Here is a 288,358-nt window from a genome sequence, read left to right as displayed (position 1 = left end):
GAACAACCTCCACTACTTGAATGGAGAAAGACTTCCGAAGTTAGAGCTTTGAACAAAGGAACCCTAATCACACCGATTGATTTCTCCTTCCATTCCATTAAGTGACTCACTTCATATGCCGGGAAAGGCAAAGGGTGGCTCAGTGACTCCATTTATTCATGTAAGGCGAGAGCAAAAAACCTCCCCCTGCCTTCTTCCAGATAATTAGGAAAGTCTCGCCTCCTGTTCCCTCTGTCCTTTACTAAAAGATAAACAGCCATGTACATCCCTCAGCTAACCTCTCCCACTTCCCACCCAATGCTCTCTTGCTGGAGAAGCCAGGCTGTACTTTTAGTTTTGATCCTGTTCTTCTCAATTTTTCTCTAGGTCCCGCCCACATACCCTAGGTCCACCCCCCTGCCCAGCCGCACTGTTTTCTCTGTTTCCTTTTGAGTGGCTGATCAGAAAGGAAAGAGCTACAAGTCCCATTCAGTGTGAGCCTAAAAATCACCAGCTTACAGCAGGCTCCGTGCCCTAGTTCCACTCTGCAGAATGGACCCTGGTACTTCATCCGGAAGATGGCGGGAAGACCAAGTCATCCACCACGCCCAACAGGTGAATCCGTCCAAGGAAACAACAAAAGCTAACATGGAGTTTGAGAAAAAGCATGATTTCCTTTGACTAAACCTTTCTTTGACTATTACCTGACTATCTCATTTCCATATTGCTTCACAGAACTCCTATGCTATCTTCCTAGGGAATAAGCACTCCATAACCGTCTCTTCACTGCGCATGTGCCATCCCCCTCTGTATATTCCTCCTGGAATCTGCTAGTGTCTTGTTGGCTTCAAGTTGACCAAATCATATAGAAATAGCTGTTCTCTGCATACAAACTTGTCCTTATTCCTTACGTAAAATCTGTACTAGGTTAGCAAGATCACTTGGTAGGTGGGGGTTCTTGTCGTGCAGACCTGAGGGTGTGAGTTCAGTCTCCAAAACTCAAGTAAACATGGACAGAGAGAACCGAGGACTCCACAAAGTTGATCTCTGACATGCACAGGAACACTGAGGCATGGCTGAACACGAGTGTATACATTCATGCACAGAGAGAGAGAGAGAGAGAGAGAGAGAGAGAGAGAGAGAGAGAGAGAGAGAGAGAGAGAGGCGCCTAAAAGCTGAAAACATTTACTGAAGTAGCAACACTCTCTTACATTGGGCCTGATAACCCTGCTGTGTAAAAATTTGGTTAAATTCATAGAAAGGAAATGAAGTTTCTATGGATGTCAGCATTTTGCCTTGATTAGCTGTAATTATTTCTTTTAGCAGAAATTCTTTATTTCTAAATACGCAGAAGTTTATAAACAGTATTTTTGTTTTGCATTTCCTAAATTTAACATAAAAGCATTTTCTAAAGTTAATTACCCTATCTTTTAATTTCATCATTCCTCATTCTTCATTATACTTTTGTAAATATTAATGAATACCAATTCTTTTGAAATTTAAATAGAAACATTGCTTTTTTTTTTTTGAAAAATAACCTAGCATTACAAAATAAAATATAGTAAAGTAAAGCAAAAAATATAAAATCATATTGAAGACAGTCAGTCAGCACAGGGTCTGGGAAGACATGTGGCAAGAACCCCAGAGTGCAGGGTAACTTAGAGAAGTCTGTCTCCCTAGAGAAGATGGCTGCTGCAGAGCCTTCCCTGGGCAGAAGCACCCTGGATTTCCTCCCTACCACTCTATCAGCATCAGCAGGAAGCTGCCTGAATGAGCATGCTCTTGGGATGAGGGCAGTGATGTCAGAACATGGTCCAGGAATGGAGTCTTGAGAGGAGGATTCGGGATGCCTGTGAGAGAACTCCAAGAAAACAAGACAAGGGTCTTGGGACCTCAGTTTCTCCAAAACACGGAGCTGTTTTTGAAATGTGCTTTGTCTTCCTCCCATGTGTAGCAGATAAAAATAAATCCACTCCAGATTACTCATGATTACTTGCTGCTGGTATTCAATCCCATGTTAATATGCCTCTCCAGAAAGATATGTTTTTGCCACAAGTGGCTTGTCTTTGTGGTTGGGTGCAGCTTGAACTCATGAGAGCTTTACTTGTGTGATATTTCTTAACCCTCGGATTATAAATTGCCTGATGCTCTGAAAAGGTTGGATATTTCATGGAAAAAAGAGAAAAGAAAATTAGCAGAGGCCAGGAACTCAAATAGAAATGAAAGGAGTCGTTGAAATCAGTGCATTTGCTATGTAATAGGGTAATTTTTAAAATGGCCCATTATGCTAACCTTAGAACAAGGAAAATGTACTTTTAAGATGATCACCAACCTTTGGTGAGCATAACTGAACATGAGAACAGAAAATTGTGACAACTCAAAGAACATTCTAGTAATGAAATATTAAGCCCCATAATGCAACTGAACTGCTCTGTTTATTATTATTTCCATTTTTTAAATTGAAATTAAAACCTATCAGGCAACCATTGTCTAGACAACATCACCTAACAAGGTGTAGAAGTGTGTTGTTCTGATTTTGAAGTGTGAGGTTGGCCATCCAATGGGGCCTTTTGTTCAGAGACTCGGCTGCCCACTGCCTATGACATTGGTATTGCATCTTGGAACTTCTCCAGGCATCCTACCCAGCCCTCTCCCACAGTCCACCCTTTGCTGAGACTACAACCTCCTTATTCAGTGTCTCAGCCCAGCCTAGTATTTCCTGAGAGTGGAGCTTAAAGACACAAAGATGAAGACAGTGCTGATGCCTATCCAAGGCCTCAATGTGGTGCTTGCCTGTGTTATATAACCATGAGTCCCTTTCGAGAAGGAAAAGAGCAAAGAATACAGTAATCAACTTAAAAGTCACTAATAATACACACATTCATGTATTTACATTAAGAACAAAAGTAATTCTTTTCTTTATTGTTTGATTTGCAAGATCCTATTTTATAAAAATAAAATGACATAAACTACTCAAAGAATTCATGTAGTGAAAAATAAAGATATCAGAATTATACTAAGAAGGGAATAAATGTAGTTCATAATCTTGTCCAAGAAAATTTTGGCTAACAGTTTTGTGTGCTATATTCTCTCTCTCTCTCCCTCTCTCTCTCTCTCTCCCTCTCTCTCTCTCTCTCTCTTCCTCTCTCTCCCCTCCCTCCCTCTCTCTCCCTCTGTGTGTGTGTTTATGTCTCTCTCTCTGTATGTATGTGTATGTGTGAGAGAAAGAGAAAAAGAGGCTTTTGATACACACGCTGAGGATGCAGCTGAGAGCATCTCACACACATTGCAAGCACTTTATGCATTGAGCTATCTTGCAATCCACTCTAGTGGGGTTCTTTTTGTACGTGTAAAAATTCTTTCTAAAACTTAAGATCATATTCTTGGACTACAGGATTATACTAACAAAGCCAGCCAAATAACTTCTCTGGTTTTGTTTTTCTTAAGTTTTCAATTTTTTTCTCTGAGACACTTTTGTGTCGTAGCTTAGATCAACCCCAAATTCACTGTATAGCCTTGGATATCCTTGAGCTGTTGATCCTCCTGCCTCATCTCCAAAGTGCTAGAATTATAGGTGTGTACCATCATACTAGGAAAAGAACATTAATTTTAATAGCCACATAGCCTCAGTGTTTAGGTCTGCCATAATTTATTTAGCTGTTCTTCTGTTGTTTGACATTTGGGAGGCATACACTTCCACCAGTGGATCTGGAAGAGAGACACCACGACTAAAACTTAAAGCTTCCATGGGAAAGTGGAGAAGCTCAAAACTTCCTTAGAAGCAAAAAAACACAAGAATCAATTAAAATTAAAAAAAAAAATAAAACAAAAAACACAAGAAATCCCCAAGGGACAATTTTTTTACTACAAGCAGGAGCTGAGGTTTCCCTGTCAGAGAAAATACAGAAACATGACACTTTGGGCATCTTACAAGGCATCTAGATGACAGTGGCCTGAAGCTCCACAAATAATATGCAAATGATACATATTTATTATTATTTTGAGGCCCATCATCGTCAAGGCAGTGGCAGGGAAAAGGCAGTTTTCCACATGCAACTCTTAAATGTATGAACATGTTCCACAGCCCAGCAACTGCCCCTGAAGGTGAAGCCTATATCAGTCATCCTAACAAGAAATAAGAACCACACTCTGAATATTTGGTGTGAGTCCTGTTAGATCCTCTTGGCAAGGAAAGACATTGAAAAGGGAAAAAAAATGAAATAAAAAAAAACAAACCAGTCTCATGGCAGCAATAACAGCGAAATGAAGTTTATTTGAATATTACAAAGTGAGGGGCCATGAGTTTATCATGGTTGAACTGGACTCGCCCTCATGCAGGGGAGAAAAAGCTGGAAGATAAAAGATCCCATCTCCATTTAATTTCTTTGCTCACATGTAGAAGTAATAATCATACAGGATTTATTTTTTAAAAAAAGCCTAATTGCATTCAGTAATTAAATGTGAAAAGACTCAAGATGACAACAGTATGCTTTCTTGTTCTAAATATTAGCCACCAACCTTCCCTGCTTAACAGGAAAGTTGAAGGCAGTAGCCACAGAATACATGCTGGCTGTGTGCATGAGAATAAATCCTTTCTCCCTTTACAACCTGCAGGCAGAACCATCACTCAAACCCCTCTGAATTAATTCCTAACAGATATTTTGACAGCACAATGAAATCCAGGAAGAAATTAAGAACATCTGGTTCTGTTGGATGTTGTTATCCTCATGAAGTTACTCCTTTGCAGGAGATTCAAATTTCCAAATCACCAAATCCTGAATGTTTGACCCCTCTAATAATGGGTCACGTGTCCCATGAGAAAGGAGCTCGTGTGCATGGCCCCATGGGACTTCTGTTCTACACAGCCCTGTACTGGGTATAGAAGGATGGAGGTAATTGGAAGTCTTCAGGAACAGTTGAGCCACTGAAGGAAAAACAAAGCTGTAAACATTCACAGCGAGGCTTAAACTAGCTTTGACATCAATCAGAAAAGCACATAGCCAGTAGTGTCAGATGCAACCCATTTTTTTAAAGGCTGATGCTAGGCTGAAGGGCTAGAAGAATAGATCAGTGGTTAAGAGAGTGTACTGGTTTTGCAGGGGTTGTGAGTTCAGTTTCCAGCCCTGGTTTTGGGCAACTAACTACCATCGTTATCTCCATCTCCAGAGGATCCAATGGAGGTCTTCTGGTCTCCATGGGCAACTGAACTCACATGCACAAACCCACACACATGTGTACAGCTAAAACTAAGTCATTTTTATTAAAAAGCTAATACCTCCTCAGAGAGGGGATGGTGCATCCCATCCAAGCCCTCTGCCTATGGAAAGAATGTCATGGCCAAGAGTAGATACTAAAACAATTGGGAAGTACCAGAGAGAGAGGACTTAAGTCAGGTTAGCCAAAAGATGATAGCAGGAGGAGGGAGCACAGGAAATAAGTCTGGAGTGAGATTCTAACTGCTTTCAAATTTTGAAAACAGTGACAGTGTCGGGTATGGTACCAAGAGAGTAAAACACAAAGAAGGAAAAATTTAAGTAAATGCAAGGACCAAGGCTCTTTGGGCAATTGTGGTTGAAGCAGAGGAACCTAGCTTGGGTCTTAGGTCTTGGTCCTGGAGGTGTTTAGTAAGCCAGCCCCGTTAGCAGGTACACTCTATCTAATAAATGTCAAAGGGGGACTCCAGAGAACAACATTCTGCACTTAGTGTAAAGATGTTACCTTTTTGCCTTGAAATTCCTTTTTCCATGATTAGGAAGAAAATATACAGAGAGAGAGAGACAGAGAGAGAGAGAGAGAGAGAGAGAGAGAGAGAGAGAGAGAGAGAGAGAGAGAGAGAATGAGAATATCTTATCTTTTTAAAGAAAGGGACCTTATAGCATTTAACAAAAGCTTTTTGCTGGGTTTAAATCTTGCTTTTGATTTAGGTGTCATAGCTGACACCTGTAATCCTGGCACTTGAGAGGCTGAGGAAGAAGGACTGCCATGATTTTAAGTCTAACTTTGGCTACATAGTGAGTTCCAGGTTAGCCCTAGTAGTAGAAGACCCTGTTCCTAAACTAAAAAATATAAAACAAGAAGAAAACAAAAAGGTTGCTCTCCTAGCACAGAAGGCACCCCACCTCACAAAACAAAATAAAAAACCAGGAATGTCATTCAGACAGAAATGGTAGAACTCTCCAGCACATGGAGGTAGAAGCAAGAGGATCGGGAGTTCAAAGTCATCCCAAACTATGACAAAAGGCTGACCCAGCTCCTGGCTATAAAGGACTCTGTCTCAAGGGCAAAACAAGATGAAACAACAACAAATAAACAAACAAAACTTTTAACTTAGATGCTTATACTACAACCTGTTCATATTTCTGTCCTATTGAAACTTGAGAAGCAGGAATTTTTAGTACGAAAAGAATGATCTACAAAAGGAAAGACGTGAACAAGGAATACAAAACAACCCAAGCCTTGTTTTAAATTTTAAAACTTATTTTACCTTTCCATGCATGCATGTCATGTATTTTGATAACGTTCATTCCATTAATCTGTCTTCCCAACCCCCAACCACTTTCATACATTTATTTGTGGTTTTTTTCATTCGATCCATGGACTTTCATTAGGGCCGTTTGCATGAATGTGGGTGGGGGATAATTTACTGGAGCTTAGTCAACAATTTAAGTCTAAATTTATTTTTATTAGATAAACATGTGGAAGGACATTAATATAAAGCCTCTAGCAATAGATAAGAAAAGCCATGTCTTAATTCTTTGATGGGGTTAATAAGGAAGAGGACAGACAGAAACAATCAATAAAGAATCGACTCTAATTTCAAGTTCAATTTTGTCTTAAAAAACAAATAGTTGAGTTTCAGGAGATCTGCTAGTTTACAGGAACCAAAAGATGGCAACTTCCGCTTGAATATTAATGAAAAATAAGGAATGTGATGTTGCTTCAATGAACAGAAAAAAAAAAGAAGAAACAAAAAAATTATGATGGCTACTTTTAAGTTGATTATGTTAAGTGAATCCATTTAATTATTTTTAAAGACTAGAAATCAATACAAATTTCTGTAGTGCTTTAAAAGAACCTCTTCAGCTCTAGGATAAGATTTAAATTAAATTTAAATTCTCTAAAAATATGTGGGAAGTCAGTTCACTGCATGAACATTCATATATCCATACTAATGATTTTATAGTTAGACTTCACTTTTGGACCAGCCTCCTAAATGGGATTCTTTTAATTGTCCTTTCGATACTTTAATGTCTAGATATTCCTGGAGGGGGGGGAGGGCGAGTAAGACAAGACTTTTTGTTCATTTTTCCCATCTTATGGATAGATTGAAGTATAATATTAGTAACCACAAGCTGTGCTGGAATTCTGAGATACAAAGGGGAGACGTGATGTTCTTAAGCTGCAAGTCATAGAAACCCATTAGAACTCCTTCTGAAATATAATGGAACCTATTTAATTCAGTTGCAGAATTTTCACACCTGCTGAGCTGTGTGAACCTCATGCTATTCTTGATACCAGTTGGGATCCGTCCTGAAAAACTCGAGAGCATAAAGTTTTTAACTCATGGTTTCAAAGGCATTTATCATCTATGTCCCCTTTCCAGATGCCTCCTGGGGCCACTGTTCTTCCCTACAGCTCATACTGGATCATAATTTGATTCCCCAATAGCACAGCATCTTAGGAATATTTATGAAGCACATAAACCAAGCAAGTTGTCTCTATCATCTCCCTGGGTACTACATGCTAAAAGCATTGAGTGATTTAGCCTCTTGTTGGCAATAGTGCCTTTGTACACGGTCTCCTAGGAGAGTGATAGATCTCTATGGTCTTCTAAACGGACATGATGAGAAGGGAAAGAGGAGGCCAAATCTCCTCAGGACCTGATAGAATGAGCACAGAGGGGATTTGGACCCCATTTTGACAAGCCTACCTGAACACCCTCATCGAGAAATTATGTTTCGAATAAGATGACTTCAATAGAGTTAGGTGAGAAACTCCATCTTGAAGGAGGAAAACTAACAGTTTTAAATGATGTTTTGATTTATCCTTTGTGACTGTCATTCATGAATAGAGAATATGTCTACCATATCCACTCTCTGCTCCTCCCCTCTTACTCCTCAGGTGTCACCTTTGTGTCTCCCTTACAAGTCATGTCTTCTTTTCCCCATGTTTTTAAAAATTAAATTATAATTGCATAATTAAAAGTGTATGGTTTTCCCAGTTCCTTTTCCTCCTTTCAACTCTCCCATGTACTTAAGTCCTTTCTCTCTCTTAAGTTTATGGCCAAAGAACTTGTTAACTCGTTTTCTTTAATTATATATATATATATATATATATATATATATATATATATATATGTATATATATATATATAAAATTCATTTCCAAATATGTAAATACAATCTTCTTAGTCCGTATAGTGTATGTGTGATACTATCCTAAGCATGGTTGTCCATATTCCTTTAAAATTTTGTTACTAATTTTTGATGATTATTCAGACCAATCTGATAAATGTCACAGGCTCATGTTATTTGGATTATTACATTACATTCATTACATTGTTTCTTGTACCATTGTTTAATGATGCTAGGTATACATAGTCTTACTTTAGGTATAAAGTATTTTTCCTTTTTAATATTTTGGGATTATAATATAATTACCTCATTTCCGTCTTCCCCTTTCTCCCTAAAAACCCTCCCATATACCTTTCCTACCTCTCTTCCAAATTCATTGCCTTAAAAAAATTAATCTTTTTACATGCACAAATGAATGTACATATATATATCCCTAAACATAACCTGCTTCATCTGTGTAATGTTATTTGCAAGCATGTTTTCAGAGTTGACCATTTGGTATTGGATGACCAACTGCTGTGCTCCTTCCTAGGGGAAGACTAGTCCTCCCACTCTCAGAAGTCCTTAGAGCAGTGATTCTCAACCTGTGGGTTGTGACCCCTTCATAACAGTAGCAAAATTACAGCTATTAAGTAGCAATAAGAATAATTTTATGGCTGGGGGGGGTCATGAGGGACTGTATTAAAGGGTTTCAGCATTAGGAAGGTTGAGAACCGCTGCCTTAGAGGAAATGTATTTTTAATGAATCATGAAAGAATGAGGATATGTTTTACTTTCTTCCTATTATTACTTTGTGTGTTTTGACACAAGGTATTTGTATGTTTTCCACTCTAGCTTTAAATGTTTCATCCTCCTGCCTCAGCATCCCAAGTGCCAGTGTTATTACTAAAACTACACCTCACCAGTTGATGTCCTTGAAGCCAGATAAACCTGCTCTATAGAGACTAACCAACCTATAATGAACCACAGAACTACCAAACAAAAACAAGGAATATGGACGAATTTGCCCCGATAGAATAAATGTACAGGTCAAGGAAAACATAATGACATGTTACAGCTGGATACTTTAAAAAGAACTTACAAAGGGACTCTTCATTAAAGCACCAAAGTGGGTAGAAGGCAGCTATAAGAGATAATGCAACCCCTGGGGCTGTTACTACACCTAGAGCTGAAGAGGTGAGGACCTGATGAGGTGATGACCGGAAGAGCTGAGCGAAGTTCTGGGCTGTTGGGATTGCTCCTGGCAGGTCTTTGGCTCAGGGGTCCACTCAGTTCTTGGTAACTACAAGGGGCACCAGGGGAATCAGCCCTACCTCACTCTCTTTCTTTCATTATCTACCAAATCCTCCCATTGATCAAACCTAACTGGAAACTAGAGGGCAAGGAGGATACTGAGGTAGAGCAGGCAGATGGGTAGGTTAATTATGCAGTGGGAAAGGCAGGAGATGTCAAACCTGGTCTTTATTAATATGTAAGAACCTTGACATTCCATAGGTTAATTTTGGTAGAACTTTAAAAATCTTAAAGCTGTCACTTATAAATGAGCCATTCTGAAGAGGGCTTGCATAATATAGTTGAAGATTTGCCATTTCTGGCCACATTTTTGCCTGAATCAAGAATCAAAGTGTGTGTGCGTGGGGGTGGGGGGGCTAGGAGGCAGGTTTGAGTGGCTCTGGAGTAATGAAGGCTTATGCCGCTTCGGGAGACATCTGGAGACAGATAGGGATCCTATGATTCTGAGAGTAACTTAGAGTCTGAAGCCTTGGGACATGGCAAGTAATTATGTGCGGGATAACTTCTCACAGAAGGAAGACTTTTCAAAAGTGAGCAGCAGAGCCTGTGATGGTTGCCATGGTAACTGAAGTAAAATTGGTCCTGTCAGCTTTCACCTTCTACCTTGGGGAGGGAGAGGAGTGGAAAGAAAAGTCGGAGGGGTGGGGGCAGGACAAGGCGGCTTTGAAGAAAACAGAGCCCAGGTCCTTTAGTCAAAATAATTATTATTGGTATATAAACATATAGTCACCGGGGACATTTAAGATCCAATGATAACAACTTGTATGTGTGTGTTTATCCAATAACTGCCTACATCTCTAACTACTTACCTTCTCTGATAACTGTTCAAGATTAAGAACCAGGTCTTAAATTCTGTTTTGCTTACCTATGTTAAGATTTTTTTTCTTTATTTTATGTATATGAGTACACTGCCAAAAGCTTTGCAGGGTGCCAGCCATGACAGGAAGAAAGGGGTACACCAGAAGAGGGCATCAGATCCCATGACAGATGGTTGTGAGCCATCATGTGGTTGCTGGGAATTGAACTCAGGACCTCTCTTAAGAGTAGTCAGTGCTCTTAACCTCTGAGCCATCTCTCCAGCCCCTTGCTGCCTATCTTAAACCAGAATGCACACTGAGGTCGTTAGCTTTCTAACAAGGTTCCCTGTCTCCTCAGCCACTCTCTTATAGTACACCACCAGCTTTCACAATAGAGAAATGTACAGTCGAAGCTTAATAACATGCTCCAGGGCACCTTGCCCACCATGGGTACCACCAACCAGCAGGGCATCTTCTCTCTGGAGGGGGGAAGGGCTATCTGGATCCTCCTCTCCATCCTCCCGTCTGCACATGTGTTGTTATTTACAACTCTTGGCAAACGGAATCCTTTAATTGATTCCTTTTACATCGTATCCCATATGTTGAGCACTCTCCCTTCTCCCTGTCACGGCTGGCATCCTGCAGAGCTTTCTGATCCAATGCAATAGCAGCATGAATGGGATGCCCAACTTCACTCTTAGAGGGAAAAATCAAGGGCACTTCTCACTTACGCAAACATTATCTGCCTTGTTTCAATGCTCACTTCTTTCCCTTCTTAGTCAGGAAGTTCTTTCAGTAATTGTTGGGTGCCTTTGAGGATCTGTCGAGGCGCTTGCAAAAATGGCTCAGTTCTTACAAACACACATTGAAATGTGTTTCATTTCATTTCATCCTTAATTTTATGTGTATGAGCATTTTGCCTGCATGTAATTCTGTGCACCGTGTGCATGCAGTGGCCATAGAGGCCAGAAGAAGGTGTTGGACCCCCTGGAATTACACATGATTATGAACTGTTATATCAGTGCTGGGATTGGAGTCAGTCCTCTGAAAGGGCAGCCAGTTCTCATAACCACTGAGCCATCTCTCTGGCTTCTAAAATGGGTTTCTTGTTTGCCTACTAACAGCTTTCTGGAAGCCCTGAAGTTACTTCTTCATGATCCAGGCGAGTATCTGAATACACGCTATTTAACCAAAGCTGATGCAAAGCAAAGCACATTCCTCCTTGATTAAGGATTGAGTTGTGCTGTGATGAATCCATCATACTGATGAACAGTGCTGAAGATAAGAGTGTCTTCCGTGTACCGTCGCTAAAGATACTGGCTATCTGATTCTCCATCCACCCTTGTGCATACACAGGACCATGGCTGCAGTTCAGAAAAACAGTTTCAGCTGTTCAAGGTGTCAGAGACATGCTAGCAGCACTGGGACCAGAATATAAAGATGCCAGCAGTTTTAACTTTTCCATGAAACCAATTCAAACCCACGGGGAAAATACCAATGGTGATTTTAGGCACACTGGTATCCATGAACAGAAACAAATAATTCCTAAGGTTATAGAAAATAACCTAGTAAAAGTGAGTAAAAATATAAACAATGCTATGAACACCATTGACTGTATCTATAGAACTACACACCACTTCATGAATAAATGCTTGTTTACTGCCAAGAAGCTCAGTCATGGGCGACATAGTGATAGACCACAAATGATGCCAGCTCTCACTGACTGAACTCTATAGGTGGGGCATCTAGGGATCATGGTACAATAAGAAACACAGACTTCAGTCTTGCTCAACATTCTTAGCTCTCAGAGCCAGAAGACTTGGTCTTTAATAGGAGTTTATTTAAAGATTGGGTCTTCCATTCAGGGTTCTTAAAACAGTCTGTATTGGCCAAAAAGATGCAAGTATTTTCTAGTGTTCACAAGCTCCTCTTAGGTTTTTTGATAGTAAAAAGATTGTTAGAAAACTAATAATCCCAGAATGAGACTAGTGATTGTTAGAAAACTAATAATCCCAGAATGAGACTAGTTACCAGGGCAACCAGCCTGGATAGGGGTCCGGGTGGATCTTCAGCCATGGCTCTTATCCTCTAGAGAAGAAAAATAGGCTGAGGGTCAAGCTGATCTACAATGGCTGACGACATAGTAACCTAAATATAAATGATAAGTTCTCAGAGAGAATGACAAAGTCCAAAGAGGGAGGGAGGGTGAAGTGGAGGGAGGGAGAGAAAAAAAATTGTGTGTGTGCATGTGAGTGTGCGTGTACATGTACATGTGCATGTGCCTGCCTGCCTGCCTGTCTGTCTGTCTGTTTGTATATGTGTCTTTGGAACATGGTGATGTTGCTGGACATATTTACAGGTCCAAAAGGATTCATACCTCATAGTCACTCTGTCTGTCTTCTCATGTGTCTGTGTCTATATCCTTAAAATAGCCTGTGTAACTAATTCCCTAGGTTCTATGAATTTCACTAGCAAATAATCAAACCTGAGGAAGGGATCATGGAACCCACACTTGGTTGCAGGTTGTTCCAAAGTTCTGGAAGCCAAGACTTGTTTTGTATATCTCAAAGGAAAGTCAGTCTTAGGAGTCTGAGATCCATGGGACCGTGTGTTAATGCCATATCAACATAAACACAACTGTTTCAAGTGTGAAACACATGGCTAGTGTTGAATTGGCTTGAGTAAGAAACAGGTCACATGGATGTTGACAAAGTGTCCTGTGCTGTATTAAGTGTGTTAGAGCAGGCACTCCAACCCCTGACCAGAGTGTTCTGTATTTCTTTGATAACCAAGGGTCTTTGCAGACCTATGTGCTACTGAAGATGTGAAGTCATTACATAATAGCTTGGCTTCCTCGGTCCTATTAGCAATAAAAAGTAAAAAATCTGAAAACCAGGAACCAAAAGTGAAAACCGGGAACCAAAAGTATGAGTGTCCCCTTTTGCAGAAAATTCTTGACACATAAATTCTTAAGACGTACTTTATAATTTTTACGAATTTCCACCTGTAACATTTTGTATATCATGTATTCAAATCAGCACCAAGTAGTGTTAAAAGTCACAGGTGCCAAGCATTTTTCTTGTCTTTGAATTCCAGTTGTACTGCTTACCAGCAGTAGGGCCCTGGGAGAATGAGTTATCCTCTCAAGTGACTCAATTTTCTCATCTGTCAAATATGGAGGAGATGCAGTACTGTGTATTAAGCACCAAGTATCATGGGACTGGGTGAGGGAATGAATTACACCTTACACACATCAGAGCCAGATAAATATTGTTACAAATACAGACGACACTTGCTGAACAGATATGCCATTCGTATCAGTTGGCTGCCAGGTTGGCTTCATTGAAAGAAGTTCCTTCCTATATCTCAAGGAACTAAGGGAGAAAGTGCTAGAACGAAACACTTACACTTGGCCTCCACAAGTGTGCAAAGGGGCACATAGCCACACACATGCTCACACACACATAAGTGTGTTCATGCATATAAGTCACTGTTTCCCTTTGATTTATATTCAGTGAATATACTATCATTTATTTTCATAAAATCTCTAGGAACATGATACTGCAAGACACCCCTAGGTATTCCTTGTTATTTCATATAATTAGTTCCCTGCAGCTTTCACAGGGCAGAGAGAGTACTTTAGGATACATAGAGTTGGGGATCTTCAGGCTGTCTGGGATTTCTCAGGAGAGGCTGTCCCTCCATCTGCTGCCCATTGCTTCCTATTTATGTCATTAAAGGTTTCTGTCAGCTCTTTCCCCCTCTGTATATTCCAGTCTTTTGGCACATTGCTATGATGACTACTGTTTAATTCTAATTTTGAAGATGTATTAATTTTAATTGCATCTGTGTGAGTATATGCTGTGTGGGTGCAGTGCCCATGGAGGCCAGAAGAAGGGGTTGGATTCCCTGGAGCTGGAGTTCTGGGCAGTTGGGAGTCTCCCAAATTGGGAGTTTGGAGTATGGGCATTGGATACTGACTGTGGGTTCTCTGTAGGAGCCCTATGTCCTCTTAGAGGCCAAGCCATCTTTCCAGCTCCTTCATGTGAGTTTTTAAATTGAGAGCTACCTTTGGCAAGAGCTATGGGAGCTCTTATCTTGGTCATCAATGATGCTGGATGTCTTCTGCAGCTTCTCAGTGTGTCCTGAGCAAGAGTCTGACACACAACCTTACCACACATCTTGAGATGCTCATGATAGTCTTTTCACCATGGGATCTGGTCCCTCTTGTCTCTAAGTTATTTTTAACATACAACCCTTTGCAAGGACACCTCTCTTTCTAAGGACAGCAGGATGGGTGGATCCTTCTTCTACCCAAGAATTCACCAGACAGGTGCAGAAAAGACAGCTTATCTGATGGGACTCAGCAATCTTTGCCTGTTTTTACAGCTTGGCACTGTTCTGAGTGTGTCCCCACAACTGTATCCAACATGCCTTCCTGCAACATTGTAGTCACCCCCAATACTCTATCTACACCCCCAACACTATATCCATCTCTGTCCTGTAACACTGTATCCAGCCATCTCACCCTCCAGCTCCACCACTCCCACCCTCACCCCTTCACTCCATTCTCCACCTCCATCCCTCTTCCAAGCACCCCACCCCCAGCCCTTACCCATCCCATTCATTCACTCCATCCATCTACCCCCATCTCCCCTTACTCCCACAATGCTGAGATTAAGAGATTACTCACGCTCGCATGAGCGTGCCCAGTTTATACCTGGATGCTAGGATCATCATCAGGCCCCTAGGCTTACACAGCAAGCACTGAGTAAAAATTTATTCATTGAGTATAAAAAAAAGTTTCTCTAATCTCCTTGGCTTTGCTTTTAACCCACCTTCTCCTCACCAGCTCTCTTGCCTGTGAGTCCTATGCCATGCCCAAGTACTTTAAAATTAATTTTTATCTCCTTCACTAGCACCCACTGTCTTCTGCTCAGTGTTCTGAGGACTAAGACCTAAGCAATATCAGAGAGCTTAAAAACTGACTGCCAGGTACCTGCTCCTTCTGCCTTTCTACACATAATAGCAGCTCGCCTTCCTCAGATGAGCAACTAACCAAAGTCATCTGGAGCAACCTCTGAGACTTTAGCAATCAGAAGTCTTTTAAATTCCAATACAGTCAGTACTTTCCCTGCTCAGGTGAGGCCTGCACAGCTTCCCAGTCCACATTCACAGGTCTTTACAGCGAGAGTGAGAAAATAATTCTATGCCGCCGATGGCGGGCACATATGTGGATTAACTGATCATGATAAAGAATAGCGCAGAGTCTAAAGCATTGGCTCTCAACCTGCAGACCCCAAACAATATTTTCATACAGGTTGCATGTCAGATGTCCTACATATCAGATACTTACATTATGATCCCTAACAGCAGCAAAATTACAGTTATGAAGTAGCAACAAAATAATTTTATGGTTGAGTCACCACAACAAGATGTATTGAATTGAAAGGTCGCTGCATTGGGGAGGGTTGAGAAACATGAGTGTAAAGGTACTTGTTTGTACCGAGCTGCGAGAGATGTGCTGGAGAACTGCTGAAAAAAGGTGCCCACATAGGGCCAGACCTTAAGCTTCTCTGGCAGTAGGGAGACATCTATACCTTTGAGAAAGACTTGAGGTGGATGGGTGGGTCAGACCCTGGTAGGAAGGCCAGACCCTGGTGGGTGGCTCAGACCCTGGTGGGTGGGGCCTGATCCTTGTTGGTGTGCCAAATCTTGATGAGTGTGTCAGACTTTGGTGGGTGCGGATCATTTTATTTCTTTTGAGGGGATTGCAGCAGGTGTGTATGCCAAGTAATTTATTATGCTCAAATTTGAAAAATATACATATTAATTTTTAGGAAAAATATATGCCGCTTCCATTTCCAATTTTAGTCTAATGGGTTTATTATAGTAATATTTAAATATGTGCAGACATAAAACCAAGGTCATAAAATTTCTCTGAAGTCACCAAATCCAACTAAGTGTTCTAGCCAAATGCAGGTGGTATCATGAAAAACAGTCCCACTTAAATCCCTGACATTTAATACCTCGATGATTAATGGCACTTTGAGATCTGTCACCTTCTATCCTCGTCTGCCTTGGATACTGAAAAGTGCAACTCAGAGGGTCGAGGACTTGAGCTGCTCCTCGAATCCTGTGGTTTCTACACACAAGCTCACACCTCTTCTCTAAAGATGTATCAAGTCACACAGCCTTTTAATTAGAAAGACTAGCATCCATTCTTGCCAGTCTACAAGTGCTTAAATAGGAACGGCATAAACCAACCATCAAAATCACGTGACTGTATTTTCTGTAGGAAGTGTATTAGGCAACCCAGAGCATACAGACCCTAGCTTAGAGTGGTCATAGAACAACAAGATAGGGCATTGAAACGGGTTGGACAGAAGTTCTACTCCACAACTCCATGAATAACTCCATACCCCACTGGGCTGTGGAGACAAAGACACCACTGTTGAGTTCTGGATTCACTGCCTGAGAAACCAAACGGAGCTATTCAAGCTCCCTGAAGTTCAGTGTCCTCATCTAATCAATCTTAGAACAGAAACAGAAGGTTTCTCCTGGAGACCTGCATGCAAGACACATGGAAAGTCCTGGATCCAGGGCCTGATACTTAATGGTGGCTCCATAAATATACACAGACAATTTTTCCTGGTCAATTGCTTTCATCCAAGTCCCATTGAACAGAACAGGCTCCAATGTGCCTGCCAGAACAGGGACATCTTAAAACCATTTGAATTACAGACATAGGATCCCTCAGTTCATCTGCCTTGAAATTCTGTCACTGCTATTAATCATACATTGGGTTTTGTTTTAGATAATCATTGAGGTATAAGGTCCATTCTAGAAAGAGCAGGTTTATTAATACAAACTAGGCAAAATAGGTAAACTTAAATTGTGCAGTTATTTTTTTAATGTGTGTGTGTGTGTGTGTGTGTGTGTGTGTGTGTGTGTGTGTGTGTGTGTTCAGATGCCCTTAGAGGTCAAAGGTGTTGAATCCCCTGGAGCTAGAGTTACTCACAGTTATGAGCCATCCAGTGTAGGTTCTGGAAACTAAACTCAGATCTTCTGCTAGAACAGAAAGGGAACTTAATTGTTCATCCATCTCCTCAGCCTCAACTTATTTTTATACTTAACAATTATGCAAAGAGAACAAAGACATCTCAAAGTGTTGACAGCCTTGGCGCTACGCTTCTGAATTATTTAAAATGATTATAATGGATAGTCAGTTCATCTTCCCATTAGCCTAGGAAAACCCTGCAAGCTCTTTCTGACACATGCTGCAGCCCTCACAAGGATGAAAGAGCAGGTACTTTCTTCAGCTTCAGGTATTTAATGTCCAGGGGAAGGTACAGCCAAATGTACAAGAAGCCAGGCATCTCCTGGACTCTATTTTAACTGTAGACAGTGATTCAGTCCTCTTGGTTTTTACATACCAGTGACTAGCATAATATTTGGCACCAGAGTACACAAATGAACACATATGTGAATAGGTCAGGCATACATGTATTAGAGCATGTGTGCACCATAGTAAGTACAGGTTTAATTAAGATTGATGGTTCCTTTGAGGATTCGGGTGGGGAGAAGTGTGGAAGGAATTCTAGAAGAGATGAAACTAATGGAAGAATGTGGTCCTAAGGATAGAGATGGGAGACTGTCCAGTTGAAATCTTTCACAGCGACACTGCGCTCATCGGTAAAATGATGCCATTCTGATTGTCACTAGGCTGACACTTCCATACAACACTCTCTATCAGCAAGTTGCATACAGTTGCATCTTTGTTTGTTATTCACTACAAGAGCTTTTGGGTTATTTATAAACAGTCTGGTGGTTTGTTATGTGTTACAATAGGAAGTTGAAGAAATTATATCTGGTTTCTGTAACAGCTACGTCTCAATGGTTTCTATTGGTCTCCTGGGGTTCGCTAATAAGTAGCCATAAAAAGTCAATTTGCAATTAGGGAAAGGAATGTACATATTTGGCAGCTTTTACTTTGCTGTGATTGACAAAAGACATGACTGGCAGGAACCTTACCACGTAGGGAGAGGAACCTCATGATAGTATTAACATATTGTGCTTAAATATCTTACTAGTCTGAGAGTGAGGAGAAAAAAATATACCTGCCTGCTTGGATTATGCAAAGTCCTGGGTTCCACCACAGCACTCATCAAAGGCCCCACGAAAGGAGGTCAGAGAGATAGCTCAGTAGGGAAAGACCTCACCATGCAACCATGCAACCGTAAGGACCTGAGTTCAGAGAACCTTAGGATCCACATCGAAGCCAGGCAGAATGGTGAGGTTGAGAATGCAGCCTCAGAGCTAGGAGGTGGAAAGAGGTACATCCTTGGGGCTTGTTAGCTGGCTAGTCTAGCAGAATTGGTGAGCTCTGGTTGTGATGTTTGTATATGCTTGGCCCAGGAAGTGGCCTATTAGGAGGTGTGGCCTTGTTAGAGTGGGTGTGGCTTATTAGGGGAAGTGTGTCACCATCATGGGAAATTTAAGACCCTCCTCCTCTCCTAGTTGCCTGAGAAGTCAATCTTCTCCTGGTTCCCTTCAGAACAAGATATAGAACCTTCCACTCCGTCTCCAGCACCATCCCTTTCTGGACCCTCCCATGCTTCCTGCCTTGATGATAATGGACTAAACCTCTGATCCTGTAAGCAAGGCCCAATTAAATGTTGTCCTTTATAAGAGTTGCCTTGGTCATGGTGCCTCTTCACAGCAGTAAAACCCTAACTAAGACATTGGGTTCAGTGAGAGACTGTCTCAAAACAGAAATTGGCAAGCATCGAATCTTATTGTATTGTGTTCCCCAAAAACAACCTTTATCCTCCACACCTACAGCACGAATGCCCACAGACACATGCATGTACATGTGCTGTGATTGTATAGGTACTTTGGGACATTATTTAAAGGACTTAACTGATTTTAAAAGGAGGGGTTAATACATTTTTAAAAGATATCTGGCTAAGAGCAATCAAGAACACCACAAAGAAATATACAGAATCAACTAACTGGGGCCCATAGGGGACCATAAGGATCAAACCGCCAAAGAGAAAGCATGCATGGGACAGACCTAGGCCCTCTGCACACATGTAACAGTTGTGTAGCTTGGTCTTTCTGTGGGATTTTTTACAACAGGAGCTGAGGCTGTCTCTGACTACCCTGCCTCTCTTTGGATCCCTTTTCCGTAACTGGTCTGCCTTGTCTAGCCACAATAGGAGATGATGTGCTTAGTCCCACTGCAACTTGATATGCCCCAAGGTGGGTTGATACCCATGGGAGGAGAAGGGGGGACTGGAGGATGCGGGGGAGTGAGAGGGAGAGATTGGAAAAAGAGGACTGAGGGGAAGCTGAAATTGGGATGTAAGTTTAATTAATTAATTAATTAATTAAAATAAGCATGAAGAAAAAATATCTGGCTAAAAATACAATTACCACAAAGATGATCTCTTATCAAATAGATAATAAACTCAGGCTAGATAGACATTCATCAACTGGCCCCAAATAACCATTACATTCTTTTTCTTTCTTTCTTTTTTTAAAGTAAAGGGAAAGGAAAAAAAGACATTCTTTTAGTTTTTAAACATTAGAGACTCTGGACTGAGTATGTGAGAATAAGGAGGAAGGAGGTGACATCATGGAGAAAAGGAAAAAGGAGAACTCTACCAGGATGTGAAACCTTGGCTCTGAGATGTAGTAAAGGAGTGGGGTCATGATGTCAGTGATGTCAGTGGGGCATGAAGTGAGAGGGTGCCCATGTGATCGGCTTGGAAGTGCATCCTACGTGAATTTGGGCTTTATCACTTAAGATAAGGTGATATTACCACAAACTTTGGGGAGATGTGGAGTGATACTTAGAGGGTGAAATTTGAAATATTTTAAAGACTAAAACCAGGGGTACCATGAAGAATGAATCACTGGACAAGTTCCAAAGAGTTCAAAGCTCCTGATGGTCCTTCCATCAGTCATACACACTCTTCCCTCTCTAACTATTGGGTTTCCTTGGGACTTGTTATTGTTAATAAACAGAAGCACCAAGGAATAAGGAGAGACCCCACACACACACACACAAAAAGAAGCTGGACTCCCTGCAGGACTGCTATGGACTGACCTGTGTCCTGTGCAAGTCATTCATTCACCAGTACAAAATGGAGCCTCATCCAAAGCCATTCTAAATTTAATGTCACAGATTTGCCTGCTGATCTTCTCTGCAGTTATTTACAAAACAGGAGATAGATGGGTATGGCTCTAGGTCAAGGTCATACGGCTCTAACAGAAGCAATGATCATTGGTCAGGTTATCACTCCGTCTCATTTCCTCCCGTGGCTAATCTTTCTCAGCCTGTCTGTACACAGGGTATCTGGGAACACCTTGCTAACATTCCAGAAGACCTTGCGTCTTCTCGTGAAGCTCCAAACAGATTGAGAAAGAAATTGCATCTCCTTACTCATGATAAGCTCACAATGATGCAAGGAAACCAACATCCAAGAGAACCAGCCAAGAATCCCCACAGTCTCTTCCTGTGCCACGGCATTTGAGGTCGAAGGAAAGTCTGAGAAATCTGACCAGGCAAGCATTTCCACTCAGGGCTCCCCCTGAATGTCACCTTGTCAGACGTTGAAGTTTACTGTGAAACAACAGCTGTGTGTAGAGCAGAAATCACCAGCAAACAAATGAATCAGGAAAGAGAGGGCCTCAAATGAACGTGCCTGGGGTGTTCTAGTTATTGAAGACTTCCGTGATCACATCTCATCTTGTTTGTTTACGGATGCTTGTATGTCATGCAGGATGAACTGAGCATCACAGATGGCCACAGGAGGAACAACTTAACGTATTCATGCATTACTGCTTTGGTTTCACTCATAGGGATTGGCTCTGACAAATAAGCCTTTGTTTCGGCTACAGAGTGATGGGAATTTATCACTGTATATCCTGAAATTCATATAATGATACTTGGGATCAAATGAATAATTCCATTCTTGGGAAATTAGCAAAACTCCAAAAACAAGTATAAATTGTGTGTGTGTGTGGGGGGGGGGGTCAGTGAAGGGGAACAATTGAGAACAAAGTCTGATAACATATATGTTCGAGTATGCCAATAATTTGTATGCTTACCTAAAAAAAATAATTTTTAAAAGGTTAAAATTAGACACTGACTTTTCCTGGCAATACATGCTGCCTGGGCTCTTAGCTTTAGTAGTTACATAGATCAAATAAAATCGTTATATTAAGTATGCCTTCAGATAATTTTAAGGGAGAAGATAATTCAAAAGCCACTGTTTACCTTGGTAATGGTCCAATTAAATCAAAATACTTAAGATGGTAACTCGGTGGATTCAGGGAGTCTTTCTTTGGAAAATAACCTGATTAGCTATCAAATTAAAATTTTTAAATAGAAAACATCTGAGTATTATTTTTAAAAGAGCTCACCTGTTTAGCCTACATATTTATTCAAAATTGTATACTACGCAGGCCAGTAAGATGGCTCACTGGGTAAAAGTGCTTGCCACCAAGCCCGATGACCTGCATGCAGTCCTCAGAACACACATGGTAGAAGGAAAATCCTACTACCCCACACTGACCCCTGAGACTTTTTTGTATTCTGTGGCATAAATGACTGTCCCCAGTGTTCAAAATAAATAGGTAATTATAGTAGAATATATTTTAGAATGGTATACTAATACATTGGGTCCATTTAGTAGAGGGTGAACCAATGGAGATATTTGTATCTGCAACTTGTCTTCAAGGAAGGAAAGGCGTTAACCCAAGTCAAAGGACACAGCAGAACTCGAAAATTCATGAACTCAAAGTACATGTTTGATCCCTTGGAATTGAAGTTTCAGATGGTTTGAGCTGCCATATTGGTGCTGGGAATTGAACCTGGGTCCTCTGGAAGAGCAGTTGATGTGCTTAGTCACTGAGCAGTCTCTTCAGTCTGGACATAAATACTTTTTAAGACTCAGAGTGCCTTCCTCACCTCAAAGACATGGTACTCTACCAGACTCGACTCTTAGAGGTCCTTACTGTGACCGCTATCCTTAACATCTGTACAGAGCATTCTATTTCTCACTGTACACACTGGATGGAATCCAGTCTCCCTCACATCTTTGAAGGTTGAGAGATTGTTGTCCTTAATTGCAACTCAAAGACCTGCCACTGGGTGGCTTATCCTCTGAGCTCCCAGAGTATGCTTATCTGTAGATAGTAGCACTCACACATTCTCCAGTTCTTCTAAGGTCTGGAGAAGATGATGCATATAACTGGCTGAATAAAGTGTTAGAACGGGGGCAGCAATCTTCAAGTGCCAGCTTCAACAACTGCTAGGTCAATGGGAAGTTCAAGGTCACTTAGCTAGGAAGTAACTGCACCAGGACTGGAATCCTGGGATTTCCTGGCAAGTCCAACTTTTTTATACCCCCACTTCCAGTACTGTGAGAGAAGTATTATGGTGTGACTCATGGTCTCCAAATACATACAGTATGGCAGAATAGGCCTGTCAGAATAAAGCAGTTATCCCATCAAAGAACTAAGGGAATAAAAGCTATCTATGGTCTAGTTCACAGCTCCTGTGATCTATTCTTTGGCCCAACAATGAACATTCAAATGTCTTTTAATGCATGTGCTCCACAACTTAGAAATTCTGCATTTTATCTATTGTTTCACAGTGAGTGGAACACAGAGAGATCAGACATGAAATGGCAGTCCTTTTCTTCCCTATTATAGGAGACATTGCTATGAACATTACGCATGGAGGAAACTGTAAGTGCCTTCTGGAAGCATTTCTGTAACTTCTAAAAAGTACCAGATTCCCTTATAATGTTCACAATGGCTTCAGTTAAGTTTAAAGGGCGTTTCAACTCATTAACTAGGTTACTGAAGTTAGTCTATAATACAGACCACCTGGCAATCCATAGCACAAGGGAAAAAAATCTATAAGGACAACAAGCATTTCGTAGGCAGAGACAGAATGAATTAGGAAAAATGAAAGGCAGACACAGGATCCACAGGAAAGGGAGACATCCTGTGTCTTCTTTGAGTCGTGTGTTGGAAGGTATTTAATGTATTGTATGTTTTTATAGTCTCAGTAGATCTCCTTATGATAGATCTACTCAATGCAAGAGTGGCTCTTAACAAACTTCGTGGTAGGGGCCCCTCGGGAGATGCCTCAGTCTGTATGGTGAGCAAATGTCGGTGTGCCTGCATGCACTTGGAATCCTAGGACCGAGGAGGCAGAGGCAGGAGGATTCCAGTGACTCACTGGCTCAGCAGTCAGGTCTCATTGGTGAGCTCCAGGCTGAGAGGCCCTGTCTCAAAAGAGGTGGTTGGCATTCCTGAGGATGACACCCAAGGTTGACATCCAGCCTACACATACATGCACACATGGGCACGCATATACCTGTGTGCACATCATTTTAAACAAACAATTATGGGATGGTAAAGTATCCTCAGGCACACTTTACCTGTCCTTTCTGTGCATCTGCTGTCCTGTGGGTGAAGGGCGAGGCCCAATTTCTAGGGTATTTTCAATGAGGCCAACTTGTAGCAGTGCCTGGTCCCTGTTTCGATTCCTATAGTTACCTTACTGCACCCTTACTGACTGCCCCAGTTTTTCCATAATGAAAAAAAAAAAAAAAAAACCAAACATTCAGAAATTAACATGTCTGAAGGAAAGAATGTAATCATTGTCTATGGGATATTCCTCTAATTTGGTACCCAAGCAGGCTTCTCACCGTTAACTGGGCTCTGTCAGCATTAGACACTTCCGTTGTCTCTGTACTTCTAATTGTGCCATACCAAGCCATTCACACTAGTAGACTAACCTGCAACAGGATGGTGGGACTTCAGAATTTACAGAGTGCCTAGCCTTTCTTCTGTCATTACCACACAGACTCAAAAATAACCCAGGATGGAGAGAGAACTCAGCAGTCACAAGTGCTTGCTGCTATTCCATGGGACCCATGTTCAGTTTCTACCATCCACAGCAGGTATGCCTGTAATCAACTGTAGCTCCAGTGGCTACCGATCCCTCTTCTGACCTCTGCAGCCACCCCCAAACATGTCCACACATACACACACACACACACACACACACACACACACACACACACACACACACACACACACGTGGGCAGGCATACACATGCACATTAAAAACATTAACTTTTAAAATAAAATAAAAATATCCCAGGCCTGACCAGAGATGTTGAATTGTGAATTCGTCACTGTGTACGAATAACAAACACAGAGCCCAAGGGAAAACTAAGACTCCTAACTCAGCCCGGCTCTCTTCTGCAGCACCAATCACAAGTATCCAAACCTAGGAAGAGATCATTTCAATGGTATTAATGCACACTGATGAATGACGTTGTTGTCCAGGACCTGGGCTCAAACACTGAGTGTACCTCTTACTAGCAGTGCACTGTAGACAACCTATTAGTTATTAGATTTGGCTTCCCTGTCAATTATGTGAGACTAATGACAGGGCCACCTAAGGTAAGCAGCAGGATTCGCTGTGCTAACGGCAGGCACTGAATAAATGCCACGCATTCTAAAGATTACCACAAGCAGTATTCAAATAACTGAGCTAAAATCTTCACTTCAGGAGTGAAAAGGCAGGGACAATATCCCACCGGGGAATTCACCCCCCTCTTCTCCAGAGGCAATGCTCGGGAATGAACTTAAGCTAGAGTAGCAGACAGTTCTAGGAATAAAGACACGACCTTTGAAAACAGAAGGACCTTGTTTGGTTGTTCAAAAGAAAAAATTCACAGTCCTTTTCAAACCTGCCATTTTAATTAATACCTTACCTCACCCAAAGCCTGACCGTGCCTCTACTCATCAAAGCTTCTCCTTCTCCGACAGTCCTCACCTGGTGGCAAAAATGCCACCCGTTTGCCCTGAAAACGCTGTCTTCAGATCTCGTTTCTCTTCCCCCTGGCACCTGCTTCATGCACACTTCATGACTGGGAAGGAAGTAGAGAGGCCTGAATCAGACCAATAGCCTACCACCCGGCTTAGCTCTTCACAGCTCCACTTCCTAGCATCCTCCAAAGTCACTTTTGCAAAAAGATAAATGAGATCAAGTCGTTTCTCCTATTAGAGACTGCATGGTTCTTCCCTTTCAATAGAAAATATTTAAAGCCCCAGCGCACCATATCTTCCTCAGCTGTCACCTCAGACCTAGCTGCTCTTGAACATAACTGTTCCTCTGTGTGCATATGCTGTCCTTTCTGCCCGGAATGCCTAGTGCCTTCTCTCGAGAATGCCAGCCACCCATCGGGACCCTGTCCAAATGTGTACTCTCTGACAGACTCTTCTAGATTTCTTCTACCTTCCCATCTCTCGGCTCCCACTGACCTTGCTCCCTTCTGCGCTAAATGCTCACTAGGCTGATTCTCTATCATTTATTTTTCTGCTTGATTCTTTTCTGGGAAGTGTAGGACCTTGTTCTTTCAGCTCCTAGCACAGAGCCTGCATGGTACACAGCAGGTGCTTAATAAATAACCGTTTCATCAAGTGGCACAGGGAATTAAAGTGCAACCTCTGCCACTTTCAAAGTTGGACTGGGTAAAAAACGAACGCCAATCCCTGCGCTACATCTGACAAGCGGCAAACAGTTATGCAAGTGTGATGAGTACTTGCGAATGAGAAAGATCTTGAGTTTCCACTCCTGTTAAATGTTCCTCACTGGAGAGAGCTGCATCCTCCAGGATTTAGGTGGGTTAAGAAGGGCATATACCTCTAAGCACTTACTAAGATCTTATGATCTGGACACTTTTGCTGAGGACACTTCTGTCTCCCCGAATCCTCTGGACCACACTCAGGTATGAGGTGCTCAGTAAAGTCTGATTCAATTTCCAGTGCACTGGGGAGCCAATCACAACCCCCATTTCAGGCTAATTGAGTTCAATGGCTGGTCATATAGTTCCATAAGGCTAAAAGGGAAATCGATGTGGGTACTGAAAAACTGCCAAGTGTGCACTCCTGGGCCCCACAGCCCACGCTGGCCTGCTTCTTGACTACCTAATGTCCATCTTCATGATACCCCGGAACCCAGATCCTGGTCAGCAAGATCTGCCCCTTGCCCTGTATTTTGAACTCACTATAATCAAAAAAAAACAACGAAGGTATGAAAGTTAAGTTGTGTTGTGAGCATGCTTCACTTTTCTTAAAGTCTTTCTGTATACAAATGCTGGCTAAAGAATGCTTTCGCATCCTTTTGTTTCCATCCATGGAAAACGATAGGACTATGTAATTAAAGAGAATCAAGAAACAGGTTCTGTCGTTATTGTTGTTTTTGTGAAAGCAAGGTTTTGAGACAGTGTTGGCAGTGGGCATAATAATCTTTCACTGACCGTTTCTATCCCAATATAAGAAACAGAACCTGCCAAAGCATGCAGTCTTGTTGAATCCATCTGAGATAAGGAAAAAAAAAAAAAAGGACAGATAGCAAGGCCTTGGAGAATAAATCATTAACCAAAAGTCAAACCGAGACACCTTGGAAACCAGTGAGATGCAGAGGCGACCGAGAGGGATCAGGCAGCTGAGACTGCCTTGTCCCCTCTGATGACTTCTGGAGAGAAACACCCCACAGGCACGACGAACCCGGCACACCGCGCTCCTGTCCATGTCACTTTTCAAACTTGAAGTTATTTTTAGATGACCCAAGCTGGCTAAGCCCAGGCAGGACAATTCTCAGCCCGCTGTGCCCGAAAGCCCCTTTGCCCCTCCCTAACAAATTTGGTAAAGCTTTGGAAGACAGGGGTCTCCTCATTTTCACCTTTACTCACTGCGTTGTCTTTTCCCCTAACTCCTCGAAGCCCAAATCCTGGGGCCACTGGACTTATTCTGGATCCTCCAAGTCCCTATGCACTTGCTGCTGCAACTGGGAAGGTGGACCCTTGTCCAGTAGAAATGGGGAGGGGGCTTTTGAAGAGTAGCGCCTCCTAGAGGTGGGTCATGGGAAACCTGTCCCTGGGGATGCTTTGGAGACTGGTCGGGAGAGATCTCTCCAGCTGCTCCAGCCCTGCCCCTAAGCCCAGCAGTGCTTGATTCCCGTTGCCCGGGTCCCCTGGCACCCAGGTGTTCACCCCTGGTGGCTCAGGGGACAGGGGACAGGGTCGACGGGGCCTGTGCCGTTATGTAACCGACCTGCAGGACGTCTGCGATGCGCCGCTGTGGCGGCAGTGACAGCGGCAGCGGCTCGGGGGTCCTCGGGGCAGCAGGCTGCGGGCGCGGCTCTGCCTGCTCACCTGACGGCAGGGGCGAGCGCGGTGCCCGCGGGCCTGGGCGTGGAGCCGTGCGCACTGAGCGCCGCCTCTCGCTCTCCGGGTCGCCGGGTCACCCGGGCTGTGCCTCCAGCTGGTGCTCCCGCAACCTCCACCGCTGTCACCCGGGACAAAGCGGCTCCGGGGAGGGGCTGAGCCAGCGGCAGTCGCCCAAGCCAGTGGAGATGGGCGCGCCCCCAGCTCCGACTCATCGGGCCAACCTCCAATCAGACCCCAGGGAAGCCAAAGCCCCTGCCTGGCCTCCTTTGGTCGCCTCCCTCCTGACCAGTCGCCCTTCTGGGTCCCTCACCCACCTCCACCTCTTGGGCTACCACCCGGCGCTCAGCTGGACACCCCTCCTTTGCGAACGCAGGCAAGCTGGACCCTTTGCGGGAACCTGACACAACAGAAGCCTGTCCCCAAAGGCAATGTCTTTCCAAAGAAGAGGCTCCCGGGTCATCTTCTCCAGCCCCCTTGAGGGCTTTGGGTTGTTTGTTTGTTTGTTAGTTTTTTTGGGTTTTTTTGTTTGTTTGTTTGTTTGTTTTGGGTTTTTTTGAGGGTCAAAGAGGGGTGAGGTCCCTCTTGGGACTAAGCATCTGCGTACAAGGATATTAAAAAATAAAAGGTCAGCGAAGAAATTGTAGTCGGTGGGACTAGGAGATTGTTTTCTCACAGGTTGACCTCTGGCTAACTGAGGAACTGTGTGGAAGACACTCTTGAGTGCTAGAGAACTAAGCTTGATGGGTGCTGGCGCCCCCTGGCTGGGGCCCTGAGCGAGTCCTGCCCACAGCATTGAAGGTGCCCTGAGCCGGTTTCACAGTTTTCCAGGCAAGACTCACAGACACCAGACCCGGGAGAGAGAAGGACTTGGATGTTCAAGGATTCCTACTATGGAAGAGTCTGGGTCCCTAGGAAAAGAGGGGCTAGTATTTATACGAGGTAAAGGGGAAGGGGCGTGTCAGAAGTGAAACAGGATATAGGGAGGAGTTACTCTCAACCAAAAAAAAAAAAATTATTCTGAAGATTCTGCAAAAGTAAGCAGTTCAATAACAAGGAAGCCTGTAGCTTGTGGTGGCACAGACAGGGACAGGACTGAACCTCATGGCAAGAGTATATTAATGACACAAAACGATTAGAGTTCGGAGACCGTGGAAACTGAAGTGCAGACCATCCTCAAAGCGGAGAAAATGGCAGATAGAAATAAGTCCCCTGTCATGTCGCCTTTTTCACTTTATATACTTGGGCCTTTTCCTGCATCTAGAATCCACTTCGTTGATTCTTAATAACAGCATTAAAACTGCACTGAAGTCATAACATAGTCATCCTCTCTCTTTTCTTTGTCTATCCGTCTCTGTGCGTTGTCTTTCTGCCTCTCTCTGTTTCTCTCTGTCTCTGTCTCTCTGTCTCCCTCTGTCTCTGTCTCTGTCTCCTTGTCTCTCTCTGTCTCTGTCTCTCTGTCTTTGTCTCTCTCTCTCTCTCTCTCTCTCTCTCTCTCTCTCTCTCTCTCTGTGTGTGTGTGTGTGTGTGTGTGTGTGTGTGTGTGTGTGTGTGATGGCTTGGCTCTTCTCTCTGCTTAATCTGCATTAAATATAAACACAAAATTAAATAAACATTTGAGAGTTGAAAATGACCTTTGACGCCATCCATCACGCTTTGGACATATGCATCCTAAGTGTTTGTTAATTGGAGTGAACTGCCATGTAGGAGGGAATTTTTTTTTTTTGAAAGGTCATTCTTACATGGAGCAAAAACATCTCTAGAATTTTCTCTCACAGGCTATAGCTCACATTTGGAAGTCGTCCTGGAAATCAAGCTCCATTCCTCTTCCAATGCCACTATTTTTGAAACCTAGGAAGGTAGCCATTATGTCTCCTGCACCTGGGGCTCCACTTTTCAGGTAATATAGCTTCAACGCTTTCAACAAAATTTCACTGCAGCAATTCTTAGAATCACCAGTGTGTTGACTTTGATCATGAGGAGGTCCATTTTTGTGAGTACATATTTACAAAAAAAAATAAGGTTTTTGGTTGCAGAATATATTTTTGTTAAAATATTGGAAAATTAGAGAAGCACATTTTTTCCTGTACAGTGTGTGTTAATGTGTGCTCATGTGTACAATGTTACATGTGTGTGTCAGAGGGCCACTTCGGGTGTTAGTCTTCACCGTCTACCTTGTTTGAGACAGGGTTTCTTTTGTTTCTCTGTGTGTGCCAGGATGGCCAGCTTTCCTGGGATGCTCTTGTCTCTGTCTCCCATTTGTCTGTAGATGTGGGATCACAAATCCAATCTCCTTGGCTTTATATGGGTTCTGGGGTTCAAACTCAGTTCCTCATGCTTGAGCAGCAAGCGCTTTATGCACTGCGCCATCTCACCAGCCTGAAAGACACAATTTTAACGATCAATTTGAAGGCGATTGTACATGTAAATGCTCTTTGGCTGGTATACAATAACATTAAGTACGTGTTCATTATTTTTTTTAAAAAAAAAAATCAACATGGCCATTCTCCTACCAGATACAGATAATTTAATTTTTTAGATTATTTCCTTAGGTTTTCGCAGCCACATGTTTCTCCTTTTGCTCTGTAGCAAATTTGCCTCTGTAGGCAAATTCTGCATTGGGCAATTTTTGTGTAGAGAAACTCTTGTTTTGCTATTGTTTTTATTTAGTGAAGGATGGTAATTAGAAGCTAAAACTTAAGTGTTAGACAACACGGCTTAATGCTGTTACAGTGTGCCAAATCCCAAGCCTTCTAGATAAAAGGGCTAAGAGTGTATATGTGTGTGCAAATCTGTAATTACACACAAATGTACAACATTTTGTACTTTATTTCCACATCTGTGACTGTATAGTGAGAACTTGAGCCTATAACCATTCTGTGCCTATAATCCCACAGCCTTGACGTCTCACACATCTTTCCCTTCTCACACAGATACTCCCTTCCTCTGACAATGAGAATGTACAGCTCCTTTATCCACACAGATTCATATTTTTGTCCACTCTTTGGCAGTACTCTGCTTTGGTGGCCTCTTTGTAAAAGTCTCAACTCCATGATCATTCTTAGTCATCTGGCCTCTCTGAAAGTACCAAGCTTAGTGAAGGAGAGAAAGGGGAAGGAGAAGAGAAAAGGGAGAGGGGAAAGGGAAATCAGAGGGGGGAAAGATGAGGTAGAGAAAAAAGAAAAGAAAAATAAAGAGGAAGAGGAGAGAAAAGAGAATAGAGGAGGAGGTAAGAATTCATGGAGATTTAAGTAAATAATTGAATATAATACAAAAGTCCATCTGTCAAAGTAAAATGGAGTAGTTGCACCCTTTATCCTAAATACCGCTTCCATGAGTTCCTCTTAAGTATCTGATCTTTTCACTGTCAAAAGATTGCAAATTATGCTATTCGTAATAGTCATTGTATAGTTCAGGTATTTTACTGGGTAAAATATCTGTAACACTTCAAAAAGATTCACTTCATAATTTCTCTGTGTGCAGTAAAATTCTTATGTCCAAATCATGAGAATGATTTCATGATGTCGTGTGCCGGTACCACACAGCCCTCAAATTCTGCATGCAATGTGTTGAATGCCTCGTATTCCATGTGAATCTTATTTAAATACTTATAACTTTGAGAGAGCTGAAAGCCCGGGGGACCACCAGTACCTAGATGATCAAATTCAGGTCCTCATTGTTTGCACTTTACTGATTAAGCCATCTCCCTACCCCTACTGTCCCTGTACCATTTGATATCTCTTTACAGTGTCCATTATATCAAACTATCTCAGAGATGAAGCTAGCAACTCAGCCTAATATTATACTTCTGGCCAGTTTGTGCAATGGAACATGAAAGAAGGTATACTCTTAAGTACTGAGAGTGAGGTGCTGAGGTAGGGAGACATCACACAATCGGGGAACAGGGTGGATGATGCTCTTGGAAACTTTTGATTGTTCTCAACTGCTCTAGTGACTTTCCTGGACATCACGAGTAGAGGAAAACACACATAATCCCTGCTAAATAAGTAAATAACCAGAAAGACAAGAATGTTTCTAACAACTCAAGAAATGCATAGTATGTGTCCAACAACCAAAGGCAGGAGGTCGCCCTGACATTTAGCTTTATTTAACATTTAACACAGCCTGGAGTCATCTGAGAAAAGAGACTCAACTGTAGAACTTTCCAAATAGAAGGGCCTAGCTCGCTATGGGTGTTAAAATCTCCATGCTGGTGCTCTCCAACTTTATAAGAAAAAAATAGCTGAGTATGAGCTGGCCTGTAAACCAGCCAACAAGCAGCATTCCTACATGGATCTGCTTTAAGTTCCTGCTCTGACTTCTCTCTGTGACACACTGTCACCTGTAAAGCCACAATGAATCCTTTCCTCTCCTAAGATGTTTTTGGTCTGAGGATATTATCCCAGTAACAGAGCTGAAACAAAGACACAGATCATGTTAGATTTGTTGCTCATTGTCTGATGTTAGAAGAAACATCTGAAGGAGACAGCCAGGCATCACAGCAAGAGGACATGGGGAAGAAGGACTTCTCAGGGCACCTGGACTCATTCATCTTAAGTGATATAGGAGAGAGTTAAGACTGAAGGCACTGCTTTGCTCCAGACTGAACACCGTAGAACACAGGACTCACTAGTTTGATTAGAAATATTATCTACATGGCATGAAAGCAAATGCAAAACAGAAGCTATTTTTGCCTTCATAGAAGGACACAGCCATGGGATCTCTGTCTGCAAATTCTACCTGCCAGAATATTTTCTATTGTTGCATAATTTTTTCATATCCTAATGTTCCCCCTTTCCCTTTCCTTCCCTTCCCTTCTCTTCCTTTCCCTTCTTCCTCTTCCTTCTCCCTCTCCTTCTCTCCATTCTCTTCTCCTTCCTTCCCTCTTCCACTCCTTTCCCTCTTCCTCTTCTCCCTCCCTTTCTCCTCCCCCTCCTGATGCAGCAGTCAGTGAGACCCCTCTCCCTCCATCACGGTATCACTCTTTCCTGTGGCAAAGGGGCATCCACATCATTGTTCAGAGAGCAAAGGAAAACTGGCTGTCTCTGATTTCTGTTTTTCCATTTGCTACCTCGTGCCATGCCCAAAATAGTTACATCAGCCTTCACAGTGGCCCCACTCTCACCACACCGGGAGAAAAGCCACTGGTGCTCAGATTGAATCTGACTTGGCTCTGGGGTGGACTCGAGAGCATGTAAAGTTGTACAGTTAACATGCCAGCAGTTGACAATGCCAGAACCAGTGAGCAGTAGTGCTCACTTTTTTTTGGATCTGTGCCTCCTCCTTCATGAAACAAGATGCACAAGGAGCCTCAGCCCAGCAGATGTTTCTTAAACTGAAATGTGTGAATTTTTTCGTTTACACAAGGGGGAAAACTCACAGAACCTAAAAATGTGTGAGTTGTGTTTTGTTTTTTTAATGGTCCTTTACTTTACAAATTATGTCACCCATTTTTAGGATTTGTTTTCATTTTTGATTATGTGCGTGTTTGTGTCTGTATGGGGGTGAGGAATGTGTGTGCATGAAGGCAGGTGCCAGCGGAAGCCAGAAGTGTCACATCCTCTAGAACTGGAGTGACAGGTGGTTGTAAGCTGCTGTAGTCAGTGTTGGGAACTGAACCTGGATTCTCTGCAAGAACAGCAAGTACTCTCAACCTCCGAGCCATCTCTCCAGACCATGCTACTGTATATCAGAATGTCTGCAAATGAAAACTTAATGCATGTCGGACTTGGGAGTGTGAATGTGCAGCTATCAGCAGAAGGTTTCAGGTTGTGCTTGGAGAGCTGCAAATCCTATGGTGAGGTCGGCCCCTCATAGGAATCTGAATGACAGGAGTGAATAGCCACTCCTGATAAGTCATTGTTATGGTAGGTTTCTAAAGGAGATAGACCAATCTATTGGGGCCATTAGAATTGACCTAGTGACAGATAACTCTGACCAATCAATTTGAGCTAAGGTGCTATTGGGTGATAGTAGGTCCTTCTATTCTGTTTCTTTTAAAGAGCATCTGAACTTGAATGGGGCTGGTAGCCACCATCCATGCTGACTCCCCTCTAGTTTCTCCCTGATCCTGGATCATCCCTCTTTCTTTTTTAAAAGACATGTAATTCCACTGTTTTTAATTGTATGTATGTATGTATGCATGTATGTATGTATGTGTATCTGTATGTCTTGTGTGCATATGAGTGCAGATTCCAAAGATGTCCGAAGAACCGGAACCCACCCACCCCAAGCTGGAAATATGAGTGGTTTAAAGCTGTCTGATGTAGGTGCTGGGAGCTGTGGGGTCCTCAGGAAGAGGAAAGGCACTCTGAACTGCTGAGCAGTCTCTCTAGCCTCTAAGCTCCTACTTTTAATCTGCCATGCCATGCAACTGTTGTGCAGGAGGTAGATAGACATTCCTTGACCCATTTTTCATCGATTGGCTCTTGGAAATTTGGAGTGAGACCTAAAGCATTGAATAATTTCATGACATTTACAGAAGATCCTAGTGCATGCTAAGGTCTAAGCCATCCCCCAAGTGTGTTACCTGTGTCAGTACTATTTATGTCCACAGTAGTCCCCCAAGGAAGGAACCCAGCTAGGCAATTTGCCTACATTCACACTCTTATTATGTCCAACTGCCCTTCAAGATAGTAACCCAGCTTGCACCAACTGTCCATTGCCCAAACTGAGACATAGAACCAATAAGCCGTGTGGTAGAGGTCCCGAGGTCATAAGTGGTTTGAATCCAGGTTGTCTTGCACCAGAACATGGCTCCACTGCCCCTCCATAGCTTGCTCCTTTATCAACTCATCTGTGAAGCCTCTGTAACTCCTGTCCCCCCAAATCCCACCAGTAAGCACCATCAGCTCCGTATGTCATGTGTCTTCATACAACACTCATGATCTCTTGTCTTTTTGTCCTCATCTTCTCACACCTATGTCACAAATAGCTTTGGTGTATGATGAAAGATTTAAGAAGTGAAAGAAGTGGTTAGGGAACCAACGTACACCTTGATTCGGAACTGTCTCTGCTGGGATGTTCTGGGGAGCTTTAAAAAATATATATATTTAGATTATAAAATCCTATCCCTCATGTACTCTGTGAGACAGTTCAAGAATGGAGTATTATAATGTATAATATACATTAATGCAAGGATCGGGGGATGGCTCAGTCAGTAAAGTGCCTGCTTCAGAAGCTTGAGTTTTGATCCTTAAACCCACATTTTAAAAAATCTAGGCATGGTGAGTAGCACAGGCCTGTAATTCCTGTAATTCCAGTGCTGGGTCATCTTTAGAAACCCACCATAACAATGTAATTCCAGCCTCCCGACGATTTCCAGGCCACTAAGAGACACTGCCTTAGGAAAGAGTATCAAGGTAGGCGGCACTTGCAGAACAACATCCAAGAGTATCTTTCTTCTGATCTCCGTGTGCACATGCTCACATGTGCACGTGCGCGCGCGCACACACACACACACACACACATACATACATACATGGACATCCACATACCTGTGTACCTATTCATATATGAACATACATATACATGCACACATGTAGGCACACATACATGCACATACATACACACATGCATGATCACTCACACACATACCTCTGTACCTACTTATACATAAACATACATATACATGTGTGTACACATACAGAGTGAGAAAGAGAGAGAGAGCAAAAAGAATAACTTGCGTTTAAGATAAAGTTGTGCCAAGATTCCACACACAATACCTTAGTTGGCCTTGACCATTTTGGATTAGACCACTTTGAGAATGTCTGCAGAAGAGTCTCTTTCTATTCTGAAATCCTATAGGATTTAAAGCTTCATAACCAACCTTTCCTGGAAGAAATATTGCAAGCACATTATATATTTTAAACAAAATACAGCTGTACATGAGAAGTCTCCCCCCTCCCAGAACAGGCAGTCCTCAGCATATAAGTGGGTCATATTCCAAAAATGTATTTGTAAGTGGAGTTGTTTGGAGTTCAGAAAACACTTTCCCACAGAAGTAATATTAGAAAAGAGGTTTCATTCCTTTGCCAAAGCACAAAACCTGATTTAGAACACTCTGAAATAGCCTTTCAGCTGGGCCACATGGATGGCCATGGGAAATCTGGGACCCACTCAACTTAGAACCAGGGAATTATGGGAACATGGTGACTTTGCAGGGAGGCTGGGCTGTGACAGCATCTGGAATATAGATGTCTCAACTCTTGTTTCTCTACTAACAGAGAGAGAGAGAGAGTGAGAGAGAGAGAGAGAGAGAGAGAGAGAGAGAGAGAAGAAGAAGAAGAAGAAGAAGGAGGAGGAGGAGGAGGAGGAGGAGGAGGAGGAGGAGGAGGAGGAGGAGGAGGGGGAGGAGGAGGAAGAGGAGAAGGAGGAGGAGGAGGAGAAAGAGAAGAAGGAGGAGAAGAAGGAGGAGGAGAAGGAGGAGAAGGAGGAGAAGGAGGAGGAGAAAGAGGAAGAAGAGGAAGGAGAGGGAGGGGTGGAAGGGAGGGAGGGGGAAGGAGAGGGAGGAAGAGAAAGACAGACAGACAGACACACACACACACACACACAGAGAGAGAGAGAGAGAGAGAGAGAGAGAGAGAGAGAGAGAGAGAATACTCTTTTCCTTATAGTACTGCCTATTAATCAAGTTTGTTGAAGATGTCTGGTGAGAACTTGGCCCATAACTAAATCAAAACTGCTCTTGTCAAATTGTGGTGTGTAACAACACTTACTATCTTTCCCTGTCATGGTGAAACCCTGTGTCCCACACACCAGAAGACTTCCTGATTCCAGGAAGACTCAGAAGCTCCTAGATAAAGCAAGGACAGATAATGCACAGAAGACATGTGATTCTGAAGGAGGAGAACTTCCTGGGATGCAGCTGGGAGTTGTAACCAGTTCCTAATACGATGTCAGAATGCACTCAGTCTTCCCCAACCAGGCAGTGCATTTATAAGACACCCCTCCCCCCCCCCCCGTGATTTAGGTGTATGTAAGATTGGAGACATTCTGCTCTCAAGCACATGTAGGGTAGAGATTTGCTCTGTCCACCACTAAAGGTGCATGCCAGAGGACTGGCTTTCCCTCCGATTTTAGAAAGAAGGCAGAATATTCGAGACTTAACTCCACCATTGTAAAGACTTTTTACCATGTCCATATTACCATTCTTGGGAGAGAAGAACCCCTCCCTCCTAGTCTTATTTCTGAAGCATGGGTTAATGTTGCTTGACTGTATTTGACTAAGATTCATGGAGAGAAGTATAATTGAGAAGACGGTTATGTACCACTGAATAAAAGCTGCCTGAGCAGCTAAGATTGCTCAGCCGGTGGAGGTCTTGGTGTGCAAATATGGGGACCTGAGTTCTAATCCCCACCTTGTATGCATTTACCAATATCCCTAACTTTAGGGGATGGAGACAGGTGGGTCCTGGCTTACTGGCCAGCCTGTGTATCCAAAACAGTGAGCTCCAGTACAGTGAGAGGACCTGTCTCAAGAGAATAAGAGACAGAGGAAGACACCTAATGTCTTCAACTTGCCTCCTTATGCAGATGCAGGAGGGTATACTACACAGACTCCTTGGCTGTATTTCATCTATTGCTCTCTACACACCATAGGGTTCATATACGGACTACTAAATGGCTCCTGACTGACAGTGAGTGTAAACTCTGCATTCAGATATTACTTCAGAGAAACTGTCATCTAGTTTCATATACATCTTCCCTTTCAGATGCAGAGAACAGAGCCCTGATGCATGTTGGGACCCAGCATGTTTTCTAGGTGTATTATGAAAGAATACATCAATATTCTGTTATAAACTGTTCTTGCAAGTTGCCATCATATGCCCCTTAACTTTTTGGATCTATTGCAACAAGTACTTTTAAAAAAAGTACTGTTTGATTGTACAGAAAGGTTTCACCCAGTAACCATAACTCTAAACCCATGGCAGTGAACTTAAATTCTCAGCAGAAATATTTCAGTAAGAAGTGATGTCATGAACTAGTGTGTAGGAAGCTGACCTGACAGACCTGACGGCTGGAAGGCACCGCAGGTCTGTCACGTCAGCTTGAAAAGTGGGCCGATTCAAAGCTGCTAAAAGCGGCGGAACTGCCGCCACTTCAAAGCAGCTACCTGTTTTTTCTTACGGTGCAGCCGCCGACTCAAGGCGGCTGCCCGTTTTTTTCTCTCGGAAAAAACAGACTAAAAGCGGCTGTGGCTGCCAGCCGAGAGAAGCAGCGCCGCAACCTCAAAAGCGGCTGACGGGCTGACATTCGCCCGTCAGCCGCTGAGGTGACTCCAAGATGGCGGCTGACTCAAGGCTTTCAGGGAAAACCATCAGTGCACTGCGCATGCACTCACACCGCTGAGTTTTCTTAAGGATGAAATGAGATAATACATATGAACTTTTAGTAATAGAACCTGGATCACATAGTAGAAGCCTGGTTTACAGCAGCTAGTTAGGGAAGATTACTCCCTCTAGAAGCTGTATATACACCGGGTTCCCCTCCTTCTGTAGCAATGGAGAATCTTTTGGCTAATTTTTTTTTATTACATTTGCTTCATGTTTTAACTAACGCAACTTGTGGGAGTCAGTTCTCTCTTACTCTCACGTGGGTTCCAGGGACCAACTTAGTTCATGAGGCTTAGCAACACATGCCTTCACTCTCTCAGCCATCTCTCTGGCCTGCAATGGCAATATTTGAATACAGAATGCTGCATATACTAAGTAAGTATACTGTTCTGTCCTAAGTTTGATTCTATAGCAAAGAAGACCATCTGCGAAAAAGTTGGTAGCATTTGAGTAAGGCGTGCAAAAAAACCTAAGAATTAAGTTCTTTGTTTCAAATGTATACAATGTTATCCATTCTTTGAGGATTTCATACAATAGATTTTGATCATATTTAATGCCTCACTTCTCCACTTAAGCCTTCCTAGCTTAGTTAGCCAGTGAGTTATTGGAATTATTTAAAGGAATAGAGGTGAGGTATTACAGAAACATGGCTAACTCAAAGGCATTTGCATCTCTGAAAACCCTGCCTCAAGAGCAGTTATGACTAACAACAGCTGCATTGCTGGCACAGCCTGAAGAATGCTGGACCCACCCAAGAGTCTCCACTCTTCAGCATCTATTACTGCTTATGCAACTTTTAGGAAGGCCAGTGACAGTTCTGGAAGTTTCCAAAGGCTTTTGAGTCTTGTGACTTTCATTTACTTCCTGAGCCTTGTAAGTTTCATTCACTTCCTAATTAGCCTTTCTCTAAGAGGAAGTGCTCCCATTTAGAGGAGTAACAACAGGTGCTTATGGGACTGAGGTGGATATTAACATGAGTTAAAATAAAGACACTGGTTTGTGCACAACCACTAAATAATGGTAGCTACAACTAGATGCCGCTCAACAGCACTGCCTCCTTCCCCAGATTTGACTGCTCATATTGTACCAACCATAAGAATCCCTTTACCTCCTTCAACTTGGGCTCAAGTGTGCAACCAATGGAAGAAGGGAAGAGGACATCAACTGGAAGCTCACCCTCCTAGGTAAGTTGGCAGAAAAGAAAGAATGACAGACTGACAGACAGAGAGGTGGACAGACAGACAGGCACGGGAAACCTTTTACTTCCTGTGGTGAAAGGATGTAAAGGCAGCTATCATATGACCAGGACAAACAGCAGTAGAGCTGCTTCCTCCGAACCCAACTATCAGCAAGCTGCTGGACCATCTGACTCTAGACACCATCTTTTTTTTTTCCGAGACAGGGTTTCTCTGTGTAGCCCTGGCTGTCCTGGAACTCACTCTGTAGACCAGGCTGGCCTCGAACTCAGAAATCCGCCCATCTCTGGGCAATCTCCCAAGTGCTGGGATTAAAGGTGTGCGCCACCACTGCCTGGCTCTAGACACCATCTTATGTGAGACAACTGATATCCTTGTTGCTCAAGTCACTTTCAGAGTCCTTTGTCACCGAAATTAACATAACCATCTCTGGAGGTTACAGAGAATAAGCAGTTATTGCTAGATTCCAGATGAGGACTGTATGCTTTAAAAAGGACATACAAATGTTCCATATATCTAGTGGGGTACACAGTGTGACAAAGGGTGGAGAAATGGATGTTTTAAAACAAAATTTTAAATGTATGGCTATGACTATGACTACCTATCTATTATTATCATCATCATCATCATCATCATTATTATATTATATTATCATGTATGATTCTGTGTGTTGTGGCATGATTGCTATTGTGCATGTATGGCGAGTAAAGACCAACATGTTTTTTTGAGACAGGGTTTCTCTGTGTAGCCCTGGCTGTCCTGGAACTTGCTCTGTAGACCAGGCTGGCCTTGATGTCAGAGATCCACCTGCCTCTGCCTCCCGAGTGCTGAGATTAAATATATGTGCCACAACCACCTATATCTTGCCAGCATGTGTGTTTGTTCATCTTGTCTATGCAGGCCAGAAGAGGGTACTGGATCTCCCTGGGACAAGAGTTATAGAGTTATAGCCAGTAATGAGCTGCCATTGGGTCCTGAGGCTAGAACTCAGCACCTCTGAAAGAGAAGCCACTCTTAACCACCACATCATCCCTCCAGCCCCCAGCACTTAATTTTCTAAAATTAGATTTATTGGAGACACATCACAGCATGTGTTCAAAGGTCAGAGGACAACTTGTGGGAGCTGATGCTCTCTTTCCACCATGATGGTCCTGGGTCACGAGGTTCTGTGATGGGTACCTTTATCCACTGAGCTACCTCTGGAAGCCAGTTCTCCTCTTGCATATGTATGTGGGTTCCAGATATCAAACTTAATCCACTAAGCTTACAAGGCAAGTAAGTGCCTTACCCACTGAGCTATCACACCGCCCAGTAAGAAACATTTTAAATTCTTTCCATTGAACAATTTTTAGTTCCTTTGTTCATAAACACACACTGGTCTCATACAACACCCTCCCAGATGCTGTAGTATTTATTGGAGGTAAAGCTTGGCAGAGACTTATGTGGGAAGAGACAGGTAAGTACCAAAGCCTGGCCCTGAATGGTTTTTTTTTTTTTCTAATTGTCCAGTGACAGGTCAGCTAATGGAAAACCTGAGGGAAATTTACCAATGAGATAAAAAAAATTTCCAGGAAGTCTGAGTTGAGAATTCTGTTTCTCTCATATTTAAAAAACTGAAGTATACAAGCTTTTTAATAATTGATTACTAAAACCAACACCACCCTATGGAAAGGCTCATTTTGATACCAATAGCTCTCTGGGATAAGACGGGGGGGGGGGGGGGAATTATGTAGAGTAGCAGAATCTTTCCTGTCTTGGGTAGGATTGTTTCTCTGCACTGCTACCTGAAGGAGATCTTGGAGCCTTTGTCCAACGTATTCTTTTTCACTTATTATTTGATGTTCTATTTTTCTACATTCCACAAACATATTTATACAAGTTCTGTGTCCTTATCATATTATAGAGAACAAAAAATTATAAGCATGAACTGATGTTCACAATCAAGTATAACACCATCACCCAGCTTCAAATTCCTAATATTATATATATATATATGTATATATATTGTATATATTTATTTATATATTTCATATATATATATGTATATATATGTATATACATATATATATATATGAAAGAGAGAGGAGAGAGAGAATCTATTTTTGAGGATGCATTATGGTTTTCTGTATGATTTCTGTGGAAAATAAATGTCACAGAGGTCAAAGCAATTTTCCCTGGAGTTACATAACTGATAACATACAAAGCTGGATTTCGTCCTGAGTCATTCTGACTATAAAAGCTGAGCAGGGAGCAGGACTAAGGGAGGAGATTTTTGGATGCGATCTTGCTGGGAGTGCTGGATTTGGGAGGATGACATGTGAAAGGATTGAGGTCCAGGCAGAGATCTCAGCCAACACGGCTTCTTTGGTGTTGGGATAAGAGCACTATAAGTAAGACAGGAAGAGAGGGAATTGGGTGGGGAAGAGGGACAAGAGAGGACCAGCAGGCAATCAAGTTTTGCTATGCAATGATGCCTAGAGTCAGTGGATCATAAGTCACTACCAGTTGTAATTCTGAGACACTGAACACGTTGTTTTGAGAGACACAAAAAAGAGAGAAGGCAAGAAGGACATTCACCAGGAGGACCCACCAAGTTCTAATAGTGTGAGACCTTTGGCCACCATAAATTATAGGCCAGTCTTCAGTGGGGATGTGCTTTATACAGTTCTGCATCACAGTGTTTTCTGAAAACATATAGGCTTCGGGTGGGGAGGTCTCCATTAGAGCTATCGGATAACCAGAAACTACGTGCGGATAGAGCGGATAGAGCATCCCATCCGAGTGATGGCAATCGCCACTCCTGCCCTAGTGTCTTCCCCACCCCCTACTGTTTTTTAATCCTTTATCATACTGGCATAGGCTGTGTTGGAATTTGAGCTTTGCTTGCCCTAGCAATCTTTACAGTGCCTGCTGTTGGCAAAGCTGAACAGTCAGTCTTCACGAGCTCTGTCACCCCTGGGGCAGGCTCCACACCCAAGAATAGTTGGCCGATACAAATTGGATTTGATGGAGTTTCAAAGAGAGAGAGAGAGAAAGAACATACAGTTGGGTGGGTAGGGAGGTGGGTGTGGATCTGAGAGCAGATGGGGGAGGGGCGAATAGCAAAACACTGCGTGAAATTTTCAAAGAATTAATAAAAATGTTTTTAAGTAAAAGGAAGTGTTCACTTGACTGCATCTTTGAAATGCTACAATTATTGCACATTTTTTACAATATAGGAAAATGTGAATGTTATTTTTAAAACTATCAGTCCCACAGATACTAAAGGAGGAACTGTGGCCTGGCAGGAGTCCTGCAAAAAGATCCAGGGGTTTTATTGAAGTCAGGCTCAATGTGAGCCAAACTCATGACACAGCAGCTAGAAAACAAAACAAAACCAAACCCCTAGCAGATAATTGGAAGCCATGACCTCCCAGAGCTCTGCACGTCCTCATTTGGAACACAAGACACGTGTTATTGAATAAAATAATAAACTAGAGAGTGTTTGATGCTACGGATTCAAGCAGAGAAGCCTGGAAGTCAGGTTCATGAGGAATAATCACACACACACACACACACACACACACACTATATATATACACACACACATTATACACACATATATACACACACATACACACACGCACACACCATACACACACACCATATATACACATACACATTATACACACATATACACACACACATACACCACACACACACATGTACCATACACACCATACATAACACACACACCATACACACATACGCACACTTTTACACCACACAAACATACTCATACCGCACACATACACACACAAACATACATACATACACACATACACACACATGCACCACACACACACATGTACCATACACACATACATATACCATACACATACTCACACCACATACACATATACACATATGCACCACACGCATATACACATACAATATACACACATACACTACATACAAACACACACACAGATATACACACATATGCACCACAGACATATATACATACAACACATACACAAACACACACCAAACATACCACACACACATACACACATACATACAGATGTGCACCACACACATATACACATACACCACACATACACACTCAAACACATATTCACACACACACATAAATGGAAATTCTTGGTTTGAGCTTCTAGATAAACAAAACAAAGAGATAACTATCATATAGTACAGAAACATAAAATGTGGTCACAACATCCTGTCCTTCTTCAGTGTAGAGAGAAGGATCTGAGCATTGAGGGAATAGTTAGCCACTTGAATAACAAAGCAGATTTGAAAACACTAATTTATTCAATACTGGATTTCCTTGAGTAGAGTGGAAAACTGTACCCAGTGAGAAATCTTCCAGAAGAAACTATACAGCAACCCACCTCAGGGGGGAGTTAGGACCAGGCAACCTCAGCTCACACTCCAGATCCAGGTTTCCACCCCCGTGACTAGGTTCAGCAGTGTTGACATCTACTAAGTAACATGTCTGGAGCAAAGACAGGAAAAGTCACTTCCAGTCAACACTCAGGAGCATTAGAGTCAACAGAGGCAGTGTGTGGATTCAAGGTCGGGAATGGAGACAGTGGATACTCATCTCCTCTAGGGAGAAGAACCGAAATAACAAGTATCTAGCTATTTTATGAGTGAGTACCACAAGTGGACATTAGGAACCCCAGTGAAAGAGATTAGAACTTTATATGCTTCAGCAACCCACAGCAACAGCATAGAAAGAGAAATGACTCCAGCATCGATCATTTTTGATCCCGAGCTGGGGACCAAGAAGTCTCCTCTTTCAAGGGTTGAAAGTGACAAAGAAGGATAGAGAGATGTCTCAGTTGGTGAAGCACTTGTCACACAAGCGTGAGGATCTGAGTTCAACTCCAAGTACCTACATAAGTAAAGGCCAGGTATTGTGATGTTGGGGACAGGAAGACTCCATGGCTCATGGCCAGATAGTCTAGGAGGTCATTGAACTCCAGATTCAGTGAGGAAACCCTGCTCAAAACAAAATGAAATAATACGGTGGAGAATAGTTAAGGAACATATCTGGCATGAACCTCTGTGTTCTATATGAATATGAACATATGTGCACACACACACACATACACACACACACACATACACACACACACAGAGGCTCTATCAATATGGACACTGGGATCTTGGTGAGTTGACAGATGAACAGTTGTCACAGTCTAATGACACACTTGGATACATGAAATATGCACAGCAGCTCTGCTTGGCAAAAAGATCTCATACCACTTTACTATGAACACCCAGGGCGCTGTAGTGAGGAACAATGGAGAAATGAGCTGTTTGGTGAGATTAGATTGCTCCGTAGGTTAGAGACCCCTGTACGGTCCCAAGGCTGACCCACTCTACTTCATTGACTTGAACAATAGTCCCCTTAGGAATCTACCTTGGGACAGAACCCAGAGGAAGCGGGCCTCTCAGGAGCTCTAACCAGGGCAGCATCTTAGGTAAGGAGACAGCAACACTCGCACCAAACAGGGAGTAACTGGAACCTACTAGGACCCAGTGGAGCATTGATTCCTTCCTGTCTGTGCCTGAGCACTGAGATGATCTTGGGCCTCAGTTCTAATCCCAGTAGCAACACCCACCCCACACAGTTCTGATACAACCAAAATAATAAGAAAGACAGGCTCCAGTCAGAGACAGGGCAGGTAGCACTAAGGAGATCCAGATGGTGAAAGGCAAGCGCAAGAATATAAGCATCAGCAAGCCAGGGTATTTGGCATCATTAGAACCTAGTTCTCCCACACACGAAAGTCCTGAATTCCCCATATCACGAGGAAAGCAAGATTTGGACTTAAAATCACTTCTAATAATGATGATAGAGGACTTTAAGAAAGACATAAATAACACTCTCAAAGAATTTGAGAACACAGGTAAACAGGTAGCAGCCCTTAAAGAGGAAGCACAAAAATTCCTTAAAGAATTAGAAGAGAACACAACCAAACAGGTGAAGGAATTAAACAAAACCATCCATGACATTAAAAATGGAAGTAGAAACAATAAAGAAATCACAAAGGGAGACTACCCTGGAGATAGAAAACCTAGGAAAGAAATCAGGAGTCATAGATGCAAGCATCACCAACAGAATACAAGAGATAAAAGAGAGAATCTCAGGTACAGAAAATGCCATAGAAAATATGGACACAACTGTCAAATAAACCACAAAATGCAAAAAGTTCTTAACCCAAAACATCCAGGAAATCCAGGACACAATGAGGAGACCAAACCTAAGGATAATAGGTATAGATGAGAGTGAAGATCCCCATCTTAAAGGGCCAATAAATATCTTCAACAAAATTATAGAAGAAAACTTCCCTAATCTAAAGAATGAGATGCCCATAAACATACAAGAAGCCTATAGAATACCATATAGACTAGACCAGAAAAGAAATACCTCCTGTCACATAATAATTAAAACACCAAGTGCACAAAACAAAGAAAGAATATTAAATGCAGTAAGGGAAAAATGCCAAGTAACATATAAAGGCAGACCTATCAGAATTACACCAGACTTCTCACCAGATACTATAAAAGCTAGAAGATGCTGGACAGATGTCATACAGATCCTAAGAGAACACAAATGCCAACCCAGGCTACTATATCCAGCAAAACTCTCAATTTACATAGATAGAGAAACTAAGATATTCCAAGACAAAACCAAATTTACACAATATCTTTCCACAAACACAGCATTACAAAAAATAATAGTGGGAAAACTCCAATACAAGGAGGGAAATTATACCCTAGAAACAGGAAGAAAGTAATCCTTTTCCAACAAATCCAAAAGAAGATAGCCACACAAAGATAATTCCACCTCTAATAACAAAATAACTAGAAGCAATGACCACTGTTCCTTAATGTCTCTTAACATCAATGGACTCAATTCCCCAATTAAAAGACATAGGCTAATTGACTGGATATGTAAACAGGACCCAGCATTTTGCTGCATACAGGAAACCCACCTCAGTGACAAAGAGACTTTACCTTAGAGTAAAAGGCTGGAAAACAATTTTTCAAGTAAATGGTCCTAAGAAACAAGCTGGAGTAGCCATTCTAAAATCTCCAGCCAGGGAACACAAAGGGAGAGACTCATGGCTCCACCGGTATAGGTAGTTGAGGGTGGTCTTGCCAGGCTTCAGTGGAAGTGGACTGAAGACATTATGTTAAGTGAAATAGGCCAGACACAATGATAAGCTTTGCATGTTCTCTCATTATGGAAACTAAAGGTTGATGAGCTAGGATATATGACCTAGGGATTGGGAAGAGTTCAAGGGCATATGGGAAATGAGAGGCTGGAGAGGCTGAATTCTAACAGTGCTGTTGAGAGCTGCTCTAGCCCATGTTTGGGGGCCAAAATGTCATGGACCGCTCTGTCAATGTTGGAACCCGCACTGCCAAAAGCCTTGGGGGCTAACTTGTCAGAGCCCGCACTGCCTCAAGCTGCTCCAGTCTGCTGGTCAGGGTTCAGCAAGAGAGAAAGTGAGGACAGACATGGGCAATGGAGACCAGACAGAGTGTGATTCAATCCCGTTTATTCTTCAGTTTCTCTTTCTAGTCGAAGTCCCTAGTCTTGAGTTCCTAGTCCCTAGTTTCTAGTCCCTAGTGCCTCCATGTTACAAGTTCTTTCTCCAAGTGCTAAGTGCCTACCACCTAATGCCTAATACTTAATAATAATTTCTTCTGTCTGCCTCTTGCCTTTTATGTTTCACTTCTAAGCCACACCTTTAAGTCACGCCTTTAAGTCATGCCCTTAGGCCTTGTCTCTAAATCTGATCTCTAAGTCATGCCCTTAAGTCACACACCTTTAAGTCTCACACACCCAAGGGAAAATCCTGGGTATCTAAAACAAGATGTTATCAGAGTGTGCTCAGCTGTTGTAGGCTATTGTAATCAAGTCTCTTGTCAGGGTATATGGCTCAAGATGGCTCTAAGGATGATAACCGCCTTCTGTCAGCTCCCCGCACAGTGCACCATGTGTGCATATATGTAAATGTAACACAGAATTCCATCAATATGCACAGTAATACAGAATAATAATTTTTAATGACAGCCAATGGTTAATCTGCCTCCGTTCGTTTCCCCCAAAGTAATCTTCTTTTGTGAGGTTCAACACAAACTATTTTCCAAATATCAAAACAAGCACAAGAAATATAAACTATACCTGTGTAGAATCATGGAAATGTTGTCACCGCAGCCTTACAGTTTCCCAGTGGTGTTCATTAGGTGAACAACAAACAGCATTAAGCACCTGTTTCCAGCCAGCGTTCTGATATCAGCTCCTTATTTAGGGCTAAATAAGGAGTGTTACATTTTAAGGTCCTGGGTCCAGCATTCAAGTGTTCCTTTACCATGCATGGACCTGTGTTAAATGTCTCCCTGGAATGTCTCATATGATAGAAAGCAAATCAAATAGGAGACAATTAGCCAACATCTCTCTAGTCTAAGCAACATTTTTGAAGAAACACTTGAAAAATAAAATATGTTCTAATAATAGCATCACTGACATAGGCAAAGTCTGACTCTGCACAGTGTGAAGGTTTCACATGGTCAAAATATACATTCACCAGATTGATGAACCAAAGTTTCAGTAGCTGACTTTATCAATTCTAATATTTTAATCATGTTTTGATGTCCTACACACTATCTCACTGGTATTTGTAGTATCTCCTTATTTTTCCGAAAGAAATTAGTGTTGGAGCTCCTATCCTTTACCTACCCCAAAATTCTACCTTTTTTTTGATCCTGAGATACAGGAAATGGGGTTGAGATTCTAGACAGATAGTGACTTAGTGATGTACTGGTGAGAAGAAGCTCAAAGCATTGGCACGAAGGGACCACATGTCACCTGAGGAGCAGACCATGCTATCAAGCCTTCCCCGAGTACAAGCAAAGCATGGTAACCAGCATATAAATCCCTGGTGACCCCATGAGTGTACGTGCTATCCTAGTTAGCTGGGGCTCTGTAACAAAGTGCCCTAGACAGTTAACACAAACAACAAGCACTTATTCTCACAGTAGACTGGAGAGTGCAAAGTCAACAAGCATGCGCATGTGCATGTTCTAATGAAGCCTTCTCACTATGGAAGGGGAAGAAAGGGAGGGGAAAGGAGGGGAAGAGAAAGAGATAGCATGTTGGTTTCTTCTTTCCCTAGAAATATAAACACTATAAAGTCACTGTTGGATGCTCCATCCACGTGACCTCGTTTAAAATTAATTACTTCTGCAAAGCCCCGCTCATAACTCCATAAAATATCATAGCTATTAATACACCCAAACACTCTATAACAGCTATAGGCAGTGCCCAGTTGTTTGTTTATCTGTTTTAATGATTAATATTCTTAAAAACATGGGTATATGTGCATCAATGTGTTGGTTTGTACATGAGATTTCAGGTGCCCTCAAAAGTCAAAGGCATTGGATTTGCTGGAGTTGGAGTTACAGGTGTTTACACACTGCCTACATGGTTGCTGGGAACCAAACTCAGCTCCTCTATGAGAGCAGTATGCAGTCTTAACTGTAGAGCCCTTTCTTCAGCTCCAAAGTATAGCCCAGGCTGGCCTTGAAGTCAAAGTTCTCCTGCCTCTGCCTGCTTGGTGTGTCATGCCAGCACGCATCACCCCAGTTGGTTTTAGTTTTCATGTTCTAACCTCAATGGCAATTTCAATTTCCATGATTTCACTTACATTGTTGGGAAGATGACAGTGGAATGAATGCAGATGGTCCATGCTGCTTTGATCCAGTTCTTTGCCTTGATATACACACTCAAAGATGCCCCCAGAAACTTCATACCTGCAGATTTCCTCAGCCAGGACACCCAAAGCAGAGCCTGGAGGTCTGAAACTTGAGAGGTCACAAAAAATACTGGTAACATCATGGTCGTGGTGGTGGTGGTGTTGTTGTTGGTGCTGGTGGTTGTGTTGGTGGTGTTGTTGGTGGTGTTTGTGGTGGTGTTGGTGGTGGTGGTGGTGGTGGTGGTGGTGGTGGTGGTGGTGGTGGTGGTGGTCGTTAGCCTTTATTCGGTGCATAACCTATGTATCTCAGACCCTGTTCTGAGCACTTTACACACAGAGTTCACACTAACACTGAGGGAAGTTAGGCATGGATTGAACCCTGCCAAGGAACACTTATCTGAGGTTACATGGGGCTACAAAAGTAACACAGTGGTAAATCTAGGTTATCCAAAACCGCAACATACACTACCTCTGCTCCAGTTGCCCTCTCAGAAGGTCATGTGCCTGTTCCCTCCCTCCTTAGCCAGCTCCACTGTAAACATTTCCTCTACTCTGCGGACTTTGCTATCCCTGTATCTCTCTGGCTCTCTCATAATCTCTGTGTCTCTATCTGTCTCTGTCTCTCTGTCTCTGTCTTTCTCTTTCTCCCTCCCTCCCTCTGCTCATCTCTATCTCCACCTTCATCCATCCTTTCCTCTCTCCCTCCATCCCTCCCTTTCTCTCTCTGTCTCCCTGGAAGAAACATGCCTGTTCTGGATTCTGGATGCAGTTTACAAATAGCTGGAGACTCACTTTTGCTTTGGTCGGGCCATGGCTAAATCTGTAGAAATATTCAATGTCCTAGTTCCAAACCTCCATATCTTCTTATACAAATACAGAGGAAGTAAGAAATGAGAAAATAATTTAATATTCATATTTTATAAAATTGAGCAATCACGTTCCTCCTCAAAGGAGAACATAGGTGTCTAAATGCTCTTAATGTTATTTTTAGCCCTTTAAAAGCTCTAGACACAATATCTTGATGTTTCCTAATTTTACTGTATGAGTAGTCAGGGTAGGAATTCTCTTTTTCTTCAAAGTTTTATTTCCTTATGAACTTATTTGAAAGACATTTGATTCTCCAAACTGCCAAATATGCCCTTATTGGTTTAGTTGTTTTGCAAATAATACTGGGGCATTTTGAAGCATCTATATGAATACTTGAAATAATTAAAATGCACATCATATTCTAAGAGTAAAATATAAGATATGGTGTTTTCTGAAGGTATAAACATCACATTTAATGTAGAAATTAAGATATATTCATATATATACATACGTGTGTGTGTGTGTGTGTGTGTGTGTGTGTGTGTGTGTGTGTGCACAGAGAGAAAATAGAGCAGGGAGAACCATCAGGAGGAAAGAGCTAAGGCTAGACCTTCAAGCCTACATGGTCCATGGAGCAAAGTTAAGTTAGGCACAGAACTGTTGAAGCATTTCTTTCAAAGTAGTCAAAGTAGTATACAGGGTGCTATGTATGTTGTTCAGTGGTGTGGTGCTTACACAGTTTGCACAGGCTGTGTGTTGCATCTCCAATGCCAGAATGCAAGGTAATTCATCATGAGGATTTCCCATCCAAGATGTGTAAACCCAGAGAGCTTGGGATTTGAGGAATTCATTTGAGGATTTGGGAATAATGGTGAATACAGAATAGGATGTGTTAAGGATGAGGACAAAGTTAAAACATGAAATTCACTCACTTTTCATACTCACCTGACACACATTGCCTGATGTCAAGTGTATACAAGACCATTGCTGCTACCATGTGAGCTCAGGAATAGAGTTTCCCACTAGGAGTATGTCAATCCTCAAAAAGTTCCAGATGTGTGGCTCTGCAGAGATTGCTCAGCAGTCAAGAGTCCTTGATGCTCTTGCAGAGGACCTGAGGTCAGTTCCCAGCACATGGCTCAGGCAACTCTATACTTCTCTAACTCTAGTTCCAGGGGACCCAACACCCTTTTTATCCTCCATTGGGCACCTGCATGCATGTGATGTACATGTATGTACTCAGGAATACACACATATGCATATGCACAAAATTATGTGTGTGTGTTATCAGACTTCAAATTTCCAAATGAGAAATCCTTAACTTGCATTTATTGTTTTATAGTTTAATATTTATTTTTAATATATTTAATATTAATTTATAGTATGTATTACATGTAATATACTTATTAATTTTGTACTTATATAATTAATATATTTAATAATATATTTTAAGTCTTTAAAACTAAGCCATGTTAACTTACACTTAAAGATCAATAGAGACGTTTTTCTCTGTGTATATCTGCCTAATGGCTTTAGGATGTATACTAGCCCATGGAACCATTTGTGTCATACAAACCAAACAAGTACCATGAGGTTTAGCTCTTGCTTACACAAAGCTGTAGGGCTATTGCACCCAGCCTTCAGTGCCCCAGATAAATACAGTTGCCTGGGATACAGAAACTATGAGTCGAACCTGGTTTTGAATACAACTGGGCTCATATATAACAAATTTGTATTCATAAACAAAGAAGTCAGAATAATTTGAACATGCCAAAATATAAAGATCCCCCATAACCCTACTAATCCACGATACCCATTATTAAATTTTAATGAAGTAAGTTTCAGCTGTCCCTTACTTAATTGTCCCAAACTTGATGTTGATTAAGAAGTGACTCATTATCTACTTCAAATATTCAGCTTCAGCTTTCCTAGGAAGAAAAGTCACTCATCAATCATCAGTCTCTCTGTCTCTCTCTGTGTCTCTCATCATTGTGAAATGCTTATTACAACAAAGCTAATTGACAATCAATCACCTTGCATAGTCACCTGAATGCTGCACACTCGTGCACACATGTGTGCACACATGCCTGGCTGTATGTGTGCATGCTTGCATTAGAATTAGGAACTATAGTTGCCAAGCTATAAATTAACACCCATTATTCTTGCTTCTTTTGTTTCTTTCATTTTGTTTGAGATGAGGTCTCTAGTAGCCCAGGCTGCTGGACCCGTTTTCTAGTGGAAGATGAACTTGAACTTCTGATATCCGTGCCTCTACCTCCCAAGTGTTGGCATTACAGCTGGGCACCACCATACTTGGCTTATGTGGTGTTGGGGATGGCACCCAGGGCTTCTGGAATTATAGGTGAACACTCTACTGACTGAGCTACATGGCTTCTGCTACCATGTCATTCAAACGCTAATAGTTTCATGGTAATTGATGATTTGGATTTCCCCAAATTTCTAACTAATTACTTGTTCCTGGTTTGGTTTTTGTATTATTTTTGTCTTACTACTATGGACTCCTCTCTTCTTGCCTGATACATGCTGTTATGTACTATATCTGGAGCTTATATCATTTCACACACCTAAAATGTTGTTTTTCCAAATGCCCAGAAGTAGAACTCACGATCTAAAATTTTGCAGATTTTGGTGTAGGTTTTCAAATTTCTTCCTCAAAATGTCTTAGCTATCATCATTTTCATACATACATGTACGTATATACATACATACATATATACATACACACAAGACAATGTGAACTTCTGACCTCAATACACACAAGCACATATATGCACACACACACATGTACACACCCCCACAATTATGTATATACAAAAACTCAAGATGTGTGGCTCTTCTAATTTTAAAATACGGCAATACAAAAATAATTTCTTTTAGTCCTACATAAGAAAGAATAAAGAGGGAGAGGAAGTCATCAAGGAAAGGACATAACTGGGCATCTGTTTCCACCAAAGATGAATGTCATGTTCATTCTCCCTCACCATAGACAAGTGTGTAGAGGCTCATCCTCTCCTAGAACCTGTAGCCCATCAGCCCTACTAGGCTTACTGGCCAGCTCAACCCAGGGTCCTGCCTGTCTCCCTGACCCCAACACACTCAATCACTGGGCTTACACATGTGTCTTCAGCTTCTCAATAAAGCAAAAGAGACAGAGCAAAAGGTTAGCTTGGCTCAAGGCTTTCAAGATTCATTGTGTGATCAATTGGCCCCAATACTTTGTGCTGTAATAAGGTTGCCCATTGCAGCAGAAGTGAGTATCTCTGAAGATCTGCTGACCTCAAGGCCAGAACATGAAAGGTAGGATACTATAGGGTCTCATTATTCCCTTTAGGGGCACACCTCCAGGGATCTAAGGGCCTCCTATAAGTCTCTATGTCTTGAATGTTCCCCTGCGTCTCAGTAGTGCCACAGGCTGTGGCACTATATATATATCTTTAATGCATTGCTCGTTGGGAGACAATTACTCAAACCATAGCCCTTCCCAATCATTCGTAAATCAACAGACATCCTCTGATCTATTACATGTAATATGTTCACGTGGCTGTGTCATGAGGCTAATAGAGATATAAACCAAGGTATGCAAAAAGTGAGGCTCTGTCACTGAGGCTCAGAGTGAGTACAATCCTGATAAAGACAGCAGATGTGGGTTGGATCACGGAGTTGGGGGAGAGGGGGTGCACTGAGGATGCAGGGTAGTTCAACCTGAAAGTCATGATGGAACAAGAATGGGGGGTAATGGGCAGTCCATGGGAAAACAGATATAAAAATATGGATGTAGGACTGAGATCCTCAGGCCATGAGGATGAAGTGCAGTGAAGAACCAGCTTGATCAGAATGGAGGGAGAGGACCCATCAATGCAGTCAAGCAGTTGGGCAGTGTGGAGGATGATAGACAAAGCCATGATGCAACACACAGCATCCAAAGGCACCTCCTAAAAGTATTTTGGAGAGCTGAGGCACTTTCATTTTCAACTTTTAAATAAAATAGACCCGCCCGCCTTGTTTACTCAGGTTTATAATAAATCAAAAAGAAATTGACTGGCTTATGGATTTTTAAACATTCCAGACTTTTGTTTATACAGGAAAGGATTTTCCCCCCAAAGGTCAAATTTCTCCTGCTGTAATCACCTTTATATATCTAAGTTCAGTATTGGTTTAGTTCCATAAAGACCTTAAAATAGGAGTTGATAATACCATCAGATCTGAGCAGCGGAAGGGCTTCATATCTCTCCATGTCTACAGCCAACTGCAATTTTTTTTTTCAAACAAGGTCAGTGGTTTGGGATGTAAAATTTGGATTAGGTTTTGCATTTTCTGGAATGGGTTTCAGCAGCTCGTTCTTCCCTAAACTCAAAAGTGAGACAAGATTCATGATTTTAAAACTTGCTTCAAAAAGTTTATGAAAAAAAATAGCATACCAAAAATATTAAAATCCTACTGTTAGATTAAAATATGTCTACAATGCACATCAATAGTATATAGAAAACATCTCCATGGTTTTCTCTAGAGACCAAATTGCAGGTGGCTTTAATTTCCTTTTGGTACATATCTGTATTTTTCAGTGTTTCAACAGGAAGTAAATATTCCTCATGTAATGATTTTTAGCCAAGTTAATATTTAAAAAGGTAAGAATCTGGTTACACATGGGATCCTAAGAATTTTTACCTTTAACATGGAATCAGCAAAGGGATTTTATTATTAGGGTAGAGATGGGAAAATAGGATTTTTTAATTAAAAGGCAGATATGATAATTCACCATGGATGTGGTAAAATTATAACCCAAATGATTCTTATATGTAAATGCTTGAAATAGTGTTGGCTGAAGTGTATCTTACTGTCCCTATTCTGACCAGAATGTTGTTTTGGTCCAGAGGATAGTAAAATGGAAGCCCTTTGGCCCTCTTGCCATTCCATATCACCGCCAGGTTAATTTATCCTGTTGCTCCTGCTGATTCCTTCACTGAAATCAGAACCAGCATTTCCAGGTTTCCATCCTTGACTAAAGACTAAGAGCTCTCCAAGAACCCAGTAGATTGGGACTAATGAGGCATCCAGCCTCATTGACTGAACAACTATGGGTTGTGAGCATCTCCACTGTGAGACAGCCACTGTGGTGGGATTACCCAGACTGCTGAGACATTTAGCATCAAGGACTAAACAACTACTGGATTATCAGCCCCTCCAGTGTGAGACAGATGTTTACATTTGAAACTAATCTATACACACACACACACACCAAATTGATTCTGTTCCTTTAGGAATCCTGAATAATTCAAATCGTATTAATCTTTATGAGTATGTGTGTGTATGCGTGGGTGTTTATATGTATGTGTGCATGCAGGAGGTCAAAGGACAACCTTTGGTGTTGATTCTTGCCTTTCACCTTGTTTGAGACAGAGTCTCTCATTTTGATGTTGTGGATTCTAAGCTAGCTAGCTATCCCAGCAGCCTCTGGAGGACCACTGGGATTACAGACGTACTCCACTGCATCCAGATCTACGTGAGTTCTGAAGATCCTAACTTGGGTGCTCACATCTTTGTGACAAGTACTTTACACACTGAGACATTTCCCAGTCCCAAAGGACAATTTCTTTGGCTGAAGAAAGAGTCATTAGCTCCTATCACCTAAAACTTCTGCTTTTTTATTTTTGAAAACAATAAAGTAAAGACCTGGATAGTCTAAGCATCCTTTCTAGCCTGAAAAACAATATTATGGCTATTATGACTGGTAGCTTTCTTAACAGTCACTGGCTTGACTTTTGGTTAATATTAGGAACAACTTATATGGTGATTCCTTCATGTGTGCAAGCAAGCTTAAGAGCCTCCATAAACGTTCTGTAAGGTCCAAAATGTGTTTTGTTAAACAATGGTCAAAATAATGTTCTTGATCTTTTATTACGAAATTTAAGTTGTGACTGCATTTATTAATTCTGTGGAGCACACTGAAAACAGTATAGTCATATAAGAAATATACAATATTCTAGGATGTTGTCATAGAGCAAGCAAGGGAAAGGAAATCCATGTATTTATTATCCAGCCAAAACAATAAATTCAGCAATCACTTGGAGAGATTTTTCTCTATCTCTGGGTCATTTAGGGTACTAAAGAGGGATTCTTCTATTGTCTAGGAACTCCCGTTAGCTTGGTTAAGGTGATACAGGAATAAAACATTGTAAACCAGTCCTAGTTCAGAGCACTGACTGAATGAATAGTCCATTTTCCACTGATAACACAGGACACTAATCTTATTTCTTCACTAGTTGGACCAATAAATCAGCACTTTATAAGTTATCACTGTAGACACAAACAGAAATGTGTCTCCAGCTTGGACTCTTAAACCAAACATTCAGAACAGGCTGAATTGGCCTCTTCTGTGGGCCTTTGACATGATCTTGACCCTTCCAAAAAGCACAGAGATGTTTTTGGTATGCTTTACTGCAGATCAGAACGACTTAGAAAGACTAAGTAACTTGTCTAAAGTCACTCCTAGAAAGTTACAGAGTGGGAGAGCCAGAGATGGTGTTCACCTGCCCAAGGCTCATGAAGTTGCTGCTTCATTCTACTGCTTGTCTGGGGAACAGACTGTGGTTTCAATGAGAAATGTCCTCCCCCCACCCCCACTGCCATGCTCATGTATTGGAACAGTTAGTCTCTAGTTTGGTGGTTCGATTCAGAGAGGTTATGGAAATTTTATAACATGGACCCTTGATAGAGGAAGTATGTCTCTGGGAGTTAGGGTTTCCATTGCTGTGAAGAGATACCATGACCAAGGCAACTCTTATAAAGGACAACATTTAATTGGGGCTGGCTTGTAGGTTCAGAGGTTCAGTCCATGATCATCAAGGTAGGAACATGGCAGCATCCCGGCAGGCATGGTAACAGGAGTTGAAAGTTTGTATATTGTTTTGAAGTTAGACAGGAGAAGACAGGCTTCCAGGCAGCTAGGATGAGGGTCTTAAAGCCCACACTCTCAATGACACACTTCCTCCAACAAGGCCTCTTATAGTGCCACTCTCTGGGCCAAGCATATTCAAACTATATATACACATACTTTAGTAGTTTATAGCTGCAATGCAGATCTCTCTCTCTCTCTCTCTCTCTCTCTCTCTCTCTCTCTCTCTCTCTCTCTCTCTCTCTCTCTCTCTCTCTCTCCTTCCTGTGTGAAATTAATATGTGTCTTGTCATGCTATGCCTTCTGTATCACTGTAGACATCTAGCCATCTGGAAACATAAGCCAGAATTTTCTCTTTCTTAAGTTGCCTTTGGTCATGCAGTTTATCCCAGAAACAAAAAGTAACTATACAATGACAAGTGGAAATGTGGGATAATCATCTGAAGATCACCTCTAGCAAGTTACGCAGTGACAAAGCTAAGTATGGTGTCCACCTGACCAAGGCTCATGAAGATGCTGCTATATTCTACGGCTTGTCTTCATCAATACAACAAGACAAAGTCATTTTACGAAGACCAGCTTGAATGTGCTCATACTCATGAAGGTAAAAGAGAAAACCCATAAGCATCCCACTAATAGAGCAGAAAACTTTCTACAGCCTCTATGAGTCTAAAACTAAATGTAGCAAGTCTCCGCTCAGTCCGGTTAGTCAATATAAGTAATGCATAAGATGTGACACCCACAACTTCTTTTTAGTTTCTGATAAGTCTATGTAAGTATCCCAGTCTGATGTGGTGGCTCTCGCCTAGAAACACAGAACTGAAAGGATAAAGTGGGAGGAGTTCACGTTAAAGGGTAGCCAGGGTTCTATGCAAGACAGTCTAAAAGGAAAAGTTAGCATGTTTATCTCATTTAGAGAAGACAAGGCTTATGTCCAAAAGATTATCTTTCTCCTGTCTCTCTGTTCCAAAGAGTCTTTATGCTATAATTTTTCTATTATATCAAGCCAAATGTAATCTTATTTGGTGCAAATGTTATGTATTTTTAGTATTAAGAAGATATATTTTTTAAAAAGCTTTTAGAATTGACCAAATGTGGGAATAGTTTTTTTTTCCTCTGAAAAAATGCTATTTGAAACTTGCCTTTACAAAGCAAACTTTCACCCAACCTACAACCAAGTTACCAATGTGCTGTGACATCACTCAGAACGATGTACTTACTCTGCTTACAAACTGTGCACTCAGTCTGTTTAGAACTAAGCTAGCATTAAGGAAAACACTGTAATAATTTTACCATGCTTTGGGTATACGGTGTTTCCTCTCTTTCCTTTGTGACCCACTCATGCTCTGACTCAGAACATATATGTGTGCATAAGTACACACATAGGCCTAAGATCATTTGCTAAGAACAGTGAAGTATTGAAAAGAATATATCCTTTCCCCCAAATTGTTGAAAGCCATACATGCATATAGACAGATAACATATGATGGTGGCTTTGTGTGTTGTTCTGAGTCAATAGGGCAGAAAGACCTATTTCCTCACTTGTGAGATTCCTGTAAATGATGTTCCTCGCTTCTGTTTGATACCACACTTATTGTGCTGGTCAATAAAGGAGGGGAATGGGTGGGAATCAGCAGTCTTTGTTTAAGACAGAAGAACTGTCTTAGTTAGGGTTTTGCTGCTGTGAACAGACACCATGACTAAGGCAACTCTTCTAAGGACAACATTAATTGGGGCTGGCTTACAGGTTCAGAGGTTCAGTTCATTATCAACAAGGTGGGAGCATGGCAGTGTTCAGGCAGGCATGGAGCAGGAAGGCTGCTAGCAGAATACTGCCTTCCAGACAGCTAGGATGAGGGTCTTAAAGCCCACGCCCACAGTGACACACCTACTACAACAAGGCCATATCCACTCCAACAAGGCCACACCTTCTAATAGTGCTACTCTGGGCCAAGCATGTACAAACCATCACAAGAACTCTTCTGGAAACAACTGGGTCTACTCTTGGATAAATACACTGAGTCAGTTTCTTTTATTTATTTTTTATTGGGTAAAATAAACATTCAAAGAAATGAAGTGACAGTTTAAGAAGATAAGGAAAGAATAAAGGTGAAAATAAAGCAAGAGGAGTAAGAGAAATGAGGTGGCTGTGGGTGAGGTAGAAGATGGATGAGGAGAAAGAGAAGAAAGAGAGACGAGAGGACGATGAGAGAGAAAGGGGATTCGGGAAGAAAGGAAGAGGGAAGGCACAAAACCCAACTCCAAATGAATCAAAAACTTCAATATACAACCAGATACACTGAACTAGATAGGAGAGAAAGTGGAGAATAGCCTGAACTCACTGGTGCAGGAGAAGTCTTTCTGAACAGAACACCCTTAGCACAGGCACTAAGAGGAGCAATAAATGGAACTTCTTGAAACTGGAAAGCTTCAGCATTGAAAAGAACATGGCTATTTAGATAAAGTAGCAGCAACAGAATGGGAAAAATATTTTACCGACTCCACATCCAATAAGGGACCACTATCCAAAATATATAAGCATTCAAAAAACTAGACATCAAGAAAACAAACGACCCAATTTTAAAAGGGGGCACAGATTTAAACAGAGAACACGTAAAAGGGGAACTAAAGTGGCTGAGAAACACTTAAACAAATGTTCAACATCCTTAGTCATCAAGAGAATGCAAACCAAAAACTACTTTGAGATTTCATCTGATGCATCAGAATGGCTAAGATCAATAATACAAGTGACAGCTCATACTGGCAAGGATGTGGAGTAAGAGGAAAACTCATTCATTGTTGGTGTGAGTGAAAACTTGTCTTAGTAAGAGTTTTACTGCTGTGAACAGACACCATGACCAAGGCAACTCTTATAAGGACAACATTTAAGTGGGGCTAACTTACAGGTTCAAAGATTCAGTCTATTATCAACAAGGCAGGAGCACAGTAGTGTCCAGGCAGGCATGGTGCAGGAAGAGCTGAGAGTTCTACATCTTTATCTAAAGGCTACTAGGGGAAGATTGGCTACCAGGCAGCTATGACAAGGGTCTTTAAAGCCCATGCCCAAAGTGACACACTTCCTCCAACAAGGCCAAACATCCAAATTGTGCCACTCCCTGGGCTGAGCATATTCAAACTAACACATTTGTAAATAGAAATCAGTATGGCTCCTAAGGAAGATAAGAAATCTACTCCCTTAAGATCCAGCTATACCACTCAGGCATATATCCAAAGGATGCTTCATCCTATCACAGAGACACTTCCTCAACCATGTTCATTGCTGCTAGATTCATAATAATCAGAAGTTGGAAACAACCTACATGTCAACAGAATAATGTATTTTTTTTTTTTAAAAAAAGATGTACATTTATACAAACTCATCCATTAGAAAGAAAAGAAAAAGAAAGAAAGAAATTTCAGGTTAATGGATGGAACTAGGAAAAAAACATCCTGAGTAGGGTAACCCAGGCCCAGGAAGACAAATAAAGTGTGTCTTTGCTTATATGTGGATATTAGCTATTAAGTCAATGATAACCAAGTAACAATCCATAGAACCACAAAGGTTAGTTTGTGGGGCAGTGGGCTGTGAGAGGCAGCTGGGTGCCTGGTTGAGCACAGGCCTTGAACCCCAGACCCTAATGGGACGGTAGGTGTTCTGCTTTGCTCCTGGGCCCCTGGTTCCTTTCACTCAGCTTCAGCCCTCCACAGCCCCTCCCACAGAGAGGTCTATGGCCATCAGTCACGAGGAACAGTGCCTCAAGCTCTCCCACATGCAGATGAGGTATCTCCAAGCTCTCAGACCAAGCCAATAAGGGTTATCTGCTGTCAGACTCTGACCTACCCCCAAACTGTATATAAGAGCCCTATTTGGGAGAAGTAAAGGTGTTCGGGAATCATCCCGGTGTCTGAGAGTTTCTGTCACAAGAGCTGTAACACTTGGGAAGATATCCACTCTCCCAAAGCGACTTCAGGACCCTCCCCTCCTTGCTAGCTAGCCAGCTTCTCACCGGCCCAGGCTGGACCAGCTCAGCGCAGACACAGGTGCAGCACCTGGGAGTAACTGAGCAGCAACGGTGGAGACAGGGGCAGAGGCAGCAAGGAGGCAGTGGAGGCGATTCCCCCTCCCTGCTTGCACTCTATCCCCTTGGCCTGGACCCCGTACCCAACCGGGTCGGAGATCTTTGTGGGAAGCCCTCTGGAACAGGATCCACAGTTAGGTATAGCATAAGGGACTAGGGGTAGACAGATAAACCTCCCATTGTAGGAAAGAGAAATAGGATAGATAGTTATGGATGTATTGAGGGTGGGGCTTGGAATGAAAGGATCAGGTTGAGGAAGAAATATTGGGAGGAGGGAAAGAGTATGGGTAAGAAAGCAAAAATTAGGGGGCATTTGGGGGGTAGTGTGGAAGGTAATACAGTGGAAGCTTTGTAAAATATATATATATATATATATATATATATATATATATATATATATGAAGGTGATCTAAATGAAACCACCAAATAATGCGGGAGACGGAGTCCCACACCTAGTTAACTATTTTCACCACATGAAACTTTCAGTACCAGGACTGGGTTACATCTAATTGAGACGTTGGCCAAAGGGGTCCCATAGGAACCCCCAAACAGCCCAGGCCATCGCCAAGACAATAGGTTTCTCTCTACAAACTGTTGGCAAGGCCCTATTGCTGAAGATAAGACATATACAACGCATTGAACAGGGAGAAGTCAAGCTAGTGCCTTCATGGAGTCGTCATCCCTACATGTGAGTGTCTTTGGTACAAGAAGGTACTCTGCAGGCTACTAAACGAGGAACAGAGGAACATAAGCACCAGCCCAGCTGCAAACCCACTGATTTTCAATGGGGTCCTGTCTGCAAGACATGTGCCTTAGTTAGGATTTTATTGCTGTGAACAGACACCATGACCAAGGCAACTCTTATAAAGGAAAGCATTTCATTGGGGCTGGCTTACAGTTCAGAGGTTCAGTTGATTATCAGCATGGCAGGAAGCATGGGGCAGGCATGGTGCTGAAGAGGAGCTGAGAGGTCTACACTTAGATCTACAGGCAGCGGGAAGAGAAGAAGACACTGGGCCTGGCTTGAGCATCTGATGCTCCAAAGCCTATCATCACCTGTGACAAACTTCCTCCAACAAGGCCACACCTCCAATAATGCCGCTCTCTGTGAGTCTATGGGGCCATTTTTATTCAAACCATCACAATATGCTAATGCAATGATGGCCCAAAGCTTGTGGCAGTAGCCAGCCAATGGCTGGTTTGAGATAAGGCCCTTTCCACAAGATGGAACTCATATTCAATAGTGCATGGGTGACTAATAACCTGAGACTAGATTTCCCAGGGACTCAGGGTAAAACTAAAGACTTCTGTTGTAAAAATAAAGATAAGAGTAAAATGACCCCTAGTGACATTTTGCTATATACAGTGCCTTGCTTAACCATCAACAGAGGAGCTGCAGCAGATGGGAACAAATCCAGAGATCCACTGATAGACATTAGTAAGAGAATGAGAGACCTTGAAACACTCAAGGTGGGAGGAGGGTAAGAGACAGACAGGATGGAGGGCATCAAGGAAGCAAAGCCCCTTAAATCAACATGATTGATGCACAGATTAACTCACAGAGACAGAGGCAGCATGCACAGAGCCTGCAAGGATCTGTCCCAGATGGGACCCTAAAGCTGAAAGGAGAAGTGGACACATGCCCCATCTCTAACTCAGAGCTATCTCCAATTGATAACCACTTGAAAATAAAATTTTAGTTTCCTCCAAGAGAGTCTCATAACTCTCTTATGAGGAAAAATCCCTAATCCTTAGGATAGATTGTGTACCCAGCAGTAGATAGGCAACAAAAATAGGAATTTCATGGGATATTTAGAGGCTCCTTATCTCATAATGTTATGTCAAGGCTCTTTTAAAATTTGATTTTATTATTTCTATATCTTTTCTTCTCTATTTTTACCATACAAGGTTAGCATTTCTATGGGATTCCAGAGCCTGGAAATGAGTGGAGTTTTGTGTCTTGTGCCTTCTCTCGGGCTCTCTGTCTTTCCATTTGCTTTGTTCTATTCCAATGTGCAAGGTTTTGTTTAAGCATTGTATATTATATTTATTATAATCATATTTCCTTAAAAGTCTGTTTTCTAACAATAGAAATTATAATAAATTACATTACACTACATATAAGAAATTAAATTATTATAATTATGTAATTATAACAAATTATATTACATTATATAAGAAATTAAATTATTATAGTTAATTATATAACTATAATTAATAATTATAATTAATTAATTATAATTAAATTATTATATTACATTATTTATCATATTCCCTTAAAAGTCCGTTTGTTTTCTAATAATATACAGAAAGTAGGGTTTATCTGGATAGGGAGGGGAAGCATGGAGGAACTGGAGAACTCATAATCAGGATATACTGTGTGAGGAAAAAAATCTATTTGCAGTAAAAGGGAAAAGAGAAGAGAGTTAAAAGATGAAGGGGAAATAGCCAAGAGAAAGCAGGGGGAGGAGGAACGAGGCGGCAACATGGTCTATTTACAAGTCCCAAGTGTTTCCTCTCAAGCTTGTTTTGCGATTCTGAACTCCTTCAGGAACGTGCTATATTTAAACCGCAATGATTGATTGCTGCCAAAGATATTAGTTAACTTTTCTGTTGCTGATAAAACAACAAAGCAATTTATAGAAAAGAGAGTTTATTTTGGCATTTGGCTCAAGAGCAAGAAAAGTTCATCCTGGCAGGGAGACACAGCAGGGAGGGGCGGACATGCAGGGAGGAGCGCGGGAAGCTGAGAGCTCACATCCTCAAACACAAGCATGAAGCAGAGACAAAGAACTAGAAGAAGGGATAGGATCTGAGCGCTCAAAGCTCACCCTGTTGACAGACTCCAGCAGAGCCAAAACAGCGCCACCAACTGGAACCAAGTGTTCAAGTGTCTGAACTTATGGCGACATTTCTCATTTAAACTAAGGCACTAAGAATCTGTTCATTAATATTAACATAGGCAACAGTTTCAAACGCCAAATCCAGGACAGGGTTGAAGACAAGGACTTGGAATTCCTGACTAACCTATCGTGGAAGAGAATGATCTAAACAAATCAGTGAGCAAAATGGAGGAGTCCGTTCAGATGTAGCAACGCTGTGTATGAGCATGGTGCAGGTGGTGGAGAATCTGAGGCTGAATGCTTTGCACCCGCAAAAGTCCCAAGCCCAAAGCCTCCTGGATGGATTGCTCTTCTTATTGCTGTGGCAAAACACGTGACAAGAGCAACTCCGGGAAGCGTTTGTTTGGGCTCATAGTTTGGGAGTACAGTCTACTGTGGGATGGAAGGCTGGAGCAGGAGGCTCATGGCACACCCACAGTTGGGAAGCAGAGGAAGATTTCTGGTGTTCTGTTTGCTTTATCCTTACGGTTCAGTCCAGGATCTCAGCCTATGGGATGGTGTAGTTTGTTGGGCCGGGGTATGGCTCTACTTCAGTTAAGCCTTCCTGGAACACCCTCACAGGCATGCTCAGAGGTATCACGTCTGAGTGGTTGTAAATCCAAAGTTGACCATAATGGCTAGCCACCCTGGCTATTGTGTTACCATCTCCTCACCGTGAAGGCAGACAAGTGTGGCTGTTAGGCGCCTGCGCGGTGAAGCATGGGGCAGGGGGAATGGTTAACACAAAGGAGGTTAAACTTGGCTGGAGCAATGTGCATGTTTTCAAACGAAGACAAAACATACTGATTAGTAAGTAAATGGTATGGTGTTGCTGTCAAAGGAAAAGTTTTCATGCTGTGTAGGCAGGAAGGAAGACTAATCAGGCCCGAGAGTAGGTTAGGATTTGAACATGCCCCCCCTTGCTCATGGTAGTGCTTAGGCCTCTTTCTTTGAGGACTTGCCTGTCTTACTCCTGCATGGGTCCCCCTTTGGAGAACTGCTCTTCGCTCCATCTGAAATCACAGAACCTGACAAGACCTCATCCATTTCTTTCTCTCCCATTCATATTGCGCCCCTCAGTGGACTGCAGTCCATCCATCCACACTCCTGCCCGAGTTTTCTCTGCGAGCTTTCCTATGATGCGCATGAGACAAAACTCCATCCATCTTTAGCGGTTAAGTACTGAGTTGTTTTATGCATTCCTTCCTTCCTTCCTTTTGCCTACAGCAGAAGCCACAAGAGAAAAAGACAAGAAAATCAATTATGGAATTCCAAACATGAAACATTCTTGTTTGTTCAGACCCAAGGGCAGGAATTCCAGGGTCCTTTCCTTCCACCCCATCCTGGTTTTGGTTTTAAAAGCTAGTGCTCGTGTTATTAATTGGTGGATACACGGCAACAACCAAACATTCTGATCTCTGTGTGAGCTCAGAATCACAAAACAAGCTTGATAAAAAAAACTCTTGAAGATTCAAGATAGGACAGGAAACTTTGAGATATTTATCAAACTATTTCAACACATTTCATCTATTGATAGATGAGGTATAAATTAATCGTGTTAGATAAATTCCTAATCCAATATAAATTAATTTGGTTTCATTAAGTTTGGTAGTACTTTAGTTTTCTTCACGACAATAGAAATGATTTTCAAATGTTAGCTTTTTTCTTAAGATTTATAATCTTCTGTGTATGAATGTATGTATGTATATGACCATGTGCATCCAGTGCCCACTGAGGCTACAAAAGGGCACTAGGTGCTCTGGAACTGGAGGTACAGGTGGTTGTGAGCCACCATAGGGGTGGATATTGGGAACTGCATCCAGGTCCTCTGGAAGACATGCCAGTGCTCTTAACTGCTGAGTCATCTCTCCAGGCCTAATATTGACATTTATTTACATCTGACCCAAAGGACAACACATTTAACTTATGTTCATAACTCTAATACAACCATAAACGAGGCATCATCAGCTGTTACTAAAACCGCCCAACTTTATTTGCTTAACAGTGTAAAACTCTATGGTGTGTTTCTGTAGTGTAGTGGTCATCACGGCTGCCTCACAATGTGTAAGTCTATTGTTTGTTATGCTTGTTGTAATGTAGGCTGTGCTCCAAGGAACCCCTGTCCGTGTGGTCATTCGGGATCTGATCCTCTCCTGTTTAGGGCTACTCCATCCCTAGCCACATCACAGCATAACATTCAGTCCTTGAATCCTGCTGGCAGATAGAGGAAGGAAGCTGAGTTGGGGCACACGAAGTCTTCTGTATGTCAGTGCTTGGAGTCATGAACATTATCAATTTGTTCACAGCCCATCGGATAGAACTTAGCCACTGGTCATGACGAACTACAAAGGAATCTGGGAAATCTACTCATGCCACGTTTGAAAGGGTTAAGGGCATTCAGTCAGTAGGAGCATTTGGGGAGCTCCCAAGCGGATGGGGAAAGGCACCTTGCTCTGCAGAGAAAGAACAGGCCCTGTGTGAAAGGCACAGAGCAAAGGTCTGCAGCTTAAAATGTTGCCTCTCTGGGTTAAAAGATGCAGTGGAGATATACACATACACTCACACATACACTTACACATATACATATATATGTACATATATATGCATATATCTGACTGCAGATGCCCCAGTGATTACAGCCTCTGTTATAGATTCAGGAAATTATGGCTATGACACTGAAGGGGACACAACTGTTCGGCTACTCTTTGTTCTGCACAGGAGCAAAAAACATCCTTAAACGTCCCCCATGCATACGGATGTCTGAATTCTGTTGCTGTCTACACTGAGAAAGGATGAGACTTACTCTTATATCTTTAGGACGTGTGCTAATATTTCCAAAAAGTCTCGGGGCAAGGAGAGAGTATACACATGGCTGGAAGTAACGGATGGTTATTGTGAAGGCAAGCAGAGAGCTGAGCTAGTCTAGTGAAGGAATAATTCACAAGAATGAATTTTCTAAGATTTCTGGAAGGTAAAAATGCCATTCAATTCCCCTGCAACTGTACCATCAGGCACAGGCCAGGCTGACTACTGCCAGCTGGCAATGAAATCGGCAGCTATTATGATGCAACTGTGCCCAGACCCTGTGACACGGGCTGCACTTACTGTCCCTTAATCAGAAGATCTGAAGATTATTCCCATAGGGGGAAAATAGAATGTGAATGGAATTCAGTAGCTGCTTTCAGAGTGAAATCATTGCAAAAGCTTGACAACACAGGCTTTGCAGAGAGGAGATTTTCATGACCATATCTCTTCTCTCTGGTGTGCCTGCCTTCCTAGTGATGACAGGGGGAGGAAGAAAACGCTTGAGGATTTTTGTGGTGCTTGCGATTGCTTACTTAGCCTTTAGAAATGTATGGATGTGAGGTCTCTGACCAGGTGTCTGAATGTCTGTGTGCCTTACTCTTTGGGGGTTCAGTGCTGATGGTGACTGTAGATGAGGAGAAAGAGGTAAAGCTAATCGGTGTTTACATTGGACCCTGATTCTCCATCTGCTGATCTTAGCCATTTGACTTCACTGTGTGTCAGACTCTTCTGAAAAAATGCGGAGAACATAAGTGCCTCAGCTTTCAGAGACAATCACACTGGCAGGATATAGTCTGATGCTTTTCCAAGGAGACACATGCGCTGTGCGCTCTTTCTCTCTCTCTCTCTCTCTCTCTCTCTCTCTCTCTCTCTCTCTCTCTGTCTCTGTCTTTCTCTTTCTCTTTCTCTGCTTATGTCTGGCACTGACTATCTTGCCCCATCCTAAGTGATGAACCAGCACTGGCTGTACAAGTGTGAGGATGAGAGGTTGGACCCCAGAACCTACATAGAAATATAAAAATGCAAGGTAAGGCATGGAGGCTTGTGACATAATCCCAGTGCTGATGAGGTAATGACCAGTGTTTCCCTGGAGCTTGCTAACCAGCCAGGCTGGCCTTGGAGAGCCCCAGGTCTGTCTTCAAGAATTTTGCACATGTATGCTCTCATGTGGGGGCATTCACACACACAGACACAGACACACACAGACACACACAGACACACACACACAGATGCACCACCGCTGCCCAGACAGAGGAAATCACTAATCCATTTGTTCTGCACAGCTCTATGTCCTAGATATTCCATGTCCCATACAGTCCTTTGGGTCTAGCTTCTTTCACTTAGCTGGATGTTTTCAAAGTTTGTTATTTATCAGCAATCATTTCTCTCTTTTTTTCTGCTTTTTTTGACCACTTTTTTTCAACACAACTCAAGCGACATGAAAATTTTTTTATGCTCTTCTTTATTGCCAAGTGGTATGTAGTGTGTGACAAAACTGGCACTCAGTGATACAATGTGATCAGCTCACTTTCATGCAGAACTGTGTGGCCAGGTGGAATCTGAATCTGTGCCTTCCCAGAATGCCACAGACTTCCCATCACAGAGAACCTATACATTCCACCTTTGAATTACTTGCTTCATTTAAAGAGTGGAGGGAGGTAGACCCCACTAGATTATTTCTTTTTCCATAGTTTTCATGTGAAGATGAATAGATGGGAAATACTTCATTAACCATGATGGAAATGCTTTATGCAATGCATGGACCAAATCAACAAAACACATAGGGATAACAAGTTGAGAAGAAAAAAAGTTAAGCACTTTGATTTTGGCCAAGGAAATTTGATGCTGAGCTGGTTTGATACAGAGAGAGGGAGGGACAAAGCTTTCCTGGTTGTCTTTGAAGATGTCTTTGATCTTACAATGTGGCAACAGAGCTGAGCAGTATTTTATTTTTACTTAAGGCAAGAAATTGTGGTGTAATTACAGCAAGACTTTCTTATAAAACACAAGTGCAGTTTCGTTTAGAAGACAGAGGGGGATGAAGCTATTCAGTCCATAAGAATACCCGCCTTTGTCTTACACTGGTTGTGACTGTTGCTTTATGTGCCACTTCAAGCCACAGCAGATGAGAGTGTATTCCAGTCTCATAGCAGGCTCAGATCAGGGAGGCTGCGGGACTTGCAGACTTCCTCACATGCGGAATATGGCACAGTTAGAGAGTTGAACACAGATGACCAGATTATCTTCCTATTCCAAACTTAGACGTTCTGTTTGGTTTAGGACCCCAGAACAAGGGACCGAGGTACATATTTTCCACACCAAAGCAGATCTGGCTTCCAGGTTCTCCCAGCATCTCTCAGTCCCTAACTGGAATACCTTGCTTCCAATTTTGAACTTTTTAGCCCAGGGGCTGTGTAGCCGCTTGTATTACAAACATTAATCACAGCCCCCCAAAACTGTTTGCATTAGAGTGCCTGCATGTGGATTCTGGAAGCCTGCCCCCACTTGGTTCTGATTGGTAAATAAAGATGCCGGCAGCCAATGGATGAGCAGGGCAGACAGAGGCGGGACTTGAGAATTTCCTGGTTTGGGAATGAGGTGAGAAGGAAGGAGATCAGCCTGAGAAGGTACTGGACAGAGAAGCACAGCAACCACACGAAGGAGCCAGGGGAGTGCAGCTCAGCTGGGAGGCACTCTGTCCAAAACAGCCAAGGTAGAATGTAGAATTTAGTAAGTGATAACTCAGGGTTATCGGCGGGAGGTGGATTAACCACATTGAGGTTAGGCAGTGGTCCAGGTATTGTGCTGTTTAAGGTGTGTTAAAATATAAAGGTTATGTTTGTGTTTCATTCGGGAACCAAGAATACTGGGGCAGATAGCAAGGAACCCACCACGCCACGGATTTATCATTTAAAAATTATTACTACAAGGCTGGGCCGCCCTTCCCCCAGAGGCTCCTCCCTGTATAATCCAGACATTTTTTCTCTCACTCTCTTCTTCTCTTCTCTCCCTGTGTGTGCCCTTTGTCTCTTCCTCCCCTACCCCTTCTTTCCCCTTCATGACTTCCCTGGCCTCCATCTTTGGAACCATTGATTTGTCTGCTCGAGAGCAACTCCCCAGTAAACCTGCGTTTAATGTAATCTAATCTGGCTTGAATTGGCTCATTTCACCGGCAGAGGAAAAATATCCTATCATGTTCTACTCTGTGAATCTAAGCACAGGCATGGTCCTGTTACATGTTCAACGAATGTGTTGTTAAATGTCCACGACATGAGTTAGTAACCTGTATGACTCACGGATTAATTTGAGTAGAAATCGTTTTCTATATCGTAAGCCAACTAAATGCTTAAAAAATGAAGTAAAATACCAAACATATAATTTTGGCTGAAAATGTTATGACTGAAAAAAAAAAAGATCCCTGCATAGTGTATCCATGATAACATATTGATGCAGACTGATGCTTGAGAACGCATGGCTCTATAACCATCTCAGCATACCCTGCCTAACACAACGTAGATGACTTCATTTTCCAGTATCAAAAGGTTGATCTAAATGAAACCAGATCAGATAAAAGAGGATTAAAACCATAAGGAAAGAATGAGAATCAGAGCTTTTCAATTCCCAAACTGCCCGGGTAAGTTCTGATATCACACCCTGCAGACTGGGGTCTTTCTCCTTCTCAGTGGTACCTAGAAGCAGCCAGAGGAACAATCCACTTTTCTGTGTTGCTTCCCCACCACATCAGAGGAAAAAGGAAAGAGGTCGATTTATATCCACATAGCAATGAACCTGTCATGGGGATGCAGATCCTGTCAGCCTAGACTAGCCACAGGACCCATCATAGCTGCAGGATTCTGCAAGGGTTGGAACATTCTGCTCTACTGCCAAATGGTAATTCCACAAGAAAACGCACAGACACTTTTTGTTTGGTTGTTGATTTTGAGACAGGGTTTCTCTGTGTAGTCCTGGCACGTCCTAGAACTCACTCTGTAGATCAGGCTGGCTTCAAACTTTCAGAAATTCAACTGCCTCTGTCTCCAAATGGGGGATTAAAAGCATACACCACAGCTGGGCGGTGACCACATAGACATTCTGAAAGCCAAATACAAAGTCTGTACTGCTAGCCAGTTGCTATATAAGGAACTTACCCAAATCTAGAAGCCCCAAGCTTTACTGCGTTTTGTGGTTGATTGCTTTGCTTTGTTTTATGTACACACAAAAAAACCAACCAAACCAAAAGAAAAACAAACAAACAAAACCCACCTTGGTTAGCAAAAACAACTACCAAGAAACAAAACTACAGAAGCCAAAAAAAGCAAGGTTAAGTAAGTGCACTTAGGGAGTTTCCTGGGTCCTGGATATGGACTAGGTCTTCCATGACTTTGGCCTTTGTATCTGTTTGGCAGGTGTTGGTGCCTATGCGCTGGGTTCTAAGGCCTCAATGGGGCCTCTAACATGGTGTCACTTGTGCTAAGTTCTGGGGGCATGTTATACCACCAACAGACATTTCTATTTTTATTATTTTGAAAGAAAAAAATGTGATCCGACAGCCTACTGGGTACAGTTCACACCTGTCCCATTTGAATGTGGTATGAATAATGGTCGGCATCCCAGGGTTGTGTGAAGCTCAGTTCCTCCTGAGAAGAGTAGGTTCTAGCTGCACTGCAAGTCAGTTCGCAGGTCACCATTAAGCTCAACTTAGAATGCGTACAGAGGCAGCTTCAGGCCCATATCAACTTCTTTTGGTCGTCCCCTAAAACCTGAAAGATAAAAGCAGACGTTGAACACCCTGTCGCTCATTGTTAACAGCAAATAGCAGAGCGGGGGTGGGCTGGGGTGGGGGTTGTAACCTGGGAAGAAGGAAAAAGAAAAAATAGGCAAAACCATTACAAACAGGTAAAGTTAGAAAACTCCCGTTGCTTGGAGAGGTATTATTAGTATCATTGAGCCAGGAATCTGAGATGGTAATCACATAGGCTAAAGAGCAAATAAAACCACTTGCTCCGGGGGGTCCAAATATGCCTTGAGAAATACTCACTGGACTTGATCTTTGTATCCCAGTGACCGAGTCAACATGAAAACCTGGAGGTCTGTAAGTTGCAGCACAGAAAGTGGGCAAGACTATACACCCCCAAAGCTCACCTTCAGTAATGCACTTACGCCTGGAAGGCTACATCCTCTCAGGTTCCATAGTCATCATGAACAGCGCCACTTGCTAGGGAATCAAGTACTCAGATATGTGAGTCTAAGAGAATATTCCTCTCTCAAGCCACCACAGCCTTCTCACATGGAAAACCCTATAGATTTAGAAATCCCACAATGAAAATACTAATTTTTATAGGATGCTTCTATAAAGGCTCACATAGCCCATAGAGTCTATTGAATAACACACATACGTTGACTTAGAATAGTCTCATGGACTTCTCATACATTTCCCCCCATTACAAGTACCTTAGTCTTCTTGCTTCCATTATTATCTTCAGTTTTGTTTATCACACGCTAAGAAGAATTTTCATCCTTGGCAACTTTGATTTCTTGTGGGGAAAAAAAAAGGCTAACTAGTAAGCACTGTGAACCATTCTCTATCAGCAATCCTGAGGTAAATTTTAGGAGTATGTTTTCACGTAAAACGTTTGTTTTATTACTATTCTTACTTGAGAACTCCATACACAAAGACAATACATTTTGATCGTACCCATCTCTCACATCCCCCACCTCCAACTCTTTTCAAGGCTCCTCGGTATCTCCTCTCTCAAATTTACATCGTCTTCTGTTGCTTTTTAACACATAAGCTACTGAGTCTGATTAGTGTTGCCCACATGTACATGGGTATAGGGCTGACCACTAGAGCATGAGCCATCCAACAATGGCCATGTCCCTGAAGAACACTGACCCTCCCCACTGCAGCTACCAACAGCCTGTAGCTCCTGTAGCTCCTCAACCAGGTTTAGGGTCTTGTAAGCCCTCCCCCCATTCCTCTGGAATGTTGACTGGTTTTATCTTGTGCAAGTCTTCTACAGGCAACCATAGCCTTTGAGAGTCCTGGGCACAGAATCCTGGTCAGATCCAGAAGATACTGTTTGCAGCAGAGTTCCTGGTCCTATGGCAGTCTTTCAATTCCTTCTTTTAAAATAGCAAAGTCAAACTAAAACTCTATCAGCCAGCCTTGTTCTGTGCTCTTGAGAAGACATAGATACCTAGTGGGCACTCTATAATCCCAAGTTGTCCTGGGTCATGGACCCTCACATGGTATCTGGGATAGATAAAGATGAAAAGGCTTGTCCTTTTCCTCTTCTCTCTCTGCACACAGGGCCTTTTCTCTCTTTCTCTCTCCCTCTTCTACCCCTTCCCCCTCTTCCCTCATGGCAACTTCCCTGGCCTTGGTACTTGGGGGTCAGTGAACTTTGATTTATACGCAAGGTGATAAATCCATGACTAGGGACAAGAAGTGTTGATGATATCTAACAGATCTAACCCAATAGTCTCCAGCAAGGGCAGCAAGGAGGCAATTCTAGGCAGAAACAAAATAGAAGCAGCCACACCCAGCCTGGTTCACTTGGTAGCTGGCATCCCAGGTACTACAGAAACATCCATATCCCAAGACCTCAGGCTGACCACCTGCCCAGATCCCAGAGCCTCCCAACCAAATATACAAACCTGTATAAGATTCATCTAAGAACTGAGGAAGCCCTGTGGCAGGTCCTACTTTTGTAGGTCTCAGCTCATTAACAAATCGAAGAAGTATCAAAAGCACCATAAATGGAGCCAGCCATGTTTGTGCATGCCTGTAATGTCTGGATTTGGGATGTGGGCAGAGGAGGATCAGTAGTTCAAAGCCAGCATTATCAGATAGTAAGTTTCATGCCAGACTGAACAACAGGACATCTAATAATGATCCAATATAAACATCACAGAGGTAAAGAGACTCCACTCCAGCAAACACAAATCCCTTCCCTTCTTTTCACTCTCATAGACTGTTTGTATAAAAGAATTTATTCCTGTATATTTTTCTCCATGGCTAAACCCTCATCTTTGGGCCTAATATATAAAGGGCATACTACAGTTTAACTAGTAAATCTAACTTAAAAATCTGTAATTAGGGGCTGGAGAGATGGGTCAGTGCTCTCCCAAGGACCTCTTCCCAAGGACTGGAATTCGATTCCCAGTACCCATGTGGCAGCTCAAAACTGTAATTTTAGTTTCAGGGAATCTGACACCGTCACACACACACATACCAGCAAGAAGTACACCAATGCACATAAAATAAAAATAAGTCATTAAAGATTGTTTTTTTTAAGTCTGTAATTAATAACTAGATTTGGACACTTTTTTTTCTTTCAGTCAGTTAAACAGCTGTGTGTGTGTTGGGGGGGAGGTTGGATGAAAATGTCCTCCATGGGCTCAGGTATTTGAATGTGGTCAGCAGTTGGTGGCACTGTTTGGGAAGTAGTGCAGCATTTGCTGGTGGAAGTATGTTACTTAGGGTGGGCTTTTAGAGTTCACAGCCTCAGCCTACTGCCAGTGCACTCTCTCTGTTTTCTGTCTGCTGTTTAAGATACGAGCTCTCAGCTTCCTACTCCTGCAGCCACAGTTCCCTGCCATGATGGAGCTTTATCTCTTGGGAACCATAAGCTGAAACAAACTCTTCCATGTCTAAGTTGCTTTGGTCATAGTGTTTTAATCACAGCAAGAGAAAAGTAAGCCATGTAATAAGCTCTTCAAATATTTTAGTAGACTCATGGATATACATTCACATGTAAATGTACATAACCCAGAAATGCAGACAGATGCAGACCGGATAGCTCCCATTACCATCCTCAACTTGTCGGGTTTTAAGAAGTCTGTCCTATTCCTCCATGGGCAAGAAAAACAGAGGCTAGAGCAAGAAGTCCCTGAAAATTCAGGAGAGCCAAGATTTGCATTTCCCTCAGGAAGTGCACTTATTGCCAGTGTCTTTCTCAACCAGTCAGACAGCCGAGGCCTCCAATTGGATCCAATCCAATTACTTATGGGACTTCAATGCAGTCTTGGAGCTACTCCAGCCTTTACGGGGGGCATCCAATGCTCACCAGTCTCTTGCCAGTGCAAAGGAACACCAGACTCAAAAGACAAAAGACAGAAGCCAGAAAGATTTGATGTTTAATGCAAAGCACCAATGCTAAGAGGAAACCAATTCCTTAAGACAGAGGGACCCCAAGGGGGCTAAAAGAGCCTCTCCTGCATCCCTCAAGGTCTCTGGAGAGTTATCAGCACTTCCTTTCTGGCTCCCCATCTGCTCTAGTATGTTTGAAACTGCTAGGAGATTACAACCAACCTGATTTTGTAGCTCTTGGTTTGACTTGCACTACTACAAGCAGATAGAAGTCTGGATTGAAGACTGTACAGGACACTGTACTCCACCACCTCACAGCTCATACCTGACTTATCTGGCCACTTAAAGTTTGGCTGAGATTCAGCAAAGCATTCTAAGGGTGAGTTATGATATAGATTACAGTTCTCTGGTTCATCATGAGTGAAGAAACCCTCAGACCCATCTTAAAACACTATGAAGGCAGCTTTAGCCAAACCTAAAAGGTCTTCTTTGGGTGGCCACCATCCTGAGAATGGTGTAGTGGATCTAAGCAAGGCACTAACAGATCAGAGAAAGGCAAGGAGCAGAATGCATCAGATGTCTCTGTGCCTCAATGCCAGGTCTCCTCAGCCCCATGGAGTTCAGCAAATCCAGACAAGCTCAAGCCCATCTGTTTACTACACTGACCATGCAAAGCTGTAGAGCCTACATGAAACATGAAAGGTTAACTCTTATTGGATTCTGGTGGATAAACAATGACTCCATTGTTAGGAGAACCATAGGATCCCATGGCCTTGCTGGGCTTTCTCTCAGAACTTAATGGCAAATATTCCATTGTCCTAAGACTCAAAAAACAGACTATGTGCAGCTATTTACCTGGCACAAAACCAGATGTGCATTTATTTTATTCATTAATTTATTTATTTTATTCATTAATTTATTTATTCATCTCTCATACAATGCATTCCAACCCCAGTTCCCCTCCCCCAACTCCCTCCCCACCTTCCCTCTCCACTGCATCTCTGCTTCATTTTGGAAGGGAGCAGGTCTCCCAGGGACATCCCAAAGACATGGCATAACAAGAGTAAAAATATTGTCTCTGTCAAACTATAAGTAAAGATACTTTGAGTCAAAAGAGTGTTTCCCCCTTAACTAAAATACAAATTGATGTACAATGATTAACTATCCCCAACAGGAAGATGCTTCCCTGGGTATAACAGAGTGCAGGAATAAATGCAGCAAGGGAACCTGTCCCCACCAGTGTCATAAAACACTGTTTTATCCACATTTCTGAGCACCAGGTATGGCTGCAGGTCTAGTCAAGTATCATATTTTAAAAATACAAAACATCTAGAAATGGTCTAATTCTTCAGTGTCTCGAACTGTAGTTCTTTTGCAAAAGAATTTTTAAGTATGTTGTCTTCACAGTGAATTTAATATACCAATATTTCTATTAAAGTGACATTTCTATTTAAAGTTTTGATATGGCTATGTACAAAGCCAAATTCCGATGTTTTATCAACTTTTTCAAAATCATCTGAACCCTTTCTGTAAACTTTGAATGGAGATTTCTGTGCTCCTGCCAGTGAAATCTGGTGCACGGTCTTCAGATTTGAAACGCGTGTGCCACTAGGACGTCTTCAGGTCGAGGTGCTGGGATGATAGTAGCTGGTTGGGTAACTTCACTCCTCTAGAAGGTTCTGAATCTCTTGAGTCCCAACGAAGGTCAAGCTCTTTGTTTATATTCAATTCGGCACCTCCCTGCTGGCTGGGGGACACCCACCAGATGTAGAGAGCTCTAAAAGCAGAGATGCAGAAGCGATACAGAAACTAAGAGACAAAAGCCAACAATTTTAGACCTAAGTCTTCTGGCATTGTGATTTCTTCTAAAAGGTACAGAGTGGAGGCCAGAAGGTTGAGAAATGTTCATCTGGCTGAGTTTCAGAACATCAAGCATCCACTTGACCATTTGAGGAGCAGAGCAGAGAAAGATACCTTATTCTAATAATCTCTCGGTTCCACATACACTCACGGGGCTTACAGGCTCACCTGCTCCCTACCCTTCTTTATCCCTACTTTATCAGACTGAAGAGAATGCCATAAATAAACAAGGCTCTTAATACATCCATGGCTCAAAAGCTATGACAGCTCGTAGCTGAATGTACACTTTATGTTCAGACAACATAGCACTGATACAGATATCCAGCACGAGCCAGCCAAAAGATGGCTGACACCACATACCCAGGGGACGGAATCAGTTAATGATGGTTGACAGCAAATGCCTGGGGAATCCAAAAGGAAAACAGGGATATAATGATATATGACTCTTCCAGATAGAATGCCACTTTTATGCAACTCTACAGAAACATGACCTTTGAGTTGGAGGTGAGTATCTCTGCCTTCCCTTTCTCCTCCCAGTGTCAGTACTGGAACGCTTGATAACCCTGTTTGGAGTGAGTTGTGTGTCTGGAACAACCTCGCTGGAGGAAGTATGTCACTGGGGGGGTGGGCTCTAAGATAGAAAATCCTGGCCTACTTCCGGTTTGCTCTTTCTGCTTCATGCTTGCTTGAGATGTAACTCCCAGATTCTTTTTCCTGCTGATATCCTTGCTGCTTGCTGCCATGCCCTCAAGCCTTCATGAGCCTTTGTCACTCTTGAACCTTAAGCCCAAAGAAACACTCCCTTTTACGACTTACCTCAGCCGTGGTAAATCACCAAGGCAACAGAAAAGCAACTCATACACCTTCCTTCCCGCAGCCTATGTGGTAGTCTGCTTGTGTGCCTGTGCCCAACTGTGTGTGGCCCATGCATGCCAACCTGTGTGCCAGTAATTACAGTATGTCTTACCTTTATATGACTCCTTACATTCTCCTTAGCCTTCCAGTCTTCTATAACCCCCACCCCCTTTTTTTCCTGGCTCTGGTGTATGGACCTAACACCCCATTTACATTTAATCACAGGGTGAAAAATGGCACCTGTAACAGGTGCTTGAAAACTACCTGGAGTTGGTAGGCAGACAGGTCACACTGTTGCATGACCATCCTTTGAGGGTTTTGTTTTTCCTTAAGATAGAGGAATGCCTTCGAATGTGAGGTGTGGGGAGGGGTGTCAATGCACTGCTAAAAGCATAGAAAGAACTCTAGATATTTAGAAAATAGAAAGGACTTTAGATATATAAAAGGCTTCATCAGCCTTGAGCTTTGGGGTCAATGAAGAGTGAGAAAAGAGAAGGGAAATAAAATTTAGGTAACTGGCCTTTTAGTTCCTAGTTTGGACACAAACTTTTTTGGGGGTGGGGCACAGAATTGATTCCTTAACTCTAGTATTAGAACAGATTACATAGTTCCCATGAAGTAGAACTCATAGTTATACATAAAGACATATGCACTTCTCTAGAAGGAGATGCTTAGAATTTTGTTGTCTAAGGATTTGTACCCTAAAAATGGTGCATTGGAACAAAATCGTCTGAACCAGTAATATGCGTGCCCAATACGGAAGTTGTCTCATGGATGGGTGCCACAAAACCAACATCAGGCCACTGGGACAGCATGTAGCTTACTTAAAGCTTTGCTCTATCTCCTCGTTATTTAGTTCATAGTGAGAGAGAAATAAAATTATATTGATTTTATACAAAGTAATCACCTGTATGTGTCTGTTCACATTAGTGCAGGTGTCTGTCAAGGCCAGAGGAGCCTGGAACTGGAATTAAAGGCAGTTGTAAGCTGCTGACATAGGTGCCAGAAACTTAACTTAGGTCCTTTGCAAGAGCAGCACGCACTCTTAATCGCGGGGCCATCTCTCCAGCCCCAGTAAGTACATTCCTTAATAGCTCGTTTGGAATACACTGGCCATACTTGCCAATCCCTAGCACCTTACAAATAGGAAAAAAGGAGACAAAAACACTGGACAACTCAATCTTAGAACTGAGGTCTCTAGTCTTGGATTTCTCCTATGATGCAAATAAATCTCTAAGGAAAAAACAGGTTTACATTCGACAGGTCCCAAGTTCTTGACCTCTGTAATCTCTAAACAATGTTCAAAATTTGGAGTCCATTTCCTACACTAAAGATTTGTTTATTTTTATTTTTGCCTCTCTCTCTCTGTGTGTGTGTGTGTGTGTGTGTGTGTGTGTGTGTGTGTGTGTGTATGAATGCTGTGCCCACAGAGGCCTGAAGAGGTCATTGAACCCTTGAAACTAGAGTTTCAGGTGGTTGTGAGCCACCATGTGGATGCTGGGAAAAAAACCATGAACCTTCACCAAAGTACCCAGTGCTCTTAATTGCTGAGCTACCTCTCCAGCCCCTTCCTAATCTTTTTGATCAATTCATTCTCTAATTATCCTAATTCTATTAATTACATAATTCCCATTGTTTTTCTCTTCCTACAGTAAGGATGATGTAAGGAGATGCTCCCTCTGTGAGACCATGGGAATTCATTTAGACACCAACCTTTTACAAATTAGATAACATTTCTTTAAATAGTATTCTCGCTATTTACACATAAATATCCAAACATAAATATATGCTATTCAAACATAAATAAGAACATGCATGAAGTAGCATAAGAAACTAAATGCAGCCATAAGAGTTCTTAGCTAGATAGTGCTAAGAGAATTCTCAAGGAACTGGTGAGGACTGGTTCATGCAGCTTTCATAAATGTCTCCTTTCTGGTGTGGTAGGCAAGCTGTTGGAGAAACAGTGAATGTTGAATCAATTCTGGGGAAAAGTGTGACATCTACCTTGAAGGACCAGAATCTAGTTTTTTGGTTTGGTTTGGTTTAGATTTGTTTTAACTTTTATTTATGTGTATGCGTGGGGCTATGTACAAATGTGCACAGGTACCCACAGAGGCCACTGTAGAGAGAATATCTTGTGTCTGTATGGATGTAGAACCTGTCAATAGTAAATCTGATGGCCTATAGCGTAGGCAGGAAATAGGGAGGTGGAACATCCGGGAGGCAGAAAAGATTATGGTATAATACCAGGCACGGGAGATTTGCCTGGGGGAAGATGTGACTAAAAGGATGCATGGTACCTGAGCATAGGTGACCAGCCACATGGCAGAATGTAGATTATAAAAAATGGGTTGTTCTATGTTATGAGCTAGTCAGAGAAAAGCTTAGCAATATAGTCAAGGTATTTGTAAACATCTTTTGAGTCTGAGTCTTATTTCTGATAGCATGGGGGTAAATGGAAGAACCAGGTCTAATTTCTACCGGCCAGAAGAGGGCAAGATACCCTGAGCTGGAGTTATGATTATGTGCCATCTGATGTAAATGCTTGGAACCAATTCCAGTCATCTACTAGCACTTGCTCTTGACCATAGAGCTGTCTCTCTAGCACCAGGACCTAGTTTGCAGAAAGCCTGGCTCTAACCTTTGTTCTGTAAAATGCACAGCAGGCTTTTGAGGGCTCTCCAGAGGGTATTTAGTACTACCCCTCACAGTAAGTTTCTGAGACATCTTCATCACTGATGCTTGTTCTTTAAGACAGAAGTGCAATTTATTAAATGGAGAAGCTATATCACATCCCTTGCAAGCCTCGTGGATCACTGAAGAAAGAGGGTGGAAAGAGTGTAAGATCCAGAAGATGGTAGGTGACCAGGAAACTGCTTCCTAGACATAACAGGGATGCTGAATATATGAGCAGACAGTGGTTAAACTCTAGCATGGAGACAGGGTGTGGGTTGGGGGTATAGAGTGCAAAGTCCCACCCTTAGCTGAAGAGCTATTGGTAATTGATAATTGCTACCAGAAGACACCGTAACCTGCTCTCGCTCTCTCTCTCCCTCCCCCTTGTCTCCCTCTCCCTTTCTCCCCCTCTTCCTCTTCCCCTCTCTCTTTATTTATTAAATATATGACATTTTGCCTGCATGTATTCCTGCATGCCAGAAGAGGGCAGCATTTTTCATTGTGGATGGTTATGAGCCACCATGTGGGTGCCGGGAATTGAACTCAGGAGCTCTGGAAGAGTTAAGAGTGCTCTTAACTCTTAAGAAGGTTAAGAGTGCTCTTAACCTCTGAGTCATCTCTCCAATCCAAGACAGTTCCCTTTAAGGGTATGACCACTGAGTGGGTCTAACATGTTTCAATGAATGGCCATACACCCAAAAGTGTATAGGCAGTACTAACTGGACGTTATATGTTCAATTAAAAAAAAAAAAAAGACATAAAAGTTGGGTCAATAAAGAATTCGGGGGTGTGGATCTTGGAGGTGAGGGAGAAGGATGAATATGATCAAAATACAATGCAGGAGATCCTCAAAGAATTGATAAAATTTAAAAAATAAAGCAACAGAGAAAAATGGAAAAGAAACTGTTAATGGAAAGTGCTGAAGTATGCATATCTGTAGACCTATTTTCTGAGACACTTATGCACTTATATAATTTCCATTGTGATATCACAAGGAGTTTCATTTACTCCTTCATGCATTCAATGCAAATGCCTTCATAAATAGCCTGGTGAGTTCAAAGCCTCACCCTGTTTAAATAATACTGGTCATCGTGTTTCCACACACTTGGGATTCAATTGGACTTTTCCTCATTCCTTATGACAGTGATCTCTATAGGGTGGTACTCAGGCTCCCAGCAGGAAGAGATGCCCCTCTTACTCTACTGCTGGGAACCTAGTAGAGAACTATTGGATTGCGAGCCCTAGGGAGGAGACTGCAAAGCCTCCAGGTTCCGGTTTTCTGAGACTCATGTCCCTTCAGGAGCCGTTGCATCTTCATGGAGTTAAGCCTGAACAGTATCCTTTTCCTTCCTGTTTACTGTCTTCACTAGGGGATCAGTTTCCCTGTATCATTTCAATTGGATCAATAACAACTTCCAAGACAAAGAGTTCATTTCCAGACCTACAGAAGACCTCTCTGTGTAAAGTCAAGGTCGAATTTAAGGAAATCACTCAACACATGGCTAGTATTGAAAGCCATATGTTTAGAGGTTTATGTCATATCTGATGTCATGATAATGTTTAAAACTCTAAAAGCACTTACCTGCTTTGGTAATGGGTCCAGAAGACTGCACTCATATTTATAAAGCACTAAGATAATACAAAGTTGAATCTCTAAAAGAGCAAACCACCTGAAAGAAAAACAAAAAAATGATTACTCGTCTATAAAAGATGCATGAATACGTAACTCTATTTCCTGATACCACATACTCCACTGAGTGGTTGGCATGGCTCCATTGCTTTTGCTGTATAAAATGCTTAGTCAGGAGACCAACACAGGGAATGAGAATCTATGTTTTTAAAGATTCATTTTACCTTTATTTATATATATATAGTTATATCTGTCTGTGTCTGCATGCACATGTGCATAAGAGTGTGTGTATGCCCTGAGAGACCAGAAGATAAGCAGACACACAGACACATGAACATATGTATGAATAAAAGCAGATAATTTTTTTTACATTATCATCTTGGCTAAAGGAAAAGATACAAAAATATGGTATTATCTGAATTTGAATATTTGAAATTTCTAGTAGAATTTTTCTCAAGTACCCACTGAAGGCAATGGTTAAATAAAAGCTTTAGGCATTTACTAAAATGTTGAGTTTTCTTCCATGGCTAACTCTAGAATCTGACCATCTGTGGCACTTCAGAAAAGAAATTTCATAACTCTTTTTTTTTCCAGAGTTCTTCAGAAGCCAGCTGAGCTACGTTCATGCTAAGAATATTTGCCCAACACTTCCAATGTCAAAACAGTGAAAATAATGAGGTGTATTATTTATAATAGATTCAGTTTTTACTCTTACAGGAACAAGAGTGCACATCTAGAAAGAAAATTCATTAAAAGACAGACGTGTTGAAAATTCCTTAAATACTTAGCACTTGTAGATTTTTCCCCATTGTAAATACTTGTCTGGACATAGCTGCAGGGGCTTTGAGAAAGATGACATCCCAGCAAACACACAGCCAGGACTGAATGGAACAAACCGGAAACAGTAACAACCAGGATGAGGGGTTAAGGCAAAGACCACAAAGATGCTGCAGAAACCTGGGGTCTGGAGAGCACACTGACCTGGATATTCCCCGAAGGCGAAACATGAGACAGACCTTGAGGAAGGACAGGCTTTAAATAAGGAGGCGTGGCATCTGAGGGCATTTCAGAGCCAGTGTATCGGGAGCTGGAAGCAGGGGTGTCTGGGGACAGTAGGGGAGGTAACCAGGGCCTTACAGAGGTACAGCTGGGGTCAGATTATGGAGAACCAGGGGTCCTGACAGGATAAGGGGGTCTGACTGCTAGCTATGGTGTCAGGCTCCTAATGAGAGAGTGGAATTCACAGGCTTGTTCCAGTAAAACTCATCAGTGCATAGTCGTAAAGAAGGAGGAAAGAAGAGAGTGAGTGGGGGGCTGGGTGAGAGGGCAGTAAACCATCACCTGGTTTCACAGGAGAGAATACCGCTGGGATGCCAGAGTAGGGATGGGGTGTGTAAAAGACCACCCCAACCACCAGGTGTCTTGGAGGATAGCGATATATCGAAGAAACAGAATGCCTAGGGAGTGGAAGGATCAGATACAATTACTGACTTCCATCTCGAACCTATTGATTTCGAGTGAACATTTACTGTTGCTGTTGGGTTTTTGTTGTTGTTGCTGTTGCTGTTGCTGTTGCTTTGAAGCCCCAGAGGTCCCAGAACACCATATGTGATCCCAGGATGTTCTCAAACCTCCTCAGTCTCCTAAGTACTTGGAGTACAAATGTGAACCACATCTGGCTTCCCTCTGACTTTTGAAGAGGAAAAAAAAATCTCTCTTTTTCCCTCCTATAAGTCATTACAGGCCATGCCAGCGCAGGCTGGAAAACTATCCCCGTTGCCAGGAGCAGGAGCTCTGCCGTGTATTCCTGGTTGCTATCAGCTGCAGCTCATGAAAATAGAATGCTCCCGCCCTGGAATTTGGAGAACGCAGCAAGCAGGCATAGCTTCAGAGACACCATGCATTGAAGCATGGCTATGCAAGTTCAAGGTGAGGTTGTTTTCCCATAATCTCATCCCGCTAAGAAATCACTGAGAAAGATTAAAAATCAACTATGTGGCAGGAATACCGATTCAATGGTTCTGAAACTGTATCAGGATAGCCTGGGGGAAGACACAGCTCACTGCACTTTATCCTCTGGGTTGCTGACTCCAGAGGTCTGGGACAAGACACAAGAATCTGGGTTTTGTGCAGGTTTCTGGGTAGTATTTCCGCTGGTGGTGTGAACCCCACACTTTGGAAATTTAACGTCTAGACTTTCAAGTTACAGAAGAGAAGGAAGAAATACATGCTGGGAGGTGTAAATTTATCATTCCTCTTAATATTATTGCATAAAAATAATTCAGTAGCCACATGAAACAGTAATGGGCATGGCACCAAGCTTTTGACTGGGGATGACAGTGAGCATAAACAGAAAGGGTGACAGGCAGATGCCGTGTGCTGAGTAAGGAAAATCAAATGAAAAAAAAAAAGACAGAAAGACAAGAATGGTGTAGGAGTAAGGTGGAAGGGATGTAAGAAATGGTGCAGAGGCTATCTGTCTCTGCTTCCCTCCTGACTGCTGGGGTTAAAGCCATGTGCCATCATGTCCAGCCAACCACAAGGGATGCTGCTGAACGCAGTTCTGAACATCTGGTTGAGATTTATTATTAAGAATGTGATTTTTTAAAATTATTTCATTATTTTTATTTTCATGTATGCATGTTTTTCTTGCATATATATCTGCATCGCATGTGTGCAGTGCCAGCTAAGCCCGAAGAAGGCATAGACAGGATCCTCTGTAACTAGTTATTAATGTCCACGTAGGTGCTGGGCACTGACCATGAGTCCTCTTCAGGAATAACAAGTGCTCTTAACCTCTGAGTCGTCACTCCAGATTTTTCACACCAGTTATTCATAAGAAATGCTGATCTGTCTGCTATTTTCTTTGTAGTGTCTTCATGTGGTGTGGAAGGTGAAAGTGCTGACCTGTCAAACAAATTAGAAAATTCTCTTCCCATGTTTTGAAAAAGCTTGAGATGGCCTGATACTACGGAACTATGTACCTGAAGGCTTTGGGTAAAGGAGAATAAACATCACCTGAAAAGCAGTTAGATGGAAAGAGAGCTTCAGAATCGGGGACAAAAATTTAAAAAATAGAAATGAACATACAAATAATCAATTAAATGAAGAGTTGGGTCTTTAAAAGATGAACAAACCTTTAGCCAAATTAGAGAGAGAAAAGGCCAAAATCAATAAAATCAGAAATGAATAGTGGGACATTACAACAGACACCGCAGAAATTCAGAGAATCATCAGGACAAACTTTCGTGCACAAAAAAATATCAAGTACCTACAATATACAAAATTTAAGACATAAAGGGAATACACCAAAGCATTAATCGATGTTGAGAAAGGGTGTCACAAGAGTGTGAGGAGGGGCAGCCCAGAGATTACTACAGCTTTCCCAGTAGTACAGTATATGCCTGCTAATGGTGTGTAACATAGTTCTGATGAGATACAATGGCATCCTATAGAAATGATAGATCTAAGGCATTTTAGAGTCTAAATGCATATGGAATGCACTCATCTTACATGAAACAAATTCTAAATAACTTGGCTACTCACAATAGAATTATTACCCAAGACTGAAAAGGACTCATAAGAACTGTAGTAGAGGCTGAACCACAACTGCTTAATACTTAACAAAGTGGAGGGAAGAAGCCATATGAATATTGAACAGTGAAATAGAGCGAGGGGAAGGAATATAGTAAATCATCAGTTGCTGGTGAAGGGAGGTACCCTGATATACAAGAACAGATTCAATTTAATGATGCTACTAGAGAACAATGTTCCTTAGTGGTTTTAAGAACTTGGGACAAAATTGAGGAGCCCAGAAAAAGGCCAGCTCATTCACAAAGTTACACAAAGCTCTGGAGAAGCCTTCACTCATTTTTACAAATATTAGTCTCAGCTGTGAACAAAGTCTTATTAGAACCTGATGCAAGACCAATGTTGATAGAGACCTTGATATTTGAAAATGCGAATACCGAATGTAAAAAAAAAAATCTATTAAAAATGCAGGCAGTAACTATGGACAGGTAGATAAGGGATATGACTGATATTGATTCTAATGTGTACCATGTTAATATAATCAGTCAAGCTCTAGCTAGAAGTCTCCAGTATCAAAATTTCTGGTGCTTCGATTGTGGAAAATATGGTCATTTGCAACAAAATTGTGAAAAAGGCATCTCTAAGGACAAGGAATTTTCTAACTATAAAACAAAAATGAAAGTCTCGGTTTCCAGGGGTATATAGGCAATGTGGCAAGGGTTGCCATTGCGCCAATGAGTATAGGTCCAAAAGAGATATTCAAGGAATTTTCTTATTGCTGGGAAATGGCCTTGGGGTCCTAGCTTGAGACCCTGCATCAAAAATGTATGAGCTGTTTCAGCCAAAGAGTGACAAGCAGATGGAAAAAAGAGTGACAAACAGTGGACACTTGGTACTAGAGATTTAATGCAGGATATTGAAGGCAATGTGGCTCTAGACTTGCCCACAGGTAAACAACTTATTCTAACTGCTGGAGTTTATGGTCCTTTGCCCTCAGGGACAGTCGGGATGATCTTGGGAAGGATCAGTTTGATTTCTCAAAAATTCATTGTACATTCAGGAATTACAGATAAAGATTTCAAAAGAGAAATTAAAATTATGGCCTTTGTACAAAGAGAGATGCAATGTAATGCATGTGATAAGATTGTTCAGCCACCACTGTATCCTACGGCAAAGGCATAGCTGATCCAGTAGGGTTCGGAAATACTGGAAAATGTGTGTTCTGCCAAACAGTTGTTAATGAGCAGAGGGGAAATTAAAATTGCAAGTAAATAGTATTGAAATAGATTTGGTGGATACAAGAGCTGATCATTTCACAAAATGCTGGAATTCAGAATGGCCACTTCAAAAAGTTTATCCACACTTTCTAGGACTTGGAAAGTTATCTGAGATAAAACAAAATATGTGATGGAATAAATGTGTATGACCAGAAGGTCAGAAAGGAATGTTAAAGCCTTATGTGGCTGACATACACATACATTTATGGGGAAGAGATCTTTTTACATCAGTTGGGTACTCAGGTTAACATTCCTGCAATCCCATGGTGAAATAAGGGGTGGAATGGTAGATGCTCCTGGTGAAGATACTGATACAGGTCATAAAAAAAAAAAAAAAAAAAAAAAACAGACCAAACAAGCAAACAAAAACAAAGAAACAAACAAACCAACAAACTCAAGCTGTGCAAATGGTCCTAACACAGAACTTAACTATTGAATTTCCAAATTTAGAGGTGGTGGGGCACTGCTGAAGTTCCAATCTTTAAAATGGGTGACTGACAAGCCTGTATGGATAGATGGATAGATCAGTGACCCTTAAGGAAGGAAAAATCGAGAGCATTTGGGCATTAGTACAACAGTAACTGGAGGATCAACATACAGAAGAATCTACCAGCCCATAGAACTCCCCTGTATTTGCTATAATAAATAAATAAATAAATAAATAAATAAGGGAAATGAAGAATGTTGACAGATTTAAGAATCACTCTCATCTGAAGTTCACTCCCTGAAAACATCAGAACCTGAACCAGCAATGGGTCATCAGTCAACATCTACAGGACCAGTTAAAAATCAGAGTGGTAAAAGACTCTGGAGACAAGCTCTCTATTTTGTGTTACCTTGAGCTATTGAGGTACATACTCCAGTACAACACCTACAAACTTTAATTAGAACTACAGACCAGGGCTTAATTATTAATACCACTGCCTATGGTTCCCCTACCCTCACATTTGACTTATGTAAATTGTTTGGGCCCAAATTGAAGAGGCACCCAAAGACTGCATACATATATGTTCTCTCATTCTCTATGTCTTTGGGATATGGGATCCAGCATATGGAAAATAGTTTGGCCACCCTTCTGATATATGTCTAATCTTTTTCTCTTTTCTTTTTCTTTTTGACTTTTTTGTCAATTATTTGGCTCACTGGAACAACTCTAAGGGGGAATGTTGAGGTCTGTCCCTCCCCCAGCATAGTTGTAGCCATTTTGTTCCATGTTTCATACTGTTGCTGTAATATGCCTACCAGTCATTGACACAGAAAAAAAATTAACTCAGAGTAGGGTCATGTTGACCACATACCCTGTTATGTTCTGTATGTTCTGAGTTTTGATAATCTTAAGAAATTCTACAACTGTAAGCTCCACTTAGGAGCAATCAGAATAAAGGTCAGTTAGAACTGTTCTGGCTAGCTAGCCAAAATAACTTGAGTCAGAGTCAACCACCAGGCAGCACTTCCTGCACCTGCACAAGAGCTCATTGTAGTGTTTTCCTTTATAAGCCAGCCCTGAGAAATGTTCAAAATCATACTCTTAGCCCTTGAATTCTGTGCTATGGCCCTGATCAATCAGTCTTAGGGTGTGCATTTAATAAACCATCTCTGTTTGACTGCAATTAGTATTTGTGTGGTTTGTAGGGCAACTCCTGGACCCCAACACTCTTAACAATTTTCAAAAATTAATGGGAGGTATTAATTGGCTGTAACCTACCATTGGATTAACTACTCAAAGATGAGTAATTTGTTTCAAACATTACAAAGAGATCCAGGTTAAACAGTCCAAGCAAAGAGAGAGTTTATTCTGGTGGAACAGAGACTGCAAGATGCATATGTGGATCATACAGATCTCAAACTTGATTGGTGTTTTGGTTACTTTGCCTTCAAGTCATTCTTTTGGATTCATATGCAAAGGAAAGACAGTATCATGGAATGGAATTTCTTAGCACACAACAAAGTAAAAATACTTACATAGAAGAAGTTTCTGATTTAATCATAAAAGGTAGAATAAGACTATATCAATTGTCAGGAACAGACCTGGCAGAAATCATAATGCCTTGTATTAATGATGAGATTATGTCATTATAGGTAATCAATGAAGATTGACAATGAGCTTGTAAACAACAATTTAGGAGAAATTAAGAGCAAATATCCCCAAAGCAAATGCATTCAGTTTATTAAAAGAACTAATTGGATCTCCCAGGTGTTGTACAAGAAATGCCAATTCTTGAAGCACCCACATTCTATACGGATGCAAAGAATTTGAGAATGTCAGGCTATAAGTCATTTGAAAAAATAAAAGTAATTAATTCAAAGCTCACACACTTCAGTTAAAAAAATCAGAGCTGTGTGAAGTGCTTATGGTATTAGATTTTCCTGAATCCTTTAATATAATTATTGACTCTCAATATGAAGAAATAGTTATTCTGCATATAGAAACTGCTGAATTTATTCCAGATAATTCAAAATGAACTTTGTTATAGAAACTATCCATTAAAATTTTATTCCTATTTGGTCTTATAAAGGCTTGCCAGGTCTATTAGCTCAAGGAAATGAAGAAACTGATCAATTATTAATAAGAAACGTGTTAGAAGACTAAAGTTTTCGCCACCACCACCCCCACCACCATGTTAACAGGAAAGGTTTAAAGAAAATTCTATCATCTGGCAACAAGCCAAAGAAATTATAAGAAAAGAATGAGTAGGCTCATCTTTTGTATAACCAAAGGGAACTCCATTGCCTCCTGGAACTAACACTAAGGATACAAAAAGAAATGAAATAGGACGGATGGGTGTGTTTCATTTTGCAGACATACTTTTTTCATACTTTAGACAGCTAAAGTATGTATACCACACCATTGATACATAGTCAGGGTTCAATGGGCAACTGCTTTGAGTTCTGAGAAGGCTGAATGTGTAATGGCTGGAAGTAATGGTTATTATGGGCATGCCTGTACAATTAAGACTGACACTCCCCCAGGTATGCCTCCAGTAAGATGAAGTAACTCTTTGCATACTATAATATAAAGCACATTGCAGGTATACTACATAATCCTATAGGACAAGCCGTTCTAGAAAGATCTAATTGAACCTTAAAGGAAATGCTTATAACAGCTTTATTTCTAATGGCCAGAAACTGGAAACAACCTAAATGTCCCTCAACTGAAGAATGGATACAAAAAAAAAAAAAAAAAAAAAAAAAATGTGGTTCATTTAAATAATGAAGTACTATTCAGCTACTAAAAACAGAAACATCATGAATTTTATAGGCAAATGGATGGAATTAGAAAATATCATCCTGAGTGTGGTAATCCAGACCCAAAAAGATATGCATGGTATGTACTCACTTATAAGTGGATACTAGTCATAAAGTACAGGATACCCATAACCCCATGGACCCAAAGAAATTAAACAAGAAGGAAGGCCCAAGCAAAGATGCTTGAATCTTACTTAGAAGGGGGAATAAAATATGTCTCCTCATAGGAGACAGAGGGAGGGAGGGAATTGGGTGGGAGAGGGGAGGGGGAGTGGAACGGGGTGGGGGGAGGTGCAGGAGTAGGTGTGAGGAGAGACAGGAGAGAATGCCAGAGGGGCAGGAGACTGAAAGAAAATCTGGAGCTGCTGAGGGTGGGAAGGTAGGGTGAATCTCTAGGGACTCCCAGAGACCTGGGATGGGAAAGGCTCCCAGAGTCAATGTGGATGACCTTAGCCTGAAGAGGCCACCTCCTGTAGCCAGTTAAGGTCCCCAATGGAGGGATAAGGACATCAAACCAGTCACAAAACTTTTGACCCAAAATTAGTCCTGTCTAAAAGAAATTCAGGGACAAAGAATGGAGCAGAGACTGAGGGAATGGCTAACCAATAACCAGCCCAACTTGAGGCCCATTTCACAGGCAAACACCAATCCCTGACACTATATATACTCTGTTATGCTTGTAGACAGAAGCCACAGCAAACATGTGACAGGACACATGATGACGGAGTGTAACAATGACCACACAGACACTGGGAGCTGGAGCATTGGTTTGGTTTGCTCCTCCTCGCTATTCTTCACTAACAACACACACGTATCAGTTTGCTGTACATAGATAGCATTGTTGAGCTCTCTGCTTTTGGTAACACTGCCATTAAAAGAAACTTGGCAAAGAAGTGCTCCCGAGGTTCCTGTAGCTTCCTGCCATTTTTCTAGGTGGCCTCGGGCCTGTTGGCGAACCTTATGTCTCTTCAGGATTGAACTACAGCTTCTGGATCGTGCATGGTGTCTGACTGCCAAGAGGACTGTTCTGCAGCTGCTGAATCGTATTTGGTGTTTGCTACAGGACTGAACTGCTGAGAAAGAAGACAGTGCTCACCCCTAAGAACTATTGCTAAACAGGTCCACTTCTTCCAAATCCTGACAGCTTTTCTCTTCTACTACCTCTAGTGGATGGCGGGCAAGAGGAGAGGTTGAACGTTTATTAAAGTAGGTTGGAAAAATGAATCACCATGTCTATCTCTAAAAGCCTCTTTCAGAACATGAGCAATGCAAAAATAACTAAAGAACAGTCAGTAGCTCAGTTAAATGATGTGAGGTGTCCACAGGACCCACCAGCAGTGTCTCCTTTCTCTCTGTAGACAAATACCCCATTGCACTGCAAAAGCTCCAGGGTTCTAGTTTGCATATGAAGGGGGGAGGGAAAGGTTCTTTTCTGAAAATTTTGCTCAGAAAAGTACATGATTTGTTTTGGTAGCATCCTCATCTAAGTGCTAAACAACACCCATGCAATGCTGCAGAGCTCTTGACAGACTTAAATTTCAGCCTCATGGTGAAGTATCAGAATTAAGTGGCCAGGAGTATAATGACCGCCATTTTGCTAATGGCTTCTGTGTTCTTTTCGGTGAGGCACCAATCCTTAGCAAGGCACTGACAAAAGAGAATCATGGTTTAAAAATTAATAAGGTGCTCTGGTAGCCTGGCTCAGAGCCTTAGCCTTAATGACACATGCACATCATCTGCCCTCATTCCTAATTCATTTTTGTGGACATGCCCATGCTCCGTGAAATATCAGAATGCATTTCTAAATGTTAGGGAAATGTTAAAAATTATATATGAGTGAATGCTTTCATTTTATTCTATTTACCTAATGGAATTTAAGGGACAATTTTATTTACAGAACATATTACTCAAAATAACATGTAATTTCATTCATTGTCCATTAAATCCATAGGGATTTGAATCTGCTCATTCTTCAAAAGCAATGGGCCATTTCTATGCAAGGGTAAAAGCTATTCATGACCCTTCTCAAATGCAATATTAGGAAAAAGTAATATACTGAATAATATATAACCATAAAATTATATACATTATAAATCTATAGAAACAAATGTGCTTCAAGCTTCGCAAATCCCAAATATATAATAGCTTTAATACTAACATACAGGTATGCTGAACTCCCGTGGGAGTTTTTTTTTTAGTTTTTAATTGCTTTGTAAATTGACAGGATGACAGAGTCATTATTGAATTTTTTCTATTGATTAAAAAAGCCTTTTCTAACTCCACACTGATATAGAAGCTATTTTACATGTAAGTCCTCTGTCATTTACTGTGTGGTATCTTCCTTTAAGTAGGGCTAGTGTTTTATGTTTGTGTGTGTACACATGTATATGGGAAAACAGAAGCATGTGAAGGTCAGACACAATCTTTGATAGCCAGTCCTGCCCTTCCACCTGTAATGTGGGTTCTAGGAATCGAGCTCAGATGATCAAGCTGGTATAGCAAGTTTGAGCCTGGAAAAGACCAGGGCTATCTTTGTATCTCATCACATCCAATCTCTCCAACCACAATAAACTATTCAGGAACATTTGATATCTTTAAATCTGCAGTGTTTAAGAAAGTGACCTGAGTTAGGACACAGACAGTTCTATGGGGGAAGGGAATGTGTTTGATTTGTTTTCAATGGTAGCGTTAGTTCAGAACCCTACAATGAGACATAGCATATATTCAGAGAATAGTTACTGAATCAGTGAGTAGTTGTGTTAATGTTGGTTGCTCAAGAGCTATTTTATTGGTTGACTAACAGTACTTCTAATCAATATTAACCGGGTCCTAATAGTACTTCTAGTCTATATTAACTGGGTCCTGACTTATCTTTATTCAATAGTTGTATGGTTTCCATTAGTAATGCAAAGACACATCAATGACTTCATAGCTTGCCCTGGGATACATTAACAGAACTCCCCACCTCACCCTGTGTGCAACACACACACACACACACACAAACATGGACTAGGAAATATTTTATGTGTCTGACCCTTTAAATCGCCCTATGCTTTCCAGTGTCAGTTGCCCCTTGGACTTCTGGGAACAAGAGAGGATACAAAAAGCCAGTAGAGGCTGAGACTAGGAGTGGGTAGAAGGATTGGGGAGTAGGCAGGAGTAGGGTCCAGGAGACAAAAAAGTAGGCTCAGAGAAGACTGTTGATGCAGGAAGAAAGAAGATTGAGGAGGGCTAGAGAAAAGAGAGGAGAAGAGAAGAAGAGAAGAGGAGATGGAGCAGAGTGAAAAATAAAAGACAGTTGAAAGTGAATTAGGTTAGTAGACTGAGAAGACAGTTGGTGGCAGTTGAGCCAAGAAAAGCTGAGCTGAGCCAGAGAAGATACTGTTAAGAACCCATGAACAACGTAGCTAAAAATAAAAAAACAACAAAAAACTACACCCCCTAAAAGTACAACCAGTTCCCATTGTTGAAAGATAAATTCCATTTTTATGTATTTCAAATACTGAAGTCTTGCTATGATCACATTATCTAAGTATTTCTGGCTACAGATCAGTATTAACCTTGCTAAAGCTCAGCGTCTTTAAAAGCATTTGTTTATGTGTATGTGTATCTTCATGAGTTTACAGGAGCCACATGTGTGCAGGTGCTCTTGGAGGCCCAGATTTTAGAAAACTTGGTTATGGGCCATTGTGAACCACCTGTGGTGGGTGCTGGAAAATAAACCCATGTCCTCTCCACTCTTTTAACTGCTCGGCCAAGTCTCCAGCCCCAGATTTGCCCTGGAATTTTATGCATATCACTTCGCACAGCCAAGCAGATATCCTCTTGTAAATGTGGGGACCAAGTAAAGCCAGCTCTGATGGACAACCAATGGAGCAAATAGAGAAAACATGTCCCCTTGTAAGATCACCAGCTCCCAGAGAGTCCCATGCAAGACAAATTCTCAATAAATAATCCCGTCTTTCTCTTCCACTTGAATCTGCTGGCTCAAGCTGAGCCTGACAACAATAATGGGGCTCTCCATTCTGCATCTTCCTATTTCTAAAGAAGTCTGATAGCTCACACTGCTTACTCCTGCTTGTACATGTATGGAAGCCTGGACTTTATTAGTAACAGAATTAAGTGAAATTTTTAACTAGTGATTTTTTAAAAAAAACAATAAGTCAGACATAGTCAACAATTGTGTTCAACCTGTAGAGTCTGGTTATATGATAGACACTTCATTTCCTTTTTTCCCATGATGCAATAGAAGAGCGCCTAGAAATGGGTTCCTCTGCAAATCCCTTTAGAACTCCCACTTTTTCAAAGAGATACTGTAGCTCTGTCATTGTCTCTGTTAGTTGCTGGTGGCTGTACCAAATATATCAGCAATTTTTTTCTGTTTAAACAGAAATTTCTGTTACTCTCTTGTCCCCCAATGGCATATACTCCAGGAAACAACAGTTGCAAGACCATAAAAGTATGTGTTTATGATGAACTTTGATGGTCAGCTACATTGCAGGCAACTGTCTTTGACTCATTGAGTATTTTGTGCATGAGAAAATAAGTTGGCCCCTGTTATACCAATTAGGAATGGGTGTCATTTGCTCGTGTTTATATGAAGGATTCATAGGATTAAATTTCCAGTAGAAAGCTCTCTTGGTGTACTGTTGCCCAAATGAAGTCATTTGCTTGTCTGAACAATTTAAAAACAAAATGTTTCACGAGTTGCTTGTTTAAAATAAGGGACAAGGGAAAAAATATTTTGAAACAGGAACTTGGTAGAAAACTAGACTTAATGAGATTTTTAAAAACATTTGTGTCCAACGCATGAAGTCTGGTTATATTTTATATAATTATATATTTTGCCACATTTCATGGTCAGAATTCCAAAAGGAAATGCTTAATTTCTTGCCTCCACCTCCTTTCTGCACCTAATTTAGCTATGGTATCATCTATGGCAACCATTTATATTAAGAGTATCCTAATTTTGAATTTCAGAGGCAACTTGGGAAGGAGCTTACTTCATCTTACAGATTACAGTCGATCATTGAGGGATGGATGTCAAGGCAGGTTCTCAAGGAATGGAACTTGGAGGCGGAAACTGAAGCAGAGACCATAAAGAAATACTGCTTACTGGCTTGCTCCCCCATGGCTTGTTCAGCTACCTTGCTTGTATGGCCCAGACCCATCTGCCTAGGGAGAGTACAGCCAGCAGCAGACTGGGCCTTCCCACGTTGATCAGCAACCACACAAAAAAAAAGCCTTCAGACATGCATAGGGCAATCTGATGGAGGCGATTCCTCTTTGAGGACTGACTCCCCAGATGTGAAAGTTGACAACCAAGATAAGCCAGGACACCAAGCCAATATTCACAGGCAACCTTTCTCCTTAACCCACCCCGATCCAACATCAGTAAAACTCAAGCTCAGAGCTTCTCTGTGTGAGTATCCCTTTTGCGTGTTTGGCTTTCTTAACCTATAAAGAGTTCTATGTTTCCTTCAAAGAACACTTTTCCTGTGAAGTCAGCAACATCCTCCCAAACAGTTACAACAACTATCTTGAATCCTCAGTACCATATCAGACATTGCTATTCTCCATCCCTTGAAGCAATTGATGAATCCCATGTCATGTTCACCTCATGACAGTTGAGGATATGGCTTTCTCATATAAAAATCTAAGCAGGATACTACTTTACATATAGAAAGAAGCCAATACATTCTGAAAGTACAATTTTTGTTAAAATAAGATAATAATGGTTGGCTGACGTACAGTTTCATGGTCCACTTGATTGTACCCATTACCTTCGTACTGAAAGAGGTGTCTCTTAGCCTTAAAAGCGATCAGGGAGGGTGGTAATTGTTCTTCTTGGAAATAATACTCATCAGGAAGTAGTCTAACACTATCCCAGGCCTCATGCTTCGCTGTAAATACTGCAGTCCTTCATTTTAATATCATGCTCAAAGCCAAAGATGATGAGTATAAGAAGTCACTATTCAGTATTTGTTTATTTAAAAAGACTTGAAAAGAATAACATGCACTGCTTTCAGAAGCATTGCACCTAGCATGACTTACAACATGATAAAAATGATGAACTTCTCGTTTAAGAACTGCTTTTCTGGGGCTGGAGAGATGGCTTAGCAGCCAAGAAAACGCACTGCTATTGCAAAGGACACAAGTTCAAACACCTACATCACGACGTTACATCTACTGATATACCAGTTCTGTGGGTTCTGATGCCCTCTTCTGGCCTCTTTGAGCACACACACACACACACACACACACATGTGCACATACACGCACACAGATACACACCCAGAGATGTAATTTTGAAAGTGACATAAATCTTTTTCTCTCTAATAAACTTGTTTTCTAATATGGAAATGATGAAAGTCAGACTAGAAGAGCCGAGTTTTGCTATTGCTGTTGCCCTCTTTAAACTCTCCTCCTGAAACAGCTGACATGCATGTACTGTATGTAAGTGAGCATACATACAGTACATAAGTGAGCACCCAGTGCACCTCTTGAAGTGAGGTGGATACGTGACCATGTGTCCAGTTCTAAACATGGAATCCCCAACTACAACTGCCTTTAAAATGTAGACATTCATTATCAAATAAAACAGGAACTAGAAAAGCTCTTTAAAATGCTTCCATATTATGACACATGTATCAAAAAGACTTGGGCTCTTTTTACATCTCTGTTCTCATCCACAGGCTCCAATGTATCATAAAGACTGCTGCTCTAAACACAGGCTGCTTTCTTGTTGTTGTTGATGGTGATGATGATGGTGATGATGGCGATGATGGTGATGATGGTGATGATGGTGATGATGATATGTGATGGGGATCTACGGGGTGAAGAGAACACCTTCTTCTAATTATGTAAATAAAAGTCTCCTTTTGACATGATTGGACAATTTTTGTCAACTACCTTTTCCAGGACAAACATATGTTGCTAGGGAAACACTATGGACCAATCTGCTTGGACTCAGGCCCCTGAAATCAGTTGTAAAATGGAAGTTAAAGTTTTCATGGTTGGCTAAGACTAAATTAAAATTGCTGGGAAGAGATGTAAGCTATTAAAAGCATATTGATACCCTAAAATGCACCGAAAAAAAAAGAATAGAATAGATGCTTACAGAATAATAATTGTAAATATGAACTGAGATTACTATTCAAATGATGAAAACTGACTTTTTAAATTAATAAATTATAACTTGTTAAGTGTGTGTGTGTGTGTGTGTGTGTGTGTGTGTGTGTGTGTGTGTTTTAAAAGATTTGTAATGATTTCACTGAGTGAGATTACTACAATTAAATGCCAATAGTTCCCCAACTTGGGTCTCCCTCAATGAAGACATGGGGCTTATTTAATACAGATTGTGAAAGGAAATGGGTCATCTTTTTTTATAGTTGGAGAAATGATACAAAAAATCCATTAAACATGACCAATAGAATGAAGCTGAGGACTCAAATGTTGCTTTGAGATGTCATTGCCCAGTATATCCTCCTGAAGGCTGGTAAAGGTCATGCCACTTACTAATGTTCTGCGTGTGAGTGTGAGGGTGTGTGTGTGTGTGTGTGTGTGTGTGTGTGTGTGTATGTGTGTTTATGAGTGTGTGTGTGTGTATGTGTGTGTGACTCTGTGTGTGTGTGTGTGTGTGTGTACTTGCACAAGAACAGGAAAGTGGTGCCAAGGCAAAGGCTTCTAAAGACCAGAGCAACCAGATAAAGGACCAATCAGGCAAAGTATCAATTGCTGCCTACCTCCAAGCCATCAAGGCCCTGGAAGATTTATAAAAACACCCCAAACATTTATGACAACACGGTAACTCAGCAAAGATTCTCAGAACCTACCTTAACACAGAGACACACAGACAGAAAGACAGACAAAAAGACAGAAACACACACACACACACACACACACACACCAACCCAGAAATCTCAGGCATAAGGCACGCACCTTTGATCCTGGTGCTGAGGAGGTAGACACGGGCAGATCCCTGGAACTCACAGGGCTGCCAGCACAGCCTGCCTGGCCGGTTGCACACCAGTGAATGACCCAAAGAAAATGTGAGAAGTACCTGAGGGGTCACACCTAAGGTTGCACCAGCTTTCCACATGCACACATGTTCATGTGCACCTGCACACATGCATCATATGCCCCGCCGATGACATACATGCTCACATGCAGGTGAGTAGTGCTTCAGACTGCCCGTGTGTGAACTATGGAAGTCCCAATATCCTCTGGCACCAGTAAGCATAGTGTCTTCTTGTGAGGTCTCCTGGGAGAAGTCACCACAGACATTCCCTCAAAGACAGCCCACACCAGCGTGACCAAACGAAGAAACTGTGCCCTCCTGGGTTCCCCTATAACTTGATAAGAAAGGACTGGATGGTGAGTGTCCCCTGAGCCTCTGTCTCTTCCACACTCTCTGCACTGATGCTGTTCAGTGGTGGCACTGACCTTCCGGGACACTGGAACTTCCCACCTCCAAATGCCATGAAGTAGTCCAAGAAAATGTGCTTATCTAAATTTGCCTCTTTCCAGCGTTCCTGTGGGAAGAAAAAACTTTTTTCTTAAATCAGTCTTATATAAATAAGCTTAACTCTACTTCTCTTGGCTAAAAACAATGCTGTACAGCTAATCCTTGCATACAAAGCGGCAGACTCACGGGTCATTTTTTTCCCCAGCCTGTTATTAATATCAGACACAATTGTGGTTTTGGAACTTGAACTTATAAACAAAGGAGGCTTAAGAAGAATCCTATTAAGTGGCAAATGTAAGCGACAATGTAAATCACCTACGAAGCCAACGTAAGAAGAGGAAAGCATTTATAAAAAGGCCTTGGGCTTTATCATAAACTTACTTATAATACTAAATCTAGTAACAAGATGCTGACAGAACTGTGGGCTGGAGGAAGCCTGGGATGTGGAATAGATACATCTAGGTGCCAGTGCTCCCAGACTTATGAAAGGCCAGGCATGAACTAGATGAACCCTGGGGACCACTCAGCCCCGTCACTCCCCACGCACATGAAGTAACAGATCACTGTTTTAATTTGCTCTGTTTTTATTTTGTAGGTTCCTTGGAAACCAGTAACAGAAACGGTTGCCTAAGGAATACAAAATAAGGCTTCCAGCAGAAGCACGGGCGCTGACTTGAATGTTCTTTCCTGGTTTTATATAAAAATTCATCTCTAAGGATGCTCTTTCCACACTCCTCTATCCGATCTGTAAATGTTGAGACATCTACATTGGAAATCCTACCAGTCTGTCGTCGGCAATCCTGGGCACAGTTACTAGAAAGATATGGCTGCTTGCTGATACAGAGCCGGTTAATTTATGCATTCATATTTTTGGCAAAAAAACATAGAAATAATAAAAAAATAGTACATGTTGAGAGAGATAACTCACAGGCTTGAATGACTCAGGTTCGGGAAAATACTTTGGATTTCTGTGTAGCCAGAATGGAGACAACATCAGCAAGTCACCAGAAGGAACTGTGTGATTCTAAAACAGAGAAATCAGCTTCAAGTCATTTAATTTCTAATACATTTCAGGGAGATGTTCAGTCATTAAAAATAAAGCTACAGCTATACTGTGAAAAAGACATATAATTAAGTGTGAGAAAAATTAACTTTCCTGGCCATATTCTCTCTCTCTCTCTCTCTCTCTCTCTCTCTCTCTCTCTCTCTCTCTCTCTCTCTCTCTCTCTCCGTGTGTGTGTGTGGGGGGGGGGGTCTGTCTGTCTGTCTCTTTTCCCTGGCACTGTAATAATGAGTGGTCACTGCCATACCTAGCTTTGTGTATAGATGCTGGGGATCTGAACTCAGGTCTTCATGCTTGCAAGACAAGTCCTTCTACAAACTGAGCAACTCTTTATTCCCTGAAGAGATCATTTCTATGGTCCAGTGAGGAGATGACTAGCTTCTAATTCTGCTTCTTAGTCACATGTACATACATGTTTGACTAAACAGGAGGGAGATACTAGTTAAATGTCAGCCTTTTATTCTCTTAAAGATTTTATTTTGATTGTGTCTGTGTAAGTGTCTGTCTATTTGTGTACATGAGTGCAATATTGGGGAGTCCAGAACAGGGCATCGGCTTCCCCTGAGCAGAAGTTATAGCCAGTTTAGAGCTGCCACGGGGTGCTGGGAACCAAAGTTGGGTCTTCTGCAAAAACAGTACATGCTCTTAGGCACTGAGCCATCTCCCCAACCCTGATTAATTTTAGTTATGTGTATGTTCTGTGTGTATATGCACGTGAGTGCTAGTGACTACTGAGGCCAGAGGAGGGTACCATATTCTCTACACCTGGCATTACAGGCAGTTGTGAACCACCTGGCATAGGTGTTAGGAGTGTGTGTGTATACTTATGTATTTATGTATGTATATAATTTTGTATGTACGTATACATACATATACATATATATAATAGCGGATATCCAAAAAGAAATTTGACCACACATCTCTTTAACAATTAGTATAAGTAAACAACCATTATTTTCTCATGTGCTTAGTTTTTCAATAAAAATATTTTAAAATTAAAAAAAATCAATTAAACAAATCCAATAAGTAAAAAGAATAAGTAGAGTGCTTGAGGAGGCACCCTATGTCAATCTCTATGAGTCTCTATCCTCTAGAGGCATACACATAATACAACATGAAATATACACCACACATATAGCACACACATGCACACATGTAATACAGACAGCACACACAACACATACAGCATACATACACACAACATATACAGTGTACACATGCACTATGGTCAAGTGATTTCTCAGAGAAATGAAAGGCTTATTCACTTTTTGATATGAGTAATAAACTCATCAATAGAACAAAAAAAGGAAAAGCATATGCTTTATCAGTTGATATGGAAAAGCAAGAAAGAAAATTCAGCACCAATTTATGACAAAAAATTACTACCGATGTAGAAATAAAATGTCTAGAACTTAAAAAAGAGCATCTAAACAAAATTCTATAGCCAGCATGATACTTGATGGAGAAAATACAAAGCTTTCCCTTTAAGACCAGAACGAAGCACTGTTGGACAACAGTAGTCAACAGAGGGCTGGAAACCACAGCTAGTGTGGTAATAGAGGAAGAAGAAAAGGAAGGAGGAGGAGGGAGAGGAGGAGGAGGGGGAAGAGGAGGAGGAAAAAGAAGAGGAGGAATGGGGAGGAGAGAGTTAGAAGGAGAAGGAGAAGGGGGAGAAGGAGAAATATTGCTAATATATAAGAAATCACCCAAACCTACAACCCCTCCTAGATGTTGGACTGTGAATGTAGCTTGGTGATAGGGGGTTTGCCCAGCATGCACAAGTTCTTGTAACCACAGAAAGAAAAAGTGATCAATTGTATTTCTACAGACAAGTTGTTTAAAGCTGAAAACCAAAACTTTAAGCAAAACAATGAAAGATCATCTATATAAACCAGACAGAGTAGATCACACCTATAATCCTAGCTCTTTAGAGGCTGAGGCAGGGGGATCATTACAAGTTCTAAGCCATCTGGAAGTACACACATGTGTTCTCTTCAAAAAAAAAAAAAAAAAAAAAAAAAAAAAAAAAAAACCAACAACCCCGCTCAACACCCCACGCCAAATAATCATCTATAAAAGTCCTAAAATACATGAAATATTAGAAATAAATCTTTTTTAAAAAACCTGATTTTCTGAAAGAGCCACCATGAAACTGAGTGCAACAGAGACGTCTATACCAAGTCTGGTATTTATTTTTTTAACAAGAATACAAATGGTGTTTAATGAAAGCTCAATCGGGATTATAGTAGCATTCGGAGGGACAGACACATCTCTCTGCTTCATTGTAGCTAGCAAACCATTTCCTCTCAGAGCCCATGCACAGCTTGAAGTAATCAATAGATTAATTAAAAGTAAAACTAATCTAAATCCCAATAAGACAAAATGCTGTAATTTATGTAAGACTGCTGAAACTAACTCTGTCTTCGCAGGGGTCCAAATGCTTTAACAGTTACAAATTGGGATTTTCATCTCTTTTGTGTTCTACCCAAATCCCCTAGTATCAATCCCCAAACTCTCAAACTGTGTATAAAATAGAAAAGCAAGAGAGCAGAGGGACCAGTGTGCTGGCCCTGGGTAGTGTAGGCTCTTAAGACAAACCATTCTTGTGAAATCTTGGTTCTGGTGAATGATTCACTAATATTTTACCGCACCGTGCCACTGGCCATGTGCACAGACTTTACATGGTAAACTGGAGAATCCCCCCCTCCAATAATGTTCTCACTGCCCTGCTGTCCCCATGCCAAGCTGACCCATGCCTGAAAACAGGTTTCAGTGGGCAAATGTGTACACAGGCATGCGCCATACACATATATAAAAGTTCTCAAAAATAAATAAAATTTTAGAAAAGCAAGACGCGTTGAGTCATCTGACAAGAGCCCACCTGCTTGATTTAAACATTATATAACTCTGATATAAGATAACATAGCCAAATTTCTACTTGAAAGGTTATATCTTAGCTAAAAATACTCCACAAAAGACTGAATGAGACAGTGCTACTTAACTTAGTGTGTCAAACTGTCTAAGGCCACTTAGTACTCCGAGGAAAGTAAGGACTCATACAATAATAGAAGCTACCAAAATTCCAATGACATTTTCCACTGGAAAAATGGAAACTTAGCCTTCACATGGAATCACAGGGGCCCCACATAGCCAAAGCAATCTTGACGACCAAAATGAACAAAGCTGGAAGCAGTGCATCACATGGCCTGAAAGGTACTGCGCATTTACAGGCATCAAAACAGCACAAGCCCAGACATATGAACCGATAGAACAGAATAGAGAAACCTACAGTAAATCCACTCATTTATGGTGAACTGACGTTTTATAAAGGTGCCAAGAATATCCAGTGGGAAGATGTCAGTTTCTTAATCAACAGCTATCCAGTTATTGAGTTTATAGCCAAAGGATGTGAAATTAACATGTCAAAAGGATAACTGCACCTTCATGTTTACTGCAGCATGCTTCCTGGGGACCGTGACATGGAACCAAGAGTGTCTGTCTGTCTACAGATGAATGAAGAGAGTGTAATAGGAACGTACACTGTGAAGTACCATTGTACGTTCTAAAAGATGGAAATTCTGCAACAGGACAGAAGAAGCTTGAGGAAAGATAAGACAGGCATGGAAAGACAAGAACCTAATGATCTCAAGTGCAAAAATTCAGCTCCCAGAAGTAGAGTTTAGAGATGTAGTTACAGAGGGCTGTGAGGTAAGTGGAGACTTGAGGAATGCTGGCAAATAATACAAAATTCCATTTCAAAGGTAGAATAGGTTAAAGAGCGATGGGACACCATGTAGTCCCTAAAGTTAGAAACAGTGTAGTAGCTGCTGATAGAGTGCACAGATATTTTCATACAAGAATTGATTAAGTGTGTAAAATAATATACAGATTCATGACTTTATCTGGCCATTATAAAATGTGCACATATTTCAAAGCATGCTGTATATGACAAATATATATACAAATATATATACAAATATATATATATATATATATATATATATATATATAATTTATATTCAGTTCTAACAAAATGAAATCAAAACATATCAATATAGAAAATATCTGAACAAAACACATACTTTTCCTAGAAAATTCATTATTTTCCAACAAAATCAGTTCTTACCAGAATCTTAACTGGCTTCACTACCTTTCTAGTAATGACACCAGGGGCTCTCAAACGGATGGATTCCAGAATACACCACTTAATTAGAAGGAGCTTCTTCAAGTCATCTTCAGACACCTTAATCTTGTCTTTACCTGTGAAGAGTTTTTTTCAAGATTAAAGAAGAGATGAACTAGGGAGACCAGAAGGTAGAGTCTCGCAGGCGAGTCAATGCAGGATAAGCTCACCGACAAGGAAAGTACCACTGTCATGTATTGATTTTGCTGCTTTTCTCTGACAAGATGGACTGGCATCCAACATAGCTGTAACAGTCCTGTGGCTACAGGATGACTAAGAGGGTCCCTGTGTGGAAAAGGGTTTAGTTTTTTCTTGCCTCATTCTTCCTTGTCAAAATCCTCATTGTGCTAAAAGAATAGCAGTACGAAAGGAAATAAAACAGGCTAGTAAAGTAAATGTTCCAAAAAGTTCTGGACATGCTTAGCCATTGGGGAATGCAAGCAACATTTTCTTCAGGGGTTTGGAGATGGCTCAGTTGGTAAAGACTTACCATGCAAACAGGGACGTGCGATCAGATCTCCAGCACCTGTGGAAAAAGCTAAGTAGAACTGAATGTTGCCACTAGGAAAGCAGAGATGGAGGGTCCCTGGGGCTTGCAAGTCAGCCAGTCAAGCCAAATCAGTGAGCTCCAGGTTAGCTGAGATATCCTGTCTCAAAAGTTAAGGCAGAAAAAGCAATCGTAGAAGACATCCACCATCCTCCTCTGGCCTCCACAAGCAGATGAACAGAATGGTTCAGGGATTCTGCTGCCCTCTTTTGGCCTCCATAGGTACTGCATGCCATGGTGCACATACACACATGCAAGTAAAACACTCAAACACTAAAAATAAACTGTTCTTTTTTAAGTTCTGGAGATCATCATATTCCAAAGTAAGTCCAACTGTGGAAGATAAATATCACCTTCCTTCTTTATACACACACACACACACACACACACACACACACACACAAAACTTTCAGATTCCATCTCATTCCAGTAAGAATGGCTATTATCAGACAAGCAAATGAGAACAAACCTTGGAATGTTTATAGAGTAAGTAGAGCTCTTATACACTGCTGATGGGACACTGTACTGGTGCAGACACTACAGAGATCAGGATGTAAAGTCCTGATGAAACTAAAACAGAAATTACCATCTGATACAGTTATATGACTCCTGGGTACATTCCCAAGGAAATCTAAACCAGAACACCACAGAGATACTCATATGACCATGTTTGTCATTGCTCTGTTCACAATGGTCAAGATACAGAAACAGTCTAGGTGGTTATTCCTAGAATAAAGAAAATGTGGTACATACACACAATGGAATTTTACTCAGGTATAAAGAGAATTGAAATGGAATTCACTGGAAAATGAATACAACTGGAGATCACTGGAATTGGTAAGGTGGGTCAGCAATTAAGAGAACTTCTTGTTCTTGAAGAAGGCCTGGATTTGGTTTGCAGCATTCATAACCACCCATGACTTCAATTCCAGGCAGATTCAACATCCTCTTCTGGACCAGATATCCATATAGCACATATACATGCATGTAAGCAAACATACATACACAAAATAGATAAGTCATTTTTAAGCACTGGATATCATCATACTATGCAGAATAATACATAATTTAATAATAATAATGGGTAAGTGTAGCAAAAACTTAAATAAGAACAAAGTATATAGAGAGATATTTAGGTACAAAAACATCACAATTTCTTTGTATGTTAACCAAAATTGTAATTTTAAAAGAAACACATAAATACACACCATGTGATATAAAAACCTCCCTCTCAGGGTATCCAGACACTGCTGGGAATTTCAGAAGTATTGGGGGTGGGGCGTGTGGATGAGAGAGAAGGCCTTCTCTGAGGATCTTAGTGTTACATTTCTTTTAGAGGAAGGCCTTCTCTGATGAGCTTCAATGGAACAGCTCTCTTAGACCATCTTAGCTTGTGTACATACTTTTATTCTGGGTGGGTTTGTCTGCATATACTTTATTTGGGGTGGACCATGGGTATATATGGACCTTGAGGAATAGCAAGGAGGTTTCAAGGTAAATGAACATCATTGGCTAGAGTTTGAAAGTTCTATGAATGCCTCATTTGCATGGAGAGGCATTCTAGGAATCCCTGGTACTTCCTGGGCAGGCTCTTGGGGGTTTGGGGAAAGAGGAAGTTGAACTTGTAGGTCTACTAAGGACTACTTGACCTTCCCCAAGTAGAAGGTGTGAGGATTCAGGCTCCCCAGACAAGATCAGAGAGGAGGAAGCCCTGCTGGGAAAGGGCTCCATTTTGCATGGAGCTCAGAGAAGCTATCTGGTCATGACAGACTTCGACCTTAATTAGCAGATTCCCCCACAGTATCAAAACCGAATTAAGTTCTGCAATGCCCATTTGGTGTCTAAGGAGAATATAAAGTATCTTGGTGTACAAAGAATGCCAGTATTTTCCCTCTGGTAATTACAGTCTGCACATCCCTCTTACTGCACCTCCCATGGAATCTTGGCGACAGTGTGACCTTTGTTACATTACCAAGCCTGTTTGCCTGACTCAGCTGGCTTACATATTATAAAACTGGAACGGTGACTATATCTGCCTTATAGAGTTGTTGTCGGGGTGGTAAACATAAATGTAGATGTCTCCAAATCATAGCTGCCCAACAGCAAGAACTCAGCAGATCATTATGATTCCCTCTGCCCTTTGCAACTGTTTGTAACACTGGCTCCCACTCACCCTCAGACCAAAGGAAAGCATCCCACACACACACACCTGAGATGCTTTCCCAGACTACTCCAGTTCTTTCCCGACTCAGCGCCATGCCATGCTATCTTCATGGGTTTGATACAGGAATTAATTCAGCTCATATTTTTATCATGGGGTTCCCCAAGTGCAATAACATTTCATTTCCTTCTGCCTCTCATTCATTGGTGTACTTATGACCTAACACCATGTCTTGTGCATGGGAAGCACTCTCAACATTATTAGTGGTGGGATAAACGAACAGACCGACGGGCTGGTGTTTGAAACAGTGGAAGAGAAGACCAGTTTGAAAAAGCTGTAGCTTGTGTGTGTGTGCAATGGGAAAGATTTAGAGGCATTTAAATAATCTAAGGCAGAATGAGGGGAATGTTTAAGTGAAATAGAATTTAATGAAAACCTTGCATGTGGTGGACCCAAGGATTGACAGTTCTGGGAAATTCTCCAGTGATGCTACACTGCTGGTCTGGAGGCCACAGTTTAAGGAAAAACAAAACAAAACCCAGTGTCAGATTAAAAGAAATAGAAGGGAACCGTGCATATCCCACAGTGGGAGAGCACTGACCTACATGTCAAAGGCCCTGGGTACAGTAAATCTGTAAATAAACAAACGATCTTCTTGATCTTTATTTATTAAATATTCGTGTTTTTAAAGCCGCTCTTGTTACTATACTAATTTTAATGTTACCCCTCCTCTTTAAAAACAGAGGTAAATACACCCAAGGGGTGAAAAATAATGATTGAAATTATAGTCGGGGGCAGAAATCCCACGTGTGCGTGTTGTGAGCACACGTCACTCACCTCGCTTTGATTACCATCGATGTGTAAGAAAGAACTTCCCGTTCCTATGATGAGCCATAAAACCAGGCCATGCCTTCTCTTGAGTCTGACAGATTTTAATCCAGAAATTTTTATTAATTTAACATTTTTATTTTAATTTTTGTATTGGGGTCCCGAGCTTAGGCTTGGAGTCAGAAGCAATTACCCTGTAAGCCAACCATTTTATCTTTTTTAAAATAATTACAAAGGTGTCGACTCCCTCTAAGCAGTGGTGCCTAAGACGTCACTGGCCCAGCTTATATACCTACCCACCCACCAACCTATGTCTGTCTGTCTATCTACCTACCTACCTATGTCTGTCCATCTATCTACCCTACCTACTTCCTTATCTCTGTCTGTCTGTCTATCTATCTATCTATCTATCTATCTATCTATCTATCTATCTATCTATCTATCTATCTTACCTATCTACCTACCTTGCCCTTCCTTCCTTCCTTCTTTTCCTTCTTCCTTTCTTAATTTCATGCATCTCCCTTATGAAGCCGCAGATACGGGTGTGGTTCACTAACTGTGACGACATGCCAGACCCAGCTCACTGCTTTATTTTATAAAGTTTAGCCTTCCAATAAAAACATCAACACTCATCTGTGTCTGTTTTTTCCACTACAATGGCAGGTGAGAGAAGTCCACAGCAGAGATTTTTGTAGTCCATAAAATCTAAAATATAAGGCTTGGTATGGAAAAAGTTTACTCCTACGCACAGGGAAAGAGAAGAATGAGCTATTATTGGGTTTGCTCAAAAGGTCAGGTTGTATTCCAGCCTCTGAGTTTACAAGTGAGATAAATCCTGTGTGGTCTTCACTGCCTTACCAGTTCTATATCCAGGTCAAGTGTATGAGGCCTAGTGTACTATCTTAATAACCCTGTAAAATACATTTTATTAAGAAAATATAGATTACATGACCAGGGGACAAATAGACTTATTTAGAATGTCTGCTGTGATGCATGTGTCAGAGAGCACATGCCAGCAGATGTGTCGGGAAACCTGTTTCCTGACACTTGGTTTCTACATGTTCTCTTTTTGAAAAGAGATCTAAGAAGTTGTATCCTCCCTCCCCTTGGCCCCCAGCAGCCATTTCCTTATCATAGAGAGAGTGCTTCCCTCTCAGCCATCCTGCTTTTCAGTTGGCTTCATTTTCCCTGTGGTACAAGCATCTCCTGGGTACCAAACAGAAATGGCAAATAGGTAACATATGGTACCTAAGGGGAAAATCCCTTGGAATTCAAGTAAAGCACTGAAAAAAAATCTTCACAACAGATGTGTGCCTTTCTGGCTGTTTGCAAACCAGCCTAGCTCACGAACCACCCATCTATTTCCATGTATGTCTTCCTATGTTACTCAAGGAACTAAACTTCATGTGAGATGTGGGTCATAGCCACCTTTGTGGATTGAAAAATAACAAAAGCATATTATTTCCATTAGAAATGAGTTAGGTTGGTTGAGAACTTTGATGGTGAGGACTGGCTTTGAGGACTCGGTAATAGGTCAGCCATTTTTGATAACAGAATGGACCAAATGCCTGCAACTTCTGGTATCTCAATACATTACAAGTAACAAGAAGACACAGACAGCTTGGAGAGATTCTACATCAACCTGAAAGTGGTGGGGGAGCAAAACTTCTAAGATGCACTGAAGGGAAAAGAACATGAGGGAGGGGAAAAAAGGAGGAAAGAAAAGCCCGTGGATGGTATGGAATAAGAGATGAACGCCTCTCTATAGAAAGCCTGCAGTTAGTGGGGGAGAGTAGCAGAATGGAACAGGTATTGGACCTGCTGCAGTATACATGATGAGGTGGCAGCTAGTGATTTCTAGAGAGAGAGAGTGCCTGTGAGTGGCAGCAGGAGATAGGGGGTGTCCCTCTGTCCCTGGAACCCTGGTTCCTGGACTGGCCTTCTCAGCATCCTCCCTGCCATTTGCATGTTCTGCCTCCTTTTCTGCATTGGGCTGCCTTAGTGCTTACCACCCAGTTCACAGTTGTCCCAAGCATCGACTCTTCCTGTAAGTTGACTTTATCAAAACATTAAAAGCATGAGACAAGGGAAAGGCAAAGCTATACTGTGGGTGGAAACCTGCCATTCAGGCTCCATTCAGGCTGCCATTCAAGCTGCCATTCAGGCTCCCAGAGACTCTGCCTCAACTACGAGGTTATCAGTCACTGGCTGTAGAGCTAAGGCTCGCCCAGAAGCCTAAGGGCAATGGCAAATTGAAATAAGTGACGCTGATGATCAATTCTAGAACTCGGAGACCACAGACAGGTTTTAGACCAGTTTCTTCCTGATCCTGAAGACCATGGAAGACCTGTCAGCTAGCGCCCTTTGATAAACAGATATTGCAACAAGTTAGCAGGATCCTCTGGCAGGTACTCATTTCTCCCTGATTCCTGACTACAGACAGGATGTGACCAGCTACCGTTTCTGTTACCAGGCTTTTCCTGCCGTGATAATCTTTTCAAACCTCATCCAGGATAAATCCTTCCTCTCTGAAGTTGCTTTTGTGTAATATTTTGTCACAGCAATGAGAAGACAGTAACTACTACATCTCCCTGTTCTAACACATGGTATGTTTCTGACCTTCAAGTTTGAACTTGGTCATAGTGAAATTTCTGACCTCCTTTAGAGAATTAATAAAAACAAGTTTTTAATCCTGTGTTGCTATTAGACCATTTGCATTTGGAAACATTTTACATCACATTACATAATTTAGAACTGAAAACTTGTTTCTAATGGAAAATAGCTGAAGCTGTAGTGTGCAACTGTGTACATGGTACGAGAAACAAGCATTTTAATTGTATATTTATGGTTTCTCAAATACCAGTGTGATGTGGGAAGTATAAAGTAGCATTCCTAGACAAGAAAAAAGAAATAAAAGAAACATTCTGTTTTCAAACGTCTTTCTGCTAAAAAGACCATTTTTGTTAGAACTCTCAGAAATGGCTTTGCACCGGTACTGTTGGATTTTCAGTGCCCCTCTGTGGCTGTTAGTCCAGTCCGGTGGCTCTAAATTTAGAAAGTTCCACTTGAGAGAATTCCAAGGTAATCACCAGAAGGGCTGGAGGCCAACAGAGACCAAGACCACTCCAGAGAGCCCAGGAAAGGAGCTAAGGGGAATCTCAGGCAAAATTTAGAAGCCATCTGTTTAACTCTTGGCATAAATGCAATCAAATCAAACCTTAGGATATTTGAAACCAAATAAAATAAAGGATGGTTCTTATACTCATAACGTAAAAAAAAAAAGAAAGGAAGAAAGAAAGAAAAGCAGATGCTTTTAATGTATCATCCATTTAGTCATTACATGAAAGTCATAATTACATGAAGACTATAAACTATATTTGTTAAGTATAAATGGTAGATTTAAAAGTTGTTATTTCAGTTACTAACACACTACAAATGTGCTATGTATCTGATAAGTCTGTGCCCTGCCCAAACTTATGCCACATTTTATAAAATACTCATTTTTCAGACTTGGTCTTACCTCAAGAGATTCCAATATATATATTATATATCCCTGGGTGGACATGTGAAGAGTTATCTGCCTGCCATCACCCATACTGCATACACTGATAAATGGCTTATTTCTGGAAGTTGAAAGGGTGCCACCCTATGCCTTAGTTACTTTTTGTTTCTGATATATTACCATGATTGAGGTGAATTATAGAAGGAATGGTTTACCTAGGACCTGTGGTTCCAGAAGGCTAGAGTCCATGACCGCAGAACAAGGTTGTGCATCACAAAACAGCTGAGAGCTCACATCTGGATCCACAAGTAGATGGCAAGGAACATACTTGGAATGGCATGAAACTTCTGAAACCTTAAAGCCCACCGCCAGTGATACACATCCTCCAACAAGACCACACCTCCTAATCCTTCCCAAACAGTCCTACCAACTGGAGACCAAGTATTCAAACACATGAGCCTATGGGCACCATTCTGATTCAAACTACCATATGCTACAAATTTACAGAGGTGAACTGAGACTGTTGGGTCAGATGAACATATTAAAATCTTACTAAGGAAACTAGGTCCAAGAACTTGCCAGACACACCAGACCAAGGTAAGGATACAACTCTTTCACCTAGACCCCATTAAGAGGGGGCACACGGAACTGTGTGCTCTTGGCTCCACCCACTTGTCATGTGACCACCCATGTCAAGGACCAATAGTTAGAGATCTCCCAACTGCCCATAAGGCTTCAGCTTAGCTCTGCCCTCACTATTCAGACAGTCTCCCTTTCTGTTTGCCAGTCTAGACCAGCAGATGACCATTGTCTGCTCATTCCTTCACCTAGACCTGGTTCTAACAGCTCTGAAGTTGAATACAGTTTCATGTTCAGCCTGTGAGAGCTACAGTAGCCTGACCCATAATAACAATCAGTTCTCAACAGTTCTGTTCAGTTCATGTTTCATCTTAGCAATACAGACTCATAACATATCTGTGTTATATGTAGCCTAATCAGATGCTCTAAGACCTGAAGCAATGTTAATAATAGATTGGCTACTTAACATCAAAAATATATTACGGTCCTTCCTATACTCCAATACTCCAGTCTCAGACAAGTTAACGTGTCCAGTTGTGAGACAGGCCTTTCTATCAAAGATGGCCAGTGCACAAAGGCCAGTCTTCTATGGCCCTCTTTCATCTAGTGAAACTCTCATGCATATGCTTGTTTGTTTAAACCCCAGGCAACGAGATGTCCCTAAACCTTCACTCTGTATCACACCCTTCCCCTTCCTGATGATTACAAATTAGCCAATACCATCAGACTGTGACATCAAGTTCCCAACAATGGAGTGAGCCATAGGTCCCCACCCTGCATTAGAATACAATCTAAGTGACCTTACCAACAAGGTGTGCTCGCTCTCCCAGTTTAGGTCATTATGCATCCTTTTGCAAAAGTAAAGGTCTTCTAGAGCAACTTTGATATTGTTCGGACATCTGTATGTGCGACATCATAAGTATTCTGATATTCTCTTCCAACAAAGGGAGACATGTTAATGGTATCACAACTGTCTTTAAGGCAAACAAGAAGCTAATATCCCACAGATTTTCAAAGAAGAGCATGGAGTCAAAAATGCCAAAATCATAGACTTAGAGGATCTTGGACACAAGAGCCGAAGACAATTTATGAGGATATAAATAACTATAATACAAGTCTCAGAGCAGAGGATTCAGGCATCAGTGGGATTCATCTGCTTTCACTTGTGGCTGGAATTTATATAAGCCTAGAAGGGTGGGTAGGAGTCACCCAGGCAGAAAGAAAAGGAACAGATTCTAAAATAAATCATGAAACTATAATTTCTCGGACTTAAGAAAAAAAACATGAGTCAACCAGAACACCAAAAGAGGACTTCAGGATAATTCCACTGCTTTTTTTTTTTCTTCATATTTTAAGTCCCCTTCCTCATACAAATAGATACACATATAACAAATATATAGAAGAAATATTTCTTTAGTCCTAATATTAGGTAGCTAAACAGACATCAGCCATCTTGGAGTACATTAACCACCTGTTTCCCTGGTAGCAGGAGAAAAGGAAGCATCACATTTTCTTTTCTTAAGATTGAAAATGCCGTGTGAAAAGGTGGGCTTTCATGAGGCCTAGTGAAGAAAATCTAATTCCTATTGGCCAGGAAAAAAAAAAATAGATCTAAGTGGAGACATGCCATTCTGATCCATCCAAAGACTAAAACTTTACATACCATTGTCCTTTTCTCTTAGAGGTCATTTAACACCTGTCAATCACCTGGCCAGGAGACCACGCCTCCAAACAAAAAAGAAAAGAAAGAAAACAAAACAACCACCGCCAACAACAACGGATTCGCTGGAAGACAAGACAATGGAATGGAAGGAATAATTATAATTGCCCCTTAAGGAGAAAATAATCTTTACGCCCCCCCCCAAGCCTTCCCTCAGGGAAGCTGTATCCAGTACTTTATTGATAAGTGTGCAAATGAATACTTCTCCCTCTTCTTTCACTCTCTTTTTCAGAGACTGGCCCAAATCCTAAGCCTCCCTTGACACTGTGACCTTTCTCAGTCTTGCTCTCAACCCCCTGCAGCTTCTCCAGCTGCCCTCACCTGCTGAACTCCTCATCCGACCTGAGCCCAGGAGACAGGACTTAAGTCCTTACCCATCTTCCTCCTCTCAGCTCTTGCCATGGCTTCTGTAAAGCTTGCCTGCTGGGCTCCTCTCAAACTCTAACAAAAGATGGTCCTCAATGTTCTTTCTGATTCTGCTTTTAAATTTCTTTTATCAGTTCTCCAAAAGGGAGCCTTGATTTTCTAGTGACACTGGAATAACAGTCTGTAAGAGCCTAACTAACTGTGGTAAGAGCCTGTGTTTCCACAGAAGGCGGGGAAAATGGCGGACAGCGGTGAGTCATCCAATTCAAAGAGCCAATCAGAAAGTAGATTGTGAGGTGAGGTTGGACAGTGAGATATTCCCCTGTTCCAGGCTCTCTGTATTCTGGGGCAGGTGTCACTGTACTGTCAAGAGAAGGGAAGGATGAAGAAAAGCACAAACCAAACTCCCTGGAAAGCTAAGGCTCCCATGCCTACACAGCCCACAGGTTCCTTCTTGACTTTTGAAATTCTGGGTGCTCACTGCTGTTTGCTTTTCTGCACAGAGGCAAACATTCTGTATTCATAGGCCAGCTTGCTTAAGACAGTTAAAGTTGAGGTGTGTACATTAAGGTCACTGTCCCTGAAGAACACGTGACACAACCTCTGAAAAGCAGGAGCTAGCATCACACCATCCTGCAACAATTCCTACCAAAATTGGGCCTAGGAATTTACTTCCTAAATTTTATAGTAATTTCTCAAAAAAAAAAAAAGCCTAATGAATAATTAACCCTCCATGTTAATGAGTGTATATGGTGTATTTGTGTGTGTGTGTGTGTGTGTGTGTGTGTGTGTGTGTGTGTTATTGTTTTCATTTGGACTTTTAATCTGGAATGAACTACAATTCAGAAACAGAGGACATAGGCTTGATCCAGATTGTGAGGGATAGTGGCCATGAAAAGCTTAGGTCCAGACATGGTGGTTCACACAATTAATCCCAGGAGACTGAAGCAAGCAGATGTCTGAGTTCAAGGCCAGGCTAGAACAGAGAAAGTCCCAAGTAGAGAAAAGCTTAGATCCAGGCATGATGGTACATGACTTTAAATCAAGAATTCAGGACATAGAATTATGCAGATCTCTGAGTTCAATATCAATCTATAGAGTAAGTTCCAGGACAGCCAAGCTTAGGCAGTGAAGGAGTTGGAAAACAGAAAGCTGGTGATAATGTAATAGAACAAGGGGCCATGTTCCAGCCCCAGCAAGCAGCAGAACTTGGCAGCTTTGGCCATGTGGCTCTGGCTTTAGAGACCAGAATAGAAGCAACTGCTGGGACAACTGATGCTGGTTAGCTGGAGCTAAGAAATTAGTGGTGATTAAGAAGAGACCTGCACCACTGAAGTGATATCTTCTGAGAAGTGTTTTCTGGGAGCACAAAGAAGCTGTGTCCCAGAGATAGTCAGAGATACCTCATGCTGCAGTTGGACTTGTTAATGTGTAAGAATCACCCAGGTGGTACTGGTTTTGAAGGCATAAAGGGGTGGGTCATGGAGAGCAAGCAGCTAAGGCTTGGCACAGTAAGAGGCCAGGGAAGGCTATTGGTGAAAGGTACAGCCTTGTTTGCAGTTGACAGCCCAGGACTGAAAGGGATTATGCAAAGAAGTTGAGGCTTGACACCATGAAGAGAGCCTATGAGAGGCTATTGGTGAAGTGTAGTTGTAGTGGAAGTCTCCAGCAATTTGGAGATGCTAGTTCTGTGGGATGATCAGCAAGAACAGCAGCAACAGTGAAGGAGAGTCAGACAGAGACTAGAGTGCTACAGAAGGCAGAGCTAGAGCAGTGACCCAAACCCTTGGGAGGAGCCCAGAAGATCATGTGTGAATCCCAGACATTGGAACAAGAAACTACAAAGCTGGAGTTACTTTGGATACCCCAAGATGTTTGAGATGCCAGAGCCATGGGATATCTGCTGAGGAAAGCTGCTAACAGGGAGTGGAACCAGCCCAGCAGAAAGAAGTTGTTGCCATCAACAAAGATGAAGGGAGTTGTAGATCTGAAGAGTGCTTTGACATCATCATGGAGATGCAGAGTCTGGAGTTTGCCCAGCTGGTTTCCTGTTTTGCTTTGGTCCAGTATTTCTTCACTATGATATTTTAGCGCCGTAATGTATATCCTGTGATGTTGGAAGTATGGGATCTGTGTTTTTGATTTTGATTTTTAAAGGGGTTACAGATAAGAGATTGTATGAATCTCAGAAGAGACCTTGAACTGTAGGCTCAAATTGTTGAGACTGTTATAGACTATGGGGCTTTTAAAGTTGGACTAAATGTATGAAGTTGGACTAAATATGGTCCCCACAAACTCATGTGTTTGAACAAGCCTGTGGGGGCCAGGGAGTGGAATGTGGTGATTTGAATATGCTTGGCCCATAAGAAGTCGTACTATTAGAAGATGTAACATTGCTAGAGAAAGTGTATCACTTTCGGGGTGGGCTTTGAGGTCTCACACATGATTAAATCTTCTCTTTCCTGCCTTTGGATCAAGACATAGAATCCTCAGCTCCTACAGCACCACACCTGCCTGGATGCTGCCATGCTTCCTGCCATGATGATAATGGATTGAACCTCTGAACCTATAAGCCAACCCCAATTAAATGTTGTTCTTTATAAGAGGTGCCTTGACCACAGTGACTCTTCGCAGCAATGGAAACCCCAACTAAGACAGCCCGTTATCATTCATGGATGTCTGCTTGGCTGGAGTCTTGGGCTGGGGTTCTCAGGCTGTTTGTTCCAAAAATGGCACCATCTTAGCCTTAGAGCTAAGAAGGAGAAAAAGATAAAATTATATATTTGGGCTGAAAAAGATGAAATTTAGGGTAGGCCAGATGAAACCTCTTGCTTTTGTAAATAGTTAGATACATGTTCAAGGCTGGTGACTGAGAAACACTGTTGCAATAAACATCTTTATAATTTATTGTGTCCTTGGCCCAATTCAACTTATACAGGACAGACTAGCAAAGGAGAATGAGCCTTGTGAACAATTTTCTGTATGATATGCATTAGCCTCTAAATCCCCACATTAGATTCAAGATATCAAATTTCAAGTGGGGATGGAGACTTTTTAATAAACTAAGTGTCCTGTGTCCATAACTCCACTGGAGTAATCTCGGCTCTATTACTTGAATTTTTTCTTCATTATTTGGGGCAATTTGTCACACAAAGGACCGAAAAGATTCATTCCAATCATAACTCTGGGTATCAGCCATAGAGCCCTGGCTAGCTGGAAACGAGTAATGAGTAAGATTATTAAGTCAGCCGAAGAGGCATGATGGAATCTTTCAGGAATGCTGTTATTGGATGGCAAGAGCACAGGGACAATGCATCCAAGTGGAGAGAAGCTGAGTTATCCTGCAAGTGACACTGGACCACTAAGCTTGGAGTTAGTGCAAATGTTGAGATGCACTGAAACAGGACCAGTGAGCTAATGAAGCCAGCGAGGGCAGTACCATGGACACCTAGAGTGTTACCCTGGGGCTGGGCTTCATTTGGCTTTTACTAGTTTGCTGACATGTTTATATTTATTACCAAAGGCCATCCTACAGTGTCAGTATGCTCCATCGGAATCGTGGTGCAACCACGATCCAATGCAACCGAATCCAACCGAATGCAATGGTACCCAAAACAAACAAGCATACAAATATTATTGACTGTGGGTAAGATTTCTCTTGTTTTCAAAGTCACAAATTTCGTGGCCAATGGTATAAAAATTCACAGTTCTACTTCTGAATCTAAACCAACAGACTTTTTTTTTTTTTTTTGAAGATTTCCTTTTAGTTTGTTTGTGTATGGGTGTGTGCACATGAACTCAGGTACCCACAGCATCCAGAAGAGGGCATTGCACACCCTGGAGTAGAAGTTAAAAGAAGCTTGTGGATCACCTGATGTGGCAGTGGGGAATGGTAACTCTCAACTTCTCTAAGGGCATGGAGGGCTCTTAACCACTGAGACTCCTCTCCAGCCCCCAATTGGACAATTCTGCATGCACGACTTACGACTTGTACTTCAAGGAAATCAGTCCTACCTAGGTGTATTTGTGTTAATGAATCCTATTCCTTGTAAATCAGCAAGGGCCAGGGGGAGATAGGCTCAATAGGTTATTCTTGGTAATAAATAAATATGTAGACACAAATACATATATGCATGCAATAACAATTGAAGAAAAAAAAATGCCAGGAATTTGAAGGAGAGTGAAGAGGGGTGTATGGGGTGGGCTTGGAGGAAGGAAAAGTTGTAGTTAAATTAGAATCATAAAATTAAACAATAAATCTCATCTTAGAATGAAGCATAATAAGATTACGAGTAGAAAAGGGAGGTGGTGTGAACACATGGATCCATGGTTATAAGATGAGGTGAATACATGAAAATGTTGATAAAATAAAACATAAGCTGCCTGCTTGCTGTTAAGACTGAGTAAGCATTGCTGTGGGGCAAACTCCCATCAAGGAACTCCTAAATGAGGAAAGAAAATGGCCTCAGACACAGTGGACACAGAACCTAAATATTAAAAGCACAGATTGTTTTAGGTCGCCTACCAAGGAACAGGAGTGCACCTGCTGAGTTGACTAGGTGCTTGTGGCCAGCGGTACTTCACTGCTATCTTAAGACAATACCATGTGAAATGAGTAGATGGTTCAAGAAGCATCTGAACATGGATGTCGGTGCTCCACGAGGATGAGGAAAGTAAACCTCAGAGGTGCGTGAGTGCGATGCCGACTCAAACAAACCAACAGCCACTCTGGCGGTACAGCCTGCGCTCTCTACACTTGGAAGGATTCCTGCAAATCTGAGGTGAGCCTGGACTTTCCTGAGAGCTCTAGGCTAGCCTGGGATACACAGAAAACATTATCTCAAAAAAATCAAAACAAAAAAAAATCAAAACAAAACAAAAAAGTATGTTTAAGAGAATAAATAATAACTAATATACAATTTAATATATAGTTTAATTTAAAGCCAAGAGATAAGTAACTTCATTTTATTCTTCAGTTCTGTGGGCAAAACAATGCTCACCCTTCTGAGAAGAAATGAAACTTCATGGGAGAAAGTATTTGGGGGAAAGCTCACTAAAACAGAAAATTCAAGTCTCACTGAACTATCATTTTGTGGATTCTTTAATTTTTTAAAAACAATAAAGGGAATGAGCATTTGTTTCTGGCTAGCACATAGAGAGTTCAGGTAATCATTGCATTTTGATTGATAATTGCCAGCGGTGGGCTGGAGAGTTTGGAGAGGTGGGTTTGTCTAAGCTAAGAGAGCCTGCGGTGCAAGCAGGAGGATTGGAGTTTGGATTCCAGAACCACAGTAAGCCCAGAGTCCAGCGAATGCCTGTCACGCCAGCACCAAAATAGGTGGAGACAGGGGGGTGCCTGAGAACTGCAGGCTTCCAGGCTTGCTGAGAAAACACAAGCTCCATGCTAAGCAAGAGAGCCTGCCAGAGTGAACAAGTGGAACTAGACAGAGAACACCTGACACCCTCCTTTGGCCTCTGCATGTGTTCTCTCTACAGGTACTAGCACATGCGCACTTGCACATTCGTGCAAACATACACACACACCCTGACACATACTTACACATGAATAAAAAAATAAGATAAGCAGAAAGCGGAGGAAGAAAAAGCTAATGACATGAAGAAAAAGAGACTAAGATTTTGACTTGCTTGGCATCAATTTCAGATTTCACAGGCTGAAGTTCCCAGGGACACAATGTCATTTAGTGTCCCCTGCCAGTGTCACTGTGTGCTTGGCATTAGTGGGTGTTCTGGGCTTGTCAGACAGTGGTCTGGCTGGGAGCACAGTTTCTGGCTATGCCTTCCCGGCACAGCATGTCCAGCCGTTCTGGAAACCTCACGACATTTTAACAACGTATTAAGACCAAAACAAACAAACAAAAAACCAGCCTAGATCTACAGGAGTGAGCTCCCGCTGGAAACCCTGCTGACTGATGATACAGGGAGACAAGCAGAGCCAGAGACCTGGAGAAGGAAGCAGGGCCAGGTGCTGGGAAACGAATGGAGTCACAGGACAGAAAGAAGTCGCCACAGCATCAGAAAAGGGAGAGAGGAAAATGATGGGACAGGACGCATCACCCCAGAGTGTCTGCTGTCATCTGCCATCAGTAGGCTCTTCACATTAGAAATTTCTAGAAATGACTCGGGAACAGACAGCCAAGTAAAATGAAAAGTTAAAGTCATGCACTAGAAAAGTTCTTATAAGACAAAAAGAAAGCGGATGGGGGTAGGGCATACGCTTGTCAGGGGAAAGAGAAAGGCCTCAGCAGAGATGGACAGAACCTTAGAATTCCTCTTTACATGGTGAATCCATCTCTTACACGTTCTGCTGTGGAATAAAAGGACAAGAACTTTTTAGCATAACTGCCAAGCCTGTGGGCACACAGTGTGGTCACACCTGCTGCCTCTTCCTCTAGATTCCTACGTGTCTATAACCCCAAACCGTTTCAAGTCCGGACATCTTACCAATATGGCCACCTGATAGCCTAATCGACACACCTTCCCATCCTGGCACTGCTGGTTGTCCACATTCAACTCTGTTGCCTCTTTTTACACAGTACTTGACACCTGCTAACCGTCTTAGTTTATTTATGTATTACGTTGATCATTGTCTTTCCTCTCAGAATATAGACAAAAAGAACGTAAACATTGCCAGTGTCTTCCACACTTCTAAAGCAGAAAAGTGGGGATCTTGGTTCTGAGGGGTGCTGGGAGAAACATCTTTAAAGGTTCACCTTGGCAGCCACCCGAGGCAGGGGACAGGAGATGGGCCAAACAATAGGTAAATTACAAGGATGAGACTCAAAGTCTAGGGAGCCAGGTGTCTGTAGTGGCTTTGACAAGGTCTGGATTCCTATACAAGCAGAGGCCATTCAATTTTCCAGGGCTGTATTCATGCTCAAGAAAGCTCTGAGAACAGGCTAGGCTCCCTGCTGGGGCTGCCCATGAGGGCAGGAGCTAAGGAAGGATTCTCAATGGCTGGCGGGATGCTGAAATCACCTGACATGCGCACAGAGGCACATAGTATAAGTGACTCTATGCTCAGTTTTGAAGAAACCACTAAACTCACTGAACTGACTTCAGGGAGAAGTCTGACAAGTACTATTAATATTAGGATCTGAAATCACATCAACCAATTTCTCACAACACATCTCTTACTGGGGGCTGGAGAGAAGGCTGTGGTTAGGAGCTCACGCTGCTGCTCTTGCAAAGGACCCAAGTTAAGCTCCCAGCACCCACATCAGATGGCTCACAACTGCCTAGAACTCCAGCTACAGGAGACGTGACTCCCATCCGTGGGCACCCGCTCTCACATGCTTATACTCACATGCAGATACATGAATAGGCACATATTTAAAAGAAAAAAAATAAGCTTTAAAAATATAAAATAAGTATCTTTCTAGATCTATCCATTTATCATCTAATTATATACTTAACAAGCTGTCATCTATCCAACCATTTCTTATTGGCTCTATTTTCCTGAACAATACTTGGTAATACAGCATACTCTAATATTCCTCCTTTGACATCCTCCTTTGTGTAGATCCATGGATATCTTTCTCAATATTATAGTTTTGTGGTCTCTCTCACATCTAAATTTCTGAGCCATTACTTCAATTTAGCCATAGATGGTTCTAGAACTATTTTATTTATTCAGAGATCCCTGAGCTACCTCCATATACATATTTTTTCAGTTTTACATTTTTATGAGTTGTTTTCCATTCTACAGTAATGACTTAAAATGGAAATCAACAATACAGCACAACTATTACCATAAAACCCTGTTCGAAGGAAAGTTTTTCTGTTAAAAGAGAATAACAAGTTTTGAGAATAAGTCAGCATACAGAAGGAGAAAAGGGTCTTGTCTCCTTACACTGAAGCTGGGTCTTTGGACACTCGACATTAATGTCACTCTCCGGTTGTGACCTCTGGGTCTCTTGGGCTCTCCATATTGTCCTCACCACTCTCGGTCTGGCCTTGTATTCTCCAAAGGCCAGAAATATAGAGAACTTGATGTCAGGGAAGACATCAGTAAATGTGGACACAGTGTGTGAGTCAGGGTGCTTGCTGCCGACACACGCTCACCTGCAGACACACGCTCACCTGCAGACTCAGGCTCACCTGCAGACACACGCTCACATGCAGACAGACACACGCTCACCTGCAGACAGACGCTCACCTACAGACACGCTCACATGCAGACACACGCTCACCTGCAGATACTCGCTCACCTGCAGACTCAGGCTCACCTGCAGACTCAGGCTCACCTGCAGACTCAGGCTCACCTGCAGACACACGCTCACCTGCAGACACGCGCTCACATGCAGACACACGCTCACCTGCAGACACCTGCTCACCTGCAGACACACGCTCACCTGCAGACTCAGGCTCACCTGCAGACACACGCTCACATGCAGACAGACACACGCTCACCTGCAGACAGACGCTCACCTACAGACACGCTCACATGCAGACACACGCTCACCTGCAGATACTCGCTCACCTGCAGACTCAGGCTCACCTGCAGACTCAGGCTCACCTGCAGACTCAGGCTCACCTGCAGACACACGCTCACCTGCAGACACGCGCTCACATGCAGACACACGCTCACCTGCAGACACCTGCTCACCTGCAGACACACGCTCACATGCAGACTCAGGCTCACATGCAGACACACGCTCACCTGCAGACACACGCTCACCTGCAGACACACGCTCACATGCAGACACACGCTCACCTGCAGACACACGCTCACATGCAGACACACGCTCACATGCAGACACACGCTCACATGCAGACACATTCTCACCTACAGACTCAGGCTCACCTGCAGCCTCATCTCACTTACAGATGGGTGCCCACCTGTAGGCACACACTCACCTGCAGATGCACACCCACCTGCAGACACACGCTTTTGCACACTTCTAATTAACTCTGCAGACCTGAAGCTCTGTGTAGGACAGTGGCCTTTCCTCACATTCACCAGTCTGTTTCTGGAATCCCAACTGTGAGTATTGCTAGTTCTCAGTGATCCTACTGCTCACACCTCCACATGATAAAAGCATAGCACTGCTGGGTTCGCCTTCCAGGGTGGCATGACCAGGGCATTGCTTAGGTACCCATGCTAGTCAAGTTTGTTTGGCTTTGGAAAAAAAACTCCAAACAAAATATTTTCAAAATGATATTTTTAGTCATTATATAGGAGGCAACGGAGGGGCAACTTAAACTGGCATCGTACCTTATATGCTAATATACTTTTGGGAAAAAATCAAGTTGTTTTTAATTTTTCCTATCACAGTCCATGATTTTACATATTAAGCGCTGGATTAAAAGTGTCTGTCACAAAACATGGGTGCTGGAGATTGAGCAAGTGTAGGTCCTCACGCTTCTGTAGCCAGCATCCTACTAACCGAACCGTGTCTCCAGTCCTGATCCCTGATTTTAAAACATGGTAGACATTCGAGATCAAACCCCTATATACTAAATGTGCCCTTGATTATGTAAATTAACTTAGTACCTGCAGTGCCAAACACAGAGGATATGCTTTCTAGAATAGTCCTGTGGACATCAGGATGAGACAGGATATATGCAAGTGTCCAGAATGCAATCTGCAAAAGAGGAACATAGACAACATGAAACCGTCTCACAAAGTAAACGCAGGCAGAGCTAGTGTTAGCCATAGACAGTTCAAAGAAGCAAGAACGGTGTGCCGGTCAACCTCAAAAGCATATTGTTACAAGCTGGAGAGATGGCTCAGCACTCAGGAGCACTGGCTGCCCTTCGAAGGACACAGGTTCCATTCTCAAAAACCTACATCACAGCTCATAGCCATCTGCCATTTCAATTCTGGAGGATCCGATGACCTCTTCTGGCCTCTGTGGGCATTGCACACATGTGGTGCTGAGACATGCCAATAAAATACCCGTACAAATAAAATAAAAATAAAGGGGGGAAACATTTTTTAAAGCAAAATATTACCACTCAAAACGACTAGATATTATAAACAATAGCAGTATCATATACCTTAGACATCAAATCTATAATTGATTCTTGCTGCACTTCAGCTATGGTATTTATAGAGAGTATATTTTCTGAACTAGGGAAGGTTCAGGATTGTGTTTACTAACAAGCAACATAAAATGTCACGTAGGCATACATTAAACATTCAGAACAAATCATAATGCTTAAGAATGTTAACACAACATGAAAATATTGTCGTAATTTAATTCCCTTAAAATACAAACGAAGCAGCAGACAGTGGTAGCACAGAGGCATAATCTCAACACTTGGGAAGTAGAGGCAGGGAGATTGCCACAAGTTCGAGAACAACTTGATTTGCAAATAAATGTCATAGCAGCCAGACCTATACAGCAAGACTGTGTGGAGAACGAGAGAGAATGTGTGGGAATGAGCCAGGACATTTTCTTTTTGCACATAAAGCATATTAATTATAAATAATCCCAGGAAGCCACACTTATATCTCAATAAGTAAATTATGAGGAGCCGGAGAGGGAGCTCAATGGTAAGACACTTGTACAGTATGGACAACGCACTCCCCCCAAATTAAAATAAAATTAAGACCAAGTGTGAGAGTTTGCTACAAGAAAAATAAAGTCACACCTCAACCAAGTACATCTGTAAAGTCTTTCTTTGTGGCCCATTAGGATTATTTGGTAGATAATATAATCTTCAATGCCCAATAGTAACTCAAGCTAATATATGAATGATTTCCTACTTGCTATTCGTAGGAGCTTGAAACCTCAGCCTAGGCTTTTAAAACCAAGCTGAATGCAGCTGTTTCCCATACAGATTGGATAGCAGAGATCTCTATTGGGACTGTAGTACATTATAAATGTCTCCTATTGCGTATACTCCATCCATCTTTTCGATCGGTTAAGAATCCTGCTTCTACCCTGGATCACTCGGCCAGCCAGTTTTGAATGCTTCTGTGAAGTAGCTTTTTTGCCTGTGCTTCTGTCCCCCAAATAAATGCCCGGTAACAGTCTTCATGCTTATGATTTTATTCAAGAGTTAAGGTAGTTTTGGAGATGGTTTTTCTTCATTTAATATTTACCAAAATATATTAGTTTGAATAAAAAAGGAGTATTTCATCTCTTCCCTATATATAAGATGTGTAAGATAAAACTGCTCATTTCTTTAAAATGTGCTTCCTGCTGAGGCCGAAGTTTTTGCTTCTAAGGCTAGACAACACAGGGGTGCAAAAAAATCCTGAGAAGCTTGGATTTTCCTTTTGCTTTTATTCCTATAAGCATCTACTGTGTTAAAGAAGAGATCATGAACTCCCGAGGTAATGGAGAAGGAAACAGGAGGAATCTGGGGACACTGGCAGGGTAGAAATAATGCAAACAACAGTACTCATGTATGAAATTCTGAAAAATGAAAAATTTAAAGAAGAATAAATAACGGTAAGTGTCAAAAACAAGAAAAAACTATTCATGAAATCAATTCTGAGGTGACCGAGGTAACACTTTGTATAACTTAAGTCTTCTTGGTTTCTTTGTTGCATTCCTTAAACAGGATGTCCCTTGAAATGATCTACTACTCCCCCGTGTGGTCACAAAAGGAAGTGCAGCATTGAAGGATTAAGCTGGAAGCGAGGAATGAGAAGACCAAGACACCTGCCATGCAGACATTCTAGGGCAGCATCCAGATTAGAAATGGCTCAGCCCGGAGATTACCTAGCTCAGCTTCACAGTGCCTAAGCCACTCTCTCCTGGGTCCCTCCTCAGGTTCTTCCTCCTGTGAACTAACCAATGGAAGTCTAAGCTATTGCATTTGATCAATAATCACTCTATGCTCCGTTCATCAGATTTGAAGTCAGAGTCCTTGCTGGGTAAGAATTCCCATGATGCTCCTTGATCTTTCAGCAATACAAGAAGGGCCTAGAGTCCCATCTGCCTGACTGGTTTTGGGAACCACAAAAACTGGGTGCCATTTATTTTTATGGCAAACACTAGAATTCAGGTCAGTAACAAATGGCTACACTGCGTTGTCAAGCGCCTATTTCCCTTCACAGATTTCTCACCTTTAAAATCTGCTGTTTTCTACCTTTAAGACAGAATTTTTGAGGATGGTTGAGCCATCTAAGAGGTTAACAGTACTTGTTACTCTTGCAAAGGACCTGGGTTCAGTTCCCAGCACCCAAGTACTAGTTCATAATACCCAGAAGTCTATTACTGTTGAGAGCTGCACTACCACACGTTTGGGGGCCAAAATGTTGCGGACCACTCTGTCAATGTTGGAACCCGCACTGCCAAAAGCCTTGGGGGCTAAATTGTTAGAGCTCATACTGCCCCAAGCTGCTCCGGTCGAGGTTCAGCAAGAGAGAGAGTGAGGACGGATTCGAGGAATGGAGATCAGACAGCATGTGATTCAATCCTCTTTATTCTTCAGTCTCTCTTCCTAGTCCAAGTCCTAAATCTTGAGTTCCTAGTCCCTAGTTCCTAGTCCCTAGTGCCTCCAAGTTCCAAGTTTTCAGTTCCAAGTTCTAGTCTCAAGTCTCATCCTAGTACAAGTGTCTAATAATTTCTTCTGTCTGCCTCTCGACTCTTATATGTTCACTTCTAAGCCATGCCTTTAAGCCACGCCTTTAGGTCAAGCCTTTAAGTCTTATCTCTAAATTACACCTTTAAGTTACACCTTTAAGTCTGCTCTAAATCACACCTTTAAGTCTCACACACCCAAGGGAAGATCCCGGGTATTTAAAACAAGATGTTATCAGAGTGTGCTCAGCTGTTGTAGGCTGTTGTAAACAAGTCTCTTGTCAGGGTATATGGCTCAAGATGACTTCAAAGATGATATCTGCCTTCTGTTGGCTCCCCACACATTACCAGGGGGAATCCGATATCAGCTGATCACCACAAGCACTAGGTGTGTACATAGTACATACATGTGCATGTAAAACACACATAAAGTAAAATAAACAAACCAAAACAAAACAGTGTACTTTTCATATAATGGTACAGGATGGCAATCCCAACACCTGGGATGTGGAGGCAAGAGGTTAGGGAGTTGGAGGCCATCCTTCCTGACATAACCAGTGTGAGGCCAGCCTGGGCTAAGTAACTACGTGAAGCTTTGCCTCCCCCTACAATAGTTAAGAGAGAAGAAGAACTTCTTTCTTTCAGAAGTTCCCCAAGAGGGGTTCCCCAGAGTTGCTACAATACCAGATCACTGTATGGAGTGGTCAGAGAAAGCCTCCATCACATCTAGCTCCAAAAGTCCATTCATTATGTTGTCCTCAAATAGAGGACATATCTGATATTAAACTGATAAGAAAATGTATCACACTTTTTAGCCAAAAGGACAAGAAGTGATTTCTGTCCTTCTTAAAATTAAGGAAAGTGTCAGACAAGGTGGCACATGCCTAAAATCCTAGACTCTACTTGGAAAACTGCAGCAAAAGAATCATGAGTTCAAGGCCAGCCTGGGACGTTGTCTCAATAAAGAACAAAAATCAAAACAAGAAAAGATAATAAAGAGTTAATAAAACTGTTTTTATGCAATACTGAATCAAAAAGCCAAAGTGGCCCTAAGGTCACGGACACATTTGCAAAAGGATTTCATAATTATTTTCCAATGGAGTAACAATATTATGCCAAAAGGGTCAAGTCCATTCTCCCATGCAGAAAGGAGAGCCACTGGTCACTAAAATACAGGGCACCAACACAAAGCCACTTGTTGGGGAGTTAAGAACAAAACTGAGAAGAGATGAGGAAGGAGGCTCTGAGGCTGGCTGCATCCTGGGAAATGAGCTGTGTTTCTGCAACAACGTCCAGAGGAGACACAATGGATGCTGAGGGAGTCTAAGAAGTACTCTCTATAAATACACCCTGTTTAAGCTCACTGAGTAGCTAGCCCCGGAAGTGGGGTTGGTCCTCCTACTTCAGACCCCAGTGTGTTAATATCACGAGTGCTTGAAGCCCCCACGTGTGAGGAATAGGGCCTCTCACTCTGTGACAGGGAAGAAAGACAACAGACAGCAAAATAGCTCAAGACAGCATTGTGCCCTTGGGAACAGCAGGAAGGTAAAGCATTTCTAACAGGTGCTACCACAGTTTAGCCCATAATGTAAGAGTTCATACAGCAGGAAAGAGAAGAGGGTAGGAAAGCCACAGCAAGCTCACCCATGGTGAGCAAGTTCAATTGGGAACTCTAGCTGCCGTAACTCCCCCGTTGATTTCTGAGAGGTGTTGTGAGCACCTGATGATGCCATCTCTCTATGTTGCTGTTCTTTTACTTGGAAGCCTCACTTGAGAGAACTGCTTCGGTTGGGACTCTTCCTGTGGGGAACCAGCATTGGGTATCTTAAAATGCTTTCCGGTTGATTTCTGGCTGGATGTTTTGACTGCCTGATTTGATGTTTTTCTATGTATCCATCCATCCATCCATCCATCTGCCATCTGTTCATCATTTGCTATGTATTCTTTTACTTTGGTTTGTTATATACCTAAGAAATGAACTCATTTAAAATTCAAAGTGATGGCTACCCTAGATCATTTTTTTTCTCTGTAACATTCCAGACAATCTTCTGTCAGTCACATATAGGCCACCATGCCATTAAGTCTGAGGAGAATGAGGGCCACAATGGCTGCTGAGCATAGTCATAACTTCAGAGAAGCGGCAGATAAAAATGGCCAAAGTCAGCGTTGGTATTTCTGACTTTTTTTATTAAAAAAAAAAAATGTTCTAGAAAAGTTCACTTTCTAGCCAGGAACATCTTACAATTAGGAAATGGCCTTTCCATCAAGATAATCTCATGAAATATGGCCAATACCTTGAGATGGTCTGTCAAAACACACCTAGGTCACAACAAAGCCTCCTGGTGGGCTGGTAGCAATCCCAGGTAAAGAACAGGCTGTGAGTCCCAAGGGCTTCAAGGTAGGAGAGAGGAAATACTGATCCCACCTGGGCCAGGAAATGACCCACCCACCACTTACAGCTCTTAGGGCTTCTTTAGCAATGGGTGATCCTAAAATCTAAGAGAATAGAGCCATGACCCTCCTGGCCATTGATGGATTACAGTGGCTCATGGGGAATGGCGCTATTAGGAGGTGTGACCTTGTTGGAGCAGGTGGGATATTGTTGGAGGAAATGTGTCACTGGGGTAGGCATGAGGTCTCAGATGCTTGATCCAAGCCCAGTTGGCATCTTTCTCTTCCTGCTGCCTACTGATCCAGATGTAGAACTCTCAGCTACCTCTATAGCACCATGTCTGCCTGCACACCATCAGGCTTCCCACCATGATGACAATGGAATCCTCTGAACTATAAGCCAGCCTCAGTGAATTATCTTCCATCATAAGAGTTGCCATGGTCATGGCTTCTCTTCACAGCAATAAAACCCTAACTAAGACAGAAGTTGATACCAGAAGTGGAGTATTACTGTGATAGGCCTGACCATGCTTTTGTTTGGAGAAATATGGACTTTGGGACTTTGGATTTGAGATTCAATTGAACCCTTTAAGTGGGGCTTAATTAGCCATCCTCTTAGGAGCACGGAAGACAGTGGCATGGATGATGATTTTAACTGTGGGACCCTGGCTTGTGATGTTCCAGAGGAACAAAGTGTTTGTGTGTGGCCTAGAGACACTTCTTGTAATATTTTGCTGGAAAATATGGTTGCTTTCTGCCCTTGCTTTAAAAAAAAAAATCTGCTTGAGGCTAAATTGAAGAGCTTGGGATTAATTGCTTTAGCAGAGGGAATCTCAAAACAGCCTAGAATTATCTCTGTCGTGTGGTTATTATGGCTCATTCTAATGAAGATCTATCATAAAAAGGAACAAGATGAGCAAGGAAAAATACAAAATGTACAATTAAAGGAGAAAAGAGGTACCAGGAAGTGGAATAGAGTTAAACCCTGTGTTCAAGGGGAAAACAGATGAAAGAAAACCCTGATGTTTAATAGAATAAAAAAAAGTGATGACCTCAGAGCAAGATCCCACCCACCTAAGCTTCCAACTTGTAAAAAGGAATTAAAAGTACAGGTCCCGATGTGGTGGTTTAAGCCTTTAATCCTGGCACTCTGCGGGCAGAGACAGGTGGGTTTTTGAGTCCAGGGCCAGCCTGGTCTAAGTTTCAGGACATCCAAACTTGGGCAATAAAGGAAACCACTGAAAACATAAAACTAGTGAAGACATAACTGAACAAGGGGACCATATTTTAACATCAGTAAGCAGCAAAACTTGGCAGCTTGGGCCACATGGTTTTGACTTTAGAGCTAAAGATAGAAGAAAAGAGTTGTGGAATCTCCCTCCATGACTAAGGAAAGCCACTGAGGTGTGTGTCAGGGGTGTCCTTGCCTGAAGGCCTAGAGAGGCCATTGCATGAAGCTGTGAAGATCAAGCCTGGGTTGCCTTCGAGACCCCAAGATGCTGGAGATGCCAGAGTCATGGGATACCTACTGAAGAAAGCTGCTAACAAGGAGTGGAACCAGCCCAGGGGAGAGAAGTGTGTAGCAGTCAACAAAGGGGAAAAAGAGTTGGAGATCTGAGGAGCCCTTTGACATTAGACACAGAGATGACATAAGCAGAGTTAGGAATTTGCCCAGTTGGTGTTCGGTCTTGCATTGGTCTAGTGTTTCCTCACTATGATTCTTTCCCTTCCTTTTGGAATGATAATGTATATCTTGTGCCTTTGTATGTTGAAAGTATGTGATCTGCTTTTCATTTTGATTTCACAGGAGATTGCATTTAAGAGGTTGTCATGAGTCTCAGAAGAGACTTGGAAGGTTTATAGGGTTGAGACTAATATGGGGACTTTTAAAGTTGGACTTAATGCATTTCTGCATTTTGATACGGCTACAAGGCTATGGGGTCAGGGTGTGGAATGTGGTGGTTTAAAAGAAAACGGCCTCCATAAGCTCATAGGGAATGGCACCCGTAGGAGGTGTGTTCTTGTTGGGAGTATGTGTGGCATTGTTGAAGGAAGTGTGGCATTTATCTCTTCCTGCTATCTACTGACCCAGATGTAGAACTCTCAGCTCCTTTCCCCGGCGCCATGTCTGCCTGCACACCACCATGATGATAATGGACTAAACCTCCGAACTATAAGCCAGGCCCAGTTAAATGTTTTCCTTTATAGGAGTTGCCATGGTCATGGTGCCTCTTCACAGCACTAAAACCCTACTGTAGTGATCTGAATATGCTTGGCCCAGGGAGTGGCACTATTAGGAGGTGTGCCTTGTTGGAGGAAGTATGTCAGTGTGGGGGTGGGCTTTGAGACCCTCCTCCTGAGGACAGTCTAATCCTGGCTTCCTTTGGATGAAGATGTAGAACTCACCATGCCTGCCTAGAGCCATGGTTCCTGCCATGATGATAATGAACTGAACCTCTGAACCTGTGAGCCAGCTCCAAGAAGTTTTGCCCTTTATAAGAGTTGCCTTGGTCGTGGTGTCTCTTCACAGCAATGGAAAAACCCTAAGATACCTACCTAAGACAGGAGTCAAGCATTTGGGACTCATGGCAATCTATATCTATATTCATTATTAATGGGCCATTGAAAGAAGCCTTTGATTTCATGAGGGTGATGTTTTTATGTACAGCACATTGAATTAACGAGCATCAATTCTGTTAAGCACTTTTTATTATTTCCAGGAAAATCCTCCCAACCATCCTTGGAGGGAGGTCAGATGAGGACACAGATGCAGGCTGGGAGAGGTTAAAGGACTATGTGGCCCACCGTCACCCAGCTATGGGAACTGGCTTCAGATCTGATGCAAAGGCCTTTCCAAGGTCTCTTGCTCATGCTTCAACCTGCCTCTGGGAGGTGCCAACAAGGAAGGTCCAGCAAGATGAATCTTTCAGTCAGTGTCAAACACGGTTTTTTCAGACCAGTGCCAGGTCCAATCTCAAAGGACAGACCTCTGTGTCCGATCAATAGTGCTTTGTGTGGCTTTCTTCAGGGGGACCTTTCTGGTGAGATCCTGAGAACTAATCCTCTGACTGTGGCTGTTGTGTGCATGTTTGGGAAGTTGCCCTTTAGTTTTGATGTAGCTCAGACAGTTAGTTGAGAAGAGTCAAAGAAGAACATCAGAGCGTGTAGAGTAGGGGGAAGCATAGGTTCTTCACTTGGGTGGCCCTGATGAAATACAGATTCTCATGGGTGGCACATGTTTGAGTAGCAGTGTCGGAATATCTGCCTCTGTGCTGTGTTCTTTACAATGGGTTAAAAGAAGTAGAGTTATTGGAACCTAGAAATCCCCTTCAGAAACAGGAAGGAGAAATGTGTGATACTTACACATTGGTTTTATTTCTAGTTGTTAAAGAAAAGAGTGACGGGGGGGGGGGGGATGACCACACTTATCAGAGATGGGCTGAGTGTTGCTATTTCCTCAAACACAAATCCAGAGACAGTCATTCTTACATTACAGCCAACAAAAGGAATCAGAGCTGACAAAGCAGAGAACTGCAGATAGATGCCCTAGCGTTCAGCTAGTTCATAGTAGCTTTAAAAGAAAATACACATATACACAGAGAGACAGACAGACAGAGACAGACAGACAGTCAGAGACATGTAGATGGGAATCTCTTGGGAAGAAGGAAGCAAATGTAGTAGAAATAGGGTCAAGAGAGGATAATCATGGTGACCATAAGTCATGTTCAATGGTATACATGGATAGAGATGTCCTAAGGAGCCCCATTATTTTGATTACTTAGTAAAAAATAATAATAATAATCGGAAATGGTTGCCCAACACTGTGTGTCCTGTCTATAATCTCAGCCCTTGAGATTAAAATTATAAGGGAAGCCTGGGACTACATAGCAAGACTTTGTACATCAAAACAAAGACTAAATTAATTAGTCTACTAAAACAAGTACATCGAAATGAATGGTTTTTATAGGTCCCTGTAATCTTTAGATGTGCAGTGAATTTCAATGCCACAAGCCCTATTTATAGAGAAACTTTGTAGAACAGAGGGGCCAAGAAATGCAAGCAGTATTGGTACTCAGGAGGAGAGGGAGAGCTCACATTCAATGGACTCTGACTAGAGCATCTTTAGAGCATCTTCTTGGATGCTCACAGAGACTGTGTAAGCAAATGAGCAACCCATGCCTAGGACCCTGTCAGAAGTTTTATGTTCAGATTCATATTCTCTCCCACCCTTCCCCCTTCTCTCCCCTTTTCCTGTAAAGGAAATAGAGACACAGAGGTTTTCCATAGCTACCACTGTGGCTGGAGATAAGCAATTCCATAGGAAACCATCACCTTGGTTCAAAACTGGGGCTAGGCTTTGTCCAACTGCACAGCACACAGAACATACAGCCTAACAGTCAGGGGTCTTTAAACGGTACACAGAGGACCACAGAGGGCAAGTTTTTCTTGGGCTAGTTGCATGACAGGGGGAAGAATTCTCTCTGGATGTACATTTTGCCCCCTTAATATTTGGGGGTAGGTTGCCGGGGACTGGGGGTTTTGATGCTTCTATGTGAGTGCTGTACATGCTGTACATGTATGTGAGTGTGTGTGCCTGGTGTGTTTGCATGTGTTTCTGTGCATAAGTGTGTGCAGACATGTGTGCATATGTACACTCTTATCTATAGAAGCTAGGGGTTGATGTCAGATGCCTTCCTCACTGAGACAGAATTTCTCAGTGAACCCACAGTTCACTCAGTAGGCTTGGCTAGTTGGCCAGCTTGTCCCAGGGATCTCGGGTCTCAACCTCTCAAGTACTGGGATTATAGGCAGCCTGCCACACCCACCGGGATTCATGAACTCTGGCCCTGTAGCTCATGAGGCAAGCATTTCCCCCACTGAACCAGTTAATCATGTTTTATCAAGCATTCACTTTTTGAAAAAAAAAAATTCTTACATCCAATTTCACTGCCATAAATAATACAAAACACACACACAAGCTAAGCAGATGAAATAAAGCATCGTTGCCTCCCATGTACTTACAGGAGTAGCATTGGCCAGAGCAGCCCAAAGTATGAGCAGTCCGTAATTTGGACTGTATTGACGTGTTTTCATCTCCACGATTTCCAACATGGCCTGAAAGAGGGTCTGTGAGAGAAATGACTATTGTTAGACCAGGACTGTGTGACAAAGACTGATGTCCACAAACAAGAAATCATTCTATTTTTTTTTTTCCTCTGCGGGTATTCTATACATTTGTTAGTGTGTGTGTGTGTGTGTGTGTGTGTGTGTGTGTGTGTGTGTGTGCAAGCGCATGTGCACAGGGAGGTCAGAGGTCAACACTGAGTGTCTTTCCTCCATCATGTTCCACCTTTCTTTTTGAAACAGAGTCTCTCACTGAGCCTGAAGCTCTTTAGCCCTGCTACCCTGGCTGGCCAATGAGCTTTAGGAATCCACCAACCTCAACTGAGTGCTATAGATACTGGCAGGTGTCTCTACACACAGACTTTTTTTTTTAATGTGCATTCTGGGGATCCCAAACTCAGGTTCCCAGGCTCGCTCATTAAGTACTTTGTCTAGACTGAGCCATGACCCTGGAATCATTCAGTTGTCTTTAATCCAAGAGAGACTGTGTCTACATTCTAAGGCACGTGTACACTGGGTGTTATCATGGGAATGGGGAACGCAATCTCCAGCAGAGCTTAGCTGGTATTTCTGCCTTTGGCTTCACTAATAAGGAAATGAATGATCGTGTATAAATCACTTCACTATTCCATGGACTGGATTTCCTCATCAGAAAGACAACCATGATATGGTTCTTACATCATAAAAAATTGACAGTAAATTAGTAGAGTTGCCAATAAAATACATGTTAAATTGTAATTGTGTCCTGTGATACAGCCTACTGTGAGAATAAATTCTAAAATTCCCAAGTTTCATTTTGTTGTTGTTTGTAGCATCTACTTTGTTATCCTATAGAATAGAATGCCTTCATGTTGTGAGGTAATAATACTAAAGTAATGTATGTACGCGTGTCCAGTGTATCACTTGGGCATATCCACTCCCACACATTTCCTAGGAAAAATGGTTTTGTAATAATCACTGTCTATTCCTATGTTCACCATATATATCTTAGTGAAGGAAGAGGACACTTACTCCAGAATGGCCTGAAGATTCATGTGCTTTTATGTCTTCAATATTTTTCTCAAACAGTGCTAGGAGCCATCTTTTAGATTTTGACCACTTTCTGTATAAGAAAGAAAAAAAAAATCATATAAGCAGTGACTTGCAAGGGTGTTTAGGGCGACAGGCCAGAATATAAAGGAACAGAAGGTCTCTGAGAATGGAATACTTTGCTCAGATTTCTTCTTGGCCTCCAGTTAGAATTTCCAAAGAGGCTCACTCCTGAATTATAAGACCACAGGTAAAACTGAGGGACAAGACAATACATTTCACTGGCTTTTTTAAAGTAGCTACTGAGATTCGTAGTGGACTCCCATTACAGGAGAAAATTGTTAGCCAATTGCTTGGGTCATATTCAATGTGCCTGTCCCAGGAGAGACAGGGTGAAGGTCCAACACAGAGGCCATATGTTGACTAAGCCGAGTCAAGTCCAAGAGTGATCATCATTTTATTCCTTTCTGGCTATTACCACCACCCACTGCAGGTGATCTGGGTCCTCTGCAAAATCAAATGCTGAAAATCTCAACACTAAGGTGATGGTATCAGAGAACAGGGTGTTGAGCACAGTTATTTCATGATAGGATGAACCCCTTATCAATGGGATTAGCGCCTTTATAAAACACTGGAAAACACTTGATTGCCTCTGCCACCCAGAAGGCACAGTCTCTCTGTCTCTCTCTGTCTCTCTGTCTCTCTGTCTCTCTGTGTCTCTCTGTCTGTCTGTCTGTCTGTCTGTCTCTCTCTCTCTCTCTCTCTCTCACACACACACACACACACACACTGTTTTTCAGAAAGGAAGGGAGAGGACATATAGAAAGGGAGGCAGGAAGGAGGAAAGAGAGTAGAGTGAGAGAAAGAAGTCTATCTCTTCTTGTTCCTCCTTCACTTCACACACACACACTTAAATAAGCAGGCTATAGAGTCTGGTGAGACAGTGCACTCCTGCAAAACCAGCACCCCATGAGCTGGGCCCATGAATTCCAGAGCCAGCTTAGGCTTTGCATGTAGTGAGAACACTGCACCCCCTCCCATGACCATTACAAAAAAGAAGTCCACAGAAACAGCTTCTTTCCATCTCAGCTCATGTTACTCTACTGAAGAGAAAGAAATATGAAAGAAAATGACTGGGACTAGAACTCAGTGGACAAAGCACTTGCCACACACTATTAAGGACCAGAAGAGTTTGAGTCTCCAGAACCTACAAAAATCTGGATGCGGTGGTAGCATTCATGTGTAATCCCTGCATTCCAGCAGAGAGATGGGAGGTGGACACAACAGAATCAATCCCTAGAAGCTTGGCCAACTAACCTGAATTATGCTGAGATGTTTAGACCCTGTCTAAAACAAGCTGGGAGGCAAGTGCCAAAACCCAGCATCCCCACCCACCCGCCGACCTTCACACATACACACCGCAGGTGCAGTATATGCCCCCTCCACATATATCATACATACATTATACTTACATGAACGTAAAAATAAAGTAGAAAATAAATAAGAGAAATGAAAGCTAGAAAGGTAGCTCAGAAAGTACAAGGCTTGATGTGTGAGCTTAAGGACCTGGGTTCACATCACCAGGATGACGTAAAAGCCAGCGCGGCAGTGCGCGTTTGTAACCTCCATGCAGAGATGAGGAAGGTCGGGAGGCTCAATGACCAGCCAGTCTAGCCAAAATGGTGAGTGACCCTGCCTCAAAAAAACCTACAGTCAAGGATGACAAAGCAGGACAGCTGATGTCCTCCTCTGGCCTCCACACTCATGCTCAAAGGTGGGCACACCTGTGCACTCACATAGCGGAGAGGGAAATAACAATATAAATAAGTTGTTGAAAAGAACCAATCACAGAACGGTACCCTACCTCAGAAGCCATCCTGGCAGCTGGGAGCCATACTCAAAGCCCTCATCATAGGCTTTAAACTGCTGGTAGAATTCCTTGATTTTCCTCTTGTCTGTGAAAAACAACCCTTTCATAAAGAGAGTACTGAGTGTGGCTGGATAAAATAGATGCCTGCAAAGACAGAAACACTCGGGAAGTCAACCTAGCAGGCAATAGGAAAAGCTCCAGGGTTGGTGGTTCTCAACCTGTGGGTCACGGCCCCTCCGGGGATTCAAATATCCTATTTATATTACAATTCATAACAATAGAAAAACTACAGTTATGATGTAGCAACAAGGTGATTTTATGGCTGGGAGTCACCATAACACGAGAAAACGTCTTAAAGGGTAGCAGCCTTAGGAAGGTTGAGAACCACTGCTCTAGATACAAAGGCAGCATTCTCTTAAAATGACAATTGAGCAGGGGGTCATGTGCCATGGGATACAACTCTGGGGAAAAGGTATTCGCAGGTTTTAACATTTGCTGGTGGATGTCCAGCTGTGCTTCAAGGATGACTAAAACTTAACAATATTTATCTAAAGAGTTAAAAATCCTTTCTTTTTAAAAAAAAAAAAAAAAAAAACTTTTTTTTTAAATTAAGTGTGTGTGCATGTTTCTCTGGATTTCAAAATTTTACCTAGTGGGTTAATGTACTCTAACTAGGCCACTATGAGGAAAAAAAAAAAAAAAAAAAAAAAAAAAAAAAAACCCAACAACTCATTCAGATTCTAATTGATGGGCATTTTCTAGTTGAGCACATATAAAGATATGTGCATGTGAATGCCAGTGCCTTGGAAGATCAGGTAGGTCAGATCCCCTTGTCGCTAGAGATATAGGCAATTGTGAGCTGTGTAATCTAGGTGCTGGGAGCCAAACCTGGGTCTTTGGGAAGAGCAAGTGAGCTCCTAATTCATGAGCCCTCTCTCCAGGCCCAAAGATTTAAAAATCCATTCTAAAGAAGTATTTTAGGTCCAGACAAATACAAAAACAACAACCAAAAATACATAACTAGGCTGGATGAGCGAAATTCAGTAGGAATGGATTTAGTAAAAAGTAACAACGAGGATACCACTGTAAACAACTAGGACACTCTTTGTGTGTATCAGTAAATACACTAGCAAAAAGGGGTTACCGTAACCATTAATTACCTTAGTTCTCACAAAATTCTGCACATTCAAACTATTGCCTACTGAAATATCTGTTGATGTTACTGGTTGTGGCATGAAGGAAATGAGAAATGCCCCCTATAGGCTTCTCTATTTGAAGCCTTGGTCTCACTAGTGGCACTATTTGGGAAGCTTATGGAATTTTTTAGGAGGTGGAGCCTTGCAGCAGGAAGTACATCACTGTGGGGTGGGACTTTGAATGTTTATATCTTTCTTCCAGCTCATTCTCTCTACCTTTAGAGTCTTGGGATGCTACTTGGGTGAGAAAGAGCTTTGATAATTCAGTTGTTCATGTGGAGACTTGATATGCATGTGGGGGAATTTTTGTGCATGTGGGGAACTTTGTATACATGTGGAGAATGTTCATGCATGCAGGGATTTTTTTTTTATACATGTGAAAACCTTCTGTGCATGTGGAGACCCATTATACACATGAAAATATTTACTCATGTGGTGAATTTTCACACATATAGAGAATACCTATCTATGTATAAAATGTTTCTTATGGACCCCATACCCAACCTTCACCTTTTCCAGGGAGCCTGCCTGTGTGTCAGGGGCATCTCTGTCTATACACTGAAGCCCTAGAATCAGCCATAGGCTTGAAGACAGCAGTAGGCCTAACATGCATGCCTGCTACCACAAAGTCTTGGGTCTCTGTGGAAAAACACTAGAACAGATGGCTAGAAGCTATTGTAAACAAACAGCTTTGATAGATAGTTGCCAGGCTCTAGTCATAGACCTTGTAAATAGGTGACCTTGGTAGATAGTACCAACTTAGATTAGGACAAGTGAATTATAGGCGGAGTCATAGTGTCCTGTCCCCTGAACCTTCACCCAGCTGACACACTGTACTGAAAGATATCTGTACTCCCCCTGAACACTACGCTCCTGTGTCATCCCCTTCCCCACATCCTGCCTTTTTGTGTATATAACCCCTGTGTGAAAAAGTGAAAATTACGGTTTGATCAGCCTATAGACAAGCAGTCTTTCTTTGTGTTAGCCTGCACCCCATCTTCTCTTCCAGGTGACCTCCCCAGACCCCTGTTTAATGCCTTGCTGGACAGGATACCTGTGAACACACTAACTCCCCGAATCACTCCCCTTCCTCTCCTGTCTCTTACACCCTTGTTTTCTTTCTCAGAAACCCTCAAGGTCCTGATGCCCACACTGACTTTCCCTGAGCTTTTTTCTTAAGTCTCACAAACATATTCTGGGTCCCTCTCACCTACTTCTGAGTTCATCTTCTCCTCTTTCCTCTCAAGTCTTGCTATCCTAATAGCACAATAAGCAGCAAATGGTGCAGCCACGGCAATTACGAGCAGGAATTCAATATGGCAAAAATGTAATTGCTACAACCACTAAGGGGAAATTAGTTTGCGTCTGTCAAATGACTGCTGGTTGATTTGCTCACCATCAACTGAGAGTGCTTAACTAGAAACTGCCCATTAATTACAATTAAAATGAGTTGTTTTTTTTTTTAAATCTCATAATGGCCTGGTTAGAGTACATTAATCTACCAGGTGAATTTTAAAATCCAACATGCTTGTTTCAGGTTTGTATCTGGAGATTAAAACAACTACAATTTACCTTACAAAGTCATTCAGGTCCATTGTTCCATGAGTACCTAAACCTTCCAGTTGATCATGAAATTCTTCAGTCAGCTGCCCAGTAAAGTGCTGTGTGTTGAGAGGTCCCATCTTCCCTTTCAACAAGATATATAGTTTTTCATTCAGTGCAAAGAAGATTTTCTTTGGAATCCATGCTAAAGACAAAGGGAACTATTTTCAAAAGAGGCAACAATCCCTCAGTGGAATATATATATATATATATATATATATATATATATATATATATATATATTATAGACATTGGCACATAAAATCATTAAATCTGTTTGCAAGGTCATCTATGAGTGAATGATAGGATGATCTTTCTAGCCCTTCTTCCTCCAGATCTACATTCAAGGTATATCTAAGGTGAACTGAAGGGTGGATGATGGAGGGAGAGAATGCTGGGGGTGGGGGGCATTTTAGGATGAGGTAGAAACATAGTACAATGGAAACTCCCAGGAATCTACAAGGGTGACCCTGGCTAAGACTCATCATAATGGCAGGTAGGGAGCCAGAACCAGTCATTTCCTATAACCAGGCAAGACTTCTAGTGGAGGGATTGGGACACCATCAAAACTATATACCTACAATTTGTCCTGCCTGCAAGATGTGCCAGGATAAAGATGGTACAGAAATTGTGGGAGTGGTCAACTCATGTGGTGTGGTCCATCTCAAGACCTATGCCACAAGTGAGAGCCCATCCCTGACACTGCCTGGAGGGCCAGGAACAGGAGGATGAATAGCCCAGAAACTGAGGATAGAACAAACATGACCAGAAAAAACAAAGTCAGGGGCTGGTGAGATGGCTCAGTGCTTAAGAGCACTGGCTACTCTTCCAGAGGTCCTGAATTCAATTCCCAGCAACCACATGATGGCTCATGACCATTTATAAAGGGATCTATCTAATGCCCTCTTTGGCAGGCAGTAGTACATGTGGAGTACTCATACATTAAAAATAAATAAATAAATAAATAAATAAATAATGAAATTATTCCTAATGATGTGTAGATTGGTGCCTATCGCAAAGAAGCTTCATCCAGTGACTGATGGAAACAGATGTAGAGATGACAGACAAACTGGGCGGAGGTTGGGGAATCCTGATGAAGAGTAGGGAGGAAGGATTATAGGAGCCAGAGGTGTCAAGGATACCATAAGAAAACCCATAGAATCAACCATCCTGGGGCTCCTGGGGGCCCACAAAGAGTGAACAGACAACCAGGAGCCTGTATGGTTCTCACCTAGACTCTCTGCATATACGTTATGGTTGAGTAGCTTGGTGTTCTTGTGGAACTCCTAACAGTGGGGCTGGGGGCAATCTCTGACTCTTGCCTGCTTTGGGGAAGCTTTTCCTCCTACTTAGTTTCCTTCTCCAGCCTTAATGTGGGGAGAGGTGCCTGGTTTTACTGCAACTTGATTCCCCCGGAGGCCTGCCCTTTTTTGGGGGATGGGGGAGCGAATGAGGAGGAGTGGGTTGGGATTAGAGGGGAGACTGAGGTTGGGATGCCATAAAGGACAGAATAAATTTTAAAAAGGAAAGAAAATGCAGAGTATCTAAAATTCTCAGAACTCTGAATGCTATTGTTTGTTGGGCCCCATTTTGGCCCTAGTTTGGGCCTTGTGGACAAACCTGAACCTGGCTCGAGTTTTGGGACCTATCTCAGTCACTTCCGTACCGGGGTGACTCAACAAGACCTGTTTGGCCCTGCCTCTGACCAGCTGTTGTTAATGTAGAGCTTTGCCATTGGCCCTGTCAGTCACCCACCCCACACCCTCCGTCACCCTTCCCTGCCCCCATGTCATCTCACCCCTCCAAAACTCCTCCTCCCTGTGCTCTGGAGTTTATGTAAGCCAGAGGCTGATACAGTAAAGTTAACGTTTTGCTTCAACAAGACTCCCGGCCTGCTGTTTCTTTTGGGCCATAAACACTCACCCTCCCGCTCAGCCCCTGAAAGACCTGGTGTGACCTGTATCTCTCTCCTCTTGCCTGGACCTGCCATCAAGGAGCCAACAATTATTTATCCTAAGCACATTCACTAGTCTCCCTACTAGTTCTCTTCTTGAACATTTCTTCTAACAGAATAACCATGATGTCTCTCTAAAACACTTCCTTACAGAAATATTCCTCTACCTTCTACAACATCAATTGAGGTTAGATCAGGGCAGGGGCTAGAGTTTTGGTTTTTATTGTTGTTGTTGTTGGCTACTTTCTAAAACATTTTTATCTAGTTTATCTAGTTTGATTGCCTTTAAAGCATGTTTTAAAATAATTTGTATTTTATAATTCTGAAATGCTCAGGTTCTATTTTGTATAAATAAAATTAAATTGAGATCTTTCTGATGACACTGATGGATTGATTGATAGGAATGAGATGTTGGCCCAAGAGTAAATTTTAACAGATTTTATCTGTTTGACAACCTTGGTAAAAAAGGTTGGCTTAAGATTGGTAACTCAGGGTTAGAGTCATTCAGAAACCAGATATATAAAGATAAGATTTAAGAACAATGTCTCTTTAATGAGATATTAAAAGCTGCACTATCATGTATTCATATGTAAGAATTGGCAGCAAAACTTTGTAACATAAAGATAATATACTTGGTGTTGATTTTAGAGAAAATAGATTGCTTAAATCGTTAAAAATTGGTTTTGTTTCTCAAAATTATGGTTATATATGTTACAAAAGAAGCATAAAAATATAGTTAAACTGCCAGTATTCCATTGGCTACAGTTGGTAGTTCAATTGTGAGTTGGAGATTTTTTGAAACTCTCAAACTTAATAAAAAAAAAAAAAAGATACAACACATATCTTTTAAAGTTTAAATTTAAAGTTAAAAAAAAATTGCTCAGTTCAGGCCTAGCCAGGCCTCAGAGAACAGGCCGGAGATTAAGAGCATTTACATTTGAATTAAGACAATGCAGACTGAGCTCTGCAGCTCAGGTGCCAAGGGTTTCTTTTTTTCCTGGGTCTTCAGGAACAGATCCTAGAAATGGGTTAGGAATTTGCCTTTTGTCTTCATTGTTTCTTGTGAGAAGAGGGATAAATCTAAGACCCAAAGACTTTACAACAGTCTGTGGGCTGAGAGTTATGATTATGCTGGAGACATTAAAATTATGCCTACTTCCCTCCATGAGTTATAATTGTACCTGCTGATAAAATATTGCTCAAATTATATATATATATATATATATAGTTATATAGTTATATAGTTATATAGTTATATATATATAGTTATATATATAGTTATATATATATAGTTATATATATATATAGTTATATATATAGTTATATATATATAGTTGTTACTTTGATACTAGAAATTAGAGTTTAAATCTTTTAGTGTATATTATTCATTGTGTGATACTTTATTAGCGGATTTCTCTAAAGGAGTTTTTCTGCAAGCCCTTGCTCCAATATAACTAGCTTTAAAATTTTGGAGTACTTGTTGCTCCAGAAAAGATTCAAAGGCAGTATCTTTTCAATATTTGAGACCTCAGTTATATCCTAAGCAGATTGTGGCACAGAAAATTCTAATTAAAAAAAAAAAAAAGATATTTGGGGTTAGAGAGATGGCTCAGTCATTAAAGGCTAGACTTATAATTAAAAATAGAGAAATTGAATTCCCAGCAACCACATGGTGGCTCACAACCATTTGTGGTGGAATCTAGCGCCCTCTTCTAGCTTGTAGGTGTACATGCAAAAAGAAAATGGTTTGCTTTTGAACTGATTTGAGTTTAATAATTTTCAAAAGTTGTTAAGAGATATTAATTGGCTAAAATCTTATCTTAAGCTTACTATAGGAGGATTTAAACCTGTTTGATATTTTCAAAGGGATACAAGTTTTAATTCACCTTGACAATTAACTAATAAAGGAGAGATAGCTTTGCTGAAAATAGAGTAAGCTGTTAGTTATCAACGGGTAAATTATATAGACTATAAATTGTTGGCTGTTTGTGTTATTACTACTCATATGTCCACAGCAGCCCTTTGACAAAAGAAACTACTAATGTGGATTTATCTTTCTTCATCTACAAGTAAAGTTTAAACATCCTATTATAAAATTATAATTGTGTTAATACAAGATTATATGATAAAATCCTAAAAAACATTTTAGATAAAAGGTTTATTCCTTATTCCAAATAGCAATTAAATTGGTTATTGAAAAATAATGATATTTGGCCTATTACATGACAAACTTTTTAGACAAATTTGATAATCATTTGTTATAGTTTTTCTCTATACATGCTTTTATATTTCCTAAAATTCACTATGCATGCAGCCCTATAGAAAAGATGTTTGCTATATTTACTATGTTTACAGATTACTCATCTATTGAGAAGACAGTATATGCAATTAAATCACATATTTATTTTCTTGAATTTCCCCTGCTTCAACACAAATAGTTAAATTATGTGTTATAGCCACTGTTTGGAATGCTAAAAAATCAAGCTTTCAATTTATATACTCATAGCCAGTATATGGCTCATGATTTATAATTGCTTAAAATTGTTTCTTTCTTGGATATAGCTAATTCTCAAATTTTATTTATAAAAATACAGCTTAATTTATGAAGCATGTACTGTTTCTTAACTTTATAAGACATTCAAAAGCTCTTTGGATTGCCTGAACCCCAGGGCAATGCCAGAGCAGATTTATATACTAGACATATTCTAGGCCTTTCAAAAATAGTTGGCCATACAATCTTATTCTTTACAAAATCAAAATAATAATAGCTTAAGACAACAATTTGTCATTTCTAGAAAGTGTGCAAGTTAAATTGCAAAAACCTGTTCTCAATATTTTCAATTTTTCATAATGGTCTTAAGCCTTGAGGACTTATATGTAATCAATTTTGGAAAATAGATGTTACTCATTTTTGATTTATGTACATGTGACTTGACACCTTTTAGACTTTTTAGTTGCAACTACTTTAACAAGAGAGCAAGTAAAAATATAATTAGTTATTGCCTATATTATTTTCCTGTGCTTGGTGTTCCATATCAGACTAAGATAGATAATGGAACTGGCTATTACAGTTATTTGGCTACAGTCAAACATTTGAGATGTTTTGTTGACAATTTAATATTACTGATATTTCCTTATTATCCTCAAGGACAAGAAATTATAAAAGAGATTATGAAACTTTAAAATAATATTTTTATAACTCTCTAAATGTGGGGGAAAACAGCTAATGGTGCTTCTTCTCTGGTTTTACAAGTAATTCTTAAAAATTGGCTTTTTAAACTAGAAAGGTGGAATTATACCCCGCAAGGTCACCAAAAGCACATCTTGCTTTTGTCTTATTTTAAATTTTCTGCAAACTGATGCTAAAGGTCAGTCTGCAGTGGATCGCCACTGGCATCCAGTTACTTCAAACTTATTTGCCAGAGTCTTGTGGAAAGGCCCCTTAACAGTACTTGGTGTGGTCCCAATCCTGTTCTAATTTGGGATCGTGGATCAGTCTGCATTTTTTAGAAAAAGAGAATGGAGCCTGATGGCTGCCTAAAAGACTGGTCCTCAAGTGGACACAGATCTTGGGCCTAATAATTATGATTCTAATGATAAAGATGGCTCAAAATCTTTATCAACCAGCTGATTTAATAATCTTCACTCTTACTGGAGAGTGTTTGTTATCATTACTTAAAGCCACCCACCTGGTGGCCAGACTTTGTGTCTGATCCCTGCTAATTAGCAGTTGTTGGATTAGATGATGAAACACTTCCACTTCCAACCTTATTTTCTACATTGTTTGGATAATCATGTTGCTTTTAACCTTTGAACCTTGTATTTTAAGCAGATTGATTGCCTTCCCACAGGATCGCTCTCAGCAAGTTCAGCTATTCATCATGGCAGTTACACATCACTGTGAAGAACTGCATCTAGTACATGCCCACAGGTCCTTTGGTCTGAATGTGGTCTTGGTCTAAAGAGTGTGCCAATGATGGCCGGTTAGTCAATGATGGGTAAGAGTGTTTTGAGCTCCTATAAACCTAAGGCAGAGGCATACATCAATATGCTATGTATGATTTCCTCAATGACAGGTAATATAGGAATAATATAAACACCAACCTAAGCCAGGCACGGTCCCCTGGCCACTCTTGACCCTAGACAGGATGAAATATTGTGCCCCGTCCAGATATTGGCACTGCCATCTTAAAAAATTAAGAGGGGAACTGTGCCCTTCCCCCAGGCCTGAGAAGGCCTGCAAGTCATTTACCACAATAGACCAAGCAACAGTAGGACCTAGGAGATGCATTGCATTACCAGCCTTGGCACTTGGAGCCTGTTACCTGAGCTAAGAAGAAGGGACTGCCTGCTGAGCTAGCCTTGACAACTTCTGGACTGCCATCTCCTTACCTAGCCCCTGGGCTGAACTGAGAAGAGACTCTGGGGAGTGGGGCTTCCCCTTTATATGTAAAAGCAAATTATTAAACGTCGGGACTTGACCAGAATACTTTGTCTTGACCGCAAGTTTCTCTCGCCCTCCATTCCTGTTCATTCCTAGGCTTCCTCTCAGGAGAACCCAATTACTCGTGGCTGCAGGCAGCTACAAAGAAAGAAAGAAAGAAAGAAAGAAAGAAAGAAAGAAAGAAAGAAAGAAAGAAAGAAAGAAAGAAAGAAAGAAAGAAAGAGAAAAAGAAAGAGAGAGAAAAAGAGAGAGAAAAAGAGAGAGAGAAAGAAGGAAGGAAGGAGAGAGGGAGGGAGGAAGGAAGGAAGAGGGCAGAAGAGACACCACCTTTGAGGCAAGAAGAAGCCAGGGCAGATATTCTGGGAAGGATGTATGATGCATGCACAGGAATCTGCATCCTGGGGAGAAAAAGCCACATCAGGAACACATTCTCCAGTAACAGCAAGCAGGCTCAAAGACAGATGGAGGCTGTAAGATGGGAGAAATCAACCCAGATAGCCTTATTGACCATTTGGGCACTATCAGAAGAGGCCAGAATAATGGCTTGTTGATTAAGCAGAGGAACTCTACTCTGGAGAAGCAGAATACAATCAAGCCAAGAGCTGAAGCCTGTGGAACACTGTGTGCACAGCCTTCTGTTGCAGTTAATAACACCTAGGTGCTATAATACACTGAGGGTCCAAACAGTCTCAAGAATGCACCACTGGGGGAAGCCTGACTCATTCATATGTCTAAATGAAACCTAAATATATTAGACTCCCAGTAATTTTCTTTTCAATGACCCAGTTTATCGTGTGTACTCTTTTCCCCCCTTCTAGCCCTACTTTAAAAACAAAACAATTGTCCTTCACTCTTCTTGACAGAAGACTAGGGATGTGATCTTACTTAAAACTATTCTTGGATTTCAATGCTATAGTTCAAAGGATCTATCTAAAAATATCAGTCACCTGTGTGATAGACAGGACTTTGTACTGCTAATTCAAAATCTACATTTTTAGATTTTAGAAACACATCGACTCCTTCTTCTTCAGTAACAAAGGTCATTCGGTTTCCCATAGCAAAGATGGTAAATACTGGTCCATACTAGAATAAAACACAAAAACACAAGTATATTAGTAAGCATCTCTAAATCATGGGTTCTGGATAACACAGTTTTCCTCCAGGATACCAATACTTAGACTGGAGCAATGGCTCACTGATTGAGGATGTGTACTGATCTTGCAGAGGATCCAAGTTCAGTTTTTAGCACCACATTGGACAGTTCATCAGTCATCTGTATATAACTCCAGGTGATCTGACGCCCTCTTCTGGTCTCCACAGGCACCTATACACCTGTTCACATTCACGAGTGCACAAGCACACATGAATACCTCTCTCTCTGTCTCTGTCTCTGTCTCTCTGTCTGTCTGTTGTCTCTCTTCCTCCCCATCCCTCTCCCTTTCCCTCCCTCCACCGCCCTTTCTCTCTCAAGTCCTGGCTCTTTTCAAATGTGCCTTTGTCTTTGCTGTTTTATTTATTCTTATTTATTCTGCTCTTTTTGTTGAATGTGAGAACACTGCCTCACTACCTTTTACCTCACCCCGTGTCACCCTGACATTCATATTCAGTGGGAGCTTGAAAAACTGGGGTATACCAGAGTAAAGCCCCACTCTGGCGCCCAGGAGTCCTTGGCCTGCCCCGCCAACCACAGTGAACTGCATTTTCAGCTACTGGTGACAGGTAAGAGAAGAGGCGGTATTACAGAGCTTGGGGATGACAATTGAGAATTAGGCTGGAATGGGCACAGAATCAGCAGCATTTTCCACTAGAGGTGTGCTGACATGCTCTCATGTGCATGTGTGTGGAGGTATAAGCATATAGAGGACAGAGGTCAACACCTCCTTGGTTTTCCTCCTTGGCTCCCATCTGATTTCTTGAGATAGAGTCTCTCCCTGAACCAAGAACTCAGGGACTGGCTTTTTTGCCTTCTGTGTTTTGTTTGTGTGTTGGTCAGAGAGTGGGTGAATGGCTGATCTTTCCTGTTTTGAGTCTTTTAGCTTACATGGTTTAAAGGTCTCTGATGCACTTTTTATTATCCTGACCACGTAATAAGAATAAGTCTTAAAATTAGAATTACCTTCTAGGATTCAAACATCAGTAGTGCTGTGGCTTTTGAGTACTAGAGAAAACACACACACACACACACACACACACACACACAGTGTCACATGACATAATGGAAAGCTCTTATTGTTTCAATTGACCCAGAAAACTACAGAACCCTCACACATATTTGATCTGAGATAGCCTTCTCTAACATTCCTTAAAAATTAGCAAACTTATATGTCCATGGAAGGCTATGGGAAACAAAGAAATACTTTTAGGAAAAATCCTTTTTCATCTTTCATGTACTAGACTAGTGAACATTTCACATAATTATGGTATCCAGTATGGTACAGGTATAAACAAATTTATATGTTTAAACAAAGATTAAAAGTATATATTACATCTTTTTCAAAGAAGTACAAGATTAACACAATACAATCATAAAAAAAATAAATTATGCATTTCCCCACAGGCAAATCTACCTTTGGAGTTTATCCTGAGGAAACAGTCAAATTGTTGGGGTCCAGGAGTCGCCCCACAAAGGACATGAACACTGATCTCAGTTAAACAGAGATGGTTTGTTGAACAAACACCCTGACTGATCAACTAGAGCAACAGCTCAGGCTACAGAGCCGAAAGCTTCACTCTGGACATTTCTCAGGGCCAGTTTATAAAGGCTAATACCAGAAAAACCATAATGTGTTCAGCTCAGGTGCTGGAAGTGCTGCCCAGTAGTCTGCCCTGACTCAAGCTATTTTAAACATTACAGTTCATATTGACCTTTAATTTGATGGGTCCTAAGTGAAGCTTATATGGTGGAATTTCTTAGGATTAACAAACCTCATACAGTACTTAACAGGGTATGTTGTCAGCATGACCTTAGTCAAGTTATTTTTCTGGGTCAATGACTGGCAGGCATATTACAGCAACAATCTGAAATATCTGGCAGGTATCGAACAAATTGGCTACAGCTATGCCAGGAGTGCAGGCTTCGACCAAATAGGTTTTAAATGTACAAGTACATGCATGTAAGAATATCCATTGAGGTATTGGTTCGAACAATGAAAAGCAGGTAGCAGCAGCCCATATCACCCAACTACTGAATTTAAGTAAAATATCCTCTTTATTTGATGAAATACAGCCATTAAAGACTAGAATATGGCTCAGTGGACAAAGTGCTTGCTGTGCAAAAATGAGGATCGGAGTTCAAATCCCCAGACCCCAGGTAAAAACTAGGCATAGAAGCTTGCATCTCTAATTCTCCAGAAGGGGGGTGGGGAGGGTGGGGGGGTGGAGGACCCAGAGACAGGCAGTTCCCAGAGACCGGTTAATCAGCCAGTCTAGCTGAAAGGGTGAGTTCCAGATTCAGTAAGAGACCTTGTCCCAACAAAATACAGTAGAAAAACGAATTAAGAAGGCACCCTGGTGCAAATCTTTGAACTCCGTGTGCTTCTGCAGGCATGGATTGGAGCACCTACATATGAGTGGAGAGAGAAAGAGAGAGAGATAGAAAGAGAAATACTAAATGATAAGGAAATATTATTCATATATTGTGTTTACATATATATGGGCATGCGTACATCACAGCACCCATGTGGAGGTCTGAAAACAATCTGAGAGAACTGATTCTCTCCTTCCACCATGTGGGTTCTTTGATTCAATCACAAGATATCAAGCTTGGCAGCAGACACCTTTGCCCACTGAGCCATCTTGCTGGCCCTCCACCTTATTTTTTGAGACAAAGTCTCTTTCACTGAACTTGGAGGGGTTGGGGAATGGACTCAGGCTCTTGTGCCTGCTGCAAGAAGCACTTCACCCACCAAGCCATCTTCACAACCAAAGATACAGTAAGATCTTGGCAGGCAAAATATGAATAAAAATTAAAAGGCCAGCCAGTAAAATGCTTAACATTCAGTAGCTGCTTTAAGAATAAAAACACTTACAGTGGTATTCTTTACTTATCTCCTCAGCACAGGGCATAAGGGATGTAGGGACTCAACTATAAAACGAGTATCTTGTGGTAGGGATGGAGAGAGAAAGAAAGAAAATTGGGGAACCTTTAATCTGTAAAGATCAATTTAGTAAAACAAGTTTTATAAAACCGTAGAGTTACTTCTATTTGTGATACAAATTTATTGCTCGTCTTCACAAACTGAAATCATAGAAACTCTTATCTCCCCCCACCTCCACCCCCCCAAAAACCTACAAGCTTATATCTGCATACTAATAAACACGCACTTAAAATACTGCAGGGAATTACTAAGAGGCAAAAGATATATCTACTTCCAACAAGCTGTGTAGAGAAACAGAGAAGACGAATTGCCGGAAGTATGTGTATATCCAATGTTCTAACACTAAATTTAATAAAAGAAAAATTTTAAATTTACTACCTCTCTCCAAACTCCCTGTCACTGCTACATACCTTAACTCTTGCTTTTTCTATAAATTCAAGAGGGGCTTTCCCAAACTCAAATCCAGCTCCGATCCAGGGAATCCAACCCTGGATGCACGGGGGTCCACGCAAATTCTTCCACCAAGAGAGTAAGCAAAGAACACAGCTTCCCAGGACGGCGATTGCCATTGGTGAGAATAACTCCATAATGCCCATCTTCCAGAATCAACAGACGTTTGAAAACGTCCTTCTCCAGGGGCATTTCCTACTCCTCTGCCGACAGAAGAAAATGCACCCAGTCTTGCGAACTTTGAGCAAACTTTGGAAACAAATTCTCTTGCGTAATTGTAGCTCCTTTGCCCCGCCCCGGTTTTTGTTTGATTTTTGTATTGTGGCTGCCTTCCACCTTCGCATTACATTCAAATTCTAACCAAAAAAAAAAAAAAAAAAAAAAAAAAGCTGTAGGTTGAACTGGACTGCCTTGGGTTGGGTTGGGACCTGTGGGCGGGAACACTCCCTGTGGCGGTAGAGCGCGAGTAAACTAGCAGTTTGCAGTGGGCGCTTAGCTACCAGCCAATCAGAGAAGTCGCTGCACCCCAAGAACTACATTTCCCAGAAGCCTCTTGAGTGCGGCTTTGTTTTTCAGCACCTGAGGCCGCAGGACCGGTCCAGCTACCAAGCGGGTGGCGCCTTTGCCGAGCGAAATAGAGGCACATGGTCCCTCCCTGACCTCTCTTGTGCTGAAAAGGGGCGGTGGCGGCAGGGTGGCAGGTTCCCAGGCGACTAGCGGTGCCCAGTGGTCCTGACCTGCTGCTGAATGCCTGTCCCCGAGGAGGAGAAGCTGCTGCCGCTCACGCAGAAATGGCCCCGGACGAGCAAGTTCCTACTGTCCGGCTGCGCGGCAACCGTGGCCGAGCTAGGTACCGGCCGCCCCCGTCTCGGCCTCCCCAGCGAGTGGCCGCGGCATCGTGCTGGGGGAGGGATGGGCGGGCAGCCTCACTCCAGGCTGGAGCATCTTCAGAGGTTGGACCCTCGCAAGGATATGGTCAGGTGCCCAGTAGGCCAGCTTCGGGAGGAGCATGGATTGGAGGTGTCCAGGGTCCTTGTCTTCCCATCCCCAGGGATGTTGTCTTATGCCTGAGTGAGTACTCTCGGGTTCTTCATGAACCCTATACCTCTCTAGGAAACATTTCCCCTTTTGTAAGGATGACTTTTATAGAACCATAATCCATTTATTCACAGTTGTTGGTTTTTTTTTTTTTTTTTTTTCATCCTCCCTGGGATCTTTTTTATGGTTTATAGTCTTATGCAGCTTCAGAGTCTTTTTAAGATTCGAGTTGGGGGAGAAGGAGTGGTGAGTCCTACCTTGAGGGACTTCAATTGTTAACCATTCCTCTGGAACATCTGCTTAAAGGCAGTCAGCCACATCACTGCTCTGAGCCTATACCATGTTTTTCTATAAGGGGAACCCCAAGAAGTAATTTGTATATGTGGTAAATGCAATACAAGGGCAGCTATTGATTGGGGCATTATTACAGTTGATGCAGTAGTGGGTCCTGGATATACAGTTGCAAAGACCCCAGCGTGGCCTTCTTCCAGGCTCCTTGGGGGTGGGGGTGGGGGCACATGCAGAGAAAGACATGTACAGCTGCTGCCTGTTGCAGTGAAGCTATTTCTGTGTATCACAAGAACATCATAGAAAAAACAGACCCATCTGCCTAAGTGAGCCCAAAGAAACAAACAACAACAACAAAAAATAAACAGACCACTCAGAGTGGATTATGGTACCGTGGCATGAGCAGATGGTGTGGTTTTTGTTGTTTTGTTTGTTTGTTTGTTTCAGGAAGGGGGCAGGGAGGTTTTGAGTAACCTGTGGTCTCTGTGAAGCTATTTCAGATTACCCTTACGTTTTCTTGTCCATTAAAAAAAGAAAGAAAGAAAGGAGAATGTCTCTGGTGCATTGGTCATTTGAAAATGCTTCTCAGCCGTCTCTGGTGGAGTTTGATTTATTTTTATGCGAGCACAGCCAGCACACTATCTAAAGGGCTTTGCCCTCTAGACACTTCCCTTCTTGCCTTTGGCCCATCTATTTTGTTTTCTTCTTAGTTCAAGCTAACAGAACTTTTTTTTTTTAATCAGTGATCTTCCTAAATAAAATTCACCAGCTTCTAAAGACGTCTAAAATGAGTCATGAGCTACATTAACGGTTTGATGCCTCCCTGAAGCTCAGTGGCTTGTACAGAAACACTCCTGTAAGACTTGCTGGAGAGAATTGGGTGAAGAATAGGGATGGAAGGCCAAGGAGTCGAAGTTAGTTGGTAAAGGGGGGGGGGGGGGCTATTCAGCACAAGAGCCTCGACCATGAGGCAACGGAAAGGAAAATGAGACAAAAACTGTGTTTTGAGAAGCAGAATTTGTACTTAGTAGAGGCTCCTACCTCTTCATACTCTGTTTAGTTTCATATGTTGATAAAACACTTTTTAAGGGGTGTGTGTGTGTGTGTGTGTGTGTGTGTGTGTGTGTGTACACCACTGGAGTCGTTTTAAGACTCCATATGTATGCAAGATAAGATAATATCTTCTTAGGGACCTTATTGGTTAGATACTAACATTCCCAAAACCTAATGGAAATATATAACACATCCCTTTCCCACCTCTCTCTCTCTCTCTCTCTCTCTCTCTCTCTCTCTCTCTCTCTCTCTCTCTCTCTCGTCTTAGAAAAGGAATTCATGGATTGTGTATCAGGCAGCGGTCACTGAAAATTTTTATGTACTGTAAGCGATGTTCATGAACTTGACTCCATATCCCTCTTAAGAGTTATTCAGGGCATTGTGTGTATCAAGTGTACTATGGGTCAAGTAGCTGAAACATGCTTTCAGATCAAAACAAACTATCTCTAATTCAACATGTAAACAAATTTTCCAGTTAACTAAAATTGGGACTTACAAAGAACTTGTGAATAGGCCACATATAAAACCTATCAGTTCAGAAGTTGCCTCGGTTTGAAGAATGTTGCTACCTCTGTATACAGAGAACGTTCCAACTTCATTGCATCTTCTGCATCTCAAACGTCAGTTCTGTGATTCATTCTCATGCAAGAAGGACATAAGAAATCATAGAATTCCGATTCAAATTTGTTCTAAATTTGTATTAGATCTCAAATGCTAGTGGCTATGGTTAACGAGACAGAACAGGATACCTAAAGCTGTTTCTCACTGGGAAAACTGAAGTGGGTTGGAGATTAAATTTTTTATTGAAAAGAGATCAAGGGTTGTCCTACTTTTGTAGGATTTTTTGTTTTGGCTTTGTGTCTGGGAATGCTTTGGGGCAAGGAGTCTTAGATTTGGGAAGGCGTGAGATTGTACTTTCTAAATTGTCCGTCTTTGACGTTAGATTGTGTGGGGATGGGTTTGGGAGTGTTTCCACAGGTTCCCTAGATGCTGCTGCTATGTTCTCCTACTTCAGAGTCTCCAAATCTTGGGGGAAATGCTAATCCTCTCTGCATGTAGAGGTTTTTGTTGGTTTGTCTGAATGTTTTGGGGGTTTCCTCCCCTACATCTGTTTTCTATTTCATTAGCAACCTTTCCCCTCGATCTTACAAAAACCCGACTCCAGATGCAAGGAGAAGCTGCCCTTGCTAGGTTGGGAGATGGTGCAGTGGGATCCGCCCCTTACAGGGGCATGGTGCGCACGGCCCTGGGAATTGTCCAGGAGGAAGGCTTCCTAAAGTTGTGGCAAGGAGTGACGCCCGCCATTTACAGACACGTAGGTATTTATCTTGATTCTAGCTGGTAAGTTTGTTATGGATTCTGTATTTGCTTTTCTCTTTAACTGTATTCAAAATCCAGCAAACACATTATTCCCACCCCTCTTACTGTACAATAAATCAGTAGGAGGAAATCTTTTCAAGTGTTATTAAGGAATTGCTGCCCTAAATTTTGAGACTAGCGTATGGAAGTATTTAACTTCCATATGGTGCAATGCCCTGGGAATTGTCCAGGAGAGCCTTAGGGAAAGCTGGCCACCTAGGCTAGCTAGATATGGTGAGCAATATATAACATGGGAAGTGACAGAGGAAGACAAGTGGCCTCAACTTCAGACTCCTGCATGCATAACCACACACTGATATGATTCTACACACATGTGAACATATCTACACACCATCTTCACCACACATACACACATATGCATGAAAAGAGAAAGATAATCCAGCATCTTTCATCACTTAATAAATCCTGAAATAAAGGGAGTTGTAATTGTTTCTACTTGGCTGTATGTTCGCAAAGTTTCCATGTGAGTTCTTTAATGGTACGAGACAGACAGACATGAATGATTTACACCCTTTTCTCTTATTTAGAAACCTTAGATACAGTGAAAATTAAAGTTGGTTTGAAATGTAAAGTTCTGAAGGAGCTATCAGCTAATGATTTTCACGGTCTTGGAAAGTTAAAATATATTTACTTTTGCCCTGTACATCAAAGACCAACTAGGCTGGCACAACAGAAGGCAAGGAGCCTTGCTTCATCCAGCTGTGGCACTACATTGTAGCAATGGTGGCGTGGTAGAGGAACACAGGTGAACTTGCCTTTGCCTTTTTTCCTGGGAGAACTATTTCTGTGAGTTATTAGTGGTCATTGTTACAGAGAAAAACCTTACTAACCATGCTTTCAAGGAAGCACCCAGGCTAGTGGGTGTTGTTGCTATGTCAGCTTGTAGAGAGGAGACCGTGAAGTTGATTCCAGAGAGACATTGTGATAAGTGTGGCCCTCTGCCCCTCCACCTATGAGCTGTTTCCTTGGCCCAGAGAGCATCAGTTCTAATCATGTTCAGACTTGCCCTTCTTAACATTCCACTCTCTGAGTAAGTCAGTACGTGAGTTTTAAAAGGGACAGAATTATACACACAAACTTGCACTGTTTTGCAGTTTGTATTTATTTTTATGATATACTAAATCAAACTGCCTGAAATATCCAGAAAATCTCTTGCCTGGGAACCATGTACTGATTTTAATGACGCTGTTTTGTGCCTTTTAAAATGTTTCTCTTTTGGAGCCTGTTGTTGGTCTATGCTTTGACTTTTCTCATTTGTGCTAGCCAGTTTATTGTTCTTCAGCTAAGATCTTTTTTATGTGCTTTAAGCCTGAAAGAGAAGAACTGTCCACGGATTCTCCAGTGCACATGCTTATCCAAAGAGATATCCTCTGTACACCATAGTTGCATGTTTGAGTTAAAATCAACACACAAAGCTATTTTGTGAGGTTGTTTTTCTCTCTGTTTTGCCTCTTCTTTCTGTGGTTGTCTTAGAATTTTATTGCTATGAAGAGACACCATGACCATGGCGACTCAGAAAGACAGACATTTCATTGGGGCTGGCTTACAGTTTCAGGGGTTTAGTCCATTATTGTCATGGCAGGAAGCATGGCAGCATTCAGGCAGACACAGAGAAGGAGCTGGGGGTTCTACATCCTGATCTGCAGGCAGCAGAAAGAGACTGCCACACTAGGTCCACCTTGAGCATAGGACACCTCAAAGCCCACCTCCACAGTGACACACTTCCTCCAACAAGGCTACACCTACTCCAACAAGGCCATACCTCCAAATAGAACCACTCCCTGTGGGCCAAGCATTTAAACACATGAGTCTGTGGGAGCCATTCCTATTCAAACTACCACAATGGTAGTTCTCATGATGGCCAGAATTGAAACAAGAAGACAATTGGAGATCTCTTCTTCCTTAAGCTTCTCTTCAAGCTCCATAACTTGGAGACCCTTAAAACCTCAAGTTGTGTGTAAGTTAATGAATGGATTCAACCTTAGTAAATTAACGTCTGTCAGAAATGAATAAACAAGCACTCAGAACTTTCATGGAGAAGCTCCGAACGGACGATAACAATCTAATTGCTAAAGAATTTGATAGCTGCTGTGTCAGGATATGCAGTATGGGACCAGGATACTGAGAGAAAGGTCAAAGAGCAAGTTTCTGAAGAACGTTGAGTTGAGTCCTAAAAAAGGAAGAGGTCTAACAAAGTAGAGAAGGGAAGCTCTGTTCTAGGACCACCAGACAAGGAATGAGGTCAGCTCAGAAAGTTACTTCCTTAGACAAGGGACTGAGTTTCGGTTTCCATGGTCTGTCTCACGCAGTGTACTCTGGAGGTCGGATGGTCACCTATGAACATCTCCGGGAAGTTGTGTTTGGCAAAAGTGAAGATAAGCATTATCCCCTCTGGTAAGTTTAGTTTTGAAAACAAGATGTTGTGACCCCAAAGGCTTTCAAGTTTATTGATTATATTACATATAAAATTATCCACTTCTACTAAAATTGCTTCTGGTAGCAGACTTGATAAATAATAGAAATTCAAATAAGTGAGAGTTCTTTACGTTTTGTGTCCAAATACCATAGAAGTGTATGTGGGCACAGTTCACATATGTTATTTATTTAATAATTTTATCTTAATAAATTCAAAGACTGGGGGGAGGTTACATGCCTATAACTCCAGCCCTTGAGAAATGGAGGCAGGAAGAGACTTTGGGGCCAGCCTCTGATACAGGTTTGTCTCAAAAACAAATCTTAATAATGAAAATAATTCAATTGGAACATCTTCTGTTGGGGCTTTCTTTTTCAAATGCCATTGTCTTATTTAGCTTTCTATTGTGGTGTTAAAATACCATTACCAGAAGTAACTTGGGGAGGAAAGGGTTCTTTTCACTTACAATTCCAGTCCATCACAGAGGGTCCTCAAGGTAGGAACTCAAAGTAGGAACCTAGAGAAAGGACCTGAAGCAGAGGCTACCAAGTAAGGCTGCTTACTCTTGCTCGGCATGCTTATTCCCCATGGCTAACTCAGTCCTGGCTTGCTCAGCAGGACCACCTGCAGAAGAGTGGCACTACCCAGCTTGGAATAGGCCCTTTCAGAACATCAGATATTTATCAAGAAAATGCCCCACAGACTTGCCCCATCTGGGGGGAGCCATTTTCTCAACTGAGGATCCATCTTCTCGATGACTCTAGCGTGTGTCAAGTTGATACAAGACTAGCGAACACATGATTTTTATTATAGCGGGTCTGTTTTGACGAATATATATAATGTAACACATCAGATCATTGCAATATCGTATACTTTTGTGATTATAATCAAAGGACACCAGTCTCAGTTACACAAATGCTTTGGTTAATTCAAGGCGAGGCATATCTGATAAAATACTTTAAACCCTTACATCTTAACAAATTACCCATGTGCCTTTTATTTGATTATCATTAATCGCAAAATATTTAGTTTTCTGAATGAAAGTATATTCTCTCAGAAAATGTCACCGAAGAATAAACAAACCAGTATCTCTCTCTAGAATCTCTAGAGGCAAGCTTCAAAGCATTGCATTCCCTGAAGTTGTCACTTAGGTTGTTTTGGTTTGGTTTTTTTTCCTATTGTCTTTTTTGTCCCCATTTTTATATTTTTTTCTTTCTTTTGTTTTTATGTTGTAAATGTAGAAGTTCAGAAAAGAGCTTTTAACAATTGTGGGATTTGAACCCAAATACTAATGTCCTCCATTCCAGAGATGTAAGCGTGATGAATTCATTTGATGAACTGTAGACCAAACCTAGTTGTCCTGGGTACTTAGGTGCCTCTGATCCCCCATGACTCACTTAACTTCCTGGACACTGTGCTCTTTGTTTCTCTCCAGTATCTTTTTGCCCCCCTCCTCTGGCCCTCTTTTGTCTTTCCTTCTTGCTTGGCCTGCACCAGGACCAAACCATAGCCTTAGCTGTTTCACAGGGGAGGACCCCATGCTGGGAGAAGAGCATTTTGTCCTTGACTGTTGAGGAGTTTTGTTCTCTTTTCTCTGTATGCCTGGTATGGTCTCACATACCCCTACAGGCTGAGATCCAAATCAACATGTGTGGAGTTGATGCTGAACCTCCAGCTGTTGTCACTGTCACTCGCTTAGCACTAACATGTGGTTAATGCCAACGGCTTATATTTCCACCATAACACTGTTTATTAAGATCACAGTAGCAAGCCAAAGAGATGGTGGCAACTGCCAAGCCAGATGACCTGAATTAATCTTAGGGACTTAAATGCTAGAAAGAGAGAAATGATTCCCATAAGTTGTCTACTTGTCTTCTGATTCATTCTCTCTCTCTCTCTCTCTCTCTCTCTCTCTCTCTCTCTCTCTCTCTCTGTGTGTGTGTGTGTGTGTATGTCTCTATTTCCCTCTTTCTCCCTCTCTCTCTTTCTCTCTCTCTCTCTCTCTCTCTCTCTCTCTCTCTCTCTCTCTCACACACACACACACATACACACTCGTAATATTCTTTTAAATGAACCATAGTAACTCTGTACCATCAGAATTCTTATGGCAGCCTGTCATTATAGTCCTATATTTTTCTTCCTTTTGAAAAGCTCTGGGCTTTGAAGTCAGAGATAAGCTTGAGTCCCTTTCTCCTCCCTTAATGAGTGCCTCAGACAAACTGCCTCTCCCTTTCCACGTTCAGGTCTCTCTACTGCAGAAGCCATGCTCACCTTTAGGCTTCTGTTTCCATAGGACTGGATGAGACTGTGTACAAGTGCCTGCTGACTTAAAAATTTTAATTTATAACAGAAGTGTAGAGGGTAGTTCATAGGGGCTGGAGAGATGCTCAGTGGTTAAGAACACTTCCTGATCTTCTAGAGGACCAGAGTTCAGTTCTCAGCACCCCTATAGCACAGATCATACCCACCAGTAACTCCAGCTCCACGGGATCCAGTCCCTTCTTCTAGCCCCCTCAAGCAATATGTGTGCAAGAGCTTGCTCGCATGTGTGTGCACACACATACACACACACACACACACACAGAGAGAGGGGGGGTTAAAAAATAAAAAACAGAAAGCACCCTGGAAAAAAATAAGGAAAAGGTATCTAGAGACATAGATCCTAAATTAAATATAAATGTTCATTACACACATGAAAAGGGGGCGGCATCACTAACAAAAAATGGAGATTAATTTAAACTTCCTTTAAACCATCATGAAATGCAAAATAAGAGAGCCGTTTATAACACATACTTGCCTGTGATGTGTGATTTGGAGATGCAGGTCTTTAATTGTTATGGTTGAGTCCTGCTTACAGTTGGCTGAGACCAGAGGAGCTTCGGCCTACAAAATGGAGAGAGAATGCTGGCTGTCAAACCTGTCATTTAGGAAACTAGTACAGTCCTGGGTTAAAATTATGCTTTCCCAGCTTCAGCATCCTAGGCTGATTGTATTTCTGTTGTTTCGTTGCCCTACAGAGAGATGCCCGGCCAGTGGAGAGAAATAGTTGGTGCACACGTCCACACTTTCGAAGCCATTTTCCCTCCCTTCCTTTGGATTCAGATGGGAGGGGTCAGATTTTCCCTTTAGGTCCTATTGATCCGTGGACCCACCCACCAGTAAACAGTCAAACTGTCTGCTTTTCTCTCCTTTATGTCTGTCCTTTATCTTGAACCTTCTACCCAGGGCCTGTACAAATGTGGTGTGGTTCTCTTGCACAATCTGTGAAACTAGTGGCAATTTGTTAAAAAACGAAACAAAACTATCTCGTTTTGCAACTAGGAAATCGGTCATTGGAGGGATGATAGCTGGTGTCATCGGACAGTTTTTAGCCAACCCCACTGATCTTGTGAAGGTCCAGATGCAAATGGAAGGGAAACGTAGACTGGAAGGGAAACCCTTAAGGTGAGTCGCTCAGGAAACTGATGCTTTTTTTTCTCCTGTTTTCAGCCACCTGTTTCTTAGACATTTATCTGACGCACTCACACATTTGTAATCTCATCTTTACTAAAGGAAATGACACTAATTCTTTTCCTTTGAAGTTACACTTGTGAAGAGGTCAGAGCAGCCAAATCATCCTTGAGCACTATGGTGTGTTGGGTATCTGACATATCCGGGTCAGACAAACTATATGTGTTGATAACTCTTTGTTCCTCCTTCTAATAAAAAGACAGTTAGGCTAGTCCCCTGTTCCAAGCTGAGGTAAAGAATTTAGAAAGCAGGTCATTGCCATCCAGGCCTGTAATTTCAGCACATGGAGGCTGGGCAGAATTGCAGAGAGTATGAGACCAACCTGAAGTACATAATGAACGCATAAGTGATACTGTGTTTCAAAAGGAGGAGGGGAGGGAGAGAGGAAGAAGGGTAGGTATAGGGATAGGGATATGGAGGGAGGGAAGGAAGGAGGGAGGGAGGGAGGGAGGGAGGGAGAGAGGGAGAGAGAGAGAGAGAGAGAGAGAGAGAGAGAGAGAGAGAGAGAGAGAGAATATGAATGAATATGACTCATGTGCCCTGGTATGAGCCCTAACTTTGTCACCAACTTTGTTGGTATCCTGTGAGTCCCTTACCACCCAGTCTCTGAATCTTCATTTTTAAAGGGGATTCTTGATGGTTAACACTACTGTCTTGAAAGATCTCGGTTTCCTTCTTGATGAGAATATAGAAAGTTCGGGTATTGCTAATTTCTTGTAGCCTGTTTCCCCCTGGGAAAGGGTGAGCTCTGGCCGATGGACCCCTACAGGAAAGTGTAGCACGGAGTTGAGTTGAGTCTGCAGACATATGCTCCTGGAAGCACTGTCTTTAGCTAAGCTGGACTGGATGGGACCTTCCTTGGCCGGTCAACCACTGACCACTGCTCTCCTGCCCTCTCTAGCCTGCTCTGCTGTAACTTGGGCTCCCCTGCAGACTTTGAAAAGTGTGTGGGGTGCACATCTAGCCAAGAGACAGCGCTCTGACTTAGCCAGTGGGTTACCGAATCCCAGGGCCCACCCTGATGCTTTCTAACATCTAATATCCGAGAATCAGTAAAAATAAATTTGTTTGTCTGGAGAGAAAAAAAAAGCAACAGATACTTGTTTTCAGCTGGGCTCTAGTTGGTTTTATTTTTTTATGTTGGCTTCTTGATTTTTTTTTTTTTTTTTTTTTTTTTTTGTTCCTAGTATTGGTAAGTTTTGGTTGATGCCATTGTAAAAGAGAAGCAAAAGAAGGAGGAAGAGGATGAGGAGGAAAGGAAGGAAGGAAGGAAGAAGGAGGAAGAGGATGAGGAGGAAAGGAAGGAAGGGAGGGAGGGAGGGAGGGAGGGAGGAAGGAAGGAAGGAAGGAAGGAAGGGAGGGAGGGAGGGAGAGACGGACATAAGACAGACACAGACAAAGCACAGAGCAATTATACATGTCAAAATAGTAGTACATTGTCCTTTGGTGAGATTCCGAGACTGCAATGCCTACATAAAAGCCACGTATTTAGCAAGCAAAAAGTGTGGAATTCCAATCCAGATCCTTTGGGGCCACATAAGCCTGGATGGTTCTTCTGTAACAGACAGTGCTCTTGTTTCCAATGCCAAATTGAGCTTCAGTTTTTACCTGCATACAGAAGAGTGAACTCAAGATAGGATGGTAATTTTCACAAAGATTATATTATTTAATTTTAAGAATTCCCAGATTGTCTTTTCTGTTTTCTAACCAAAAACATTATCTTGCTTATGAGATAAAAGATTTTTAATTTTCGGTTTATTATTATGTTATGTATATGGGTGTTTTGCCTGCGTGTGAATCTGTGCACTACACATGTGAAGGGGGCCAGAAAAAGGCATTGGATCCCTTGACACTAAAGTTAGATACTGTCATGAGCTGCCAAATGGGTGCCAGGAATTGAACCCAGGACCTCTGGAAGAGCAGCCAATGCTCTCAAGTACTGAGCCATCTCTCCAGCCCAAGATGATAGGAGAGTGTGTGCTGGGTTTGCATTTCTTTATTTTGTTTTATGATGATAAGGATCAAGCCTGGGGACTTGGGCATATTAAAGAAGTGATCTACTATTGAGCTACACCCCTGGCCCCAAGTCAGTGGCTGGCTCTTTAGTATTGTTTCAATATATGTGTATATATTATGTGTATGTATGGTCCCTGTATCAGCAATAAAATTGAAGGCTAACAACTATTACTTCCTTCTGTAATTAATGTGAGAGTTAACAATATAAAAATACCAAAAGTTGTATTTTGGTCATCATGACAGAATTTATGGTGCTGCCCGTTAAAAATGTTTAAATCTTGTCAAGCATAGCAGTACACACCTGTAATCCTAGTACTCCAGAGGTTGAGGCAAGAGAGCCTGTGCTAAATCACAAGACTAAAGACTAGAAAAGAAAAGGAGAAAGAATGAAGACAGGAAGGGAAACGACTAGAGAGATGCGTCAGCGGCTAGGACTACAGGCTGTCCTTGCAGAAGGCCCACGCTCAGGGTCCATTCCAGGTGATGCCTCACGAGCATCTGTCACTCGCTCCGGTTTTAGCAGAGTCCAGGGCTCACCTCTAGCCTCCATGCAAACTGCTCATACATACAAAACAAATAGACCACTTTTTAAGGAGAAATGTTTGAACCAAAGGTTGGCCTTTCAACAACAAATTATTCAGTTATCCAGAAATGAGACTTTTATAATCTTTTCATTTCTAATGATTCTGAATAAATATCATTCCATTCCTAATTGTATCTGTTGACTTTCATTGACCTGTACAGATCTGTCTGTGAGACCTGGAATCTGAGAACCTTAAAGAACGGGGCGAACTGCAGTCTAAAGCTGTAGACAACCTTACTTCAGTTGCAGTATAATTTTACACACTAACGTAACACAGAAAGCAACGAGCCAAGGAAGGTCGTTTGAGTTTAGAACAACATCATCAGGGAAACACGTAAATAAATGCCAATAAGTTCATACTACAGATTAACAGAGCAGCCCTTGCCCAGAACTTCCTCAGGACAGATCAGTTTAAGTGCAATTGTCTGGCACTTGCCATAGATTGTATCTGGGAAAGCACGATAGCAAGGCAGAAGGGATGCCCAGGTTCAGAGTACATGAAGGACAGCATTCAGCAGGTCCTTTCACCAGACTGGGTTCTAGAGCTGTGTTCCAACATCCAACAAGAATAAACATGTCTTATAAGTTGAATGCTAGGATTTGTCGAAGGAGGCACAAAATCACGTCCAAGAATAATCCAGGGAACAAAAACGTGCTTGACGTAAAAGGCCGTCTGCCTTTTCTCCGGGAGCCTTCCTCACCGCTAGCTCCCCAAGGCATTGTTCACCAGGGGTCATTTCTGTGTTCATGTTCTGACAGTATCTGAAGTGAGAATTTTGGTTTCTTTAAAAACACAGAAATAGCATAAGAATATGGTTTTTATTTTAATCTCAGGTGTGGGATATGGAGCTGCTTCGAACTGTCCTCAAGAGCTGACTGTGATTTGCCTCATGCTCTAGCAGGGGCGTGATTTTGCCAGCTGCAGATAGTTTTTGGGAGTCTGCAACATTTGGAATTCTGGGAACTTTTCAGAGGCTATACAAATAAATGCTAGAGCCCTGGTAGAAGGGATGGGTTGACTGGCTGCTGGTTGGATGAAGTTTGTCGAAGTTTGTCAAGTAGTCCTCGGTAAAGAGAAGAGAAGAAATTAGACATCCTGACAACAAAGATCAAACTTGTCTCAAGGAACTCAACACCCCTAAACAGCAGGAAGTAGTCTAATGATATCATCACCCACTTCCCCCTGTATCCTTTTTTTCTCTCCTACCCAGTGTTAGAGGGTTGGAAAGGAAGAAGTAAGGGTAAAAGAAAAAAAGAACCCACCAAGTAGCCCAAGGTCTGGTTACAAGCATCACCTGAAGGTGAAATTTGCACATCTGCCTTCCAAACACAAGAATACATAGATAACGTGTCTCTTATTTTTCTCAGATTCCGTGGAGTACATCATGCTTTTGCAAAAATCTTAGCTGAAGGAGGAATCCGAGGGCTTTGGGCAGGCTGGATACCCAATATTCAGAGAGCAGCCCTTGTGAACATGGGAGGTAACACAGCTTGCTGACTGTCTAAGCCATAATCTCTGTTATGAGCACTGGTATCAGGGATCAGGGTATGTGGAAGGTATTTTTTATTTTTCACTAACTCGAACCAGTGATGGTAACTAGCATGTTTTCATCTCAATCACTGATGTATGAAAAGGACCACATTTTCACCTCAGGCAGTGATGTATGAGAAGGACTAAAGGCAGAAACAAAACAAAACAAAATCCTGTTCCCCTAGAGAGAATAGGAAGAGTGGTTTCTGAGGCCTCCTACCCCAGTCCAGATCGCCCTTTGAGATTAAAACTGAAATGTGTAACTGACAGTCACCCTGCACAGATGCCCAACTTTCTCCCCACCTGAGGCTCTGCCCCTGTTCTGTTGGAAATGTTCCTTATCAGCATGGCCTGCAACCTGGGGACAGGAACATCCTCCCACAATGCATCTCTGCCCTTCACGCCTCAGTTTTAATTGCTAATTTCCATTTTGAATACCATAACCATAAAGTTTCAATTGGCCAGTTATACATCAAGGAAGCTAGAAAAGACTAAAAGACTAAAACCTTTTTTTTTTTTGAAGGCTAAGCTGGGAGGACCATGAGTTCAAGGCCAGCCTGAATCATAAAGTTATAACTTTGTCCAAAAAAAAAAAAAAAAATTAAGTCGTGTCAGACAAATATTCTTATTCAGGAAATGCTTTTTAATATGGTAATGTATTGCTAATGAAGCCACAAGCTATGCTAACTATTATTTAAGAGGGAAAACATTTTAAAATTAAATTATATGTTGACAGATACCTTTACTGAGAAGTTACATATAGCAGTCCCTAAGAAGATACATTATTTTAAATGTATATGTCTAATTTTACAACTTTGAACTCTAAAACCTATAAACATTTCACAGCATCAAGAGGCTAATGGCCATTCCACTGCTACACAGAGAGTCCTTGAAGTCGGCAGCGACTGTTTTAGACTCCGTGGGTACATCTACGCCACGGTTACTGTTATGTGTACAGTTATGTCATTACATGGTTACCAGCCATGTGTATTTGCCAAAATGAACATGAAATCTTCACGAGAATTAGCATGTAAAAAGATTCATAAGCAGTAGTAAACAGGGAAGAAGCAGCTTGCCGTTTTTTGTTAAGAATACAGAATTTGAGGTGTAGAAATGAAAGATGTGTTGTTCCTGGCTTCCTAGGTTTGCATCTCTGAGAATTGTCATTTTGTGTATATATCCACAGCTTCCTAGAAATGTAGATGGCAAAGCTACCAACTACTCCCATCTTCTGGAATCATCTTAAACCCACCCCCCTACACCCACCCACAAATACTTCAGTATCCCCAGTGACCTTCCAACAGGCCATACCATCAGACTACCAGCTTGACCTCTGCCACAGCCATCGGACTGGCTTCTTCCCCCATCCTCCAAGTTGTACAGCAGCGTAGCTATCCGAAGAGGTTTATCTAAATTACCAATCCAACATGCCGTGCATGTTCTTATCACCTTCTGCTGGCCCCTCATTAGATAACAAAGTGGAAATTTTGGAACATAACATAGGATGCTGCAGAACTTGCCACATGCTTTCAGCTCCCTGCTCAGTTCATCTTGTTTGCCAGGGATACAGAAGAAAGCCAGGAGCTGAGAGACCACGCCCCCGTGAGCTGAGAGGCCACACCCCCGCGCCTACAAAGCTGCTCCTCACTCTGCTTATGCTCTTGTCCTGTCTTGTGATTAGTCTTTGTCTACACATCCCTTTAATACAAAACTAAACCATTGTCTCTGCCCGTGTATTATCCCTAAACCTCCCACAGGCCCTATCCCATAGCTGGCGCTGGTCATGCTAGATGTCATTTACTGTCTTGAGTTCTCTAAGGTCATTACTATCCTTGGCCTCTAGTGTGTGTCTGTATCTTTGACTACATGGTGAGCCCCTGAAGGCAGCAGCCATAATTTGTTTTTCTCTTCTTTTCCCCACTGTCTTTCATACTGACTCATCAAATGCTCAGGGCTTAGTCAGTGAAAGAATCCTTCCTCAGATGGCTGGTATGATGCTCAGGAATGAATACGTAACATTTTTGAGAGTTCCAGTAACAGGGCACTTAAACGTGGAAGGGAGTAGTAGATCTGTTTTCTCTGTCACTCCATGTATGTCTGCTGTGTCTCATTGGTAGCTAGTTCCCCACCCCCACCCCCAGGAAATCCTTGTGACTGTAGTGTCTCAATTTCTTCCTTCAAGGTTTTCTCAGAGCCTCAACTCACCCAAGTTCCAGTTCTCGGGGTCTTCCTCTGGCTGTGTCTAGAGTATCAATCACGTCGAATGTGCCTAAACCAAACTTCATTGTCAAACCACTTTCTTCTCCGCTCTTCATTGTCTCAAAATACCCAGCAGACCGTTTTGTTACATGGTATGAATTTCATCCTTCCTTGTTCCTTGTGTCGGTTAGCCACTGAGTGCGGTTAATTCTGTCTTCTCATGGTCACAGCTTGGTTCATACATGACTTGTTGTATCCTCCATAGCCACTAGACCCCTTCCTAGGTACTGCAGAGCCACTTTGTCCCACTGTCCCCAAACTGGCTTTATGAAGGTGACCACCGCTGTTGTCTTGTTAAAAAAAAGAAAAACATAAAAGCTGTCTGTTTCCATCTTTCTCTCAAAAGTAGCAGCCCTTCCCTTTAAATTGTTCACACTTAGAACCTTTTCTTCACCTCTCCTTTCTCCCTCTGTCTTCTGTCTGCTGGCTATTTCTGCTTTCAGAGTTTATCTAGAAGCTGAGCAGTGCTCCACAGTACACTGATCAAGCCAGTGTCATCTCTTATTGGTATTAGCATGATGGTCTCTTATCTAGTCCCCTGGTCTTCCTGCAGTCTGACCTCTGACCCTCTCTCTTGCGTCACCTAGGCCAGCACAGGTCTGCCGTTCCCCTGACCCCTTGCATACTTAGCTATACCAGCCTCAGCCTTCTGCGTAGTCATTCCCAGCCCAAGCTGGCTCCTGCCTCTTGGCCGATGCTTTCCTTTCATCAAGAGCATTTTCTCTCAGCTCTGTAAATGCTTATCTATTTCCTATGCTTCCTTTGGGTCTCCGGTGTCATTTTATCAAGAGACTTTCCATTTCACCCAAACTTTAAAATCCGTTCTCTCATCTGTTCTTCTGGATCCCTTCTCTTTTCCTGTTTGTCTGCAGAATACTTATTTAAAACCCACTGACATCTAGCCATCTGGTAGTTTGTTTGGCTACCAGACAAGCAGAATAGAATTCTCATTTTACTAAGGACTCCTCCCCTGAGTTCTACAAAAGTACCAGTCACATCTCATGTCTACCCTCTGACATGCCTGTCCATTCTTAACATTCATTTGCCTATTCTTCAGCGTTGATTATCTTCATAAAACCCCAGCACTGTGGCATAACTCTCCTTTAAAAAAAAAAAAACAAAAAAACCTTTCAATAGCTTCTTATTTGACTTAGAAAAATATATAACAAGCTTAATGTAAAACAGCAGTCCTGATCTGTTGATTATAGCTGTCAGGGTCTTTAACTCAATCTGACTTTAAGCTCAGACAGAAATTTCTCAGTCCAAAGACCAAAATTCCAGAGGGTAACACAAGCATAGCTCAATACAATGAGTGCCCGTTTCTTTCCTCCCATTTGTAGCTTTGCCTGCCTCTGCTTACAAGCAAGAACAGCATCTTTCATTCTGACACACAGGCCACCCCCAAGCCTGGCATAATTTTGACACAAAAGACAGTCATTGTTGAGTGAATGAATAGTCAACCCTTTCTCCTTTGCCAGATTTAACCACTTACGACACAGTAAAACACTACCTGGTATTGAACACACCGCTTGAAGACAATATCTCCACTCATGGCTTATCCAGGTAGGTGGCTGTTTGGGCCCTTCTTAATTTCTCTGTTTCCTGGTCATTTTTAAGCGTTTAATTTTATTTTTTAATTATGTATATACATTTGAGTCTGTGTGCGGGCATGTGCATGTGAGTGCAGGTGGCCCCTGAGGCCTGAAGAGCTTGTATCCCCTTGAGCTAGAGTGACAGGTTCTGGGACCCACAATGTGGTCCTCTGCAAGAGCAGCAAACAGCTCTAACCTCTATGCCATCTCTCTGGACATATCTGGCCTTGTCTTGAATCACTGTCATAAGTTCTAACCTTGGGAATCTTCTGGGCAAGAATATCATGCTATCGTGATGAGGGAAGGATGATGCTGTGAGCTCAACGGGTCATTTTCTTCAAGTTTGTGGCAATTAAAACATGGAAGAGACAAACAAAATCACAGCACGTTTCAGATTAAACTCAGCAAACATTTGTACTTGATGGCGCTGCCCAGGGGGCAGTTTCTGTCCACGGTCTCTTTAACTCAGTTCAGCAGGTGTGTGTGGCCTTCTGCGCTGATTGCCCCAGTCTCTATCTTGCAGCAGCCCTGCCCAGGGCACTCCCTGACTGGGAGAACTGGACACGTGTGAAAGTGATAAACAGTAAATGAGGTGACACAGGAGTCAGTCACTTCAGGGCTCAAAGGACTAAACAACAACAGAAACAACACCAGCAAAGCAAAGGGAAGGGACAGAGAAGAAGCAGATCAGATATGAGGGTCTGAGGGAACTGGGCTCTCCTGCTCTTCCTTCCCTTTGACACAGCCTTTCAATGGCTCCATTAGAAGAAGTAGCATTTTGGTGTCTGCCGCCCTTCACATCGCAGTGATGTTTTGTCTGGCTCCTGATCTTGTTTTAAATCCTACAAAACTTTAATCCCCCTATGCCTCTGAGGTGACACTAGCTATGTGATATAATATTAATATTCTCAAGTTGATGGTGTTAAGGATGCACACTGCTACCCCCACAAGGATATCATTTTGGACATGCTACTCGTTGTCCTTGTAACACTGCCTGAAGATCTGCGCTGACAGGTGACTCGGTCATCCCCAATGCCTATCCAATACCTGCCTGTCACTCAGTTAACACCTATCACATTTGCCCATTTTAATTTTTTTCCTGGCACTGGTCAGTACCTAAAGCTATGTATTTTTTGTTCGCCTCTCCCTAAGCAGTGTTAGATGCCTCCAGACAGGATCTTCTTAGATATTATATTTATTCTTGGTGGTGGTGGTGGTGGTGATGGTGGTGATAATGGTGAGGGTGGTATGATGTGGGAGGGGAGGGGAAGAGACAGACAAACACACACACACAGAGAGAGAGACAGAGACAGAGAGACAGGGATAGAGAGAGAGAGAGAAAGAGACAGAGAGAGACAGACAGAGAGAGAGAGAGAGAGAGAGAGAGAGAGAGAGAGAGAGAGAGAGAGAATCTGTGCCATGTGGTTGTATGTGGCAGTGGAGGAGGCAGAGGATGACATTCAAGACCATCAAGCCTGCAGACAAGCACCGTACTTCCCAAGCTGTCTCAAAGGAGGATCTTATCTCCTGTTCCCTACAGCAAAGGAAGCCTGGCAGCAGAAGAAACAGACCTGTTGACTGTGCTTTCAAGTTTTCTCCCTTGACTGAACTAAGCATAAATTTTAACCTCAAGGAATATTTAGCGCTCCTTTCTTTTTAAATATTAAATGCCTTTTAGAATTTGGAAGCTTTTGAATATTCTCTTTAAAAATTGTATTTATTCGTGTCTACAGTTTGTGTTCTGGACTTGTGGCTTCTATTCTGGGAACACCAGCCGATGTCATCAAAAGCCGAATAATGAACCAACCTCGAGACAAACAAGGAAGGTGGGTAAAGCCCTTAGTGCCCACATGCAGGAGTGTCTGCAGCAGTGTTGGTGAGTGCCCACATGCAGGAGTGTCTGCAGCAGTGTTGGTGAGTGCCCACATGCAGGAGTGTCTGCAGCAGTGTTGGTGAGTGCCCACATGCAGGAGTGTCTGCAGGAGTGTTGGTGAGTGCCCACCCACATGCAGGAGTGTCTGCAGGAGTGTTGGTGAGTGCCCACCCACATGCAGGAGTGTCTGCAGGAGTGTTGGTGAGTGCCCACATGCAGGAGTATCTGCAGGAGTGTTGGTGAGTGCCCACCCACATGCAGGAGTGTCTGCAGGAGTGTTGGTGAGTGCCCACATGCAGGAGTATCTGCAGGAGTGTTGGTGAGTGCCCACCCACATGCAGGAGTGTCTGCAGGAGTGTTGGTGAGTGCCCACATGCAGGAGTGTCTGCAGGAGTGTTGGTGAGTGCCCACCCACATGCAGGAGTGTTTGCAGCAGTGTTGGTGAGTGCCTACATGCAGGAGTGTCTGCAGCAGTGTTGGTGGTTTAAAGATGCTGTCTTCTAAGGTCCACGTGATACAGATGTCTTCACGTTTTCCTCTTCAGTGAGGCGATTGTTGATGTGAAATTACTTTCTTCGTCTGATGCAAATACAGTAAGCCTTTGGGGAATCGAGCTACCAGACATATTATTTAGACACAGAGTAGTTACTGCGACTTTATTGTTTTCAAAGTGTTTTTGAAAGCTTTGAAATACCGTGCTGAGAAATTGCAGACCACTCTGTTCAGAGCGTGTGCCTTTCAGGTAACAGAATACAATGTGGTATAAAGCAGTGTGTTCTCTTTGGAAGAGGTCTCGTGGAATGAACTCCAGAGAGGACAGAGGGAGTGATGGGGGAAAAAGAATCAGCAGGAAATGCCTATGATGAACTGAAGATACTTATGTCTTTGTCAATGGACACAGAGACAGAAAGTATTTATTTAGCTCAGACTACTGCTGCACAGATGGCTCTGTTTACATCTCTGTTCACATAGGAGGGAATGTGACAGAGGTCTCTTTCTCCTTCCAGAGGACTTTTGTATAAGTCATCAACTGACTGCTTGGTCCAGGCTGTTCAAGGGGAAGGCTTCCTGAGTCTGTACAAAGGCTTTCTACCCTCCTGGCTGAGAATGGTAAAGATGGTGGGGGGTTCTGTTTCTTCCTTTACTTTTGTTTTCTTTGCATTTCAATTACATGTACTTTGCAGATATTTTTCATTCTCTCCTCTGATGTGTGGCATGGCCCTGCCTGCACAAGAGGCCCATTTATCCTTCCTCTTAAAAATATTTATTTTAGGTTTTTTTTTCTTTTAACCTTTCCTTAGAATCATGTTTTCTTTCTTTACAGACTAAGGCTAAGTGGCCCTGTCACATTTACTAATAAACAAGGTGATAATCCATTACATAGTAGATAAAGACAGACGTTTTTAAAGTGATACAAAGCCTTCAGTAGTCTTCTTAGCTAAAACAACCTAGGTTGAGGTGGATATAGAGATTTCAGAATTTCTAGGAAATGTTGCTGCTTCAGAACTTGTTTTGATGACAAAGTTATACAGGAATGATTTCCACAGAGACCCTGCTTTAAAAGAGTGCCACGCCCCACTGTGCTTCTGCTATTTACTGCAGTGTACTAGAGTGGTAGCTGTAACTCACAGCACGGTTCATTTGTAAGTGCTTGTAAATACTTGAAAATGTAGATGAATTATGGGGCTAGACACTCAATCAAAAATCAACATAATATAATCAGACACACACACACACACTTGAGTGCACACCCTGTAGAGTAGACTTAACTTTGAATAAGAAACTATAAATGGATGGTGGCTGTCACAGGAAGGCTCTCTAGTGCTTTGGAGATACACAGAGGGTAGGCACAGCCTACACTGGGCAATTCCGAAGGCCTCTCCCTAGGAGAGACTTGAGGATAGAATAGGGCTTGGCCAAGCAAAATGGTAAGAAAACGTTCTCTGGAGATGGTTGGATGTGTACTAAGAGCCCAAGAACAGGGGAGTACAGGAAACAAACTGGGCAATATGCAGAGACCCAGAGGAACAAGGCAAAAGGTGAGGCAGAGAGGCAGAAAGCAGACAGGCAGGGTGAACTGTGCACACCAAGGTAAGCTGCATTTCTAGATTATTCTGTCTTTCCTGTGTTGAAAAAAGAAGGCCTGGAGTGATCAATGAAACCTAATGGTGGTGCAGAGGGAAGCGTGGCAGTGGGAAAAGAGGATACATTTTCACAGGTATTTGGGGCATAGAAGCCTGACTGGATGAGGGTAGCTGAATGGCCAGAGAAGATCAGGAGAAGAAAAACCAGGACCTGGTCAATTGGTGCTGACAACAGTTTGTACAGATGGGTATCATTTGTAGGACAGGAAAATGTAGCTTCAATAAATATAAATTTTGATACAGATCGTTTGGGGTACCTGTAGGACATCTGAATAGATAGGTATATAGAAGACTGTCTTAATGTCAGATTTAGGTCAATGTCAGGATCTCATGCAGGGAAGTAGGGATGGGACAGTAGATGCATATTAATAAGAATGTTAACAGTAAAAGCTCATAGCAACACCTGATATAAAGTGTGTCAGTCAGCCTTCTGTTGCTATCACCAAATATCCAACACCTGACAAAACAACCTGAAAGAAGACAGAAGGTTTTATTTGTTCTCCTGGTTTCAGTCTGTAGTCAGCTGATTTGATTGCTTTTTTGGGCTGGTGAGGCAGAACATGCTGGCAGGAACACGTGGCCAGGAAGTGGAGAGATCCTTACAGGAAGGGGCCAGGGACAGGTGCACCCTTCAAAGACTTCCCACACACACCCTGTCCAGGAAATAGAGAGCTCTCTACAGGAAGGAGCCAGGGACAGGTGCACCCCACAAAGACTCCTCCCACTCACCCTGTCCAGGGGTGAAGGAGACGGATTAGTGGATAAAGTATCATCAAGCAGGCATCATCATGGTGCGTGTTGCTGTCCTGTTGGTTGCTGCAATGGATGATTGAACCCAGACATCTGCCTCAACCTTCAGGTACCCGGCTGGCTTCACTGGAGCTTGTAATTATAATTATACCTGGTATATTCACACCACACACTTGATAAATTATGCAGGTGCCTGGCACCTCCAGGCCAGCATGCCGTTCAGAAGTTCAACCCCTGTGTGGGGCCAAGTCGGTATTAGAAAGTCACCTGCTAAGCCCCACAGACAGAAGAGCCTTTTTGTAAGACCATCAAGCCAAGAGGGCTTTTGAATAGCTAGCTCTGCAGAAACAAAAATGAGAAAGGCCTGCAGCAGGTTCGAGACAAACCTGAGGCAGCAACACGGGACTAGATGCTCTTGGATTATTTACAGTAGTTCCAACTGTGCTGGTGGGGAACTCAGTGAGCACAGACAGCTTGCCCACTGACAGGGCACAGAGGCTCAGTTAGTCCCACTCATTAGCTCCCCACAGTCTTTAGCTAAATGCTCTCTCTCTTGAGGTCATTGAAACCCAGCTAACCCCACCACCCTCCCTATCACTAAGAAAGCCCCTAAACAGAGGAGGCATAGAGTTACTTCACCAAGCCCCTGTGGTTTTGAACCTATAATGACACATTCATATGAAGAGCAAAACTGACAACCACACCATTAGATCTGGCTTCAGGTTCCTTCTTAAGCAGGAGCCCGCATCTCCGTGGTCTCTCTGCAGTTGCCTCCTTAACCGATCCATTCTGATGACACAGGGGTGTGGCACATTCGTAGCTTTGTGCTTATTACCTCAGCTATATGTGTACAGATCAACTCACTGCTACGTAGTTCATTCTTAGTCTGCCAACGTAACACATTCAGTATTTCCCAACAAACGCATATGCATTCCTTTACAAACACGGTTAGCAGATCCAGTTTAGATTCTAAGTAATTAAGCTTAACTCTCTACTCTAGAAGGGAAATCCTCTCTAGTCACTGATCAGAACCAAACTAGAGAGGAACTCAGTCCAAGCACCCTTTCTCTGGTAATCCCTAGTGTTTATGACTCCTTTCAGACCACATCCTTCTTCATTCCTGTGGGAAGATTCATTCAGATTAAGGTCGAGCCATTCTGAGCGGGTGGCTTCTTTTGCTCTTCCGTGTGAATTTGGTTTTTTGCAGATTGCAAGACATCTGGAGCGGAGAGTTTTATGACCCAGGTCTTACAGACTTATCTGTATCTTCCTCACATCTTAAGTATCTAATTAGACAGCAGCTTAGTACAGGAGTCAAGGCATCCCAGGTTGTAGCCTTTTAGCCAGACACAGTGAGTAGAAAGAGCAGTGTGGTCTAGCTCTGCACCATGTCAGTGGGCAGCAGGACAGCCCAGCATCCTCATATGTAAAATGGAGATAAGATCTGCTTGTGTTCTTAGGGAAATCTGTGGTCAATATGACAGGAAAATGCTTTATAAGTTTCAAGGTGATTTACAAGATATTTGTGGGGCTTTTTTGTTTGTTTGTTCGTTTTGTCTTGTTTTTACAAGTGGATTGAAAATGACTGTCACTCAAAGATGTATATGTAGAACATTTATAATTGCTTTGAAATATGCACTAACCTCTTTGGTTAATCTTTCAGACCCCTTGGTCAATGGTGTTCTGGCTCACTTATGAAAAAATCAGAGAGATGAGTGGAGTCAGTCCATTCTAAGCCCTTAAAGCTAGAGTGCTCCTTGTCCATGAACAGGAGCATCTGCAACACACGCCCCTGTTATTTCTACCTCTCTAGGAAGATACTTTACTCCACAGAGACTGCGATTTTCAGGGGGCAGCACTTTATCTCTCTATGGAAACCTGAGTTCTCTTTGACTCCTCCTTTTATCTGAGAGCAATGTGTCTGGTCCCATCTCTCAAGACAGCCACTGAGACACAGCAAGGTATTTGCTAAAGAACGGAACCCAAACCACTTTGATCCTGGGCCAGGAGGTTTGGACTTTGAGCTGCTGATCTGTGCAGAAGCGTCTACCTTAGAGGAGTACCAGAGGGAGCCAGCATCTCGGACCTGGATAGACACAGACGGCAGCGATGTGGAAGACTGTAGTGCTTAGGAAACATTTAACCTTCGTGCCAGTATTTATTGTTGCGGTTTGACAACTCGCTTTTCTGTTAGTAGAATGCACATATTGTAATCTACACAGAGGCAAATGAGAAGTCACAAATAAACATCTTGAGTTTTCCTAGTGCTGAAAGAAGTCGCTTTAGCTTTTCATGCAAGGAAGATGGAAAGATAAAAGAGGCAGCTTGCTGTGATGTTGGATTGCAAGGAAAGAGGCTCTTGCTGCTGGGTCCACCTTTGCAGGTGTGCTCACTAGTTGCTGCTCCTTTATGCATGCTAGAGGCTAGTGAGATCCCCTGACAGCCACAGTCTGTCAGTGACAGCAGAACGCTTGCTGTGTAACACATTCCATTACAGTCCACATTTATTTATAGCTCTGAGAAGCATAACCAAGGGAACCACAATATATTTGCCTGAGAAATAGCTCCCAGGGTGTTCTTAGGGAGCGCCTCATACAGTCAACTTTTCAGGGATGTTTTGGGAGTAAGCTCACTCTTCCTGTGTCTCCCTCTAACCACGCCTCTGTTACAGGGGGCGTGGGTGGGGAGCAGAGAGAGCTCGAGAGCTCAGATACCATGACACTTTTAGAAACCTGAGTGTTAATCATTGTGAGTCATACTCATCCTTGCCTATGGTGTGGCAAGTGTTCACCATCTGTGGTTCATGATAATCTCCCCAGTCGCTGTACCCAGTCCTTTTCTCTCGTTCTAGAAAGGTTTCTCTAGATTCACCTGTACACACCTGCTCCCCCCAGCCTCAGACACAGGGCATTTTGGGATAGACGGCTACAGCTTAGGGGTAATGGCTAGGGATATTACTAGAAAAACTCTGACCACTCAGGCCCAAGGTAGATCTCCGAGCCAACCAAATAGCTGTCGTGATGAGCAGATGCTTGTGTGTAGAATCAGCTTCCCCAGTGCTGCGTGAATGAGCGGATGGAGAAGAATCACTGCCATTTCAAAGGAGGAAGCACACTTTTAAAGACCCTTCAATGTGAGTAACCATCTCATTTTTCTACCTACAGAAGGTGGAGTTAGATCCCTGTACGTCTTCAGGTTGCCCACCTTTCCTTTCCGTTGCATTTGTCAACCTGCAATTGAGTTGCTAAATACATATGTAGCCTATATTATTATGTTTCAGTCCCCAAGTATTCTGCTCCACAAACTGAATCCACTCTGGGGAAATTTTGTTTTTTCTATGTTTTCTAATGTTTATGACTAAGTAAAACTGGAATCAAATAATTACATGCAAACTCGACTATTAAAAATTGGCTCAGTTTTCTTCTTTGGGGGCCTGGGGACTGGGACACGGACACGTTGTTCCTTAGGTTGGAAACGGAAGCCCAGAGCTCATGCTGCAGAGTGCAAAGACCTCACTTGTGATGGATCTTACAGTGGACCATCACACTGCACGCTAATGAGGTACCCAAGCAGAAACCTCGCATCCACTTCACAACAGCCACGCATCCGATGCCGGGTCATCTCCAGATTTGTTGGTGGTGGTGATGTTGGTGGTGGTGGTGGTGATGCTGTTGTTGATGGTGATGTTGTTTTGCCTCATAGATTTCCAGTATATCTGTGTTGCTTGCAGCACAAAGTTTAGGCTGAAATGGACTTGAACACTAAGAGTCTTCATCATCTGGATGCTCGTCCTGTCTCCGACACATAGCCCATTACTTCCACACTTCCTTAGCAAATTCGGCTTCTTGGTACCCACTTGGAATATGCTAGGTCCTTTTCAACAGTAAACACATCAGAAAACTCCTGTGTGTAACTTTCTCACTTCCTGCTGTGTAACTCTGGTGTATCTCAGGCTCTGCAGCTCAATAGTCAAAATTCTAGGCATGTTTTCTTTCTTTTTTTGTTTGCTTTTACATTTTTTCTCTAGTCAAATAATATTTTTTTCTTTTTAAAATCTATGCATACTTAGTTATAAATTATGTTCTGATCTTTATAAGCAAGTTAACAAGCATATCTAGTTAAAAGGATAGCATTTAAGTCTCATTTTAGTGAGAAGTAATAAGGGGTTTTATTTTTTTATATGTTATTTTTTTTATAGGTGTGAGTGTTTCACCTGGATGCGTGTCTGTGTACCATTGCATGTGGTTCCTAAAGAGGCCAGAAGAGGGCATCAAATCCCCTAGAACAAAAGTTACAGAGGTCATGTTGGTGCTGGGAATTAAACCCAGACTTTCTGGAGGAGCAGCCAGTGCTCTTAACCACTAGGCCATTTCTCCAGTCCTGGGAATAATAGATTTTTTTTAAAGAGCTCCAGGCCCTGTTGGATTATAATTCTTCAGGGTTAGGACTAGGTAGGTACTCTGGTTCTATGTGAACCACAGCCTTCACTAATAGCTTTCTTTGTTTTGTTGTCTGTTTCTTTATTCATTTGTCTGTTTACTTATTTATTTGGGCTGTTAGGTACCCAAGAAAAATTGTTTATTGCTAATATAGTATTAATGTATAATAAAATTATATATTGCTAATATAATGTATAATGAGTTTTGTCAGCCTTATTTTAAGGATAGCTGTCATATGGGTCTGAAATATATCTCACCTTGTTAATTTAAAAAAGAAGCCAAATCAAGATTTAAATGAAAATTTTTATTATTTAAGTTTCAGATTCTCAGCTACATTTATTTGCAATTGAGAAAGTTATACTTTTTTTCCTCTCCATGAACAAAAGTATATTTCTGCAAGACCTCTCATGGGGAAAATGCATATTTTTAAATATTTGATGATTCAAATATGGGTTTTAACATGTGCCTATAATCCTAGTTCTTGGAAGGTAGAGGGAGGCAGGAATATTCGTGTTCAAGGCCATCTTGACTATTTGGTAGGTTCAAGGCCAGCCTAGGCAACATGAAAGACTGTATCTCCAAATGAAACGAAAACAGAAACCAAATATTTGGTAAGAAAACCATTCTTTTTTCCCAGGTTAAACCAAAGCTCTTCTTCACGACTGCCAGACAAACACGTACTGTTACTGAGTGCCAGCTAGCTAACATCAGTGGAAGCCTGACCCTGAAATCTGAGGACCACATTCCCCCCACTCTTGGAGTCTGCACTTCTCTTTTAACAGAGCAGAACTTTGACACTGTGATCTAGCCCTTCACATCTCTAGATTTCTGTCTCTTTATAGGAAGGAAGAGAAAAACCACTGCTGTCTGTGTCTTAACCTACTCTGTAGCTGAGGGGGACGTCGTTTTGATATTGTGTTTTTAATTTTTTTATTTAGATTTGCTTTTCTCTGAGTATAATTATTTCCTCATATTCCAAGGTTAGAAAAAGCTCTAATCAAAATAAATGTTATTCATATAACATTTGTTATGTTAATATGCGCTGTTAACATAAGCACACACACACACACACATCTCCTCTGTCTCACCATGAACTTAGTTTTTCTCAGGATAGTTTCTCTCAGTAACTGGAGTGCATCACTGGGTAGAATTGCCTTCACTTGCTCCATCATACCCACCATAGAGTTAATCTCCCTAGTGATTCGCTTAAGGTCCTCTCCGTCTGACCCCACCCATTTTTTTCTGGCCCTCATCTCTCCCTGTGCTTGCATCTCTTCCTCCCCTCAGATACACAGCACTCTGCTTGTTTTCCTAGAGACTCGTCCACTTGTCTGTGCACTGTGAGGCCTTCTATCTGATCACCCCGCCCGTCCATCTTCATTCAGATTGGCTAATTAGCTCCAGATACTGCCTTTCAGAAGCTTTCAAGAGCCAAAGCACCCATGGGTCCCATTGTTTTCCCAACTAAGTGGATAGAAATGTTTTTTCTCCTACACGAGGGAACTATCTGAAAGCAAGGAATCTATAATAGCTCTCTGGGAGCCACACAGAGGACGTCTGCTAAATCAGGAGGGTTTTCTCTTTTGTAAGGAAATGGAGAGAAAAACATTTATGGACAAATTATTGTATTTTATTTTCCCTCTATTTTCGAAGGAATTATGCTGAGTAGCACCTCTAATTTCATTAAGTTACTTACGAAATGCTTAACTCCCCACTGAAAAGATCATTGGTGCTCAAATGTACTATAATTTTTAAGAGATGCCCTCTTCTTCAGTTTAAAACTTTCCACCATAGGCCGGTAAGATCTCTCGGTGAGTACTGGCACCTGCTACCAAGCCTGACAGCCTGAGTTCTACCCCAGGTCCCACATGGTAGAACAGACACCTCTGACCTCCACACACACATCAGACACACAAAGTTTAAAATAAAATGCTTGTGGGGGAAGGAGTGCACCAGGAGGAGCTGGTGAAGTGGAAGTTTCTAGTGTGTCATGTGATGCAGACTCGTGTGTTTTGATGAGGCAAGGCCCCTGGGAGGACATGTGATGTTTGGAGAGAGTATAAATAGGGCTCAAGAGACAGTGACAGGGTAGACCTGTGCAGCTCTTCACTGGGGTCCAGTCTTCGATGGTCTTCACTTTGTTGAGAGAGGCACGGTAGAGAACTAGCATTTCAGCTGGTCCTGGTCAATCCCGCTGGCCTGTGCCAATTCAGTGGAGGCATGGCAGTTTCTGCTGGATTTTACCACCATTGCTGATTCGTGTTTGGTGACACTTTTGAACTGGACTGTTGATATCTTGACAGTACTGGACTGGACTGCTGGTATCCTGACAACAGAGATTGTAATCACTCCAAAGAGCTACTTCTCAACAGGTCCACATCCCCTTGTCCTATTTACTGTCTTTCGTCTCCTACCCTTGGACAGTGGGCAAGAAGTGGGGCAAAGTGTTTGAGAAGTGGGTTTTGAAAAGCCTAAACCTACAGGTGGGGAGGAGCAATCGGGATGTAAAATGAATAAATAAATTCATGGAAAAACTGCCTCCCCACTTAGGCTACCCAATTTTATTATATTGGATAGCTTTATACTTAATAAGTTGGTTAATAGTTAATAAACTGGTACAATAATGTCATTTTTCATTTTAGAGTAGGTCTGGAAATTTGGCATTGATTTAATATCAAAAAAATGCAGTGTCTTTGCATTTCTGAACCCTGAGGAGCACATGATTGTTTTTTTCATACTCCCAACCCCCAACGCCTCCATACTTTACCCCCAACTGGCTGTTGTGATTGCCAACAGCAGCAGGAGCCACTTTGAAGGTTTGATTAAAGCAGATGAAGGTGCCTAAAGAGATCTGTTTGCTGAAAATATAACAAACAGGAGCATACATGAGTAAATAAAGTGTGCTATTCTGAATTTTGAAAATAAATGCTTTTAAATGACTGTTGACATAGTGATTATTTTCAACCCGCTATGGTTTTGAGACAACAATAAAAATTTAGAGGATTTTGGTTTTGTTTTGTATTTTTTAACTTTAACTGTTCACTGTGAAATTGAAACTGACTTGTTTGGGAGTGTTGGGTTTAGAGTATTTAACACTAGTCAAAGAGATAATTGTATTTCATGGCTATAATTGGTTATTTTATGAGTATTTCCAGTCTGCTGTGTCTGAGATTTCCATGCCTCCTGCATCCTGTTGTGCTAAGGATTATTTCTGCTTTTTTTTTTTAACCCAACAGAGATAATGAATCAGTCAAGAACCCTAGACAGGGTACTAGGGTCTACCCTAAGGGTAGATAGATACTAACAAGAATGTGTGAAGGCTTTTCAGGTAAAGGAGACTGCTGAGTCTGGCTACCTGAGTTCAATTCCCAGGACTCATATAGTGGACAATTAGAGCCAACTCCCACAAGTTGTCTGTGTGCCTCCAAACAGGTACTGCAGCAAGCATACATATAGCCAACATGTGTAAATAAACATGACAAACGATGGTAATGTCAATGACAGGAACATGGAGAAACATTTACAGTGCTGATGAAAACAGTATGGCTAAGACGTAAAAACTAAACGTGTGCTTCCTATATGACTTACACTAGATATTTAGCTGGCAGTAGTGAAAACCTGTTCATGCAGCAAACTGTGCACTATTTATAATTGCTGTTGTTGGGCCCTAAAGGTCCAAAACCACGGGACACGCTCCCCCAGAGATACTCACGGACGGGACTCGCCACTTACAAGGGACATACGGCTGGGATGTAAATTAGAATAGCTCAAAAACCTGCCCAGTCTAGGCTCACAGCTTAGTAAATAAAATACCAGGTGTGGGGAGCCATGGCAAGGCCTTACTCTTGGCAAACACTCATCCTTGGCTCTCCCATCTACTATTCTTTCTGCTTACCTTCCATGATTCACTTGTCAGTTCTCAGAACTTCAAACAAGGCCTCATAGCAACCCACCTTAATAACTCTTTCTCCTGATCTCTAGATTTAGCCAACATCCTGCTAGATAGATGTTTTTAGAACCCCTGGTAACGGAAAAGCTTTGTAAGAATAACTTACTTAGACCCCACAGCTGCAGCTAGCTTCCTCCACCTGCAAAGCCCTCTTTCCTTTCCTACCCTTCCTCATATCTTGTTTTTAGAGTATATAACGTGTGAACAATAAAAATTTTGCCAGCTTGATCAGACTCCTTGACGTGCTGTGTCATTTTATTTTCTCCCGCATCTTAGTCCTCTCCACAGGGTCTAAGGGTCCACTAAGGGTCCAGCTGGCCTGAACAAGTACCAGGGTTGTGTGTTTATTCTCCAGGCTAGCTAGAATATATAATTCGTTTTATACACTCCCCATCAATAGGCAACCAAGACAGTGTTTCACAGAAACGCCCACATGGCAGTCTGATCTGGGCAACTGAGGTTTTCTCAGATCTAAGCTGTGTCAAGTTGGCCGTTGAGCTCATTAGACAATGACTTTTGCCCATTTTCACATCTGATTCATTGTTTATTTGGTTGGTTTGCTTTATTTCGGAAGGCATGCTTGAGACAGGGCCTGTCTACATAGCTCTTGCTATCCTAGAACTCACTATGTAGATCAGGCTTGAACTTGGAGATCTGTTTGCCTCTGCCTCCTGAGTAATAGGATTAAAGGCTTGTACCATCATGCTGTGCCCTGCTTCACACTGGATTCTTTATTCTTGAGTTTTGAAAGTTACTCTCCATGCCATTGATATAAATCTGAACGTGTCATAGATACAAGGATGAACATGTCATTTGCAGAATTTGCCTCAGAACATGTAGCTTGTGGTTCTCATTCTCATAACAATGTTTTCATACCAATGTTTCTTTGCTTGGGTTATATCTTAAATATTAACTGAACAGTAATCTAAGCATATTTTAGGGCTGAAGAGGCAGCCCTGCAGTTAAAACACCAGCTGTTGCTGCAGAGGATCCAGGTTTGCTTCCCAGCACCTACATTGTGGTTCCAACTGTCTGTAACTCCAGTTCCAAGGGATCTGACAACCTCTTCTTACCTTCACCAGCACCAAGTACACATGTGGCACACAGACATACATGCAGGTAAAACACTCTCAGATAAAATAAAATATATAAATCTAATTTAAAATTTAAAAACATAGTTTATTCATGGGCTAGACTCTGTACCATGTTTGGCTTAGGGTTCTTTATGTAGATTTATCTGAGCACAGAGAAAATTATCATTTGATTTTTTTCTAATTTGGGGGATTTAAAATAACTCAAAATACAGTATTAAAACCCTTTTCAGATGTCTCTCGTCTCATCCCTGGCTTTCTCCTTATCCCTTTAGTTCTTAAATATAGGATTAAAATTAAAGTATCCCCTACTTTACTGAAGGCACAGCTCTCTCAGAACTAATAGGGAGGAGAGATTATACTTTTTAATACAACTGAAAATATTTTCCATGATAAAGAACAGGAGATAACTTCGTTGGAGCTTAATCATCATAATGTAATGGCCCAACTTTAAAAAAAATATCCACTTTTCTTTCGTACAGAATGATAGGATTGGAAAAAAATGTAAAACAACCTACTCCAGGGACAGATAAAAGAGAGCACTGAAATCCTTAGCATGATGTCAGCACTTAATGTTTATTCCCTGACATTTCAGGGTTCAGATATTTATTTAAGGGACCTGGAAGAAATGGAGAGATTCTAAAAATATACATGTATCTCTCCATTTGGCTATCAGAAACAATGAACCCCAAAGAAATGGGAATTTCCCCCCAGGAATCCCAAGCTAGGAGAAGGAAACAGCTCCAACCAGGGGTCAGGGGAGGAGGCTACTTGTCTCCTTTAAAGAGATTTCACAGGGCTCTAACAACTTGCCAGCCACCTTGCTGGGTGAGGTGAAGCCCAGGCAGTAATAAGTCTATGTTGGGCTGGACACCTTGGCCATGACCACTGAGAGGTGCATCCTGGCCCCTTACTGTGTTGTGCTTTATTTTTTGACACAAGGTCTCACTCTGGAGCTCTGGCTGTCCTGAAACTCACTGTGTAGACCAGGCTGGCTTCAAATTGACAAATATCTGCCTGCCTCTGCTTCCCAAGTGCTGGGATTAAAGGCACACACCACTACCCCACGCTTTAAACTCTAATCTCACTTCAGGACCCCAAAGATAGACAGACTTGGGGGATTCACTAGATCTCTTTGTTCTGTTTCCCAATGTGGCCACAGTTCCTTTTCTGCTTTCCACTGTTAATTTGACTCTTGTAGTTGTCTTATTGAGGGAGGGTGGCTGAACCTAGCTTAGAGCACAGGCTTTGACCCCCAGGTCCAATATCTTGGGCAAGGGCAGTTGCAAGAGGGAGGTCAAATGGAATTAAAGTGAAGGTGTCAGCTCAGGAACGGAGACTAATTAACATTCCTCAGACTACAGGGCGTGGGGGACCGACCTGTGGGTGGGGGAGGCCCAGAGCACATGGACACATTCCACAGGACAGACTGTTGGCCACCTGCAGACAAGGGAAGTCCCTGCCACCTCATTCCCTAAAGACCAAATCAGTTTAAAAGTCACACTGCTCTGCCAGTCATATTGTGCCTAGTCGCTATTTCTCTAGTCTACCCCTTAAACTGTATAAAAAACTGACCAAATGGGCTGCCTGGGGTGGCCACTCCACCTTTGCTGGTATAGGATGACCCCAACGAATTGGATCATAAAAATTCCTCTTGCTTTTTTCATCGATTCTCATCTCCATGTGGTTCACTTAGGGGGTCTCCAGTAAGCTAAGGCTCACAGAGTCTTACAAAAGGTATTGGGTGCAGCTCTATGGCTGGGTACTATGCAAGGCCATAGGTTAAATTTCCAGTACCTATGAGTAAAATAAGAACTGATTGTATCTATAAGTTTCTAGTGTATAATATTTGGTTGTATTACTTAATATATATGCTTGTACCCAAAGAACTGAAATCTCGGTAACTCCATGTGATGGTGAAACCATTTCTTAGGGTAAAATCTCCACTCCATCTTCGTTCTAGATTTACTCTCTTCCTTAAATGTTTGCTGGGTGTTTGCATTCCAGCACTAAATAGGAGGCACTGAGAACAGAAAAATAAATAAGAGTTTCTACTTTGATGAAGATCGCACTGTGATAGTAAGGGAAACAGCTTCAAAATATCATGGACTGCATAGTGTGATGGGGAAAGACAACACAGAGGCTTCTCCAGTTTGTATTCTTGCAGAAGTCCAGGTGAGGATAGCTTAGCTAACTTCTTAGCTTCTGTCTAACTGCTTGCTTGCCAGAAGTCACTCTCCACCACTAAAGTGAGATGCCAGAATTTCTGCCTTCAAAAATGCTATGCTCTAGACACTCCAGGCTATTACACTTAGGTCTGGAATACCTGAGTCTCGTTCCAGCTACCTGGAATAAGGACTTTGCATTGGCTATATACTGTATCTGAGTAGTCATTTCTAGTGGGCTCCCTGTAACATTAGCCCTGTGCAAAAGACAAAATAACAAGAGTCACGAAGAAGAGACATTCTTGTGAAATACTTGAAAAAAATTTTTTTACTCATGTGTATGAGTGTTTTTCCTACATATATGTATGTGCCCAGTGTGCTTGCCTAGCGCCTTCAGAAGCCAGAAGGTGGCACCAGGTTCTTTGGAACTGGAATTACAGATAACCATAAGCAACCATGTGGGTACTGAGGCCTGAACCCAGGTTCTCTAACACAACCTTCCAGCCACAAGAGTTGTGTGTGTGTGTGTGTGTGTGTGTGTGTGTGTGTGTGTGTGTGTGTGTGATGGAGTCCAGGAGTCCAGAAGAGGGCATAGGATTATCTGGAGCTGGAGTTACCTGTCAGTTGTGAGCTACCCTTGGTGATAGGATTGGGAACTCTATCCTCTGCAAGGGCAGTAGGCCCTTTTAACCTCTGAGCGATCTCTCCAGACCCTTGCTAAATGTTTTTTAATCCAATGTTTGCTTTCCTTCCATAATGAAAAAAATAAAAGAATTACAGAAAAATAACACATGGAATTGAACTTTTCAAGGATAAGCTCATTATGTGAAGTCAAAGCTTTGGACAATCAAATGTGTTCATTCAATCGCTACTATGCATTTCATTTCCTCCACCCCACGTGGGTTAGTGGGAAATCAGGCAATAAGTTGCAACACGATGGGGAAAGAAACCATGCAAGGAGATTTAGAAGCGTGAATAACTTCTAATCAGGAATACATTGCAACTTAGTTGGGCCAGGAGCACAATTAAGGGCTGTCTTGTGTTCTTGTATTCTGAAACCTGCAGTGAGATGAGATGTATAGAAAAGTCCTCTAGGGATGGCCACAACTTTGTGCATGCACAACAAATCTAATGTAATTGATTATGCCTGCATTTTCCATACTGCTTCTACATCTTTGGCAGAGATTTTCTTTGGTAAATTAGGAGGAAAAAAAAAAAATCTGATAATAACAGACACTGCAAGAGTTTGTAGAAACAACTCAGTCCGTTAAGCTTTGGGGTGGGAGAGGTCTGAGGGGTGGATCTACTTATGTGCTCACTCTGAATCCGTAGAGTATCTTCAAAGTTGGGTGCACTAGCTGGACGTAGCTTTGCAACAAGGAAGAGAAGGAGGGAAGAAAGCCACACCAGACAAAGTGCTGAGAAAAAAAAACATAGACCTCAGACTTTATCGTAAGCGCCTATGGGATCAGCCACTCAGAAATGAAACAGGGCCATAGGTTACAGAGGCTCTGGCAACCTGCTCCTCCAAATACCCAATGCACCAGGTAGGGGAAAAATTCATCCGGGCCCTGCAGGGCGCAAGCGCACTGCTGGGCCTCACCTAGGCCTTGCCTATAGCCATGAAAATTCCAGCCTCAACGCCCAGGAAGGCACCGTTGGCGCCTCCATTTTTTCCCTTCCCGGTTTCTCCTCTTTCTCTTCGGGAACTCCAATGGCTGGCACCGTACTTGGCGCTCAGTGCTCCAGCCACTTCCAGAAAACCGAAACGGAGAGGACTCCAGACCCTGCGCTCCTACTGGATCAATGTCTAGCATTGCCATGGAGCTCCCCGAGTCAAAAGCATCCTGGGAGGAAACAGGACACACCCTAACCCTGTCCCCTCCAATCCTCAGGTGTCCCCTGTGCCGGGAAGCCATCCCTCGGGTCGCCTTGAGACCCCCCCGCGCCGGGAAGGCAGGCAGCCGCGCGCTACCCCAGCCTGCGAGGCACGGTGGGCGGTTGGCCGGCCGCCGGCTGCTACCAGTCGCGAGTCCCCGAGGCCCTGCGCCGGGCGCCTGGCCGAAGGGTCGCCTCTCCGGGCGTCCTTCTCCTGGCCTCAGTGCCCCGGACCTGGCTCGGTGGGACCGTCTCCGGACGCTCAGGGAAGCTCTCGGCCGGCCGCAGCCATGAGTTCGACTCCAGGGCTGCCCACTCCCGGGGCCTCGCTGGCCCTGCGGGTGTCCTTCGTGGACGTTCATCCCGAGGTGATCCCGGTGCAGCTGTGGGGGCTGGTGGGTCAGCGGCGGGAGGAGTACGTGCGGCTGAGCCGGGAGATCCAGGAGGCGGCAGCCACGCGCGGTCCCTGGGCTCTGGGTGGGGCGTCGGCATCACCGGGGGAGCTGTGCCTGGTGCAGGTGGGGCTTATGTGGCACCGCTGCCGCGTGGTCAGTCGCCAGGCGCAAGACAGCCGCGTCTTCCTGCTGGATGAGGGCCGCACCATTACGGCGGGCGCGGGCTCGTTGGCACCAGGGCGCAGCGAGTTCTTCCATCTGCCCTCCGAGGTGCTAGGCTGTGTGCTAGCCGGCCTGGTGCCCGCGGGCGGCGGTGGCACCGGCGGTGGTGAACCCCAGCACTGGTCCCCCAGCGCCGTGGACTTCCTTAGCAACCTGCAGGGTAAGGAGGTGCACGGACGGGTCCTGGACGTGTTGCTCCTCCATCGCCTGGTGCTGCTGGAAGTGCCCGTTGTGTCTCAGCAGATGGAGGAGCTGGGTCTGGCCCGGCAGGTGCCCGACAGCCTCTTCTGTTCCCTGCTCAAACGCTATTTGACTGCGGCTGGGCTGGGTAGCTCTGGGGCTCCAGTTCTCCCGCGAGCCGCGCCCAAACAAGAGCATCCTGGGCTGGATTATTTTTATCCCCAACTGCAGCTGGGAGTGACGGAGCCGGTGGTGGTAACCCAAGTGTGCCATCCCCACCGAATTCACTGCCAACTCCGGAGCCTCTCGCAGGAGATCCACCGTCTCTCTGAGAACATGGCCCAGGTATACCGGGCGCCCACGGGGACAGAGGATGAGGACTCTGGCAGTGCCACCTGGGAGGAGAAGGAGGAGAGCCCTGACAAGCCAGGGTCTCCATGTGCTTCCTGTGGCTTGGACGGACAGTGGTACCGGGCTCTCTTGCTTGAGACCTTCAGGCCTCAGCGCTGTGCCCAGGTGCTTCACGTCGACTACGGAAGAAAAGAACTAGTAAGCTGCAGCAGCCTTCGCTATTTGCTGCCTGAGTATTTTCGAATGCCTGTGGTGACTTACCCTTGTGCATTGTATGGACTCTGGGACTGCGGAAGAGGCTGGTCCCGGTCACAAGTAGGTGATCTGAAAGCTCTGATCCTGGGCCAAGCAGTGAATGCAAAGATTGAATTTTACTGTTCCTTTGAGCATATGTATTATGTCACCCTGTACGGGGAAGATGGAATTAATCTCAACAGTGCGTTCGGAGTACAATCCTGTTGCCTGGCTGACCGGTTTCTTCAGAGCCAGGGGATAGAGGAGGAAGAGGATGAGGATGAGGACGAAGTGGAGGCAGCGTTTCAGTCTCAGTCCCCCACTGAGGAAATGGAGGAGGAAGTTTCCCTCCCATCCTTGAGATCCATCAGGTTGAAGATGAATACCTTCTACGACGCCCAGGTGGAGTTCGTGAAGAGCCCTTCGGAGTTCTGGATTCGCCTTAGAAAGCACAATAACACCTTCACCAAGCTGACCAAGAGAATGTGCAGTTTCTATTCTTCTGCCAGTAAGCTGGACGGGGTTATCTTGAAACCAGAACCGGATGACCTTTGCTGTGTAAAATGGAAAGAAAACGGTTATTACCGGGCCATGGTCACCCGATTAGACAGCAAGAGTGTGGATGTGTTCCTGGTGGACCGGGGCAACTCTGAGAACGTCGACTGGTGTGACGTGAGGATGCTGCTGCCGCAATTTAGACGGCTACCGATACTGGCTCTGAAGTGCACCCTGGCTGACATCTGGCCCCTGGGGAAAGCCTGGAGCCAGGAAGCAATTTCGTTTTTTAAAAAGACGGTACTCCACAAAGAATTGGTGGTCCACATTCTTGATAAGCAGGATCGCCAATATGTCATAGAGATCCTGGATGAATCCAGAACAGGGGAGGAAAACATTAGTAAGGTCATTGCTCAAGCTGGATATGCCAAGTTCCAGGAATTTGAAACCAAAGAAAACATCAGACTCAGTGCCCACTCCCCTGGGCATGTTTCGGGTCATTTTATTTCAGAGTCTAGCAAAATACCTTCTGTCAAGAAGGTAGAAGGAGACCAGAAAGCCAAGAAAGACAATAAAACCCTCTCTGTTTCGGAAGCTTTGGCCGACACAGTAAGCCTTTCGAACATTCCCACCGGACAGACGGCACAGGACAAAGAGAAGGTAATGTCTGACCCATCTCTCCTCATGCTGAATTTCTTGAAAACGAAACCAGACTGCTGTGGTAAAGGGGAATTGGAGGTGGGCAGCACTGTTGAAGTCAAGGTGTCTCACATCGAAAACCCTGGCTCCTTCTGGTGTCAGCTGATGAGGAACGCGCAAGGTTTCAGAACCCTGATGTGTGACATCGAGGACTATTGCAAAAGTGAGCCATCTCCCTATGAGGGGGACACGCGTGCTTGTCTGGCAAAGCGAACAGCAAATGGGAGATGGTCCAGAGCTGTGATTAGCGGGGCCCAGTCTTTAGAACATGTCAGAGTGGTGTTTGTGGATTATGGAGACAAAGACGTGGTGTCTATGAAGGACATACTCTCAGTCAGTGATGTGTTTTTCAAGGTTAGAGCTCAGGCCTTCAGGTGCAGTCTTTATAATTTAATTCAACCAACTGGTGAAAATCCCTTTGTCTGGGATGAAAAGGCGGTACAGGCTTTTAGTGGGTTTATCGATAACGCTTGGCAGAATAACTTAGAATTAAAATGCACAATCTTTGCTTTGGCATCAAGGTATGAGGAAGAGTGGTTCAATGTTGTGGACTTGCTAACGCCCTTTCAGAGTGCCTGCCATTTTCTGGTAGAAAAGAGGCTTGCTAGGCCTGTAAAACTTCAGAAGCCCCTGGAGCCTTCTGTTCAGCTACATTCTTACTACTACTCCACCCATGACTTAAAAATCGGAAGTGAAGAATTGGTGTACATAACGCACGCTGATGACCCCTGGACATTTTATTGCCAACTCGCAAGAAACACAAACATTTTAGAACAATTATCGTACAACATTATGCAGCTAAGTAAATCTTTACTGAATTTAAAAGCCTCCACCTTGGTCCCTGGAACCTTGTGCCTTGCCAAGTATACGGACGGAAACTGGTATAGGGGAATAATAATAGAAAAAGAACCAAGTAAAGTCTTTTTTGTTGATTTTGGGAACACATACGTAGCCAGCGATCATCTGCTCCCCATCCCCCGAGATGCCTATGACGTTCTACTTTTACCCATGCAAGCCGTGAAATGCTCATTATCTGACATCCCTCACCATATCCCGGAAGAAGTCACAGCCTGGTTTCAGGAGACTGTTTTAGATAAGTCACTGAAGGCATTAGTCGTAGCAAAAGACCCAGATGGAAGACTGATTATAGAGCTGTATGACGAGAGTGTCCAGATCAATGCCAGCATTAACGAGAAGCTCGGGCTCCTTGGTTACAAAAACAGAACAAGAAAAAAAGACAGAGAAAATGAAGTAATACTCCACGAGACCGAAGCTCTTGAAGGTAAAAAGGAGAGCGTGAAGCCATTACCCACAGACTATTTGGGTAAATCAGGAGAGAGCAAAGCACACAGTGCAGAGATTATGGGTGAATCATGCAAACCCAAGATCAGCCCAGCATGCAAGGAGCTCAAATATTTACAAGGCTCAGCAAAGGCCAACCTAGTCACACCGTATCAGGACTCCACAGGAAACAAAAGTGATGGAGGGTTTCCATTAACAAGGGAGAAGAAAGAAGACATGTTTGCCAACTCACCCATGAGTGTCTCCAAATTAGATTCCGCTCTTCCTGAGAGAAGAATGGGAGAAGCCAGCGGTAGAGATCTGCCTCCCAAGTTCTGTGAATTCCCACAAAAGACAATAGCTCCTGGCTTTAAGACCTCTGTGTATGTTTCTCATATTAACGACCTTTCAGATTTCTACATCCAGCTGATAGAAGACGAAGCTGAGATCAATCGTCTTTCAGAGAGACTGAATGACATCAGAACGCGGCCCCAATACCACGCAGGTCCACCGTGGCAAAGCGGAGACGTGATATGCGCCGTCTTCCCGGAGGATAACTTATGGTACCGAGCAGTGGTCCTGGAACAGCAGCCCAACGACCTTCTGTCTGTACAGTTTATCGATTATGGCAACATGTCTGTAGTTCACACTAACAGAACCGGTCGGCTTGGCCCCATTGATGCGGTGTTACCTGCACTGTGCTTCCACTGCTGCCTAAGGGGGCTTTTGGTACCTGAGGTCGTAAGTTGTAAGGAAATGGTGAGCTACTTTTCTCAAAGGACAGAAGAGGCTCAGATAAGATGCGAATTTGTTAAATTCCAAGGCACCTGGGAAGTGATTCTCACAGATGAACATGGAATCATAGCTGAAGATATGATGAACAGGTTTGCATTCAATGAAAAATCTCAAGCGGGGCTTACCACCCAAACCATGAAAGGAGACTGTTCAAAGACAGCTAACAAACCCAATATTGATACTTCAGTGTTTCTTAACTGGTATAACCCCAAAGCAAAACTGATTAAAGCCTACGCCACCGTGATAGATGGGCCCGAGTACTTCTGGTGTCAGTTTGCCGATTCCGAGAAGCTGCAGTATCTAGAAACCGAGGTTCAAAGTGCAGCCAAGCAGCTGGTAGACAGGAAAAGCTGCACCCAGTGTCCGCAAATTGGAGATCCGTGCATCGTGAGGTACAGAGAAGATGGGCATTACTATAGAGCCCTCATCACTAATATCAGTGACGATCACCTTGCATCGGTCAGGCTTGTGGACTTTGGGAACATGGAAGATTGTGTGGACACCAAAGCACTCTGGAGCATCCCTTCGGAGCTCCTACGGATTCCCATGCAAGCGTTTCCATGCTGCCTTTCTGGATTCGCGGTCTCTGGCGGTATGTGCCCTCAAGAGGGAAATGATTATTTTTATGACATCATCACAGAGGACATGTTGGAAATAACAATCTTGGAGATTAAAAGAGACGTTTGCGACATCCCCTTAGCCGTCGTGGAGCTAAGGAGCAAAGGCGAGAACATTAACGAGAAGATGAAGAAGTATGCAAAAGTGGGCACGCCCAAGAGTGACCTGTACTGTGAGAAGCATGGCTCAGAGAGAAAGGGAGGCCTTACCAGTCCTGACCTCGGCCTCCAGAAGCCAAGTCATAAAATAGCCCACGATAAGACATTCTACATGGAAGCCCGGGCAAGTGAGTTCTCAGAAAGACTTGAAAAAAATTTAAACATTGAAACCAAGCCAAATAAATTCTATGAACGCAGCACCCGGAACATCTTCGACACTTTTGAGAACTCATGCAAAGGTAAAATGGGTTCTGAGAGGCTGGAAGGTAACATGGATTACCATTTCGTGGACAGAGTCAAGTACGATGAGAACTATCTCATTCCAGGATTTAACTCGATATTGGCCCACGCTAGTGAGCCAAAGGAGTTACTGGAACTGAATTCACTAGAGGTACCACTCTCCCCCGACGACGACGAATGCAAAGAATTCTTAGAACTGGAATCCATTGAGTTACAGCATTCCCCTGCTGGGGAGGAAGAGAAAGAAGAGCTAGGCCTGGGGTCTCCAATGGCACCGCTGTCCCCAGGCTGCCAGGCAGGAGCCACCCTGGGGCCCTTCATGATGCAGCTTCCCCTGGACTGCGAGGCCGCCGAGAAGCAGCTGGAGCTGGAGCTCCCCACACCCCAGCTGTCTTTGGATGACAGCATAAGCCCTTTATCCGCAACTGTCAGCCAGAGCATCCAGGAATCCAGGTACGCGGAGGATGAGAGGAAGTCCAGCTGCACAGCCTCTTCTGACGACGACAACAGCATGTCGTCTCCACTCCCCCACCACGGGAAGGGTGGCAGTTCCCCGGCACGCGACGAAACGAACCTGTCTGAAGGGGAGTTTCCACGGTTTGAAAACAGAGACAGCACCACCTTATTGACACCTTTGTTCTCTGAGGAAGAAGCCAGAGAAGGAAGGAAGTGCGGGAGCGCCGTACCAGGTGCGTTGATTTCTTTCTCCTTTTAGTAACTAAGTGATTCTCGTTTTCCAGAAAGGGGGAGAGAGCTATTGCGGAGTTACTTACATTTTTTTTTCTAAAAAAAATTAAACACAAAGACGTTAGCTCAGATTTGAATTTTGTGAGGGGTGTTTTAGTTTTGCCTGTTTGGGTTTTTAGAAGGAAACCCTATGTCTCTACCGCAGACTTATCTTGAATCCGAGCCACCTTCTGGCTCAGTCTGATCAGTAGAGTAGAGAGAGATGACTCATCAGTTAATAGCACGAACTGCTCTTGCAGAAGACCCATAGATTCCAAACACACACATCAAGCATCCCAGAACCACCCACGACTCCAGGTCAGGATATCCAGTGCCCTCTTCTGGCCTCTGTGGGCAACTGCACCCACAGAGAACAACTAAAAATGAAAATCTAACCTTTTAAAATGTTTGTAATGGGTGAGAAGCTTTGCCAACTACATTTCCATAGAGATGGCTAACATCCGAAATACCCGAAGATCTTTAAAAAACTAGCCATTAAAAAAAAAGCACTCACAAAATTTTCTAATCAACAACTTGACCAACTAACTGAATAGAGAGTTTCCAAAAGGAAACAATATTTTTAACACATTTAACATCCTTGGCCATCAGGGAAATGCAAATGGAAAGTGCTTTAGTAAGATGGCTGTCATCAAAAGAAAAAAATGGAAACAAGAAAGCAAATGTGGGCTAACCTGAGATGAAGGGCAAGCCTTCACTCACTGCTGGTGGGAGCATAATCCGGTGTAGTCACTATGGAAAGTGGATTTCTTAAAAAGTTCAAAAATAGAACTGTCATAAGATATAACCATTCCTAGTCATATACCCCAGGGGCTCCTAAGTCGCCCTACACAGACTTGTCTTCTTGGTTAGAGTGACATGATAAAACTCTGTGACCAAAAGCAACCTGGGGAGGAAAGTGTTTATTTTGTTTTATAGCTTGTAGTCTGTCTTCCAGGGCCACCACAGCAGGAACTGCCTCCAGCAGGAGCTGATACAGAAGCTAGAAGAGTGCTGCTTACTGACCTGGTCCCCAGGCTTACTCAGCCTGCTGTCTTACAGAACCTGGGACCACCAGCCAGGGTTGGCTTCACATACAGTGGGCTGGGCCCTCCCTCATCAGTCAAAAAAATGCAGCACAGGCTTGCCCACAGGCAAATCTTACCAAGGCATTCTCTCAGCTGAGAGTCCCTCTTACCAGATTACTCTAGTGTGTGTTGAGTAGACATCAAACTAGTCAGCACCCTTGCTTATCCATGTTTATTGCTGAATTATCCACAAAATAGCTATGAACAAATCAACCTAGATGTCCATCAATAGATGAACCAACCACAGGGATGTGGCACACATACTCAGTGGAATTTTATTTAGTCACAAAGAAAAATGAAAAGCCTCAGGAAACTCGATGGAACTGGATATCATCATTATGTTATCCTAAATATCCCAGACTCAGAAAGAAAAATACCTTGTATTTTTTTCACATGCATACCCAATACATCAATTTTCACCTATGTATGGATGGTAGGATATGGGCCATGAAACTAGGACAGGTTCACTGATGGTGACAATACATGCTTTTAGTAGCAATTTTCAATGTTAAAGGTCAAATTTAATGATGGTTTTTAGTTTTGTTGTCTTGGGGAAGTGCTAGGATTATATAAAGTTTGGGCATACAGATGTGTGTGTGTGTGTGTGTGTGTGTGTGTGTGTGTGTGTGGAGTATATTTTATATATAATAAAATTGAGGAAAGAGAAAACATACTAACATACAACTTGCATGTTCCTGATTTAAAAAGGAGAATAGTAAGCTTTGATTAGGAAAGTGCTCAGTGTCTCATGCTAAGGTGCCAGGCTGTGCACACTGAGTCTCCTCCCTGTGTTCAATTCAGCAGTTCAGCTACAGAACACCTACACTCTGAAAGGCTTCTCTGTTGGGTCGAAATGTGTCGTATGGTCAAGCCTAAGAAACACATGGTCTAAGTGCGAGATTCTGGAACTTGCAGAAGAAGGAACAAGGGTAAGGGGGAAGCGAGGGACTTTATTTCAAGCCAGACTTGCTTATAAAAGCTTTACTCATGCCCCCAGACTGTCAAAGATTCCAGGTAGCTACTGGTTTATCTCTGCTCATTTCTCCTGGCACTCATTCTCCTTGGCACCTTTGTGGGACTCAAACCTTCTCAAACACTGGTGGGGACTTTCAGTTTATGGTGGCATTACTTGGTTTTGTATTCTGTAATATGGAAAACCAGATACACTAGTATTGTTTGCCTACTCATTAAATTCTATATTCCTGGACCTTGGCCTATCTTGCCAATTCTGAATTTCTTGAGGTGGATTCAAGAATATACATTATTACACCATTAATACTAGACAGCCTGGGCTGGAGAGATGGCTTGGTGGTTAAGAGCGCCTATGCTCCTGTAGAGGAAACCATTTTGGTCCCCAGCACTCCTATCAGGAAACTCACAACCACCTCTCATCCAGCTCCCGTGGAGCAGGCATCCTCTTCTGGCCTGCATTGGTCCCTGCATGCATAAGGTGCACATACAGACACACACACTCAGGCACGCACATATACAAATAAGTAAGCAAGTCTTAAGACGGGAGAGCTACTGTGTAGAATACAAATGAATGACATTAGCATTCATATGCAGGCAACATTCAGCTGGAAGTCTGTACTCTCCAGCCTTGGTCATCAATTCTTAATATTTTGTACCATAGTTTAGACATCAAACTGCTTAAGTTTGCATACGTATATGTGTAGGCATCTGTACATGTATGCTTTTGCTTTGGTGTATGTAATAAAGCAGTCTTGTTTCACCCATGTTCCATCCTGTCTACCACAGGGTTTTTGTTTTGTTGTTTGTTTTTTTTTAGACAGGGTTTTTCTGTGTAGCCCTGGCTGGCTTTGAACTTGGGGGTTGGGAGGATCTGCCCACCTCTCCCTCCCAGTGCTGGGATTAAAGACATGCGCTGGCTCACCACATAATCAATTCCAAATTATCGTTAGTGATTTCCTTTAGCCATTTCTTATGAGAAACACTGTCTAATGTTACTGTGTAGATTTACCCAATAACTACAAACTCTACCCCCAAGAAAGAGCTGTATACCTGTAATCTATCCAAACATTTGAGCATATAGAAGCAGACCTTACGGGGAAACAGTGTACACACTACATTCTACACTCTATTGTACTCTGATTGTAGGCCTTTTCCCCTCATTATATTTGGAATTTTAATTATTTCTGATCCCTTAGCATATATACTCAGCATGTTTGTAGTACTGAGTTTAAAAAAAAAAAAACAGGGTAAAATTTAATATAACCCTTTTCTTTTCTTTTGAGACAATGCCCCATGTACCCCAGGCTGACGTCAAAATTCTGTATTTAACCCAAATTTTCCTTGGACATTTGAGCCTCCTGTTTCCATTTCCCATGTGCTGGGATGGCAGGTCATGCATCATAACACTTGGGGGTTGAGCCTAGTGCTGTGCACGCGAGACAAACACCAAGCCAGCTGAGCTACAACCCCAGCCTCTCAGGGAAACACGCTGACTGCTTTATCATAAACATTCCCACAACACATTAGTCACCCGCAGTTTGTAAATCTCGCCAGCTTTTGGTTGTGCTTGTTTTGGTTTTTTACCAGTTGTTCTTTTTCCTCTTGTAGGTTTTGAACCTTTCAAATGGTGTGGAGGAGACAGTAAGCCCCGAGAATGTCTGGAATGGTATTCCCAAGGTAGATATGAGACCCTCTGAGGTAAGCCTGAGTAATCGTTGAGTAATGAAGGCTTTGTTCTTTGTTTTCCGAGACATTTGGACAGGCACTTTTCAAAGCCCTTGTCGTAGGAAGGATGCACAGGGAAAAGAACCTGTATCAACACAGTTGACTACATCAATGACAAAAATCAATGTTTCTGGGATTGGAGGCCGAGTATCACTTTGGGCAAACTAGTCATTCATTATTTATTCCTTGCTTGTCTTTTTTTCACTTTGAGGTTAAAGAATTTTTTTTAAAAAAGTTGGGTATTAATGACTCATATAACACATATATATATATGTATATATACATATATATGTCATATATATGTATATGTGTATTATATATATTATATATATTATACACATATACATATATATGTCATATATATGTATGTATGTATATGTATGTGTGTGTGTATATATATATATATATATATATATATATATATATATATGGAGAGAGAAAGAGAGAGAGAGAGAGAGAGAGAAAACAAACATCCAAGAAATAGGACGAAATTTAAAATGAAGTTGCTGGAGATAGCTCAGAGTTTAAGATCACTTGCTGTTCTTGGCTACAGATATAAGATGAGTTCCCAGGACCTACTTCAGGCATCTCGTAAATGCCTGCAACTCCAACTCCAAAGGAGCCAATGCCCTTTCTTTTGGGCCTCCAAAGATCACCTGTAGTCACACACGCACACGTAAATATATATAAAATATATATGTTTTCTATTTTAAAATGGAAAAGTAACCGCCATTTGCACTCAACCTTGCGAAGACAAGCTGGTTGATGGTTTCGTTTCCTTTCCCACTTTTTGCCACCTAGATTGAATTTACTTCTCTCACACACTGTCAACACAGATGCTGCCACAGCACGTGGCTTTACAGTGTGTGGAGGAGCATGGTGACGGGCAGCTCCCACAGCCACCGGGATGTGTTTGCATGGCCAATCTGAACTTCTTGCTTTTGACAGATTCAATGCCTTGATCATCACCGTTTCCCTCTGTCAAGTGTCTGTTCCCTGGAGAGATGGTTCAAGTTTCCTTCCTTCATAATAGGCTGAGTCATTGTGGATTATCGTGTTGTGAACATTTTGTATCATGTATGACCCAGGTCCTGTAAACATCCTCTGGAGAAGGGAAGGCTGAGGGTTTTCATTTTAGTAGATGACTAAGGTTCCTGTTGTAAACTCCATCCATCCATCTATGCCTTCCGGTTCCAGTTCAGTTTTCAAAGTTCAGTTGTCTTGTTGCTCAGGTCTGCTCAGCACTTCAGCTACTCAGGGGTCCATCTGGAACTTACAGTGGTGGTCGGGTATGAGAGAGTGCTGGGCTACTGCTGCCAAGCGCAGGGGCTGCTCTGAGACGGAATCTTAGCTCATACTTAGTGTTAGCATGTTAGCATTAAAGCTCTGCTTCCTCACCCCCGAGAGTTCTTCTATGCTATGTCACTTTTTAGGTGTGGAGGGCACACAGGCATGTGTATGTACACGCATGTGGAACACAGAAGTCGACCTCTAGTGTTCCTTAAGAGCCACCCACTATGGTGGCTTTTGTTTTGTTGGGGTTTTGTTATCATTTGTTTTGAGACAATGCTCCTCACTAAGAGGAAACTGGGACTCTTCGGATTGGGTATGCTGACTTGGCAGCAAGCTTGAGGTTGCTGCCTACCTCTGGCCCTGTCTACAAAGCATGCTCCAGCACACCCAGTTTTTTTAAATAGGGATGTTGTTGGTAGAACTCAGATCCACATGCTTGTGTACCAAGTGCTTCAATTACCCCCTCAGCCCCCGTGAACTTCATTTTCTGATCCCTTTTGGTAGAGTTGTTAATGTTTCTTTCTTTGGCTTTCTCTTTGGGATCCTTCAGTTCTTTGTGACTGAGCTTGCCGTTGGAGTGAAGTGGGTAAGAGAAAAGCATCGGGTCAGCCTTGTTCAGGTAACTGAAGGGCCGAGACAGGCTCCTCCCGAGGTCTAGGTGCCTGCCCATGTGTACATGGGTGTACACCCATGTTATGCAATGCAAGACCAAAAGAAAATAGCACAATGGAATTTCCTGCCCATTTCCTGTTTTCTTCCACTATTCAGGGTTGCTGCTTTTCAATCTCTTTCAAGAGACAGAGCCTTTCTCTGATACTGCTGTCTACCCCGACGAACAGTTTCTGTTTGACCTGCCCTCTGTGCAAAAGTATACAGATGTGTGTGTGTGTGTGTGTGTGTGTGTGTGTGTGTGTGTGCATGCATGTGTGTGAGTGTGTGTGATTAGTGTCTATTTTTAAACTTTATTATCTGGATGATTTAAGTTTACCACACGAATGTCTCACTAACAAGTTCCACTTGCACATAACACTATCAGTTATTGAAGCTACAGTAACCATCAGTAACTCATCAAAAGTCTTACCATAAAATGGTAGGTTTTAAGACCTGCTATGTCAAGAGCCATGGCCCATCTTTCTTCTTCTTCATTTCCCTCAAAGCCTGGCTTGGTTTTGTTGTTGTTTGTTTTAATTTATTGAGAGTTGCATGCAGTGTGTGTTGGTCCTATTCGCTCCCTTTCTCCAGCTCTTCCCAGATTCACCCCCCCACTCTCTGCCCACCCAGCTTCACATCCCCTGTTTTACAACCTTTCAAGACCAGTCTGTGCTGTCCAGGGATTCTTGGATGTGTGGGTTTTCTGCTGGGGTATAACTGACCTTGTAAGGGCTGGGCTCTAGAGAAAACAGTTTCTTCTCTCAGTCGTCAATGTCTTCACGGCTAGGGGTGGAATTTTGGCCCCAACACCCATCCCCATGCTGGGATTTGGTCTGACTTGGGTTTGCACAGGTCTTGGGCATGCTGTCATAGCTGAGAGCAGCTGCTCACTGTGTAGTTATCCACGGCCTTTGGTTCTTTACACTCTTTCTGCCCCCTCTTCTGCAATGAACTCAGAGCTTTGGGAAGAGGGGGTACAGTCTATATGTTCCCTTTAGGGTTAACTATATTGCGTCTTCCTAGGCTGGCCTTGAGCTACACACACACACACACACACACACACACACACACACACACACGGTGGAGGATGATCTTGAACTTCTGGTCCCTCTGTCTCCTCCCAAATGCTGGGATTATAGGTCCACACCAGCACACCCGTTTGTACAACTGCCCTCTCCTTCCTCCATCAAACAAAGCTGCCAGGGTTGGAAGAACATACATACAGAGAAAAGGCCCTTCCCTGCCTGTGTGGGATGCTCCAGCATCCACATCCAGCAGAGATGTAACAGAGAGAACTTGATAAACTGAAGGCATGCTTCTGCTTCTGGTCCCTGGCCCTGAAACAAAACCTTGACAGCTCCCAGGAATTCATCTTACCATTTAACCCCATCTGTGGTGAGGTTCTGATTTCTGTGTTTACAACTCTGACCATGATAATAACTCCAAGGTTCCATTTGGTAGGCTGTATTCCAAACAGTGGGAAAGGACCTTCTTCCCTTCATGTCATCGGATGACACCATCATCAAAGGTAACCCGTGTGCTTAAAACCACAGTGTCTTTGTCACCCAGAATTCCCAAGTCTTAAAGATAGCATTACCTTTAATCTCTCAAATGTGATGGGTTGGCAGCTTCTGTGGATATTAGCAGAACTGAGGGTGGGGGTGGGGGTAACGTGTTTAAATGTGGTGAATTGGGACGAGTAAGAGAAAGACCTGCTGAAATGTCAGAGGAAACCTGTTGGTGAATTGAGTAAATCTTAGAAGTTAACTTCTGAACTTGACAGATTAGTATTTTAAAAGGCATGAAATGGCATTCTTGGGGCAAGCAGGTGATTGCATCAGTGAGTGAGTTAAGGCATCTACTGCCATGCCTGTCAAACCTATGGACCCACGTGGTGAAAGGGATGGTGATGTCTGCCAATTGTCCTCTCACCTCTGCACACATGTGCACACACCCATCCATCCTCCCTCATCACACAAAAATAATAAAAATTAGGTCCATTCTTGGAACTAATTTACTTGCACATTCAGTCTGTCTGGCAGTCTTTTGGAATTTCCTTGTGGACATTTGGTTCATCTTCATGACAAGTTTCAGTTTGCTGGGCATCCCCAGAGCCTCAGTGGCTTTTTCGTAAACAGTACCTTGGTGGGTGGCCATTTTGCTCAGTGGGTATAGAGACCTGCTGCCAAGCCTTGCTGACCTGTGTTCCATTCCTGGATCCCATATGACGTGTTCTGGTTTGTTTTCAATTGCTGTGATAAATGCCAAGACTAAAGGCAACTCAGAAGGAGAGTGTTTATTTAGAACGGTCCAGTCACAGTCGGTCAATGAGAAAATCCAGGACAAGAACTCAGGCAGGAAGCAGAGGCAGGATCCATGGAGAGCTGTTGCTTACTACCTTGCTCTATGGTCACATCCACTTACCTTTTTCATACCTGCCAGGACCACGTACCCAGGGTGGGCACCACCCACAGAAGGCTGGATTCTCTTCACATGGATTATCAATCAAGAAAGTGGCATACAGACTTACCCAAAGAACAGTCTAATAGACGCATGTTCTCAATCGAGTTCTTTCTCCATGGATGACCCTAACTTGTGCCACGTTGAAAACAAACACCTAACCTGTACATGGTGTAAGGAGGAACTGACTCTTACCATGTTGTCTCTGTTTCCACACATCCTTATATATATGTATATATTCACTGATTCAGAGAGAGAGAGAGAGAGAGAGAGAGAGAGAGAGAGAGAGAGAGAGAGAGAGAAATGGTTCTGATGGTTCTGGTTACTTCTTGGGGACATCCATCCTCATCCCCACCCTGTTGTCACTCTGCTTTCTCTCCTTCAGGTTTTTCTTCTGTTTCAGAGGAGGAGTGTGGAGGTGACGCAGATTCGACTGCGGCCAAGCTGAACGTATAGACGCGGCCAATCAGAAGCTGCCTTTAACAATCACGTGCTACCCAGACCAAACTTGCTGGAGGAAACGTAAAGCACGTGACCCCGGAAGTTTTCCTTTGGGGGACAAATTGATGTGTGGTGGAAGCATTGGTCTTAGGTTGACACAACAGCCTGTTTATTGCTATTTAGAGGCATCTGGCCTTGTTCCTCAGTCTATAGCTTTCTCATGTTTCTTCTCAGCCAGGATAATTTATTTTGCTAAACAATTTGCTAACATATTGCTATATTCCTAAAAGTGCTATCTTTTCAATAGATTGTTTGTAGTAAAATGGAAACTTCCAGGTTCTCAATGAGAATGATAGGATGCTGCCAAGTGCCACGGCTTTGTTAGCAAGACTGTCAGAAGCCCTGTTTTTCTTTTGCCATGTGTGTCTACTGAAATAGGTGGCTACTGCTCTGTTTGAACCTGGAACGCAACAAATGCAACCCAAGATTTGAATAAAGTTTATCCTTAAAGCTGTGGTGGCCTCATCTGTTCTTCTGTCTCTCCTCTGTAACTGAGAAACAGGGAACCTTGGTGCTAGGAAAATCTAGTCCTGAGCCTGCATTTAATTAAGCACATGCCTTTAATCCCAGCAATCAGGAGACAGAAGCAAGAGGATATAAAGTTGGCTGAGAATTTTGAACATTTCCTTTGGCTCCTTCACAGTCTTTGGGTAAATACCTAACGTGTCTGAGCAGGGATCCCTGCTGTGCTTAGTCATGGCACCTCCATTTAGTAAACAGAACACACCAGAGTTTAAAAACCTAAAGGACCAACATTGACTCTATTGCCCTTGTACCAGGGATTCTAAAAACCTCGCCCACATCCCCTTTCATCGTCAATGGAAACGGGACAGCATCACCAATCCTACATTAGAACAATGGCTTCATGATCAGATCAATAGATGATTATTTCCTCCGCCAAATGTCGGGGAGAAATGTGTCCAGATTCCACACACGCTCACATGCTGCTCAGACTTAACTCAGCTGCTCGGTACAGGGAGCCAAAGACGGGACGATCTGTTTTCATTGTTTAGTTTGGGAGTCCTATGTCGTTTATAACTTGTTTTCTCTGGCATCGTTCCCAGCAAGAGACTTTAAAAATATGAAAGTAGCTTTTCATTTGACACTTAAAGGACAAGCTTTGTAAAATATGATTTAGACCAGCAATAATTTTTGTATTCTCTATTTTATGTTCGTTACATTTACCTTAGGCCAGGCATTCATCACTATCCTATAGTACAGTGCACATTTAAAAACTGCTTATTTGGGTAAATGCTGTTTCTCTCTCTCTTTCTCTCTCTCTCTCTCTCTCTCTCTCTCTCTCTCTCTCTCTCTCTCTCTCGCTCTTCTAATTCTGGGTGTGTGATCCTGGAGAGTGTTGCAGAGCTGGGGACATGGTGACTGCATCAAAAGGTGACCCAGGGATCAGGTTCTCATTATCTCCTTCCACCAGAGAGTCCCACTGATCAAAGTCTTTATGAAGTCCTATTTTAAAAACGAAACAAAACAAACAAAAAAAATTGTCAATATTAAACAGTTGAGTGCCACTAGATGGCACCAAAGTCACAAATTACAAAATCATTACAGTGATACTAGAATTCCTAAAGGCCAGGTTGCTTTAGAAACTGCAGAACAGCTTAGAAACAAGCAAGATGCTGTCAGTAACTCCAACACGTAAGTTCACTCTAAGATCCATCGGAGGATTGTTAGTTTTAATGTGTACATATGTATGACATGATATGTACACACATACACACATATTAAACAATGCAAGGCGACATAATTCACTTTTTGAAATGTTTTCTTTTCGAATTAGTTTACTGCATTGTCTACCAAAAACCAAGTGGAAACAGCTACAATAAGACTATGCTGAGTGCATATAAAATGGTTTTGTCCTGAGAACCAGGCAGCCTGAGTCACTGAGGAGTGTGTCGTTTCTTACCCAAATGCTTTTGTAAGAAAGCCAGTGAAGCTTTGTTGGTGAGGTCGATGGCCACACAGGAGTCCATTTCTCCTTTCAATGTCAGCTTTTTTCCAATTATTTTGCTAGTTACAAAAGTAAAATCGGCAAAATTCTGGTGTACTGAGCCCCTAAGAGAGAAAGATATAACTCATGTAAGCAGCCAGTACTTAGCGATATATATATATATATGTATGTATTATGTAATATATATTATATATAATTATATAAATATATAGCTATATATTTACAAAAGTACAAAAAAATATTCTGACCCCATTAGATAATTCTCTGCAAAATAGGGAAACAAAGTGTGCAGTCTGATCATTTTAATGTATCTGAGAGTCAAAAGCCGTTCATTTAAGGACCCTAAGATATCTGTGCCCTGGTTTAAGTTTCTTGTTATGATAAACACCACAACTAAAAGCAACATGGGGAGGAAAGGGTTGATTTCAGTTCCAGATTGCACACAGACCTTCACTGAGGGAAGGCAGGGCAACAAGACAGGAGCCATGAGGCAGGAGCTGAAGCAGAGACAGACTGTGAAGAAGTGCTGCTTCCTGGCTCGCTCCTCATGGCTTGCTCAGCCAGTGCTCTTAACCACTGAGCCACAGAGTTCTTTTGTTCACCAAAATAAGAAAAGTAACCAAAACTATATGTTAAAGAAAGAGAGAAAGAGAAAAGGAGAAAAAAATGTGAAAACAATTTTTTCTCTTTTCCTCTTTCTCTTTCTCACTAGTTTGCTGAACTGTATTTAATCTTGAATATTGTAATATAATTGCTGTGATGACTGCCATGACATTGGGTGACTATCAAGAGGTTTGCACATAGAATCTGCATGACTGGATGAAGGAATAGTCCCCATCAAAGCAGGATGGTACAAGGTTTTGTTAGATTATAGAGAATGGATCACACTTAACAAAACGAATTGTTTATTTCTAGAATTCTTTTCCAGTAAATGTCTCCTGATTACAACTTGCCATAACTAAAACTATGAAAAGAGAAGGCAGAAACCCAAACTATGGACAAAGGGGGACAATTCTAAGTGAATCTTTTTTGCCTCCCCCCTCCTCCTGCTCCCGAATTAACCAGGTTTTAAAGAGTAGAAAGATGAGTTCTATAATTTTTTTTTGCTTGAAAGTCTTTTAATTTTTTTTCATTTGTGTGTGCATTCGTAAGTGTGCATTTGCTGGCAGAGGGCAGAAAAGTTCACTGGATCCCCCGGAGCTAAAGATGCAGACCTTAGTAAGCAGTCTAACATGGGAGATGGAATCCAAAAACCCAGTTCTCTGCAAGAGCAGCTACTGCCCTTAACTGCTGGGCATCTCTCTCCATTTTAAATAATCCTGTCGTTTGAAGCCATGATAAGGTATAAGCACATGGTTATTATGCAAGGCATCCCTTCATAGTGTTGTGGGATTTACAAAGTCAGTCGTTGTTCTAACAGGTAAACATGAGTGCTCGCACCTTTTCTTTAAAGACTTTATGTGGCCTACAGATGAACTGCTGTCCCTCAGTACTCCATGTAGTGATGTTCAGATGAACGTAGTCAATACCTAGCTATATATTAAACTTCCAACATAAGCACTGTGTAATTAACAGCACCAAAAGTGTCTTTATTTAAGTCTGAGGCTGGAGAGATGGCTCTGTGTTTAAGAGCACTTGCTGTTCTTGCAGATGACCTGGATTTAATTCTCAGCTCACAACCTTCCGTAACTCCATTTCCAGGGGTATCTGACACCCTCTTCTGGCATCTGCAGACACTGTGCACTCTTGGTGCACCTAGAGACAAGCAGGCAAAACACTTATATGTATCACATCAAAAAAGAAAAAGGGCATGGGTGGGTGGGGCAGAAGGTATCCCAGAGGACTCTGGGGCAGTGCCACCATGATGAGAAAATTTGTGGTGGAGATATAGGAAAGAGAAAAATGGAATGATTTGTGCAGCATGAAGAGAGGCAGAAGTGGGGACTCGAGGGTCATAAGGAACAGCCTGATGTGAGTGGCCAACGCTGCCACCTGAGGCCATGGTGGCATCCCAGCCTAAGCTGCCACCAGGACCATGTCCGGGTTGGTGGTCCTGCAGGAACACAGGTCTGTGTCCATGGCCCATGGGGACACAAAAGGCCATGTAGTCATTCCTGGCCTAGGCTGCCACCTGGAGATCATGTTAATGTCTTGAGGACTGTGCAGAGCTGCCCCCTCACCAGCTTTGTCACTCAGGAGAGCTGTCCTCACCTCTAGCCTGGGCCATGTGGTAGAGCTCGCCCTGGTGGCAAGGTTACACAGGACAGTTGGAGGGCTACCTAACTCAGCTACCACCCAAGGCCAGATCCAGGGCTTTGAATTGGCTCATTCTAACATCTACCCCATCTATGAACTGCTGGAGTGCATGAAGGGGCAGGTCCTGCAGAACCAAAGCTGCAGGACCTCCGTCACACAGGGCAATAATGGGATACCCAAGAGGCATCCTGGTGAGAAACCAGTATCAATAGCCGAGCAGGGGCCAGAGGCCTTGAACTAGACCAGTGACTCAGTGCAATGAACAGTCACAAGGAAAGCTGTTTGGGCAGAAGATATACTGTGCGACACACTGCAACACGATGCAGCTTCCACAGTGAGATTTTTAAATTTATTTTTATTTCGCGGGGTGGGGTGGGGTGGGGTGGGGAAGGAGGGCAGGTAAGGGAGGTTGCAAGGACAGAGAACAGATATGGAGGGTGAGAGAGACGAATGGGAGTGGAGCGTATGATGTGAAAATCACAAAGAATCAATAAATGTTTAAAAACGAAGGCAATCGATTATATATTTTCGTAAGCTGTTCCTGGCCAGTATGGATTTTGCATAGTACCAGGAAATCAACAGCCGACATTTGTAATAGCAGTGATTTACTCACTAAAGCAATGAGTTTTAGCTTGAAAGTTTTTGATGCTCTAGATTAGCAAACAATTTTTTTATTCTGAGATTAATAAAAAAATTCTTATTGAAAGTAGAGTAGGTGCTATTTAAAAATTTAAGCTTTGCCCAGTCAGTGGTGGTGGCATGCCTTTAATCCCAGCACTTGGGAGGCAGAGGCAGAGACAGGCAGATTTCTGAGTTCGAGGCCAGCCTGGTCTACAGAGTGAGTTCCAGGACAGCCAGGGCTACACAGAGAAATCCTGTCTCGAAAAACCAACCCCCCCCCCCAAAAAAAATTCAAGCTTTTACATTACATCCACGGATTTATAAACCTCCTTACTCCAGAGAAGACACAACACAGTAATATGTTAGACATGCAAAGTTATAAATGTAAGAGGGTGTTGGTCTAGGACTGCTATGTAGTCAAATGCTACTACTGGTACCCAAGATCTGGTTGCCCCTGACGAGATCCTCATGAACACCAAATGATGCTGTGTAAACCGGGTCTCCCAAGTTATCCCTGATTGGTTAATAAAGCCGCCTACAGCCTGGGCTGGGCAGAAGAGAGGGGCGGAGCAAAGATTCCCTGGGCTTGGGATCTCAGGCAGTAACCACAAGGAAGGAAGAGAGAAGGAAGCAGTCACTATGGGGTAGATGGCTCTTGAGTGCGTGACCATGAGAGCTGGCCTGATGGAGCAGGGGCAGCACAGATGGAACACGTGGCAAAGAATAGCTTGGGGATTTTAATAGGGAAGTAGATAAAATAGCATAGAAGGTTGCTATCTCCCCAGCTCTAGTGTTTTAAGGCATATTATAAATCTAAAAGGTCTCTGTGTCTTTCATTCGGAAACTAAATAGTCTGAAATGGGGTAGAACCCTCTATTAGATATTAAAAGGCAACAAGGGGGCATAGCATTCCCCTAGAATAACAATTTCCACAACAAATGTATTTCATTGTACTGTTGAGGTTATTTTTTATTGTCACATTGTATGACAGCCTAAAATGTTTACTTGTAACTAATTTTAAATAATTGAAGTTTCTTGTTTTACAAGAAAAAAAAAAGCCTAAGAGTACTGAAGACGGACTACATTCTATGCATTAAAAAATTTGACAACCGATACAGCCATTCTGCAATGGCTCCCAGATGTTTCCCAGATGTTCAGATCACCCTCCAGGCCATGAGCACTTACTTGATTGTAATCATTTTCCTTTCCCTGCCAGGCTGGTAGAAGTTTTTCATTTTTGTGATGTCCTTTGGAGTCTGGAACTGAGCAGAGTTGATGAAGAAGAGAGGCTGAGGGACTCTGGAGTACAGCTCCTCACTCACAGGATACATCCATGGGTCAAGGGCAACCCCACATCTGCAGACATCGTTGACATGGCAGAGAATGACAGGTTACAGGCTATCGAGCAGCAGCCTTCCCAGCATGCCACCTTAATATAAGGATGTTGGGAGAGCTACAGTCAGCTTTGTAACACAGCTGAACTGGGATCGTATGATTATGTTCCTTAGGAATCATAACCTAAAGGAAGCTAGATCCTTAAAGCTTTTTCATATTCACATGGTTTTTCAAAATACATTTAAATAAATTGCGATTTCCTCAAAACTGATAAACAGCAAATCTGCCCTATTCTATGTTTCAAGAGAAGGGGTGGGGGTGGGGTGAGGGGAGGATGGGGAGTGGTGTTTGCAGATTCTCAGAGAGGCCAGCAGACGGCGCCAGATCTCTTGGAGCTGGAGTTATGGGTGATTATGAGATGCCTGACATGGTGTTGGAAAATGGATAATATAGTATGTGCTCTTAACTGTTGATTAATCTCTTCAACCTGTTTCAACCTGTTTCCAGAGTCTTGGGTGCCTCACAGCGTGTGTGTTACACCTATGTCAGAGTAACATGATACCCCAGACACATAGGATTGTATTTTACAGGGAAAAACACATGAAGCATACCATGTGAAAATATAATTTTTGGAGACTGGAGTGATTGCTCAGTGGTGGAGCCTTACTGTTCTTCCAGAAGACCATACTAGGTGGCTCACAACTATCTGTAACTCTATCTCACACACACATAGACACATAGACACACACACACACACACACACACACACACACACACACACGAGAGAGAGAGAGAGAGAGAGAGAGAGAGAGAGAGAGAGAGAGGTGCACGTTCACATGATTAAAAATAATGAAAAATTTAAAAATGCAAAATCAAATTTTCTTCTTCCCATTAAGTCTGGTTATGTGCTCCCTAGACTCTTTGAAAATCCATCTATATGCAAAGTGGATGCCAGCAGAGAATGCCCTTATACTAAATGAAAACACCTTAGACAGTCTAGCACACTCCCTAAACAGACTTCACTGTGAGTATAGGATGAAGTTGTTCAAGAAAAACTGGGCTTTTGTCTGACTTCTGCCCAAATAAATCTGTGATTGGGATCTAGCTTCACCTGGAAGATGAAAGAAAAGAAAAAGCTAATGATAAAATAAAAAACCCTAATGTGTTAGGGAAGATTGTAAAAATGTTGGCAATATTATCACACACAGGTCACAGAAAAGACATAAAGATGAAATTTTAAGTGAAGGGTTAAATCCTTTATAGATAAATAAGGACAGCGGGGGATGGGCAAGGATGGGTGAGAAAACCATTTTTAAAATTAGCTTATAAAGTGGCAGGATTCTGTATTGTGTACTCATGCATACTGAGTTTGGGATGACCTTCCCTCCGCTCTCTCCACCTCCATCCACACTTCCCCACTTAAACCCTAAATATCTCAGGCTCTATTACTCTCCCTGCTTCTCTCCCTCAGACCTCTGCTTCACTGCTCATAAGACCCTTTCTAGTTTCCTGGCCGCTACACAAGCCACCCCAATTGTGGTAAGATCCACGTTTGAGAGAGACATGAATATACATAAAATATACAAAGAACTCGAAACAACTAAATAACAGAAAAACAGCCCAACAACAGCAACACAAGATAAGAATGGGCCAAAATGTACCACACCAAGAGTTCTTGAAAGGAAAACAAATGGCTAATACATACTTTTAAAGGCATTCAACATCTGTAGCCATTATGGAAATACAGATTAGAATTACATTGGGAGGCCATTTCATCCCAGTGAGAATCGACAAAGGCTAGCAAGGGCTGGAGAACAGCACAGCCTTATTCACTATCTGTTGGTAGGGATGTGAACTGCTGCAGGCACTTCGGAAATCAGTGTGGAGGCTCCTCAAAAAGCTGAACATATTGCTACGGTGTGACTCAACTATATTAGTCCAGAGCATACACCCAAAGGACTCCATGTCCTGCTGCAGAGATGCCTGAGTATCCATGTGTATTGCCGCTCAGTTTCCATGGCAAGGGAAAGGTTTTAGTAGTGGGACAAATAAATGGTTTCTGCCTAGGAGAATTTCTAAACTTGATGAAGCAAAGAACAAATAGTAAGGCTTGAGCTGGAGAGATAGCTCAGTGGTTTAGAACAATTGTTTCTCCGGCCAAGGATAGAGGTTGGATTCCCAGCATCCACATGGAAGCTCACAATTCTCTATGACTATAATGGCAGGACACTTGATGCTTGCTTCTGACCTCTTTCAGCACAAAGCATGTACATGGTGCACATGCATATAAGCAGGCAAAATGTCCATACAAATAAAACATATTGATATACATATATATACATATATATGTGTATATATATATATATATATATATATATATATATATATATTAAGAATTATAAACCTCAAAATGTCCCTTAATCTCTGGAATTTCAGAAAACGGGTTAACTATCATGTGTCCTCTCTCCCAGTCACGTTCCGCTGTTTTGCTTTGTCTTATTTTCTTACCTAAATCTCTGGTCTTCACTAAGGGCTTGGATAACTGTTGCTCCTCCAAAGGAATGTCCGATCACAGCTATTTTATTCTCATCAATAGCATCCTGGGTGAAAAAGCAGGACAGCGAGTTACCATCTCACCTGGCACTAGAAGAGTACATGAAATAATTCTATCATGCAACCATAATTCACTTCACAGGTCTGGATAAATACCCTGATGATTTATTGTATAGAATGCACACACACACACACACACACACACACACACACACACACACACACATTGAGTCTCTCTTTCTAGGTGATTCTAGATTATGTCAAGTTGACAATCAAAGCCATCTACCACAACACCTCTTATCATATACCTTGCAATATAGCAGAAAAGAAGCCAAAAATAACTTACAGAAATACAGTCCAAGGAGAAAAGAGCTCTGTTAAAAACTCACCTTCAGCTGTTTCACATCAAAAGCTGAACCTAGTACGTTCTCTTTTGGTTTTCCATGCTCAATGTCAAGAAGCGCACTGAGAGCCTGGGAGCATTCTTTTGCTCTTTGCCGAACCTAATACAATAATTAGAAGGAAAATAAGTATTGTAACACCTTAATGTTTGTGTAAACTTGCCTGTGGGAGAAATGGTTAGTTACATACTGCAAATACCTCACTGAAAAGTGAAAGGAATACAAGCTAGCATTGTGACTAGTGGTTCCAGCTTGGGTACCTACTGCAGCTAGGCTCACGTCACCTCTGGCTTACCCACTGTGTGAATTCTTTGGGTTTATATTTATTGTGTCGTCATGGTGGAAACAATATGAACAAAGTCGATCCACCCCAGAGAGAATGCCAACAGACCAAAGAAATTACTCCACCTAAGTTCCAAACTTAGCTTGGTGAACCAGTAAGTTTAAGTTTATTAGGGTCACTTAAGTGTGTGTGTGTGTGTGTGTGTGTGTGTGTGTGTGTGTGTGTGTGTGTGTGTGTTTTGACTCAAAAACTATATCCCTTAAGCTGTAAAACAGTCTTTTGAGCAATAAATGTTTCCTGCCTATGTAACCTCTGGGAGGGCCTTGTGAATCTTGTAACTTTCTGAGCTTCCCTGGGTCTACATTCCTTCTGGAAAGAAAGATTTCCTATTGGCACAGTAGCCTACTTCAGTGAAATGTGTGTAGGTTTAACTACCCTGCCACATCTAACACTCCCAAGATAAGGGAGTAACTGGTATTTCAAGAAATCATTCCAATGACGACAAGAGACAGACACTGTTGTTTACTATTGTGTAACACATCGAAGCACAATATTTGCTTGGCCAGGATCTTCCCACTACCAAGTGATGAAGCCAACATTGACAGACAGTGGATTTTAAGGCTTACACACTTGTTTTTGAGAGGGAGGAGGCAGGGTTTCATTAAGTAGCTCTGGATTTCCTAGAACTCACTATGTAGACCAAGATGGTCTCCCACTCAGAAGTCTGCCTGCTTGTGCTTTGAGCTCTGGGATCAAAGGTGTATACCAACACAGCTGGGCAAAACCTGTACATTGAAGGCCACTGTGTGTTATCTCTCCAAAAATCCCTTTAATAAATCCTCTAGGATTGAAAATCTATCCATCCTGTACATAGCCCAATTGTCATCAGAGAGCCTTCTTCTGGCAGCTGATGGGACCAGATGCAGACACCCACAGCCAGACACTAGGAGGAGAGAGAGCTCAAATTGAAGATTTTCATCAGATCCTTTCTATTGGAACTCAGGGAACTCTGAAGAAATATGTATGTATGTATGTATGTATGTATGTATGTATGTGTATATATGTGTACAGATGTATATGTGTTTATGTGTATACATGCATATATGTATATAAGATCAAGCTAAAACTATATGTATTAATAAACACACACACATATATATACATACACATCAAGCTATCAACCATAACATACATATATATGTATATATACATATGTGTATGCATATATATATGTACAGCTATAACATACATATATGTGTACATGTATACATATACAAACATAGCATATGCATATATATATACATGTATATATACATGTACAACCATAACATACATATACATATATACATATGTATGTATGTTACGGTTGTTAGTATGATGTTTTTATGAGAGTGGGCATGTCTCTAATTCCTTTACCTGCTCTAAAGACTCTTTTCTTCCCACTGAGTTTTCTTGTCTATTTCACCATGTTAAGGTAAATGACTTGAGGGTTTGTTCCTAGTAATCTTATTTTAACTTGTTTTCATGGTGTTTATTTGATGGCCTTGGGAGGCCTGCTCTTTTCTGAAGGGAAATGGAGAAGGAGTGGATCTCATGGAGAAGGGAGGTGGCAAGAGGGACTGTGAGGAGTGGAGAGAGGGAACACTGTGGTTGAACGTAATATATGAAAGAAGACTACGTTAAAGAAGAAAAAGAGAAAGCATGTTTATTTATTTTCTATTGGCTTTGAGATTCAAAAAACTAGACACTTTAACAAAGAGAATTCTGAATACCATTGCCATTCCCAAGAGTAATTTTGTTTGTTTTTCTGTAAAACAGAACTCTCAATAAAAGGATTGTTCAGTAGTCATAGAGTCTTCTGACAGATCTTTACGGGTAAGCACAAGAGCTAGCGGCTTTAACAAAGGCCGCCATTTTTCTTTGTGCTCAAAGGCCACCATGCCCCCTTTCTCACTGAAATATACCTGCTCTTTCCGAATTCTTTCCGACTCCTCTTGTTTCATCTTTTTCACGTAAAACCAAGACCTGTTTTCCATTTTTGCAGCAGCCTGGTCTTCAAAATAGTAAGTTGCTGATGCAGATCTGTCTCTACAACACACACAGATTTAGTTACATCCTACTCCTCATAGGACCATCTTTCTCAGCTCCATCCTTGATTCTACTTTCCTTTCATCTGTTGACTTCCCTTTTCTCTTCCTCTTTACTTCCCCTCACATATAAAAGAGGACCCCGAGGAGGTCATGGCAAACATCTGACAGCCCACTGTCAAGTGACATGCAAATAAATAACCCCTCCATTTAACCCACTCCTAGAAGGCAACATTGTGACCGTGTTCAGAAGTCATTCTCATGAGCCAGAGACCCAGCTCAGTGGTAATGTGTTTGTTTAATATGTACAGTGTTATTTCCAATTCCATGTTCCATGAAAATAACAAAACAGAACAAAACAAAACAGCTCTCTAAAATCAAATCCCTGCATTGCCACCTAATAGCCATCTGACTTTGCACAAATTACCTTCCAATCTTCATTTCTATCTTTTGTGAAATGAATAAAATAACTAGCTCATAGGATTGTTACAAATTCTAGAATGTAGGGCACCTCAACCATGCCACCAGAGGAATTGGCACGGAACAGGTAAGGCTGAGACTGTCCAAACCCTGGAAATCTCAAAATTTGATATTAAAATCTCAACTTGAGACTGGAAGGGTTAACTCCCTTCCTGTTTCCGTGCCAGCCTCAGAGCACCTAATCAGGAGAGCCTTACCAGGTGATCACAAGTATTCAGTCACATAGCCGAGCACCTGGAAAGTCTCTCCATGCTAACGAAGCATCTCGGTACCTTAGCTTTCAGCCAATGACCTTCTTCCACCTTGGATAGTCTCACATCCTTCCCCCAAACTATATAACCCTTGGTTCACCCTGAATAAAGGGTATGCATTCAAACCCACCCCCAGTAAAGAAATAAGAACACGCTAAGATCATTGGATAAGGCCTTCATCTAAAGGGGCCTTAACACTACGATCCTCGGAGAAGGTCTTCTCCTTCTGCAGCCTCTTAACCCCCCTTCACTCTCCCTGGTCCGAGCCTGGTATATAGTGGTGCCCTGGAGGGAAGAGGCGAACCTCTGACCCCACCTATTCCAGACTCCCTGGCCTCTCCGAGCTGGTGTGCGGGTACCCAGAGAGGAGAGGCAGAACCAACCGCACTGAAGGACTGAGATAATGTGTCTGAAAATCTGCAGCTTAGTCCATGACAGCGTTTCTGAACTATTTTAAAGGTCTCAACAATGTAGTTCATTGTCCTTTTGTTCCCATTATGTAAAATCCCACCCATGGTTTTTGTGAGCTCATAGAACAGTTACAAGTTTAGTTAAGGATGTTAACATTGGTTTTCTTTTTGTTTGTTGGTTTGTATTTGACATACACTGGAACATACCTGTGTTCGACGGTGGCCACTATAAATCCATTAGACGCCAAGCCAATGCCAATTGCAGAATAAATTGTCCTGAAAAGCAAAAAACAGGAAATATCACAATTACCAACCATGGTTATAAACCAGTAAGGAAATGAGGAGCATGGAGCCCATTACACCCTGCGTCAGCACACTGGAGAGCCTCCATCTTCAGAGAGCTTACCCCTGAGGAGGCATCTGGCACTGGGGAAAAGATGCTACTGATGTCAGTGAGTAGAGAGGATACTGCTAAGCACCCCACAGTACACAGGATAGGGCCTCTAAAGCAAGCAACTATTTGGTCCAAACTGTCAAGAATCCTAGGTTAATGAAATAGTGAATATGAATAAAGAAAACTGGGTTAATGTTATAGTGATTACAAATGGTGATTTTTGAGAGTTGGTGCAGATCCATCTATGCATGCACTCGTGTGCCCGAGCATGCAAGCGTGCATGCACACACACACACACACACACACACACACACACACACACACACAGAGATTTAACTCTTTCCTCCATTTCTCATCTGACCACCTTTCTCAGCTCCATTCTTGACTCAAGTTCTCTCTTTTCTATTGACTTCTCTTTCCTCTTCCAACCATCACCCATCCATACACACACACACACACACACACACACACACACATATGTGTATACATATATATACATTATATATATATATAAATAATATTTATATTCTATAACCACTGAGCCATCTCCACAGCTCCAGATATAAAGTTTTGGCAAGGCATTGAATGTAGGAAGGCAGTATATAAGATGGTAGGCCAAGCTCCACCACTTCCTAGCTGCTTGTCCTGTGTCAGGCCCTTGTGTCTTCTCAGCTGTGGCTCTTTATCTGTGAAAGGTGGTCCTCACTGAGGGGTGAGTGAGTGCGTGCATCTTCAGTGTCCTAAACCTATTTATAGCGGTGTGACTACTTAACATGTGCTTACTGTTATGGGAATGATCAAATGCAGAGGAAGCTGAACGACTGTGTGACTGTGTACTGAAGAGTCACATCCACGCCCACTCCACATTGCCATTCCCTACCTCTTCCGCCCATCATGTATTCCACGGCCAATGTCGGAACACAAAAGGGCTGTCTGGGAACAGTACCTACAGCTGAAGGCGCAGGAAGGGAGGTGGTATCCTGCAGAGCCCGCCCACTGCAGGTTTGTGAGAAAGACATCATCTCAACTCGGCTGTTACCATCACTGACAACGTAGAAGCTGACTGGGTGGGGCAGGGCTCCACGAAAGCTTCATATAGATGGCTGGCTGGATCTGGTTCTTGAATCCTCATTTGCCAACCACCAGTGGCAGCAGAAATCAAGTAATTTTTCTGACTATGATTATAGTGATGAAGATAGTGCTTTTTAGTACAGACACTCCCCAACTTCCCAGCAGTCCCCTGGTCAGTTCTGAGGGAATTCCAAATGTCCAACGGGCCAATACTACATTCTGGAATCTGACTTTTTTTTTTTTTTTTTTAAAGAAATGGATCTAGTCAGTGACCGCTTGGAACTAACACTGTCTAGTCTCCCAAGAATTACCTGAAGGCTCCGAGACCATGAGAAAAGACAATTAGTGGGTATTTTTCTCCAGTCCTCAAAGGAGAATTCCAGCTTGCAGGAGTTGTCAGTGAACCTAAGCGATAGCGGGTGGCAAATCAGTGTTTCCTCTGGATTGAGTGCTGTTAGTTAATTTAATTTACATCTCCTGACCACAGATCCTCAAACCATAGAGGATAAAATCAGAGTTAAAACCATAGAGGAGAAATCATAGAGTTAAAACCATAGTTTTAACTATGATTTCGCAAATTAATACACTCATTTTAAAAGCCGGATACTAGATAGTCACCAACCAGAGATTCCCATTTGCCTTTTACTCGTAAACTCATCAATTACCAGTCTTCTTTGCCTCTGAACCTACAGGGGAGAGATTTTTCCTACTTATAGGTATATTCTGGGAGGACACGAATTGTTACTGTTTTGAGGTTTTTGAAATAACGTTGAACATTTCATTTTAAAACTATCCATCCAATAAACTTAGACCTGCCGAGAGCCAGGACCCAAGAACCAGAGGCCCATGATGCACCATGGTCGGGCAAAAGACGGAGGGACCCGGACCGGAAACACCAGAGGGAGCTTTTCATGAGACTTGCCACTGGCTAGTTACTAGCCTTGAGCATGGTCCTCAGGCTCTTCCAGTTTCAGATTGATTCCTCCTCTATAAAGGGGAGGGAGGGATTATGATCGTGGATAGTTTCAATGAAACTCGTATCTAACTAGGCTTTATATATAAAGCGCTTACCCAGTTGCATAGGAAGCAGCTCAAAGCTGGAAAACATAGCCTCCCTTCGTTCACGACTAAGTTGTTTTCATTATTTTTATGATCATTTATATGCTGTTTTCTTATCGCAACCAAAAATTCAGTCATGAAGACTGACCGTGATGGTTGCTATGGAAGTGACTTATAAATTGCTCTATACCACACAGTAGTAGTTTCTACTTTAGGATGGTTTTTTTTTTTTTTTTTTTTTTTTTCATTTTAAAGCAATTTTCTGTGAAAACCCTAAGATAAGCTTAAAATGAATCCCCAAAGCTGACAGTGTTGAAGGATAAATCTGAAGGTGCAATTAGCATGGGCTCAAATTCACACCTGATCTGCCAGATGTTAGGAGCGGAAAGTCTCCCTTGGTAATAACGCAGACCTAGTAAATGATGACTGCCAAAGACTGGAGGAGAGAAGTAGATCCTTTGGGAATGGGGGATGGGCACAAGGTAAGGCCTTTTCTTGTGATGAGCGAAAGTTAGCTGCCTGGCTTGGCATCTATTTTCTATTTTTCTCTGACACAAAAAGTATGGGGCAATCAATGGTCCCACCAGAAAATTTGCCACTCTGACCACTATAGAGGAATTCTCCCCTATTTGATTGAATAATAAAGATGACAAGAAGCCGATCACTGGGCAAGGAGGAGGCGGGCCTTCTGGGTCCGAGAGAGGAATAGAGAATGCCAAAGGAGGGCACTTCCTTTTGGATTGAGGGGGAGCACAATGTGGCTTCCACCACAGGGCTGGAGAAGGGAAAGGGAGGGTCAGGCATAAGATGTTAAGGCAAGTCTGACATCCTCATCCCATCCCATTAAAATCTGGATGTGTAATGATAAAGTACCTTTGTTTCTCTCAGTGTTGCCTAATTCCTTAAGAAATCCTGTCTTTCTGGCTAGGGAGATCAGTCAACTTGGAAAGTGTTTGCCTTGCATGTGGTGATATAAAAACACCAGGCACACACGGGTGAGCCCATTGCTGGGGAGTCTGAGCCAGGAGACCCCCTGGGGCTCACTGATGAACCAACCTAGCCTAACTGGTGAGCCCCAGCCTCATGGGAGATGGGTGGACCATGTTTCTGAGAAATAATACTCAAGTTGTCTTCTGGACTCCACAAGAATGTACACTCATGTGTGTAAGAACACACCTATATACAGTTAAAAAAAGAAAAGAAAAGAAAAGAAAAGAAAAGAAATCCCACCCTTACCATCTTAGAAAATTTACCTCAGTCTTACTACTTGTAACTCTTGTTTCTAAAATATACATATGCAAATATAGATAGATATGCATATAACTTCACACCAGGACCAATAGAAATCTTACCATATAAGAGGTGCAAAAAATCGCCTACAATACTGGGTGTTCCGAGAAATATACTAAGACCCCCAAAATATTCTTTGTTTGGGATCCAAACAGTGTCGAGTCGACCTTGATCTTGAGCTGGGTAGTACAAACGCAAGAAGATGCTCTGTTGGGAAAAGAAATGAACCGAGTCTCAGTAAAACGCAGTCCAGTAAGTTCAGTGCTTTTGATATTTTATTACCAGGGTCCAGATCCCTGTCTTTCCCTAGAAGGTCTAGGGAAGTGTACAAGCTGCTGGGTGACTGGATATAACTACAGAAGAGAAGATGGAATAATGACGCTCTGAGTAGAAGAAAAATCTGAGAAAAAAGTAAAATTCACGGCTAAATTAATCAGGAGACAATAGGCCACTGAGGAATGGCACAGTAGCAAAAGCTGTTGCAACAGGGACGGCCAGGTAGCCATCCTCAGGAGACTGCAGGGTCACGCTATCACCTGTGCTAGAAAGCAAGAACAAGGCCTTAGGATTTAAGGAGAAGGAGAAGTAGAGCCTTACCTCATTCCCATAACCGAACATCAGGTCTGTACAACCGACGGGGTAAGATCCATTTCCTTTGGGGAATTTACTATGGCCAGAGCTGGTAGCAGACATCATTGAATGGAGCTTTTGAAACATTACTGAAAAATAGGATCATGTAATTTCATGTGAACGTGTGGCAGTAACCTCGTCTACCTAAGACTAGGTGCTAGAAATTCCAAAGCAATGAAGTACTGCTCATAGTTTCCCCTTCTCTCTCTCTCTCTCTCTCTCTCTCTCTCTCTCTCTCTCTCTCTCTCTGTGTGTGTGTGTGTGTGTGTGTGTGTGTGTGTGTGTGTGTGTCCATTTGTGCTGTGACTGTGGCGGCCTAAGGTCTAGTCTATGTTTTCTGTCTTCTTCAGTTGCTCTCTCATTTTTTTGGTGACAGAATCTCACTGAACCTGAAGCTCCTTGCTGGGTGACAAGACAATGAGCTCCATGAATTTCTCCCCTCCCCCCCCCCCCACCCCCCAGCACTAGGGGTTATAGATAGACATCCAGATTTTACATGGGTGCTGTCTATCTGACCCCTCTTCTTCATACCCGTGTGACAAGCACATTACCGACTGAGTCATTTCTCCAGCACCCTCTCATTTCTCACCCTACTCAAGGGCCTGCTTTGCACAAAACATATAAGAGTCTTTTGAGAATAAAAAAGATGGAGTTATGCATGCGTCTTCTGACAAGATGCTTGGGATATCACCAGAGAGACTTGCCTCCAAATTCTATTTCTATACAAGGTGTATGAAACATGACTTACATCTGTTTATTTTCTGTGTTGAAAATGAACTTCATCTCACACTTCAGATTAGTGTTTACACTGTGTGTGTGTGTGTGTGTGTGTGTGTGTGTGTGTGTGTGTGTGTGTGTGTGTTTTGAGACAGGGTTTCTCTGTGTAGCCATGATTGTCCTGAAACTCACTCTGTAGGTTAGGCCAGCATGCTTACACTTCTTGTGCATCTGAACCTGACATCTTTCCACAGCATTATCAAAGCCAATGGTCCAAGATGACTATCCCACTCCTCCCAACCCCCTCCCCTCACTCTCTAACTGTCCAGTCCTACCCCAAATTCTAGAGTTCTTTATCTTATGAATTCCAGGCTAGAATCCTGGGGGGCAAACATGTCTCTACACAGTCACTATAATTTGTTCTTAGTTTGGAATAATCCGGATCCCAGACATAATCATTTCTTCTTCAGAATCAGGAATTCTGTGTGTGTGGAATATTACACAATACTAAGAATGATAACAGCTACTTCTCAGGAGCTGACCCTCCTCGTCTAAACACAGGCTCCGACATACCAGGCTCAAAACAATTTTGTGGGAAGAAGGAGAATTAAGCTAAAACACCACTAACCTCCTTTGTCCTTCCTTCAACCCCACCACATGCGTTCTTTGATCTTCCCACTCCTATCTGAACCCCAAACCCTTCCATATACCTGTCACCACCCTCCTTTCTAGATCTCAGTCAAACTATGCCTTACTTTTAGATGTTAGGTTCAAATAACAATACATCCAGATTACTTCTTTTCCTGATACACTGAGCCGGCCCTCAATAACTTGATTGAACTGTGGGAGCAAATGCATTACTCTGCAGCACAGGGTTTGTCAAACACCCAGAGCTAAATGAGGTGTGGCACCAGCATCATTATCATGCATCACTGCTCAGCAAGGGTTTGAGTCTTGGTAACGATCTTATTCACATCCTCCACTGATGATTCATATGTGGAATTCCAATCCATGAAAGAGGCTTTCAGTACATAAGGCCTCCTACACAAAGCTGATCCTCAGGCCGGCATTATGGCCATCACCTAGGGATTTAGAAATGCAGACTCAGGCTAGAACAAAGAAGTAATTTCAGGCAGGAATCTAAATCTTAGGCTAGAACAAGGAAGTAGGCTTCAGACATGAAAAGAACTTTGGGCTAGGACAGGGAAGTAGGCTCAGATACTTTGGTCATCCTGATAAGCTCTTAGAAACAGTGATCATGGGCGTGTTCACAGAATTTTGTTTATTGCCTTGCTTATTCTTTGACTATTTGTGTTTATTGTTCCTTGACTATTTGCATCTATTGTTTTGCTAGTTCCTCAACCTAGAAGTGACCTGAATACTTGGGTGTAACTAAATGGTACAAAAGCAAAAAAGGAGGAGGGGAAATGGGGAAAGGGGAATGGCATCTGAAATGTAAATAAATAAAATATCCAATATAAAAAATAAATTTAACAATTAACACAAGGATCACATCGAGAGAGAGAGAGAGAGAGAGAGAGAGAGAGAGAGAGAGAGAGAGAGAGAGAGATGCAGACCCCTGGTCTTAATTCAACTGAATAAAAAAGATTCAAAGTAGACTGATGCAAGGTGAAGAACTGCTGTGTCATAGCCCCATCTCTCGGCCTGCTACATTGGTAAATCAGTGATAGGAGGCAATTTCAAGAAAGACAGAAGGTAAAGCAGAGTGGTGCCTAGTAGTGGACCCAGAGGGTCCTGTTTCAGATCCCAAATTATGGTGATCTGGCCTAAGCAGTTTAACTCACTGGTGAAAAAGCTCTTAACCAGGCTGCAGGACAGCCATGAGGATAAAGACCAGCAGATGAAGTGAGTGTATTCACTGTAGGCTTAACACCAACTGTATTATGTAACTGGCAGTCAACCACCATGACTTTCTTCCTTCTCCAGAGCTTGTGAAGTCTTACTACCCAGAGGCTGGGGAGTCCTTAGAAAGTTTTAGCAGATCTACACCACAGTTTCCACACTTCACCAGGGACCATTCAAAATTCACCGCATTTCCTCAAAGTTGTGGGTTTTTTTGTTTTTTGTTTTTTTTTTTTCTCCTGTTGGTGAACATTCTAGGCTTTCTTTAGAATTACAAAAGGTTCTTCTGCTCCCATTTCAGGTTACCTGTGGAGTCAGGCTTGGTGTAACTGGGAGGTAACATGTCTAGAGAGTAACAGGGTAGGCAACACCTTCTGCCTTTCCTTCTGTGGTTGGAAGCCAGCCAGGGTTAGCCCAGGGGGAGACCACTGGCTCTCACAGTTCAAGGAGGGGCTCCAGAGAACTCTTAGCTACCTTGGAGACTCTAACCTGTCAGCAGAGTTCCAGAGCACACAAATGGATCTCCCCTTTTGTGAGATCTTAATTCCACTGAAACCAAGGGAACCTCTTCTAATTACCTGTGGTTCTCCAAAACCTTCTCTACTTTAGGAACCTGTTCACCTAGAATTTTGGAGTCACAGGTGCCACACTGGGTACAGAAAAGGAAGAGCATCTTGCAATTTGCACATCACATGAGCCTGCATCTCCATCCCTCCATCTATCTGGGATCACCATAAGGAAAAAAGAAGAGAGAGACCAACCACAGCTTGGTCTGTGCTATAGTTTGTGGCTCAGAATTTATCTTTTCCTAATCCTCCTCAACTTTATTTGAATAGGAACTTTAGACCCTATAGGATACTGATCAGTATATAATTTTGGTAGTCAAATATTCCTGAGTCTTCAGAGGTACACATTCTAGGGAAGAAATTGCATTCTTTTTTAAAAATATTTTTATTTTCCTTCATCAGTATAAGAAGTATCTCTGGCCCATACTTGTAAGCCTTCCCAGGCACAGCAGCGCATGCCTGTAACCCCAGTGCTTGTGAACAGGAGACAACAGGATAAATAATGCAGGGACAGTCTTTACTACATAGTGACCTAGAGGTCATCCTGGACTATATAAGGCTGTCTCAGACAACCAAAGAAAGTATATGGAGAGATAGTTTGATGGGTAAGAGTGCTTGTGGCATGAACATGGAAAACTGAGTTTAAATCTGATGCACTACATAAAAACGTAGGCATGGCTACACAGAGCTGAAACCCTGGTCCTGTCTCGGGTAGACAGAAGGTTTCTCTGGTTGCTGGCTGTCAAGGTAATTTCAAGTACAGTGAGAGACCTTGTCTAAGGCAATATGGTAGAAAGTAATAGAACAGGACACCGGACATTTTCCTCTGGCTTCCACCTGTGTATACAAGCATGGACACTCACAGACACACGTGCATTTATAACACAAACCCACACACTCACAAATTAAATAAATTATAACCTGAATAGCTATATTTTCTATTATCCACCTAATAAATTATAAAAATTAATTACGTGTAGTTTTAAACTACTAACTATAACTTTTAAAATACCCATGTATCCACTTCTGAACAGCTAGACTAAGTATAACATTGGGTTAACACAAGACCAAGGGAGATGAATTATCAATAACCCTGTTCTCAGATTTCCAGTGATGTTTAAAAATGAGGGTAAAAAGCACACCTTTAAATTTTCACCCTGCACCAATAAGAGTCAATAATATAAAATGTGCCCTGGATGATAATTGACCCATTGTGTGACCTGTTTCTAACCCCTGACAATACAATTTCGAAAGACGAACTTCATTCCAAGTCTGTCAAAGGTTCTCTGACTACAAACTCCAGCACCTTAGTCACCACTGCATCCATGGTGTCTTTGCTTCCTGGGAAGTGTTGAGGGATGAATGGACCTCTGAAATATTATTCAATTACCTGTGTAAATATCAACATAAGGCCCAACCCCTTTCCTATTGATTCATGCATTTCCTCAAATATAAAGTAGGGCAAAGGTTATGTCCATGACACCGAGTTAGCCAAGCCCTTCTGCAGATGCTGTTGTAAAGAGTCACTCAACAAACCTGGCAACTAGATCTGGAGTGAGTACATCTATCCACGTGTGCAGATCTGTGACATCATTATCAAGCCATCTCCTGCTGTGATCTCCACAGGACAGAGACTGAGACCCATGTGTGTCACAGTTCTTTATGATGAACAGGTATTCACAGTGCTCCAGAAGTAATGTCTTTGCAACATAAGCCCTTCTTGGTGGCACGAGATGTTCCTGCCCCACATTGGCTACTCATCCTTTTATTACCTAAGTCATCATCCTCTTATATTCTCCCCTTAACACAACTAAAGAGAGAAAGTGACCATGGCCATTTTCTTCTGGAGGTCCAGGCATATACTTGCCTCTGCTTCTCCTCATTCTCAGGTAGAAACGGTCATGTCCCTTTGACCTCAAGAATTCAGACTGTCATCTTCTCACAAGCCCCCTCACCTCCACAGACTAGGTTTGCTTGTCAAGACACAAAACCACCCTACCTTCATGGAGCAGCGTTGAAGACTGCCTTGTAAACTCCAAGGCAAGTTTGCTCTCGTACCTGGCAGGAGTTAAACTAGGGTTGTGAAGGAAGTATCAAAGGCATTTTTCCATGGTCATAGCAAGCTGACAACCTACGTGTTACAACACCCATGGTGCAGATATGATATTGAAGAAAAAACCCCACATTCCTTTTCTTTGAGTTGATTTTGAAGAGTTGTAAAGAATGAAGTGTGAGGATCCTCCCTATCCCAGAACAAAGATTCCCCTGAATACATATGCTCCTGTGTGTGTGTGTGTGTGTGTGTGTGTGTGTGTGTGTGAGCATGTTGTGTGTGTGTCTGTGTGTGTTGTAAGTACTTGTTATTGTGGGCATGCATATTCAGGTGTACATGCATATGTGTATACAACGACCATAGAAGCCAGAGGCCAATGAGCAGGTACAGAAGTGTATGTGTGTACATGATCGTAGCGACCAGAGATAAGTGACTCAGTGTCTTCCTCGATCATCCTCCATCTTTGCTTTTCTGAGGCAGCATCCCTCATGAAGCTGAAGTACATTAAGTCATCTAGGGTGATTTTCCAATAAGCTTCAGGGATCCCCCCCATTTCTATTCTCCGCCCCACCACACTGAAAGCTTCTCACATCAGTGATGGGGATCCAAACTCAGGACCTCATGCTTGCAGAGTGGCTACTTTATCACCAGGGCCATCCTCCCAGTCCCTGCATGGACACTTCTTAAAAAGGCTTTCTCACACATCAAAACATGCACCATCTTGAAGTCACTCGGAGTTTGATACCTCTTACCTGATGGCCTGAAGTCAAAAGAAGATAGGTCTTGCCAATGAAAAGGATGCACCCGTGGGAGGCAGCAGAGGAGGCAGAAAAGCACATGCAGTTTGAGTGGCACCATCTTGGGAGCTGAGCAGTGACTTCGGTTTGATGTTCTACGGAGTAGATAATTTAAAAAAAAAAAAAAGGAAGGAAATGCAATGAATGTACTGAAGAGGGCGTGTCTGCCAATCAGTGAGTCTGAGGTCCCAGTAATGTTTGTTAACAGTGAAACAGGCATTGTTTTATTTCAGAGACAGCTTGTAGATAGGGACTGAATTGGCAGAATCCTTAATGATGCTAGATGACAGAACACAGGAATAACGTTTTGAGACAGCTAAGTATGATTTTCTGTGTATTTTATGGGTGTCATTTGGTTATAAAGAAAACATCAAGTCCTAATAATGATAACAAATGTGTCCTCATCATTGTACCCAAAGGCATGTCTTGTACAGATAACTAACAAAAGTTAGTGGGTGCGGATAATGTTTCTAGAAGTTTCTCTTCCTGTAAGTGGTGCTGCTGGGTGTTGTGTGTGTGTGTGTGTGTCCTACCCAGTTGCGTTTCTGAAAAGTAGAACACAGGTCTAAATAGTTGGCCTCTAGAGGCAGCTGGTCCTGGAGAAATAGTTCCCAAATCAGTGGATTGATGAGACAGTAGGGTACCAGAACTGAGATAGTAAGAAGTTGCAGTTAGAGCCATAAGCAAGCATCTTCTTAACAAAAGGTACTCAAGTTTGCGCATGTATCCCCCCATTCAGTGTGAGTCTCTCCATGCAAGGACACAGCCCCCTTGGTGGGGTGCTGGGCTAGCATTCCTGAAGCCCTGGGTTCAATCCCCAGCACTGCATAAATTAGATTTGCTGGACATGCCAGTGAGCCTAGTATGTGGGAGATAGAAGCAGGAGAAGTTCAAGGTCATTCTCAGCTACATATCAAGTTCAACACCAGCCTGGATGGCATGAGACTTTGTCTCAAAAGAATAAATTAATTAAATAAATAGAAACAAAATGTCACTCTTCAACTTTGGGAGGAGTTGATAGAAATGGCTCAAGCCACCATTGCCTCTCATTTTAGCAATAACTATCTTTCTGTTTTTGTCCTTGCCCCAAAGTCTAAGCCCAAAATAATTACAGATGGCAGCATTATTCTTCAGTCCTTAAACCTCATCTGCTTCTTACGTCATACGGCAAAGTAGCATACAAGGCTCTCCCTGCTCTGTACTCAACGGGCTTGAAACCTTACCTCTGTCTCCTCTAATTGCATGCCTGCTGTCTCCACCTTGGTCTCTCTGCCACTTGACAAACATACAAGGTATCCTGACCTCTCCACCCTACCCCATTCTGAAATCTGGGCATACTCCTGTCCACAGCAGGGCTCTTTTTGCCTTGACACTGGAATGGCTCTCAGCTCCAGCTTTTCTGCCCCATGTCACCTTTACAGTGAGTTGTTCTTGATTTTTCCATTTAAAACTCTAAGCTGCTTCCTCACACCAGTGCAGGTCCAAGACCCCATGTACACTTCTCCAATGTTGGTTGCCAATTGGTATACTCTGTGCGTTCTTGGTTTATTATCTTTCGGTAAAAATGTAGCCCTGGAAATGTGAAAATTCTGACTCCCCCTACGGTTTTCCAAAGACCTAAAATAGTGCTTAGTATACAGTCAGCACTAAATAAATGCCTGCTTAAACAAATTATGAATCCTGGCAGTTTTGGATAATTTGGCAGTTTCTAACACACACTGAAATAAATTTCACAATCCACATGAGTGACCCTAAGGAGGCACTAACTAGACAGTTAACTAACTAGATAACTAACCCATAAGTGTAGTATAAAGATGTAGCATGGATAACCATCACGCCTGGATGTCCCTCTGTACCCTGCACGGCCTGTTCTCTTTCATGGCTGGAATCCAGTCTTGACACTAATTCTTGATTGACAGAAATCTCAAAAGAAGTGACTTCAGACACTTGAGACAGTCTTCCCCCTACATTCCCTTTTCCAATACAAAACTCAAAAGCCAGGTGACGGCATTGGGTCTCCAGCCTGAGAAGTCTAGATTCCTAGTAGCTAGGCAGAAAAGAGCCTTTTCAATGTGCACACAGCCTTACACGAATAAGAAATACATCCGTGTTGCTTTTGTTGCATGAAAGCATGGACATTTCCAGGCTGTTAGTGCCTCTTTGCAGCATTGAATGGCTTTATTTTAATATCAGATCCCAGCTGTTTCATTCAAGGGCATTTATCAAGTATGTACTATATACTTCCCGTGACGGGAGCCATTGGGAATCCTGAAGAATTTGATACAATCATTGACCTGAAATAGCTTATCAATGGGACTCAAAAGCAAGATGAGCATAGCCAGTATAGAAAAGAAAGGACTCAGAGATATTCCAAAAGTCTTAAATGACATGGCACTAATCCAGACAGCAAAAGGAATTCAGAAAGATTACAGAGGACACAGGCGGGGTGGGGGTGCTCTGTTCTCCAGGGCCTTGGTGTCTCACAATGGAGTGGAGGAGAAGAAAGACACAAAGCCGCAGAGACTCTTGGGAGCCCTTTCTGGGCCCTCTGTCCTCCGACTAGATAACCCATGGGCCCAGTGTTTGGAAACTGTTGCAAATGGACAATAGTATCATTTGTTTATTACCAAGTTTCTCCCTTCCCCCATCCCAGTGGACCTCTAATTTTATCCTCAAAGCACAAATCCTGTCACTCAAGCATGGCTAGCTCACTCATATTCTGAAGACATTTCCTCACACGTTTGTTTACCTCATTTGAAGGGGGGAGGGAATTTTCCAACTACCAATAATCACACCTTGGATAAACCTAATTGGTTACAATGCTGCTACTGTGCAAAGCCTTCCTTTACTCGGTTTGTAAGAATGCCTCTGTATCAAGGCTGGGGAGGTTCAGTCAGCAGGTGAAGTGCCTACAGCAACAGCTCCTTTGTTTGGAGCCCAAGTCCCTGTCTACTGTGTTCCTCTGGTGATTGTGTTCCTTGTTTTTGTTTGTTTTTTTGTTATCAACTTGACACAAACCTAGACACAGCTGGGAAGAGGAACTCTTAATTGAGAAAATGCCTCTGTAACACTGACCTGGAGTGCTGCTTTGATTAACAATATGGGGGTGGGGGTGGGATTCAGCCTATTGTGAGTGGCTCCCAGGAACGGAATGTGTAAGAAAGCAGGCTGAGAAGCAAGCCAGTAAGCACCCCCCACTCCAAGGCTTCTGCTTCTGCTCTGTCTTAAGTTCCTGCCTTGGTTTCCCCTGATGGACTATGAACTAGTGTGTGTAAGCCTGGTAAACACTTTCCTCTCCAGGCTGCTTTGATCATATCAAGGAACTAAAACCCTAACTGAGACAGTCATGAACCCCGTAATTGTTGCACTAGGGAGATGGAGCAAAGACAGGAAGTAGATTCCTAGAGCTGGCTGACCAGTGGTAGATACCTGAGGTCTACTTCTGACTTTCACACACATGTGCCCGCACACCTACAAGCATGCACACACACACACACACACACACACACACACACACACACACACACGCACACAACTTTAATCTTAGCCTAGACACTTGGAGCTTCCAGAAGTTTCCTCCAAAGGAAAGAATCTCCTGCCATTGGGAAGGGATGTTTTAGAGAAAGCAGATTTATTTTTTGAGACTATGCCACTGAGACTGGTCTTGTACTCCTCCTAATTTAGTCTCCTGAGTTCCGGGTTTGCAGGAGTGTGAATGGCAAAGAGGAATTTAATGTCCCATAAGTCATCCTATGCGGTAATCCACTCTGACTGTCCCAGTGTCCCTACCTGCTAAGCTTCAGACAGGAGTGAGGAGGCAGCTAGCTGTCCACTTTCCACACTGTTCTTGAGGGCTCAGAGGCTTCTTTGATACAACCCTGCTGCAGCTTCAGTGTGTGTGTGGGAGAGGCAAAGGCACAGTTTGGAAAGCGTGCCTCCAGAGGCAGAGGCAAGCCTGCAGAGCAGGCAAGTCTATTCTTGGCATGCTGCTCTTGTTACAGTTGAAAAGAACAAGGGAGGACTGTTCTGCTGTGAAGCACATGATTCCCTGATGGGGACACACAGGGGTGACAGTGAGGCAGCCCCCAAATCCTGTTGGGGCTAGACTTCAGCTTCTTTCGGAAACTGGCCTGTTCTCTAGAGACAAAGGGCTAAAGAAACGAGAATGTTTTGACTCTCTTTTTATTTTTGCCCTTTTTTCTGGGGTGAGGAGAGGATAAGTCTCATGTAGCCCAGGCTGGCCTGGAAGTCTACTGTGTGACCAAAGATAACCTTGGACTCCTGACTCCACCTTCTGAGTGCCAGGATTACACGAGGCTCAGAAGATGGCTCAATGGGTAAAGTCCAGCTGTACAAGTGTGGGGATCTGAGTTCAGATGCTCAGAACCTACATAAAACTGGACTCAATAGTGTGAGTGTAACCTCAGCCCTCCTATAGCCTGATGGGAGGAGACAGGAAAGTCCCTGAAAGCTTGAAGTCCAGCCAGCCTAGCATAGAAAGGCAGAGGTGAACAAAAGGCCTCTTCTTAACCCAAATGGAAGGTAAGGAGCCACACCCAAGCCTTCCGACGTCCACACACTTATGACCACATAAGCACACATGTAAATGAACACACACACATACGCACACGCACATCACACGCACGATTTAAAAACAAGACAAAACTTCAACAAGAGCCCTACAGATCAGGAAAAGACATGATGAAGCCTGTCACCTGCTTCTGGAAAGATAAACAGGTGCTCTAATTAATACAGCATAGGTGTCTGAGGAGACGCACACTGGGCTCCCTGGTATCCCGACCTGCTGGTTCGGTTTTGTTATGTTTTCATATCAGAGCAGAGCTTCACGGGAAACAACGCATTTGCCTTCCATTAAGACTTCTGAAATCACAAATCTGAGTGGTTATGACAGTTAAAAATGTAATAGAAAATATAAATGACTCTCCTCTACTCACTACCCACTATGCACGGCACTGTCTGGCTTCAAGAGTCACATGGTCCCTGTTTCTTGCATCATGGGATCACTGGCACTTTCGCCATCTGCCTGGGTCATATGAATAGCAGGCTTTAGAACCAGAGACATAAGCCCATGACTCTGATCCAAATTAAAAATATATTGATGTACCATGGTCTTGTTTCTACTTAAAATATAGACTTTCTACATAAAGAGGGGAAAAACACACCAGATAAACAGAATCCCAGATTTTCTTCAGTAATCTCTTCTAAAGGATAGGATAGTGACTGGTTTTCTTTTTCTTTTAACTTGTACTTTGTATCCTGTGCCCGCTGGCAAGTCAGAGTAAGCAAAGAGGATGTCTCTGGGAAGTAAAACTGTCCCCATCTGAAACACAACAGGCTAACCAAGTCCGAGACAGGCAATGAATGGTACCAAGCTGGCACAGGAAAGGAGATGAAAATATAGAGTGGGAATTGAAAAAGGGCTGAAAATTATCAGGAAAATAGCAAGCTGAGCAGATGCTTGCCACGGTCAGCACTCGGGAGGCCGAGGCAGGAGGACTGCCCCAAGTTCAAAGGTACTTAGTGAGTTTCAAACTAGCCTACACTACAAAATGATATCCTACATAAAACAAACAAACAAACAAACAAACAAAACCAATAACATGCAGGCATAACAACACATACCTGTCATTCCAACATTTGGGAGGTAGATTTAGGAAGATTGGAAATTCAAGGTTATCCTCAGCTGTATAGGAAGTTCCCAAGAGCAGCCGGTGCTACATGAGAGGCTGTCTTAGCAACGACAACATACAAACTCAAGGCAGGGAAAGGAAAGGTAAACTTTAAGTCAGTGAGGTTGGTGCTTTTCCTTCAAGGCCCTCTTCCTGGCTTCTCTAGCCAGAGCCCCTGCCTCACTGCCCACAGTGCCCACTGGAACGTGTCCATTTCCTCTGCCGAGTCTTCTCTCAGGGTGTGCGCGTCTCTTCAAGATGGAGCACATCACCCATCTCAGGAACTCAGCACCCTCGACCTGCAATGCTCCAAGTGCTAACTATAGGGCTGGCTTCTACAGGAACTTTAAACCCCAAGGAAGGAAAACAAAACAGCAAGAAACTGCTGGACTTTTGTCCTGAACTTGGTGTTTCCAGCGCACTTGGCAATGAGGGCTTTTCCACCACCGGGTGTAGCACATGTATCTGCTGGGTGGGCTAACGCAAGAATGACTTCTGCTCCACAGAATCGTGTCTGCGTCTTTAGTCCATCAGTGTGTGTACATGCAACGGCCTTAGGGGCTATGAGATGGAGTATGGAGCGGTAGCTGTCTCAGCCTCTCCTCTGGGTACACCTTGCTTACAGACGCCATCTGCGTCATAGTTTGCTCAAGACAGCCTTCCCGATTCACTAGCTCAGTTCTCCCTGTCTAACGATGCTCACCCTTCTTTCCACATGATTTCCCATCCCTTGCAAATGAAAACATTATCCTCTAAGGAACAGGGGATATCAGAGCCATAGTCCTTATATGACCCTCCCTTCAAGACGTCATCTGTAGGAGACTTCCGGTATCATCTCTCCTCTCTCACCATCCCTGCGACCTGGATTGTCTGGGGATCTTGAGCTGCCTGTCACTAACTGCAGCTTCGCCAGGGGCCTCTGCGGTCCCTCCAAGCTCTTCTCAGTCCATGCTTTTACTTTGTGTTTATTTCTGCTGCTTCACCACACTGAAAGCAAGTGGAGGTTATAGCTCTGTGGGAAAGTACTTGGCTGTGTAACTGCACAGCTCTGGGTTTCAGCCTCATTTTCCGGTCCAGTCTCCGGTTTAGGTCTAATAAGTTTCGTGTTTTAAAATCTCATAATGATCTATGTACCTCGGGGGCGGAAGGGGGCGGGACAACACATTCCTCTGGCTTCTGATTCATTTGTCTGTCTTGTTTTGTCTGTCTGCTGGGTTTTTTTGTTTGTTTGTTTGTTTGTTTTGTTTTGTTTTGTTTTGTTTTTAATTCAAGGGGCTTTTTAACTGCCCAATCCTTTTGAGAAGATTACACATCTTAAATAAGCGTGACCCCAATTTTCCCAGGTTACACAGATGAAACAGAGCTTCTTGCTTTTCTGAACAAAGCACTGATACAAACATCCAGATGTCCTTTGACTTCCCTAGGCTGCTTCTAAGGGTCATTAAACTGTGTGGGAGACAGCCGCAGCCCCCAAGGCTTTTTGTAAAAAGAGACAACACAGGAGAATTCTTCCTAGAAGACTGTAATGCTCAAAGTCTCTTCTTCGAGCTCTGCCTACTGATAAGAGTTGGCTAAAAACAAGTTTACATTTCAGAAGTAGAAACGTAAGTCAGGTGGTCACTTTAGACATTATCTGAGAACTACAGAATACAAACAGGTTTGTTTTCATTTTGCTTAGCAGGGCTAGGAATGGAACCGGGGTGTCTTGCATGCTAGGCAAGAGCTCTTCCACTGAGCTACAACTCCAGCCCTCAAAGTGATCATGTAGCAGTCTTCAAAATCACGACATACAGATGCCTTTTTCTGGGCCACCGCCACTGGCAAGCAGGATACAAAAATACAACCTGTTCTTTGAGAAAGATGGAACTAGGCTGCAATTGGTAAATCGAAGTCAGGGACAGAGCACCTCCTTAGACTTCGAGATAGGAAAAATTGCAAAATAAAGTCAGCCATGCTAGTAAGCTTATGTAGTAAATTTTTAAAAAGCAATTTTGGGGGGCTGTTGCTATGGCTCAGTGGATAAGAGTGCGTGCACTGAAAGTCGGAAGACCTGAGTTCAGGTTCTCATACCTACGTAAGATAAGTCTAGTGTGGCAGTGTATACATTCGAGGAATCCCAGCCCTGTCTGAGGCAGAGACAGGAGGATCACTGAAACTCTGACTGCCAACCTACTCTAGGTTCAATAGAGACCCTGCCTCTAAGTAATAAAGTAGATAGAGATGGAACAGTGATAGACACCTCACACACACACACACACACAGCCTCAGTTCGATTCCGAGTCACGGGACCAATGTTGTGTTTTATAAAAAAGAAAGAGGAACCAGGATATGTTTGGTAGAGGCGCAGTATGGTGCGAGGGAAGGGGATAGCTCTGTGAGCCCATACTGAAGGATCCCTTCCCCCTCAGATAGCATAGATAGAATATGGAGGAGGAAGGGGAGGAGGAAGAGGACCAAGAAGAAGAAGAGAAGGAGGAACATGAGGAGGAAGAGGAGGAGGGAGGAGAAGGTGGTTTCTATTATGCTGGATCAGGAAGTCAGAAGTGAGACAAAAAGCAGAAGGTGGGTACAAGCTTCTAAAGCCCACCCCTAGTGAGCCACTCTTTCCAGCTAGACTCTGCCCACTAAATGTCCCAAGGCCTTCCAAAATAGCAACATCAGCCCATTTTGTTCTCCTCCCAAAGACACGTAGAAATATCAAGATGTCTTCTGTCATCCTGTCAGGGAATTCCTACCAACATAGAATGGGCAGAGGCCCAGCATGCTATTAACTATCTTCAACACACAGACTGGCTCCCACCAGGTAGCGATACCCCAAAACATTAGTGGTGCTGAGGTTAGGAAACCTGAAACAACTGCATTCTTGTTCAATGAGGAAAGGCCAGTGGCTGCAGAGGTGACTTGGACAGTAGGGTACTTGTCTTATAAGCATAAGGATTGGACTGGAGTTTGATCTTTGAGAATTATGTAAAAAAAAAAAAAAAAACAAAAAAAAAAAAACCCGGCACTCATTTGTAATCCCAAACTCAGACAGAAGAGACAAGAAGATGCTTGGGGATCCACAACCACCCAGCTGAGCCTACATCAATGGAGCTCCAAGCTAATGTGAGACCTGTCTCGAAACACAAGACGTATGGTTTCTACAGAACGACACCTGAGGTTGTCATCTGTTCTCTACTTGCTTGTGTACAAATGGATCAGTGTCCCTCATGTTGGCCTTTAGTCTAAGCCCTGCCCAACAATTACCTGGCAACAGCCAGGTGTGCCTGGCTCACTATAAAAGGGGCTGCTTACCCCCTCCTCTCCTCTCTCTTGCTCTCTTCTCCTCTCCTCTTGCTCCTTACCATCTTCCCAATCTTTCCCCATCCCCACTTCTCTCTCCGTGTGCTCATGGCTGACCTCCTTTCTTTCTACTCTGTCTCTCTCTGTGTGTCTCTCTCTGTCTCTGTCTTGCTATCTCTGTCTCTGTCTGTCTCTCTGTGTCTCTGTCTCTGTCTCTCTCTATGTCTCTGTCTCTCTCTGTCTCTGTCTTGCTATCTCTGTCTCTCTCTGTCTCTGTCTCTCTCTCTCTGTCTCTCACACACTCTTTCTTTCTGTCCTCCTTCAACTCCCCTCCCCATGCCCTAAATAAACTCTATTGTATACTATACTGTGGCTGATATCTCAGCATGGACCTGCAAAGGCACCCTCTTCCCCCACACCATACATCCACCAAACGTATCCTTGGCTCTACTCTTATCTTTTTATAAAACACAGCACCTCACACCTGCACAGACACATTATGTACACATGCACACAACAGGAAAAAGTGAGACATTCCATATTGTCCAGATACATGGACAAGAAAAGGAAAACATGTTGGTTTTGATTCATTTATAATATCTACCTCAATTGCCACTTGGAGCTGAACATTGTTAAGTGGTCGCCTAGGAATCCTAAAACAAGGATAGTGTTGAGGATGGGATTGGACTTTCTTGTCTCACCTTTTCCAAACACTTTGTGATTTTTTTTTTTTTTTTAAATCAGCCAAACAATTTCTACTCAGCGTTTGCTAATATCAAAACTAAGCAGTGTTCAACTCCAAATGACAATTGAGGTAGCTTGTGAACTCTGAACTTAACCTCACATTTCCTCAGAGGTGTAAGAATCAAGCAACGTCTGCAGAGATGGATAAGTACGCTTTGGGGACGGTTCATATGATTCTTGGGTAACTGTTTCACAACCTCAGAAAAGAAGTGGGGTTAAGAAGAGGAAACTAAAATGCAGTCCTCTGTTATGAAAATAACACAGCTACTTGTGGGAAAACCTGCACCCAGGGGCTAGAGATGGCTTAGCAGTGAAAGAGCACTTCCAGAGGATCCAGGCCAATTCCCAGCATCCATGTGGCAGCTCACGACTGTCTGTACACTCATTCCTCAGTGGCCTGATGCCATCTTCAAAATTTCAAGGTGCCAGGCATACACGTGGTACACAGATATACATGTAGGCAAAAACCCCGTACACAGAAAATAAAATTATAAATTAGCAACAACAAAAAAATTCCAACCCTGCATTCAGTGTACAAATGTCCAGGTTTTGTTCACATCTCCACAGGAAAATGACAGAACAGCGTAGTACCAGCATTAATCTGTCCTTCCATGTTTTACATTCTGGTTCCCATTGGGGGCCAACATAAGTAGCATCAGGATTCCTTAAACACATGATGGTTAATCTGATAACCAAGAAAGCTACAAAGTGATTAACGGGTGGGTAGCATACACAGTGTGGACACACTAAATGAGAGGCAGTTCATATTCTGAGCAGACTGCCACGGAGTAGAGCAGGAAGGATATCATGGTATTTTTTTATGCAACTCAGAACGGGACATAACTTGAAATTCGTGAATTGTTCACTTGGAGAATTTTCCACTTAATACTTCCTGGCTATAAGTCTGGGAGCAGTAGGGCTGATGATGGAGATCGGAAAGGGAAGGCAGTTCTAAGATCTCTTAACAGAGTCTTAAAATACTCAAATGCACTGACGAATACTTGCCAGATGAGGTTAAAAAAAAAGTAAGTGATAACTCTCGGGACTTACCAACACATCTTTCTGATGGCTTATGGCTTAGATATGAGGCTAAATGACAAGAGAAAGGAAACTGTGATAGCATCTTTATGACAGTTGGCAGGAATGGTAATTGACAGTACTGGGAAGCTTCCTCTAAGTATTTTATACAAATGACCTCATCTGGTCTGCAGAGCTCATTGGATAGAAGAAAACAGAGACGGGGGGGGGGGGGTGAGGTGGGGGGTTAAATGACATGTCTAATGTCACAGAGATAGGAAACAACAAAGCCAACACCTCAAGTTAGGCCCTGACTTTGAAACGGGACTTCTTAACCTTATCATTCCTAGGACTCGTGGGTGCAGGGGTAGCCTGGCCTTGTAGGATGCTTGCAGCAGCACCTCTGGCCTCTACCAACTAGATGCCAAAAGCATACCCACCCAGCCAGGTGTGTGTTTGTACACTGTCAAATACCCCAAGGGGAAGCAAGATTCATTGTCAGTTGAAAGCTACTATAATACTGCTTAGTTCTGCTAAGGACTCAGGAACAATCTAACTGGAAAATAAGCCCTAAAAATTATATATATATATATATATATCTCAATGCCGATCCACTTCAGTGGAACTGGCAGATGTAAACAAATCCAGTACAACCTAAAGACGTCCCAGGTTGCATAGCTGAAATAATAATCACATCTTAGAGAGAGGAAAGTCACCCTTGAATTGTACCCTGTACCTGCTGAACCACAGTGTACTACACTGGGGGCACTTTAAGGATCTTAGCCAATGAAAATTTGTGTAGAGATACAATAACCTAAATGATACAGGGTAGGGCACCAAGTCAAAGGAGAAGCTGCCAAAGGACTACGGGAAACCTAGATGGTTCATGACAGACAAAGATCGGCCCAGAAGGTCTTAGCCATTTGCTAGCTGGACTCAGACTACATGAATCCATCAATGGAGGCTTCCAATAGCAAAGCATAGACCTGTACTCTACCAGTGGAGAACGTTGCACTAAATGAGACAAGCTAGACTGGACAGCCCTTACCTGGTGAGGCCAAAATTAGAAGTCTACAGGTGACTTACAGGAGGAAAAACAGACCACTACCATCCCACTCCAGGAGATTGCTCCTGTGTAGGAATGAGAGTTGAGTGTCATTGCATCTTTTGATGGTTTTCAAGAAAAACTAGAGGATTACATTTACCTGTAACAGTCACTGATTTCTAAAAGGTGATGGTTCAGAGGTAAAGTTAAAGCAGTATAAATATGAGGACCCAAATACAGAACAGGATATGATGTCTGAGTGCTGGAAGGTGGAAGCAACAGGGTTTTGGAGACTGCCCAGCTGGCCAGTCTAGGTAAATAAGGGAGTGGAGAGTTGAGTGAGAGACCTGGCTCCCCCAAAATAAGGTATGTGTGACAGCAGAACATAGACAGCATTGACTTCTGGCTTCTACATATGCATGTACATGAGACATACTACTCACACATAAAAAATAATAAACAAGATTTATGGACAAAGGAGAGACTGTATGTAACCTTCCCTTTAAAGCTGCCCCATGAGCTCCCAATCCTATGGAAATATGGTGGATCTGTCCCAGGATCATTGTCACATCTAGCCACCAATTTGAATCAGCAGACTGACGAGTTCAGAATCAAACAGATATTGACTCATATCTAACGGGATCATGCATTTTGCTGTAACCCACAAGCCGTCATGAGAGCTGAAATTTCCATAGCACGCAATGCAAATAAGGAAGGGGCCCCTCTTCTTCTAAACTAGGAGATGGCATGCTTGTAAGTTGCACCTCGAAGTAAATGAGGAAGGAGAAGCAGGGGTTGCTTCACGTGGCAGTGAGCTGTCCTGCTGTGGGAAGGTCATGTAAACAACTTCAAAGCCCTCATCTCTAACTTAGTCAGCAATCAACCAGGGATGTGGCAGAGCCTCTGTGAGAGATAATGCTTCACTAAGGAAAAGCTATTCAGTGCTGGTCAGGGCCTCCCCGGGAATTCTGCTGCCCCATGGAGATTTCCATTCAACGGATATGTGTGCTCTTGGAATCTGCAAGAGCCCTATCCAGGACAAAGACCTGCCTGTCCCCTGAAAAGTTTTCCAACATTTCTTTCCAAACCCCAGTTTCAAATATTACATTTTTGTATTTGACTTGAGTATGTTCAGCTCTTAAGGTTAAATTTACTGTTGTTTTAACCTTCGTGTCATTACATTTCATCGTGGTTCTCCTAATGGTTTCTGATGTTCTAGAGAGGGTAACATGTATTGTGTTGTGTTGTGTTGTGTTGCCTTTGTTGGGGGTGTTGTGTGCACACCAGTGTGCACAGGTGAGTCTGTGTTTACAAATGATTACATAGGTTTTTGCATGTTTAGGTAGAGGCCAGAAGACAACTTCTGGTATTGTTTCTAGGGTGCTGACCCCCTGTTGTAGTGGAGGGGTAGGTGTTTTATCTTTTTGTTTTTCAAACAGGGTTCTCACTAGGACCTGGAACTCACCACACAGGCCAGACCAGCTAGCCAATGCACCCACAGATCGGGGGTTGTAAACTATATGTTGGTGTTATAGCCACACCCAGATCTTTCATGTAGGTTCTGAGGCTAAACTCAAGTTCTCACCCTCACAAGGCAAGTTATTTACCAACCTCAAAACTATTTTAGTGTCAAAATTAAATCCATTGAACAGAATAAAAGGAAAACCAAGACACTGGGGCTTATTAGATCAAAACCAAGCACACAGAATTAAAATTACACAATACTAGTAAACAATATTAGTAGTAAGACCTTACATACTCTCAGTAGAACATTCATAATATGTCTTAAAAGCACAATCATTAGCTTGTTTTTTTTCTTTTCTTTTCTTTTTTTTTTTAACAGAAGGCTAGAGGTAGCAATGGTAGATTCATTTTATAGGTGGAAAATTTGAGACAGAGAAACATTAAGTAACTTGTCATTCTACCTTCAAAAACTATTCTAAACCATCATATCGGTTCTCCACACTGCACCCAGAACAATGTCTCACTAAACAGAAGCCTATGATGTCACATCTCTGCTTAGAATACATGCAGCTTCTGGCTATCCTATTTGGAATAAAATCTGTATTCTTTGATTTGGCCAATGAGACTCTGGATGACCTGATCCCCGACTCCTTCCTCCTTCCTTATTGCACACAGCCCTCCTCTCCTTTACCTACTTCAGACACTCTGGCCTGCCATTGTTCCTTCTACACACTGTACCTGATCCCCACACACCTGGACACCAGGCTCCTCTGTGGTTTTATGTTTCAGTGGTCCCATCTCAAGAACTATTTTGTTTTCTTCAGAAAAATCTCTCCTCAAAACTGAGTCCAAAAGGCTGGAGAGACGGCTCCACATTTAGGAAGCCCTCACTCTTTTTGTAGAAGACTAGGGTTAAGTTTCCAGCAGCCACTCAGTAGGTCACACCGATCACTAAGTCTGGTTCTAGGGAACCTTCAAGAGTACCAGGCACACACAAGATGCACATACATGCATGCAGGCATGCATTTATACACAATGGAAATAAATAAATGTAAAAATGGAGGGATGAGTGGGAAGTTGGGCTCCTGCTATCTGCCTGAGACAGTTCTACACGCTTAAGCCCCCCTCCATAGCACTATATCACAGCTCTTGGCTTGTCTTCAAAACATTTACCACTGTCTGACTCATCCTAATCAGTCCTTTTTCTTTTGCTTATTTCTTGACTCCAGAATTCTTTGACACTAGAAAGTTTATCTAACTTACTGCTTCATACTCATGCCCTAGTACACAGCAGGATCTGTCTGTTTATCCATCTATCTATCTATCTATCTATCTATCTATCTATCTATCTATCTATCTCTATCTATCGATTTATCTATCTATATGTCCATTATCTATCTATCTATCTATCTGTCATCTATCAATCGCATCCATGGATAAATATCCATCCATCCATCCATCCATCCATCCATCCATCCTATCTACCTATTATCTGTTTCAGAGCTCGGGATCAAATCCAGCTTTCTTTGCACATATTACTCAAGCTCTCTACCACTGAGCTATACCCCAGTTCTCAGTTCTTTTTATCAAAACATGACCTTTTTTTATAACTCAAGTCAGCCTTAAACTCACTAGAAAGCCAACACTGGCCTTGAACATGTGAGATCCCCCTTTGTCAGTCTCCCCAGCACTGCAGATACAGGCCTGAACCACCACATCCAGCAACAAAGGTTTGACACGGATGAATGAAGGAATGAATGAACAAAGCTTTTGCTAGGAATAAGCTACAAATGAATGCAATGAGTATTCTTACAGTAATTTCTTCCCTTCTCAGCTACTAAGTTCACTTAAAAACAAAAACTCTACAAGTCCATGTGAATTTGTTGTTACTATATATATATAGAGAGAGAGAGAGAGAAAGAGAGAGAGAGAGGATACAATATAGAATACATAATATATAGAATACAGAATATAATAGATGATATATAATATAATATATGATATATAGCATATAACATATATATAATATATGATAATGATGTATAATGTATGATATATAATATATAATAATATATAATATAAGTTGGTTTTACTTATTAGTATGTTATATTTAATTATATTTAATATAATTATTATATCATATATAATATATAAGATATTTTTGTTTATATTATGTATTATGAAATATGATATATATTCTATATTATTAATATTGTATCATATTAATATTAATAGATTGTTATATGTCATATATTGTTATTATATTATGTATATTATAAAATTATTATAAACATTTACATCACATAATATATGTAATGTAATTATATATCATGTATAAATATTATACAATATAGTATATTTTATAATTATATATTATATAATATATTATGATATGTTATTTCTTTTCATGAAATTTATCACAGTAGTGGGGATTGCAGGCCACAGGTGGCTGACACGTGAGTAGAAGTAAGAGCCTTTCTTCTTCCCACGCCAGCATACCACAGACTTCCTCAAAATTCTGGAGCAACATAACTTAGAACCAAATGTTCCCTCATTCAACTTCTTTTTATCCAATACTTCCTCATCCAGGCTTTACTTGATAGAAATGGCTCTGTGCTTTTTAGGGTCAGTGGTCAGTCAGGCTCAGCTCGGCTCGTCATCTTGAATCATGAAAAACTGGCAGGCTTAAGATATAGTGCTGGGGACGGGGGCTGCTTGAGGGATGATTCTATGACTAAGAGCACTGAATGCTCTTCTAGAGGACCTAGGTCCAATTCCCAGAACCCACGTGACAGCTCACAGCCATCTGAAACTTCAATTCCAGGGAATACGGTGCTCTCTCCTGCCATTCTCAAGTACCAAACACACATGGTACAGACTTATAGGCAGCACCCAAAATATATAAAATGAACACACACACACACACACACACACACACACACACACACACACACACACACGGTTTGTAGCCTGTTGGCCTAGCACACCAGGGTTCATCCCTGGTGCCTCATAGAACAGGCAGAGTGCCTCAGGCCTGGGATCCCACAATCCAGGAGATAAAAAAACCGATGCCAGCAGCTCAGGGTTATTCTCAGCTATATAGCAAATCCCAGCTGTATAGGGCTGCATGTGACTTCTCTCGGGAGGACAAGAAAATAAGAACAAGAAAGTCCCCCTTGAAGAAGTCCTTCCCAAGGACCCCCATTCCAAGAACCCCACCAGCCCTTTGGTTAATGCTGTACTCTGAGACCATCTCAAAGAGGATGCTAAAATGTTTACAAACAGAATGGGGGGGGCGGTTTAGTTAGATCCCTAGGTGTTCTTTCTGACTAGTGAGCAGACTGGGAGGGAATGAAAGGCCAGCTGCCTGGCTGTGAGGGAATCCTGGACCAGCCCAGGATTCACAGGGGAACCCTCAGTTGCTTAATGAGTGGCTGAGACTCATTAAATTCCCTCTGCAGAAGCTCCCAGAAGCTCAGAAAGTAGAGCATTCAGTCTCAGGGTCACTGAGGTCAGTGCCAGCCTGGAATGATAGTCCATGGTACCACTTCAAGAAGGCATCAGTACAAGGTGAGGGACAGATTCGGTGTACAAATGCCTAGGGAAGGAAAATAACCCTCAACTCCCCATGGCAAGGAGATGAAGCTGGCATTCTCAGGATGCTAAATCAGTAAGTTTTCTCTTTTATATAAGGTGACTTAGGGTCCCCTTAGTAAGAAAAACCTGCCTGGATGCTGGCAGTTCTCCAGTACACTCCAGACCTTCTCTTTGTTTTGACTCCTGACCCAGGAGTTCAACTCCAAAAGTTGCTTGCCAGCCCTCCTTGCTTCAGGGAAAACACACACACACACATACACACACACACACACACACACACACACACACACACACACACACACACACACGTGCTCCTGTTCATATACCAGTCTCTCAGCCCAGCAATTTCATTCTGGTCAAGTATAATTTATGCATGTGTAAGTTGGTAACGTGTGCCGCCCAAATCAGATTGGTGCCTTTTAGAAGTGACAGCTCCGTGCGAGTAAGAGCCTACCTGCCTTCTTTGCTTCCTTCTCTCTCTCTTTCCTTCCTTCCTTCCTTCCTTCCTTCCTTCCTTCCTTCCTTCCTTCCTTCCTTCCACGACCTGGCAGTGATTTCCATGGGATAGAATGAAAGCCTCAAGAGGGCCATGTTCCGTTTTTGCTTTTTTTTTTTTTTTTTTTTTTCTTTGACTTGCTTGGCTTTATAAAACTCCAGCCTTAAAAGTGGAATAACCATCATTTCATCTGGCCAGCAGCCGATTGCCTCAAGAGCACTGCTTTATTTTATAATTCTGTTTGCAAACTTCTGAGATTGAGATCTGGGATATTCCTCGTAAGGAAGTGTGTGCGCTCCTCCCAGGATGAAATCTAAGAACAACACATTTCCCTGCTGCACTGGATTCAACCTGCCACCCCCCTCAAAATTCTGAACTCTTAGGAAGCAACCCATCATCTCCGCGCAACAATTCTGGAGCCCTGTTTCTGAGGACCTCCGAGGTGAGTCCTGAACCAAACGGGAGGACATTGTGGCCCCATCCCACCCTCCCTGCGGACCACTCTCCCACATCCCCGCAGCAGCCCAGTGACAGCTCCATAAGCCCACAGCTCAAGCCTTTCCCCGTCCTGGAGCTCCTTACCTGGTCACTTTGTTGACTCTCGGGTACCCGGAGCCCAGGGCGAAGCACTGCCACCAGAGCGAATCAGATCCTAGCACCGCAGGCTTCCGGACAGTCGTTTTCCCCCCAGAGGAAGAGTAACTCAGAGGTGGGTTGAGCATATGGACTCTCAAAATCTACCTTTTTAGGCTCGACCCTGCCTTCCTCGTGTTGCTGTGCAGGAGGTACTGGGAGGAGCTTGTGGCCCGGCCTCCTGACAGCTCCTAGCTGCTGCGACTCAGGCTCACACCAGCTCTAGCTCCAGGGCCAGCCACCGCTTGGACCTCCTCAACTGCCCATGCGTGGATCCTGACTGTGCTTGGGGGCGTGATGGGCTCCTAATTTCCTAGCCTGACACCGGATTCTCACCTGGTTCGCGACGAGCTGTGCCCACCCCCAAGCCTATCTTTCTAGCTCCATCCTGTTCTCAAAATCCGCTAAGTTCACAGAATCACTGCTCAGCGGTCGGTCGAGAATCTAAAAGGCTCTGCGCAGCTCGTATTTTGATACTTTGTGCCCAGAATCCCGCTTCACTCCTTGAGGAGAGACTGTGCTCCAGACTAGAAGGCCAGCCACTATCCGACTTTTCTTGCGGTGATGATTTTGAGGGACATAGTAATTGAAGAGTCCGTCTCATAGCTCAGTCTGACTAGGTTATTAATTGCTTGGTGTAAAGGCATTTCCACGCAAATACAAACAGTCCCTCCAAGGGGGTGAGAGTGGGGATGGCGACGTGAAAGCTTCAATCAATAGCGGAGCAGAAATTTGGAAGATTCTTGAGGGCTCCTTCTCTGAGGTATAAAAAGTGTAAACAACGGGGGCGGGGCGGCGGGGGATTGGAGACTCTATGGACCGAAGAACTGAGGAGAGATTTGGCATGCTAGGATGCATGCAAATATGCGGGGAGCTCCAGGGTTGCGGCTTTAACGAGTCATCGCTCTCACCCACGGTGTTGTGTGGTAATGTTGCAGTTACTCCTTCCTGCTCCCATGAGTAACCCTCCACCCAGGCTTCTTTTAGGAGCCCCAATATGAACTCTCTGGTTCGCCAAGTTAGACATTGGGGAATTGTTCTACGGGTCAGTCTGGGTTCCCTTTCTGGGTGCATTAACTTGTGTGTTATATCTTCCCACAAGGCTGTCACATGAACCCCGTTTTCTCCTCAAACCCGTCTTCTAATAATTTTTAAACATCTTCATCGAAAGCTATTTAGAAACTTTAGAGAAATTAGGTTGAAATTTTGATGTTGTTTTACGGTATTACACGTCTGATTCTTTTTGGTTAGGTGAAGTTTCACTTAGTCTCTATGAGTTTTTAAACAATGATTTTCTGCAGATGTGAGGGTGGAGAGAGAGTTGAGTATGGAGTAGTCATGAAGGTACGGAGAGGACCTCAAAGTTGGAACAAGACACCACAAGACCAAGTTCTCGGCACCGATTCATTTGCCCTAGAGTGAGACGAATGTGTGTGTGTGTGTGTGTGTGTGTGTGTGTGTGTGTGTAGACATGTATATCTACACACACACATATATATACATATACACACATATACATCATATACATCCACATATATACATATATACATACACACACACATATATATACATGTGTGTGTGTGTGTGTGTGAATGACAGAGTATAAGGAAGAAATGAAGAGAAATAAGGGAGAGAGGGGAGAAAGCGGCAAAGGAAAGTAGGAAGGGGGGTATGTGTCCCAGAGGGACAAATACCTCTAGATACAGAAGAGACAGATGTGGCCCAAAGGAAAATGGTGGTTTATAAAGGGAAAAGAGAAACTTAGATGAGGTGTTTCATTTTAATTGAGCATATTAATTAGGCGAGGCAAAAGGAGGCTTTTGATTGCTGAACTTTAATATTTTGATAGCTGAACCCTGGTAGTCAACCTCAGGAGGAAGAAGTGGCCAAATTAGGAACGGGGACCATGGTGGCTAGCTATTAAGGTGGCTAGCTTTATGAATGTAAAGAACAGTTTAGCATAAACTTTAAGAATGTAAGAACAGTTTAGCAAGACAAAGAGAAAGGGGGAGAAGGGCAAGGGCTGCCAGAGCCACCCCTTAGAATATGAACACAGTAACTGAGAACTACTTGTAGGATATTTGTAAAGACCTGCAGATACTGATCAGTGGTAGGACACTTGCATAAAGAACCAGCCTGACTCCACTTCAGTAAAGACAATCTAGGTTCATTCCTGTTTATGATTAAACTTGTTTCTCAAAGTCTGGACTATGCTATATCTGTAACTGTGATACTGAAACAGGAGCCACATTGTTATACATTGTTATTAAGACTTTTGCCTTAGAAAGCATGCCTTCTCAGATACTCTGACAACTCTCCTTCCACATGATATATCCTTGCACTTCTTTTTATTGCCTTCTTTTTAAGTCTATTATCCTGGAAGCTGTCTTGAGCCCTGAGTCCCCTGCTCTTCTGTCTAGGTACTAATAGCTAATTACCCCCATAATCGGGGCCTCAAAAACTGGTGAGGGTCTGCTCCCTGAATTCTCAATTTTGGGAGAGACAACTGACTGGCCAGTCTAAATAAAGTTTACTTTAATCAGAATGTTGCGGAAATGCTCTCCACCCCCACCCCAACCTCATCAGGTCTAGCATAACTTTAACTATAGATGTTTCCATAATGCCTGCTCCAGAAATGAACCATGCCTTTGTTTCAAAAAGTTGTTTACAACCATCTTGCAGCCCTACCTATGTTTCAAAAGGTCATATGACCACCTACGACAACCTTGTTATGACTGCCTGTTACGACTAATAGGTTTCTCCACCAACTCAATATGCCACTTCAAGGTGAATCAAAACTATAAAGGCAGGTTTATTGAGAGACAGTTTGCAGGCTGGTTCACAGATCTCACAGGAGGAGTTCAGTGGAGTTGAACACCTGGATTAAGGCAAAGGGGCTTTGTAGAGCTTGGACTAGGAGCTGGGATTATGCCCATACATGGTCAAAAACTGACCCCCTGGTCACTATTGTGTGGGTTGTCAGAAATGGAAGATGAGGGATGATGAGGTGTTAGACAGTTTTCTCCTTGATGGAAGGGATCAGGGTTTCCTGGCTTGTGCGGGCTTGTGCCCTGAGCCTTTCTCAGGGTAAGCTTTTAAGCACAAAACCCATGGTCTGAGTTGACATACTTCAGTTAGAAAAAACAGTAAGCCAGAGGCAGAGCTACTGAAGTCAAAAGTAAGGTCAGTACATTTAGAGACTTTCCCAGAATTATGGACTTGGATGGATTACTAGGCCTTTGTTTTCATTTCAGAAGGTGGTGCTGTCCACATGCTGGTTTTAAGGCCTGAATGGGATTTCCATCATGGCCTCAGTTGTATTAAGGTCTAGAGCCCTGTCACATTCTCCACGGGTCTTAGTGACTGAGTCAAACTGTTGACTCATCCTGCTTTAAGGAGGTGTAGTTGTTTCTAAGAACCATTAATTTTACTGAATGGATACACAATTGACCCATAGTTTAAGATACAGGGCTCCACCAGTAATTCATACAAAATGGAAATTAAAGGCCTAGCCAAGGCTGATAGCAGAGTAGTTAGCCTTGGGGTGACAAGAGACCAGAAACTGGTATTAATTATCTGGTTAACGGCTTTGTCTCTCTAAATTACTCCTGATCAATTAGCATGGAAACAACATTTTTTCCCCAAAGCCAGACATAGTTTCCTTTATGTCATGAGAAGCAAGTCTAAGCCTCTCTAATTTTGTAGGACCAATCCTTCAAGGGCTCTAACTTGTTTTGATTCCTTTAGGTTCTCATCAGCCTAGTTAAACCATTAGTATATGCCCAGCAAGTAGTCTCAGGGACTTAGTGATATTACTATTATCCAGATGAATTAACCCTTAAGGCAGAAGAGCAGGCATTAGAATAAGGGGAAGTGTATAGGTCAAAGGCTTTGAATATTAGACAAGTTTTCAGCCTTGTAAGTCCTCTAATGTTAATTTTGACGGCCTCCAATCACAACAGGGTCTATAGCTGGCAGAAGTCTCTTAGTGTCTCTTCTATAAGCCCAATTCCGTCGACAAATATTTAACAATTTGATATAATATTACAGATATTTTCCCAGATAAATGCAGTGACTTATCTGCACAGAGCAGCTGGATGGTGGTGGCACACACCTTTAATCCCAGCACTCAGAAGGCAGAGGCAGGAGGGTCCCTGTGAGTCCAAAGCCAGCCTGGTCTACAAAACTAGTTTCGGGACAGCCAGAGCTACACAGAGAAACCCTGTCTTGAAACCAAACACACACACACACACAGAGAGAGAGAGAGAGAGAGAGAGAGAGAGAGAGAAAACAGATAAACATGGGCTTGCATTCAGCTCAGGGAGTTTACCTCAAGGCCTTGGGCAAACTAGACAGTCGCTAAATGCCCCTAATCTACAAACTGAAAATAATAGCAGCTCCTGCATGAAATGTTTTCCTCTAGAATTAAAAGGGATAATCCAGCCAAGCATGAATGTGTACACCTAATCCCAGTAGTTGGACTGCGGATATAGAAGGATCAAGGGTTCGAGACCAACTTTGGATACAAGGCAAGGCCAGTCTGGGTCGTCTGAATGAAACTCTGTCTCAGTAAACAAATAAATACAGAGATAAACAGAACAATGTGTATAAATGCTTTGAATAATATTTGGAAAGCAAAGTGAGCACGTGATGGATGTTAGCTACTTAGACATATGTAAGGTATGCATATTCAAAAAATATATAGGAGAGTTAATTCATAGATAAGTAAATGAGAGATTCTGATGTTGTAGGTGGGTTAGGAGAATGTTCACTGGGGCAGAATGACAGGAGCAGCTAATAGAATGACAGGTAAGAACCTGGAACCTGAGGTCCATGAATTGAAAGGTGAAGCAATCCCAGGGGATGAGAACTCCAGAATGGTAACTCATCTGGGTTTCTAAATTAACAACGAGGAATCTCCTACTCAACGTTTTAGCCAGGGCCAAGGTTGGTTATCCAGTACTCCCACTGGCTTTCGTATCTTACTGATGGTAACTCAACACCTTCTGTGGATTTCATTTTCTCCATTCACTTAGGGGATCCAGAACTGTGATCATCAAAACCCATTTGTATGCTTTCTGTAAGGGGCTGTGTGCATAGACTGCAGAACTGTTCTCTGAGGTATAACCTTGAGAAACCGCCCTGCAGATACAATACAGATGTTTCCTGTCAAGTATCCTGTCAAGTCCAAGGCTCCTGGGTGTCTCAGTGTTATTGTGACTGAGTCACCAGCTTCACCTACTTGTGTAGTATCTGATTATCTACTTGAGTCATTTGATTGTCTAGTTGCGAGTTATTTGATTCTACATTTAGGATGTCATTCATTTACTCTGTCATGCTAATTAAGATCTCAAAAACTACACCCTTGATATTCTCAAAATACTTGCTGGTATGAATTGTACATGCTCATGGGAAATAGTATTTATTGCCAAGTCAATGTAGAGTAAGATTTTCTCATTACTCTATGCATGTAAACAAGTATTATTGTAAACATTAAAGTTGTTTATTGCATTTATACTGTACTGTTTTTGTTTAGGAGTATGGCACTGTTGTCCTTCCAAGCCAGTGTAACTACATCTACAATATCAGTTTCAAAGACTATAGATTTCTCCCTTGTTAGTGAAAACTTGGGTTGTTTATAGTGTTTACATTTTTGAAATGGCACTTCAGTGAACATCCTTGCAACTGAGTCTTCGTGCATATTTATAGTTCTTTCTTCATTATAAATACCTAGGAATGAATTTTATGAGGCAGAATGTGTGGATTATTTTCATCTATTTCTCCTTCATCCATGGGTGTCCTGATTGAACCCAGAATAGACTTTGTTTTGTGGAGAAGTTACTTCTCCAAAAAAAAAAAAAAAAAAAAAAAAAAAAAGAGTGTACTGAGACATCTATACAGATTCGACTTCCTCATTCTGAAACCCTCAATGTTTCCCACTACACACTGGGAGAAATACAGTCTAGTCATGCTGATGTGGCAGACATGTCCTTGCAGCATCTGGCCTCAGTCCCCTCCTCCTGGCAGTTTTCCATAGTCAGCTCAGCTTACATTCAGCCCCTCCAGATTTCATGCCACTGGGCATCTCCTTTGCTGGGAGGAGTTGGCTGGAAGCCATGCGGATTAGCTGATGAGTGTTAATAAAGGGGCTGCTGATAAAAGGAGAGACAGAATTCAGGGAGCACAGCGGACAGAGCATGGGACATTGTTCTTCACCTAGCAGCGCTGAGAGCTCTGGTCAGCCATGCTGCAGCTGAAGGAGCAAGTGCAGAAAACAAGGGCTGGGACTTGGCCAGCATTGCTCTACAGAGAAGCCATCTGCCAGGGCTGTGACCTTCACAGGCAGGTTGGCAGGCCTCCCCAGGGAGTCAGTGTTCTAACCCCATTCTTCATCTCCCCTCCCAATCCAGCTGAAAGTTGCTGGCATAAGAGTTTATGGTTGGTATCCAGATAGGTCGGCCTTTATGGGACGGAATGATGGGGGGTGGATATAATGAGACAAATGACACTTCCAGCTGATTCCAAAAAGCACTTTGTATATTCTCAAGCCATTTGACCTAGTCAGAAGTACATTAGTTTTTTTTGTTTTGTTTTTGGGTTTTTTTTGTTTGTTTGTTTGTTTCTTTTTTTTTCAATGTCTTGCTTCCTCAAATATATTAACACCCCCATCAGGAGAGATCTGAATTTCTTCACATGCATTATGAGAGTTCAGTGTAAATTTCTCTCAAAGGGATTTCCTAGGGCTAAAATGATTGTTTAGTTGGTAAAGTGCTTGCTTTACAAGCATTAGAATCTGAGTTCAATTCCCTAGGACCCACACAACAACAACAACAACAACTTGAAGAAACAAACAGAGCCATGGTGATGGGAGAGGATTCCTGCTTGGGGGGGGGGGGAGACAGAGACAGGTGGATCTCCAGGAATTTGCTGCTGAGTCAGCACAGCCTTTGATATAGCTCTGGGGCAGCTCGGAGTGTTTAGAGCCTTGTCTCAAAACACAAGGTTGGAGGTATCTGAAGAACCACAGCTGAAGTACAAGACACAACACACACACACATACGCACATACGCACATACGCACATACGCACACACGCATGCACTCACACACATACACAAACTAAGGCCTTCCATTTATTCAGAAGACATACTAGAACAGATAACTGCCTCAATACAGGCAAATAGAAGTATGAGATAACCAAGATGGTTATCCACAATCATCTATAAACAGGTTGTGTATATCCCACTCAGGTTACACACCATCCAATTTAGGACAATGGAGAACCATGGCTGTATTTCTCCAGATGCTCCCTCCTAGAAAGTAAAGTCTTAATTTAAGAAATTTAAGAAATGTGACCCTATGGATCTCCCAACTTTCCTGAGCAAGATGTCAGAGCATGCAGATCCCGCTTAAGGTAACTGGCACAAGGCTGAAATCCTAGCTCTGGCATAGGCCCTTCTCAAGTCTAAGTGAACCAAGGTCCTACTACCCAGAAGGCTTTGCAAAGGTTCCAAGCTTTAGGGGTCTGCAAAGGGAAGATGAGTTTCAGCTCATTAGCTCAAGATGTGGGAACCTTGGAGGCCCCTTGAGATCAGGGTTCTGACAATGTTGCTGCCAAGCATTGAGTGTGGTCAGCTGTCTGACTACTGTGAAGAGGTCACAGAGAGAGGTGACTTGAATGTGCCTACACCCTCTGGGCCTCAGATTCTTTGTGTGTAGACTCCCTATATTTCAGGTTTGGAGCCAAGGGTTATGAAGCAACCTTTAAGGAAAAAAAAAAGATGCCTAATACATAAAGGCATCCATGGAATAATAGAGTCCCCACGCACACATTCCATTCCCTTTGTGCAGGTCTAAGGGCAGCCTGTCTCACTGATATGTATATCCTTCTATTCAAATCGCTTTCAAAAGAGGCTATTTCTTTTGAAGTCAAAACTACATCATTTTCTAGGCAGAAAGTCTCAACTTCAATAACTGTAAGGGTCTGAAAATCACCAAAGGAAGACCCCAGACTCACATAGTATGCAAAAAACAAAGAGCATTTATCCTGCAGAAACAATGGTTGACTAGCGTGCTGGGGTCAACCATTTTTTGAAATGGTGATCCAAGACAAAGGTATGCAGGACTTCTTATAGGGAGCCAGGGGAACTCTCTAGAAGAATCAGGAAATTTCAAATTTCATTGGTGGGTTCTAGGGGGTCACAGGTGGTCAGTGGTCTGCATTCCTACGTCATGAACATTAATCATAGGATGAGATGGGCTGCCCAGCAGAGATGGCCCATTCTGAGATAAGGCGTTTCCCCATTTTGTGGTTATCACCAGGCTGTTCTTTGGAAGGGGAGTTTATGATCTTGTTCTGGATTTTATGGTCTGTTCCTGGAGCTGGTGCCTATGACATAGTTTCTGGGACTTATGGTCTGTTCCTGGAGCTGGTGCCTATGGCCTTCTTTTTGAAATCAGGCCTGGTTCTTAAATGGAGACAAATGGGGTTTACGTTGTCATTTCATAACTTTTCCATGTGAGTTTGTAGAGAGAATCTCTGTATGGAAGCATCATCTACCAATAAAAAGCTGATTGACCAATGAGCTGAGGCAGGAAGTAGGAGGCGGGAATTCCGGTAGGGAGAGAGGACTCTGGGCTATAAAAATCACCCCATACTCTGAGGAGACAGACACTTGAAATTGAGAAGAAGAGAAAAACCATGTGGCCCTCATAGAATAGAATAAATGGGTTAATTAGGTTGTGAGCTAGTCAAGGAACAACCTCAAGCATAAGGCCAAGGCATTTATTCATATATAACTAAGCTTCAGAACTGGAAACTGGGGTGTCTCAGAGTCATCACTTTGGGAACTGGGGTACAGGTAGAAAAGCCCGCAGTTATATGACTTTAATTTAGCCCTTCAGGAGGCAATGCATGATTGCAGAGAAAAGCATGGATACCACAACCAAAATCAACAGAGCTTTCTAAATACCAGCAAGTGTCTTCTTATTCTGTGCCTCAGGTAATCAACTTTATTGCAGTATTTTTCTTTGAAGCAAAAGCAGTAGGTTCAGCAAGCTGTAAGTCTCTATTGTTCTCTAAGCTCAGCAACCTAGCCAGGTGCCTGCAAACTCTCAGCCTTTGTGGTTAGAGGTGCCAGACATTGAGTCCTGAGAAACAAACCTATAAAAGCATTTTTTATTCCTCAAGAGGCATTATGCAGTGTTTGTACCATGTGACTTAACATACATTGAGCTGTTTCCTGATTGTGTTTCTCTGTGGCTATGTCTTAAAATATGGGTTTGTTCTCCTCATACACTCCCCAAAAGGAAGGTCCTGAGAGCTTACTCTTTTTCCAATATGCCATACCATCCTAATTCCTTCCATGTGTGTTCCAGTGTATGGCAGAGGGAGATCAAGCCAGTCTGGCTTCTTAACAGAACCTGCTTCTCATGGGACATACCAGATCTTGCTATTAATCCTGTAAGTCCCATACCCAGGGAATCAATCATGGGCACTATGCTGTACCTATTAACTGAACTCTTCTCAACTACCAAGGCCTCAGACCCTGGGTCTGGACTGATTGTTTCTCTAGATCATGTGTTTTCATCCTTGGCACTAGATGTCAGGGCCTAAGAACTTCTGGAACCATAAACCTTTAACTTCTCTATTTTTGGTGCAAACAGGGGGACACGATCGGGCTTCTTGTGTAGGAGCAGGCAGAATTAATAACCTATATGGTTCCACAGTGGCAGAGATTGTTCTCCGAAGGATTATTTTGTTCAGAGAGACTGCAATTGTATACATTAACATTCTCTACATAATTTCCCAGAGGGAAGAACCTAAGGAAACTCCCATAATGCATAGTGAAAAATCATCAAGAGTGGAAATTAAAAGATGCTGGAGAATCTGTGGTGTCAATGTGCTGCAATTTTTTCAAACAGCAGTGGTCGCCATGTGGTCCACACCTTCCTTCCTTCCTTCTTTCCTTCCTTCCTTCCTTCCTTCCTTCCTTCCTTCCTTCCTTCCTTTCTTCCCTCCTTTTTTAAGACAAGGTTTTCTGTATCCCATTATCCCATATTTAAACTGATAGTGTAGCCAAGGATGATTCTGCTCCTCTTAGCTCTACCTCCCAAGTACTAGAATTACAGGAATGCACCACCATTTCAGGTTTTATGCCATGCTGTAAATGGAGCCTAGAGCTACAAGCACACTAGACAAGCACTCTTGTCAGTGAGTCAGCTCCCCAGCTCTAGGCTTTAAATTTTTGGCATTCATATAGCTGATCACTGGAAAACATCTATCACAGAATCCTGTTATCCTCAGCATAGTCTGCGACTCGTAATAAATAAATATTTTATGTTATCATGACTGTTAGTTTTATTTATTTGTATGTGGCCTTGTGCATTATTTATGTCATTTTTTCCATCTTGTTATTTCAATATATGACATTATGTTGAAGCTTTTGGGAGTCAATTTTTTTTTTAATGTGGTGTAAGAAGCTCACTACTAAACGAAATCCTGGGGCCTCTCCCTTTTGTTGACCTTGCCCTCTGACCAACTGATGACAGGGGAGAGGTTTGACCTTAGAAATGTTTTTATCAGGGGAGATAAACACGTAGGAGGTGACAGGCCATCCGACTCTTGCAGTTTGCGGATGGAAGCTCCCAAGTGTTCCTTCCACTGCCTAGCTCTTATCATAGTTCCTCTGTACCTTATCAGGAGGACCTCTGCCCTTGAACCCTGTGTCACCCCATGCACAATGGCTCTAAGTAAGTGTTTATTCAGAGAAGTCAAGCTGAACTGGAGCCATGGGAAGCTTGGGAAGAGCAGTAGAACAGGAGCACTGGAGTTTGGAAATCAGCCTCTCAGACACATTATTTCCAGCTTGTAATAGACACCCACTAAACACTAATACTAAACATAACCAATCCTATTCCTTCCAACTACGCTCTTCTCCCTTGGTTTTTGTCAAGTTATATCCTCCCTGGCAATGGTCTATCTATCTTGGTAATTCTTTCTCTGCTACCAGAGTTCCAAGAATCTCTGGAGAGCCTCAGGCTGGTGATAAAGCCTTCCCTGTACAATGGTCAGTCTTAGTTTATCTTATGTATTCTTTATATTTTTACATATTACCCACATGTTTGTGATTTTGACTACATAACTTGATCCCCAGAGTCTCAGGACTTTGAACTGCTCCTCGATATTTACTGCTATACCGTCTCCTCAGACTTAAATCAAAACCTCAGAATTCATCTGGACTCTTCATTCATCCCAAGCTGGTCCTGCTGTAGTCATCCCCAGACCACAATGTCCTCATGTAAGCAGGAGAAGTCAGCCTCGATTCTCCCTTCCCCTGACTACTCATGTCTGAGCCATTGACGGCTGACGTCATATTCATTCTAAATAAATCTAGTTTCAATACTTCATCACTCCCCATGACTCCTGTAACTCTCATTCACCAACTCACCGTCCTTTCTTGTCTAGACTTCTGCAGCGGATGTCTCCAAGTGTGTATGCTTGCTGTCTCCTCTCCCTTGCCTCCATTCTCCAGTTAGCTGCCAGTCATCTTTGAAGGAAAGACAATTGCATCATCTCATCTCACCCAGTATGTGAAAACTTTCAGCAGCTACTCTTTGTTTTGAGGGTTAAAAGAAAAAAAAATCCAAATTCCTGACAAGGTCTTTGAGCAGTAACTTCCACTACACTTCTGCTCACTCCATGCTCCACAAACAATCACATCCTCCTCCTCCTTATTTTTTACACAAGCTAAGCTGTGTCCTTCTCAGTGTGGACCACCATCCCCAGCTCCTCAGCCACCTTAGTTCTTCACATTTGCCACATCCCACATGTCTATTGGTCAAGGCTCTTTGGAGGATCAGAATGGATGCAGTGCAGAAGAAGGGATTCACTGGCTGGCTCCTATGGTCAGGGTCAGAGTAGTTCTGCAATGGCTGTTTGTCAGTTGCAGAGCTAGAGAAATCACTAGGTGTTTGGTCCAAGATCTTGGAAGCTTCTGGACAAGAGGGACAATGATGCGGCTCTGATTGGAGGATAAAGGCTTAGAAATCCTCTGGAGAGTCATTGGTGAGAGTCTGTCTTCAAATGCTGGTGAATCTGGAGACAAATGGCCTGGCGTTATGGAGGATTCAGAACAGTGTACGTGCTCACAGAGAGGCTGGCAAATTCATGCACTAGACGTAGGTGTGACCCGTGTCAACTTTCCTCCTGCTTTTCAATCCTTCCAAGATTCTATCTAGCCTATTTGATAGCTCCATACTTGGCAATAGTCTTACCCTTTTTTTTGGCTGACTGACCCCTATGCTCTCTGGAGTCGCTGTCAGTGAAACAGCTGAAGTGGTTTGTATCAGTCAGGTTTTCGTTGCTCAGATAAAATGCTTGAGGAAAGCAACTTAAAGGAGGAAATATGTTTTGGCTCGCATGTAGAGGTTTGAGCCATGATCAGCTGCATTGTTGTTATGAGAGCCTTTGGTGAAGCCTAACATGGTAAGAGGCTGGGGCAGAAAGTGTGGTTGGAGCAAAGCTGCTTCCCTTTGGCTGTCTGGCAGCAGAGAGAACAAGAGAAGATGTTGGGGTCAACAAAGGTACATTTCATTCCTTGCGATGTTCTTTACCTAACTGGGCTACAGTTATTCTTTTCTGCTATATTCCAACAATGTTATCAAAGCCTGAATCTAGGGCCTAGAAAGACGATTCAGTAAAATAGGTGCTCAACAAGGGAGAGAAGTTTGGTTTGATCCCTGGCACTCGTGCATGTTTCGCATGGCAGAAACAGAGAGATTCTGGAGGCTGCCAGTCTACCTGAATTGGCAAGCCTCAGATTCAGTAAGAGATCTTGTCTCAAAAGAGACACAAGGAACACGAACACACACACACTCACTATGAATCCATCAGTGAATACATCTACTGATCCGGTAACAGCCATCATAATCCAGCCATCTCCTTAAAATATTTAATTAATTAGTTAATTAATTATTTTACATCTTAAATGCTGGCCCCTCCTAGTCTCTCCCTTACCGAGTACCCTCTGAGAGGGTACAGCCCGCCTTGGGTATCCTCCTACCTTGGCCCATCATGTCTTTACAGGATTAGATGCATCCTCTCCCACTGAGGGAAGACAAAGCAGTCCTCTGCTACATACATGATGGGGGCCTTTGTCCAACCCATGTATGCTCTTTGGCTGGTGTCTCAGTGTCTGAGAGCTCACAGGTTAGTTGACATTGTTGGTCTTCCTGTGGGGTTCCCATCCTCTTCAGGGCCTTCAATCCTTCTCCCAACTCTTTCATAATGGTCCCCAACGTCCATCTAACATTTGGCTATAGAAGGAAGGGAAGAAAGAGGAAAAGTGGAAGGATAGAAGGAAGGGAAAAAGAGAGGAGAAAAACAGAGAGGGAAAACAGCAAAGAAGGAGGGACAGAGGGATTTGAGATAAGCAGCTCTTAGACATGGTGGATGTTTGGTTAGAGCAGAGGTCAGGTGGGGAAGGAAGGCCAGGAGAAAACATCCGGGAGATGTTATTATTTAAATGCCTCTGTCACATCAAAGGTTTTATAAATCACTTCAGCTAATTGTATTTACTAGCCAAAGGGACAAGGTTAAAAATGTTTCCTTTGAGTGGTGTGAGATAAAAGAAACATTGCAGTTATGGAATTTGCTCAGGATCTTATTCACAGATAGGTCTGAAAGTCGGCGGCTCAGGCTGTCCTGACTACTACTGGATAGGCAGACATTACTCAAGACCTAGCTGGCTACAAAATATCTGGCCGGCTTTATATTGTCTTGTACTTGCCAGTAATCAGCTGCTTTGCAATTTCAATTTGTTTATTGAATGCCACTAAGAACCTTGTGAGGACCATCACAGTTATCTAAAGCAGAAGATGGAATTCCTGAAGAGTTTGGATGAAAAGCAGAGAGGCAAGCCTGCCCCACCAGACTCCCAGGGACTGGAGAACTGGGGCTGATCGTCTGCTTTCCTGGGGAGGAGGAGGGGTCAGTTTCCATGGTGCAAACACACTAACACTCTAACCAGCTAAGGTGGCCCACAGCACAGAGCTCCTTGGAAGCCAGTAAGTGTTTTAATCTTAGTTCTTTTTTTTTTTATTAGATAAATCATTCATAATTTGACCATGTACTACTGGCTACTTTTAAAACCGAGGCTTATCTCCCTGAAATATTAGAGTTCAGACACACTTAATCTAATTCACAAAGATTGGTGCAAAGGGAAGCCTGCTAAATTTTAGTAGTTATTGATAGGCTAGTGAATTCTGGTCAGTTCAAATATCATACATTGAATATGTTTAATGTGTCCAGTTCAGTGGGTTTTAGAATTTAAGAGTTGGAAAACAATTGACACCCCAGTATGACTGTAAGAGTCAGCACTTTTTGCCCCAAACCCAATTCTAGGCAACTGTTAATCTACATTTTACGCCATAGATTTGCCTGCGCTGTGTATGTTACATACATGGAATGGAAGCACATACCATGTGACCTTCCATGTCTGACTTTGTTCACATAGCATGTTTCATGATCCATCCATAAAGCAACTATTACTCTTCATTTATTTTTGTGTATGTTTGCAGGTGTGTGTACATGTGTCTGTGTGCATGCATGTGTGTGTGTGTGTGTGTGTGTGTGTGTGTGTGTGTGTGTGTGTGTGTAGGAAAAGAAAGAAAACATGGCTACTATGTATGGTGGAGGAGAAGAAAGTTTATTATAGACACACGGGAAAGCATAGCCAGAACCAGGGACCTCTGGGCTAACTCAGTGTGTACATGACCCTGAGTTAGGCCATGTGGGAGATGGGGAGGAAAAGAAGAGGTGGGGGTACCAGGTGCAGCAGCCAGGAGGCCCAAAAAGACAGAGAACCAAAATGGTTGGGTTATACAGGGAAAAGTAGCCCAGCCCCTTAGCTGGAGGATGAGGATAGAGAGCAGGGTATGCTAACCATACCCTGTAATAGGTAAGGGCTGAAGAATGCTGGGAGAACCTGGGAACAGGTCTGCTTTGATATGTTAACTAGGCACTTCAGCCATTTGTCCCAGGTTTGAAACCTAACAGTGTCGTGTGTGGGAGACAGAGGTCAACCTTGTGTCTTGTGTGCCTCAGGAGCCATGCACCCTGTTTTGTTTTTTTGTTTTTGTTTTTTTTAGACAGAGTCTCTCGCTGGCCTGTAGTTCACCAAGTAGGTTAGCCTGGCTGGCCAGTGAGCCACAGAGAACTGCCTATCTCCCAGTCCTCAGGCAGAATCAGAAATGAGAAATTAGAAACTACTACCCTGCCACATATACTGGGCATTGGACTGAGGTCTTCACACTTAGATGGCAAAACCTTTACCAACTGAGTTGACTTTCCAGTCCTGCTTCATTCTTTTCTAGTGCCAAATAATATTCTGCTACCTGAATATTGTATTTTTGTTTTGTTATCTGTTGGCTAATATTTAGGATATTCATATTTTTTGCCCATATGACTCATGCTTCATGAAGATTCATGGCCAAACATTTCTCTCTCTCTCTTTTTTTTTTAAGACATGGTTTCTCTGTGTATTCCTAACTGTCCTGGAAGACTCTAGGACACACTTTGTAGACTAGGCTGGCCTTTAACTCACAGAGACCCTCCTGCTTCTGCCTCCAGAGATTAAACTGGGATTAAAGTTGTGTGTCAGCACTGCTCAGCTTGTGTCCAAATTTTTATAGATTTTTTTTCTTTTTGATTGATATTCCATTTAAAGACTCACTATGAAAGTATGGCAATCACGTTCATGGGAATACTAGCACAGGAGGAGAATAGGAAAGAAAGTCTAGAAATAAAGCTATAGACTCATGTTCATTGTTTTATACAGTTGTTTATATATGAGACTATATAATGTAACGATAAACAAATGTATATGTTCACCGTGGATCCGAGATATAAATGCAAGATTGAAACTTTAAAACACAATAAGAAAAATTACCTATAGGTATTTAGTTGTCTCAGACTGTTCATTCACCACTGAACTGCCTGATGCCTGTCCTGAAGTTAGGAGGTTGGTGAACTCTCATCCTGTTTCTTTTAAGATTGTTTTGCTTATTCTCATGTTGGTTTTGGAGGCTTTTTCTTTTTTTTTTTTTTTTTTTTTTTTTTTTTTTTTTTTTTTTGCTTTTGTTTGCCCTCTGTTCCCTGCTTTCCATTCAGAGAGAAGCTGCTAGCCAGTCTGTGTGACTAAGTCTGTTGTGGGAACCCATTGCAAATGCAGAATCTTGGCCCTTATCTAATACCTGATGAACCAGAAGCACAATTAAACAATTTCCCTAAGCGATCTGTGCAGACAGAGGTTGACAATTGTGATCACTAGGTCAAATTCCATATCTGTTTTGAAGACTTGTAGTCACCCTAAGTTATTGGGCCTTCCTGGATTGGTTCTAGGAGACTTTGAGAGTAGGCTTTTGTATCTCCATATGTCCATGTTGATCTTTTGACCCCAATTACCTGCTTGTCAATCCACACTATGCCTGGTCTTTACTTTAGGCCCTGCTGATCACAGTGGTGAAAGATCCTAAATGTATGGGAGGGGTGCAGTGAAGAAACCAGACACTCCATGATGAGGGAGAAGGTTCTTATTGGGGGATAAAAGAGAGAAAATGTTCAGAGGCATCTTGGAGAGTCCTGAGTGGAGGGAAACAGAAGCAGACTGGGCAAGGCCAGGACTAAGGATGCGGGAATAGAAGAGAATAGCAAGAGAGAGAATAGCAAGATTAGTTAGGTAGGGTGAAAACCCTTGGCATTAGAAAGAGAGCATGCATGTGTGCATGCCTCTACATGTGTGCCTGTGTCTGTGTCTAGGCCTGTGTCGGTGTCTGGAGCAGACTTGGGACAGAGGTCAGAAAGGCAAGAAAGCTAGCTGGGCTTTGAGATACATAATGGATGGGTGTGTGTAGGTCCCAAAGGAGGTCAGCATAGACACTGGTATACAACTACACATACATGTCAAAGGAGAGTCATATGTCTCTTCTACTGAAGATAAGGCTTCTCCTTTTGGAAGATGGGAAATGATTTCACAAGTTTCTGAGAAATACTGCCTTTTATCTAACCACAAGACATTCTTTTATAGTCCAGCATGAGCTGAATCTAGACTCTGTTTTGGATCAAGTCAGAGGACTGTTCCTTTTTGGGATGGGGGGGATAGAATACCTTTTGACCTGATACTAAACTCTGCCACAGCCTTAAAGGTCTTAGATGGGGGCTAGAGGGGGACCCTAAGTTGGATTGTTGAGGAATAATTTTATTAGAAGAGAATTATTATTGCCATGGATGGCGGACAGGTAGTAAACTGTGGTAGGATTCTGGGATCAGGATTCTGAGACCAGGCCCCAGCACAAGATAAACAGCATAGCAGGGTCTCTGAAGAAGACTCAGAGCCGTGTGGCAGAAATAGAGGTCTTTTCTTGTATGGTTCTGAGGATAGAGGAGGTTTCAGAGCACAAGTCAGTAGCCAGGATCTCTCTGATTCATAGGCAGGAGGCAGAGAAGGGCAAGGGGCAGGATATGTGTCTACCTTTGACATAAACACACTGTCCCAGATGAGAAATCCAGACATCTGAAAATCTGTTAGCAAGAACTTACAGACAGCGACTGAGTAGGGAGCTTGGAGGTATCTGGAAAAGGAAAGGAGTCTCTGCATGCATTGTGGCCTGAGCGGCAGCAGCTGAATTTTAATGTTACATCCTTCCATAGCCAAACAGTGTACACCACAAAGTGCAGGTAGCTCAACAATGGTCAGCTGTTAAGTGGGGACTGCTGAACTCTCAGCATGGGACTGAGAGGAACCCTTCTCTCTCACTGGCCAGATGCTTCCTGCTCAGGCTTGTCTTGTTTGTCTCAAGAATGCCTGTCCTGGATGGTGCTGGATACCAAGTAGATGGCACAGTCGCTGTAGGAAAATGGAGAAATAGGTAGGAGCAGAATCCCCCCTCTTGTTACATAAGTTGCTTTGAGGTGGCTGTGAAATTGCCTTCACTTGGTCCCTCTGCCTAAATGTGATTTGCTGTGTGATGCTTTGCAGAAGCAGGTCCTGGTCTACACATTTGTGTCAGAAGCTCTTACACTTCACAGCATGTGGCTCTCAGTCCCCACATCAGCCACTGTCAGTCACCAAGATGACCCTTATTCATCTCTTTAGGTTCAAACCCAGGGTTCTGACAGGACAGCTCCGTTTACTTCCCAGTCTTACTGACTGGTTCTTTCTTCCTGTCCCCTGGGCATTGCATTTTAATTATGTTTAATTCTCTGATTCACTGGCTCTACTCTCACATTTGATTATGCATCAGATACCATGCCAGCCATCCTTGGTCCCTGTCCCAGAGTTTCAGGTTCAGTAGGAGGGAATTGAGCTCAATAATTTGCATTTCTAATGAACCTCTCTGCTGACAAGGGCAGTTTGTAAGGCAGGTTCTGGCTCTTCAGTTCTCATGTTGAATCTTGAGATCTAGGGCATCTCTGGTGGGTGCAGTACAAGCAACTGCCTCCTCCAGTTTCCTACCTCGTCTCCTCATGTGTCCACATGAGCAGTTCTCAAGATTTTAGATCTCAGGCTCGTTTACACTCTTAAATAACATACAAAGAGCTTCCGTTTATTTGGATTATGTCCATTGATAGTACCACCGTACAAAGGTAAAGGAATATTTTTCATTTTTAAAGATTTCTTTAGTCAGTTTGTTGGAGGCAGTTTCTCAGTTGAGGTTCCTTCCATTTGGGCCCCATTGACAGAAATGGCATATTTTAAAATGTATTAAAGAAGTTTCACGAATGGAATTTCCTGTAGGGTTAAATAAAACTCAGAGCACAATAGGTGATATTTTAATAAAAAGTAATTGTGTCCTCCACAGCAAAGAACGTGTAGAATGGTTGTTGGTTTGCTCTGTTTATTCTCCCTTTGATAGCTAACTGAATTGGAATCAGCTGGCTCTTCATGGCTTTGGAGTCCACTGGCATGTTTTGATAGAAGTATACAAAGAAATGGTGATTTCAGACATTTGTACAGTTGGATATGGAAAAGTATTTATGGCCTTTTCACTGTGAGTTTTTGTTCTCTGGATCTACATCCAAACTGCCCACTATATGGTGATGTATCAAAGATTCGTTGCAAGGTAGCATCTGAAATGATGTCCAAGTACCAGCTACACTCCATTTGAGCCAACTGGCCCACCTCCAGGACTCTCTTTACTTGTGCGCCACCTTGCAGCATCTCGTGCTTGTCATCTGGAGAGACTGGTCCATGGGTGATGGAGAATTCCTCATGTTGGCATGATTTTATTGTACAATCAAGTTTACTGAGCTGCATATCCAAGGGTATAGGACTCAATAAAAGTACTCTTTATTGTAACATGAAGTGTGTTCTCATGAGGCTGTGCTCTCCTGTAAGTGTGTGAATAGCAGTTTCCTGACAGAAGATTTTTAAATATCCAGCCACCAGTGGTTTTCTCTCCCATTGCCTTTAAACTACAGAGTAAATGAGAACAGAGGAAACAAGGCCTTTTAATACAACAACGAAAACAGTTTTCACTTCGTAAACCACCCAAATCAAAAATCAGGGATCCTTCAGGGTTGGTAGATTACCGTATGAGAGCCGATTGCTCATGGCATAGGAATTTGTGTATGTGTGCATATGTGTGTGAGTGTGCAGGAGAAGGGCTGTGTGTATGTATGTGTGTGTGTGTGTGTGTGTGTGTGTGTGTGTGTGTAGCGTTCAGATGACAACTTTAGGTGTTGGCTCATTCCCAGAGCCTCCCATTCTTTGTTTGAGATAGGGTGCCTCACTGGCCTGGAACGTCAGACCAGCGGGCTAGGGAGCCTCAGAAATCATTTATTTCTATTTCCCATACTGAGATTACAACCATGAGCCACCATGCCCAGCTTTTTATGCCGGTTCTGAGGATCTGAACTTAGGTTATCATGCTTAAGGAAAAAAAAAAAAAAAACCCTTTACTGATGTGCCATCTCCCCAGATCCCTCATGGCATACCGTTATTAACAATTTCTAGTATTTTTATTTGTGCTCCTCATGTTGTATGGCAATAGCTTTTCTTTTCCATGGAGCATTGACGTGGGACCCAGCCATCCAGTCCAAACTGTATGTGCAAATTGCTGCTGTCCCCACAGCATCTCTGGATGCTGCCACAAATTAGAAAGACAAGATGCAGAATTCCACAGTCAAATTGAGGTAGCGTAAAACCAAGGGAACTCTGAAGGAGGAGCAGAAAATCACACTGAAAGATGGCTGGAGGGCACACGGTAAAGTGCCAGTCTTTGACTTTAGAGATAATTCTGGGTAAAGTGGGACCATCAGTAGTGAGTGGTATCTACACATGTTGGGAGCTATGGACCCACACAGCATCACACACACACACACACACACACACACATACACACACACACACACACACACACACTGCAATTTAGATGCAAATCCACAAGACAGGAAAACAAGTCACTGATGCAGAAACCTAGGGAGCGTTTGCTAGGACTGAGGTGTTATAAGTGGCCTGTATCCCCTCCAGCAGATTCTGTCATGGAGATATCGAAAATATCAGACATGACCAAGCTCCACCAGGCTGTGGCTGCTGGGGATTGCAATTCAGTAAAGAGGATTTTGAAGAAAGGTCTCTGTGATCCAAACTACAAGGATGTGGACTGGAACGACAGGACCCCGCTTCACTGGGCTGCAATCAGAGGTGAGTGGACAGTGCCTCTGTGAACCCATGCCTACTCCACTTTCCTGAGGGCATCAGCTGGTGTCACAGAGTGTGATGGATGCTTTTTTAGAACTAGATAGAACCTGTCAACCCTGGTATTAGTCCTTACTAGTGCTAGCACCTGGACCATATTATTTAATGGTTTGGGCCCCCTTTAATTCTTCTATATAATGGAAGCGGTAATGCTCCCTTTGAAAGGGAGTTAGACAGTATGTACAAAGATGAGACTATAAACATTCTCCCATCAGTCCTCTGCTGTCATGACTTCAAAACCAGAGTAGATGAAGATGAATCCTCACCCCCTCCCAACACATCCCAGTTATACAACAGGAAGTTAGTAACAAAAGCCTTTGGATATTGAAGCTAGAGAGATGGCTCAGCAGTTAGGAGTGATTGTTGCTTCTATAAGGACCAGAGTCTGATTCCCAGCACCCAATCCACCTATAACTCCAGCTCCAGGAGAATCAACATCGTGCCTGGACACTGCCTTGCTCCCACCTTGATAATGGATTGAACCGCTGAACCTGTAAGCCAGCACAATTAAATGTTGTCCTTTATAAGACTTGCATTGGTCATGGTGTCTGTGAGTAGAAGTAAAACCCTAACTAAGACAAGCACCTACACACACACACACACAAATTTAAAAAGTCTTTAGTAATAAATACCACCAAAAACCCATTAAGAAAAGTATTATAGTCAACTTTGCTCTCCATATTTGTCTTCTGTCTTGTGGGGAGAAAGACAAGGCAGAAAGTAGGACCAGCTTCAAAAGACTTAGGTTGAGACATTTTTGCAGAAATATAAGTAGGGAGCACTGGTAGCTATACCAGATGACATCTTTGGAAACATGTGCTGTATTTTGGGCATTGTTCTGGGTGCTTCATGTCTGGGAATTCATCCATACTCCTCAAGGATTTGGTGAGACCAGTGATAACAACCCTAGTTTAAAATGAGGAATGAGGGCATTGTGCACAAGGCATTTGTTTTCTGCCCTTCCTTTCTTCCTCTTACTCCTCCTCCTCCTCTTTCTCCTTCTTTTCCTCCTCTTTTTTCTCCTCCTCCTCTTCTTTTCCAAGACAGGATTTTTCCGTGTAGCCCTGGCTGTCTAGGCACTTGCTCCATAGACCAGGCTGGCCACAAACTCAGAGATCCACTTGCCTGTGCCCCCTGAGTGCTTGGAATAAGGGTATATATCACCACCATGTGCCTAGGCATTTGTTTCTTATCCAGGTATCATTTATTGGTGATTGATGCTGTCAGGATATGACCCTACATGTCTGATTTGAAAGCCTGTGCTCTTAAACTGTGTCAGGTGTATCCTAAGAGTGCTCAAATTGCTGATTGTAATTATTTTCATAGGGGTGTGTATGTATATGATGTGTATGTGTTTGTGTGTGTGCCTGTGTTTTTGTGCACGTGTATTTCTCTGTGTGTTTGTGTGCATGTGTGTGTTTGTGTGCATGTGCTTGTGTGCATGTCTCTCTGTCTCTCTCTGTGTCTCTCTGTCTCTCTGTCTCTCTGTCTCTCTCTCTCTCTCTGTCTCTCTCTCTCTCTCTCTCTCTCTCTCTCTCTCTCTCTCTCTGTGTGTGTGTGTACACCATGATGTACATATGAAAGACAGATGACAACTTCTTTCAGGAGTTGGTTCTCTTCTACTTTGTATAAGTTCTGGCTCAAGTCACCAGGCTTGCATAACAAGCTATCTCACCAACCCATGTCTTAAAATATATTTTTTAGCTAAAATTACTTATTTTAATGTTTTATTGTACTTTTATTGTTTAAAACAGTTTAAATTTAAAAACATTTTAATCATATTCTTTCCCTCCCTCAGGTCCTTCCCAAGCCTCTCCTCCTCCCTACCATCCAACTTCAAGTTCTTTATCAAAAAAAAAAAATCAATACAATAACAACCATCTCCCAAATCAAGAAAATAAATAAAACCATATTTAAAGATAAAAAACAAAACCACCAAACTGTAGCTGAATAAAAGCACACACACACACACACACACACACACACACACCAAAACAAAACAACAACAAAAAAAAACAAACCAACAACAACCCCTACAGAATGCTATGTATAGTGGTTGACTACTCCTGAACATGAGGCCTGTCCTGGAGTGGTTGATATACCCAGTGTCCTATTGAAGAAAACTGATTTTCCCTTCCTAGAAGGAATAAGTGAGAGTTAACCTTTACCTTGGTAGCTAGATTTTCATTCATTCATTCATTCATTCATTTTTAAAAATAAAACAAAATAAAATATTATAAAACAAAACTATTACATTGAGGTTGGACAAGGCAAACTAACAGAAGGAGAAGAGCTGAGAGAAGGCACTTGAGTCACTTGTTAGTACAGTCAGGGATCCCATAAAAACACTAACTTGAAAGCCATAATATGCAGGCAGGGGACCTGGTGCAGACCCACGCAGGCTTCTGCATGTTGCTTCAGACTCTGTGAGTTCATATGAGCTTTGTTCATCCCGATGTAGATGTGTCTTCCATCCCCTCTGGCTCTTACACTCTTTCTGCCTCCTCTTCTGCCGGGTTTCCTTCTTTACTCCCCACTTGGTCCTCCCTGTTCAGCCCCTCACATTCATTCATAACTATCTATTCTATTTCCTAATGAGATCTGTTGGTACCCTCTAGTACATTGCTCCATAGCTAATCTCTGGTTCTATAGATTATAGTTTGATTATCATTGATTTCACAGTTGATATTCACATCTAAGTGAATACATACTGTATTTGCCTTTGTGAGTCTGGGATATCCCATTCAGGATGACTTTTCTAGTTTCATCCATTTGCCTGCAAATTTCATGATGTCATTTTTTTAACAGCTCAGTAATATTCCAGTGTGTAACCTTCATCCATTTTTCTTTTGAGGGACATCTAGGTTGTTTCCAACTTCCGAGTATAAGTTCATAAGTATCAACTTATGAGTAAGGCAGAAAGTTCAAAAACTGTTTAGGGTACAGAATAATTTCAGGTCCAATCTTCAAAACTTAACTAGACACAGTCTCAGAATAAAAAGTAATGAGAGTAAGGAATACAATTCAGTATTAGAGTCCACACATAGGGCATGTGGGGCCCTAGCTTCAATCCCAAATTCTACAAAATAAATACTAAAACAAACAAACAAACAATTGCCATGGCAGAAGTATCGACGATTGTTCATGCATAGATGGGAGGGAGTTGAGCAAGAGCTGGGACAGTGGACAGAAAAGAGAGCCATTCTAGAAAGAATACAGGAAGTTCATACAGGGCTCCGGTCTCTATAGGATAAGGATGGGGTGGAATAAGGAGAAAGAAGAGAAGGGAGAGGCATGATGATAATGAGGCAGAGATGCTACAAACACTAGCTTCCTCCTGCTTCCATGCTCCTTAGGCTGCTTCTGGTCTCAGGCCACTGAGGACATTTTAACCTTAACTTTGTCTTCTTTCTCCATGGTATACCTAAGGGCAAATGGAGGTGATCCATCTCCTGATACAATATGGAGCCAGACCCTGCTTGGTAACTGATGTGGGGTGGACGGCAGCTCACTTTGCAGCTGAGTCAGGACATCTGAATGTTCTCAGAGCTCTGCATGCACTTCACGCTGCCATCGATGCTGCTGACTTCTTTGGAGACACGCCCAAGAGGATTGCACAGATCTATGGTCAGAAAGACTGTGTGGACTTCCTGGAGACGTAAGTACTGTGTTGTCCCAGCCTGCAACCAGGGGTTTGTCAATTGCCCAATCTCAGGTAAATGAAAGTGAAACAAAAAGATCTAATCCCATGGTTCCCAACCTTCCTAAAGCTGTGACCCTATATTTTTTTTTTAAAGATCTGTCTTCAGACACACGAGAAGAAGGCATCAGATCCCATTACAGATGGTTATGAGCCACCATGTGGTTGCTGGGAATTGAACTCAGGGCCCCTGGAAGAGCAATCTGTGCTCTTAACTGCTGAGCCATCTCTCCAACCCAATGTGTAGCTCAGACTGGCCTTGAACTCGTGATCCTCCTGCCTCTCCCTCCTTTAGCAAATCCTACAGGCATGTGTGACCACAACTGGCACTGTGACCCTTTAATACAGTTTCTTGTGCTGTGGTGAACCTCCAATCATTATCCCATTGCCACTTCGTGACTATAAGTTTGCTATTGTTTTGAATCATAATGGCAATATCTGATATGCAACTCCAAGGGGGTTGTGGCCCACAGGTTGAGAACTACTGAACCATTTGACTGGTATCATGGTTTGTTTTTTGTTTTGGTTTTTTGGTTTTTTTGTTTTGTTTGGTTTGGTTTGGTTTGGTTTGGTTTGGTTTGGTTTGGTTTGGTTTGGTTTTTTTTGTTTGTTTGTTTGTTTGTTTTTGGGTTTTTTTTTGGTTTTGTTGTTTGTTTGGTTTTTTTTTAGGTTTTTTTTTTTTAGATCATTTACTTTTACTTTATATGTATAACCGTTTTACCTGCATGTATGTATATGTACTCTGAGGCCAGGAGAGGGTTCCATATCCCCTTGGAACTGGAGCTACTAACTGCTCTAAGCAGTTCTGTGAGTCCTAGAAACAAAACTCTGGGTCGTCTGCAGAAAAAGAGCCTGTGCTCTTAACACCTGAGCCATCTTCCTAGCCCCTGTGATGCATTTAAAGTGGATTTTAGTTTTTCTTTTTTATCAGAATGACAAGTTGAGGGTGAAAAGTACATCACTCCTTTGCCTTAGATCTTACAAGAATTATCTCTGATAAGAGCTGGACACGAAAGTCGAGGATGTGACTTGGCCTAAGCTTCATGGCCACCCTCAGGTTTCTGAAGGGTACTTGAGCTAGTTGTGTGACTTGGTTGTACAGGTTAAAACTAGCTTCCTGACCCTCAGTTTCCTCACACTTACTGAGCTGCAGAGATGGTTAAATCAGCGAGGTGCTTACCACACAAACAAGAAGACCTGAGTTTGGATCCTCTGCACCAATATAAAATAGTCAACGCACCCACTCTTTCCTGTAGCTCCAGTTTGAGAGTCCAGACAAAAGGATCCCAGGGGCTTGCTGGGCAGCCAATCTAGACAAAACTGCAAGCTGTAAGTTCAGTGGGACATCCTATCTCAAAATGTAAAGAGGAAGATACGCTACATTGACCTCTGACCTCCATATGAACATGTACATGTGTGCAAATGTACTCCTTATCACAGAAGCACATACACGTAACACACACATATGCATGCATGTACAAACACACATATACAATGTGAGGCAGATGAATTAGACTTCTGTTCTTGTTTGTTTACTTTATGAAGGTTTAATTTTCTAATTTGTTTTGTATTTTTTTCATTAATTTATTTATTCACTTTTACAATCCAATTGCAGCCCCTCTCTTCTAGTACTCCCTTATTTAGTCCCTCCTCCTCATCCCCTGCTCCCTTTCTCCTCTGAGACGGGGGAGACACCCCTGGGTACCAACACACCCTGGCACATCATAGTTTATGACCCGTGTACATTTACCTATGACTCCTCGAGCCAACTAGGACTTGTCAACTATTCATTCATTTATTACCTAAGTCAAGCAGTTTGGGTATAATTAAGTGCAAAACCTGCTCTTTGCAGTTATAGCCTTGTGAGGAATGGAAATAAAATTTATGAATCCATAATTTGGTCGGGTCAACAAGTGATTCATATAAGAAAGTGTTAAATGGCCTGATCTGAATTTTGTTGCTTGAAAAGAAAGATGAGACAGACAGATAACCTTGAAGCAATTCCAGTTTATGTAGAGGACAGAGACAGTGGGCTGTCTTGTACGAACTTCAAAATACAGTTATCATCAAAATGTTCAACTCACCCAGGATTGTGGCTTAGGCCTACAATACAGCTGCTTAGGAGGCTGACCCAGATAGATTGTAAATGCAAGGCCAGACCTGTTTAGGCTACAGAGTGAGTTTGAGGCCAGTCTGGGCAAATTAGTGAGACTGTCTCAAAGAAACAGTAAAATGAGACTGGGCAGGTAGTGGTGGTGCACGCCTTTAATCCCAGCACTTGGGAGGCAGAGGCAGGTAGATATCTGAGTTCAAGGCCAGCCTGGTCTACAGAGTGAGTTCTAGGATAGCCAGTGATACACAGAGAAACCCTGTCACAAACAAACAAACAAAAAACAAACAAAACAAAAAATAAACAAACAAAACAACCCCAAAACCTTCCAACCAAAAAATAAGACAGAGGAATGTAGCTGAGGGGTGGAATACATGCTTAGCCCATTTGAGGCCCTGGGTTCAATCTTTGGCACTGCCATCCCCCCAAAAAGTTAAACTAGTAAAACCATTGTCTAGGGTGTGATTGGCTATCTATAGAAGTAACTCAAGAGAAAACTCTCTCTCCCCCACCTCTGTGTATGTCTGTGTGTGTGTCTCTGTGTGTGTGTATGCCTGTCTCTTCTCTCTCTCTCTCTCTCTCTCTCTCTCTCTCTCTCTCTCTCTCTCTCTCTCTCTCTCTCTCTCTCTCTGTGTGTGTAAGGGTCTCACTATATAACCCAGCTTGACCTTCAATTTATGATCCCCCTATTTTAGTTTCCCAAGTGCAAGGATTACAAACAGGCACCCCATGCCCAGTTCCTTAGTGTTTATCCTTGTGAGTCTTTCAAACGCTGGAATTCCTGAGTTTTGCCCTTGGCTTTCTATTGATCCGCCTCCCAACCCCCACCGCCCAGCAAACTTAACCGCTCAGTCAGGCACGTGACATTTGGCCCGAGCATAACTAAAATGGAGTGGGAACTGCCAGGGAAAGTGGGCAGGCAGTGCTAAGCAGAGGAAAACTTTCGTCAGCTGCATCACATGTGAGTTCACATCTACTTATCACTTCCCTTCTGATATTAGAGAATTCGGAGGGATGAATTGCAGATGAAGGTGTAATTAGTGTGGGCGTGCAGATAGCAAAGATCAGGCAGAAGGAAGAGAGAGAAAAACCTGTTGATGTGAGTCTAGCTACCATGTTGGAAATGTGCATAGGTCAGGTGATGAAGGCTCTGGCCAATCGGGTGATCACAGCCATCAGACTTGCAGGCTAAAGCGGGTGGGTGGGGGAGTGTAGTTAGGGGAAGAAGTCAATGCTGAACTCACCATAGGATGGATGAGTTGAAACAGGCAGTCTAGTAAAGTGGCTCACAGGGTACACAATGTGGCTGCCTATAGTGGGGTTAGAGATTTTGTAAATAGGCAAGGAGACCAGAGGCTAGCTCCACAGTTTACATTGTGTGAATGTGAGCGCCTCTGCTATTCCTAACCTATTTATTTATTTAATTTAATTTAATTTAATTTTAATTTTAATTTTTATTTTTATTTTTATTTTTATTTTTATTTTTATTTTTTATTTTTAGTTTATCGAGACAGGGTTTCTCTCTGTAGCCCTGGCTGTCCTGGAACTCACTCTGTAGACCAGGCTGGCCTCGAACTCAGAAATCCTCCTGCCTCTGCCTCCCAAGTGACCAATTTATTTATACACACAATGCATGCAATTAGCATTTTCTTCCTCATGTCTTAGCACCTTAAATTCACTTGAGTCACTGATTGATTGAGACAGGGTTTCACCCTGTAGCCCAGGCTGGCCTGAAACTCACTACACATCAGAGGCTGGCCTTGACCTGCAGCAATCTTCCTGTTTTACTCTCCTGGGTGCTGGAACTGCACACGTGCCTGGCTATACTTTAATATGTTAAACAATGAACATGTGTCACTTTTATAATCAGGAGAATAGAAAGAAATGCCAACGGCTTCCAGATAACATGAAGATGGTTCTGGAATCTGAGCATTTTCAGAATGAACAGCCCCTCCTTCCAGCTGTCTGAGATTCATCACACTCAGGCCACATACTAGCTTTTCCTGTCTTCGGGTAGTTTCTCTGGTATCTGAGATCTTCTAAACTTTAGAAGGTTTAGAATTTAGAGTGCTCATTGACATGTGTGAACTTGGCCTCCTTCCTTCTCAATTAAACTGTGAATGGCCTGTGCTGCGGGTAGCCCTTAGGAAGAGAGGTCCGAGCCAATGCTGGCCAGGCTCCTCCTTCCACCCTCACAGGCTGCTCTCTTCGCAGGGCAGAACGCGAATGCAGGGACCACCGCCAGAGAGGGCTGTTGTTTGATGAGCAGGATCCAGATTGGGACCTCAAGAAAAGGGAGCTAGAGCTGTCTCTTCCAGCTCCGGAGCAAAACACCAACAAAAAGAAGAAGAGAACACGAGGCTCCACCAGGCTTAACCATTCCAACCCCTGGAAGGTATGAGAAGGTGGAGCCCCAAGGCTCAGACTGAAGCCAGACGCAATACTCAGATGTCTTCCCAGGATTTGACTCAGCCACCCTTCCCTGGGCTTCCACAGAAAGTCCCAGGCAGTCAGAGTGTTCTCTATAGGAGCCGATGTGTCCTTGATAAAACCCAATGCCCAGAAGTGTGACCAGGACAGACAACTGCGTTTTGTTTCTGTGGCTTGCAGTGTCAGCATGCCCCGCCCCTCACCCCACCAACACACAGTTACAGAAGGTTCAAGATCAAAGTGGGAGTTCTTCTAATTTAGTTGATTAGACTGCGGCAAAAATGAAATAAGCATAAAGAAAAACAAAAATCTAAAACCTCCCAACACGACTGATTCAATCTAAAAATAAAACTTTTTTTTATTTTTAAATAAATAGAACTGGGAGCCCACAGTCCCAGTGTTGAGGGTTTTACCCATAATCACCATCGAGCTAGGAGCAATAGGCTGGGCAATGCGTCCATTCAATGAGAGGAAGAAAAGCCTGGCTGGAAAGGAATCTGCTCCACATATCGGCGAGCATCGGCTGAAAATGGGGAACTGTGGGCTCGTTGTTCTAGTTTTTCAATGGTAGATTTTACAAAAGTTAGAGCAGATATTCCAAGAAAAGTATAGCATCTAAGTTGAGACATTAAAAACATATTGAAGCTTTGAAGACTGCACAAGAGAATGTTAAATGCCTCATTAGCTACTCTTAATATTGATTTGCTGAAATATGACCGATGTTTTAGTGCTAAGTAAAATAGACTATTAAAACTAACTTTAGTACTTTCTACTTTTTATTTCCTTTTAAGTGTGAGAAGATTTTGTAGGGTGAGTGTTTTTGTATTTATATATCACATTGATTATTGTGGGGAAGCATATTGACGTGCCACATTGTGTGTGTGTGTGCATGTGCGTGTGCGTGTGTGTGTTGGGGGGAAGGCTGCCAGAGAACAACTTGTGGGAGTCAGTCCTCTCTTTCCACCATTTGGAAATCAAACTTGGTGGTCAGGCATGGTGGTGAGGGCCCGTACCCACTGAGTCATTTCACTGGCTCTATTTTACTTTTTAAAGCTTATATATGCTAGAATGTTTAAAAGTCCCTATGCAGCTTGCATCTAATTGTTATTGGCTCTGCTATAAAATTCTAACATTTGAAACCTCCCACAGGAGATCATGTTAGGATGTTTTACATTAATGGCCTGCTCCACCATCTTTTTGATCAATGAGTTTCTCCGCTTGAATCAATAGCCTTAGCTAATTGTTATCTTTACGACCCACTCATAATTCATTATCTGCTGATTTGGACCATGTTTGGTTTGAAATTTTTCAAACTTAAGAAAGAAAGCTTCAATCCATTCCAGGGAAGTGGTATGGCTAAAGAAAACTTTCCCAGTGTTTCCATCTCTGAAGAAAAACACCCCCCTCCCAATCCCAGGAGCCATTAATTGGTGATGACTCCTCAGCTAGTCGTGGGGAGCCTCATGAGCCCCTCCCCCATTTATGATAGAGCACTGACTGGCTTGGTCTTGGGCCAGTCTTGTACAGACACCATAGTTGCTATGGACCCATGGTTTAATGGCCAGCGTATCTTACAGACAGAACTTCAAGGGTACTTCTTCCCATGCTCTGTTCTTACAGCTTTCTGCTCCTTCTTTCATGATTTTCCCTGAGTAGGGTGTGTGTGTGTGTGTGTGTGTGTGTGTGTGTGTGTGTGTGTGTTTGTGTGTTTGTGCGTGCGTGCACGTGCACTCATGTGTATGTTGATATAAACATCTTTTTCAGGGCTCAGCACTTAACAGTCATTTCTTTTCACCACCCTGGCCCATTGTGAGTCTCTACAATTGATGGCTGTCCACTGTGTGCTTCTCTAATCAAAATTGAGAGCAACATGTCCATTTAGCAAATCAACAGTAGCAGATCACCCCCTAAGGCCTATAACCTGCTTAGCTGTGGGCTTTTGACCAGGTTTATAGTGCTAGGTAAGAATTCCTTCCTTTTCCCTCAAATCAAAACAGAAAGCAATTGGTTCTTCCTCTAATAGTCATGCCACTATTGCACCGGTGTCTAGCAGGTCAGTATGTTACCATGCAGAGTCTACCTTTGGGTAAGTCCATTGGTGACTTTTCACCCTCAGCAGCTAATATAGCTCCTGCTGGGTCTGCTAAAGGTAGCCAATAGGGAGAAAGTTGTAATTTAGTTCCAGCCTGATTTCTATACATTTCATGTCTTCAGCAATGGGATCTTACCATCTAGCTATGATGGACAACCAAGAGCAAAGACTACTGATAGCCTGTGTTGTGTCAGCGGACCATGGGCCTTCTTGATCAAAAACTCAAAGGAAACTATTCTATGTCTGGCAATGAATCTTTCACTTAATAATCCCTGTCTTCTGGGGGAAGCATTCAGAGAACCTCTATTCAATGTTTTCTCTTTTTTGTTTGGTATAGAACTATAGTTGATGAAACAGTGCCACACACACTCAGAGTGAGCCTCCTAAATTAAGCGTCCTGGAAACAGCCTCACAGACATGCCTACAGGTGCATCTCCTTGGTGATTCTAAATCCCATCAAGTTGACAGTGAAGGTTAACCATCAAGTAACTCTCAGAAGTGGTGATGATACCATAAATTTGGACCTCTGAAACTATGAAAAAAATATATTTGACTTCATTGCTGTGGTAGTTTGAATGTAAATATCCATTATAATCTCAGACATTTGAATACTTGGTCCTTACTTAGTGGCACTGTTTGGCAAGGCATAGTAGGTGTGGCCTTGCTAGAGAAACTACATCACTGCGGGTGATCCTTGAGGGTTAAAAAGCTTTCACTATTCCCAGTGCACTCTCTCTGCTTCCTGCTTGTGACTGAAGACATGAGGTCTCATCTTTCTGCTCCTACCACCATCCCTTCATTCCATCATCATCAACTCTACTTGGTACCATGAGCCTAAATTACTTTTCCTTCTATAAGTGGCCTTGGTCTTGGTGTATTATCGCAGCAATAGAAATGTAACTAATACGAATAAACGTCTTGTATGTAGTTATTTGTTGTGCCAACCTTAGAAAACTAATTGAGAAGCCTTTTTGATAAAAGTGTTGATCCAAGAATGTGCTACTCTATAGTTATTCATTGTGTTAGAGAGTATATTAGAAAGATTTAGCAATGCTTCTTAAATGATGCCATTTGAGCCCTATGATCCTTGAAGTGAAGAATAAAGACTGTAACACAAATGTGTTGGTTCCTGATTCAGATCAACGTTCGAGTCACCAAGAGGACAGAGTGCTCTGCGTATGTCCAGTGTTTAAGGCATGGTTGTTAGGACCTGTTTGGGTCAACAACCGACTTATACAGAAATCTTCCTTTGATCGTGCATATTCTTATATTTTTCCCCTTTTCCATTTTCACATATGTGTATATAGTGTGCATGTGTGTGTTTGTGCATATGTACATGTGGGTGGGCATACCTATATCTGGGTGCACGTGCATGTGTATGACCAAGGTTGATTTCAGACATCATCAGACGTCATCTTCCATCACGCTTCTACATTATTCACTGAGGCAAATGTCTTAAGCAAATCTAGCACTTGCTAGTTGCGGTGGTTTGAATGAACATATGAATCCGCATAGACTCATATGGAGTCACATTATTGGAGGTGTGGCCTTGTTGGAGGAAGTGTGTCACAGGAGGTGGGCTTTTCTCAAGCCAGACCCAGTGTCTTACTCTTCCTGTTGTTTGCTGATCCAGATATAGAGCTCTCAGCTGTCTCTGCAGTACTGTGGACTTGTGCAGATTGTGTCTGCTGGACCTCGGATCTGAGGACCTGAAAGAGTGGGATGGACTACTCTGATGCTGTAGACAACCTCACTTCACTTCCAGTGTACCTTTATACACGGATGTAGCAGCAAAGCAATAGTCCAAGGAAGGTTGTTTGAGTTCAGAAAAACACAGACAGAAAAATATGATCAGAAAACCATGTAAGTAAACACCAGTAAGCAAGTACATACTAAATACTAACAGCGCAATGCTTTCCAAGAATTTTCTCAGGAAAGAGAAATTCTTTAATTAATTTAAACACAATACCTGACAAGCACTATAGATTATGTCTGAGAAAGCATGAAAGCAAGGCAGAAGGCCATATCCAGATTAAGGGTACACTGACCAGATTGGGTTCTATAGCTATGATCAGACACCCAGCAAGAATAACCATGTCTTATAAAGTGAATGTAAATGTTCGTCACAAGAGGCACAAAATCATGCCCAAGAGCAATCCAGAGAACAAAATGTACCCGAGGTAAAACGCCCTCCTCCTCTTCTCCTGGGGTTTCCCTCACTGCTGCTCCCCAAGGCACTGTTCACCATGCGTCATTCTTTTGACCGTGTTCCGACAGGCATCATGTCTGCCTGTGTGCTGCCATGCTTCCCGCCATGATAATGGAGTAAACATCTGAACTGTAAGTCAGCTCCAATTAAATGTTTCCTTATAAGAGTTGCCGTGGTCCTGGTGTTTCTTCACAACAATAGAAATCCTAACTAAGACACTAGTATAGCTAATCTCCCCAGTCAGCTTGTTCTGAGGAATCCCCTGCCTCTGACCTCAAGGTTGGAATTACAAGGCAGCCACTGCATCTGCCTGGCATTTACATGAACTCTGAGAATCCAACCTCCAATCCTCACGCTTGCATGGTGAACACTTTTAACCCCTGAGCCACTTTCCCAAGCCTTTTCCATCTTCTTCCTTTTTGTCAGTGTGTGTGTGTGTGTGTGTGTGTGTGTGTGTGTGTGTGTGTGTGTACATGAGCCGAGAACATCAGTAAACACCAAAGGCATAGCACCTTTGGAGTCCTGTCAGTGCACTTAGAAAGTCCTGCACATGAGACATGGAATGCATTCCTGCACAGTCATTCATCGACTGTTTCACTTAGAAAAATGTCTTTACTAAGCTTCAAGTGTCAGTAGAGCATCCTAAAGAGGCTACAAGTACCTGGTGTACATAAAGCCAAGGCTCAGCAATCAGAGGCTCCCGATATTTGCCACTGCAGCCAGCTCAGTAACTCGGCTAGAATTAAACCATGCCAGTCTGTAAACAGCTGGCTTAGAAGAGAGAACAGCTAAGAAAATGGCTTCTAAGTTCTCGAGTACTCCAGTTTAGAGTCCATGAAGGATTTCGTTGCTGCTATTTCTTTATTTCTTGCTTGATTTTTTTTTTAATTTTTAGTGGGAGTGGAATTCTCTCCCTCATATAGAAAACATTTGCAACCCCACTTCATTCAAGAGCTATTGTGATCTCTCTCTCTCTCTTCTCTTTCTCTCTCTCTTCTCTCTCTCTCTCTCTCTTTCTTTCTCTCTCTCTTCTCAGCCTTTATCCAGAATATATCTAGGAAATCTGCCTTGCCTGTCTCCCTCCCTTCCTTTTCTTTTTCTCTTTCTTTCTTTCTTTCTTTCTTTCTTTCTTTCTTTCTTTCTTTCTTCCTTTCTTCCTTCCTTCCTTCCTTTCTTTCTTCCTTCCCCCCTCCCTCACTTCCTTCCTTCCTTCCTTCTTTTCTTCCTTCCTTCTTTCCTTCCTTACTTCCTTTCTTTATCTCTCTCTCCCTGTCTTCTCATTTTCTTCCTCACTTCCCCCTCCCCCTTCCTTCTTCTTTTACAAAGAAAGTAAATGTAAATTCTTTGGGGTTATTTCAAAGTGAGTCCCTCACAGAGTGATGACAGAACAACCAATCCTACATAACCATTCATTATCCAAGTTTTCTCCTTTTGAAGATAGTATTCACATGACTGTCTACCTTGAAAATTCCAAACATGAGGAAAATGCTTCTACAACAAACTGCTCAGTGGGTTGCAAATATGCTTATGAAGAAATTGAACAAATAATATCTCAAAATCCCCAGAATAAACCACTTCTTCTTATTACACAAGACTGACATGACTATTTCAAACCAGTTTTTGCTTTGGTCTAGAGTTATGTCAATCCAGAAGATAGTCCTAGTTTCATTATGATCGTCTGACTGTGTGAATGAAAATTTTACATAATATTTCAATTAATAAAATAGGGATCCTTATAAACACTAAAATACTATTAAGATGCTTACTGATTATTACAGGCACTGGAGAAATGCTTCAGTGATTAAGAGGACTGGCTTCTTTTTTAGAGGACCTGGGTTCAATTCCCAGGTTCTACAAAGTGATTCACAACCATCTGTAATGCCAGCTTTGGGGGCACAATGCTCACTTTTGGTATTTGAAGATATAGGGCATTTGGTACACACACATTTACATGCAGGTAATAACACTCACATGCATCAAATTTAAAAGTTAAAAAAGAGCATGCAACAAATATCTCTACCTAAAATTTGATAACCTGTATGGAATATAAAAATTAATTGGAAAATAGCATTTGTCAAAGTTCACCTAGAAAAAAACAAGTAGTTCTGTATTTACCTTTAAAACTTGAACTGGGGCTCAGATGATAGTATATGCCTATTGTTGCCACTACTCAGGAGTCTGAGATGAGAGAATTCTAGAACCTAGGAGCAAGACAGATGGTAGCATAGCATGATCTCAAAACATAAAGAGAGAAAGAAGTTGCATTTGTAGTTAGAGTCATCTAAGAAAGAAATTGTCAGGAGCAAATGGATTTATTGGCATGTTTTATCATTAATTTAGAAATTACAATACAGCTTCTAAATAAAGTCATCCAGGAAATAGAAACATTTCCCTACATTTCTTGGAATTTCAATATTACCCAGATAAATTCAGTAGAAAGTATTATAAAAAAAAAAATCTCAGCTGGATCTTAAAACCATAGTCCTGTAATGTGGGAAGAAAAGGCAGGGCAAGCAAATTACAGCCAGCCTAGTTCATACCAGCTGACCCTGAAAACCATACCTGCAGTCCCAGAATGTGGGCTGTTGGGGGCCGACTTTTAGCAGAAAGCGGCTATCAGCTTTGCAGCCATCTTGAGCCATATACCCTGACATGAGATTTAAATTACAATAGCCTACAACAGCTGAGAACACTCCGATAATCTTGGTTTAGATACCTTGAGATTAAAGGTGTGTGAGATTAAAGGTGTGTGACTTAATAGTATACTTAGAAGTATAGAGATCAGAGTTAGGGACAAGACCTAAGGGCATGATTAAAGGTGTAACTTAGAGGCGTGGCTTAGAAGTCAGACTATAAAAGACAGAACCAGAGATCAGAGAATATAGACAGAGATCAGAGACTATAGAGGGATCATCAGAGACGAATCTCAGACATTAGGTAAAATCTGGCCTCACCCTCGCTCTTGCTGAACCCCCGACTTGAAGACCGGAGCGGCAGCTTGGGCCGGGATACAGTGGCCGCCCAAACGTGAGTTGGCCCGGGCCTTTTGCTCAGGCCGAGACATTTATTTTGGCTGCCACAACTTGGGGCTAGTGCAGTCTCCAACATTATTTTGGCGCCCAACGTGGGGCTCGAGCTTGGGCCCCAACAGTGGGCAGAAAAGCAGTGTGAGTTATAGGCTAGCCTAGTTCATAGAGCAAGACACTGGCTCAAAACAAAACCTTCAGACCAATACTGTTTGTTAATATAGTGATACAAATGTTTAATAGCTGGGCATGGTAGCCCTTACCTGTTGTCCCAGTACCTGGGAGGCAGAGGCATGTAGCTTTTTATGTTTTCAAGGCAGCCTGGTCCACATGGTTAGTTTTAGAACAGGCAAGGCTGCATAGTGAGACCTTGCCTCAAACCAAGTAAAACAAAACACTATAACTTAAACATAAAAAGGTAACACATCACAGCTATAACATTTAGTTTCTATGATCAGTTTGACTTACTTGGATTAATTCATGCCTAGAAAATATGATAGGACACACTTTTGTGTGTGTCCATGTAGTTATTTCGAGAAGTTATTTGGCATTCAGATTGGCAAGTGAGGAGAATCTGCAAAGATGGTTCAATAGGCTGGGTCCTCCACTGAATAAAATTCAGAGGTAGAGGAGCTCACAAACCCTTTTTACTCAACTACTCAACTCCTTTTTACTATATCCTGTTCAGGGCTATGTAAGATTAACATCAAAATAGTTTTAGAACTTGTCAAGAGCCATCTAGGAAAGGCTAAAGGCATGCAAGCAGGTTTTCTGGAGATGGCCCACCACTTTGTAAGCAACAGGTTAGCTCTGAATCTCAGGGGCCTTAGAAACTTCATCCCAGGATTGCTTCTTATTGCTGATATGCTGTTCCTGTCACTATTATATAGTCTAATTATTCCTGCCCACTCTATTGGGCAGATTTCCTGCAGATCAACATAAAGATAAGCTTTCACACATTGATGACGTTTAGATGAATTAATGATTTTATAGAATTTCTGATTTGATTCAAATAATTTTAGGAAGAAAGTTTTAAGAGTGGGTTTAGTTGTTTTGTCAGAAACATATAATAAAGTTACAATTAAGAATAGATGTGCCTCCTCCTGGAATAGTAAGTAAAGAATAGTAAGTAAAGGCTGCATAACAAGGAACACAATGAGCTTGCACAATTACACTAAAGAAGAGAAATAGACTTGGGACAAATTTGTGATCGAGGAAAAGCATTCATTCTAGGTCAGATCCAAGGATGAAGCCACAGGTGTGCACTATGATAAAGCAAGACCATGTGAAACTGTTGCTTTGAACTTATAATGAGCTTATAGAATGAAATACTGCTTTGAACATCCTTCTGTAACTCCACTTGTATGTAACATTTTATTTATGAGTTAATTTTCTAAAGAACTTTTATCTAGGAAGGTGTAAGAAGGCCAGAGAGAAAGAATAAGTGGTGGCTTGGGGGACTTTGCTCCATCCACCAAATGTATATATGTATATATCTGTTTTGTCTATATGTATGCATATACATATGTGTGTAGGTATATGTGTATATATGTAAGCATGCATGAACACTTGTGGAGTTGATGAGACAGGTGGTCAGGCTCAACCTGTGTGTGTGTATACACATATACATAATACACACATATACATATACACATATATGCATGTACACATATATGCATATATCCACATACATATATATGCATACACACACACACACACACACACACACACATATATATATATATATATATTATACTATACACTGTTGGTGGATAGAGCAAAACTCTAATGAGCAAGCTCTAACAACTTTATTTTTTCTCTTAGCTTATTAACATTTCCTCAGACAACATTCTTTATGTAAGAAGAATTACTTCATTCAAAAACAGATAAAATTGTTATACAAGAGGGATTTACAGAAGGATTATTGATTACATGTTGTTCTATTAAAACTGTACCTAACTAAACATTTTTTAATCTGTCTTTTATTCTACAGGCTCACTGTAAGTTCAGAGCAGTAGTTTTCTTTATCTGCTATTCAATGTGTTCATTATAAGTTCAAAGCAATAGTTTTTTTTTATGTCACAGGTTTATAATGTTTTTATCAAGAAACAGGTCATCTATCTTACATCTTAGTTTTGAAATCTAGCTAATCATCTGTCTTCTGTTCTTACACTCATAATAATTACTCACTACTTGTTCATGACCTTATTTATCATGGGGCACACCTGTGGTCTCATCTCTGGACCTAGCCTAGAGTAAACATTCTTCTTAATCACTAATTTGTTACAAGTCTGTTTTCCTTCTTAGTGCAAGTTACATACTTACAATGCACAAAAGCTCACTGTATTCCTCTTCTAATGTATGCAACCTTGACTTGCTAACCTATGAGGAGGGCCATATTCTATTCTTGAATCTAACTTTATTATATCTTTCTGGCAAAACAACTTAAACCATCTCCTTAAACTTTCTATCAATTACTCTAACTTCCTAAAACTATTTCCATAAAATTAAGAATTCTGTAAAATCATTAATTCATCTAAACAACATTATTTTATGAGTTAATCTTCATGTGGATCTGAAGTATGATCCACATACTTCATACTTGGGCCAATGCCAAGGAATTTGTCATAACAGACTATAGGCAGAAAGGGTCTTTCTTTGCCCAATCACACCATGTCCTAGTCCTACAGCAATGACAAACATAAAAAGACACCACAACAGCAAGAAGCAATCCTAGGATGAAGCCCTGTGGTCATGCCTCTCCAGGGTTCACCCATGACAGCCACTGCTGTCATGTCCACAGCAAAACAGTGGACAATCTCCAGGAAGCTCACTTGCCCACTGCAGCTCCTCCTGCATGTTCTGCATGGTGTTTGTGGTGTGTGTGTGTGTGTGTAAGTTTCCTTCTTTTTACTAGCCCCAGAGAATTAAGTTTTGCTCTCTTGGGGAAAAGTCTGCTGAATGATTAACACCACACACTCCCTTCAGGATTTGATGTGTTGAAGCTGGCCTTCCACAACATCCATAGTCACTGCCCAACAACATTGAGTTTCAGGGTATTCAGCCTTTGAATGTAGACTTACAGGAGTTGAGGGTACTATGACTTGGGTCTTAAGAGCCACCTTGAACCTTCATTCACAATCCCTCACCACTTACCCTAAGGGAGCTTCCTTTCCTTACCAATTCAATACAAGACACACATAACAAACCACAGACAGAAGAAACTTGATGATGTCAACTTGGTTCAAAGGAACTGGTTTCTAAAACAAGTTGTTATTACAAAAATACACACAAGCACACACCCAAACACATGCGCAAAACAAGGCTGTTGTAGGAGAAGAAAGCCAATTAATTTAATCTCTGAAGATTTGTTTTATCTTACAACTCTCAGACCACACCCCATCACTTTGGAAGTCAGGGAAGGAATTCAAGGCAGAAGTTTGGAGGAAGAAACTGAAGCAGAGACCCTGCAGGAGTAGTGTTTACTGGCTTTTTCTTCATGGCTTGCTTGACTGGCTTTCTTATAGATCCAAGGACCATGAGCTTAAGGGCACCACCCACAGTGATCTAGGCTTTCCCACATCAATTATTAATCATGAAAATTCACAACAGAGTTATTGACAGACCAATATGATAGAGGCATTTTCTCACTTGAAATTCCCTCTTCTCTCACAACTCTAACTTGTGTCAGGCTAAGACAACAAAGTAACCAAGAAAATCTCTTTTAAGACACCATACTTATAATTCTCATCTTATCAGAACAAACAAATATTAAGTTAACCTCTGGGCCATCTCTTCAGCCGATACCTTAGTTTGTTTGTTTGCTTGTTTGCTTGCTTGCTTTTTTAAACAGGCTCTTTCACTAGCTTCAGGCTTGCTAACTCAGCTAGATGGGTGACCAGTTTAGAGATCTAGCTGTCTCTGCCTCCCCAGCTCTTTTTAATATGGGTTCTGGCATTCCAACTTGGTTCCTCACACTTGCAGAGCAAGTGCTTAAATGACTGAACACTTTTCTCAGCCCAGGTATAGCTGTAACCATTCTTACTATGAAAATAACAGGATCTTAAAACTCTAATCTCCTGGTTTTATGGAAGGGCTATCAGATGCTCAGAGAGGAAAGGTGATTTCTCCAGGGAACACAGCTGACTTACCGAAGAAGGGTGATTTGTACTCAGGTACACTGTGTTTCAGATGAGGGATCTCTCCTCCACTCCGATCATCCTCCAGAGGACTGTTTCTTACATCTTACAAAGGGCTACCTCTTACAGATGTCACCTCTAAAGTAAAACAGTTTCACCAAACATTTCTGTGCAAAGGACAAAGAGTCAGCCCAAAAGTAGGATGATGGTGATATTTCTCCTGCTGGCTCTGCTGTTCTTGGAACAAGGAGATGAACTGCCCAGAACCCATAAAACACTGCTATGTTCTGTTTGGTGACTAGGGGGATGGTAAGTAAGAACATCACAGGTGTGGCACTCTTTCTCCCAGCAAGCCATTTTCTCTCCCATCTCATTTGACAAGAACAGGACAAAAAGGTTCCCTTCCAGAGGCATGATTAGAAGAGCCAGTGTGCTCTTAAACATGTTCCCATACCGGAGCTTAAAGAGTACACAGCCATGCCAAATTTGCAAAAAAGAAATCAGAAACAACTCACCCACTGAGAATCATGTGGCTGTTGGGCAACCGTAGCTTCATAATTTGAAACAATACCTTCTGTTGGCTATGTTGGGTTCTTATCCTTGGCTGGTGATACTGGGACACTTCTCTGGTCCTATCTAACTTATGTACATATTGTGCTAATGTCCAAGCTTATTGAGCCACAGACTTTTTTCTTGTTTTTAATACTTAGTATGGGGAATCACACAGTCATGAGACCTTTTTATCAGTTGCCACTGAAAAACCTGACGTGGCAAATTACCTTCCACAGAGAAGTCAAGTTGCACACGAAGCAGTGAGCTTTGTGGTCTCCAGTGATGTTAGAAGTTAAGCCCTGTAGGATTTGGGGTTCTTCTTTGATATCAGAAAAATCTCTGGGCCTGGATGGCAAAGAGCCAGAGACTTCTTTTTTTGTTAAGTTTTATGGCATCACTGAAGTCTGTCTGACATGTCATAAGATGGTCTCATTGAATATAATAAATTTAATAAGTATACATAATAGTGTAAATGTTGTGTAATCTAGTTTTATTATAACATTTTCATCACTCTAGAGATGCCATCTGCTTGTCAGTAGTCACTCCCCATCCCTGGGTGGTTTCTGTTTCTATGGAACTGCCATTTCTGCTCATTCCATGCAAATGAGTAGATGAAGGGATAATAATATCTCCATTGCTCTTTTACTCAACAAGCCACTTAGCAATACACATTCATCAGGCGCTATGTGCCAAGCACTCAGTGTCCCAAAGTGAGCAGTGCAGTCTCACTCCACAGGGAAGGTGAGATGTCATTCAGTCAATGCAATACAGAAGAGTCGGGTATGGAGATAGACTCCTGCAGGCCTAACCCTTGGGAGCTGAAGTCGGGAGCATCAGGGACTCAAGATCATCATTAGCTATATAGCAAGTTCAATGCCAGTCTAGAATACAGGAGACTGTGTCAAAAGAAGGAGAAAAGGGTAGAGGGGGAGGGGTGGGAGGGAGGGAGGGGAAGGGAGGAAGAGAGTGGGGGTGAAGAATGAGAACAGGGAAGAGAAGGGGAGGAGAGGAGGGAAGGGAAGGGAAGGTGGAAGAAGGGAAGGAAAGGCCACAAGTTTTGCAGAACTCATCCCTAAAGAAGTCAGGACAGAGAAGGCCTCTTGAAGGAAGAACATACTTCAAGCCAGAGAACCGCTAAGAGAGATCTAGACTAAAACTGGGCTGAGTCTGAGCGATCAGAGCTGCTATGGTAATCAATGGTACAGTATGACGTTGTTTATGATGTGGCTTAGGGGGATGCCAGAGGAGGTGATGAGCTGGGGGTAAGCGAAGGCAGGCCACAAACACCCCTGATGTGACCCCTAGAATGCTTCTGACAGGCTTTGGGGAGGATTGCTTGTAACATGGTGTCTTAGTTAGGGTTTTACTGCTGCGAACAGACATGGTAAATCTTATAAAGGACAACATTTAATTGGGGCTGGCTTACAGGTTCAGAGGTTCAGTCCATTATCATCAAGGCAGGAACATGGCAGTATCCAGGCAGGCATGGTGCAGGAGGAGCTGAGAGTTCTACATCTTCATCTGAAGGCTGCTAGCAGAATACTGACTTCCAGGCAGCTAGGGTCAGGGTCTTAAAGCCCACACCCACAGTGACACACCTACTCCAACAGGGCCACACCTGGGCCAAACATATACAAACAATGCCACTCCCTGGGCCGAACATATACAAACCATCACACGTGGGAACATTACAAACATACTGGTACATGGCAAACATGCTAACAGGGGGACAATTAAAAATATTGCTGAAGCAACTGTGAGTTCTTTTGTGAATTTCCTCTAGGGCATCAGTTCTCAACCTGTGGGTCACAACCCCTTTTGGAGTCAGAAAACCATTTGGACCATCAGAAAACAGCAATATTTACCTTGTGATTCATAACAGGAGCAAAATTACAGTTATGAAGCAACGAAAATAGTTTTATGGTCAGAGGGGTCACCACAACGTGAGAGACTACATTAAAGGGTCGCAGCCTTAGGAAGAACCACTGTTCTAGGGGCTTGCATGTATTCATGTGTATATGGTGTAAATACGCATGCGGTGCACATATGTGTGCAAATGCTTATGCATGTGTAAAAGCCAGAAGTCAGCCTCAGGTGATGCCCTTAGTAACTATCTACCCTGTTTAATGAGACAGGATCTCTCACTGAACCCCAAAGGTGCTAATTCAGTGAGGCTGGCTCTGGAGAAAGCCCTGGAATCCATCTGCCTCTGCCTCCTTGGCACTGAGACTGTAAGTTTGTGCCATCACCCCTGTCTCTTTTAGGTAGCTTCTGGGAGTCAAATTCAAGTCCTCATGTTTGCATGGTAAGTACTTGGCCAACACAGCCATCACCCCAGCCATCTCTGGGGTTTTGACTGCGAGAGTGAAGTGACAGGGGCGCCTATGTCGTTTCACACGATACTAGCCACAAGACCTGTCCCCAAATTTGTGAGAGTCTTGGGTAGCTCCATGTCCCGCTCTAGACAGCACACTTTAGTGAGCACCCACATGAGTTAAGTACTGTGACTCTGTGTGTGTGTGTGTGTGTGTGTGTGTGTGTGTGTGTGTGTGTGTGTCCATGATGTGGACTCCCCAGATCAGCCCTGGCTTGGGGCTTAGATACTACCCACTTTGTGTTTTTATTTTTGTTTTTGTTTTGAGACAGGGTCTCTCATTGGCCAGGAGCTCACTAAGCAGGCTAGACTGGTCAGGAAACCTCAAGGATTCTCCTGCTTTTACTTCTTCTGAATTGAAATTACAAGCATATGTTACCATGCTGGCTTCTTTATGTGGGTGCTGGGCATTGAACTCAATTCTCATATTTGTGTGGCAAGTACTTTTTCAACTGGAAGACCACTACAATCCTTTTGTATTTTTGTTTCACAGGCCTCTTTGGCTGTGGTGAAACTATACAAGACTCATGAATGTGCTTTAGAGGGAATTGTGTTGATTCTTCCTGAGGAAATACGAACAAATGTCTATTCGCTAAAGAAAGGGTATGAATAACAGATCAAAGGACTGGTTCCATATAAGTCTACCTCAGGGAAACAAGTATTTAAGTAGAATTAGTTATCAAAGTATGGGTGAACAAAGGATTACTTTTTAGGAATATGGGCAATTGAGGAGAAGGCAGCCTACCGAGGAAAACAGCCTCTCTTTCATCAACTTTAACTGTGTGCATTCTCTGTGACAGAAAGCTAATGGTCACAATCTGATGATATTGTCCTTCTGCCAATCATAGCTAATCAAAGCTATGTATATTCATGTGCATATAGCTATGCATATATGTATAAACATACACATAGCTCAACAGGACAGTGGCCATGCCATGCCTGGAGAACAGCATTCCACAAAAGGAGATGGAAGGCCCAGCTATAGGATGAGTAGACAGATGTTCAGGACATGTCATGTCAGCCCATTCAAGGTCCTTGAGTGTGTTTGATGACACGTCAGTTTTGTAAATGGAAGTCTTTGTCTCTGGTGGCCCTGGCCAGTCTGTGACTTTTCTGAATAGCTATGACATTCCTGCTCTTCTGGAAAATTGTCCCTGCTTTGCTCACCATCAGCTGATCCTGTCTGTTTGTTAGCAAAGCCATGTTTTTGCATGCTGCCCTGAACTATATCTTAGCAGCCTGCCTTCAATTTGTAAGGTCTCTGTGGATAGTTAAACAGCTTGGGTTCATTTGTTTTGTTTTCCCAGAGAACTGGATTGTTATTGGGTTCTACTTGACATGTATGTATGGTATACACAAAGCACAAGTGAATGCCTCACTATTTGATGGATATTTGGGTTGCTTTCCATTTGAGACCATTGTAATCAAAACTTCAGTGACTGCTTATTACCCTTTTACTTATGGGTCTTCTTTTCTCTCTGGTGAACACATGGGAATAGACTGGCTTGGTCACTGGGCACACACATGCTAAACTTTGCAAAAGCTGTGTATTAAATTCAGCAGCCATGCGTAAGAAAACACACAAGCATCTAGCCCTGTCCTCTCATTGAACGACTCGAGTCACTTGCCTTAGAATGAAAACAGATCCAAGTGATGACGGAGTAGAGGAGAGTTAACAGGAAGAGTAACAACAGATCGATACTGATGGGGATGAGAGGATAATGGTAACAGCAATATTAGGAGGACAGGAAGATAATGACAATGACAATATTACCAAGGGCAGGAGGATTGCGATGATGCTGGCAATATTAGCCATGATGTTTCTGCAGAACTTACCATGTGCAGCTTTGTACAAACAAGGCTGACACTTTGCAGTGTCATTGAGAGATATTAATCCTCATGTTAAAATCCAAGAGACTCATCAATACTTTCTCTAGGTCATGCAAACTCATATTGAAAACCCATGCTTCCTACCAATGCTGGGATTGTCTGTAAGAACCTTTCCCTAAAATTGCTTATTTACTCCCCCAAATGAGATGAAAACCATTATCAAAAGCAACTTGGGAAGAAAAGGGTTTATTTCAAACATGGCTTCACCTAACAGTTCATCATCAAAAACAGTGAACACAAACTCAAGCAAGGCAGGAACCTGGAGGGAGAAGCTGATGCAGAGACCATGGAGAGTGCTGCTTACTGGTTTGCTTCCCATCGCTTGCTCAGTCTCTTTCCTTTTTTGTTTCTCTTCTCGTCTCTCCTCTCCTCTCCTCTCCTCTCCTCTCCTCTCCTCTCCTCTCCTCTCCTCTCCTCTCCTCTCCCTTCCCTTCCCCTTTCCTTCTTTTCTTTTTTCTTCCTTGTATTCTTTCTCTTTCTTTCTTTCTTTCTTTCTTTCTTTCTTTCTTTCTTTCTTTCTTCCTTTCTTTCTTTCTTTCTTTCTTTCTTTCTTTCTTTCTACTATATACATAGAATTTAATTCTTTTATTATTCTATATTTTGGAGTGACTGCTTAGGTTAATAGTTACCAGACTTAACTTTCCGGCCACAGTATGAATTCCCAGAGGAGTTGAGAGGGTCCACAGAGTTGCCAAACTATTTGTTTTGCCAATAATAACAATAGGCCACAATTTCCAAGAGGAAGAGATATTTCAAAACCAATAAAAAAGGGAGTTCCTAATTTCAAAGCAAAAGAGAGCTCATCCCAGAAAATACATTTGTTAACTACAGAGAGCTCAAAACGGTAGCATTATGGTTTCATACAAATACAGAAATATTTGCAACATTAAGTTGTATTTAATAACGCAGTGTATGTATAAGCATCTCCTTAATTTTAGAGTACAAGTGTGCATTTGACGCAGGTTGTTTTGAACTTGCATGGATCTAAAGTGCAGCTTGCTCTGATGTTTCTCCTATCACTGATGCTGTTAAAAGTTCTGTCTCAGGGTCTGGGAAGATGTCTCAGGAGAGAGGTGCCTCTTGTGCAGCATCTGGACCTGAGCTGGATTTCTGAAAAGAAGTGACTAGGGAGAATCCAATGGGGATTAACAGTAACAGAGAGGTGGGAGAAGCATCAGGTGGGAGGATGTATGAAAATGCACTTCATTTGAAAATGCCACAATGAAATCTAAAGGTCTGTATATTAGTTTTAAAAAAATAGCTACCTGTG

The 288,358-nt window shown here is 42.4% G+C and overlaps 6 protein-coding genes and 1 pseudogene across 16 annotated transcripts in view; 3 read left to right on the top strand and 4 right to left on the bottom strand.

The window, feature by feature from the left end:
• The window catches only part of Rcan2 (regulator of calcineurin 2), a 219,971-nt gene extending 191,987 nt beyond the window's left edge, over positions 1-27,984 (bottom strand). The window contains exon 1 of one of the 2 annotated variants that reach the window (XM_034521636.2): positions 27,578-27,984. The gene's annotated coding sequence lies outside the window, so the exon portion shown is untranslated. Of the gene's footprint in view, positions 1-25,233; positions 25,601-27,577 lie in introns of those variants that run through there. The other variant, XM_076915246.1, reaches the window with a different exon arrangement.
• A 47,598-nt stretch (positions 27,985-75,582) lies between these two features.
• Cyp39a1 (cytochrome P450 family 39 subfamily A member 1) lies at positions 75,583-150,057 on the bottom strand. 2 transcript variants are annotated; one of them, XM_034521098.2, is made up of 13 exons: positions 149,686-150,057; positions 146,126-146,261; positions 138,751-138,925; positions 135,977-136,126; positions 134,095-134,185; positions 132,982-133,086; positions 122,583-122,673; positions 103,856-103,891; positions 103,309-103,442; positions 99,048-99,143; positions 98,098-98,186; positions 81,551-81,638; positions 75,583-76,354 (listed from the first exon to the last, which is right to left on the bottom strand). In XM_034521098.2, exons 1-13 carry the CDS (start codon positions 149,869-149,871, stop codon positions 76,283-76,285), a joined length of 1,449 nt encoding a protein of 482 aa, XP_034376989.1. In that variant the 5' UTR covers positions 149,872-150,057; the 3' UTR covers positions 75,583-76,282. The 2 variants fall into 2 exon arrangements, with proteins under 2 accessions (XP_034376989.1, XP_034376990.1); XM_034521099.2 differs by lacking the exon at positions 103,856-103,891 and having other exon boundaries at positions 149,686-150,054.
• LOC117722798 (U2 spliceosomal RNA) lies at positions 126,225-126,403 on the bottom strand (annotated as a pseudogene).
• A 226-nt stretch (positions 150,058-150,283) lies between the features above and the next one.
• On the top strand, positions 150,284-180,774 carry Slc25a27 (solute carrier family 25 member 27). 4 transcript variants are annotated; one of them, XM_076915245.1, is made up of 9 exons: positions 150,284-150,575; positions 153,232-153,423; positions 155,794-155,878; positions 159,219-159,341; positions 163,375-163,487; positions 167,275-167,359; positions 169,122-169,214; positions 170,269-170,371; positions 174,095-180,774. In XM_076915245.1, the coding sequence occupies exons 1-9, from the start codon at positions 150,473-150,475 to the stop codon at positions 174,125-174,127; spliced, it is 930 nt and encodes a 309-aa protein (XP_076771360.1). In that variant the 5' UTR covers positions 150,284-150,472; the 3' UTR covers positions 174,128-180,774. The 4 variants fall into 4 exon arrangements, 3 of the variants coding, with proteins under 3 accessions (XP_076771360.1, XP_034377478.1, XP_034377477.1); XM_034521587.2 differs by having other exon boundaries at positions 173,969-180,774; XM_034521586.2 differs by having other exon boundaries at positions 173,819-180,774.
• Positions 180,775-185,431: 4,657 nt separating this feature from the next.
• Tdrd6 (tudor domain containing 6) lies at positions 185,432-201,208 on the top strand. 2 transcript variants are annotated; one of them, XM_034521613.2, is made up of 5 exons: positions 185,432-192,034; positions 193,958-194,085; positions 195,737-195,826; positions 199,259-199,325; positions 200,643-201,208. In XM_034521613.2, exons 1-5 carry the CDS (start codon positions 185,968-185,970, stop codon positions 200,711-200,713), a joined length of 6,423 nt encoding a protein of 2,140 aa, XP_034377504.1. In that variant the 5' UTR covers positions 185,432-185,967; the 3' UTR covers positions 200,714-201,208. The 2 variants fall into 2 exon arrangements, with proteins under 2 accessions (XP_034377504.1, XP_034377505.1); XM_034521614.2 differs by having other exon boundaries at positions 185,789-192,034; positions 193,961-194,085.
• A 696-nt stretch (positions 201,209-201,904) lies between these two features.
• Pla2g7 (phospholipase A2 group VII) lies at positions 201,905-242,229 on the bottom strand. 3 transcript variants are annotated; one of them, XM_034521894.2, is made up of 12 exons: positions 241,759-242,229; positions 223,797-223,936; positions 217,813-217,934; positions 217,278-217,422; positions 215,178-215,271; positions 213,609-213,677; positions 212,138-212,261; positions 209,879-209,992; positions 209,445-209,536; positions 206,787-206,957; positions 202,680-202,828; positions 201,905-202,222 (listed from the first exon to the last, which is right to left on the bottom strand). In XM_034521894.2, exons 1-12 carry the CDS (start codon positions 241,896-241,898, stop codon positions 202,086-202,088), a joined length of 1,497 nt encoding a protein of 498 aa, XP_034377785.1. In that variant the 5' UTR covers positions 241,899-242,229; the 3' UTR covers positions 201,905-202,085. The 3 variants fall into 3 exon arrangements, with proteins under 3 accessions (XP_034377785.1, XP_076771357.1, XP_034377786.1); XM_076915242.1 differs by lacking the exon at positions 241,759-242,229 and adding an exon at positions 229,485-230,352; XM_034521895.2 differs by lacking the exon at positions 241,759-242,229 and adding an exon at positions 227,631-227,764.
• A 206-nt stretch (positions 242,230-242,435) lies between these two features.
• Positions 242,436-270,929, top strand: Ankrd66 (ankyrin repeat domain 66). Of its 3 annotated transcripts, none has more exons than XM_034521896.2 (4): positions 242,436-242,572; positions 262,342-262,512; positions 265,996-266,224; positions 270,591-270,929. In XM_034521896.2, exons 2-4 carry the CDS (start codon positions 262,350-262,352, stop codon positions 270,775-270,777), a joined length of 579 nt encoding a protein of 192 aa, XP_034377787.1. In that variant the 5' UTR covers positions 242,436-242,572; positions 262,342-262,349; the 3' UTR covers positions 270,778-270,929. The 3 variants fall into 3 exon arrangements, with proteins under 3 accessions (XP_034377787.1, XP_076771358.1, XP_076771359.1); XM_076915243.1 differs by lacking the exon at positions 242,436-242,572 and adding an exon at positions 255,817-255,874 and having other exon boundaries at positions 262,339-262,512; XM_076915244.1 differs by lacking the exon at positions 242,436-242,572 and adding an exon at positions 255,829-255,874.
• The last annotated feature ends 17,429 nt before the right edge of the window (positions 270,930-288,358 follow it).

This window comes from Arvicanthis niloticus, chromosome 17 (genome assembly GCF_011762505.2).
Source record: "Arvicanthis niloticus isolate mArvNil1 chromosome 17, mArvNil1.pat.X, whole genome shotgun sequence".
Taxonomy (NCBI): domain Eukaryota; kingdom Metazoa; phylum Chordata; class Mammalia; order Rodentia; family Muridae; genus Arvicanthis; species Arvicanthis niloticus.
Note: the sequence above shows the minus strand (reverse complement) of the source record. Positions and strands in the feature narration are given on the sequence as shown.

Excerpts from the sequence above, each read along its gene's own strand:
- Pla2g7 (XM_034521894.2), bottom strand. The coding sequence starts at position 241,898 with ATGCTCAACCCACCTCTGAGTTACTCTTCCTCTGGGGGGAAAACGACT. Across the intron at positions 217,423-217,812 it reads TGTTCGGTTATGGGAATGAG|AGCATCTTCTTGCGTTTGTA; the intron begins GTAAGGCTCTAC and ends TTTTCCCAACAG. Across the intron at positions 209,537-209,878 it reads TTGATGTGAAACAGCTGAAG|GATGCTATTGATGAGAATAA; the intron begins GTGAGTTTTTAA and ends TTTTTCACCCAG.
- Ankrd66 (XM_034521896.2), top strand. The coding sequence starts at position 262,350 with ATGGAGATATCGAAAATATCAGACATGACCAAGCTCCACCAGGCTGTG. Across the intron at positions 262,513-265,995 it reads TCACTGGGCTGCAATCAGAG|GGCAAATGGAGGTGATCCAT; the intron begins GTGAGTGGACAG and ends GGTATACCTAAG. Across the intron at positions 266,225-270,590 it reads TGTGTGGACTTCCTGGAGAC|GGCAGAACGCGAATGCAGGG; the intron begins GTAAGTACTGTG and ends CTCTCTTCGCAG.
- Slc25a27 (XM_034521586.2), top strand. The coding sequence starts at position 150,473 with ATGCCTGTCCCCGAGGAGGAGAAGCTGCTGCCGCTCACGCAGAAATGG. Across the intron at positions 155,879-159,218 it reads GATAAGCATTATCCCCTCTG|GAAATCGGTCATTGGAGGGA; the intron begins GTAAGTTTAGTT and ends TTTTGCAACTAG. Across the intron at positions 163,488-167,274 it reads AGCCCTTGTGAACATGGGAG|ATTTAACCACTTACGACACA; the intron begins GTAACACAGCTT and ends CTCCTTTGCCAG.
- Tdrd6 (XM_034521613.2), top strand. The coding sequence starts at position 185,968 with ATGAGTTCGACTCCAGGGCTGCCCACTCCCGGGGCCTCGCTGGCCCTG. Across the intron at positions 192,035-193,957 it reads GTGCGGGAGCGCCGTACCAG|CAGTTCAGCTACAGAACACC; the intron begins GTGCGTTGATTT and ends TGTTCAATTCAG. Across the intron at positions 195,827-199,258 it reads TAGATATGAGACCCTCTGAG|GCTGTATTCCAAACAGTGGG; the intron begins GTAAGCCTGAGT and ends TCCATTTGGTAG.
- Cyp39a1 (XM_034521098.2), bottom strand. The coding sequence starts at position 149,871 with ATGGGCATTATGGAGTTATTCTCACCAATGGCAATCGCCGTCCTGGGA. Across the intron at positions 138,926-146,125 it reads AAGTCCTGTCTATCACACAG|CATGGATTCCAAAGAAAATC; the intron begins GTGACTGATATT and ends CTTTGTCTTTAG. Across the intron at positions 134,186-135,976 it reads CTGCCAGGATGGCTTCTGAG|AAAGTGGTCAAAATCTAAAA; the intron begins GTAGGGTACCGT and ends TTTCTTATACAG.